The following is a 288,358-nucleotide window of genomic DNA, read 5'->3' as shown; positions in this document are numbered from 1 at the left end:
TTATTTTATTTATTTATTTTTGGCTGCTTTGGATCTTTGTTTCTGCTGTGGGCTTTCTCTAGTTGCGGCGAGCAGAGCCTACTCTTAGTTGTGGTGTGCTGGCTTCTCATTGTGGTGGCTTCTCTTGCTGTGGAGCACGAGTTCTTAGGCATATGGGCTTCAGTTGTTGTGTCATGCATGCTAAGTAGCTGTGGTTCGTGAGCTCTAATGCACAGGCTCAGTAGTTGTAGTGCAGGGACACAGTTGCTCCATGGCATGTGAGATCTTCCTGGACCAGAGCTCGAACCCGTGTTCCCTGTATTGGCAGGTGGATTCTTAACCAGTGTGCCACCAGGGAAACCCTATCTGTTGTTGAAAGCAGGGTATTAAAGTCTCATACCATTGTTGGATCATTGTTTATTACTCCCTTCAGATTTGTTAGTATTTGCTTAATATATTTAGCTCTAATATTGGATTCGTATATATTTAAGATTGTTGTATCTTCTTGACGAATTGACCCTTTATAATTACATTATAACAATGTAATTATATACCTTACATTATTTGACCTTCTTTGATTCTTCTTCCTGTTTTTAGCTTAAAGTCCATATTGTCTGTTGTAAGTATTTTGCTCTCTACTTGCATGGAGTATCTTTTCATCCCCTCACTTTGAGCCTATATGTGTCCTTGAATCATAAGTGAGTCCCTTGTAGGCAGCATATGAGTTTGTTTGTTTATTTATCCATCTAGTCACTCCATGTCTTTTGATTGGTGCATTTAGCCCATTTACATTTAAAGGAATTATTGATATGTAAGGAGTTACTGCTGACATGTTAATTCTTCTTTTTATCTTTTTTATATTATAATTATTTTTTTACAGTATGTGGGCCTCTCACTCTTGTGGCCTATCCTGTTGTGGAGCACAGGCTCTGGACGCGCAGGCTCAGTGGCCATGGATCACGGGCCCAGCCGCTCCACAGCATGTGGGATCTTCCCGGACAAGGGCACGAACCCTTGTCCCCTGCATCGGCAGGTGGACTCTCAACCACTGTGCCACCAGGGAAGCCCAATTCTTCTTTTTTTTAAAAGAAAAGAGTTATTTATTTGGCTGTGCCGTGTCTTAGTCGTGGCACTCGGGATCTTCCTTGCCACATGCAAGATCTTCACTGTGGCATGTGGAATCTTCTTTTTTTTTTAGTTGCATCATGCAGGCTGCAGCTAAGGATTCCACATGATGTTACTAAAGATCCCACATGCCACAATGATGTGTTCATTCTTTACTGACTGTTTTAAAAGTTTCTTTGTTCCTTTTTTTTCTTGCTTTCTTCCTTTGTGAATTAATGATTTTTGTAGTTGGTACTCTGATTTTCTTCTTCTTACTTGTTGGTATCTGTTACAGAGTTTTGTTTTGTGAGAGGCTCACATGAAATGTCTTAAAGATATGACAATCTATTTTAAGCTGATAACAACTTAATTTTGATTGTATACAAAAACTCAACCCTCGATACCCCCCGTACCCATTTGATATTTTTGATATCACACTTCACTTGTTTTTAAAATTATATTCATTAACAAGTTATTGTTATGCCAGCTGTATTCAGTTCTTTTGCCCTTCAACCAATATACTAGAATTAAGTGGTCAACATGCCTCCATGTTAAAGTGTTAGAATATTCTGAAACTGAATATATAGACATGGCTTTACCTGTGTCTTATGTATTTTCATGTTACCAATTAGCATCTTTTTGTGTTAACTTGAAGAACTCCTTCCGGGATTTCTTGTGAGATAGGTCTAGTGGTGATAAATTCCCTTAGCTTTTGTTTATAAGGAATGGCTTTATTTTGTCTTTAATTCTGAAGGACAACTTTGCTGGATAAAGCATTCTTGGTTGGCAGTGTTTTTTGCTTCAGCCCTTTGAATATATCGTTCTGTTCTCTCCTGGTCTGTAAGGTTTTTGTTGAGAAATCCTCTCATAGCCTTATGCGGGTTCCTTTGTATGAGAGAATGATTTTTCTCTTGATGGCTTAACATTGTTTTTGATGTTAGAGGGTTTTATTATAATGACTCTTGGAGAAAAAAACTTTGGATTGGAATTTTGGAGTGACCTAATTGCTTTATGAACTTTGGTGTCCAAATCTGTTCCAAGGCTTGGGAACTTCTCAGCCATTATTCCTTCAAATAAGCTTTCCACAATCCTTTCTCCTGCTCTTCTCCTTCTGGGACTCCAGTGATGTGTAAATTGTTTCTCTTATTGTCATCCCATTGGTCCTGTAGGCTTTCTTAATTCCTTTTCATTCATCCTTCTTTTTGCTCCTCAGGATGGATAATTTCCAATGATCTGTCTTGGAGGTCGCTGATTCTTTCTTCTGCTTGTCTTCCTTGTCAAGTCTGTTATTGAAGCTCTCTATTGAATTCTTCAGTTCATTCTTTATTTCTTTTTAATGCTTTTTATCTGCTTGTTGAATTTATTTTGTGCTTGTGTTGTTTTCCTGAAAGCACTATTAATTTTCTATGTTCTCTTGCAGCTCTGTGGTCATCTTTAGAATAATTATTTTGAATTATTTCTCTGGTAATTCCTGAATCTCCGTTTCTTTGGGTGAATTATTGTATTCTTACTGTGTTCTCTATTACTTTACTGTTTTCCTTAGAAAATGTTATGACTCTTCATGATCCCTGTGCCTCGTGTAGGTGTCTGTGCATCTGAAGAAGCCATCACCTATTCCAGACTTGATGGTTTCAAGTTCAATTTATGACTGTGTCTTCAGTTGGAAAGACCTTAACATAGTGGATGTCCTTATGCTTTACAGCATGTTGGAGAGTGCTCTGACCCATAGTTTAGTGGTATGGGGCACCAGTTGTCATGGCATATACCTGGACTAGACATGTGGAGGGTTTGGTGACTCATTAGCAGAGGCTTTCAGGTCCCCCGCATTGACAACTGCAGGTGTCCTGTAGTGGCTGCAATGGCTGTTGAGGTCTTCAGCAGTTACTCTGGGTATAGTGGCTAGAGAAAAGGGAAAAGAGCAGTGGTGGCTAGAACCAGTGGTTTTGCATATACTTGGCTGTGGGGCCAGCCCCAGGTGCCTATGTAGTAGCAGTGGCTGTTTCCAGACACATTTATTGGTGGGGGCCAGGGTAAGGACTGGGGCCAAGTGTGGGCTCACTGGCAGCTGCAAAGACCCTGGCTGTTGATGTACACTACTGTGTCTACTGGTTCTTGACAGAAGGGCATGGCAGTGGAGACAGTGGCTGGGGGTGGACTGGGATTTTGCAAGTGCACAGCTGGAGGAGCTAGTTGCAGGTGTACAGTGTTGCAGGCCAGTGACTGGAGAGAGGGCAGAATCCGGACCCGCAAGCTGCTGCGGTGTATTAGTTGTTGGTGTGCACTCCTGTGGCTGCACAGATGTGTGTGTGTACTGCCCAGGTGTGTGTACTGCTGTTTGTTGAGGCCGGTGATGAGGGTTCAGGCACAAAGCATTCAGATGAATAGCAGGAGAAGCCAGTCCTAAGCATGTGCATACTGGTGGGCCTCAGCATGGTATTGGTAATTCACGCAGCTACAGAGACCTGGGCTGGCTACGAGTGCAGATCCTGGGCTCTGGAGGGAGGGTAGGGCTGGCATCAACAAACAGTAATACCAATGGCAAGGGGCTGATGAAATCTGCAGGGTAGCTGTGGCAATTGAGCAGGCTATATGTTTCTTCAGTGGTAAGGTCCACTGCAGGCCAGATTACTGGGAACCACAGTTGCTTCTCCTGCTGTTGGAAACCTCTGCTCTTCCTTCTTCTTAGCCATCTCTCTACATCTCAGTCTGTCAATGTCTCAGTGGGGTGAACCAAAGTGAGTCCTTGCTCTCATGCCCTAGTAAGCAGGGTAAGGTGGTTGCTTACCCCACTGTCCCTTTATTGGCAAGGGGAACTCTTTATAGCTGAGTGGTTCTCACCTGATGCTAAATAGTGCTGCCTGGGGAAGGGGACCAGCAGATAAAATGAGGCTGTTCTTCATTCCCTTTTTGTGCAGTTATTCTCAGGGTTTTTGTTTCACTGTGTTGCTGAAGTGTCTCAATGGAACCCAGAGCTCTCCCAGAGCTGTTTTATTCCTAGATAACTCATTGTTGATCTCTGTGGGGGGATGGAGGATTGTGTCTTCTATGTCATCTTGATCTGATCCGAAGTCTTTTAAACTAATCGTCTTCTTTTGCTTCCCTGACCATTACCCAGCATTGTGTTCATTCTCCTCTGATTTGGATCTACAAAAGGAGTTCTTTAATTATCTATAGTCAGTTAGCACAGCATGTAAAATTGTTTTTCTCTTAAGCAAATCAAGCTTCATTTTCAACATCAGCTACTGGTTTTGTTACTCATTTTGTCCATCTTTGTGATGCTTCCCGGTGCACCAGTACCCGTTCTGTAATTTTACTCTGTAAAACCCTGCCCACATCCAGATGCTCAGATGCCTGCTAGGGTGCTTCTGTATGTGCTGTGGCTGTGTCCTCCTGGGTCACTTCTGCTAAGGGGCTGGTTGTCTCTTTTCTTTGTGTAAAGCTACTCACTGGGGTTTTGTATTGTCAATCTGATGCATGCATTTATAACATTTCCCGTCAGCTTTTTACTTAAGGTTTTACACATATATCTTTTCAGGATGATTTCCTGAAAGAGGAATTTCTGGGCCAAATGGCAAATGCGTTTGCTGTATAGTTAGATATTGCACCATTTTGGATTTCCATCACTGACACAAGTGATTCTGTTTTTCAGAACTTTACTAACAGCATGTGTTGTCAAACCTTAGTGTTTTTGTCAGTATTATAGGAGAAATTTCTCAGTGTAGTATTATTTCACATTTCTTTTGAGGTCTTTTATAAAACACTTCAGAACATGTATAAAATGTGTGAAATACTTGGTGCAAACAAATATTGAAAACTCTTACAACAAGTAGTTAAAGTCTCCAGATAAATTGGGCTATCCTTATCCAGTGAAAGAACTAGTAGGCTCTGCTGCCCTAAAGTTCCTGAAGCTTGCTTTGAAAGATTTTCTTCATGTAACTCATTACTAGCATCCAGAGACATAGCAGGGAGGACTCAGAATGAGTTTCCCAAATGGGTGATGCCCAAGAACATACATCTGATTGGATAAAGCCCACCCACGTTATGCAGACTAATGTTTTACTCAGAGTCCACTGATTTTTTTTTTAATTTTTAAAAATAATTTTTATTGGAATATAGTTGATTTACAGTGTTCTGTTAGTTTCAGGTATACAGCAAAGTGAGTCAGCTATACATACATATATCCACTCTTTTATATATTATTTACCTGTATAGGTCGTTACAGAGTATTGAGTAGAGTTCACTGTGCTATACACTAGGTCCTTATTAGTTATGTATTTTATATACAGTAGTGTCTGTATGTCAATCCCAATCTCCCAATTTATCCTTCCTCCCCTTCCCCCTGGTAACCATATGTTTGTTTTCTGCATCTGTGACTCTTTTTCTGTTTGTGAATAACATCATTTGTACCATGTTTTTAAATTCCACATATAAGCAATATCATATGATATTTGTCTTTCTCTGTCTGACTTATTTCACTCAGTATGACAATCTCTAGGTCCCTCCAAGTTGCTGCAAATGGCATTATTTTTTTCCTTTATATGGCTGAGTAATATTCCATTACATATATGTACCTCATCTTCTTTATCCATTCCTCTGTTCATGGACATTTATGTTGCTTCCATGTCCTGACTATTGTAAATAGTGTTGCAATGAGCATGGGGTGCATATATCTTTTTGAATTATGGTTTTCTCTGGATATATGCCCAGGATTTGGATTTCTGTATCATATGGTAGCTATATTTTTAGTATTTCATGGAAAATTCATACTGTTCTCCAAAATGGCTATATCAATTTACATTCCCACCAACAGTGCAAGAGAGTTCCCTTTTCTCCACACCCTCTCCAGCATTTATTGTTTATAGATTTTCTGATTTTTTGACTGGTGTGAGGTGATACCTCATTGCAGTTCTGATTTGCATTTTTCTGCTAATTAGTGATGTTCACATTCTTTTCATGGGCATCTTGGCCATCTGTATGTCTTTGGTGAAATGTCTGTTTAGATCTTCTGCCCATGTTTTGACTGGCTTGTTTGTTTTCTTGATACTGAGCTGCATGAGCAGTTTGTATATTTTGGAGATTAATCCCTTGTTGGTGTCTTCATTTGCAAATATTTTCCCATTCTGAGGGTTGTCTTTAGTTTTGTTTATGGTTTCCTTTGCTGTGCAGAAGCTTTTAAGTTTAATGAGGTCCCATTTGTTTATTTTTGTTTTTATTTTCATTACAAGGTGGATCAGAAAATATTTTGCTGTAGTTAATGTCAGAGTGTGTTCTGCCTATGTTTTGCTCCAAGAGTTTTATAGTATCCAGTCTTACATTTAGGTCTTTAATCCATTTTGAGTTTATTTTTGTATATGGTGTTAAGGAGTGTTCTAATTTCATTCTTTTACATGTAGCTGTCCAGTTTCCCAACACCACTTATTGAAGAGGCTGTCTTTTCTCCATTGTATGTTCTTGCCTCCTTTCTCATAAATTAGGTGACTATATGTGGGAGGGTGAATATCTGAGTTTTCTATCCTGTACCATTGATCTATATGTCACTTTCTATGCCAGTATCATACCGTTTTCATTACTGTAGCTTTGTAGTGTAGTCCAAAGCCAGGGAGCCTGATTCCTCCCACTCCGCTTTTCTTTCTCAAGATTGCTTTGGCTGTTTATGATCTTTTGTGTTTCCATACAAACTGCAATTTTTTTTCTAGTTATGTGAAAAATGCCGTTGGTAGTTTTCTAGGGATTACACTGAATATGTAGATCGCTATGGGTAGTATAGTCATTTTCACAGTGTTGATATTCCAACCCAAGAACATGGTATATCTCTCCATCTGTTTGTATCATTAATTTCTTTCATCAGTGTCTTATAGTTTTCTGCATACAGGGCTTTTGTCTCCTTAGGCAGGTTTATTCCTAGGTATTTTATTCTTTTTCTTGTAGTGGTAAATGGGAGTGTTTCCTTAATTTTTGTTTCGGATTTTTCATCATTAGTGGATAGGAATGGAAGAGATTTATGTGCATTTAATTTGTATCCTGCTGCTTTACCAAATTAACTGATTAGCTCTAGTAGTTTTCTGGTAGCATCTTTAGGATCTCTATGTATATTATCATGTCATCTGCAAACAGTGACAGTTTTACTTCTTTTCCAATTTGGATTCATTTTATTTCTTTTTCTTCTCTGATGGCTGTGGCTAAAACTTCCAAAACTATGTTGAATAATAGTGGTGATAGTGAGCAACCTTGTCTTGTTCCTGATCTTAGAGGAAATGGTTTCAGTTTTTCACCATTGAGAATGAAGTTGGCTGTGGGTTTGTCATATATGGCCTTTGTTATATTGAGGTGGATTCCCCCTGTGCCCACTTTCTGGAGAGCTTTTATCTTAAGTGGGTGTTGAATTTTGTTGAAAGCTGTTTCTCAATCTACTGAGATTTTCATATGTTTTTCATCCTTCAGTTTGTTAATATGGTTTATCACATTGATTGATTTCCATATATTGAAGAATCCTTCCATTCCTGGGATAAACCCCACTTGATCATGGTGTATGATCCTTTTAACGTGCTGTTGGATTCTGTTTGCTAGTATTTTGTTGAGGATTTTTGCATCTATGTTCATCAGTGATATTGGTCTGTAATTTTACTTTTTTGGGACAACTTTTTCTGGTTTGGTATCAGGGTAATGGTGGATTCTTAGAATAAGTTTGGGAGTGTTCCTCCCTCCGCTATATTTTGTAAGCATTTGAGAAGGATAGGTATTAGCTCTTCTCTAAATGTTTGATAGAATTCACCTGTGAAGCCATCTGGTCCTGGGCTTTTTTTTTTTTGGAAGATTTTAATCACAGTCTCAAGTGCTTGTGACCGATCTGTTTATATTTTCTGTTTCTTCCTGGTTCAGTCTTGGAAGGTTGTGCTTTTCTAAGAATTTGTGCATTTCTTCCAGGTTGTCCATTTTATTGGCATATAGTTTTTTGTAGTAATCTCTCATGATCATTTGTATTTCTGCAGTGTTAGTTGTTACTTCTCCTTTCTCATTTCTAACTCTGTTGATTTGAGTCTTTCCCCTTTTTTTTTTTTTGATGAGGCTGGCTACTCGTTTATCAATTTTGTTTACCTTCTCAAAAAACCAGCTTTTACTTTTATTGATCGTTGCTATTGTTTCCATCATTTCATTTTCATTTCTGATCTGATTTTTATGATTTCTTTCATTCTGCTAACTTTGGGGTTTCTTTGTTCTTCTTTCTGCTGTTGCTTTAGGTGTAAGTGTAGGTTGTTTATTTGAGATTTTTCTTGTTTCCTGATGTAGGAATGTATTGCTATAAACTTCCATCTTAGAATGCTTTTGCTGTATTCCATAGGGTTTGGGTCATTGTGTTTTCATTGTTATTTGTTTCTAGGTATTTTTTGATTTCCTCTTTGATTTCTTCAGTGATCTCTTGATTATTTAGTAGCATATTGTTTAGCCTCCATGTGCTTGTATTTTTTACAGTTTCTTCCTATAATTGATATCTAGTGTCATAGCATTGTTGTCGGAAAAGATACTTGATATGATTTCAATTTTCTTAAATTCACCAAGGCTTTATTTGTGACCCAAGAGATGATCTATCCTGGAGAATGTTCCATGAGCACTTGAGAAAAATGTGTATTCTGTTGTTTTTTGATGGAGTGTCCTATAAATATCAATTAAGTCCATTTTGTTTAATGTATCATTTAAAGCTTGTGTTTCCTTATTTATTTTCATTTTGGATGATCTGTCCATGGGTGAAACTGGGTTGTTAAAGTCCCCTACTATGAATGTGTTACTGTCTATTTCCTCTTTTATAGCTGTTAGTATTTGCCTTATGTATTGAGGTGTATGTTGGGTGCATAAATATTTACAATTGTTATATCTTCTTCTTGGATTGACCCCTTGATCATTATGTACTGTCCTTCTTTGTCTCTTGTAATAGTCTTTGTTTTAAAGTCTAGTTTGCCTGATATGAGAATTCCTATTCCAGCTTTCTTTTGATTTCCATTTCCATGGAATGTCTTTTTACATCCTCTCACGTTCAGTCTGTATATGTTTCTACGTCTGAAGTTGGTCTCTTGTAGACAGCATATATACGGGTCTTGTTTTTGTATCCATTCAGGCAGTCTATGTCTTTTAGTTGGAGCATTTAATCCATTTACATTTAAAGTAATTTTCGATATGTATGTTCCTAATACTGCTTTCTTAATTGTTTTGAGCTTGTTATTGTAGGTCTTTTCCTTCTCTTGTGTTTTCTGCCTAGAGAAGATTCTATAGCATTTGTTGTAAAGCACGTTTTGTGGTACTGAAATATCTTACCTTTTGCTTGTCTGTAAAAGTTTTAGTTTCTCTGTCAAATCTGAATGAGAATTTTGCTGAATAATCTTAGTTGTAGGTTTTTCCCTTTCATCACTTTAATTATGTCTTACCACTCCCTTCTGGCTTGCAAAATTTCTGCTGAAAGATCAGCTATTAAACTTATGGGGATTCCCTTTTATGTTATTTGCTGCTTTTCTCTTGCTGCTTTTAATATTGTTTTTTGTATTTAATTTTTGATAATTTGATTAATATGTGTCTTGTTGTGTTTATCCTTGGATTTATCCTGTATGGGTTTCTCTGTGCTTCCTGGACTTGATTGACTATTTCCTTTCCCATATTAGTGGAAGTTTTCAACTATAAGTTCTTCAAGTATTTTCTCAGACCCTTTCTTTTTCTCTTCTTCTTCTGGGACCCCTATAATTCGAATGTTGGTGTATTTCATGTTTTCCCAGAGGTGTCTGAGACTGTGCTCAATTCTTTTCATTCTTTTTTCTTTATTCCGCTCTGAGGTAGTTATTACCACTATTTTATCTTTCTGGTCACTTATGCGTTCTTCTGCCTCAATTATTGTGCTACTGATTCCTTTTAGAGAATTTCAAATTTCATTTATGGTGTTGTTCATCATTGTTTGTTTGCTCTTTAGTTCTTCTAGGTCCTTGTCAAATGTTTCTTGTATTTTCTCCATTCTATTTCCAAAATTTTGGATCATGTTTACTATCATTACTCTTAATTATTTTTTCAGGTAGCCTAACTCTTTACCCTTCATATATTTGGTCTGGTAGCTTTTTACCTTGTTTCTTCATCTGCTTTGTATTTATCTGTCTACTCATTTTGCTTAACTTACTGTTTGGAGTCTTCTTTTCACAGGCTGCAGGTTCATAATTCCCATTGCTTTTGGTGTCTGCCCCCAGTGGGTAAGGTTGGTTCTGTGGATTGTGTAGGCTTCGTGGTGGAGGGGACTGGTACCTGTGTTCTGGTGGATGAGGCTGGATCTTGTCTTCTTAGTGGTCAGGACCTCGTACGGTGTTGTGCTTTGGGGTTTCTGTGAACGTAGTATGATTTTAGGCAGCCTCTCTGCTAATGGGTGGGGTTGTGTTCCTGTCTTGCTAGTTGTTTGGCATAGGGTGTCCAGCACTGTATCTTGCTGATCATTGAGTGGAGCTGGGTCTTAGCATTGAGATGGAGGTCTCTTGGAGAACTCTTGCTGATTGATATTACATGGGGTCGGGAGTTCTCTTGTGGACAAATGTCTTGAATTTGGCTCTCCCCCCTCAGAGACTGAGCTCTGACACCTGGCCAGAGCACCAAAACCCTGTAAGCCACATGGCTGGAGAAGATGGGCTATGAATTAGGTGTCAGCCACTGCCCTACTGTAGCTCTGTCTCAACTGTCTCCAAAGGTCACATAGATACATTGGGTTATTCCACCATTCCTCAGAACTTGCACATTCCAGTCTAGGATTTGTAGATGTACTCCTGATACTCTTTATTGAAATACCTTGCATTCATGGTGGTGAGTGACATGCTAATAGTGTTTGTTCTCTTCAATTCAGAGACTGAGTGTCTGAGCTTTCATGTGGCCAAGTCAGGAGCAGCTGGCCAATTATCCCAAAGGATTAACATGTCACATTCCAAGAAAGCTTTCTGCAGTTTCTGAGCAGTAGTCCCAAGCAGCCACTCCACTCAGCTGCAGCACTCTGACTGGGGAACTCGGTGGAATCCTCAAATGAGGATTTCTTCTGGCCCTAGAATCTGACTTGTCCACCCAGGCAAGGAGCTGAGGAGAGTGTCTCCTGGCCCCATCTCATCAGAGGAGTGGACACCTGGAGGCTGTGCATCCAACAGCATGGGAGCTGAGAGGTGGGTGGTGGGGCTGACAGCCTCCCAAGAAAAGCCGGAACCATATGGAGGGTTCCTGTGCTACTGCCCAGGTGGGGGGAATTCATGAATCTGGATTTTAGCTGAGGTGATTTCCAAGTAAAATGTAGAAGGTATGGCCTGGTTTCTCCAAGAATGATTTGTGGAGAAACGTCTTTTCTGAATGCATGGATCCTCTTGACATCAACAGGAGACCAACGTATATTCTGAGATTTCTATACCAGCACAAACACTGAAAGCCTGGTTTTGAGGGATCAAACAGAGATGAGACAAAGTGTAAGAAAAATGACTCCAAGGTCCGAGTCACAAATGCTGACACCAGAGAAAGAGGAGCCATGACCCAGAGACCAGAGCTAGTGAGGTCTCTATTGGCCCAGAGGGCAGAGCGATGAGCCACAGATGATTACTGTCAGGCTTTGAAACCCAATAGAATTTGCCTGGCTGTATTTCAAACATGCTTGGGACAAATGATCCCTTTATTACTTCCATTTTCTCCCCTTCAAAATGGAAAATGTCTTTCCTATGCCACTATTTATCTACTTTGAAGATACCATTAGCTATCTGAAAGCAGATTTCTTGTTTTCTAGCTTCACTGATCTAGAAATGGAGAGGAATTTTTTCTCTCAGATGGGTCATATGCAGAGCTTCAACCCTACCTTGCCTAGATTACTTCAAAACATCTGGTATTTTTTTTAGCTGACATTTATATTTTGGACCTAGAGTTGATGCTGGAATGGGTTAAGACCTTTGGAGATGCTGAGATGCAGTCAATGTATTTTTCATGTAAGAAAGACATGAACTGGTTGGGGACCAGGAGTGGAGGGCAGGATTGCTAACTTCTAGGCTTAAGACTTGTAAATTTCTCTTTTTAAACTTTGTGATACTTTGTTACTGCAAACCTAGGAAACTAATACAATGGCCTGTACTTCCTCAGTTATCCACCACCACCCAAATCAACTGTGACTATTTTCTTCTTACTTCTCCAAAATCTGGCTAATACCCTTTCAGGCCACTAGAGACTAATCAGTGCATTACTAAGCTACCTTCTATGACTTATACCTCTCCGGATTCCTCAAACCAGGTCATCAGTGGCCAAGGCCCATCCCCAAGACTCATCAATTGTGTCTGTGTGGCTAAACTGAAGGGTGTTCATGTTGCTTGCTGGACAAGTAACAGCTCTAATGGGTAAACCTCAACCTTCTGGGTGCTGGGAAGTTCCCCATCTGTAAGGGGGGAGAGAGATGTGCCCATGGATGTAACCATAAAGCAAATATACACAGATATAACCACAAAAATCTTGAAGGTAGGGGATGATCAACACAGCATTTACAGAGACATACCCACACAGACTCTCCCTGTCCTAGGAGTACCTCCACCTGCACCTTCAACAGGATCCCAAAACCCTCTGCACTCACTGTACCTTGTTTTCAGTGGATGTCTGGCCATACTCCAAACCATACCAGTTCAGTAGCTGATGTAAAGTAGCTGTTGGGAGAAACACACACTCCTCACCTTCTACTAGCCACTCCTTGAGGTGTCAGGTCACCTGATGTGCGAGGACCACAGAAAAGAAAAATCAGGTAGGAGACACATAAGTAATTCCAGGAACTACACATACCCACCAACAGTCTAAAGGACTGCTTGTGATCATTTGTATGGATGGAGAAAGCAACAAGTCCATAATTTGTCCAGGTTGACACAAGGAAGCACAGATACCTTCAAAGAGTTCAGCATTGTTGATATGGCTAAAGAAGGTACTGAAGTCTTGACTCCTTCTTTATTTACACCTCAATATATTTATACCAGTGCTGCTCCACAGGCAACCTGGACACCAGACGTATAACAAAGGTTTCTAGTGATCTGAGGGTTAATTATATGATGACTTATAGTTATTAACTGCAGTTGGGCAAATAATACCCAAGCAAGAAAAATACAAGAACCCATAAAGTCAGTTTCCACCAATCACCATGTCATTAATTCCACTCTCCCCGCGTATGAAACTGTTTCTGTGGGCTGATTTTGTAATGATATTCATCAACTTAAGACCAAGCAAATCTACTGCAAACTTAATTTATCAGTAACAAATATATCAGGAAACATATTTAACCAAAAAATTCAGAAACAGTCTCACTGATGTCAGAAATTAATCAAGAATGCCTATCACTCCTAATCTACTTTACATTGGAGAACCAGTAGAATGAGAAAACTACTCATAAATTAATATAAACACAAAAATCATGATGACTCAATAGACACTAATTACTTATGATTTTGGTGTACTATTTAAAACTTTCTAGATGCTAATGTGCTTTTAAGAACCCTATGAGGCAGATACAATCATAATCACCTTTATACTAATGCAAGAGGCACAGAGAGGTATAGGAATTTGCCAATATCTCAGAGCTCATACATAAAATAACCAAAATGACAGTGAGACCAGAGTACTTGCAAGTATTATTGAGGCAAAAGATATCACTACACATAAAGACCACATGCTCTTTTATAAATCGGGACTGGCAAACAAAGATTTCAGCAAGTTGCTTCATAAAAGATTAACTTTCAATAAGAGTGTTCCTGGCAATATAAAAGCTTTCTGGAAGACTACTATTATTAATATACTATTAGTGCCATTATTAATTAACTATATTATTAACACATTTTTAATAATACTATGTATTAAACATAAAATACCCTATGACCTTGAAATTCTACCCCTAGATAGACAGCCAACAGAAAGGCAAGTGTGTGGAAAAACAAACAAACAAACAAACACGTACGAGACTATTCAAGGGAGCATTATTTGAATTGCTTTGTAAACATACTTTGGATGTAACATTTGGATTCTACAGATTCTAGGAGAAACAACATGTCACACTTATTTTTTTGGAATACAGAATGTTTGTTAATTGACCTTTATAACTCCTTCCCAGTTTTTTCCCTATGTTTCAAAATAATTAAGAAATTTAAAATTTTCACAATTAAACGTTTTAGCAAATCAAACAATAAAAAGTTCATGGTTGGAGGGGTCCAAGAGGGAGGGGATATATGTATACATATAACTGATTCACTTCATTGTACAGCAGAAACTAACACACCATTGTAAAGCAACTATATCCCAATTTTTTAAAAAAGTTCATTATAGGAATAAGACAGGTATAAAGACACAGACCTCCTAGAGGATGGACCTGAGGATATGGGGAGGAGGAAGGGTAAGCTGTGACAAAGCGAGAGAGTGGCATGGACATATATAATATATGTATATACTACCAAACGTAAAATAGTTAGTGGGAAGAAGCCGCATAGCACAGGGAGATCAGCTAGGTGCTTTGTGACCAGCTAGAGGGGTGGGATAGGGAGGGTGGGAGGGAGGGAGACGCAGGAGGGAAGAGATATGGGAACATATGTATATGTATAACTGATTTACTTTGTTATAAAGCAGAAACTAACATACCATTGTAAAGCAATTATACTCCAATAAAGATGTAAAAAAGAAAAGGTCATGCTTATCTCAATAATTTGTAGAATATTTACTGGACAAAATTTAAGACAATTGGGCTTACAATTAAAAACTTAAATACCCTATTAATAAACTAAGAATATAAGTGAACTTTCTTACCTGGTAATGGGTTTATTAAAAACAGACAAGAAATAATACAGTTAAGTATAACTTAAAACAGTCCCATTAAAGTCAGGAACAGATACAAAGGACCACGTTAGTCTTATTATTCTACATTGAATATGTTAGCCTAAACTTCAGAAAGGGAGACCAGACTGAAATACAGAGGCATTTATTTGAGGTTTGTTAGCACTGCAACCCAGGTGACAGGGCTTCAAGAAGTACTTGAATTCAGTTCCACCAAACAAAATGGAGAAAGCTTATAAAGGCAAAAAACATAAAGCCACAGTTACTTACATGAGTTGTATGTCAAGAATTATAACTGGAGCTAGCAAGAAGGAAGGGTGTTTGTTAAGCAAATGGCTGCATAGTTACAGGAGGGAAAGACTCTTTTTCCTTGTGCCAATTGCACAAAGGCTGCAATTGGTAAATGTTTTAAAAATGGATGGTGCCTTTGAGTTTGGAATAGTTCACAAAAATTAAAGTTCTTAGTAGTACAGGGATGCATCTGACACTAGATCTTCAATGGCTGCCTGACTCCGTTCTGTACGCCTGAACAATGATTACACCATTATGGCTTCAATCTGTCATCAAAAACTCTAGCTAGCACAAAGAAAGGAAAAAAAGAATACAAGAAGAAAAAATTTCATCTGCAGGTGTTTTGAGTCTACAATAGATAATTCAAGGGAATCTACAAAAAATTAGAAATAATGAAAGTTATGCTATCTTGTTATAAATGCTTTAGAGGCAAGTAAGTGCAGCCAAACTTTTAAGAAAAATATGATTAAAATTTTACATGTGACTAAAATCACAAGAACATTCAGTCACTCATTCCATGTAGTGATCATATACTTGCTACCAAAAGTTTATAAGACAATTAATGACAAATCTCCCTCATGAATACACATGTAAATGTCTTAAGCAAACTATTACAAAATAAATTCTATAATATATTAAAATTGGATTAAACCCCAAATCAAAAAGAGGCCTGCTATTAGAAAATCAACGTACTTCATATTACCATTAGGAAAATGATGAGCATTTCAGCATGCACAGGAAATAGAAAATTGACAAACTTCTAAAAGATGCTGCTGACCCCTGTGCAAAACCACCTCCTGAATTCAAGGGTTACAACAAATACTGGTCCCAGAATTACAGGTCTCCCGCCCCAAAAGTCTACACCATTACAGGTGTCCAAATTCTCACTAAAGCCCCATGTCCAGAATCTCCTTTTATGCTCTAGACCCAGACTCTGGACCTTGTGCCATCTGAAAGGGATGCTAAATATATATATATATATATTTATTTATTTATTTATTTATATCAAAGATTCACTCATCAAAAGAGATCTTCTCTTACCCAATACCACTCACCATTACCTAATAAACCGCCAATAATCATTAGGAATTAAATTCTACAAAGGAAAACAAGTTCCTCTGTGTTATGACATAAATTTCAATTGCTTTGAAGGTGAGTCCAAGGGTCTGTAGGTTCCCAGGAAACGTAACCCCTTAGAAGGCACCCTTTCACTCCCCACGGCCACTCCTCTCCTGCTGTAATCTAAGGCCACACGACCTGCCCCACCACTATGGTAGCTCCCTAATAAATCCTTCCTCCTACGCCCAGTTCTTCAACTCCATGGCGTTAAAAACCCAGTTCCCTTCACTCCCTCATGACTTGAATATGCCCACGGACAAACGAGGTGTCTTGGCTTAATAGCTCCCTCCAGGACTAGTACTGCTTTCTACTGCCTTCACTGTCCTCGACCTGCCACCGTGGACTTTGCAAAGCTGATACCCGTTCTGCTACCAGTCAGTCCTCTGCCTCCACCTCCTCAGTAGTGGCCTCAACTATCGCCATTTCATTCCCTTTAAATCTCTCATAGCTACTGAGCCAAAGACAGGAAGTGACCTTACATTTATATTTCCTACCACGTGGACCGGAAACAAGTAGTTCCTCAAAGCAGCAGTGGCATCAGCAAGTTTCAGTCATCTTGGAAAAGGGAAGTGTGAAAGGAAAGCCATGTTGCTTAAGGGTTCATGGGAATCCCTTTTGTGGAAAATGAACTCCTATTAGCCCATTCTCCCAGTGACAGAATATGGAAAATACCAATATAAATATAAGAGAATTTAAGTGTGTCACTATAGAAAATTAATAAATTACTAAAAATTAATTATTATTAATTCACGAAGGAAGAGAGCAAGAGAGGAAGCAAGAGCAAGAGTCAATTATAAAGCAACTACAAAACGGGTAGAAAACAATTATTGAGATAACAAGCTCATTTCTTTCAATAGCTAATTTAAAATCAAATGTATTTAACTCTCTAATCCAAAGGCACAGAATGACAGAATGAATAAAAACTTAAAACCAGTAATATGCTATCTACAAGAGACTCACTTCAGCTGTAGAGGCACATATAGGCTTAAAGTGAAGAGAGGAAGAAAAAGATATTTCATGCAAATGGAAATCAAAAGAGAGCAGGGATTATACCAGACCAAAAAAATAAATAAAATAAAATAGACTAACCCAGAAACTATAACAAGAGAAAAAGAAGGTTATACAATGATAAAGTGGTCAATTCATTGAGGATATAGAAACTGTAAATATATATGAATGTGTATATATACATATATATCTATATATATGTATTTTGCTCTCTTCCTTTGTGGATTATTAATTTTCTATAATGATACATTTTAATTCTTTTATATTTATATTGCGTGTATTTACTATGGTTTGTTTTGTGTTTACCCTCTGGCTATCACAGTCTATTTTAAGATGATAACAATCAAATTCTATTATATATAATGGAATTTAATCTGAAAAAATACTGAGTAACTATACTGTACACATGAAACTAACACAATATTGTCTATACTTCAATAAACAAAAGTACAGGTAAGTTACTGAAATGAGTTTTCATTGTTTTTTCCTTTTGTTTTGCAACAAACTAGAGATATAAACCTTTATTTCACAACATACATATGTATATGCACCCAACATCCAAGCACTGAAATATACAAGTAAATATTAACAGATCTGAGGGGATAAATAGACAAGGATACACTTACAATAGAGAACTTAAATACCCCACTTCAATAATGGATAAATCATCTGACAGAAAATCAATAAGGAATCAATCATTGGACTTAAACTATACATTAGGTCAAGTGGAACTAACAGACATAGAGAACATTCCATCCAGTAGTGACAGAATACACATTCTTCCCCAGTGCATATGGAACTTTCTCCAGGATAGATCATATATTAGGTCACAAAAGAAGTCTCAGAAAATATTTTAAAGCCTGAAGTTATAGCAAGAATCTTTTTAGACCAAAGGCATAGGAAACTAGAAGTCAAACACAGGATCAACTGGGAAATGCACAAATTTGTGGAAATTAAAGAACACACTCCTGAACAACTAATGAATCAAAAAACTTAAAAGAGAAATTAAAAATATCTTGAAACAAATGAAAGTGAATACACAACATACCAACACTTAGGGGATGCAGCAAGAGTGGTGCTAAGAAAAAAGTTTGTAGTGATAAAAGACTAGATGAAGAAAAGAAAGACCTCAAATACATAACTTGACCTTACACCTTAAAGAAATAGAAAGGGAAGAACTAATCCACAGATTACAGGAGGAAGACGATAACAAGATCAAAGCAGAAATCAATGAAATGGAGAATAGACAAAAAAAAAAATCAATAAAACTTAACTTTTCTTTAGACTTAGATATTTTATTTCATGCAAAGAAAGTTTAGATCTTTATATTTTTACATTAAAAAAACAAGAATTTTAAAAGGTCATACCTAATTTATGAAAAAGCTCTTGCTAAAAGCTGAATTCAAATCTTAAAGACGAGATAAAGAAATGGCCTCATGAAAAACATGCAAGGGTTTTGAAGATTCTGCAAAGCAAGTGGTGACTATTAATATTCACAAGTATGGCTATATCACATTTGGCTTCAAAGAGGTAAGTAAAGGTGACATTATTTACAACATTAGGTTCAGTCTTCTCTTCCGTCTGGCCTCATTAAATTTTGACGCTTTCGTTTTGAAAATCCTTTCATGTTCTCTTGCATCATGACCTGGGTACAGTTGTTCCTTATTGTCAATAATTCACAAATCATTTCTAGACCTTTTTGGCCTCCCTTCAGATGGAAGAATTGGTTTGTATAAATAGATAAACAAAATTGACAACATTTTAGCTAGTCTTACCAAGGGAAAAGATAAAGGACTAAACAATACAATTATAAAAGAAAGAGGACACACACAAAAGGTGTAACTGAAATACCATGAATCATAAGAGTCTACAATGGACAATTACAAGACTACAAGTAGATAATCTAAAGGAAATACATTTATTCCTAGACTTACAACCTACATAGTCTGACTCATGAAAAATAGAAAATTGACAATCAATAATAAGGAGATGGAATCAATAACAAAAAAAACCCTCTCTAAGACCAAGACCAGATGACTTCATGAGTAAATTATACCAAACATTAAAAAAAATTGACACCAAATCTTTCTCAAATTCTTCCAAAAAATGGAAGAGGAGGGAAAACTCCCTAAATCAATTTTACAGCCAGCAACACATTACGCCAAGGGAAGATAAGAATAGCATAAAAATAGAAAACTAGATATCCATACCAATATCCCTGAATATGGAAGCAAAAATTCTCAACAAAACCCTAGCAAACTTAATTCCACAGCATACTATAAAGCTCATACAACATAATCAAATGGGATTTATCCCTGGATGCAAAGATGGTTCCATTTATGCAAATCAATAAATATGATACATCCAAATAATAAAATGAAAACAAATGATTATCTCAATAGGTGCAGAAAATTCATTTGAAAAAATTCAGCATCATTTTATGATAAAAACTCTGAACATATTGGCTACACAAGAAACATCTCAAGATAATAAAGGCCATATATGACAAGTCCACAGCCAACATCATAGTCAGTGGTGAAAGACTGAAAGCTTTTCCTCTAAATTCAGGAATAAGACAAGTGTGCTCATTCTCAACACTCCAATTGAATGAAGTAATGGAAATCTTAGAAAGGGTAATTAACCTAGATTTTTTTTAAAAAAAGGTATACACATCATCCAAATTGGAAAGAAAGAAGTAAAATTATGTTTCTGTTCTGATGACATGATCTCGTATATAAGAAAAATCTTAGCACTACACACACACATACACACAGAACTAATAGAACTAATAGAAATCAGTAAAGTTTCAGGATAGATAACAAATATACAAAAATAAGTTATATTTCTTTAAAATATCAATGAGTAATCTGAAAGTGAAATAAATAAAATAATTTCATCTACAATATCACCAAAACATCAAAATACTTAGGAATAAATTGAACGAGGAAAATGAAAGACTATACACCATGAACTATAAGACATTTATGACAGAAATTGAAGAATGCAACTCAATCTAAAGTATCCTGTGTTCATGGGTCAAAGGAGTTAATATTGTTAAAATTTCCTTGCTACCTGTTGGGATGTTTAGAAATTGAATAATAATAATAAATAAAAATATAATAATAAAATAATAATTAATAATAATAATAAAAAATAATAAAAATAATAATATCCTTGGAACTGAAAAGGAACTTTGAAACTAAAAAAGCAACTACATAAACTGCAATTATAAATTTTATTGTAAGTAACTTACATACGGGCAGGAAGGATCAGGCAGACAGATCATCCAGAGGAATTTAGCTACATTTAATTCATTCAGCTGTTGTATGAGTTTTGATTAGTGAAACATTGCCATTTACATTTAAAGTAATTATTGAAAGGTGAGTAAGTACTAATGCCATCTTACTCTTATTTGACTCTTTTTTAGTTCCATGGTTCCTTTCTTCATCTCCTGCTGTCTTCCTTTTTGAATTGATGACGTTCTGTGGTGGTACTCTTTTATTCTCTTTTATCTTTTGTTTATCTGCTGTAGGGTTCACTTTGTGGTTTCCCTCAGATTTTCTTGCCACATCAGAGAAATATGACAGTCTATGATAACAACTTAACTTCAATTACATACAAAAACTTTACACTTTTACTTTCTCCCTTTTTGTTTTTGATGTCACAATTTATGTCTTTTTATATTATGTATTTATCAACATATTATTGTACCTATAGTTAATTTCAGTACTTTTGCCCTTTTACTTTTATACAAGAGTTAGAAGGTTAACACACCACCATATTAAAGTATTACAGTATTCTCAATCTTACTGTATACTTACCTCAATCTGTGTGTTCTATTTTTCCATGTTACTAATTAGCTCCTTCTATTTCAGCTTGAAGAACTCCTTTTGGCACTTTTTGTAAGGCAGAGCTAATGAGATGAACTCCCCTAGCTTTTGTTTCTCTGGAATGTGTTTATCTCACCTCATTCTGAAGTACAACTTTGTCCTAGGTAGTGTTCTCTCTCTCTCTCTTTTTTTTTTTTTTTAGCATCTTTATTGGAGTATAATTGTTTTACAAAGGTGTGTTAGTTTCTGCTTTATAAAAAAGTGAATCAGCTATACATATACATCTATCCCTATATCTCCTCCCTGTTTCGTCTCCCTCACACCCTCCCTATCCTACCCTCCCTATCCCACCCCTTTAGGTCATCACAAAGCACAGAGCTGATCTTCCTGTGCTATGCGGCTGCTTCCCACTAGCTATCTATTTTACATTTGTTAGTATATATAAGTCCATGCCACTCTCTCACTTCGTCCCAGCTTACCATTCGCCCTCCCCGTGTCCTCACATCCATTCTCTACATCTGCATCTTTATTTCTGTCCTGCCTCTAGGTTCTTCAGAACCTTTTTTTTTTAAGATTCCATATATATGTGTTAGTAAACTGTATTTGTTTTTCTCTTTCTGACATACTTAATTTTGTATGACAGACTCTAGGTCCATCCACCTCACTACAAATAACTCAATTTTGTTTCTTTTTATGGCGCAGTAATATTCCATTGTATATATGTGCCACATCTTCTTTATCCAATCATCTGTCGATGGACACATATTGCTTCCATGTCCTGCTATTGTAAATAGAGCTGCGATGAACATTGAGGTACATGACTCTTTTTGAATTATGGTTTTCTCAGGGAATATGCCCAGTAGTGGGACTGCTGGGTCCTGTGCTAGTTTAATTTTTAGTTTTTTAAATAACCTCCATAATATTCTCCATAGTGGCTGTATCAATTTACATTCCCACCAACAGTGCCAGAGGGTTCTCTTTTCTCCACACCCTCTCCAAAATTTATTATTTGTAGATTTTTTGATGATGGCCATTCTGACTGGTCTGAAGTAATACCTCATTGTAGTTTTGCTTTACATTTCTCGAATGATTGTAGCATTCTTTCATGTGTTTGTTGGTAAGCTGTATTTCTTCTTGGCAGAAATGTCTATTTAGGGCTTCTGCCCATTTTTGGATTGGGTTGTTTGTTTTTTTGATATTGAGCTGCTTGTAAATTTGGGAGATTAGTCCTTTGTCAGTTGCTTCATTTGCAAATACTTTCTCCCATTCTGAAGGTTGTCTTTTGGTCTTGTTTATGGTTTCCTTTGTTGTGCAAAAACTTTTAAGTTTCATTAGGTCCCATTTGTTCCTTTTTGTTTTTATTTCCCTTTCTCTAGGAGATGTGTCAAAAGGAGCTTGCTGTGATTTATGTCATAGAGTGTTCTGCCTAGGTTTTCCTCTAAGAGTTTGATAGTGTCTGGCCTTACATTTAGGTCTTTAATCCATTTTGAGTTTATTTTTGTGTATGATGTTAGGGAGTGTTCTAATTTCATTCTTTTACCTGTAGCTGTCCAGTTTTCCCCACATCACTTATTGAAGATGCCTTCTTTTCTCCATTGTATATTCCTGCCTCCTTTACCAAAAATAAGGTGACCATATGTGCATGGGTTTATCTCTGGGCTTTCTATCCTGTTCCATTGATCTATATTTCTGTGTTTGTACCAGTACCATTCTGTCTTGATTACTGTAACTTTGTAGTATAGTCTGAAGTCCAGGAGCCTGGTTCCTCCAGCTCCGTTATTTTTTCTCAAGGCTACTTTGGCTAGTTGGTGTGTTTTGAGTTTCCATACAAATTGTGAAATTTTTGTTCTAGTTCTGTGAAAAATGCCATCGGTAATTTGAAAGGGATTACATTGGCAAAGTGTTCTTGTTTGGCTGTTGTTTTCTTTCAGCAGTTTGAATATATCATCCCATTGTCCCTGGCCTACAAAGTTTCTGCTGCAAAATCCACTGAAAGCCTTTCTGGCATTTTCTTTATTAAAAAAGTTTTTCTTTTATTGCTTTTAAAATTTGCTCTGTATTCCATTTTATACAGTTTTATTATAGTGTATCTTGGAGATGCTAATTTTGGATGGAAATTTTGAGCTAACCTATTACTTTTATTAACTTCTATGTCCAACTCTCTCCCCAAATTTGGGAAATTTTCAGCCATTATTTCTCTAAGTAAGCTTTCTGTCCCCTTTATTCTCTCAGGCCTTCTCCCGAGAGAAGAAACATTTGTAGACTGTTTCTCTTAATGCTATTCCATAGTTCACATAGGCTTTCTTCACTCTTCTTTAATTCTTTTTTCTTTGTTTTCCTATGACTGCATTATTTCAAAGTCTTGATTGAGTCTGTTTTTTGATGCTCTCTATTGCATTTTTTCCGTTTGACTCATAGTTTCAGCTCCAAAATTTATGTTTTGTTCTTTTTTATGTTTTAACCTCTTTGTTAAGCTTCTCATTGTGTGTGTGTGTGTGTATTGTTTTCCTGATTTTATTGAATTTTCTTTCTGTGTAGTTGACTGAGCTTCCTTAAAACAGCTATATATATTTTTTTATTACCATGTAATAAATTTTTTTATTACCATGTAAGTCACAGATCTCCATGTCTTTGGTGTTGGCTACTGTTCCTTTTATGGAGCCATATTTCTTTGATTTCTTGTGTTCCTTAAAGTCTTTAATTGTTGTGTTCACATTTGAAGAAGTTTTCACCTCCTCCCATCTTTACTGACTGATTTTGGGAAATAAATACCTTCTGTCAGCTCTGCTACAGATTTTGAGGGTTTCTCAGTCCTTTTATATGGGTACACCTACTGCACACTTGTTATTCTGTGTTGTGGCAGAATTTAAGCTTGTATGCCTTCTGGGAAACCTTCAAATCTAATTCAATATTGATAGCCTCCCTTTAGCGTTTCCTAGCACACAGCTGAATGCTCAAGTTTATGGTTTATTCCAGGCCTAAAGATTAGGATCCCTGCAAATGTTCACAAGCTGTCTGCAAAACCTCATTCATGCTGCCATTGGGAGCACACAGGGAGCCAGACACAGGATACAATGAGGGGCAGGGGAGAGGCACGCGGAATTTCAGGAGTGTCCATGTGCCAGCTGGGTAATCCAAAATGGTTTATGTACAGGTCTCTTGATTGAATTCATGATGCAACTAGTATAATGTTCCTATGATAATTGTTTCATGCCTGCTGCTATCCACCTAGTCTCTCACCACTATCTGGGAAAATTCACATTATCTCACTTTCTTGGGCCAAGTAGGGCTCCCTTGGCATTGAGCTACGCCACATTTGGGGAGCGATAACTTGGATAAAGTCACACTGTCCCCATTACTTTCTTCAATGTGTCTAACCTTAGATTATTTTTTTCTCCAGCAGCGTGCTGTGGAACTTCTCTGTTGTACCCCGAACTTCCACAAAAGCACTCTCATCTGTGAGTGATTGACAAAACTGGCCTGAAGTTTATTGTTTCCTTCCTTGAAACAGACCTATTTATTAATTTGACAGTTGTGTGCAGACGAAAATTCTGCCTCAAGTCCCTCATAGTACACAATGGTCTAAGTCAGGGGTCCCCAACCCCTGGCCAGGGACCAGTACCAGTCCACGGCCTGTTAGGAACCATGGCACTGCAGGAGGTGAGTGGCAGGCGAGCTAGTTAAGCTTCATCTGCCGCTCCCCATCGCTATCATTACAGCCTGAAATAGACCCCCGAATCTGTGGGAAAATTGTCTTGCACGAAACTGGTCTCTGGTGCCAAATATATGGGGACCCCTGCTCTAAGTAATCTCAATAATAACATTATAAATAATAATATATTTGAATCATGTTTTTTTATGTTGTAAGGTTTTATTTTAGGTGGTTTATTTGTTGTCTTTTTTGCCCCATTTACAGATAGTGGATCAAAGGATCAGAAATATTATTTTTCAAGCTAATATATTATAGGACTAATGTGTTCTAATTCCAGAGCTTGTAACCTTTATACTAGACTGTGCCTCCTTGTTCTTTTTGCCTTCTTGGCCCTCTAGGATTTTTGGTTAACTTTATCTGCTCACAAACCTCTCACTACCTGATGACAACTTGAATGTTTTCCTCTAGATTCCTATGTTCCTCTGTCATAACTCATTCCTACCTGGGCATGCCACAAATTTCCCAAGAGAAGCTTATGATTCTCATTCTATTTCAGTTACTTCCTTCACCATCACCACTGAGTTCCTGGAGGCAGAAACAAGCCTCTTGGGCCTTCCCTAGTGGCACAGTGGTTAAGAATCTGCCTGCCAATGTAAGGGACACAGGATCGAGCCCTCGTCCGGGAAGATCCCACATGCCGTGGAGCAACTAAGCCCGTGCACCACAACTATTGAGTCCACAAGCCACAACTATGGAGCCAGTGTGCCACAACCACATGCCTAGATCGTGTGCTCCACAACAAGAGAAGCCACCGTAATGGGAAGCCTGTGCACTGCAGTGAAGAGTAGCCTCTGCTCACCGCAACTAGAGAAAGCCCGTGCACAGCAACAAAGACCCAATGCAGCCAAAAATAAATAAATAAAATAAATTAATTAAAAAAACATGTGCATCCAATGCCATTTCTTCTCAAGGTCTCCTGAGTATCTCTAGCAATTAAATGGCATTGCGTTTGTTCACATTTATCAAGCACCCAGATTAGAAAGGTAAATTTCAGTGACAATCCACAGTCCCAGTGGCAAGGGCTATAGTCTCACCAGCCTTCATTTTTATCAGAAGTAGTCAAGCCAACGCAATATTAGAGGAAGTCAATTGACAGAATTCTGGGAGTTTTGCTTTGTTGAAACAGTCAGGGAGTGTATTCTGATTCCTCTGAAGACTCAGAAGCCATTTAGGTGTTCTGCATCAACACACTAGAAAAACATCACCAAAACACTAAGGGGGCACGATAGAACTATGGACATACCTCCTTGGACGATTGAATGGAGCACAAGTGTCCTTGCTTTTGCAGTTATGCATTAAACGTCTTGATGGCTCAAAGCAACACTATTCAGTATTCCTCATAGTATGTTGCCTAACTGAGGAGAAATTTCCTGAGGAGAAATTTCCTAGATTTCATCCAGAATTAGTTTGTCTGGTCATACCACATGGAGCAAAAGAATAGGGTGGAATGGTTAGAACGTGCAAGAAAAAGAGTTTAAAAACTGCTCCCTCATTTAGCCAAGAACACAGTTGTGATGCATTAGGCTATGTGCCTTCCCTAATCAGTTATACTCTTTCCTATGTAATCTCATTTATTCTGTGGCTTGATTACCTAATGGGTATCAACTTTCAGCTCCATCTTTGGCTCCATTATTGAATTCCAGAAACAAATATTAAAGGATACCTCTCAACTCAGTGTTCCCAATCTTTACATCATCTCCTATTGGCACTCCAGACATTGGTCATATATTTGGTATCTTCACTGAACCTCCATGCATCACAGTTCAACCAAACACCTGAATATCTGGTTCTATTTGGCCTTCCAAGTGTCTTTCAAATGAGCAGTCTTTCCAAACTTCTTCCTTGATCTGGCTTCCTCATATTCCTCAGTAAATCTGACTCCTTGAGTTTTACCTTATCAGAATTTTTACCAGCTTCTCTTCAGCCTATCTAACTCAGCTGGATGTGTGCCTTTTGAGCTAGTTATGAAGTATCCATGGCTAACTTCCAATGTGCTCCTCAATAACAGGGACCAGGTTGAATTCTCCAAGTTCCTAATAGTTATCCTAGCTAGAGACATTTTCTCCCCAGAAGGGATTTGCAACAATAGGCTTTTCTCTTATGATTTTATTTCATATTGTGATTTAAAATTGTCCCACCTATCTGCACTATATGGTACCAACGACAACCTTACCTTTTCACTCAGCTCAGGTATTGCTGAGTCATCTCCAGAACAAGGTATAGTGGAAGGACCAATTCCTACTCATATACATAGGTACTATGTCTTCTTAACTCAGTCTGTCTCCCGCCCTCTTACTTAGCAGTACAAAGCAAGGAATGGGTAAGAGGGCTTTGTTGAGGTTTGCTTTAGAAAGAAGACTTGGCCACTGGACTGTCAACCTCACCACACCTAATGGCAAACTTCTATCTGTCCCATCCTTCTCCCAGGGAGAACCGGAGGTGATGCTGAGGTTTTCTATCAAGGATATTCACACGGCTATGAGCAGGAGTCAAAAAGGGAGAAGATGGGTAATTAAGGTGTGGTTTCTCCCAGCTGACACCCTAAGTCTGAGGATGGTCAGGACTTTTTATCTAAGAATTGATGTTCTTGCCACTGACAGTTTTATAGCTGCGATGGTACTTAACTGCATGTAAAACTTTGATGGAGCTTCACAGGTGAAGGATGGAGTCCAGTCAGTCTTGACAAAAAGACACAGTATTTAAAAATAGGATCTTAAAATAATAAACTTGGTAATAGTAAATGAAACTTGAAAAGGGCCCCCTGACAAGAATGATGCAGGAATGCATATGGACAGGTGGTCAGTAGTCTCCACTGAGTCAAAGTTCCACAACATTGCAAGGGGTGTAGCATCTCCTTTTGAGTTCTGGACGTGTCTTAGAAAACCAGGGTCCACAGTGCAGAAAGCTGGTCTAGCTACAGGGGAAAGCAGGGAGAATCTTGTTAGTGGGCAAGAAGGCAGATGGACAGGGCAGGAATATAGGTGAAAAACACATACTTATGGATGACTTCCTTTTACAGCGGATTCCACCACTACAACTATAAAAGTAGCTGTGGGTGAGAGGGAGATGAGTAATGACCCATGGAGCTATCTAGCAATACGCAATGTGTCCATTTTTTTTTTTTTTTACATCTTTATTGGAGTATAATTGCTTTACAATGGTGTGTTAGAGTCTGCTTTATAACAAAGTGAATCAGTTATACATATACATATGTTCCCATATCTCCTCCCTGTTGCATCTCCGTCCCTCCCACCTTCCCTATCCCACCCATCCAGGTGGTCACAAAGCACCGAGCTGATCTCCCTGTGCTATGTGGCTGCTTCCCACTAGCTATCTGTTTTACGTTTGGAGTGTATATATGTCCATGCCACTCTCTCACTTTGTTACAGCTTACCCTTCCCCCTCCCCATATCCTCAACTCCATGCTCTAGTAGGTCTGTGTCTTTATTCCCATCTTACCCCTAGGTTCTTCATGACATTTTTCCCCCCTAATACTCCATATATATGTGTTAGCATATGGTATTTGTCTTTCTCTTTCTGACTTACTTCACTCTGTATGACAAACTCTAGGTCCATTCACCTCACTACAAATAACTCAATTTCGTTTCTTATTTTAGCTGAGTAATATTCCATTGTATAAATGTCCCACATCTTCTTTATCCATTAATCTGGTGATGGACACTTAAGTTGCTTCCATCTCCTGGCTATTGTAAATAGAGCTGCAATTAACATTTTGGTACATGACTCTTTTTGAATTATGGTTTTCTCAGGGTATATGCCCAGTAGTGGGATTGCTGGTATATATGGTAGTTCTATTTGTAGTTTTTTAAGGAACCTCCATACTGTCCTCCATAGTGGCTATACCAATTCACATTCCCACCAGCAGTGCAAGAGTGTTCCCTTTTCTCCACACCCTCTCCAGCATTTATTGTTTCTAGAATTTTTGATGATGGTCATTCTGACCGGTGTGAGATGATATCTCATTGTAGTTTTGATTCGAATTTCTCTAATGATTAATGATGTTGAGAATTCTTTCATGTGCTTGTTAGTAATCTGTATATCTTCTTTGGAGAAATGTCTATTTAGGTCTTCTGTCCATTTTTGGATTGGGTTGTTTGTTTTTTTGTTATTGAGCTGCTTATAAATTTTAGAGATAAATCCTTTGTCAGTTGCTTCATTTGCAAAGATTTTCTCCCATTCTGAGGGTTGTCTTTTGGTCTTGTTTATGGTTTCCTTTGCTGTGCAAAAGCTTTGAAGTTTCATTAGGTCCCATTTGTTTATTTTTGTTTTTATTTCCATTTCTCTAGGAGGTGTGTCAAAAAGGATCTTGCTGCGATTTATGTCATAGAGGGTTCGGCCTAGGTTTTCCTGTAAGAGTTTGATAGTGTCTGGCCTTATATTTAGGTCTTTAATCCAATTTCAGCTTATTTTTGTGTATGGTGTTAGGGAGTGTTCTAATTTAATACTTTTACATGTACCTGTCCAGTTTTCCTAGCACCACTTATTGAAGAGGCTATCCATTTTCCACTGTACATTCCTGCCTCCTTTATCAAAGATAAGGTGACCATATATATGTGTGTGGGTTTATATCTGAACCTTCTATCCTCTTCCATTGATCTATATTTCTGATTTTGTGCCAGTACCATACTGTCTTGATTACTGTAGCTTTGTATTATAGTCTGAAGTCAGGGAGCCTGATTCTTCCAGCTCCGTATTTTGTTGTCAAGATTACTTTAGCTATTCGGGGTCTTTTGTGTTTCCATACAAATTGTGAAATTTTTTTGTTCTGGTTCTTTGAAAACTGCCATTGGTAGTTTGATAGGGATTGCATTGAATCTATAGATTGCTTTGGGTAGTAGAGTCATTTTCACAATGTTGATTCTTCCAATCCAAGAACATGGTATATCTCTCCATCTATTTGTATCATCTTTAATTTCTTTCATCAATATCTTATAATTTTCCACATTCAGGTCTTTTATCTCCTTAGGTAGGTTCATACCTAGATATTTTATTCTTTTTGTTGCAATGGTAAATGGGAGTGTTTTCTGAATTTCACGTTCAGATATTTCATCATTAGTGTATAGGAATGCCAGAGATTTCTGTGCATTAATTTTATATCCTGCTACTTTACCAATTCATTGATTAGCTCTATTAGTTTTCTGGTAGAATCTTTAGGATTCTCTATGTAGAGTATCATGTCATCGGCAAACAGTGACAACATTATTTCTTCTTTTTTGATCTGGTTTCCATTTATTTCTTTTTCCTCTCTGATTGTTGTGGCTAAAACTTCCAAAACTATGTTGAATAAGTGTGGTGACAGTGGGCAACCTTGCCTTCTTCCTGATCTTATAGGAAATCGTTTCAGTTTTTCACCATTGAGGACGATGTTGGCTGTGGGTTTGTCATATATGGCCTTCTTTATGTTGAGGAAACTTACCTCTGTGCCTACTTCCTGCAGTGTTCTTATCATAAATAGGTATTGAATTTTCTCGAAAGCTTTCTCTGCATCTATTGAGATTATCATATGGTTTTTCTCCTTCAATTGTTAATATGGTATATGACGTTGGTTGATTCGCATATATTGAAGAATTCTTGCATTCCTAGAATAAACCCCACTTGATCATAGTGTATCATCCTTTTAATGTGCTGTGGGATTCTGTTTGCTAGTATTTTGTTGAGGATTTTTGCATTTATGTTCGTCAGTGATATTGGCCTGTACTAATCTTTCTTTGTGACATCTTTGTCCGGTTTTGGTATCAGGGTCATGGTGGCCTCGTAGAACGTGTTTGGAAATGTTCCTACCTCTGCTATATTCTGGAAGAGTTTGAGAAGGATAGGTGTTAGCTCTTCTCTAAATGTTTGATAGAATTCGCCTGAGAAGCCATCTGGTCCTGGGCTTTTGTTTGTTGGAAGATTTTTAATCACAGTTTCAAGTTCAGTGCTTGTGATTGGTCTGTTCATATTTTCTATTTCTTCCTGATTCAGTCTTTGCACGTTGTGCATTTCTAAGAATTTGTCCATTTCTTCCAGGTTGTCCATATTATTGGCATAGAGTTGCTTGTAGTAATCTCTCATGATCTTTTGTATATCTGCAGTGTCAGTTGTTACTTCTCCTTTCTCATTTCTATTTCTATTGATTTGAATCTTCTCCTTTTTTTTCTTGACGAGTCTCACTAATGGTTTATCAATTTTGTTTATCTTCTCAAAGAACCATCTTTTAGTTTTATGGATCTTTGCTATCGTTTCCTTCATTTCTTTTTCGTTTATTTCTGATCTGATCTTTATGATTTCTTCCCTTCTGCAACCTCTGGGGTTTTTTTGTTCTTCTTTCTCTTATTGATTTAGATGCAAGTTTGGGTTGTTTATTTGAGATGTTTCCTGTTTCTTAAGGTAGGATTGTATTGCTATAAACTTCCCTCTTAGAACGGCTTTTGCTGCATCCCATAGGTTTTGGGTCGTCATGTCTTCATTGTCATTTGTTTCTAGGTATTTTTTGATTTCCCCTTTGATTTCTCCACTGATCACTTCGTTATTAAGTAGTGTATTCTTTAGCCTCCATGTTTTTGTATTTTATGCAGATCTTTTCCTGTAATTGCTATCTAGTCTCATAGCATTGTGGTCAGAAAAGATACTTGATACAATTTCAATTTTCTTAAATTTACCAGGACTTGATTTATGACCCAAGATATGATCTATCCTGGAGAATGTTCCATGTGCATTTGAGGAAAATGTGTATTCTGTTGTTTTAGGATGGAATGTCCTATAAATATCAATTAAGTCCATCTTGTTTAATGTATCATTTAATGCCTGTGTTTCCTTATTTATTTTCATTTTGGATGATCAGTCCATTGGTGAAAGTGGGGTGTTAAAGTCCCCTACTATGAATGTGTTACTGTCAATTTCCCTTCTTATGGCTGTTAGTGTGTGCCTTATGTATTGAGGTGCTCCTATGTTTGGTGCATAAATATTTACAATTGTTATATCTTCTTCTTGGATCGATCACTGGATCATTATGTACTGTCCTTCTTTGTCTCTTTTAATAGTCTTTATTTTAAAGTCTATTTTTATCTGCTATGAGAATTGCTACTCCAGCTTTCTTTTGATTGACATTTGCATGGAATACCTTTTCCCATCCCCTCACTTTCAGTCTGTATGTGTCTCTACGTCTGAAGTGTGTCTCCTGTAGACAGCATATATATGGGTCTTGTTTTTGTATCCATTCAGCCACTCTGTGTCTTTTGGTGTGAACATTTAATCCATTTACATTTAAAGTAGTTATCGATATGTATGTTCCCATTTCCATTTCTTAATTGTTCTGGGTTTGTTATTGTAGGTCTTTTCCTTGTCTTGTATTTCTTGCCTAGAGAAGTTCCTTTAGCATTTGTTGTAAAGCTGGTTTTGTTGTGCTGAACTCTCTCAGTTTTTGCTTGTCTGTAAAGCTTTTAATTTCTCCATCAAATCTGAATGAGATCTTTGCTGGGTAGAGTAATCTTGGTTGTAGGTTTTTCTCCTTCATCACTTTAAGTATGTCCTGCCACTCCCTTCCGGCTTGCAGAGTTTCTGCTGAAAAATCCGCTGTTAACCTGATGGGGATTCCCTTGTGTGTTATTTGTTTTTTTTTTTTTTCCCTTGCTGCTTTTAATATGTTTTCTTTGTATTTAATTTTTGACAGTTTGATTAATATGTGTCCTGTCGTGTTTCCCCTTGGATTTATCCTCGATGGGACTCTCTGTGTTTCCTGGATTTGATTAACTATTTCATTCCCCATATTATGGAAGTTTTTAGCTATAATCTCTTCAAATATTTTCTCAGTTCCTTTCTTTTTCTCTTCTTCTTCTGGGACCCCTATAATTCGAATGTTGGTGTGTGTAATGTTGTCCCAGAGGTCCCTGAGACTGTCTGCAATTCTATTCATTCTTTTTCTTTATTCTGCTCTGCAGTAGTTATTTCCACTACTTTATCTTCCAGGTCACTTATCCATTCTCCTGCCTCAGTTATTCTGCTATTGATCCCTTCTAGAGTATTTTTAACTTAATTTATTGTGTTTTTCATCATTGCTTGTTTCTTCTTTAGTTCTTCTAGATCTTTGTTAAATGTTTCTTGCATTTTCTCTACTCTATTTCACAGATTTTGGATCATCTTTACTATCATTATTCTGAATTCTTTTTCAGGTAGACTGCCTATTTTCTCTTCATTTGTTAGGTCCGGTGGGTTTTTACCTTGCTCCTTCATCTACTCTTTTTCTGTCTTCTCATTTTGCTTATCTTCCTGTGTTTGGGGTTTCCTCTTTTCAGGTTGACGGTTCATATTTCCCATTGTATTTGGTGTCTCCCCCCAGTGGCTAAAGTTGGTTCAGTAGGTTGTGTTGGCCTCCTGGTGGAGGGGACTAGTGCCTGTTTTCCCGTGGATGAGTCTGTATCTTGTGTTTCTGGTGGGTAGGTCCACGTCTGGTGGTGTGTTTTGGGGTGTCTGTGGACTTATTATGATTTTAGGCAGCCTGTCTGCTAATGGGTGGGGTTGTCTTCCTGTCTTGCTAGTTGTTTGGCATAGGGTGTCCAGCACTGTAGCTTGCTGGTCGTTGAGTGAAGCTGGGTGTTGGTGTTGAGATGGAGATCTCTGGGAGATTTTTGCCGTTTTATATTATGTGGAGCTGGGAGGTCTGTTGTGGACCTGTCCTGAAATTGGCTCTCCCACCTCAGAGGCACAGCCCTGATGCCTGGCTGGAGCACCAAGAGCCTGTCCTCTACACGGCTCAGAAAAAAAGGGAGAAAAAATAGAAAGAAAGAAAGAAAGAAGGAAAGAAAGAAAGAAAGAGAGAGAGAGAAAGAAAGAAAGAAAGAAAGGAAGAAAGGGGATAAAATAAAATAAGATAAAATAAAATAAATGTATTAAAATACAAAAATATTAAGAAAAAAATTTTTAAGTGAAAAAAACAAAACAAAAACGGAAGGACAAATGGTGAAAGCAAAGCTATACAGACAAAATCTCACACAGAAGCATATACATACACACAAAAAGAGGAAAAGGGGAAAAAATCATAAATCTTGCTCCCAAAGTCCACCTCCTCAATTTGGGATGATTCGTTGTCTATTCATGTATTCCACAGATGCAGGTACATCAAGCTGATTGTGGAGCTTTAATCCACTGATTCTGAGGCTGCTGGGAGAGATTTCCCTTTCTCTTCTTTGTTCTCACAGCTCACAGGGGCTCAGCTTCGGATTTGGCCCCGCCTCTGCGTGTAGGTCGCAGGAGGGCGTCTGTTCTTAGCTCAGACAGGACGGGGTTAAAGGAGCCGCGGATTCTGGGTCTCTGGCTCACTCAGGCCAGGGGAGGGAGGGGCACGGAGTGCTGGGCGGGCCTGCGGCGGCAGAGGCCAGCAGGACGTTGCACCAGCCTGCGGCGCGCCGTGCGTTCTCCCGGGGAAGTTGTCCCTGGATCCCGGGACGCTGGCAGTGGCAGGCTGCACAGGCTCCCGGAAAGTGGGTGTGGATAGTAACCTGTGCTTGCACACAGGCTTTTTGGTGGCGGCAGCAGCAGCCTTAGCGTCTCATGCCCGTCTCTGGGGTCCGCGCTGTTAGCCGCGGCTCGCGCGCGTCTCTGGAGCTCCTTTAAGCAGCGATCTTAAACCCCTCTCCTCGTGCACCAGGAAACAAAGAGGCAAGAAAAAGTCTCTTGCCTCTTCGGCAGGTCCAGACTTTTCCCCGGACTCCCTCCTGGCTAGCCGTGGTGCACTAACCCCTGCAGGCTGTGTTCACGCCGCCAACCCCAGTCCCCTCCCTGTGCTCCGACAGAAGCCCGAGCCTCAGCTCCCAGCCGCACCCACCCGGGCCGGTGAGCAGACCAGCCTCTCGCGCTGGTGAGTGCCAGTCAGCACCGACACTCTGTGCGGGAACCTCCCCGCTTTGCCTTCCGCACCCGTTGCTGTGCTCTCCTCCGCGGCCCCGAAGCCCCCCGCTCCACCTCCCGCAGTCTCCGCCCGCAAAGGGGCTCCTCGTGTGTGGAAGCCTTTCCTCCCTCACAGCTCCCTCCCACTGGTGCAGGTCCCGTCCCTATCCTTTTGTCTCTGTTTTTTCTTTTTTTCTTCTGCCCTATCCAGGTATGTGGGGACTTTCTTGCCTTTTGGGATGTCTGAGGTCTTCTGCCAGCGTTCAGTAGGTGTTCTGTAGGAGTTGTGTCACGTGTAGATGTATTTCTGGTGTATCTGTGGGGAGGATGGTGATCTCTGCGTCTTACTCTTCCACCATCTTCCTCAACTCCCCCTCTATTTCTTTTTAAACAGAGAGGACAAAGGAAAAAATTGCAAACCAATGATTTACCAGAACAGTTGGATTTAATCTTTTCTCATAAGCTTGGATGTGAGGTGAATTCCATGCTGGTGCGGAGAGGCTGAGCCTTTTGTATTATCACCTGAACCTACAGAGCCGAAGAAAGACTGGTCTTTCTCACAGACAACAGGATACAGGCCTTTGACCAAAGAAGGATATGACACACTCGGATTAATAACTCTTTATTAAGAATTCCAACTCCAAACATTAGAAAGCAGCAACAACAACAAAAAGTTCTCAGAAGAACTTAAGGCTCAGCGTTGGCCACAACTATGAGAGAAACGGAAATAGATTGACTTGACTGAGAATGAGGTAGGTGGGTGTAGAGGGGATCAGCGAATGGTGTATCGTACATAGGGGACCTCCACACCCTCGCCGCTCTCGTCGTTGCAGCACAGCTCAAGCACCAGTGCTTGAATGTGGTGTCCCAGCTTTTGCTTTGATACTCGTCTCACTATTGCTGTCATCCTGGGGTGAGGAAAAAGAGGGTCAGGGAAGTAGAAAGAGAGGAAAGGACTTACGGAGACAACTAAAGTAAGGAGAACAGTGAACATGAGTCGCATAGCTAGCTGATGCTTCCCACCCCAGGCAGGACCTGTTTCTGCTTTCCCACTGGCCCGACTCACGGCTGATCCAACTGTTCCTTGAGCTTGCTTGCTGTCATGAAAAAGGAGTAGAGCATGGATCTACCTTGGCACAGCATGGTGATCTCTAACTTGTGCTCTGTCTGAAGAGGGTGGAAAGGAGGAGGGGCAACAGTGTCACTGGGATGGACAGTACCAGTAACCTGGGCAACCAACACCACAGGTGCAGTGAATGAAAGGGCCCTACCTTAAAGTAGTCAAGGAACTGCTTGAGGGTCATCTCTTCACCATTAGGCTGCAGCCCCTGGACCTCAAAGCGATCCCACAATGTCCACTGCTGGTTATAGTACTGTGGGACAAAGCACAGAGTAAAGCACAAAGAGTAAAACGGGAGCAAGCCCAGATCATATGCTCCTCTTTATTTCACAAACATGCCAGTTCCATTCCTACTTTGCACAGGTTCAACCAATGAACAAAGGATACACAAAATTAAAGAAAGCCTCTCACCAGAGCCAGTTCTACGGAGATAAGATACACACAACCTCTACACACACACACACACACACACACACACACACACACACAGTCACTCACTGATGGGCAACACCAAAGGTTTCTGTAAAAGCCAGCCCTTACCTGGTGATGGTGTGGGGCAAGGGGCTCAGAGAAGCTGAAAAAGGGCAGGGCCAAGTTGATGAAGCTGTTCTTATAGGACTCAAGCTCTTGGTGTCCCTGCACCACCTTGTACAGCTCCAGACATGCAAGGCCAACTATAGCTGCTGTGGTTGTGGCAATGGCTGGAATGATCTTCCCTGCAATCAACTTGCTCTGTAACGCAGAAGGTGATGAGCAGATGTAGTTGTTAGAGATGTTCAAGGTCTACAGAAGAGGTCAAATGTGGCAGACTCGAACTTGGAAAATGGTGCAAGCTTAGGTCTAGACTATTGTTACCTTATGCCGGTCAGCAGGGGGAATGTTATAGTTCTCTGCCCGGAGACTGGATGCAGCCACAACGAAATCCATGTGAAAGTTGCTGTCATCATCCTATTGTGAGTGGAGACAGAGGAAGAACAGGAGAGACAGAGTTAAAGGAAAAAAAGGTTTCCTGGATACTGGGGACTGAGGTATATTCACCTCAATTACCTGCCGGACCAGCCAAATACTGGCCCAGACCACAAAAGATAATTGGGCCATGTGGCAGGCCTGTAATCCCCACAAAAGCTTAGGATGGCTCAGCCCGTCCTCCTACGCTGTTGAAGGTCCCCATCACAGCACCTTCTCAAAGTTGATGGGGTACATCTTGAACCCAGGGAGGCTCTCTGGGCTGGGCAGCATGGCCTTGAGCTCCTGCAGGCGGTTATCATCTGCGGAAAGGGAGGTCATAATACATGTTAGTCCTTAGATACATGTTAGATCCCAGGTCAGGGTCTGAGGTGAAAGCAGGAGTCCAGGGTGGGGCAGAGATGTTCAGGCAGATAAAGGATTTGAAAAGGAGAGACATCGTGGGAAAGAGTAAAAAGAAGGGGGAAAGACAGGGCAGAAAACACCTCAGAAAAGAAAAAGGCAGACAGATGTGTGGGACATGGAGATATATTTAGAGACACTGAGGGAAACAGATAAAGCCACTAAGAAAGGATGTAGACAGCAGCACTAATCGTAAGAGGTATGAGGTGAAAGCAACAGAAGTTGTTCACTGATGAATGAGTGGATAGAAAAACGTGATCTATCCATCCAATGAAATATTAAGCCTTAAAAATCCATTCAATGAAATATTAAGCCTTCCAAAATGGAAGTCTACTATATCTAAAGACGGTTAAGATGGAAAATCTTTTGTGTTTCTTACCACATTTTAAAAAAAAGGATGTCAACGAGAACATAACTGAAAGAGAAAGACATAGAGAGAGAAAGGGAGACATGAAGGAAGATATAAGGGAAAACAGGAGACAGAGGGATAAAAGATACAGAAAGGGGCACTGGGGGAAAATGCACAGACAGCAAAGAAGAGAGTAATATGAAATGGGATAAACCTGAGAAAATTTGAAGAGGGGGACCAAGGGGAATAAAGGTGAAGATTAAGAGAATGTACAGAGAATGAGAAAGTACAAAATACCTGAAAGGGAGACACGTAGGGAGATATATAAAGAAAATATAAGAAGAGGAACATGAGAGAGTAGTTATTTGGGACGGGAAATGTGGGAGATATATGAGGAGGGGAGACATACACAGACGAAGAAATTGAAGCATATATACAAAGAAGATAAAATGTAGAGGAAGACTTACAGAGCATGAGACAGGATAGGGGAGAAGGAGGGAAATTTGAGTTGGGGGGTAGTTATAGATGGAGAGATGAGGAGGGCTATCTAGAGAGGGAGATGAGGAAAGATACATGGAGGTTAAAAATAGGGTAGGCCTTCCCTGGTGGCGCACTGGTTGAGAATCTGCCTGCCAGTGCAGGGGACACGGGTTCGAGCCCTGGTCTGGGAGCATCCCACATGCCGCGGAGCAACTGGGCCCGTGAGCCACAACTACTGAGCCTGCGCGTCTGGAGCCTGTGCTCCACAACAAGAGAGGCCGCGACAGTGAGAGGCCCGCGCACCACGATGAAGGGTGGCCCCCGCTCACCGCAACTAGAGAAAGCCCTTGCACAGAAGCGAAGACCCAACACAGCCAAAATAAATACATAAATTAATAAAAAAAAAATAGGGTAAAGAGGCATACCAAAGGAAGGTGGGGAGGAGGATGAGGAGATCTATAATGAAATGAACCAAGGAAGAAATCAAGGCAGAGAGGCTACTGGTAAAGATCCTATCCATTTGTCCCTGCATATGAACACAAAAAGAAACAGAGGAAAGAACAAAACAAAGCAAACACACACACAGAAAAGAGATGGACAGCTGGTGCACCTGAGAGAGAAAGAGTGGGAAGAACAAAGTAGTAGCGCATCAGAGAATTTGCCTCAACCAACCAGCCTTACTTTAAATTGGAAGAAGCAAGCACCAGAGGACAGTGTGGATAAATCTCAGGCCTGAGATCTCAGAGCAGAGCCAGTGGCAGAACACAAGTACAGAGGAGGCTTGCATAGATAGGTGATAAGTAGGATGCTAGCTCTAGGCCAACCAGTTAAACACCCTCACCAACACAGGAAGTGGTCTGCAGCTCCTGGTCAGAAACATGGATCTTGACACCAGACTTCGGGGTGAACTCAGGGACTTGCACAGACTGAATGAGTATGGTCACAGCAGCTCGGTCCTGAGAGCCCCTCAGCCCATAGGTCTGGGCAAACAGGTTGGCAGCAGCTATCACGTAGTCCAGATGCAGGGGCTAAGAGAAGGCAAGGTATGGAGGGGTAAGCATATCAGTACTCACCTAAGGAGCCGCAGCCTCCTTCCCATCCACGTACCCACATTGTACCCGACTGTAGGAGACCCGAGGGAGGAGACTTACATTGCTGACATCAAAGATGAGCGGGTGTGGACAGCGCTTAGGCCCAGACCAGAAAGGGGCTCCTGAGCTTGTAAGCTAGGAAAACAGAACGATTGGGGGGAGTGGGACCTGAGAGGAGAGGTCTTTCTGATAATTGTCACTCTTCATTTTCAAGCCCGGAAGTCCCAACTTAATATATCGCTGGGCACTCACTTTGTGCCAGACACAGAGCTATTTATGAAAATTTTATGGATTGCCAGGCATGTACTAACATGATTAATTTATTAACTTAATAAATATCAATTAGCCCTCATAAAACTCTCATGAAATTAGGTCACCATTATTCCTACGTCCTACGTGAGGATACTGAGGTACAGAGAGGAAATACATGATTAGTCCCAATATCAAATGCAGTTGAGACTTGAACTCACCTAGGTCCTGTGCTCTTAACACCAAAACTTCTCTTCTACAATCTCTGTAGCCCTGACTGGGAATCTGGAATGACTCATCTCATGTCTAAGGGAAACAGGTACCAAGTATCTCGCTTGAGAGAACAGGGATGGGCAGGTAGAGGAGAGAGGTTGGGAGGAACAGGTCTTTGACTTCAAAAATCACTCGCTTAATCATTTTATGAGATCTCTGGGACTTGGTGGACTTGCCACAACTGGATTAACTGCAATGAATCATGTCAAAAGCGTGTAGCAAACTGCTTCCAGTAAGCCTATTCTGACAAACGGACCCCACGAGAGTGTAATACCAGGTTCGGAGGAAAGTTGTGCAGCAGCTGCCTGATGTTGTTGGAGTACTGGGTGTGCCAGTGGTAGTAAGCCCAGGTCACAGAGTCAGCCCACGTATATGGCCGCTGAAGCACCAGGCTGCGCTGCACAGCCTCCAGCACCTCCAGGCGTTGGGTGCCTTCCAGGTACAGTGTTTGCTCCACAAACGTTGAATCTCTATCTAGAATTAGAGGGGACACAAACTCAGAATTACACAGTGATCCCAGAGTGAGCTTAACTCCGTGAAAAGTCAGTGCTGACTCCCAAAGTTATAAGGCCCAAGGAATCATTAGTTTATTCGAAAAGTAGGCCAGGTCCTAAGTGTTACACTGGTTACAGAATGCTCTGACTGACAGGCAGGAGACAGGGTGAGCGAGGATTTGGACAGACCTACTCACATTAGGTACTGGTTGACGTTTTCTGCTGGCTGCTTGAAGAGACCTTCAAACTCATCCCGAGCCCACTGCAGACAGAGCAAATAAACACTACGTGGGTTATCGGAAACAAATAAGTTTCTGTAGGCATTAGGAACACCATCAGGAAATAGAGCAAATAGGAAGAGCATGGCTGCTATGGGAGAAGAGAGGAAGGAAGCCCTCCCAATGTGGCTCCTCAAGCTTGTCAAAACCCCACCACTTCAATTTAAAAACCAATGATCTTAATCTGGGCAGAGGTTAACACACAAGTGTACATTCATGCAGAATTTATGAAGATGTACACCTTACCCTAGATAATGTCAGGCCTCAATAAAAGAAAAAGTTCACACCAAGAATAAAACATGAACGATCTCTATGCAGGTTCTGGGGACTGGTCAGCAAGTACGATAGAGGTTTGCCCCCTGAGAATTAGGAGGTCGATAAATAGTCACTGGTGAAGTGATCTGGAGCGTCTTGATGCTGGAAATCCAGGTTCAAATGCCAGCTCTGCCACAGTTTTGTGACCATCAGGTATATCTTCACTTGTGTATCCTCATTTCAAAAACATACACTGTAACAGTAAAACTACACCTCATGGAGTTAACAGGAAATAAGCAAACATGTACACATTTAAAGCTTACTTTGAAAGTCACAAGGACATACTGAGTGTAAATGCTTTACAGAAGTCCTGTGAGAGTTACTACTATCATTCCAATTTTACAGATAAGGAATCTGAAGCATGAAGAGGTTAAGTCCAAGGGCACGTAGTATATCTGTTTTTAAAGCCTTTTTATTGGCCTTTCTGCATGCTGGGTAGAGAGAACCATAACCTAGTAGAGGTTTTATACATATAGAAATGAACACACACACACAAACAAATCTCTTTCTCTCTCCGTCTCTCTCTGTATCTACACACACACACACACACACACACACACACACACACACACACACACACACCCCGCCCCCCCCCCCCAACGTGGGATGTATGGACAGGGCGAAAGACACATACTGAACTGAGTCCACAAGTATAAACTCCTCCATTCTGGAAGGAAAAGTGACACACTGAACTGTTACTGCTCATTTTCTTCCTGTTCCCATACTTCCTAAACATAGCCTCAAAGACTGCATTAAGAATCATTTTGATAAAATGATGGTTATTTGTGGTTTGAAAGGGGACTGTAATTAGGGCCAAGTTCTGAGGGCCAGTTAATGGGGTGCTTTTACTTTGTCAATCTACATGATAGGTATGCTGTTCTGCGTGTATGTGTACTATATAAACACAACTATGCTGACAAGCTATTAAACATATTTTGGGAAACAATTAGAAAATTAGTCCTAAATACGGACTTAATACTAGAGATATTTAAATAACTAGCAGAGATGATATTAAGTTAATTTTGTTCAACAAGAAAATAGTATCCTGTATACAAAGAAAAATACCCTCACTTTTTAGATACACACTTCTTACATAAAGTACTTTACATGGTATAAATAATACTTCCCTGTATGTTTCCAAAATAAAAATTTCAAGTTAAAAAAAAATCATTTTGAAAAGCTTAGGCTGCTAGGTTTAAAGTGAGTGAAGGAGAGTTAAAGAGAGGGCAGATGTTACAAACACTGAGGCTTCATCATCTGAATAACAAGAGTTTGGCATCTGAGACACTGTCCAGGTACCTATCTGTTCCACCTCTTTCTCCCTGCAAGGCTGATCACCTGCAAAGTGTGCTCGATGGCATTCGGGAAGTTCTTCAGCGTGCAGATGGGGATGGACTTCTCAGGAGGGTCCTGGCTGGAGCTGTATGACTCTGTCAGGAAGGGGATAACCACTTGCACATTACCCTTGGTACCCAGTGTGCCTGACTCCAGAAGTGGCTTACGGTAGTACACACAGCAGCGGTCCATATACGTGCCTGTGAGAAAGTTGCAGCAGGTGAGGGTGGGGAAAATAACAACAGGATAGGACACGGTGACACACACTCCCTAAAACACACACATTACTCTCCCGTCATCCTCACCCACCCCCAAAACTCACGGGCATCCACATTGTCCAAGGCATTGGCCACACCATCCAGGTTTTGGAAGAAGTTATCATCATACACATGCTCTGTGTGAGGGCCCACACAGTTCTGATGGCTCATCACCCGGATGTGTGGATTTATCTGCCTCACAGGTGCAGCAGCTGTATCAGACTTCAATTTCTGGGTAGGGATGGAGAAACAGAACTGTCATTCATATAATCACCCAACAAAACGTTACAGAGCTGTTCTGAAAACTGATTTACGTAATGATGCACAAGACCTAGGCTCTGAGGTCAGGACGCTCTGTGGTCTATGACAAATGCCACACAGCTTGGGCTGGGACAAATGGGGAATGGGGTGAATAAAAAAGGAAAACAGTGATACAATAGGAGACAATGGCTTGAGTATCTGTTCTTTTGTCTACCGAACATCCATTGTTGTTTTTAGTTACTAGCACCCGGAGTTGGAGTGCATTCACCCAAAGAAAACCAAGGTCCTCTGAAATTACAAAAACAAAAAGGATCCTCTGAAAGTCCAAGTCAGATCACATTCCTCTCCTTCTCAAAACCCTCTATTGATTCCTACTTTCACTAAGGGTGAAATGAGCTGGTCCCTATTACTTTTACAACCTTCTCTCTTACCACGGTCTGTCTCTGTCTCTATTCCTTAAACACAGCAGGCATATTCCAACCTCAAGGTTTTGCTCACACTGTTACCTTCACCTGGCATACTCTTCCCTGAGATTTCTTCCTCTTCTCGTATATCACCTTTAATTCTCTGTGGAAATACCACCTTTCCAATGAGGATTTCCTTTACCATACTGCAAACCACCCTCTCATGGCACTTCCAGTTCTTTATCTTGTTTTTCATTCTTGCCCCTACACAGTATTTTTCACCTTCTTATGTTCTAACCACATACTGTGCAATTGTATTTATTATTTGCTGTAGCAGTTGCCCAAAATAACGATCTTAAAAAGACGTTGTTTTTTTTTTTTTATGTGATGCACAGCTATCAAGATTTCCTACATTAGACATTTAAACTCAGAAAATGTTAAAATATTATTACTCCATTTAAAAATGGAGGGGCTTCCCTGGTGACACAGTGGTTGAGAATCTGCCTGCTAATGCAGGGGACTCGGGTTCAAGCCCCGGTCTGGGAGCATCCCACATGCCGCGGAGCAACTAGGCCCGTGAGCCACAACTACTGAGCCTGCGCGTCTGGAGCCTGTGCTCCGCAACAAGAGAGGCCGCGGTAGTGAGAGGCCCACGCACCACGATGAAGAGTGGCCCCTGCTTGCCACAACTAGAGAAAGCCCTCGCACAGAAACGAAGACCCAACACAGCCAAAAATAAATAAATTAATTAATATAAATGGAATGATTCCATTATATAGTACAAACTTTATGAAAAAATCTCCAATACAAAACTTTAATGACAGGAGTCAAACTGTATTTACAGTTTTGCAAATATAAGTTCCATAATATCTTAGAAGATAGCTGAACTTTCATTATCTACTGCCTTTAATCTATTACATGTTTTGCTTGAAAGATGTGAGGGATATCCAGCCTTACAAAAAAATGTTTCAGTAACATTTTCAGATGACTGTTGATATTTTTCAAAAAGTACATCAAAACTTGACAAGTGATAGTACTTTAAAGTTTAGTTGCAAGATGAAATACTGAATCCACATCAATAGCCACTGTCTTTCTACGTTTTTGAATGGTTCTTTAGTTAATGCACAATTCTGTATCATCATGAATTGGTCTGGTCATTTGGTAAATACTGTGTCTTTGGGTTAGGGACAGCCTCCTAGAGCAGAGTGGAAAATTACCCTTTCACCTGATAAAATGAGGATAAAAGGGACACGATGTCTTAGTATTCTTAAAACAGTTGTAATCTTTTGGACTTGAGGAAAGAGTGCTGCCAACCTCCACTGCATTTGAGAATCTCTCATTTACTATGTCTTCTCACTAGACAAAAGCAGAAACCGTTCTTTTGCTATCTTATATATTCTAACTGCTTAAGTAGTACCTAGTATTTTCATGATGAAATGAAAGGAAAGATAAACACTGGGCAGGCAAAAATAACACTCAGCTTTACAGAAGACTTCCCAGATAGATCCCTCTATAACCTAGCTTCTATAGTTCCACATTAGCCGTAACCAAAGGCAAAAACATGGGTGGGGACAGGTGTAAACTCACAAATGAAAGTTCTCAATAAACAGCTGCTGGAAGAAAGACTGAATGGTAGAGAAAAAGAAATAAGGGAAGAACTGAAGGAAAGAGAGAAACAAAAACGTCCTAAGGCGGGCTTCCCAGGTGGTGCAGTGGTTGAGAGTCCGCCTGCCGATGCAGGAGACATGGGTTCGTGCCCCGGTCCGGGAAGATCCCACATGCCGCGGAGCAGCTGGGCCCGTGAGCCATGGCCGCTGAGCCTGCGCGTCCGGAGCCTGTGCTCCGCAACGGGAGAGGCCACAACGGTGAGAGGCCAGCATACAGCAAACACACACACACACACACACACACACACACACACACACACACACACACGTCCTAAGGCAATAAGACAGATAACAAGAAAAAGACAGGAGAAAAGTGAGAAACAAAGCTCAATTACTTACCATGTCCATTCCACTCACCCTGATATCCCAAGGCCGGAACAGAAACTGTCGATTCAGATTGGATTTTTCTATGGTGTCCATGTCTGTAATGGTGACTGCCCCGCCCTCCCCGCAGCCTAGCCCAATCATGGCAAAGTTCTTGAGCAGCTCACAGCCAACGGCCCCCACACCCACCTGGGAGGTGGCCAAGAAGAGAGGCAGAAGATGGTTAGGGTCACTGGCCTAACAAAGCCACTCACCAGTCCTCACTCCCCCTGGAGACGGCAAGAGGGGGTAAGAGGATCTACTACTGCATATTTAAGTCCCAGGGCCATAAAAATCCATGGTCATCTAAGGAAAGAGGCACAAGACTGGGGAATAAAGGACCTGGTATGAAGAAAATGGAGAAGGGATGAGATGAGGGTACAACCAAACACCCTCCCTTGTAAGCCAAGAGGAGACTCCAGAAGAGGTGGCCAGAGGCTAGGGGACATAAAGGTAGCTTTTGACCAAAAGGATCTCTCAGCAAGAAGTATCTCTGCTTGCCCAGCTTCTCTTGCAGGCCGGAGCCAAATACAGCCACCTGCCCATCATAACGGTTCTGGCACTGAGTCATGTGAAGAGAAGAGAGGGTTAGAGAAAAGGCACCTTAAAAAGAACCACAATAATGCCTTCTCCATGGGCCCCAATCACATACTGGAAGGCACGTGTCCTCTGTAAAGGCCTCTTGGTCCTCAGGGAGACACTCAATGGCATCAAAGTACAGCCACTGCATAACAGGCATAAACTTTCCAGAGCAGGCCTGAGGAGGGGGTAAGAAAGAGGAAGTGATCACTGGTTAATCAGAGCTGGACAGCAAGCAGCAGGGCCAGGAAGGAACCTGGCCCACTCCCAGCACTGTCCTTCTCCACTCGCACTGACCTTCATAACCTCCTGGGCAGCCACGCCCCCAATGAAGGAATTTATGAGTGCCAGATCCCCAGTAGCCACGTAAGCCAGCTTCCGGATGAGGTCTTCATCCAGACTCTTTTGCTGCACTGCTGGCAGAGTTCGAGCATCCACAGCCTGTGCTAGGGTCACCAGTTCCGTTGCATCCTCCTGGAAGGAGAAAAAGAACAATCACACCGCTGTGGGGAGAGGGAGAGGTAGAAAAACTAAATAGATGAAGAGGCATAGTGGAGCTTTGGTTCAAGGACCTGGCTGGCTTGCTCACCCATCTACCTCATTGTGGGGCCGAGGGGGCTGGCCATGCTGGGCACAGAACTGGTGCAGGGCCTGGAAGCCAATGTGCAGCTGAGGAGGGCGAGAATACTTGGCAAAATCTGTTATCACGAAGTCTGGCTCTGCCAGTGAGGTGGGCAAGGATTTCTGTGGAGAGCAAGATATCAGAATGAAAAAAGTAAAAAACGTAGAGATGCCTGGAACCCTACAGCACACCCTCCTGCTCATACTCACAAAGCTTATCTCCTTAGTTACTTTGATCTGACTGACAACGCCTCCACAGACATAGTCAGAGAAATTGGACGTATCACAGATACTAAAGGTGTAGGGACCTGGGGGATGAACAGAATGAAGGGTTATCTGTCAATTCATTCCTTCCCAAGACCAACAGCACTATCAAAACAGGAATGGGAAAACCTCCCACTCCCTTCCTCCCCTAACCCCCTCCCCCATACAGTGGGAGTTTGGAGTTAACAGATGTAAGCTATTATATACAGAATGGATAAACAACAAGGTCCTACTGTAGAGCACGGAACTCTGTTCAGTATCCTGAGATAAACCATCATGGAAAAGAATATGAAAAAGAATGTATATATAGATAACTGAGTCCCTTTGCTGTAAAGCAAAAAGTAACACAACATTAAACATTAAATCAACTATCCTTCAACTAAGAAATATAAATAAGGTATAGTACATCATAAAAAAAACAACAAAAACACAACGCTGATTTCTTCAGACAGCACAGGTACCCTATGTCTAAATGCCACTCTAGAGAAAAAGAAGTAAGCCCTGAAAGGATCCAATGGCAGCTACATAATTTCTCTAGAACAAACTCAAAAATAGTAAAGGAACACAAAACACAACTCCAAAAAACTAACATTCACAATTACCTTCCATCCATCAAAGCTTACCAGAACACGGATCTGTGGCTTTAGTTTTCATCAAATTTGTAAATTTTTGGCCATTATTTCTTCAAAACCTCTTTCGGCCCACCCCTTTGTTGGGAATTTCTTTGACATGTGAAATATATTTATAATAGTTGTTTTAATGTTCTTGACCAGTGCTCTGACATAACAGATGTGATTAACAAAATTAACACACAAGAAAAAATCAGGAGATTTAACAAAGTAGAAGAAACTATCCGAAATACAACGAAGAGTGGGAGAAAAAGACAAAAGAGTCAAGTGGCTTAATATACATGTAATTCGAGTTCTGGAAAGAGATAATGCGGTGGCAGTGAGCTGCGAAAGTAATATTTTCAAAAAAAATTATGGCCAGAAATTTTCCCAATTTGATAAAACTATAAACCCATAGTTAATATAAATTTAATAACTGCAAAAGAGACATGGAGAAAACTATACTAATGTATATCATAATCCCATTGATTAAGATCAGTGATAGAGAAAATAAGCACATTAGATACAGAAAAACAAGGATAAGAATAGCAGACTTCCTGTGGAAAATAAGGCAGGAAAGACAATAGAGCAGTATCTTTAAAGCAATGAAATCTAAAATGCTACACTCTGTAAAAACAACTTTCAAAAACACAGGCAAAATGAGATTTCAAGCATTAAAAAGCTAAAAGAATCACCACCAGCAGATCCCATTCCACAACATACATTAAAGGCTTTCTTTGGCAGAAGAAAAATGGCATCAGATGCAAATGTAGAGCCACAGAAAAGTATACTGGAAATGGTGATTATGTGGGTAAAAACAAACTTTCTTAAATCTTTTCAACAATATAACTGTGAAGTCAAAAATAATGTATTGAGAAGTTTATGGCATACACAAAATATACGACGACAGCAAATGGTGAACCAGAAAGTGGAAATATTTTGTTGTAAGTTTTTCTTTAATATGTGCGGTGATGAAGTATTACTTAGAGATTGTTATACTATACATTCTAAAACGGTTTAAAGAAAGAAACAGATATAGTCAATGGGTCAAAAAATAATAATGGAATCAAATACTAGTGGTATAAACCTTTTCTGCCTGTAGCTCAGTTCACATGTCTTTATTAAGGCTACCTGGACACATCTCTTCTAAGTCCCAAGTCAGATTTCAGAGAGGCATCTCCTCTTGGACTTTGGTACAAGTCAAGACTACAGATATGTGTCACCTCTTGGGCTGTGGGTCAGCCCACACCACAGGGACAATTCTCTCTTTGATCTGGGCAACCATTTCTTGCCCCACCAGTCTTGGCATACCCAGGACTTCGATCTCTAGGGGAGAGATGCCATTGAGTTCATTCATGCCCTGAACTTCCATGAAGGAGACGAAGTCACCGCTCTCAAACCCGTGTCAGGCCTCATCCAGGCAGGTTACAACACCAGGGTTGTCCTGGTTGGAAGAGAAGTAAAGAAAGCCTCAGAGGTAGGATCAGGGTACCAGGAGCATAAAGGAGGACTATGGCTACCCACATGCCTGCCAGAACCCCTGGGGCCAACCTCCTTACCTTGGTAACCATAGAAATCATAGCACTGAGAGGCTGCTCCCCATTGGAATCCGTCAGGATCATCTCCTCTCCAAAGTCACAGAACAACTGCCTGTAAAAGGACACAACAGGACGGGTGCCTGAGACCCTTAGACATAGTGAATACTTCCTAAGAAAGCTTAGCCATCACTGCCCACAATCAGTGCTCGTGCCAACTGGGGAGAGGTGAACATGGAGAATGGAAAACCTGGTGGGCTGAGAGTAGCATTACGGCACTGGGAACCAGGGGGTCTTAGCCTGGGGCCTGGGAGGAGCTGGGGATAAAGGCAGAAGCAGGCACTCACCCAAACAGACCCCGAGTGTCTGCCACGACCAGCTTGATTCCACGGCTGTGACAAAACTCACCCACCCGCAGCTGGTCCTCCAAAGGAGAGTCGGTAAGGACCACCACCTGTAACAAGAAGGAAGCTCATGCAAAGGGACTGGCATTGGGGTGAAGGGAAATAAGAAAATAAAGGAGAAAGGCAGGCCAGGGGTTGGCAGAATGTCAGGACTAAAGCTTACTGGTTCAGACCTTTTCTACAAATATTTACAAAGTATGCATGTCATACTCAGTGAGGGTAAAACTCAATGAAGAGAAATATGAAACCCCACACTATGACAAGAAAAGTAAAGCAGTATTAGGAGGACGGAATTTGAAGACCAACTAATTCACTTATTTGAAAAACACCCATTCCTGCCTGCCTACAACCCTGCATGTTCTGGGAGTCGAACAACGGGTCACAGTCTGTTCCCAGTTAAAGTTTGGGTTTATCCCCAAATCCTACACTCATCTGCTTCAATTCTCAAATAAAACAAAACAGAACAAAGCAAAGCCTGCTCAGCGATGATTTGTAGGGAATCTTTGAATTCCCTTCCTTATTCACCAGGATAAGTTCCTACTGCTGCATCAGGAGTTCCAGTGCCCAAGTTCTCTGGGAAACCCCAGGGCAAGCACCCACAGGGCTGGTCCATTAAATAAATCCTGAGCAAACCAACCAGGAAAAGGATCTGAGAGTGTAAGTCAGGAGGCAGCGTGATGCTGCAACGTACCTGGAAACCACTAAGGAAGTCATCAACAAGGGCCCCAGTGTAGGTGGTGACGGGCACATAGCTGTTGAGTTCAGCAAGGTGGGGCTGTGATGCCTCAGCCCGGTTCTTACCGATGTCCTCCTCCCTTAGGTAGAACTACAAGGAGGTACAAGAAGGAAAGAAGTGAAGTGAATGCAGACACCAGGGGGTTTGGTGCTTGGGCAAGGGGAAGGGATCCAGGAACAGGTACCTGGGATGAGAGGTCAGCCCACTGGGCAGTGCCCTGGTCATGGAGGGTGACAGCTTTGACCCCACCAAGGATGATGTTCTTCGCAATCTCCACCCCTAGGCCCCGAAGGCCCGACACCAGCACAGTGGAAGTCTGGAGATGCTTCATAGCCTCATGGCCCAGGACATACCTGCCAGATTTGAAGGAGACTCTAGGTCAGGGCTTGGCCCACCCAACTCTATCCTCTCTGTGCCCCCCTCCTGCTTCGCATTCCCAGGCTCAGCCATACTCACAGCTGCCGGGAGTAAAGACCCTCATTTATGTCTGTTGCACTGCCTGTTTTTGGCATTCCCTAGGAATGGAGGGGAAAAGAGTTTCAGCAAGACAGCAAAAAAAAAAAAAAAAAAAAACGCTTAAATAAGAGGTACTTTCCCACCAACCACAATACCATCCCACCTCCAAGATTTAGGGAAAAGACACTCACGTTGGTCGGTTCTGATGGCACTTTGAACATTACAGAACACGCAGAAGGGCAATCAGAACTTGCTTTTGGATCAGGCCCAGACATACAACGTTTCTTCAATAGTGGCAAAGTGGACATCTTTAGACAAAGGAGCCAGATACGGGGAGGCTTTTCTCTTTTGTTAGTGGTAACTCTGGTGGAGAGAAAGACTTAAGTACTAGCATCCTCATTTCAAGAACGGAAACATGAAGACATGCTAGGTACTAGAGCTACTCTGAGAGGGAGGAAAGAGGAGGCTGAGCTCAGACAGTTGCTTTTCCCTAGGAATGGAGGATAAAAAGTTTCAGGAAGATAACAGACTAAAAGACTGAGTGAGCAGACACTGGCTAGATTGGGAAGTCTGGCTGGGCTTCTGTGACTAATGATGCAGAGCACCATGCAGGCTGAACAGATGCTGAGAAGGGGATCTAGTATGATGGAAGTGTGCTGGGGGAAGGGTTGTATGATAACGATATAGGGGCCTATGAGGCTGAAAGCAGAAGTTGAGGGCTTGTGAATGAAGATATTGGCAACTGGAAAGGCCCTAGGGGAGACTATAAGGCAAGATGTGGAGTAACAGGATCTTAAAAGAAGGTGGGAAAACCTGTTTGCTTTTGAATGCACAGGTAGAGCCCTGGGCAAGACTGTGAAGGTGAGTCTCTGATAGGGCTGGTGAGAACCAAAATTTGAAAGGGTCTATCAAATACTGGTGCAGGGAAGGATGTCTGCCAGATTATGTATCTGAAGAATTCCTACCTGGTATCTGGTCCCCCGGGAGCTTCTGAGAGAAGATACTTGGGATTATCTGCAAAGAATTCTGAGACGATGAAGAGGGGGGTATTTTCTAACAGCAGATATTGGGTTAGTAGTAAAGCATTTTAGTGAAGGACAAAGTTGGATTCGGAGGTGTTTTTGATGGAAAATGATAAAATGGAGTTTGGGAAGGTCGACGACTAAGTAGAAATGCTGGGTGTAGGAGCACTTCTTGAAGATGCCATAGGAAGGAAGGGCTTCAACGGCACGTAATAAAGGTCTATAAAGGGAAATGCTAAAACTATATATATATATATATATATATATATATATATATATTTTTTTTTTTTAAGTAGAAATGCTGCGTACAGAGTGATCTCTGACAGATGAGACTACCAGGGTGAGATGTGAGGAAGGGGTCTCTGAGAACGAGTCAGGGTCTGTGGTATTCCATAGTGTTGTACTTTTTTAGCTCTGAAAGGTGATTAGGAGGAGGAAAAAAGGGAGTGAAGTGTGAGTAAAGATGTTAAGAGAAAGGTCTCTTTTAGGGAAATGAGAGGGAAACAGACATTGTCAGGGCTCCGGTTCCTCTTGGAAGCTGTGAGGATAGTAATTTTGGTTTAAGGTCTTCAATGTAATACACTGACTGGGAATATTGAATCTGGTGCTATAACAAGCTAGACCTGTGAAGGAATAAGGTTCTTGGCTAGAATTGTTGGACCCGAGACTCTAAAGGTAGGAACTGGGCCTCTGGATCCCTGAGGTCAGATTTCAGAACACAGGCAAGACAGAGTAACATCGGCTCCGCCCCAGCATCCGCCCCAATGCCGCCTCTCCAGCCCAGTTAGCCACCTCCAAGACCCTCCCGAAAAGCCTGCCCGGGGAGAGGTGCCGAGAAAGGCCGTTTGTTACAAATGCCCGTTCCCAGGGGTCGCTCCGCCGCCAACTCCATGTGGAGCCGAAGCCAAGCCCGGCCGCCGCCCTCTTTTTACTCCTCCTCCCCCGCCGGCTGGCTGGAGGAGAGCTGCGGCCGCCGCAGGCTTACCCTCTTCCCCTGACCACGCCTCCTTTACCTCAACCGCCGACATAAAATGGCGGCCGCTGAGCCGGAAGCCCAAACAAAAAGTTTGGTCCTGCTCGCCGTCGCACAGTGATTCGCAGTGAATCACTGGTGACGTCAGCAGCCCCTGGGAGACTCATTACTGAGTTCTGCCGTGTGCTGACGGCAGAAGGAAGACAGCTCCACCTAGTGGCTGCATTCAGTAAAATGGGTATAAACTGAAACACGCGTAGTTACATCGCTGAATCACTCTGAGGGAAGACAGCAAGCAAGAGAAGTCAAGACTTTTGTTCTCGAATTACACAAGACACTAGGTGTTAAGGGACTTCCTGAGTAGAAGTCCGTGCCGAAAGAGACTTGCAACAGAGGCATATGAAAGCAAACGGGTGCTAAAGTTTCCCGGAACTGCTTATGATTCTTTTTAACAGCACATATTTTAAGCATTTAAAATTTCTACTCTGCCACCTGAGCGCTCTGATTTCCGTTACTCACTCTTGAACTTAATAAGTGACTAGGGACCAATGCCTCACTGTCCTCTTCTATACAACTGTGATAACAGCAGCCACCTGATATGGTCAATATGTTATGAAATTTGAAATATTATGTACATGGAAATAAGATAAAATGAATACTCACTATTGTGTAAAAAGTTTACAGCAATGCTGTCTATGCACTAGACACTAAATGTTAAGTTTAAATATTCACGTAATATTTATATATGAATACACATTTTTCCTGTTAATATGAAATTGATTACGGGTGAAGATATACCCAGGCACCAGAGGAACTTCCATTTGGGGACATTATTTCATAATGAGGCCTTGAAACACCCTTCCACAGTGACCCTGAAAGCATAATGCTAATGTTACCAGTGCCCATGAACTAAGAAAAACACAATACCAAGTCATCACAGGCACCACCATTTAACAAACCTCCTGATACACAGTAAGCACCCAATGCATTTCTATTGAATAATGATAAGATATGACATTAACTGATTGCTAATATACAGTACACCTGTGTCTTTGACATTTTGCCGCTGGCATGCTCAGAAAAACATCTGGTAGAGTACACTGTAAAAGGATCTGGTCCCATGCTTTTATTTGTGGAAATTCTGATTACGAATCCAACCTCTTTATTACAGGTCTATTCAGATTTTCTAGTTTTTTACTTCGTTTTAGTCACTCTGTTTTTCCACTAACTTGACTATTTCATATAGTCAAAAGTAATGTCCAAGCGAATTCCTAACAATTCTCTTTATTTCTGTATGGTTTCATAGCCATTTTATCTTATTCATTCAGGTTTCGCTAATGGAGTCGTCTCTCTCTCTCTCTCTCTTCATCAACCTAAGGTTTTTCAATTTTAATAATCTTGTCACAGAACCAACTTTGGGTTTTTGTTGACTTTCTTTATGCTTTTTCTATTTATATTATTTTATTTATTTTCATACTAACCTTTCACAAAGTGAAAGGTTATTTTCCTCTTTCACTTTGCTTTGGGTTAGACATTTTTTCCAGTTTCTGACCTCTTTCTTCCTTTTTATGTAGGCTTGCATATGTGTGTGTGTGTGTGTGTGTGTGTATATTCCTCTGGGTTCTGCTTTTTCCGAATCCCATGTTTTGGTATGTTGTGTTTTCATTTTCATTCACTTCAGAGTATTTTCTAATATCCCTTGGACACTCTTTGACTCATTGATTACTTAGGAATATGTTGTTTAATTTCCACATATTTACAAGTTTTCACAATTTCCTCCCATTATTGATTTCCCATTATTCACTCCTTTATGGTCAGAGAACATATTTGGTGTGATTTAAATTATTGACACTTGTTTTATGGCCTAACGTGAAGTCTATCCTGGAGAACATTCCTAGTTAACTTGAAAAAAGAGTTTATTCTCCTGTTCTTGGTTGGAATGTTCTGTACATGTCTGTTAAGTCCACTCGGTTTATATTATAGTGTTGTTTAGGTCTTCTCTTCCCTTGGTGATCTTATGTTCTGTCATTTATTTGGATATACTGTTGAACCTATTTATTTCTCTCTCAAGTTTTGTCAGTTTTTGATTCAGGTATCTGGAACTTTTTTGTTAGGTGAGCATATGTTTATAATTCTTATGTATTTCAACAGATTTACCCCTTTATCAATAATATATTATTAATCTAATATAATAATATAGTAATATATACTGTCATTTTTCTCAAAATTTTTTATTTAAAATCTGTTTTGTCTGCCATTAGTAGTCACTATAGCTCTTTTTTGGTTATTGTTTGCATGAAACTTTTCTTTGCAACTTTTTATTAAAATCTATTTGTTTCACTTTAAGGTTTGTCTCTTTGACAACATGTAGTTGGTCATGTGTTTAGAAAATCCATACTGCAATCTGCTTTCTAATTGGACATCTTCTAGTGTACCATTTTCATGGTTATTTGTTATTTCTTTTACTATATACATTTTAGAGTCATCTCATTAGTGGTTGCTCTGGAGTTAAGTTGTTATAAGTTAAACTGACAGTTTCTAACAACCTAGTTCAGATTAATACCAACTTAATTTCAAAATATGAATTTTTGCTTTTATGTAGTTTATCCCCCTTTTCCATGTGTTGTTTTTATCATAAATTACATCTTTATACACTTTATACATCAGAACCAATTAATAATTTTTTCCTATGGAGTTGTGTTTTAAATCTGGTAAGAGAAAAAAAGTAACTGCATGAGTTTACTATTTTTGCTGTAATATATCTCTGGAAATTCAGTGGTTTAAAGCATTACAAATTGTTCTCTTACAATCCTAATTGTTAGATGTCCCAAATCCATTTTACTTGTCTAAAGTCAACATGCTGGCAGGACTGTGTCCATCTGGAGGTTCTGCAGGGATAATATATTTCCTTGCCCTTTTTCTGCTTAGTGGTTGCCAGTATTCCTAGGCTAGTAACCCCTTCTACTATCTTCAAATACATCACTTCATTATCTACTTCTGTCATCACACTGGCTTCTCCTCTGACTCCAACATCTCTTGCATTCCTCTTATAGGAAATATTTTGACTAGATCCACCCAAGATAACCCAAGACAATTTCCCATCTGAAGACTCTAATTGGATCATGTATGCAAAGTTTTCTGCATAAAATAACATACATGTCCTGGGGATTAAAATGTGGGCATATTTTGGGACTATTATTCAGACTACAATCATACAAACAAAAAATTCGTTTAAATTACCCTCTGTATTTACCTATATAATTATTTTACTGATGTTCTTTCTTTCTCTCGATTTGAGTTAATATCAAAGGGTCTTTCAGGGCTTCCCTGGTGGCGTAGTCGTTGAGAGTCCGCCTGCCAATGCAGGGGACACGGGTTCGTGCCCCGATCCGGGAAGATCCCACATGCCACGGAGCGGCTGGACCGGTGAGCCGTGGCCGCTGAGCCTGCGCGTCCAGAGCCTATGCTCCGCAACGGGAGAAGTCACAACAGTGAGAGGCCCACGTACCGCAAAAAAAAAAAAAAAAAGGTCTTTCATTTCAGTTTGGACTCCCTCCAGGAACTATCTCATCTTGTACGGCAGATAGTTAGCAATAAATCCTCTCCGTTTTTTGTTTATCTGGAATTGTCCTAATTTTGTCCTCATTTTCAAAAGATGGTTTTGCTGGATATAAAATTCTTGGTTGACATTTTTTTGTTGTTTTGTTTTTGTTTTTTCTTTTAGCACTATGAATGTCATCCTAGTGTCTTCTGCCCTGCATGGTTTCTGATGAGAAATCTTTGTTTTTGGTCTAATTGAGAATCTCTTACATGTGATGGGTTGCTTCACAGTGCTTTCACAATTCTCTCTTGGTTTTTGGCTTTCAGCAGTTTGATTATGACATGCCTTGGTATGGATCTCTTTGAGTAATGCTGCTTTGAGTTTGTTTAGCTGGTTGAATCTGTATATTGATGTTTTGCAACAAATTTGGGATGTTTCTTGGCATTACTTCTTCAAAATTTCTTTCTGCTCCTATAATTGTTTTGGCAACTCCCCAGGGTAAAGTTCATTTGCACTGGGTGAGCTCCAAATTATGTCAAATATAGACAGTCTTGCAAATTGAGTCTCCCAAGGAACAAATCAGACACATCAGATAATGACTAATCTTTGGAGGTAAGGTTCTGAAAGAATTCTCACTTTGTTCTCCTCCTTCTGGTGGCTACTGGGATGCAAAAGGAATGCACACTATTTCAAAGTGTACCATTATTAAGCTGGAAAACAAGAGGATGGGATTGGGACAATTTAAAGTCTCTAGAGCTTGCTGATCTTACCAAGATTCAGTCATTTTTAAACACATAAATACTCCCCTAGTTCCTGTGAAATTTTGTCAATTTCCAGAGTTCTGAAAAAGTTGAGTCTGACAACTTTGTAGTTTTGTAATGTAGAGAATTTTTGGAGGGCCTTACTCTATCGTTTTCTGACATAACTTCATTAGCTGTCCTTCCTGAGGAAGACAAAAAGGTTCTTTCGTGTTTCAGCTCAAAGGTGACCCAAGAGAAGTGTTGGACCCTCACAGTAATTCTTTCCATGATTACCAGCTGTGTGGTCTGAAGACAGGCACCTCACCTCTCTGGGCCATCTATAAAATGAGGATAATAATTGTAACTTACCCCAGTGGTAGAGTTTAAATGACTAAATATGAATAAAGTGCTTAAAAAAGAGCGTGACACACAGTAAGTACTACCTAATTAACAGTTGGAGTACTATTAAATTTCCTGGTGTATTATGACACCTGATAAAGACTTACATTCCCCACACTGTAAAGTTCATGTAAGTATTTGCTGTTCTTCTTATCATCACCTTCATACCACCAATGGATGCTGCAAAAAAATTGCCTGTGATCACAGAGCTGGGAAAGAACAATGCTGGAGTTTTCATTTAGAACCTTTGCAGGTACCTGACATACTGGTCCAGAAGGCTTTTCCCTCCTCATATACAGAAGTATCTACTCCTTCACTAGATGCAAGGCTCAAAACTCCATAACCTGTTAGGGGAATCTATACACGGTTTATGTACATGAATGAGCAAAGACCATACTCTTCATGAAAGATGTACAACTGGCCTAAATAAGGGCTCTCTAAATTGGGACTATACTCTCCCTCATGAATAAAGAATTCATGTAGTTTCGTACAATGTTATCTGTGTCCCTTCAGCACAACTGTCCTTGCTCCTTTCCTGACAAGAAGGGCCCCATATCTTCACGAATGGTGAATAAAGCTATAGCAAGTGAAGTCCTAATGGTACCCTGTTTCTCAGCAAGATCCTAGTTGACTAGGCTCCAGTATCCCTTCTTAGCCTGAGTTGAAGACTATCCATACAAAAAAAGTGAGCCCCGATGCATCCAATCTTATTGACCCAGGTCTCCAAACGCTTGAAGGACCCTATAATGGAACCTGGGTCACAAAGGCCATTTTGGCAAGCTCCCAACATTTGTACTAGGACCCTAACTTAAACAGTCTTCCTCAAATCCTGCCTTGATTAGAAATCTCAAATTTTACCCAAATCCACCTCCCTTTGGAGAATATTGCAAATACCGTGTGCTATCGAAACATGAACACCAAAGACCTCCCCCCAAATATTCCTAAGCCCTATTGCAAAAGGGTATGCCCCCAAAGAGACTTCCAAATTCCTACCCTCAGTCCCTAAACACCACCTCCTATAGGTCCCCTCCAAAATAGACATCCCCTAAATGGCGCCATGGTCCATAGAACCAAAGGCATACCTCAGGTGATACCTGAAGTTTAGATCCCTTCTACAAATGATGTGTAGGCTTTTAGAGACCATGAACTCCTGTTGACTCCCCGAACTGAGCAGAAGGTGAACTTTCTGTTGGTGATAAGACAGAGCAGCTGAGCAGCAGCTAATGCTGTCACCCTCTAAAACACGCATTTGGTTTCAGCCAAGTTCTAAACATGAAGCCAAAGAGGACCTCAGTGGCTGAATTGTCTCATAATGCCTGCCACCGAAAAGGGACCTCAACCTGAATTCCCCTTCAGACCTACCCATTTTCACAGGCCGTGGTCCCTTCTGGGTATTACACTCCTCCTGAAGTATCTGACGGGGGTTTCAAAGTGTTTTGGAAGAGGGGAGAGCCCAGGAGATGTGAAGAGGGAAACAGGCGTAAAGGTTTGCCAATGCCAGTATATCAGAGCAGTGCCTTTAATTAAAAATGTCCCTGTTTCAAGTAGCCATATTCTAAATGAAGTGACAAGCAAAACAGATCTCCCTGTGCTATGCGGCTGCTTCCCACTAGCTATCTATTTTACATTTGGTAGTGTATATGTATGTAGCAGCTTTATTCTTAATAAGCAAGTCTTCAAACAAGTGAGACATCTTTCAAATGGTGAATATATAAACTGTGGTATATCCATATACCAGAATAGTACTTGGTAATAAAAGGGATCAAACATTCATGCTCATGAATGAGTTTTTTAAATTAATTTTTATTGGAGTACAGTTGCTTTACAATGTTGTGTTAGTTTCTACTCCACAGCAAAGTGAATCAGCTATACGTATACATATATCCCCTCTTTCTTTGGATTTCCCTCCCATTTACGTCACCACAGAGCACTGAGTTCCCTGAGCTATACGTAGGTTCTCATTAGTTATCTATTTTATACATAGTATCAGTAGTATATATCATGCTCATGAATGAGTTATAAATGCATTCTTCTCAGTAAAAGAACCAGAGCCCAAATGCTGTATATTACACAATTCTATTTATATGGCATGCTGGAAAGGGCAAAATTCTAGGGGCAGAAAAATTCCTGATTAGCAGAGAAGGAAGAGGGTGATGGTTACCTACAAAAGAGCAGTATAAGGAATACAGTATTATTAAGAAATCTGTATAAATGTATTTATCCTCTTTATTTAAAAAGTATTGATAATCACAGTTCAAGAAGTAAATACAAAATACATATGAAAAGATTATGGAGTAGGTGGGACATACCTAATGCTACTTAAAGTAACAAACAAACCCCCAAATGTTAGAAGAATAAGAAAATAACATTCATTTCTTGCTCAAGTTAAATATCCATTTTTACTACTCCAAGAGCTGATTCAGGATTTCCTACTTCTTTTACTTGTAGCTCTGCTCTAAGTCATGAGGCTCCCAAGTCCACCCTATGGTTAATCTTCATTTGTGCCAACTGTAAGGGAAACTAATACGGATGATCACATATGGGAGGTTTTGATGAGAGGTCTGGATTTGGTGCATAAAACTAGAATTTGGCTACTAGAATTTAGTCACATCCCTATTATAAAACAGACTATAAAATGTAGGCAGAAGATAATACAGTTTTGGTGAATACCTAACACCATTCTGCCATAACTAGTAAATGTAACTACGCTGCAATAAAACTTAACTGTGACTTAAGACACTATAATTAAATTTTAAAGATAAGAAAGGGAGAAATCTCTTATAAGGATTACTACTCAGATATATACATGCATATATATACACACATATATATATGACTTTTACAAAAAAATAATATAAAGACAGCAACTCAACAGGAAAATGGGTAAAGCATATGAACAGGTAATTGATAAAAGAAGAAACTTAAATTGTTGAGAAAAAATCTCATGAGAAAAGCAAGTAGTCAGGGAAATGCAAATAAGATAATTTTTCACTTGTCACGTTTGCAAGAGTGACTAAATCTAGGTTATTGCCAAGGTCATACCATATGTTTTAAACAGTTACTTCACAGATGCTTACTGTATTATTAAAACTATTTAAAAATAAACATAAATTGTATGATCAAAAAAATATATATAAACTATTTTTTCATTAAATGTTAAGCAGGAAAACCTATGTATACATTATTACAATATATAGCATATACCTTATGTATACAGTATAAATTTATTTATATGTATGTTTACTTACATGTACTTTTATATTTAAAAATTATGTATGTTCATATTTTTATTTATGTATTAATGTTAATATATATTTAAGTTTTTTTGTGTGTGTATGCACACACTAACCACGGAGAAAACAGAAAAGGTGTGAGTGACGTGAGGGAACAATTTGGAACTCTTAAAAAATGTAATTCTGTGGAAAGCCATTTCTGCTGGAGGGAAGAGATGGTGCAAGACATAGTGATAGAGAAGCAAAATTAGTGTCAGTAAAGGTGAATATTTTTAGAAATAATTTGAAGTGATTATTATTTTTTGAATCTTTACTCTCACTTAAAATCTAAGGTAGGTCATTTTGCTCTATATTGCCAACTTGTCCTCTATAGGAGTGCCATCGGTGTACTTTCCTGTTTGTGACAGCCTTGACAATAGTTAAGCTTTTAGTTTTTGCCTATTTGATACATGAAAATTACCGTCTTAAAGTACTGTTATTTTTCATTTTTCTTATGAAGAGTGAAGTTGGACATCTCCCTACATTTTTAAAGACCATGAATGTTCTCCTTTTTTTGTAAATACAAATCATGTTCTTTGTCCATTTTCTATTGAATTGCTTATATTATTGGTGCCTTTTGGGAGTTTTTTACCAATACATTTTATAAATTCCCTTTTTCAGGAATTTTTAAAAGAGAATACTCATAACATAGTTATACTGTGTTCTTTTATCCTTTTCAGATTTGATTATAAGCATCTACTAGAGTGTCAGACTCTGTTTTAGGGAATGGTGTAATCACAGTAAACAAGAGAGATAAAAATCTGTTTCCCATGGAACGTTCATTCTGAGGATCGAGACAGACAATAAAGATGAACTTTAAAATATCAAGTTAAAAGGAAGTAATAAATTAAGGAAAATCAAGGACAAGAGATAAGGAATATGATAGAAAATTGGTATTAATCTAAATAAGAGAAGACAGGATAACTTCTCATTCATTGAAGAGAGCACATTTGGGCAAAGATATGGAGGAGATGGGGTTTTTTTAAAATAAATAAATTTTTTATTTATTTATTTTTTGCTGCGTTGGGTCTTCATTGCTGCACGCAGACTTTCTCTAGTTTGCAGCAAGCAGGGGACACTCTGCGTTGCGGTGCATGGGCTTCTCATTGTGCTGGCTTCTCGTATTGCAGAGCACAGGCTCTAGATGCACGGGCTTCAGTAGTTGGGGCACTTGGGCTCAGTAGTTGTGGCTTTCGAGCTCTAGCGCGCAGGCTCAGTAGTTGTGGCACACAGGCTTAGTTGCTCTGCAGCATGTGGGATCTTCCCAGACCAGGGCTCGAACCCGTGTCCCCTGCGTTGGCCGGGGGATTCTTAACCACTGCACCACCAGGGAAGTCTGGAAGAGAAGATTTATATAGATACTTGGGGAAGAACATTACATATCTATATTTATATAGATATCTATTTATATAGATACTTGGGGAAGAACATTACAGATAGGGAAAATAATTTACAACAAATTCTCCAGCAATCTGCCTAAGAAGCCTAAAGTAAATCTGCAGCATTTACTCCCAAAAAACTAACCACAGCCTATGCAGCAATAAATCCAGAAGTTACACTATAATGTTATGTCAACTATCCAAGGGAGCCTAACCAAAGCCTCTGCAGAAATCTACCCAAAGAGCCTAAAAAACCACCAGATCAACCATCTGAACCAACCACATACTGTTCAGCATCAATCCAGGAAACCTAAACGAAACCTATGTATCAAGCAGCCTAGGAGGCCAAACTGCAATCTGAGTGAACCACAGAAGGTTGCTAACTACAGAGGCACCTGTAGAAAGTGGCACAGTGTACTAAAATTACTAAAGCTAGCCAATCCTAAGCCTTCTTTCCCTGCCTTACCCATTTCTTAAGAGGAATTTCCGTTCATGTCTGCCCCTGACTCCTTCTGTCTCCTGATGAGCCCTGCTACCTCTCTATGTGGCCCACGATGGCGTGGTGTGCCCGTCCTCCTGGTAACTATGAGAAGATGCTCTTTTCAACTGATTTCATCTCCTGACCTGTGGCCTCAACAATAATAAAACCCACAATAAAACGGTGCAGCAAGCAGGGTGGTTTGGTTTCAGATTGAAATGATATGCCACTAGACTGTTTAGCTTACCAACTGGTTCTACTACACAGCAGTGGCAGCCTGGGAAGAATTGTGCTTCATGCAAATGTTGCTAATATTGAGATCAGGGAGCTGGCTGTGCCATTCCAGAGAGAGACTGTTATCTAGAGACAGGCAAACAGAATTTCTCCTATCCTCTTTTTCCTTTAATCAGCCATAGACAGAAAAAGGTCAAAATCTTGGCTTCAGGTGGCTAAAAGCCTAAAATAAACATTTTAAAAAGGGAAAAACAAACTCTAGATACAAAACAACCCTAGATGCAACCCTAGAGAAAAAAAAAAGGTAAATAGATAAATTATATACTGACATGTATATAATATATCTTATATAATAATATAAATGTACAATAAGTTACAATAACTAAAGTAAAAGGAAGATCCATCCTTTGACAAAAGTGGAAATCCAAATTTACATAACGAAATTTATATAGTAAAATATGTATATAATAAATTATATATAAGTATATTAAAATTTTCTTATACACTAAAGTAATTTATATAAGAAAACTGTAGCATAGGTTCTAAATTAATAACGCTGTAACATTTGCTTAAATGAAAATTTGCTTCAAGTTTTATGTCCATAAAACTCCATGGACTTAATCAGTACTGGGGCTCTAACGCTTAGACCCACAGGCTGTTGAACTTGGGTAAAATGAGCTGTATGACCCAGCTACCTCACTGGCTTGCTCATCACCAAGCTAATAAGTAAGGAAATGGCCCATAGTAACTGAGCCAATCTAGAGGGTCTGCCTACACACTTATGCAGGGCTCCAACAAACTCAGCCTTATTATAATACTAAAGAGAAAGAAATATGAGAGACATATCAACTCAAGTGGGCATGCACTTAACAATGATAGCGCACTCCCTCATCCCAGACAACATCTCCTTTGCGCAGGAACTCATCATTGCAGATGACATCACCTCAGACAATATTCAATATCACCTCCAGCCCAGGACTTTACCATTGAGCATGATATCAACACCCCAAAATTTCTTAATATGACAGCAGACTATCACAGGGCCAATTATAGTAAGCACTTCTTTTTATGCTTTGACATCTTGGGGTCTTTCTGACACTGGAAGGGATTGCCCTTGCCAAATTTAGCTACTGCCAAGAGATAGCAGAAAGCATGCCCAGGGCACATCTTCCAAATGTAAACCAACCAATTTGAAGCCCATAGGTCAACCACCAACTTTATCTGGTTCTAATACTCACGCCACTATCCAACTGTCCTAATTACCCCAGGGCTAAGTACCAGACAACTCTAGTAAACCACTATACTCCAGTCAATGCTAAGGTTGCTTACTCTGCCTTGTCTTACTCTTCATACGGAAAGCACAACAAAGGCTCTTTTGCGCATTTTTACTTGCTCCTTCTGTCTCTTGACTGACCCTGCTGTTACCAGCGTGGCTCCTCCCCATAATATGATATGGTTTCAGTACTTTGGAATTGTAATACGTTATCTCCTCAGTGGCAGTTATTTCCTGAACTGTTTGCCAAACCACACCTGAATACTAAAACCTAGATGGAAAAAGCACTTAGGAAGTCTAACTGCAACTTCTGTAGCTTGTATCCATTGAGCATGAACATAGTCAAGCCGAGAAGTTTAACCAACTCTCTATAGCAATCTACCTAAGAAAGCAAACCAAATGTATGGCAATCCACGCAGGAAAAATAAGCACAGCTCTGCAGCAACTGACACAGGAAGCCAGCCACCACCTCTGAAGCAACTATCCCAGAAAGCCTAACCACAATCACTTTGACCACCAACTTTGAAGGTTTAACCACAGCCTCTGCAGAAACTGACCCACAAAACTCTGCAGTGATCTTTCGGAAAGCTATCCACAAATTCTTCATCAGGTAGACAGGAGCCAAACCATAACCTCTGCAGCAACAGCGAGAGAGATAAATAAAACCTTTGCAATTGGCCCAGGAAGGCTAAGACACAGTTCTGAAACAATCAGCCCAAGAAACAAACACAGCCTCTGTAGTGAATAGAGAGGCAAACTAAACAACTTCTGCAGTAACTACCTAAGAAGCAAAATTTCAATCTTTGCAGAAATTGGACAAGGAAGTTAAATCACAACCTTTGCAGAAACTGGTCAACACAGTAATGAAAGATTGAAATCATAATGGAGTAATTACAGTTCTGACATAACAAGCAGAGTTGAGCAGCCATTGAGCAACTGTCCTCAGTTATGTCCCTGTACCACTAAGAAGTTGAACATTCTATGAACTGTATAAACCCAAGAACACCACCAGCCATATTTGGAATAACATATACCAGTTGCAAGTTTATGGTAACAAGGTTTTCCCTTGTAATTTTGCAAACATTTCACACCCGCAGCAAATATTTACTTAACAAACACCCTTACTTCTTGTTTTCTCTAGTTAGAATACTTGACAAACAACTTATGTAACTTCTTGCCTCTATAACTTTCCTCCATTTCTTTGTGTGGCAGAAGAGAATCAAAGTGCTTCTTGAATCTGTATATTTTGGCCTGAAGTCATACAAATCTTAAATAAAAGGTGGAATGTTTTTATTTTTGTTTGTTTGTTTGTTTTGTCTCAACCACATCTCTGTTCTTGGAATTCTGGGTTAATAGCAGGCTTACTGCAATCCCTGCAGTAAATTGCCAGGAATAGCCACAAGTTCTGCAATATCTTAGTGCAGAAATCTTTCAGTAACCTAACTACAACAACCATATGGACAGAAAGTACAATAGAAGTTACCATGCGCTGGAAGTAGGTGGTAACTTGTTTGCTCATTTAATGGGACAAGGTTTCTGTTTAGGATGATGAAAGATTTTTGGAGATGGACAGTGGTGATGGTTGCACAACATTGTCAATGTTCTTACTGCCCCTTAAAAATGGCTAAATAATAATATCGTTGTTAAGTATCACATGAAAAACAAAAAAAGAGAGAAAAGGAGGAAAAAAAGGATTGAAACAGACAATTTTATCTTATGTATATTCTAACACAACTACGGAAAAAATAAACCTCACTGAAGAGCATTCTGAGCAGACCCGAAAGTAAAGATGTAAGAGTAACAACAAAATAAATGGAAAAGGAAAACTTCCCCCCAAGATGTGGGGAGATGAAAGAAATTAGTCCTACTACGTCTCAAGCCCAGTCCAAAGCTTGTATAATTGAACACTTGGCTGTTACACATGAATAGACAAAAAGAAAATGAAATAATATAAACCCTTTGCAGTGGCACAGAATTAAAAGCACAAATTCCACCAAAATACATGTGAAATTTTTGAATATCTCAGTATAAAAAGTGGAAATTTTAATAATGATACTGAGATAACTCAATTGCTATTTGAAAGCATAATAACAGAGCACATCACATGTACATTATACATACATGGACCTTAACATTATTCATGGTATAGGGAAAGGTCATGGAACTTCACTCATAATAAGAGAACTTCACTTAAAAAAACACACTGATGCATGATTTCTCATTTATCTGAGTGATAAATTGATAAGTGATAAAATGAAATTCAATCAGTGTAGAAACTCCCAACAAACAAAAGGACAAGATGGCTTCAAAGGGAATTCTACCAAACATTTAGGGAAGACTTAATGCATATCATTCTGGAAGTATTCCAAAAAATTGCAGAAAAAGGGACACTTCCAAACTCATTCTATGAGGCCAAGGTCACCCTAATACTGAAGTCAGACAAAAATATCCCCCAAAAGACAATTACTGATTAACACTGAAGCAAAAATTCTCAACAAAACATAAGGAAGGGTTTCCCTGGTGGCGCAGTGGTTGAGAGTCCACCTGCTGATGCAGGGGACGCGGGTTCGTGGGAAGAACCCACGGAATGGGAAGATCCCACATGCCGTGGAGCGGCTGGGCCCGTGAGCCATGGTCACTGAGCCTGAGCATCCAGAGCCTGAGCTCTGCAACGGGAGAGGCCACAACAGTGAGAGACCTGCATACCATAAATAATAAATAAGGGAGCTGAATTCAACAATATATTAAAAGTATTATACACCATGAACAAATGGGATTAATCCAAGGGATGCAAGGATGGTTCAATGTCTGCTAATCAACCAATGTAATACACCATATTAACAAATTAAATATAAAAACGGTATGATCATCTCAATAGATGCAGAAAAGCTTTTCACAAAATTCAACATCCATTCAGGATTAAAAAAAAAAACTCAACAAAGTTCGTACAGAAGGAACATATCACAACATAACATAGGCCATATATGACAAGCACACAGTTAACAAGATACTCAATGGTGAAATGTTAAAACCATTTCCTCTAAGATCAGGAGAAAGGCACCAATACTGAATCTCACCACTTCTACTCACAGTTTTGGAAGTCCTAGCCACAGCAATCAGACAAGAAATTTAAATAAAAGGAATCCAAATAGAAAAGAGAGAACAAAACTCTCTCTGTTTGTAGATGACTATATCATATGTAGAGAATCCTAAAGACACTACAAAACCCCACTAGAATGCATCAATAAATTGGGTCAATTTGCAGAATACAAAATTAATATAAATCTGTTGTATTTCTATACACTGACAATGAATTGACAGAAGGAGAAATTAAGAAAACAGTCCAATTTACAACTGCATCAAAAAGAATAAAATGTCTTGCTGTCCATGAAAATTCAACTAACAATCAAGTTAAGAAGAAAAAAAGAATTTTATTTTTGCCAAGCTGAGGATTATAACCTGGGAGACTGGCTCTCAGAAAGCCCTGAAATCTGTTCTTACTATTAGAACTTGAAGATGCAGTCCTTGAGACAAAGGATCATACATCCAAATGACACACTGATATTTTACATAAAGCTCACCGTGGATATATAGTCCAAGTGAGCATGTACAAAGCAATCAGCAAGTCACAATGATGCCCTACAGAGTTGGGAAAGAACACTATTCTTTTAAGAAGTTACTTACTGGCTTCAGAAAAAAAAGAAAAGAAAAAAGAAGAAGATCTTTATGGTTTAGCAGGTGCTCCCATCTTTGAGGAGGTCTGGTTATTTTATAATGTTTATCAATATTGCACACTTAAAGGGGAGGGAAGAGACCCAAATGGCCAGAGAAAGAGAATTTTAGGTTTAAATTTTCTTGTCATGCCTTAAGGTATAAATTTTACTTCATCAGTTTTCCCCCTTTGATCATTGATTTTTCAATAGAAAGCTTTAGATAATCAAATGTTGGGTCCCTGATGACTGGGTGGTTGTTTACCTGCCCTGGATCCACTATATTCCTTGATGCCAAGTCTTAATAGCTGGGCTCTTTCTTTCTTTTTAGGCGGTTAGGTTAGTAGAATGTTTGGCAAAGACTGATAGTAAATTCCATGTTGTCCAATTGGACTTATGCCAGTTTTACCCTGTATGTGCATTGTGCATACCCATCATTTTATGTAGAACTATAATTAATATTTTCATGTCATTTAGACATCATTATTTTAGTTGGAGTTTTGAATATACATCAAGAGGCACAAGAGATATTACTGTATACAACATAGTATAGCCAACAACAATAACAATATAATAAGCAGAGATTTCAGTTATGAACCTCAGAACTGAACCATTTACCCAAGGTTTCCCCTGGACTAGTACATGTTAGATTTTTCATGTGAGTTGTTAGATGAGCTATATTAGCGATCTCATCTGGTATGAAAGCACAACATTGTCTGAATTACAGCATGAGTTTCTCTGTGCAAAGCAGTTTTAAAAGTTGAGCCATTTGGTTTTGCAACATCACTTTCCCATCACAGGAATTTCAGAATTGAGTAAATTATTCAAATGTAGTAAACAAACATGGATGTATATGCTGATGGGGAAATATTTTATGACTACACATTTTATAAGGCGACTGACTATGTCATCTAATGCTATTTGGACTAAGGAATTTAGGGATGTCTTCTGTGCTACAATGCTTTTGCAGCCACCAAAGGTGGCTGATATATATCTTTTTTTTTTTTGTCTATATTAAAACATTTTTTAACATCTTTATTGGAATATAATTGCTTTACAATGTTGTGTTAGTTTCTTCTGTATAACAAAGTGAAACAGCTATACGTATACATATGGTGGTAGGATGAATTGGGGGATTGGGATTGATATATATACACTAATATGTATAAAATGGATAACTGACAAAAAAAACTGCTGTATTAAAAAAAAAGAATTCAGGGGGTTAGTGTAAAATAAGACGGATGGGAATCAGGAGGAGGCTGGTTAGGAGGATATTCCAGTTGCCTTCTTAGAGATTTAACATGGTTTAGCATGAGGCAGCTGTATGATAAGGAAACAGGAGAAAAAGTAGAAAAATGGAAGGGGTAGATAATGTGAAGGAAAGTAAGGTAGGAAGGATATACACAATCAGTGAAGAAAATTGATGCTTCTGACAAAAATGGGTACAAAAAAATGGGAACTAAAATTCCCTGGTAACTTCTTTTTTGTAGGTGAGACTGTAGAATGCAAATGTTCTGGGGCTACTAATTCTGAAAAAACTAGCTTTGGGGAAGTGCCTTGGGAGTTTGGGTGGGGGAGTTTGATGGCAGTACTGGTGCAGGGGGTGGGAGTAGAAGAGGTGGAGGGGGAATTCCTAAGAAAAGGTCACCTGACACAGTTTAATCTTCTTTGAGAAGACTGCTTGGAGTTTCCATACTGGACCACACCTTCTATGTTCTTTCCTTCCTTCTCCCTCATCAGCCCAGTTGGTATATGCACAATTATTCCACAAAACTCAGAAGGCTACACATCTTCTACTGTTTCCCAATAAAAGCCACTGAATGGGTCTTGCCCCCAAAATATGGGCATATGAAAAGTTTAAAATCTCTACCAGAGCCAGCCAGTAGGGACTGGTAAAATAATGAGGGTCTCAGACACTGTCCCTTACTGATCCTCAACACTGGTCAAACCTCTGCCACCATAAGTCTCCCTCAAAACACTATAAAATTCCTGGATTTTTGGTTGCCCAGCCCGCCCACACCAGGACTAAGCAGGTCAGGCCTGAACCTACACCCTTCCCTCCCTGAAAAGTTCAGCAACATAGATGGACTTAGACAATATTATACTTAGTTAAATAAGTCAGAGAAAGACAAACACTCTATGATATCATTTATATGTGGTATCTTAAAAACAATACAAATTAATCTATATACAAAACAGAAACAGACTCACAGACATAGAAAACAGATTGTTACCAAAGGGTAAAGGGGGCGAGGGACAAATGAGGGGTATGGGATTAACATATACACACCACTATATATAAAACAGATAATCAACAAAGACCTACTGTATAGCACAGGAAACTACATTCAGTATCTTGTAAGAACCTATAGTGGAAAGTAACCTCAAAATATATATTTAACTAAATCACTTTGATGTATAACTGAAACCAACATAATATTGTACATCAACTGTTCTTCAATAAAAAAGAAAGCAATCCTATTTTCAATAGCATAAGAAAACAAAATACATAGACATAAACTTAACCAAGATGGCAAAAGACCCTTTGCTAAAAACTACAAAGCATTGCTGAAATAAATTAAGGAGAGCAAACAGGCATACAGACATCTGTGTTTGTGAACTGGAATACTCAATATGGTTAAAATGTATATATTATCCAAAGAAATCTGTAGATCTAATACAATCACTATGAAAATCTAAAGGGCATGTTTCACAGAAATAGAAAAATAATCCTAAAATTCATGTGGAACAACAAAGGACCCTGAAGAGCTAAAATAATCTTGAGAAAGGAGAACCTTACAATGTCTCATACTTCCTGAGTTAAAACATGTTACAAATCTACAGTAATAAAAACAGTCATAAGACTGGCAAAAAGACATATAGACCAAAGAACAGAATAAAGAGTGCTGAAATTAACCCACATGTATAATCAAACAATCTTCAGGAAGAGTTCCAACACTAGTCAATAAGGAGAGTCTCTTCAAGATGAAACTGAGACCTAATCTTACACCAGACACAAAAATAAAGGAAAAATTGATTAGAGACTTAAATGTAAGATTTGAAACTGTTGAACTTCTACAAGAAATTATAGGGTAAAAGCCTCTGGATATTGGCTTTGGCAACCATGTCTTGGATATGGGACCGAGAGCACAGGCAATTAAAACTAAAGTAAACAAGTGGAACCTACATCAAACTAAAAAAATTGAGGATTCGAGTTTCAAAATTTAGATTTGCAGGGGAAGAAGGTGAAAGAGACAAAGTTCATGCCAATGCACAATGGAATATTATAAAAAAGGAAATCCTACCTCATAGTAGGTTATGACAACATAGAAGACATTATGTTAAATATAACCCAGATTCAGACAAATACTTCATAAGTGCACCTACATAAATAATCCAGCGTAGTCAAACGCATAGGAGCAGATAGAAGAATGGTGCTTGCCACGGGCTGGGTAGAGTCAAGAGGATGAAATGGGAAGTTGCTGTTTGGAGAGTAAACAGTTTCAGTAAAGCAAAATGAAAAAGTTCTAGAGATCTGCTGTACGACAGTGTGTACAGAGTTAACAATAATGAACTATACACTTGAAAATTTGTTAAGAGGGTACATTACATGTTATTTTTTACCACAATACAATCAAATAAATTCCACTTTTATATTATGTATTACAGTTGTCAACTGAAAAAACTGCACAATGTGAGAGCTGTGAGTTAAGTTTATTGGGGGCAAAATGAGGACTATACCCTGGCATGCAGCATCTCAGAAAGCTCTGAGAAACCACTCTGGAGAGGTAAGGGAGGAGCCAGCATATAGGTGGTTTTGGTGAAGTGAGGTATGTTTAACCAAGCACACATATCAGTGGAAGATTGCTGCTAGTCACAAGGAGCAGATGTCCCTGTTAATAATTTTAGTGCTTATCCGAACATGAGGAGATGTAAGATCTGGCCTTATAAAGTTTTCTCCTGAAAACATCTAACTATCTGAAGACCTGCTCTCCTAGTTTTTTCCCAGAGCACAGAGGGCCTCATTCCTGATCTCCACCCTGAACTCCTTTTAGGGGTGTTGAAGGTCAAAGACTGCAGTGAACAGTGATCTAATCCTTGTAGAAGTAGATGATCAGTGACAAATTTTTGTCTGCACATTTTACATTAAATACCTTATTTTTGGGACTTCCCTGGTGGTCCAGTGGTAAAGAATCTGCCTTCCAATGCAGGGGATGTAAGTTCTATCCCTGGTCAGGGAACTAAGATCCCACAGGCCTCGGGGCAACTAAGCCCGCATGCCGCAAACTACAGAGCCCATGCGCTCAGGAGCCCACACACCACAACTAGAGAGAGAAAACCCACAGGCCACAGGTAGAGAAAAGGCCACATGCCTCAACGAAGATGCTGCAAGCCTCACTTACGACCTGATGCAGCCAAAAATAAAAATAAATAAATCAAGTAAAAATTAAAAATAAATAGATAGATACACTATTTCTCATTTTATAGTTGACGAAACTGCAACAGAGAGAAGTTGTGTCTTCCTCAAGCTCAAATAACTGGTGGTGGAACTGGAGGTATTTGAACCTCTTATGTGTTGCATTAACAGCAGAGACTCTGAAGTCAAATAGCACTGACAGTTACTCATGTGTGTGACCTTGGGAAAAAGCTTAATCTCATGGTGACTCTTTGTAAAATGAATTTTTTCTCCCTCCTAGGAAATAAAATATTACGCCTGATTTCTAAAATTAAATAAATCAAGATGCTCAAAACATTAGCTGACAGTATTAAAGGCATTATTTTAATTGGTCCTCTATAGCACAATAAGATATTGTAAGGTTTCTAAATGTGAAAAGATCTAGTACCTAATAGAGACCTCATCAACAAAAATTGTAGTTGAGGAGTCTGAATGTACGGAATGCTTACTCACTTATTTGATCATTCTACAACTATGTATAGAGGGACTTCTGCATGCTCAGAGTTCAGGGGCCTAGGGATACAGTAATGTGGAAATCGGACAAAGCACTTGATGTCAGACCTCAACTGTTAAAGGAAGTAATATTGGGGCTGAAACCTTGAATGAAAAGAAGATGCCAGCCGCAACTAAATTTGAGGAGAAGACTTTCTGGGAAGAAGGAACAACAGCCTTGGCTTCTCTCTTACATTGATGTCTCTCTGTTTCTCTCCCTGCCTTCTCTGTCTCTGTTACATTCATGATTTCTGCCTCTGTCCTGATGAGAGTCTAGAGCACCCCCCTACCTCATTTCCCCCCAGATCTGAGTGGTCTCTAACTCAGAGTATATTATATTTTCCCCCTCTTTTCTCTGTTCTGTTTCTCTCAATTCAATATTAATTGAGTAACTCTATGTATAAGGCCTAGTGAACAATAAATACCTATTCCTTGTAAAAGACATATGGCTCCCTGCCCATATCACTGAGCTCATACTGCTCCAGTGGGGCACTGACTAACTTCCAACTGTCAGAGTCTTCATCTCTGCCACAGACTCCTCGCACACCATGGGAGGCCTAAGTCTAGGTTTTAGTCCCACCCTGTTCATATCTAGCTCCTGGATGTTAAGATCCCCTCTGTACCCACTCTCACTTCAGACCAGCATTGGATATTGGTGGCCCACCCACCTGTTAGGCTAGAAGTGGCAGGAATTAACACTGCTGAAAGCAACCCTCAATCAATGACTAACGAGAGCCGATGGATAAAAATTCCTGGCCCCTGGCCCTCAGATGAGATAATTCAAGGTGTGTGCTCCCCACTGGCCCCAGAGCTCCCCGGTGGGATTACAATCCATTTGCCCACCGGTTTAAATGAACTGATAACATTCAAAGGCTGTCTTTTCTTTGTGTCAATTCTTCACTGTCTTACTGCTGCTTCCTAAAATTAGTTCCTAAATCAATAACTCAGTTTGACTTTTTATCTCAAGGTCTGCTTCTGGGGACCCAAACTAAGGTAGTGACTGTCCTCAAGTAGTTTATACGGTGGTGGGTAACACCTAGGGTAAGAAAGCATATACACCAACAAATGAGTTAAGCTCTGCTATTTTACATTCTGTAGTGTATATATGTTGATGCTACTCTCACTTCACCCTGGCTTCCCCGTCCCCATGTCCTCAAGTCCATTCTCTACATCTGCGTCTTTATTCCTCTCCTGCCACTAGGTTCATCAATACACTTTTTTTTTTTTTGGACTCCACATATATGCATTAGCATATGATATTTATTTTTCTCTTTCTGACTTACTTCACTCTGTATGACAGACTCTAGGTCCATCCACCTCAATACAAATAGCTAAATATTGTTTCTTTTTATGGCTGAGTAATATTCCATTGTATATATGTGCCACAACTTCTTTATCCATTCATCTGTTGATGGACACTTAGGTTGATTTCATGTCCTGGCTATTGTAAATAGAGGTGCAATGAACACCGTGATACATGTCACTTTTTGAATTATGGTTTTCTCAGGGTATATAATCAGCTAATTTAAATGCACTAGAGGGGCATATTGATGGAGGAGGAAAAGGAAGAGAAAGGATGTAGAAAGAGAGAAAGGAAGCAGGGGTAATCGAATACATTCAGTTAATACATTCATCAAGATGAAGGATGGAACCAGATCACGTGTGGCTCTAAATGGCATACTAATATTGTCAGACTTTATCCAGAGGAGGATATAAAGTCACAGAAGGGTTTATAGTAGGAAAGTAACCACAGCTTGAGTCCGGCTAAACCATACATCAACTGAGTGACCTCTGGCAAGTCACTTGCTCTCAGAACCTTGGTCTCTTATAGAAAAAGGGGAATCGTGGTAGTGCCTACCCGAAACAATAACCAAGAGCCTTAAGTTCTGCTATAGTAATAAGAAATGCTGACATATATTGAGAGTGAACTGTATATCCTAGTCACCATAGAGGTATTCTCTTATAGCTGTCTATTGTTTCTATACTGCAGATATTTACTTACTCCACATTACAAAAGGGAACTAAAATTTAAATGTAACACTTAAGATTCATTGAGCTCACATCCCGGCTGGATCACTTAAACTTATTTCATCACTGCTGAAATGCGGAGGATAACAGTGTCTTCATCATTGTTTTGTAAAAACTTAAGAAGGTAAAATATGAAAAACTTTTATAACATAAAGGTAATAAATACATTTTAGATTGTGTTATTACTGTTATTGTTAAAGAGTTTACCAGTTTTCTGGGCTCAGTAATGGACATCTCTGAGATAATGGCTCATAGGTGTAGAAGGGGATTTTTCTGGTAGTATGTGGCATCAGTGATGGTGGTTTGGGATGTGACTAATGGATAAGAGTGTTGGGGAGTGCTAAAAGTTCAGGAAAGTGAGTGATGAGTCTGTGAGGTAAGTAATGGAGGGACTGTGAAGGAAAGGGTTTGTAATCTGTCACAAAAAAATGCACAGATTGTTAGTATACTGTTCAAATATATATATATTAAAAATATAGTAGGTATACTATTTAAATATGCATGTGCATATTTATATAAACTATGTGTATATGTTTAGATATTAACACGTATTTGAGATCTATATGTGTATGTACAGTTATACATATATCTACCTCTGTCAAGATATAGGACATTTCATTACACTTGTTTGGTATTTTAATTAATTCTCGTAAATTACCTTATTCCTTGCTTTAGACAACCACTAATCAGCTTTCCATCACAATACACTTTATTAGAGGTTTATTTCAAAAGTATCATACACTGTATCCTCTTTTGCCAATGCTGTCACTCAGCATCTTTTTGAGTTTAGTTTATTTGGCATCCATATTGTTTTCCTTTTTGTTGCTGAAGAGCATTCTTTTGCGTGGATATATCTTCTGTATATCACCTACCTGTTGCTGGACATTTCATTATTTTCTATTTTGGCCTGTTATGAATAAACTACAATGAATATATCTGAATACGTCTTTCTTTTCACTTCTTTGATGTATGTATTTAGCAATGAATTGGTGAGTAATAAAGTGTATGTTTCATTTTATGAAAAAATTTGAAAATGTTTTCCAAATTTTAATACTAAGGTATGGTTCAAACTAATATAAACGTTAACCATTTAAAGAGTACAATTTAGTGATGTTTCATATGCATTGTTGCAATGTTGTGCAGAAATCACTTCTATCTAGTTTCAAACATTTTCATCACCCCAGATGAAAATCTAACACTCAGTCTCCTTTTTCACTTTCTGCCATCCATGGCAGTTGGTAATTTGCTGTCTCCATGGATTTATCTATCCTAGATATTTCACATAAGTGAAATCATACAATATGTGACTTTTTGTGTCTATCTCTTTCTCATAGTATGTTTTTCAGGTTGATCAATGGTGTATCAGTCAACCAGTCTTCCCTTTTCTCTACATCCTCCAAATATTTGTTTCATGTCTTTCCAGTAATAGTCATTATAAGAGGTGAGAAGTCATATGTCACTGTGGTATTGATTTGCATTTCCCTGATGATTAGTAATGTTGAAAACCTTTTCATATACCTGTTGGCCATCTGTATGTCTTCTGTGGGAAAATGTCTACTCAATTCCTTCACCTGTTTCTTTATTAATTTTTTTTTCCCAAAAGAACTGGGATATATGGAAACTAGCTCTAACTTATTCCAATACACCTGTTATAACTTGTGTTGCTCCTCCATATACAATATTTTTATCATATGGTAGTTTTATTTTTAATATTTTTTTACATCTTTATTGGAGTAAAACTGCTTTACAATGGTGTGTTAGTTTCTGCTTTATAACAAAGTGAATCAGTTATACATATACATATGTTCCCATATCTCTTCCCTCTTGTGTCTCCCTCCCTCCCACCCTCCCTATCCCACCCCTCCAGGTGGTCACAAATCACCGAGCTGATCTCCCTGTGATATATGGCTGCTTCCCACTAGCTAACTACCTTACGTTTGATAGTGTATATATGTCCATGCCTCTCTCTCGCTTTGTCACAGCTTATCCTTCCTGCTCCCCATATCCTCAAGTCCATTCTTTAGTAGGTCTGTGTCTTTATTCCTGTCTTACCCCTAGGTTCTTCATGACATTTTTTTTCTTAAATTCTATCTATATATGTGTGTGTGTGTGTGTGTGTGTGTGTGTGTGTGTGTGTTAGCATACGGTATTTCTCTTTCTCTTTCTGACTTATTTCACTCTGTATGACAGACTCTAGGTCTATCCACCTCATTACAAATAGCTCAATTTCATTTCTTTTTATGGTTGGGTAATATTCCATTGTATAAATATGCCACATATTCTTTATCCATTCATCTGATGATGGACACTTAGGTTGTTTCCATCTCCGGGCTATTAGGTCCCATTTGTTTATTTTTGTTTTTATTTCCATGTCACTAGGAGGTGGGTAAAAAGGATCTTGCTGTGATTTACGACATAGGGTGTTCTGCCTATCTTTTCCTCTAAGAGTTTGATAGTTTCTGGTCTTACATTTAGGTCTTTAAACAAGTTTGAGCTTATTTTTCTGTATGGTGTTAGGGAGTGATCAAATCTCATATTTTTACATGTACCTGTCCAGTTTTCCCAGCACCACTTATTGAAGAGGCTGTCCTTTCTCCACTGTACATTCCTGCCTCCTTTATCAAAGATAAGGTGACCATAAGTGCATGGGTTTATCTCTGGGCTTCCTATCTGTTCCATTGGTCTATCTTTCTGTTTTTGTGCCAGTACCATACTGTCTTGATTACTGTAGCTTTGTAGTATAGTCTGAAGTCAGGGAGCCTGATTCCTCCAGCTCCATTTTTCGTTCTCAAGATTTCTGTGGCTATTCGGGGTCTTTTGTGTTTCCATACAAATTGCGAAATTTTTTGTTCTGGTTCTGTGAAAAAATGCCAGGGGTAGTTTGATAGGGATTACATTGAATCTGTAGATTGCTTTGGGTAGTAGAGTCATTTTCACAATGTTGATTCTTCCAATCCAAGAACATGGTATATCTCTCCATCTATTTATATCATCTTTAATTTCTTTCATCAGTGTCTTATAATTTTCTGCATACAGGTCTTTTGTCTCCTTAGGTAGGTTTATTCCTAGATATTTTATTCTTTTTGTTGCAATGGTAAATGGGAGTGTTTTCTTGATTTCACTTTCAGATTTTTTATCATTAGTGTATAGGAATGCCAGAGATTTCTGTGCATTAAGTTTATATCCTGCTACTTTTCCAAATTCATTGATTAGCTCTAATAGTTTTCTGGTATCATCCTTAGGATTCTCTATGTATAGTATCATGTCATCTGCAAACAGTGACAGCTTTACTTCTTCTTTTCCAATTTGGATTCCTTTTATTTCCTTTTATTCTCTGATTGCTCTGGCTAAAACTTCCAAAACTATGTTGAATAAGATTGGTGAGATTGGGCAACCTTGTCTTTGTTCCTGATCTTAGTGGAAATTCTTTCAGTTTTTCACCATTGAGGATGATGTTGGCTGTGGGTTTGTCATATACGGAATTTATTATGTTGAGGAAACTTCCCTCTATGCCTACTTTCTGCAGAGTTTTTATCATAAATTAGTGTTGAATTTTGTCAAAAGCTTTCTCTGCATCTATTGAGACGATCATATGGTTTTTCTCCTTCAATTTGTTAATATGGTGTATCACGTTGATTGATTTGCGTATATTGAAGAATCCTTGCATTCCTAGAATAAACCCCACTTGATCATGGTGTATGACCCTTATAATGTGCTGCTGGATTCTGTTTGCTAGTATTTTTTTGAGGATGTTTGCATCTATGTTCATCAGTGATATTGGCCTATAGTTTTCTTTCTTTGTGACATCCTTGTCTAGTTTTGGTATCAAGGTGAGAGTGGCCTTGTAAGATGAGTTTGGGCGTGTTCCTTCCTCTGCTATATTTTGGAAGAGCTTGAGAAGGATAGGTGTTATCTCTTCTCTAAATGTTTGATAGAATTCGCCTGTGAAGCCATCTGGTCCTGGGCTTTTGTTTGCTGGAAGATTTTTAATCACAGTTTCAATTTCAGTGCTTGTGATTGGTCTGTTCATAATTCCTTTTCTTCCTGGTTGAGTCTCGGAAGGTTGTGCATTTCTAAGAATTTGTCCATTTCTTCCAGGTTGTCCATTTTATTGGCATACAGTTGCTTGTAGTAATCTCTCATGATCTTTTGTATTTCTGCAGTATCAGTGGTTACTTCTCCTTTTTCATTTCTAATTCTATTGATTTGAGTCTTCTCCCTTTTTTTCTTGATGAGTCTGGCTAATGGTTTATCATTTTGTTTATCTTCTCAAAGAACCAGCTTTTAGTTTTATTGATCTTTGCTATCGTTTCCTTCATTTCTTTTTCATATATTTCTGATCTTATTTTTATGATTTCTTTCCTACTGATAACTTTGGGGGTTTTTTTGTTCTTCTTTCTCTAATTGCTTTAGGTGCAAGGTTAAGTTGTTTATTTGAGATGTTTCCTGTTCCTTAAGGTAGGATTGTATTGCTATAAACTTCCCTCTTAGAACTGCTTTTGCTGCATCCCATAAGTTATGGGTCGTCATGTCTCCATTGTCATTTGTTCCTAGGCATTTTTTTATTTCCTCTTTGATTTCTTCAGTGATCACTTCATTATTAAGTAGTGTATTGTTTAGCCTCCATGTGTTTGTATTTTTTACAGATCTTTCCTGTAATTGATATCTAGTCTCATAGCGTTGTGGTCAGATAAGATACTTGATACAATTTTAATTTTCTTAAGTTTACCAAGGTTTGATTTGTGACCCAAGATATGATCTATCCTGAAAAATGTTCCATGAGCACTTGACGGAAATTTTTATTCTGTTGTTTTTGGATGGAATGTCCTATAAATATCAATTAAGTCCATCTTGTTTAATGTGTCATTTAAAGCTTGTGTTTCCTTATTTATTTCCATTTTGGATGATCTGTCCATTGGTGAAAGTGGGGTGTTAAAGTCCCCTACTGTGACTGTGTTACTGTCAATTTCCCCTTTTATGGCTGTTAGTATTTGCCTTATGTATTGAGGTGCTCCTATGTTGGGTGCATAAATATTTACAATTGTTATTTCTTCTTCTTGGATCGATCCCTTGATCATTATGTAGTGTCCTTCTTTGTCTCAGAATAATAGCCTTTATTTAAAGTCTATTTTGTGTGATATGAGAATTGCTACTCCAGCTTTCTTTTGGTTTCCACTTGCGTGGAATATCTTTTTCCATCCCCTTACTTTCAGTCTGTATGTGTCTCTAGGTCTGAGGTGGGTCTCTTGTAGACAGCATATATATGGGTCTTGTTTTTGTATCCATTCAGCCAATCTGAGTCCTTTTTGGGGAGCATTTAGTCCATTTACATTTAAGGTAATTATCGATATGTATGTTCCTATTCCCATTTTCTTAATTGTTTTGGGTTCGTTATTGTAGGTCTTTTCCTTCTCTTGTGTTTCTTGCCTAGATAAGATCCTTTAGCATTTGTTGTAAAGCTGGTTTGGTGGTGCTGAACTCTCTCAGATTTTGCTTGTCTGTAAAGATTTTAATTTCTCCATCAAATCTGAATGAGATCCTTGCTGGGTAGAGGAATCTTGATTGTAGGTTTTTCTCCTTCATCACTTTAAATATGTCCTGCCACTCCCTTCTGGCTTGCAGAGTTTCTGCTGAAAGATCAGTTTTTACCCTTATGGGGATTCCCTTGTTTATTATTTGTTGTTTTTCCCTTGCTGCCATTAATATGTTTTCTTTGTATTTAATTTTTGTCAGCTTGATTAATAAGTGTCTTGGCGTGTTTCTCCTTGGATTTATCCTGTATGGAACACTCTGTGCTTCCTGGACTTGATTAATGGTTTCCTTTCCCATATTAGGGAAGTTTTCAACTATAATCTCTTCAAATATTTTCTCAGTCCCTTTCTTTTTCTCTTCTTCTTCTGGAACCCCTATAATTCGAATGTTGGTGCATTTAATGTTGTTCCAGAGGTCTCTGAGACTGTCCTCAGTTCTTTTCATTCTTTTTTCTTTATTCTGTTCTGCAGCAGTTATTTGCATTATTTTATCTTCCAGGTCACTTATCCGTTTTTCTGCCTCAGTTATTCTGCTATTGATCCCATCTAGAGTCTTTTTCATTTCATTTATTGTGTTGTTCATCGTTGCTTGTTTCATGTTTATTTCTTCTAGGTCCTTGTTAAATGTTTCTTGCATTTTGTCCATTCTATTTCCAAGATTTCGGATCATCCTTACTATCATTATTCTGAATTCTTTTTCAGGTAGACTGCCTATTTCCTCTTCATTTGTTAGGTCTGGTGCATTTTTATCTTGCTCCTTCATCTGCTGTGTGTTTTTCTGTCTTCTCATTTTGCTTATCTTACTGTGTTTGGGGTTTCCTTTTTGCTGGCTGCAGCTTTGTAGTTCCCATTGTTTTTGGTGTCTGTACCCAGTGGCTAAGGTTGGTTCAGTGGGTTGTGTAGGCTTCCTGGTGGAGGGGACTAGTGCCTGTGTTCTGGTGGATGAGGCTAGATCTTGTCTTTCTGGTGGGCAAGTCCACATCTGTTGGTGTGTTTTGGGGTGTCTGTGAACTTAGTATGATTTTAGGCAGCCTCTCTGCTAATGGGTGGGGTTGTGTTCCTGTCTTGCTAGTTGTTTGGCATGGGGCATCCAGCCCTGGAGCTTGCTGGTCGTTGAGTGAAGCTGGCTGCTAGTGTTGAGATGGAGATCCCTTGGAGATTTTTGCGATTTGATATTATGTGGAGCTGGGAGGTCTCTTGTGGATTAGTGTCCTGAAGTTGGTTCTCCCACCTCAGAGGCACAGCACTGACTCCTGTAGCACCTAGAGCCTTTCATCAACATGGCTCAGAATAAAAGGGAGAAAAAATAGAAAGAAATAATTAGTAGAAGTAGAAAGAAAGAAAGAAAGAAAGAAAGAAAGAAAGAAAGAAAGAAAGAAAGAAAGAAAGAAAGAAAGAAAGGGAAAGAAAGAAAGGAGGGAGGGAGGGAGGGAGGAGTGAAGGAAGGAAGGAAGGAAAAATGAAAGAAAGAAAGAAGATAAAGTAAAATAAGATAAAATATAAGAAATTTATATTATATATAATTATTAAGAAAAAAATTTTAAATAAAAGGACGGATAGAACCCTAGGACAAATGGTGGAAGCAAAGCTATACAAACAAAATCTCACACAGAAGCATACACATACACACTCACAAAAAGAGGAAAAGAGGAAAAATCATAAATCTTGCTCTCGAAGTCCACCTCCTCAACTTGGAATGATTCACTGTCTGTTCAGGTATTCCACAGATGCAGGGTACATCAAGTTGATTTTGAAGCTTTAATCCGATGCTTTTGAGGATGCTGGGAGAGGTTTCCTTTTCTCTTCTTTGTGCTCACAGCTCACAGGGGCTCAGCTTTGGATTTGGCCCCGCCTCTGTGTGTAGGTCACAGGAGGGCATCTGTTCTTCGCTCAGACAGGATGGGGTTAAAGGAGCAGCTGCTTCGGGGACTCTGGGTCACTCAGGCCAGGGGGAGGGAGGGGTACGGAGTGCAGGGTGAGCCTGCAGCGGCAGAGGCCAGCGTGATTTTCACCAGCCTGAGGCGCGCTGTGCATTCTCCCGGGGAAGTTGTCCCTGGATCCCGGGACCCTGGCAGTGGCGGGCTGCACAGGCTCCCTGGAAGGGGGGTGTGGATAGTGACCTGTGCTCGCACACAGGCTGCTTGGTGGCGGCAGCAGCAGCCTTAGCGTCTCATGCCTGTCTCTGGGGTCCGTGCTGTTAGCCGCGGCTCGCGCCGGTCTTTGGAGCTCCTTTAAGCAGTGCTCTGAATCCCCTCTCCTCGCGCACCAAGAAAAAAAGAGCAAAGAAAATGTCTCTCGCCTCTTCGGCAGGTCCAGACTTTTTCCCGGACTCCCTCCTGGCTAGCCGTGGTGCACTAACCCCCTGCAGGGTGTGTTCACGCTGCCAACCCCAGTCCTCTCCTGGTGCTCCGACCAAAGCCTGAGCCTCAGCTCCCAGCCCCGTCCGCCTGGGCGGGTGAGCAGACAAGCCTCTCACGCTGGTGAGTGCCGGTCAGCACCGATCCTCTGTGCGGAAATCTCTCTGCTTTGCCCTCCGGACCCTGTGGCTGTGTTCTCCTCCACGGCTCTGAAGCTTCCCCCTTCCTCCACCTGCAGTCTCCGCTCAAGAAGTGGCTTCCTAGTGTGTGGAAACCTTTCCTCCTCCACGGCTCCCTCCCGCTGGTGCAGGTCCCGGCCCTATACTTTTGTCTCTTTTTATTCTTTCTTCTTTTGCCCTACCCGGGTACGTGGGGACTTTCTTGCCTTTTGGGATGTCTGAGGTCTTCTGCCAGCGTTCAGTACGTGTTCCGTAGGAGTTGTTCCACCTGTAGATGTATTTCTGGTGTATCTGTGGGGAGGAAGGTGATCTCTGCCTCTTATACTTCCGCCATCTTCCCGAAAGCCTCCATATACACTCCTTCACCTGTTTCTTAATCATGTTACTGGTAGTTTTGCTACTGAGATTTTGGAGCTCCTTAATTTTGGATACTAGCACTTAATCACTTTATCATATACATACATAGTCTTTCATTCTGTAGATTGTTTTTTCAATTGTTGTTTCCTTTGCTATGCAGAAACTTCTCAGTTTGACAAAATTGCATTTGTTTGGTTTTTTTGCCTGTTCTTTTTCTTTCATATTTAAAAAATCATTGCCAGGGCCAATATCAAAACATTTTCCCCATGTTTTCTTCTAGGACTTTGACACTTTTAGGTCTTATATTTAAGTCTGTAGTGTATTTTTCCTCCGCTTTATTGAGATGTAATTGACAAATAACCTTGTGTAAGTTTCAGGTACTATATCATGACTTGATATATGTATATATTATGAAGTGATTATCAGAATAAGGTGAGTTAACACATCCATCATCTCAGATAATTCCTTTATTTGTATGCTGAGAACATTTAAGGTGTAATCACTTAGAAATTTTCAAGTATACAACAAAGAGTTGTTAACTGCAGTTGCTATGTTATACATTAGAACACCAGGAATTACATATCTTATAACATACATAAAAAAATTTGGACCCCTTTGACCAACATTTCCTTATCCCCTCATCCCACCATAACCTGTCAACCACACATCCACTCGCTCTATGACTGGCATTTTGGATTCCGTATACTAGTTAAATCATGTAATATTTGCTTTTGTCTGTCTGACATTTCATTTAACATAATGACCACAAGGTTTATCCGTGTCACAAACCCAGGATTTCCTTGTTTTTTATGGCTGACTATATGTATGTATACAGTAATTCCACTTCCAGGTACTTATGCAAAATAAGGGAAATCACTATCTTGAAGACATGTCAGCAGCCCCATATTCTCATTCACAATAGTCAAGATGTGAAAACTACCTGTCTTTTGTTAGATGAATTCATAAAGGAAAAAAAAAAATATATATATATATATATACACACACACATACAATATATAGTCATTTGTATGTCTTCTTTGGAAAAATACCTATTCACCTCCTCTGACTATTTAACAATTGAATTATTTCTGTTTTGCTATCAGGATGTATGAATTCCTTAGATATTTTGGTTATTAACACCTTATCTGATACATAGTTAAAAAATATTTTCTCCCATTCTGAAAGATGTCTCTTCTTTTTGTTGTATGTCCCTTTTGATATGCAGTAGGTTTTTAGTTTGATGTAGTAGTTCCACTTGTTCATTTTCTGCTTTTATTGTTTATACTTTAGGAGTCATATCCAAAAAAAAAAAAGAAAGAAAGAAGGAAAGAAAAACTGTTGTCAGGACCAAAGTCAACAAAATGTCTTACTTAAGTCTTTAATCTATTTCACAGAATGGTCTAAGATAGGGATCCAATTTCATTCTTTTACATGTGAATATCCAGTTTTCCTAACACCATTTAGTGAAAAGGCTACCTTTTCCCCATTGGGTAATTTTGGTTCCCTTGTCAAATATTAGTTGACTATATATGCATGAATTTATTTCTGGGCCCTCAATTCTGTCCTATTGGTCTACTGTCTGTTTTTATGCCAGTACCTCACCATTTTGATTACTATAACTTTGTAGTATAGTTTGAAAAGAAAGTGTGATGCCTCCAGCTTTGTTCTTCTTACTCAGTATTTCTTCAGCTATTCAGGGTCTTTTGTGGTTTCATATGAATTTTAAGATTATTTTTCTACTTCTTTGAAAAATGCCATTGAAATTTTGATAGGGATTGCATTTAATCCATAGATGGCTTTGGTAGTATGGACATTTTAACAATATGAATCCTTCCAACACATAAAACAGGGTCTTTTCATTATTTGTGTTTGCTTTCATTTCTTTCATCAGTTTTTGCATCAGCTTTTTATAAATACTTTTAAGTATTCAAACGGTTCACCTCCTTGTTTATTTCTAGGTATTTATTCTTTTATATGCTATTATAAATAGGATTGTTTTCTTAAATTCATTTTTAAATAATTTGTTGTAAGAAATTACGTAACATAATGTAACAATTTCCTAAGTTTGTTTAAATCATAGAAGCTTGCTGAATTTTTTTTTTAGTTCTAAGAGGTGCTTTTTTTTCCCTGAAGTCCTTAGAGGTTCTACATATTTTATATAAAATATATAAACAACAGGGATACAGCACAGGGAATTAGACTCACTATCTTATAATAACTTTTAATGGAAGTATAATCTGTACAAATACTGAATTATTATTCTGTATAACTGAAACTAATGTAATACTTGTAAATCAGCTCTAGAGGTGGGCCTGGAGCCTGTGTATGAGGTGTGGGGCCCAATTCCTGGGTAGATAAAATCAAGACTGGAGCCTTGGTCCAAGAGTATGAGCTTGTCACCAAGGTCCCCTTGGTCAGGCCTAGTGTGGGGTCTTTGGCAAAGTTGGATGCTTACGTTGCTCTCTCATTCCCCCACAAGAGAACTCCTGGGCCAAGAGGATCTCTCTTGACACTGTACTGTATGGACTTGGAGGAGGGGTGATGTAGGTAAAGCAACATAGTTCTTACTCTCCACTTTGATGCTTCTTTTTTCAGTTCTGTGTTCCACCTGGGTGCTGTAATCTATCACCTGGATCAGAGAGCTCGCATGAAGGTATTTTTGTGCATATATGATTGCCAACTCAATGTTTCTGTGGGGGGATGAAAACTGAAACACTGTCATGTTGCTCATCCCTCCCATTATTTTTCTACTTTAATTATGATTTTCGTCTCTAATTATAAATGTAGTTGAACATTATTGAAAACATTTGGGGTCTCTTTTTATGTTCCTTTTATTTTGGTGAAGTGTCTATTCATGGATTCTTCCATTTTTTGTTAAATTTTCATCATTTTCATTCAAATTTTAAGAGTTTTTATATATATTATACATAGGAATAATATATATAGATATTACAAATATTTTGTCCCAACCTCTCAGTTGTCTTTTAAATTAAACAACTGAAATTCCATACATTTAAAATTCAGGTTTTTTTGATGTGTAAGTTTATACATCTCATACATGTATTAATTCCTATAATCTCTGCTACCAGCAAAGACAGCTTACAAAAATATTACAATACCCCAGAAAATTCTTCTGTGCTTCCTCTTTGTATTCAGATTCCCTCTCCTCATGCCTACATCCTAAATTATTCACTCTTTATACATTTTTACCTTTTCTAAAATGTTGTATAAATAAAATCATACAGTATATAACCTCTGAGACTGATTTCTTCATGATTAATCTGAGGTATATTCACATTGTTGTACATATCAATAGTTCATTCCTTTTTATTACTGAATAGTGCCCTCTTAAGAAAATATACCACAGTTTTTCTTTTATACTTTGAAGGACATTTGAATTGTTTCCAGTTTTTGGTGATTATGAATACAGTTTACATAAACATTTATGTGCAGCTTTTATGTAAACATAAATTTAATATCTGTGGGATGAATAATTAAAACTGGGAATTCTGAATCAAATCATTAACCTTGTAATTACAAGGAGTAATTGTCAATGTAAATTGTAAAGGTATGATTATGAAAGGAGATAAATATGTTACCCTGACTACAGTAATCATTTCACTATGTATGTATATCAAATTATCATATACACCTAAAATATATACAAATCATTCTTTTTTTTTTAATTCAGAGAAAGATTATCTCTGGGGTACAGGACTGGAAGGCAGTTCAAGAGGGGGAGAGGAGAGTTTTTAATATCAGGTGACATTTTTCTTAACAAATGTTACCTATTTTTTTTAAAGCTGAACCTACATGTTTCCTGTATGTTTTGAATGTGTGATGTATTTTAAAGTAAAGAAATAAAATTAAAAGGCGAATTTCGGGAGGACGTTCAAGATGGCAGAGGACTAAGACATGGAGATCACCTTTCTCCCGAAAAATTCATCAAAAATACAACTAAGGGGCTTCCCTGGTGGCGCATTGGTTGGGAGTCCGCCTGCCGATGCAGGGGACACGGGTTCGTGCCCCAGTCCAGGAAGATCCCACATGCCGCGGAGCGGCTGGGCCCGTGAGCCATGGCCGCTGAGCCTGCGCGTCCGGAGCCTGTGCTCTGCAGCGGGAGAGGCCACGACAGTGAGAGGCCCGCGTACCGCAAAAAAAAAAAAAAAAAAAAAAAATACAACTAAATGTGGAACAACTCCTACAGAACACCTACTGAACGCTGGCAGAAGACCTCAGACCCCCCCAAAAGGCAATAAACTCCCCACGTACTTGGATAGGGCAAAAGAAAACAGAATAAACAGAGACAAAAGAATAGGGACGGCACCTGCACCTCTGGGAGGGAGCTGTGAAGGAGGAAAAGTTTCCACATAGTCCCTTCACTGGTGGAGACAGTGGGGTGGCGGTGGGGAAGCTTCAGAGCCATGGACGAGAGCGCAGCAACAGGGGTGCGGAGGGCAAAGTTGAGAGATTCCCGCACAGAGGATCAGTGCCGACCGGCACTCACCAGCCCGAGAGGCTTGTCTGCTTCCCCGGCGGGGCGGGCGGGGACTGGGGGCTGAGGCTCCGGCTTCAGAGATCAGATCCCAGGGAGAGGACTGGGGTGAACACAGCCTGAAGGGGGCTAGTGCACAACAGCTAGCCGGGAGGGAGTCCGGGAGAAAGTCTGGACCTGCCTAAGAGGCAGGAGACCATTTTTGGGGGGTGCACGAGGAGAGGGGATTCAGAGCATCACCTAAACGAGCTTCAGAGACAGGCGTGAGACGTGGTTATCAGTGAGGACATCAGAGAAAGGCATGAAACACTAAGGCTGCTGCTGCAGCCACCAAGAATACAGTGTGCAAGCACAGGTCACTATCCAAAACTCCTCTCCTGGGAGCCTGTGCAGCCCGCCACTGTCAGGGTCCCGTGATCCAGGGACAACTTCCCTGGGAGAACACAGGGCACATCTCAGGCTGTTGCAATGTCATGCCGGCCTCTGCCACCCAGCCTCGCCCCACATTCCATACCCCTGCCTCTGCACAGCCTGAGTCAGCCAGAGCCCCTGAATCAGCTGCTCCTTTAACCCCTCCAGTCTGGGTGAAGAAAAGACGACAGAGGGCGACCTATATGCAGAAATGGGACCAAATCCAAGGCTGAGCTCTAGGAGATGTGAGAACAAAAATGAGAAAGGGAAATCTCTCCATGCAGCCAAAGGAGTAGTGGATTAAGTCCCCACAATTAACTTGATGTACCCTACATCTGTGGAATACCTGAACATAAAATAAATCATTCCAAATTTGAGGCAGTGGACTTTGGGAGCAACTATAGACTTGGGGTTTTCTGTATGCAACTGACTAGGTTATGATTTTTATGTTCATCTTAGTTTAGTTTCTAGCACTTGTTATCATAGGTGGATTTGTTTATTGGTTTTGTTACTCTCTTCTCTTTTTTTATTACTGTTTATATTATAATAATATATTTTTAAATTTTTTTATGTTTAAAACTATTTTTATTTTAATAACTTTTTTTTCTTTCTTTCTTTTCTTTCTCCCTTTTCTACTGAGCCATGTGGCTAACAGGGTCTTGCTGCTCCAGCCAGGTGTCTAGCCTAAGACTCTGAGGTGGGAGAGCCAGGTACAGGATACTGGACCACCAGAGACCTCCCAGCCCCAAGTAATATCAATCTGTGAGCGCACTCCCATAGATCTCTATCTTAACAGTAAGACCCAGCTCCACTCAACGACCAGCATGCTCCAGAACTGGACACCCCATGCCAAACTAGTACCAAGAGAGGAACACAACCACCCATTAACAGACAGGCTGCCTCAAATCATAAGTTCACTGACACCCCAAACCACACCACTGGACGCAGTCCTGACCACCACCAACACAAGATCCAGCCTCATCCACCAGAACATAGGCACCACTCCCCTCCACCAGGAAGCCTACACAACCCATTGAACCACCTTACCCACTGGCGGCAGACACCAAAAACAATGGGAATTAAAAACCTGCAGCCTGCGAAAAGAAGTTCCCAAACACTGTAATTTAAACAAAATGAGAAGACAGAAATATGCAGCAGTTGAAGGAGCAAGATAAAAATGTACCACACCAAACAAATGAAGAGGAAATATGCAGTCTACATGAAAAAGAATTCAGAGTAATGAGAGGAAAGATGATCCAAAATCTTGGAAATAGAATGGAGTAAATACAAGAAAGTTTTAACAAAGACATAGAAGAAATAAAGAGCAAGCAAACAATGATGAACAATGCAATAAATGAAATTTTAAAATCTTTAGAAGGAATCAGTAGCAGAATCACTGAGGCAGAAGAACAGATAAGTGACCTGGAAGATAAAATAGTGGGAATAACTACCACAGAGAAAAATAAAAAAAAAAAAAAATGAAAAGAATTGAGGACAGTCTCAGAGACCTCTGAGACAACATTAAATGCAACAACATTCGAATTATAGGGGTCCCAGAAAAGAAGAGAAAAAGAAGGGGAGACTGAGAAGATATTTGAAGAGATTATAGTTCAAAACTTCCCTAATATGGGAAAAGAAATAGTCAATTAACTCCAGAAAGCACAGAGATAAATCCAAGGAGAAACACACCAAGACACATATTAATCAAACTATCAAAAATTAAATACAAAGAAAAAGTATTAAAAGCAGCAAGGGAATCACAACAAATAACATACAAGGGAATCCACATAAGGATAATAGCTGATATTTCAGCAGAAACACTGCAAGCCAGAAAGAAGTGGCAGGACATATTTAAAGTGATGAAAGTTAAAAACCTACAACCAAGATTACTCTGCCCAGAAAGGATCTCATTCAGATTCAATTAAGAAATTAAAAGCTTTACAGAGAAGCAAAACTGAGCAAATTCAGCACCACCAAGCCAGCTTTACAACAAATGCTAAAGGAACTTGTCTAGGCAGAAAACACAAGAGAAGGAAAAGACCTACAATAACAAACCCCCCAAAATTAAGAAAATACTAATAGGAGCATACATATTGATAATTACCTTAAATGTAAATGGATTAAATGCTACAACGAAAAGACACAGACTGGCTGAATGGATACAAAAAAGAAACCCATATATATGTTTTCTACAAGAGACCCACTTCAGACCTAGGGACACATACAGACTGAAAGTGAGGGAATGGAAAAATATAGCTCATGCAAATGGAAATCAAAAGAAAGCTTGAGTAGCAATTCTGTAAGCACACAAAATAGACTTTAAAATAAAGACTACTATAATAGACAAAGAAGGACACTACATATTCATCAAGGGATGAACCCAAGAAGAAGATATAACAATTGTAAATATTTAGGCACCCAACATAGGAGCACGTCAATGTATAAGGCAAATGCTAACAACCATAAAAGGGGAAATTGACAGTAACACAATCATAGTAGGAGACTGTTAACACCCCACTTTCACCAAAGGACAGATCATCCAAACTGAAAATAAATAAGGAAACACAAGCTTTAAATGATATGTTAAACAAGACAGACTTAGTTGATATTTATAGGATATTCCATCCAAAAACAACAGAATGCCCTTTCTCCCCAAGTGCTCGTGGAATATTCTCCAGGATACATCATATCTTGGGTCACAAATCAAGCATTTAAGAAAATTGTAATCATATCAAGGATCTTTTCCCATCACAACGTTATGAGACTAGACATCAATTACAGGGAAAAAATGTAAAAAATACAAATCATGGAGGCTAAACAATACGCTACTAAATAAGCAAGAGATCACTGAAGAAGTCAACAGGAAATCAAAAAATACCTAGAAGCAAATGACAATGAAACACCATGACCCAAAACCTATGGGATGCAGCAAAAGCAGTTCCAAAAGGGAAATTTATCACAATACAACCCTCTCTCAAGAAACAAGAAACGTCTCAAATAAACAACCTAAACTTACACCTAAAGCAATTAGAGAAAGAAGAACAAAAACAAGCAAAGTTAGCAGAATTAAGGAAATCATAAATATCAGATCAGAAATAAATGAAAAAGAAATTAATGAAATGATAGCAAAGATCGATAAAACTAAAAGCTAGTTCTTTGAAAAAGTAAACAAAATTGATAAACCATTAGCCAGACTTATCAAGAAAAAAGGGGAGAAGACTCATATCAAAACATTAGAAATGAAAAAGGTGAAGTAAGCGACTGACACTGTAGAAATACAACAGATCATGAGAGATTACTACAAGCAAATATAAGCCAATAAAATGGACAACCTAGAAGAAATGGACAAATTCTTAGAAATTCACAACCTTCCGAGACTCAACCAGGAAGAAATAGAAAATATAAACCGAACAATCACAACCACAAAATTGAAACCGTGGTTAAATATCTTCCAACAAACCAAAACTCAAGACCAGATGGCTTCACAGGCAAATTCTACCAAACATTGAGAATAGCTAACACCTGTCTTTCTCAAACTCTTCCAAAATATAGCAGAGGGAGGAACACTCTCAAACTCATTCTATGAGGCCACCATCACCCTGGTACAAAAACCAGACAAAGATGTCACAAAGAAAGGCCAATATCACTGATGAACATAGGTGTAAAATCCTCAACAAAATACTAGTAAACAGAATCCATTAAAAGGATCATACATTATGATAAAGTGGGGTTTATCCCAGGAATGCAAGGATTCCTCAATATATTTAAATCATTCGATGTGATACACCATATTAACAAATTGAAGGTTAAAAACCACATAATTTCAATACATGCATAAAAAGCTTTCAATAAAGTTCCACACCCATTTACGGTAGAAACTCTCCAGAAAGTAGGCATAGAGGGAACTTACCTCAACATAATAAAGGCTATATATGGCAAACCCACAGACAACACCCTTCTCAAAGGTGTAAAACTGAAACCGTTTAACTAAGATCAGGAAGAATACAAGGTTGCCCACTCTCACCACTGTTACTCAACATAATGTTGGAAGATTTAGCCACAGTAATCAAAGAAAGAAAAATAATAAAAGAATCCATATTGGAAAAGGAGTAAAACTGTCACTGTTTGCAGATGACATGATACTATACATAGAGAATCCTAAAGATGCTACCAGAAAACTACTAGAACTAATCAATGAATTTGGTAAAGTAGCAGGATACAAAATGAAAGCACAGAAATCTCTTGCATTCCTATATGCCAATGATGAAAAATCTGAAAGAGAAATTAAGGAAAGACTCCCATTTACCATTGCAACAAAAAGAATAGGAATAAACCTACCCAGGGAGACAAAAGACCTGTATGAAGAAAACTATAAGACACTGATGAAAGAAATGAAAGAGGATACAAACAGATGGAGAGATATACCATATACTTGGGTTGGAAGAATCAACATTGTGAAAATGACTCTGCTACCCAAAGCAATCTACAGAGTCAATGCAATCCCTAACAAATTACCAATGTCATTTTCCACAGAACTAGAAGAAAAAATTGCACAATGTGTATGGAAATAAAAAGGACACCGAATAACCAAAGCAATCTTGAGAACAAAAAACAGAACTAGATGAATCAGCCTCCTGGACTTCAGACTATACTACAAAGCTACAGTAATCAAGACAGTATGGTACTGGCACAAAAACAGAAATATAGATCAATGGAACAGGATAGAAAGCCCAGATGTAAACCCATGCACATATGGTGACCTTATTTTTGATAAAGGAGGAAGAATATGCAATGGAGAAAAGACAGCCTCTTCAACAAGTGGTGCTGGGAAAAATGGACGGCTACATGTACAAGAATGAAATTAGAACACTCCCTAACACCATACACAAAAATAAACTCAAATGGATTAAAGACCTAAATGTAATGTCAGACACTGTCAAACACTTAGAGAAAAATATAGGCAGAACACTCTATGACATAAATCACAGCAAGATTCTTTTTGACCCACCTCCTGGAGAAATGGAAATAAAAACAAAAATAAACAAATGGGGCCTAATGAAACTTAAAAGGTTTTGCACAGCATAGGAAACCATAAACAGGATGAAAAGACAACACTCCAAATGGGAGAAAATATTTGCAAATGAAGCAACTGACAAAGGATTAATCTCCAAAATTTACAAACAACTCATGCAGCTCAAAACTAAAAACACAAACAACAATCCAAAAATGGGCAGAAGACCTAAATACACATTTCTCCAAAGATGATATACAGACTGCCAGAAAACACATGAAAGGTTGCTCAACATCATGAATCATTAAAGAAATGCAAATCAAAACTACAATGAGGTATCACCTCACACCAGTCAGAATGGCTATCATCAAAAAATCTACAAACAATAAATGCTGGAGAGGTTGTGGAGAAAAGGGAACCCTCTGGCACTGTTGGTGGGAATGTAAATTGTTACAGCCACTATGGAGAACAGTATGGAGGTCATTAAGAAACTAAAAATAGAACTACCATATGACACAGCAACCCCACTACTGTGCATATACCCCGAGAAAGCCATAATTCAAAAATAGTCATGGACCACAATGTTCATTACAGGTCTATTTACAATAGCCAGGACATGGAAGCAACCTAAGTGTCCATCAACAGGTGAATGGATAAAGAAGGTGTGGCATATATATACAATGGAATATTACTCAGCCATAAATAAAAATGAAATTGAGTTATTTGTAGTGAGGTGGATAGACTTAGAGTCTGTCATACTGTGTGAAGTATGTCAGAAAGAGAAAAACAAATACTATACGCTAACACATATATATGGAATCTAAAAAAAAAAGATTCTGATGTACCTAGGGGCAGGACAGGAATAAAGATGCAGATGTAGAGAATGGACTTGAGAAGATGGGGAGGGGAAAGTGTAATCTGGCATGAAGTGAGAGAGTCGCATGGACATATATACACTACCAAATGTAAAATAGATATCTAGTGGAAAGCAGCTGTATAGCTAGGGAGATAGTTCAGTGCTTTGTGACCACCTAGTTGGGTGGGATAGGGAGGGTGGGAGGGAGATGCAAGAGGGAGTGGATATGGGGATATATGTATACGTACAGCTGATTCACTTTGTTATACAACAGAAACTAACACAACATTGTAAAGCAATTATACTCCAATATAGATGTTAAAAAAAAAAAGAATATGCTGTCTACAACAGCCATTTTAACTTTAAGGACACACATAAGCTGAAGGTGAGGGAATAGAAACTGATAGTCCAAACAGTTTCCAAACAAGAGCAGGACTGGCTCTCCCAATCGCAGGTAATACAGACTTTCAGTCAAAATAGTTCACAAGAGATAAAGAAGATCATTATACAGTGATAATGGGTCAATTTATCAAGAGGATATAATAATTGTAAATATATATGTACTGAATGTTGAAGGATTAAATAAATATTTAAATCAACCATTAACAGATCTGATAGGAGAAATCAACAGTAAAAATAATAATAGTAAGGAACTATGTTATCCCACTTTCTACCTTAGAAAATAAATAAAGACACAGAATGGACCTAATAAACTTATATAGAACTTCCATCTAACAGTACCAGAATACACATTCTTCTTAAGTGCTGATGGAACATTCCTCAGGATAGACCCTGTCTTGGGACATAAAGCAAGCCTTAACAAATTTAAGATCAAAACTACATTGAGCATCCTTTTTGATCATAACGTTATGAAGCTAGAAATCAATAACAAGAGAAAAAGTGAAAAATTCCTAATATGTAAAATTATACAGCACACACTGAAAAAATCAATGGGTCAAGGAAGAATTCAAAAGGGAAATCTGAAACTATCTTCAGACAGCCAAAAATGACAACATACCAGAACTTTGGGGATGTAGCAAAATCAGTCTAAGGAATGATTTTTTTTTAGCAATCATAAATTCTTATATTAAGAGAAAAGAATGATCTAAAATAAACAACTTATCCTTATACCTGAAGGACTAGGAAAAAAGAGTTAAGCTTTTAAAAAAAAATTAAGCTCCAAGAATAAAAGGAAAAAATAAGAAAGTTTCAAATGGAAATGAATAAAATAAAAATCAGATAATTACGAAAAAACTGAATCCAAGAATTGGTATTTGGAAAGGATAATAAAATTGACAAAGCTTTAGCTAGACTAACAAAGAGAAAAATAGAACTTAATAAATAAAACTTTAAATGAAAGAGGAGAAATTGCAACTGACACCATAGCATACAAATCATTATAAAGAATGCTAACAAACAGGGTGACAAAAATGGATAAATCTCCACCAACACCAATATACAATGTACCAAGACGGAATCATGAAGAAGTCAAAAAACAAAAAAAAATCTTGATCATACAAATAATGACTTATGAAATTGATGCAGTATTCAAAACTCTCCCAACAAAGAGAAACCCAGGATCAGATAGTTTCATGGGTGAATTCTACTGAACATTTAATGACGATTTATTGCCAGTCCTTCCCAAACTCTCTCAAATAACTAAAAAAGAGGCAACATTTCAAAACTCATTTTATAAAACCAGCATTTTCCTGATTAACAAAGCTAGATAAGGACATAATAAGGGAAAAACAACAACAATAAACCCAGAACTTACAGGCTAATATCCTTGTACATCTAGATACAAAAATTCTCAACAAAATTCTAGCAAACCAAATTCAATAGCACACTAAAAGGATCAACATGATAAGGTGGGATAATTCCTGGGGATGCAAGGGGAGTTAACATTTTCAAATCAATAAATTTAATTAACCACATGAATAACATGCAGAAGAAGTGTTTGAAAGAATTTTTTAAACTTTCTTGATTAAAGCTCTCAACTAACTGGGTAGAGAAGAAACATTTTAAATGTAATAAAGGTCATATATTAACAAGCCCACAGCTAACATCATATTCATGGTGAAAAGATGAAAACTTTTCCTCTAAGACAAGAACAAATAAAAAATGCCCACCTGCACCATTCCTCTTCAACATAGTGTTAGAATCCCTAGCCAGAACCATTAGGCAAGAAAAAGAAATAAAAGGGATCAAAAGTGGAAAGGAAGAAGTAAAACTGTCTCTGTTTGAAGATGACATATTCTGTATGCAGGAAATCCTAAAGACTCCACCAAAAACCCCATGAAACTGTTAGAACTAATAAATGAATTCAGTAATGTTGTTGGATATGAAATACAAAATTAGTTGCACTTCTATACACTAACAAGAAAATAGCTGACAGAAAATAAAGAAAATGCTTCCATTTACAACAGCACCAAAAACAATAAAATCTTAGGAATACAGTTAAGCAAGGAGATAAAAAACCTGTACACCAAAAAATAGGACATTTACAAAAACTGAAGAAGACACAAATAAATAGAAAGCTATCACATGTTTATGAATTGAAAGAATGAATACTGTTAAAATGTTCACGCTACCTAAAGCTATCTATAGATTCAATAGAATCCCAATCAAACATTCAATGGCAATTTTCCTAGAAATAGAATAACAATCCTAAAAAATTGTACAAAACAACAAAGGACCCTGAAAATAGCCAAAGCAATTTTGAGCAAGACAAACAAAGCTGGATGCATCTCACTTCCTGGTTTCAAAATATAATACAAAGTTACAGTAATCAAAATAGTGTGAGACTAGCATAAAAACAGACAATAGACCAATAGAACAGGACTGAGAGCTCAGAAATAAACTCATGCATGTATAGTCAACTAATATTTGACAAGAACGTCAAGAATAAACAATGGAGAAAGAACAGTCTTTACACTAAGTTGTGTTGGAAAAACTGGATATCCACATGGAAAAGAATAAAACTGAACACCCATCTTAGACCACTCAAAAATTAACACAAAATGAACAGAAATCAGAAAATCCCTAGAATAAAACAGAAAAAAATCTCCCTGACATTTGTCTCAGCAATGACTTTTATGGATATGATACCAAAAGTACAGGGAACAAAAAGAAAAATCAACATGTGTGACAACATCAAATTAAAAAGCCTCTGCACAAAAAGAAACTTGAACAGAGTGAAGAGGCAATGGAATAGGAGGTATAAGAATTCTCCTATGGAATGGGAGAAAAGATTTGCCAACTACATGCCAGCTAAGGGACTAATGTCCAAACACAAAGGACTCAATCTTTTTTAAAAAGTTGAATAATCTAATTTAAAAGTGGGCTGAAGACCTTAGCAGACATATTCCCCCCATAGGAGACCTACAAATGACCAACAGACACATGAAAATATGCTCAACATCTCTAATAGTAAGAGAAATGCAAAATAAAACCACAATGAGATATCAACTCACACATTTCAGAATGGTTATTATGAAAAAGACAAGACATAAAAGTGTTGTCAAGCATGTAGAAAAAAGGGAACACTTACAGACTGTTGATGGGCATGTAACTTAGTACAACCACTATGGAAAATAATTCGGATGTTCCTCAAAATACTAAAAATAGTACCACCATATAACCTAGCAATTCCATTTCTGAATTTACATATTTCAAGGAAATGAAATCAGTTACTTTACAGAGATATTTTCACTCCCATGTCCACTGTATTAATATCTAGCTAAAATATGCAAGGCATAGTCACTAAGTGTTTATCAATGGTTAAATGGATTAAGAAATGTATATATTACCATAATGGATATTATAGAGCCATATAAAGGAAATCCTGCAATTTGTGACCACATGGAATAAACTTGCAGGCATTATGCTTAGTGAAAAAATCAGAGAGATAAAGACAAACTCTGTGGTCCCACTTATTTATGAAATCTAAAGTGCTGAGGTCATAAAAACAGAGAGTGTATATGTATTTAATAGGTGTGGGGTTGGGAGGAATAGGAGATGATGGTCAAAGAGTACAAATTTCCTGTTATAAAATGTGTAAGTTCTTGGGATCTAAAGTGCAGCATAGTGACTTAGTTAACAATACTTTATTGCATATTTCAAAGTTACTAGGAAAGTAGATCTTAAATGTTCTTACAGCACACACACAAAATTGGTAACTATGTGAGGTGATAGAAGTATTAACTAACATTATTGTGGTATTATTTCATAGCATAGATGTAAATCTAATCATCATGCTGTGTACCTTAAAATTACCAAGGTTATATGTCAATTATATCTCAATAATGTTGGGGAAAATGATTTAAAGATAAGATCCAAAAGTTTCAAAGCCCTTGAGAAAAGGTAAGGAAAAAACTTCTCAAGATTGGCCTTGGCAATAATTTCTTGGCTATGACAGCAAAAGAGCAGGCAACAAAATCACAAGTAAAGTGAAGTGAAATTGAAATGAAACATTCCTACATAATAAAGGAAACAACAGAATTAACAGGCAATCTACAGAATAGTATAAAATATTTACAAACATATACCTGATGAGGGGTTAATATCCAACATACATTAAGAAAGTGCAAAAACTCAGTAGTGGAATATCACCTCATACCTATTAGATTGGCTATTTTCAAAAAAGAGAAGATAGCAGGCGTGACAAAAAGGAACACTCCTACACTGTTGGGAATGCAGATTGGTGCAGCCACTGTAGAAAACAGTTTGGAGGTTGCTCAAAAAGGTAAAAAATAGAACTACCAAGTCATCCAGAAAAACCTCTTTGGGTATTTATATAAAGGAAGCAAAAACACCAAATCAAAATATATCTGCATCCCATGTACACTGCACCATCATTCTCAAATGCCAACACAGGAAAACAACACACTTAGGTTGAATAGATGGATAAAGGAAATATGGCACAGAAAAGTATTTTGTGTGGCAGAAAAAAATTGTGGCAATAAAATGTTATTCAGTCATAGTAGAGGGAAAATGCTGTCTTTTGTAACAAAATGGGTTGACCTTGAGGGCATTATGTTAAGTGAAGTAAGTCAGACGTATAAAAACAAACACGGTGTGATCTCACTTATATCACAAAAACAAAAAACAAGCCAAACATATAGAAACAGAATATTGTGTTTGCCAGCAGCTGAGGTTTGAGGGCAATGGAAAGATATTCATCCAGTTATATAAGTGCTGTGGATCTAATAATCAGCATAATGACAGTAGTTAACAATACTGTATTGCATACAGGCATAACTTGGTGATGTTTCGGGTTTGGTTCCCGACCACCGCAGTAAAGCAAATATCGAAAAAAGTAAGTCACACAATTTATTTGGTTTTCCAGTGCATATAAAAGTTGTTTAAACACTACTGTAGTGTATTAATTTTTATGCAATAGTATTATGTCTAAAAAACACTGTACATACCTTAATTTTGAAATACTTTATTGCTAAAAAATGCTAACCATCATCTGAACTTTCAGTGAGTCATTACATTTTGGATGGTGGAGGCTCTTGCCTTGATCTTGATGGCTGCTGACTAGTTTCATGTTGGTTGCTGAAGGTTGGGGTGGGAATTTCTTAATATCAGACAATGAAATTTGCTGCATCAAATGAGTTTAGGTAATATTCTAAATCCTTTATTGTCATTTCAACAGCCTTCACAGCATCTTCACCAGGAGTAGATTCCATCTCGAGAAACCATTGTTTTGGCTAACCCATAAGAAGCAACTCTGCATCTTTTAAAGTTTTATCATGAGACTGCAGCAATTCAGTCACAACTTCAGGCTCCACTTGTAATTCTGGTTCTCTCACTGTTTCCACTAAATCGGCAGAGACTTTCTCCACCGAAGTCATGAACCCCTCAATGTTATCCATGAGGGTTGGAATCAACTTTTTCCAAACTCCTGTTAGTGTTGATATTTTGAGTTCTTCCCATGAATCATGAATGCTCTTATGGCAGCTAGAATGGTGAATCCTTTCCTGAAGGTTTACAATTGATTTTATCCAGAACTCTCAGAGCAAACATCACCTCATAAGCTATAGTCTTATAATGTGTATTTTTTAACAAAGCCTTGAAAGTCAAAGTGACTCCTTGACCCTTTGGCTGCAGAATGGATGTTGTGTAAGCAGGCATGAAAACATTTATCTCATTGTACATCTTCATCAGAGCTCTCAGGTAACCAAGTGCATTGTCAATGAACAGTAATATTTTGGAAGGAATCTTTTTACCTGAGGAGCAGGTCCAACAGTAGGCTAAAAAAATTAAATATATGTTATAAAAGGATGTGCCATCCTTAGGCTTTGCTGTCACATTTACAGAGCACAGGCAGAATAGATATAGCATAATTCTTCAGGGCCCTAGGATTTTCAGAATGGTAAGTGAGCTTCATCTTCATCTTAAATTCGCCAGCTGCATTAGCCCCTAACAAGAGTCAGCCTGTCCTTTAAGGCTTTGAAGCCAGTAATTGACTCCTCCTCTGTAGCTAGGAAAGTTCTAGATGGCATCTTCTTCCAGTAGAAGGCTGTTTCCTCTACACTGAAAATCTATTGTTTAGTGTATCCACAATCATTAATGATATTAGCTAGATCTTCTGGATAACTTCCTGCAGCTTCTATATCAGTACTTGCCGCTTCAGCTGGTACTTTTGATGTTATGGAGACAATTTCTTTCCTTAAACTTCATGAACCAACCTCTGCTAGATTCAAACTTTTCTTCTGCAGCTTCCTCATTTCTTTCAGGGTTCATAGAGGAGAGTTAAGGCCTTGCTCTGGATTGGATTTTGGCTTAAGGGAATGTTGTGGCTGGTTTGATTTTCTATCCAGACCACTCAAACTTTCTCCACATCACCAAGAAGGCTGCTTTGGTTTCTTATAATTTGTGTTTGCTGGAGCAGCACTTTTAATTTCCTTCAAGAACTTTTCCTTTACATTTACAACTTGGCTAATTACTTGGCACAAGAGGCCTAGCTTTCATCCTTTCATGGCTTTCAACATATCTTCCTCACTAAGCTTAATCATTTCTAACTTTTGATTTAAATTGAAAGACATGCAACTCTTCCTTTTTATTTGAATTGGCCTACATTCAATTCCTTCCCTCAAGGGTGTAGTTACAATAGTAACATCAAAGGTCACTGATCACAGATCACTATAACAAATAAAATAATAATGAAAAAGTATGACATAATGTGATAATTACCAAAATGTGACAGAGACGTGAAGTGAGTAAATGCTGTTGCAAAAGTAGTACCAATAAACTTGCTTCATGTTTATGGATTGCCATAAACTTCAATTTGTAAAAACACACAATATCTTTTAAGTACGATAAAGTAAAATATGCCTGTATTTGAAAACTGCAGAGAGTAAATCATGAGTATTCTCACCACACACACAAAATTGTAATGATGTGAGGTGAGGAATGTGTTAATTAACCTTTCATGGTAGTTATTTTGCAGTATACAGATGTATCAAATCATCACATTATACACCTTAACGTATGTAGTATATTGCAATAAAACTGAAAAAAACTTTAAAAAACAAAAAAGTTATTCTCTCAAATTTTGGGTAAAGTTATTAGAAGGAAAAAACCATAAAATTATTAGATTTTCAAATTATATTACTCCTTAGAGTTCTTGATCCCAAATGGCTATTGCTTTCCCAATAATTTAAAAAAAAAAAAAAAAGTAGGGGCTTCCCTGGTGGCACAGTGGTTGAGAGTCCGCCTGCTGATGCAGGGGACACGGGTTCGTGGCGCAGTCCGGGAAGATCCCAAATGCCGCGGAGCGGCTCGGCCCGTGCGCCACGGCCGCTGAGCCTGTGCGTCCGGAGCCTGTGCACCACAACGGGAGAGGCCACAACACTGAGATGCCCGCGTACCACAAAAAAAAAAAAAAAAAAAAAAGAATCCTTAAAACTCAAAATTAAAAAGACAACCAATCCAATTAGCCAATTAAAAGAGATGTTTGACCAAAGAGGATAGTCACATGGGAAATAAACACATGAAAAACCATTCAACAGTATTAGTCATATCACTGCAAACATATTAAAACACCTAATATAAAAAGTAGTGACAATAGCAAATGCTGGTGAGGAGGCAGCAAAATTGGATCACTTATACATTGCTGGTCAGCATGTAAAATAATACATTCACTCTGCAAAAGAGTTTGGCAGTTTCTTATAAACATAAACATGCAGTTACAACAAATCCCTGCAATTGTACTCTTGGACATTTGTGAAAACTTGTTTTTGGAAAAACCTGTACATGAAGGTTTACAGTAGCTTTATTCCTAATAACTAAAAACAGAAACTATCTTATATGAACTTCAGTTGTGAACTGGCAAACAGACTGTCGTATAGTCATAGCATCGGTACTACACAGCAAGTAAAAGGAACTATTAAGACAGGCTATAATTGGATGAATCTCCAGGAAATGATACTGAGTTTAAAACGTTAATCTCAAAAGGTCACATACAGTTTGATTTCATCTAAAAACACTCTCAAAAAACAGTATAAGAATGGAGGACAGATTAGTGATCATCAAAGGCAAGGAAGGTACTGGAGAGCAGAGGGAAGTGAATGTGACTTTAAAAGGTCAACAAAGCCAGGTGAGAGGTTTGGGGGGCAGGGGGATGGCATTTTAGATATAGAGGTTCAAAAAACGCCTTTCTAAGTACATACTCTTTTTGTAGACATCTAAATCTTAAGTCATTCTTGAGGAAAACTAGAGGAAAGGCACATACAGGTGCTGAAGAAGGAGATGTCTAGCATGTTAAAAAAATATTAATGCGGTCAGTTTGGCAGGATCAGAACTCATGAAATAGTAGTACCCCTATTCCCTTAGTAGTAGAAAATGAAACAGTATGAATAGTAGAACATGAAATCAGGAAGTATGGTGACTGAATTTCCCAAGAGTACCACAACGAATTATCATAAATTGGGGCTTCAAACAACCGAAATTGAATCTTTCACAGTTCTGGATGCTAGAAGTCTGAAATAGGATAGTGGCAGGGCAATGCTCCCTCTGAACACTCTAGGAAGGAATCCTTTCTTGACTCTTCTAGCATCTGGAGGTAGCTGGCAATCCTTGGCTTTTTTTGGTTTGCAGCTGCATTACTGCAGTGTGTGCCTCTCTCATCTCATAGTGTTCTGTTAACGTCACAACGCTTCCTTCCATGCATGTTTGTGTGTGTGTCCAAATTTCCCTTTTATAAGAACACTAGTCATATTGGATGAGAGCTCACCCTCTCATGATCTCATTTTAACATAATATCATCTGTAAATAAGGTTACTTTCTAAAGTACTGGTGGTTAGAGGTTCAATATGTCTATTTTGAGGGACTGTAATTCTACCCGTAACAGTGAAGGATTTTTAGGTTATTTTTAGAGACAACTTTTAAAGACTGACTGCATTACGCAGAGACAAACTGAATGATTCTGACAAAATTGCAGGATTTGACTTAGATTTTAACAGAATTCCTGTGGCTATTGTTTGGGGAATAAACCATAGGGAAATAAATGCAGATATGGCAGAGTGTAAAGACAGCTCCAATAATCCAGGCAAGAAATAATGGTGATGATGCAGAATGTTTTTAGTAGAATCTTCCCAATTTCATTTTCTTTGACTAACATCTCTCACCAAGACTATTTTCCTAACTTTACTAGTCTTTCTGATTTCATATTTATTATTTTCTCTATAATTTTTCTGGCTGTTTTTAACCTTATTTTTTCATTTTGTGTGAAATATTTATCAATGCTGGTGTAATATCTAAGCCATTGCCATTTTGCTGTTCTTAGTTTTAATGTCCATTTACTAATCTATTTTTATCAAATCAATAACATCATGGAAGTTCTATCAAGTGTGTTGATTGCCACAGGATAGAACACTTACATTTTATTTTATTTTCTCCTTTGCCTTGACACAAGTTAAAAGCTATGTTAATTTGGACTGAATAACTTAATATGAGGGATTTGAAGGTCTCTCGGGATTTAACAAAAATTATTTCCACTGCAGCAAAAATTCTTCACTTTGTTACAATGTAGTAGCAGTATAATTTTATTAATTGGTACATATATCCCTTCTGGAACATTTAAAACTCATAAGATAGATTTATTTCAACAACTAGTAATAACTGCCACTGAAAACTCACTGACTCAACATTTGCAAATACGACTATTTCTTTTTTTTTTTCAAATATGTGAAACAACTTTATAAATTGTACTTACCTGACCAGTTGCACAAAAGTATTTGCCTTTCCCACTACTGCTAACAAATTACATTTTTCCCCTAATGCCTTTACAATTATTTCAGATTCTTTTCCATTATAGGATTTTTTTCCATTATAGGTTATTACAAGATATTGAACATAGCTCTCTCTGCTATACCATAGGTCTTCGTTGTTTATCTGTTTTATATATGGTAGTGTGTATCTGTTAATCCCAAAATCCTAATTTATCACTCCCATCCTTTCCCCTTTGGTAACCATAAATTTATTTTCTATGTCTGTGAATCTGTTTGTGCTTTGTAAATAACTTCATTTGTATTATTTTTTAGATTCCACATATATGATATCATATAATATTTGGCTTTGACTTAACTTCAGTTAGTATGATAATCTCTAGATCCATGCATTTCCATCCATACATGCAAATGGCAGTATTTCATTCTTTCTTATGGCTGAGTAATATTCATTATATATACATACCACATGTTCTTCATCCATTCATCTGTTGCTGGACACTTAGGTTGCTTTCATTTCTTGGCTACTGTAAATAATGCTGCTATGAACATAAGGGTACATGTATCTTTTCAAATTAGTGTTTTCATCTCTTCTGGATATATGCCCAGGAGTGGGATTGCTGGATCATACAGTAACTCTATTTTTAGTTTTTAAAGGAACCTCCATACTGTTTTCCATAGTGGTTGAACCATCTTATGCATTCCCATCAATAGTATAGGAGGGTTCCCTTTTCTCCATGACCTCTCCAGCATTTATCTACAGACTTTTTGATGCTAGCCATTCCGACCAGTGTGAGGTGATACTTCATTGTAGTTTTGATTTGTATTTCTTTTTTTTCAGCTTTATTGAGATATAATTGACAAATAACATTGTATAAGTTTAAGTGATTTGATATAAATATATATTGTGAAATGATTACCACACTTAGGTTAGTTAACAGATTCATCTCACATATTTATCTTTTTGTGTGTGTGTATATGTGGTTCTAACATGTAAGATCTACTCTCAGCAATTTTTAAGTATACAGTACAGTGTTAACTATAGTCACTGTGCTGTACATTTTTAAAATTTATTTATTTATTTATTTGTTTATTTATTTTTATTTTTGGCTGTGTTGGGTCTTCGTTACTGTGCGTGGGCTTTCTCTAGTTGTGGCGAGTGGGGGCTGCTCTTTGTTGCAGTGTGTGGGCTTCTCATTGCAGTGGCTTCTCTTGTTGAGGGGCTCTAGGTGCGTGGGCTTCAGTAGTTGTGGCATGCGAGCTCAGCAGTTGTGGCTCATGGGTTCTAGAGTGCAGACTCAGTAGTTGTGGCTCACAGGCTTAGTTGCTCCATGGCATGTGGGATCTTCCCAGACCAGGGCTCAAACCCATGTCCCCTGCATTGGCAGGTGGATTCTCAACCACTGCTCTACCAGGGAAGTCCCCCATGCTGTACATTTGATCCCCAGAACTTATTCATCTTATAACTGTAACTTTGTATCCTTCAACAAATATCTTCCCATTACCCCAGTGCCTGGTAACCACCCTGTTTCTATGAGTTTGACTTTTTTAGATTCCACATATAAGTGAAATTGTGCAGTATTTGTCTTCCCCTTACATATATATATATATACATAAATATATAACATTTTTTTCAGTTACACATATATATTTTTTTCACATTCTTTTCTATTATGTTTTATCACAGAGTACTGACTATAGTTCTCTGTGCTATACAGTAGGACCCTGTTGTTTATCTATCCTGTATATATTAGTTTGCATCTGCTAATCCCAAACTCCCAATCCTTCCCTTCCTCACCTCCCCTCTCCCTTGCCACCACAAGTCTGTTCTCTATGTCTGTGAATCTGTTTCTGTTCTGTAGAGATGTTCATTTGTGTTGTATTTTAGTTTCACATGTAAGTGATATTAAATGGTATTTGTCTTTCTCTTTCTGAATTTGCTCAGTATGATAATCCATCCATGTTGCTGCAGATGGCATTATTTCATTCTTTTTAAGGCTTAGTAGTATTCCACTGTATGTATATGCATGACATCTTCCTTATCCATTCACCTGTCAATGGACATTTAGGTCACTTCCATGCTTTGGCTATTGTATATAATGCTTCTATGAACATAGGGGTGCATGTATCTTTTCGAATTATAGTTTTGTTTGACGCATGCCCAGGAGTGGGATTGCTGGATCATGTGGCAACTGTATTTTTAGTTTTTTGAGGAACCTCCATAGTGTTTTCCATAGTGGCCTAAACAAGTTACATTTGTACCAACGGTGTAAGAGGGTTCCCTTTTCTCCACACCATCTCCAGCCTTTGTTATCTGTTGAATTTTAATGATGGCCATTCTGACTACAGTGATGGTGATACCTTATTGTAGTGTTGATTCACATTTCTCTAATAATTAGCGATGTTGAGCATCTTTTCATGTGCCTGTTGCCCACCTGTGTGTCTTCTTTGAAGAAATGTTTGTTTAGGTCTTCTGCCCATGTATTTGATTGGGTTGTTTGGTTTGGGGTTTTTTTTTTTTTTTTTTTTGATATTCTGCTGTATGAGCTGTTTGTATATTTTGAAAACTAATCCATTGTTGGTCACATTGTTTGCAAATTTTTCCTCCCAAACCATAGGTTGTTTTTTTGTTTTGTTTATGGTTTCCTTTACTGTGCAAAAGCTTTTAAGTTTGACTAGGTCCCATTTGTTTTTTTATAAATTTATTTATTTACCTATTTTTGTCTGTGTTGGGTCTTTGTTGCTGCATGCAGGCTTTCTGTAGTTGCAGCGAGCAGGTGTTGCTCTTCATTGCGGTGCTCAGGCTTCTCATTGTGGTGGTTTCTCTTGTTGCACAGCGCTGGCTCTAGGTGTGTGGGCTTCATTAGTTGTGGCTCGCAGGCTCTAGAGTGCAGGCTTAGTAGTTGTGGTGCATAGGCTTACTTGCTCTGCGACATGTGGAATCTTCCCAGACCAGGGCCTGAACCCGTGTCCCCTGCATTGGCAGGTAGATCCCTAACCACTGCACCACCAGGGCAGTGCCCCCATTTGTCTTTTTTTTTTTTTTTTTTTTGTCTTGGGAGACTGATCTAAGAAAATTTTGCTATGATTTATGTCAGAAAATGTCTTGCCTATGTTCTCTTCTAGTTTTATGGAGTCATGTCTTATATTTAAGTCTTTAAGCCATTTTGATTTTATTTTTGGGTATGGTGTGAGGGAGTGTTCTCTCATTGATTTACATGTGGCTGTCCAACTTTCCAAACACCACTTGCTGAAGAGACTGTCTTTTTTCCCTTGTATATCCTTGCCTCCTTTGTCAAAGATTAGTTAACCATAGGTGTGTGGGTTTATTTCTGGGCTCTCTATTCTGTTCCATTGATCTATATGTTTGTTGTGCCAATACCATGCTCTTTTGATTACTTTATCTTTATAGTATTGTCTGAAGTCTGGGAGGGTTATGCTCCCAGCTCTTTTGCCTTTTCCTCAGGATTATTTTGGCAATTCTGGGTCTTTTGTGGTTCCATATAAATTTTAGGATTATTTGTTCTAGTTGTGAAAAATGTCAAGGGTAATTTGATAGGGATTGCATTGAATCTGTATCTTGCTTTGGGTAGTATGATCATTTTAACAATATTAATTCTTCCAATCCAACAGCATGGAATAGCTTTCCATTTCTTTGAATCATCTTCAGTTTCCTTTATCAGTGTTTTATAGTTCTCAACATATAAGTCTTACAACTCCTTGGTTACATTTATTCCTAAGTATTTTATTTTATTTTTTATGTGATTTTTAAATGGGATTTTTAAAACTTTCTCTTTCTGATATTTCATTGTTAGTGTAAAGAAATGCAACAGATTTTTGTATATTAATCTTGTAGCCTGCTACCTTGCTGAATTCATTTATCAGTTCTAATAATTTTTGTACGGCCTCATTAAGGATTTCTAAATAGAGTATCATGTCATCTGCATATAAGGACAATTTTACCTCTTCTTTTCCCACTCAGATACATTTTATTTTTTTTTTCTTATTTGATAGCTGTGACTAGGACTTCCAATACTATGTTCAATAGAAGTGATGAGAGTGGGCATCCTTGTCTTGTTCAAGAATTTCGTAGGAAGGCTTTCGGCTTTTCACCAGAATATTATGTTGGTTGTGGGTTTGTCATAAATAATTTTTATATTATGTTTAGATATGTTCCTGCTGTACCAACTTTAGTGAGAGTTTATATTACGAATGGATTTTGAATTTTTTCAAAAGCTTTTTCTACATCTATTGAGATGGGTTTTGCCTTTTCTTTTGTGGATGTGGTATATCACATTGATTGATTTGCATATGTTGAACCATCCTTGTGACCCTGGAATGAATCCAACTTGATCATGGTGTATGATTCTATTGGCCTATACTTTTCTTTTTTGGTAGTGTCTTTGTCTGGTTTTAGTATTAATGTGATGATAGCTTCATAGAATGACTTTGGGTGTGCTCCCTCCTCTGCAATCTTTTGGAAGAGTTTGAGAAGGATAGGTATAAGTTTTTCTCTGTATGTTTGGTAGAATTTGTCTGTGAAGCCATCTGGTCCTGGACTTTTGTTTGTAGGGAGTTTTTTGTTTTCTTTTTTTCTTGGTACAATATATATGGAATCTAAAAAAATGGTTTTGTAAGGACTTTTAAAATTACAGATTCTATATTATTTCTAGTGATTGGTGTGTTCAAATTATCTATTTGTTCTTGATTCAGTTTTGGTGGGCTGTATGTTTCTAGAAACCTGTCCATTTCTTCTTGGTTGTCCAGTTTGTTGGCATTTAACTGTTCATAGTATTTTCTTATGATTTTTTATATTTCTGTGGTATTGTTTTTTATTTCTCACCTTTTATTTCTTATTTTGTTTATTTGGGTCCTGTCTCTTTTCTTCTTGGTGAGCCTGTCCAGTAATCAAAAAAAATTTTTTTACTGAAGTCTAGTTTATTAAAAAGGTGCCACTTGAAGAGTGATCAGGGGATTTGATTCCTGCTGTTTCTTCCCTATATATGCTTTGACACACATTTTTTTGCAGTTTTATTAGTGTGTCACTGGCTATACCATAAACTGTACATATTTAAAGTACAGTTTGATGTTTTGACACCTGTAAGATCATCATCACAATTAAGATAATGAACATATTCGCCCCCTCAAGAGTTTTCTTGTGCCCTTCTTAATTCGTTCTTTCTCACTGCTCTTTTCCCATCCCCAGCCTCCCCTAGGGAACCACTGATCTAGCTGCTTTCTGGTATGATAGATTGATTTGTATTTTTGAAAATTTTATATAAATGCAGTAATAAAATATGCAATTTCTTTAGCCTCGCTTCTTTTGCTCAGTATAATTAGTTTAAGATTCATCCATGTTGTTGTGTATATGGTCCTTTTTATTGCTGAGTGGTATCCTATTGTATGAATATACCACTTTGTTTATCCATGAACTCATTGATAAACATGTGGGTTGTTTCCAGTTCTGAGTGTTTACAAATGAAGCTGCTCTGAGCATTGTATGGGCATATGTTTTAACTTATCTTGGATGGATACTTCAAGGAGATGAATGGCTTGGTTCTATAGTAGGTATATGTTTAACTGACCCATTTTCAAATCCCTATTTTAGTTTTGAAGGAATCAGAGGGCTAGATGAACGATTTGTAACTTGCCCAAAATGACACAGCTTTTCAAGGAGTGGAACTGAGATGTGGTTTTAGATTCGTGTGATTCTAAGTCCAACCTTTTCCAGAAACCTATGCTGTTAAGCTATCTGCTTGGTCTGGTTTGGCCTGGCTGCCTGTGTGACCTATTGAGAAAGCTGATATCAGAGAATATGGCTGGTATGGGACAAGTAGGAGTTTGGAATGGGATAGATTTCCTCATTTCATTACTGGCAACCCTGGGCCACAGCAGGCTTTCTGGGCAGCAGGCTGATTTCCAATAAGTGTACTGTGTGCGAAGTTAAGAACACATGGTTTCTCTAGGATGTTAGCTTCCATGGGGAAGAAAGAATTAAGAAGTTGGGCCACATGTGACTACTTTCTCCCTCCAAACTTATCAGTTAGCTCCATTTCCCTTGAGGTGGAATAAGGGGGCAGAAAGAAGCCAGGAGTGTAATACTTTTGGAAACCTATTCACGTGGAAGGAGACACCCAGAATAGAAAAGTGTTCCTTCTCAACACCTTTATGTGTGATAACATACAAGACAGATAAGATCTTGAGATAGAATAGGAAAAAAGATGGTCTGAGTCAAGGTGAAGTTTAGGAGGTAAGATTGAAGAACATTTCTTTTCCATCCTTCGTTTGACTCACTCTAGACCCCATGACTTTTGTTCTGTATATTTGGAAAGTTCCCAGGTGGTCTCCTGTGTGAAGAACATATTGAGGCCATTCTTAAATCCTTTGTGACTTTTAGGAGAGCCACTTCCAGGAGATCTGGCAAGACCTACATGATTTCAGATCACATGTGACCCTGGTAGATAGTAAATCCTGAGAGAGCTTCCCATTCCATCAGGAAGTGGTGGGAACTAACATTCACTGGGTATATTCTATGTGCCAGGGACTGCAAGATGCTAGTGCTTCTGATCAGTTTTCATGTCATGGCACATGTAGAAAATTCTAATATTTTATACTGGAATAAAAGATGAATGAGGATGCTCAAGGCCAGAGGTGACTGGCCCAGGGGCTCTAGGCAACCCAAAGGCTGAGGGATCAAATTCTTGCCATGCCCATCATTTAGTCACAGTGCAGCATTGAACCTAATTGTTGGGAGACCCTGCACTACATATCCAGTATCCCTTATTCCATTAATCCTCTCATTTATAGACAAGGAGATTGAGGCCCAGGGGTTAAGCAGCTTGCCCTAGGTTGCACAACCATAACTTGGTATCATACCAAACTTTTTCATAACCTAAAACCCACATTTTTTGCACCACATGATGGTTTCTTCTAAAGGATCTCTGAATATTTCGGTCCATCCCTGCATATCACTCACTGGATAATTTCTGATTGACAGTTCATTCAATTGTTGTTCATTTCAACAAGTATTTATGTGGTTCTGACAATCTGTCAGCAGTGCTTGGTGCTAGGACTTAAAGATGAACAAGACCCAGTCTTGTTCATTTTTAAAATGATAAAGCTTTAGCTTGTTTCCAGTTTTCATTATTATAGATAATGTTTCAGTGAACATACTTAAACATGTCTCTTTATACACGTTGTGTGGGAATTTCAATCCAGACTGTATGCCTAGAAATGGAATTTCTGCATCATAGGATACATATTTTAGTTCTACAAAATAATGCCAAATTGCTCTCCAAATGGCTGTACCAATATATGCTTCTTCTAGTGGTTTATGAGTATATTGGACATTTGCCTTTCTGTTTGTTCATTTTTGGGCTGCCCAGAATCTAACCTCATTTCTGTGGTTTTGTGAGCTGAAAAGCCAGATTCTTGCTCTGCCTGATCCCAAGAACCTGGGCATAAGTATGTGGCCAAAATATGCCAACTGGATGCTTCCTCCTGGGACATTGAATCTGGAGTGTGAGAGACACAGAAGACAACCTGGTTTGGCATTGATTTCAGTGACAGTGTCATGACATCCTGTGTCCAGGGGCAGAGGTGGAAGTAACATCAACAATGGTTTCAGGTTTCATCTTGACAGGCCCTTCCCATGACAAGATTTTAGTTGTGATTCTGGGTTTCCGGAAGTCCCTACCTGTTTTCTGAATCTTATTTTCTAGCCTTCTTATTCATACCATGATCTCTCCAATAGCCTTCCAACAAATTCCAATTCGCCTACTAGAACTGAGTGAAGTGCACTGTTTTCATACTGATAATCACACATCGGAGGTTTGTGAAATCAATTTAGCGGGTATGACCAACAGTAAAAAATTAGATAGTATAGAATAGAATAGAATAGAATAGAAATATTGACGTTCATTGATTGTGGTAAGGGTAGGGATTGTTTCATGAAACATACACACATATAAACATGCACAGATACACACATATAAACATGCACAGATACACACATATATGTACTAAGTTGCTAAGTAAAATGCTTTTCTTGTTTTAGGTTATCATTCAGAGATTTGAAAGTAGTGTTATAGGGTTTAAGATCATGGTCTCTAGAATTAGCTGCTTGTGTTCCTGTCCCACTTGCCAGCCATTTGACTTTGGGCAAATTACTACAGCTCTGTACCTTGCTTTCTTCATTTGTAACATGATAATATGCAGAGACTGCTAGTTTCCTACCAAAATTATTTCCCCTTCTGTCAAAGCTATGTTATTTTTTAAGTCAGTTCAAGCTGTTATAACAATACCAAAGACTGGGTGGCTCAAACAACAAACATTTATTTCTCACAGTTCTGGAGGCTGGAAGTCCAAGATCAGTGTGCCAGCATTGTCAGATTCTTAGTGAATACCCATTTCCTGGTTTACAGATGGTCACCTTTTGCTCTGTCTTCACATCACAGAGATAGAGATCATTTCTCCTGTGTCTCATAAGGGCACTAATCCCATTCATGAGGGCTCCACCATAATGACCTAAATACCTCCCACAGGCCCTACCACCAAATAATATCACAGTGCAGATTAGGGCTTCAATATGAATTTTGGGGGACACAAACATTCAGTCCACAGTTGTAGCTGAACACACGATTGTGCAGTTAGGCACTATTTGCTGGTTGATTTATAATTAAATGTGGGGATGCAGCTAAGTTCTTGCCAATGGAATGTGTGACATAATGGGTACCACTTTCAAATCTCAACCTTGAAAGGCATTGTGTATACTTCCTCCATTACCTTTTCCCTTTCTTGGTGGGTGGAACCCTGATGTGGTGGTCATCCAGCTTTGGCCATGTAGAGAATGATAATGTAGACCAAATAGACAATAAATGGAAGGGGCTTGGGTCCTTAAATGACTGTAGAATTCCACCAACCTGCACTACTCATATAAAGACCATTGAATATGAGAAAAATGTCTTTGTTCTCTAAGCTGTTGCATTTTGGGATCTCTTTGTTATACAAATCTTGTCTTTACCCTAATTAGTACACTGTCTCGTGGAGCTGCTGAGGATTATTTGAGCAATTCGTCACATATAATAAGTACTAAATAACGTATACCTGTTATTAATTTTTTGAAATCAAGAACACTCATTAGTAAAATGAGGGGTGAATTTAGCTCAGTGGTTCTCTATGAGGGGTGATTTTTATCCTCATCCCTCTCCTCCTTGGGGAACATTTGGCAATGCCTAGAAGTATGTTTGGTTATCTTAACTGTAGAGTATCATAAAGGCATGTAGTGGGTATAGTCCCAGTGGTGCTGCTGAATATTCTACAATATACAGGACAGACCCCCACATGTAGAGCCCCAAATGTCAGTAGTTCCAAAGCTGAAACCCTGATTTAGCTGATTGGTTTAAGCTACTTAGGATACATTGCTGAAACAGAATTTGGGGTCAAACTGCATGGCTGAGAAACACGAGGTGGGGTATTTCCCCAAAAGAAATGCCATTCTATTTTACCATGACAGGGGGAGAATGAATGCTGGGCAGCAGTGAATATATGTCTCCAGTACCTTTTGAATACTGACATTCATTCACACCCTTCTTTCCATACATACATAAACCCACTCATTTATTCTTCAGAATCATATGCAGCTAATGCATCAGCTCCAAGTCCAGAATTTCAGGGTGATACACAGTCCTTGTCTTTAGTCTAGATCTTGCAACCAATAGCTAAATAATATGCCATTAACTCTAACACAATTGTTATACCATGATGGAGAGAGAACAGGATAACCACACAAAGACCATCTTTAGTCTTGCAGATAGATGGTGCTAGGTCACGAAGCTGTCATTCCTTACTTGGTATTTGGGGGCAGACAGCAGAGGAGTTGCTGAATCTATTCAGACTTCACTGAGCCACCAATCCACCATTATGGAGCCCAAGGTGAAATCCAATTACAGTTTTCTTTTGCTTCATTTGGGAGTTAAAGGGATAGGAAACAAGACAATAGAGGCATTGACAGGGAGGCTTAGAGATGTTTCATTGTCCCTCAGAACAGATATAACCTATGAAAAGAACCTAGTGACTTTCGCTTAGTTTATTTATAATTATGGGCATAATCTATTAGTCTTAATTGATCCCTAGAGAAGGAAAAAGCAGCCAATGTACCAGGTGTCTCAGTCTATTTTGGAATTTTCTACTAATAGGCTCCTACCCTCCATTCATGTGCTCCTTTTAGCTTCAATCCGTCTCCTTCTCTTCAAATCATGTACCTCTAGTCAAAAGACTTGTTTTTCACTATGAGACTTTCACAGTATTGGAATGTAGGTGTCACCTCCTTCATGCACTGCAGTTGTAGGTGCCATTTTTCCTACATCAAATCAACTTTGTCAAAGTAACTTCTTCCAAGTGCCAATAACAAACTCCCTCTCTCATTGTTTTAGAGATTGCTCACCATATGGATATTTCCCGTTGGAACTTAGTTTTTCTTGCTCTCATCATGTATGTAGAGCAGTTAAGAAAAGAGTAATCTGAATCGAACAAATGACCAACATTTCCTGGGCTTCATTACCTGCACCACCTCCTTCCCCAGGAGCTCTGCTGCATCAGACCTTGGGTGTTTCCACGAGTGTAACTGTCAGAACTCGATCACGACAGTTTAACAATGTCAAAATTACTTTACATACATAGTGGAAGTAGCTGACTTCATTTCCTTCGAGAGAAGGGGAGGGTTGTTTTGTAATGGTGGTCTCCTTTCATCATGGAATTGCATGACTCTTTAGCATTTGAAAGAAATTACTAAATTTTACTAACAAAAGTCTTTGAAAAGCAAACCAGAAAATTGGAAGCAGGAGCAAAGAAGAATTTATTTATTTATTTATTTATTTATTTATTTGATACTGACATAGTTATTTTTCTGGGTTAGATGTAACAGATGTTATTAATGATAATATTTAATAACAACACAATAGCTGATATTTATTGAGTATTTAAATATCCCAGGCATAGTAGCTAGAAAAGCTCTGTTGAAAGTTTAATAAGGAAGGGGTAAATGGCCACTTTCATCATGACTGTAAAACGTCTGACTTGCCTGGTTCCACCCATTTTTGGTAGTTGATTGTTCAGGTCAAGTATCTATTTCATTTATCTATTTTTTTAGGGAGGACACTGTAGAGTAGCTTACAATCCACAGTAAGTGCTGGGAAATATTCTTTGTGTTTAAGATCATGAATGTTTGAATCAGGTACTTCCTTCAAAATAAAAGAGTTATTCAGACATGTAAATTAGGATATTACCTTTTTTAGCATGGATATTATTCTTTCATAATGTCAGTTAACACGTGTTTACTCTGCACCTGTATTCAATACCTGATACAGCATGTGAGTTAAGGGTTTAGGAAGGTGAATAATAGCAACCAGGATGTGATATTTAGTTTGAGTAGAACAAATAATATTTTATACAAGGGAAACGCATGAAATTTCATTATTTTATTTATTTTTCATATATAGTATGGACCCTGAAGTAGATTCTCATCATCTTGCCTTGTCATTTACTAGCTTAGCCCATGGCAGGTTGTTTAACCTCTATAAGGCTCTCAGCATTCATGGGTAAATGAGGGTAATAATGGTACCTGCATGATAGGGTTGTTGGAAGGATTAAATATGTGTAGTGGAGAAGCAATCTTTTTCTCTTGCCATCTTGGGTTCTCCAGCTGGGACCTTGTAAATTAGACGAGACAGATTAATAAGAGAAAAACAAGTTTATTGACCTATGTGTCGCACATACATATGGGAGCACTCAGAAATAAGTTACTCAAAGAGGTGGTTAGAACTTCACCTTATATACCATTTTAAAAGAACAATACATTTTTTAAACATCTTTTTTGCAGTATAATTGCTTTACAATAGTGTGTTAGTTTCTGCTTTATAACAAAGTGAATCAGCTATACATACACATATATCCCCATATCTCCTCCCTCTTGCGTCTCCCTCCCACCCTCCCTATCCCACCCCTCTAGGTGGTCACAAAGCACCGAGCTGATCTCCCTGTGCTCTGTGGCTGCTTCCCACTAGCTATCTACCTTACGTTTGGTAGTGTATATATGTCCATGTCACTCTCTCACTTTGTCCTAGCTTACCCTTACACCTCCCCATGTACTCAAGTCCATTCTCTACGTCTGTGTCTTTATGCCCCTAAAAAGATATCTACAAACAATCAGTGCTGGAGAGGGTGTGGAGAAAAGGGGATCCTCTTGCACTGTTGGTGGGAATGTAAATTGATATATCCACTATGGAAAACAGTATGAAGATTCCTTAAAAAACTAAAAATAGGACTACCATACGACCCAGCAATCCCACTACTGGGGATATACCCTGAGAAAACCATAATTCAAAAAGTGTCATGTACCAAAATGTTCATTGCAGCTCTATTTACAATAGCCAGAACATGGAAGCAACCTAAGTATACATCGACAGATGAATGGATAAAGAAGATGTGGCACATATATACAATGGAATATTAGCCATAAAAAGAAATGAAATTGAGTTATTTGTAGTGAGGTGGATGGACTTAGAGTCTGTCATACAGAGTGAAGTAAGTCAGAAAGAGAAAAACAAATACCGTATGCTAACGCATGTACATGGAATCTAAAAAAACAAATACATTTTTAAAGATGTGACAAGACAAAAGAAAAGGGCTTTGAGTTTCTAGGGGTGAGAAGGCAAATATGTGGGGAAAACAGCTGTAGTTAAGTTTTGTCAGGTAGGTTCCTTTGGGCTGCCAAGGGTCTCTGTGTTGTTTACAGTGATTAATTGCTGTCCTTCCTGGTAGACAGGGGAGAGGAAACACTTTTACAAATTTATGGCCTGCTTTTAGTCAAATAGGGGGAGGATAAGGAACTCTTCTTATATCTGCTTCTTCTTAATTGCCTCTGGTCAAAATAATCCTTATGCCAAAGTGGCATATTTTGAGGTGGCAGATTCTATAACCCTTCCTATGTAACAGATGTATCACAAGGCCTGGCACTATTTTTTTTATTTTTTATTTTTTCTGCGGTACGCGGGCCTCTCACTGTCGTGGCCTCTCCCGCTGTGGAGCACAGGCTCTGGACACGCAGGCTCAGCGGCCATGGCTCACGGGCCCAGCCGCTCCGCGGCATGTGGGATCCTCCCAGACCGGGGCACGAACCCGCGTCCCCTGCATCGGCAGGCGGACTCTCAACCACTGCACCACCAGAGAAGCCCTACATACTCAATTTTTTAAAAAAAATTTTTTGAATGTTGGGCATTGTTCTCGTGTAAGCATTTTACAGTTTCTAAAAGCAGTATTGTCCAAAGCTGGAAGAACTTAAGTCTTCGCCATGTGAATGAATGGAGGGAGTTAAACAAAAAATAAAATTTAAAAAGAGAAGGTCTGATAGGAGAGCAGCTGGATAAGAAAATCAAAAAAGGAATAGTAATTTAAAGTTTATTCCAGCTATAATGTGGCTTATTCTGACCTCAAGGCAGCATCACATGGCGTACTTCTGAGTCCATTCCTGAGATATTCTGTTGTACTTAGCTCTGTCTGTCTTATAGATCCATGCAATCTCTGGTACTAGGGAGTCATCTGGGTTTGAATCACACAGCAGTGAACAAATGGATTAAAGAACTTTAGAAATAGTTAAAGCAGGTGACCACTGTGATCTTAGAATATCAAGACAAATGCAGCCATTCCTGTTGATATTTGGATGATGAATTCTTATGGTAAATGCAACCTGGTTTGAAGGGGTAGTCCATAAGAAGATGAACTGTCAAAAAGAATACATATATATGTGTTAGCATACGGTATTTGTTTTTCTCTTTCTGACTGACTTCACTCTGTATGACAGTTTCTAGGCCCATCCACCTCACTACAAATAACTCAATTTCATTTCTTTTTATGGCCGAGTAATATTGCATTGTATATATGTGCCACATCTTCTTTATCCATTCATCTGTCAATGGACACTGAGGTTGCTTCCATGTCCTGGCTATTGTAAATAGTGCTGTGGTGAACATGTGGTATAGGTCTTTTTTTAAATTAAGGTTTTCTCAGGGGATATGCCCAGTAGTGGGATTGCTGGGTCATAAGAACCAATAATAAAATAATACTGAATTTTATATTTACCTATTAAAAAAAAAAGAATACACCACTTTGACATGGACTGTCATTAGGTCCCATAATTGTGACTTGCCAATGAAACATATCATTCCCAATTGGACCTGCAGAACATTGTGCCAGAGGATCATGGACCAAATCACTAAGTTCCTTATGAATTCATTTCAGCACCATAGTCTGTGCTTTTTGTCTGGCTCCTCACTACCTCAGTATGTGCTCAAAGGTCCAGCACAAACTCTTCATTTTCCAGGCTACTGGGAAGAGTAGTTTCTTCATCTCACACCGACTCTACACAGGTGGAGAGGGGCCAAGGCATCCCTCAAGCTGTGGCCTCGGCCTCCTCCCTGCCCACCCAACAGCTGCTGCATAGCTGACCCTACGGTGCTAATGCACATGATGTGAGGTGATAGTATTTTTGAATACTATCAAAAGGTGTGATTTTTTTTTTTTTTTTTTTTTTGGCTGCACCCACTGGCTTGTGGGATCTTAGTTCCCCAGCCAGAGACTGAACCTAGGCCCTGGACAGTGATAGCGCAAAGTCCTAAGCACTGGACTACCAGGGACTTCCCAAGGTTTGATTTTTTTTAAATATAGAATTAGGCTTTCTATCTTGTGTCATTTAACAGTCTGTTTCCTTACCACCAATTTATTTTAATTTTGGATTAAATAAATAGTTTTGTTTTTGAGATATCTCTCATGAGTTTACCTAAGCTCTTTTGGAACCTATAGGATTCTTTTTTTTTTTCTTTTTTTTTTTTTGGCCACACTGCACCATGGCTTGCAGGATCACAGTTCCCTGACCAGGGATTGAACCTGGGCCTGGAATCCTAACCACTAGGCCACCAGGGAACTCCCTATAGGATTTTTTTAAAATTTATTTTATTTTTGGTTGTGCTGCATGCAGCATGCGGGATCTTAGTTCCTCAGCCAGGGATGGAACCCATGCCGCCTGCAGTGGAAGTGCAGAGTCTTAACTGGATAGCCAAGGAAATCCCCAAAATTGATTTTATTAAAATATAGTTGATTTACAATGTTGTATTGGTTTCTGATGTACAGCAAAGTGATTCAGTTATATATATATTACATATATAAAATATATATATATATTCTTTTTCATATTCTTTTTCATTCGGGATACTGAATACAGTTCCCTGTACTATATAGTAGGACCTAATAGTTTGCAACTGCTAATCCCAACTTCAAATCCATCCCTCCCCCACTCTCCCTTCCCCTGGGCAAGCACAACTCTGTTCTCCAGGTCTGTGAGTCTGTTTCATAGATAAATTCATTTGTGTCATATTTTAGATTTCACATATAAGTAATAGCATATGGTATTTGTCCTTGTCTTTCTGGCTGACTTTCCTTAGTAGGATAATCTCTAGGTCCAACCAAGTCTCTACAAATGACCCAATTTCATTCCTTTTTATGGCTGAGTAATATTCCATTGTATATATGTACCACATCTTTATCCGTTCATTTGTCAATGGACATTTAGGTTGTTTTGATGTCTTGGCTATTGTAAATAGCACTGCTATGGACATAGGGGTGCATGTGTCTTTTCAAATTAGAGTTTTGTCCAGATATACACCCAGGAGTGGGATTGCTGGATCATATGGTAACTCTATTTTTAGTTTTTTTTTTTTAATTAAGCTTTATTGGAGTATGGTTGTATTAGTTTCTTGCTGTACAGCAAAGTGAATTAGTCATACGTATACAAATATCCACTGTTTTTTTAGATTTCCTTCCCATTTAGGTCACCACAGAGCACTGAGTAGAGTTCCCTGTGCTATACAGCAGGCTTTCATTAGTTATCTATTTTATACATAGTAGTGTATATATGTCAGTCCCAGTCTCCCAATTCATCCCACCGCCCTATCCTCCTTGGTAACCATTCATTTGTTCTCTACATCTATGTCTCTACTTCTGCTTTGCATCCTTTCAAATTATGGTTTTCTCAGGGTATATGCTGAGTAGTGAGATTGCTGGGTCGTATGGTAGTTCTATTTGTAGTTTTTTAAGGAACCTCCATACTGTCCTCCATAGTGGCTGTATCAATTTATATTCCCACCAACAGTGCAAGAGTGTTCCCTTTTCTCCACACCCTCTCCAGCATTTATTGTTTGTATATTTTTTGATGATGGCCATTCTGACCAGTGTGAAGTGATACCTCATTGTAGTTTTGATTTGCATTTCTCTAATAATTAGTGTGTTGCACATCTTTTCTTGTGTCACTTGGCCATCTCTATGTCTTCTTTGGAGAAATGTCTGTTTAGGTCTTCTACCCATTTTTTGATTGGGTTGTTTGTTTTTTTTGATATTGAGCTGCATGAGCTGTTTGTATATTTGGGAGATTAATCAGTTGCTTCATTTGAAATATTTTCTCCCATTCTGAGGGTTATCTTTTTGTATAGTGTATGGTTTCCTTTGCTGTGCAAAAGCTTTTAAGTTTCATTAGATCCCATTTGTTTATTTTTGTTTTTATTTTCATTACTCTAGGCAGTGGATCAAAAAAATATCTTGCTGTGATTTATGTCAGAGAGTGTTCTGCCTATATTTTCCTCTGAGAGTTTTACAGTATCCAGCCTTACAGTTAGGTCTTTAATTCATTTTGTTTTTGTTTTTGTGTATGCTGTTAGGGAGTGTTCTTTTTTTGAGGGGGGGCAAAAAATCCTTTTATTTCCCCCCCACATTCCAGCTCTCCACTTTTTGTAACATCTCTTCCAACTCAGAATCAAGGCCCAAGAAGTTGACTCACACCTGAGAATGAGACGGGAACTAGGCCAGTGCCCTCAGAACCAGGTTCTAGACCAGTAGGACTCTGGCGCAGCTGGAAGCACACAGCAGTGAGACAGCAGAGAAAGCCACAGAAGAGAAGAAGGAAGGAGCCCAAAACCAGCAGCCTAGAGCTACACAGAGCCAACTCCTCGGAGGTGAGCAACTTGCTGAGCACAAGACCTCTGTGGCTTCAGACGCTGACATACTCCTCAGTCATCCTAGGGCTCAGGGTAGAATTTCCTGCTCCCTCCTCCAAGCAGGACATGGGAGGCTGGCTGGAGGGCAGGATTACTGGAGCACCACTAAAATATAGGCAGGTTCCTGGGGTCCTTTCTTTGGTCACCCTGGCTGTAATGAGGACCAGCTCTCCTGCAGAAGATCCTTTCAATCCCATCTGACTACCCTGGACCTCGGCTTGGAATGTCTGGGTCTTGTTCCTGTCTAGACCATCTCTGAAGTTCAAGGTAGTCAATAAGCCCACAATGTGAGCCACGCCACTTCTCTGTGACTGTCCCATTCACAGGGCAAAGGGTCAGCTGGCCAAAAGATCTCAAGAAGGAGACCTAGTCCTGAGGGATGTCAGAGCTGCACAGGCCAGTCTTGTGGGTGAGGAGGAAGCAACCAAGGCCCAGGCCAGAAAGGTCCAGAAGCAGCAGGATCAAAGTGATACAGACCAGAGGTGGGTGGTGGGCCAGGCAGAGATACAGGTTGTGCCCTGCCTGGCAGATGCCCATGGGGAGCAGAGGGGTCTGGGCATCCAGGAAGAGCCACTTGGAGGCAGGCAGAGGCTGGCGTCCCCTGTGACGTCACGTGTGGAGTAGCAAAGAATGGGAGTGTTCTAATTTCATTCTTTTACATGTAGCCATCCAGTTTTCCCAGCACCACTTTTGAAAATACTGTCATTTCTCCATTGTATATTCTGGCCTCCTTTGTCATAGATTAGGTGGCCATAGGTGCGTGGGTTTATCTCCAGACTTTCTATCCTGTTCCATTGATCTATATTTCTATTTCATAGGTAGGTTCGCTTGTGTCATATTTTAGATTCCACATATAAGTGATACCATATGGTATTTGTCTTTCTCTTTCTGACTTACTTCATTTAGTATGATAATCTCTAGGGCCATCCATGTTGCAAGTGGCATTATTTCATTCTTTTTATGGCTGAGTAATATTCCATTTTACATCTTTATCCATTCATCTGTCAGTGGAGATTTAGGTTGTTTCTATGTCTTGGCTATTGTGAATAGTGCTGTTGTGAGCAAAGGGGTGCCTGTGTCTTTTCAAATTATAGTTTTGTCCAGATATATGTTCAGGACTGGAATTACTGGATCCTATGGTAACTCTATTTTTAGTTTTTTGAGGAACCTCCATACTATTTTCCACAGTGGCTGCACCAATTTACATTCCCACCAACAGTATAGGAGGTGGAACCTATAGGATTTTTTTTTTTTAAGAATTCTATCCTTTTTAAATTAATTTATTTACTTTTGCTGTGTTGGGTCTTCGTTTCTGTGCGAGGGCTTTCTCTAGTTGTGGCAAGCGGGGGCCACTCTTCATCACGGTGCGTGGGCCTCTCACTGTCGCGGCCTCTCTTGTTGCAGAGCACAGGCTCCAGACGCGCAGGCTCAGTAGTTGTGGCTCATGGGCCTAGTTGCTCCGCGGCATGTGGGATCCTCCCAGACTAGGGCTCGAACCCATGTCCCCTGCATTAGCAGGCAGATTCTCAGCCACTGCACCACCAGGGAAGCCCTATAGGATTTTTTATGTTCTTCAAGCTTCTAGAAGTTTCGTGTTGTGCTAATTTTCAGAGTTTTGTAAACAATTCCTTAGCCATATTTAATCACCTTTCTTTTTGGCACTTTCACTCTGCCTTTACATTCTCAACCTGAAGAAGGTGGGCTGTTTAGTTGGTTTTCCTGAAGAAAATCTTTAACCTCTAATTCTATCTGCAGAGAATAGAAATACATGAAACATTTCCTGTGGTTTGTAGAATTAGATCTCAAAATTAGGGTACATGTATGTTGAACATATTCAAGTGCATTTTAAGCTTGTGAGCATATGAGATAAATTTAGAGATTAGGGATTATTTGGTTTCTTCATCTTTATGCCAAGTAACAGTGTTTTATCCCTGAGCTATTTCTAAGGGTTGCCAGGATTTTCTGCATGATCATGCTACCAACTACTTTCGTTGTTTCCACTTCAGTGTGGTTCAGGGAAATGTAAGCTGAGAATTAGACTGGGATTTAATACCCCAGGGTTACAACTAACTTGCCTAATAACCTTGGACAAATCACAAAAGCCTTACTAGGCCTTTGTTTCCTTATATGTGAAGTGGGGAATGATAATACTTACCTCTTAGTTTGGATATGAAGATTAAATGGTATCTCACAATCCACCTTGCTAGCATGGGTTGTAAGTTTGGATTTTAAAATTTTCTAATTAATCACTAGAATCTCTACATGTAAATAGGTTTGGGGTCCCCTATTTAAAATCTCCTTTACAAATTTACTAAGAACTCTAGGTGCTTACTCTTCCAAAGGAGCCTCTTGTCAACCCCAAATGGAGAGAAACTCAGAAAAGCACGACCAGTCCACTGGTAGGTCCTGGTCTCAAATGCTGTTGTTTTGTTGAGACCTTTTGAATAAATTGATTCTACTGAGGCCATTGAGTGCTCACCCACTGCTGGCATGCCCCTCCTGGTCCAGGTCCTTGCACACAACTTGGTGGTGCCCAAGCTTGGCCTCTCAAGGTTACTTGTCTACTGGTTACATTCATCTACTCAGTTATTGTGTCCTGTATCACCCTGTGACATCTGTGTCAAGACAACTGGATCCAGAGGAACTTGTCACCAGTCCAGACATCACTTCCTTTCTTGATGTGTAACTAGATTTTAATATATTTTCCTACCAGTGGACCTCAGTTGGAATCATCCTAATTCATTTGAGAAATTCTGATAACGCTGAATTTCAAAAGGCAAGGCCAAGAACAACTTCACCTTTGGAGACTCCTTAAGTCCATTTTGCATATTTAGCCCACTCCTCCCAGCTATCAGAGCTGAGTACCAAGCAAATCACCAAAGTTCATATCACTTCATCATCTATCAGGAATGGCTTACTAAACTTAAATTTGTATTATTAAGAAGGGTCTATCAGGTGATTTGGGAACAAGGAAGGACTACCAAGGGACTTATTTTTTTCAACCAAGGGACTTTTTGACAATATCCAGACAGAAATAATCTGATACCTTCTTACTAAATAAGGTTAAAAAAAAGTTCTGCTTCACCCCACAGAGCCACATATGTGTAAAGTACCTAGCATGCCTCTGTTATTTATTAGGTGCTCAAAAAATGTTAGTTCTCTCCTTTCTCCATTCCCCCTCATCTTGACCACCCGTCTGCATCATTTAGGTGGGAACACATAGCTTTCTGTGAGAAAGAGTGTGGCATCTAGTGCTTTGAAGCTTCAGTTTAGTGGAACCATATATTCCTTGTCTGGTTTTGCCAACAAAACATGTGTCTGTGTGGTTAAGGCACACAGAGGAGGCCCAGGTCATTGCAGTCAGAGGCTAACCTCACGCTCTGTCTTCAGCTTTCAAGACAAGCTCTTTACTACATTTATAGCTGAATTCCCAGACCTCACTACAAGACCCAGGGTTGTGGCATCTCAAAGCTGACTCTATTCTTCAAAAGAAAGTGACAGCTCCCTTGAATTATTTTGGGTTCAGTAGTGAGTCACCACATGTTTCATGAGACAAATCAGGTGCTTAATACCATATTAGTCTTACAGGTGTTTAATTATTGGCTTTAGAAACAAATTCTAATAGAAATAGAAAGAAGAAAAAGTGAGACTAATTCCAAAGCTCTCTTGAAATTATCCTTAGTCCCTGCTGACATTTCCTTAACTGGCCCTTTGTTTTAATGTCTTCAGCAGAAGAGTTTTGCTAATGCTCTGAGGTGTGGTTTTGGCTTAGCTGCCTTTGTTTTTTCCAGAGTTAGCCTTGCTCTCTGAAAAACATTGCATCCTGGCTTTTGCAAATCTCCACTGAGTTTGGAGAAATTATGCCTTGCCATCCAACCTCTTTCCTGGAACACAATGTGATTGCTGATGACATACCAGTTGTTCCACTTGACAATGTTTGCTTGTCGTCTCATTTCACTTGAATATTCACTGGTGAGTAAGAACAGAAGTGGAAAGCCTTACTTATCACAGTTTATTATATGTTTCATGCCCATGGTAATTACTTTTATAATGCCACTCATGAATAAATTGATCAGATTAGGGTGAATCACCTGACTGGCCAACAGTTATTGGAATGATCCTCCATGTGTGACCTGGTGGAAGTATTACAAAATGTGGCAGGATAGACCTGCCCAGCATCGCAGCAGTTGTTCATTTGTAATGCTGCCTTAAGGAGATAAGAAGATGAGAGCAAATTTTTCCAGCAGCTCAGCCTGCCTTGCCAATAGTTCGGAGGAGGAGTTGCCAGTGGGGCTGGAGACCTATGGGAACCTGGAACTTGTTTTCACAGTGGTGTCAGCCGTGATGATCGGCCTGCTCATGTTCTCCTTGGGATGCTCTGTGGACATCCAGAGGCTCTGGTCACACATCAGGGGACCCTGGGGAATTGCTGTACGACTGCTCTGCCAATTTGGGCTCATGCCTCTTGCTGCCTATCTCCTGGTCATCAGCTTCTCTCTTAAGCCAGTCCAAGCTATGGTTATCCTCATCGTGGGGTGCTGCCCAGGGGGAACCACCTCGAACATTTTCACCTACTGGGTTGATGGAGATATGGATCTCAGGTAAGTTACACTAGGGAAGCTCAGCTGTCTTCCCCTGATAGCACTCTGTCTGGGGTGGGGGTGGGGATGGGGGGGACTGACACCTTCACGTTAAAAACTTTGCCAATCTAGGTAGAGATTCCAGTGAGAAACATGTTACAGAGACTTGTTCAGTCCTAGAAGGACTTTCCTTTTCTGAGCTTAGAATTTACTTTGCTGTGATTGTCCTCTGTTTTACTGGCAACTGCTTTTCTGAATAGAGGGGTTTGGTTAATATGCAATAATGAAGACAGGTCTCCTTCCTCACCCAGTGGCCCTTCCTAGGCATGAACTCATTCTCATTCACACTGATGACTTTAGCAACAGTCCTGGTTGCACAGTCTCCCAGGGCAGAATCCCAGGAAGCTAAGGATACTTGTTGGTAGCTATTGTAGTAGTGATGGTGGCAGTGGCATAACCAGAATGAGGGCCTCATGGCTCAAATCAGCAAGTGATGCCTGAACACCTACTTTATGAGATCAGTATTTTGGGGAACTGGATAAGGGAGCTTTAGTGGTATGTGATAGATGCATCCTGTTTTGAGTGGCCTATTGAGTTGACTTGGAGAGCAACATAAAGACTTATGACTAAAACTGTTCTTTCTTGTTGCTTTGCAGATGTTTAACATTCATTACTAGAATCTCACTCCTTTCATTTAAGCCAGTGACCTTATTTCCAATTATGGTGTAGATAAATACGCCTGGGAAAGATTAAGCTTTATCATTCATTTACATTTTAATGAGATTGGGTTAATCACATGTATTTTGCAGTGCTTGTTTTGATGGGGAAAAAAGGGCATTTGAATGAAGAATAGAGGAGTCACAATTGGAGAAAATGACAGTGGTCTTTCTAGAATCTTTGCTTACTTCCAAAAAACCTCTTTCACATTTTGCCCAGGGAAAGAACTACTTACAAATTTTAATCTTTGTTTGATGTGTATGTCATTTGGTTGAGATTTATTATACAGTGAATGAATGAATCAGAGGTGCTGACTGTGCTGGGAGTTGATGTTACTGAGTCAGCTGCAGATATGGGTTTCTAGTTTCCTGCATGTGCTGCATGTTCAGCATATGGAACTTATTTCACCTATTAATTTTAATGAGTTCATGCCAAGCAGGCCAATAATTAATTTTCATATGGCATATGTTTTTAGTTACCCACTTATCAAAGATTTGAAATGAATCACTTGCATTGCTAATTTAAAAAACCTCCTTAATGTGCACTAATTCAAATTCAGTAAAGTTGACCATTAACATAATAATTAGGAAATGACAAATATTCTTTACACAAAGTCCACATAACAGTGATAAATTCCAGGGCCTGAAAGTTTTGGGAAAGAAGAAGGAAAGACATTTATTAAGTATCCTGATAGTCAGGAGGTTTATGCTTTCATGTATTTTCTTTCTCTCCTTTCTTGGCTCTCAAAATAACCTTGTAAATGACCTTTTATTATTCTGAATTTTACAGCTGAGAAAATTGTGTGTCAGATCAGTTAAGTATGGTGCCAAATCCTACAAATGAGTATGGCAGAACTCAGATTTAAAGGCACATCTGTTTCTCATCAGTCAGCAATTTAGGGACTTTCTTCAATGCCATTTATTAACACAACTAGATCTTCTGAGTAGGAACATAAATCTTTAAACAGTGTTCTCAAACACTTCTGTTCTAGAAAAGAGAACATTTATTACCTTCATCTCTTATTAGCCAAAATTATAATAAAAACACCAATTAATAGGAAGTCTATAAAAGATAAATCTCATTTTACTTCCCTTAATTAGCTTTTAACTTTGGTCAAATTATTTAACCTATATGCCTTATTAGTAAAACAGGGTTAAAATTACCTGTTCCTCACAAGGATGTATTTTAAGGGGGAAAGATATATGCAGGATGCCAGGCACAGAGTAGGTATGTAGTAAATATTAGCTACTTTCCCATTTTTCTTAAAATTTTGATTTTGAGTCTCACAAACAAAAACAAGCATAAAATTTAAATTCTAAGAAATAAAATTTTAAAATGGGGACTAAATATTAGATTTTCAAAAGCTTATAGATACAAGAGTAATATATCTTAATTCTCAGTAAAAATTGCAAATAGGAAATTCAGTACTATCGAGTGAAACAATATCCAAGTTCATTATGTTTTTCTGACTTAATTACCAGCAAAGAAAACTTTTAAGCAAAACTCAATAGACAGTCATTGACAAAAATTCTATTTTTCATACCAGAAAAAATCTAAGAGCATTTAGTAAAACGTCTTCATTTTACAAATGGGGAAATTTAGATTTAGCACTCTTGAGATGAGCACTAAATCTAAGTGTGTTTCTCATGCCTTAACTCCGTGCTTCATTCAATCTACTTGCAGTTCTCCATGCATTCACACCAACCAAGGTGTTTCAGAATGAACATGTGTGAACCAGTTTCTGCATTCTGAGTATCTGATGCTGATACCAGTCATCCTCCCAGTCACCTGGGCTCATCATCTTAGCAGTCCTGCACCCCCACCCCCTGATTCCCTTCATGCTTCACTTTCTTTAGTTAGTTCTCTGGCTAGTATGTAGCCCACCCTCTTGATGTCACCCATAGCTATTGCTTCCTATCTGTCCACTGCCATCACCTCAGGTCAGACACCACAATTTCTTTCTTGGTCAATTGAAGTATCTTCACAATGTTCTCTTCTACCTTCAATCTCTGCTTCATGGTTTTGTAGTAAGTGGGTAAGGCAGGCTCTGGGGTCAGGCTGCCTGTCTTTATATCCTGACTTGGGACCTCTTTTCTGTAACTGCAAATCATAGTACTTCCTGTATGGTGTTGTGAGGTGAAAAGGAACATTAGTATATGTGTAAAGGCTTCTCAACACCTGCTAAATTGGGTAGAACCTAAGCTGGGTCTAACAAACTCCTGCAAGTTTATTTACCATTAAGCCCTTAAGTACAACTGGTCTTTAGTCAAAATGAGCTATTAACTGCTCTTTTTTTTTTTAATAGATTTTAGTTTTATTTATTTTGGCTGCGCTGGGTCTTAGTTGTGACGTGGGATCTTTGTTACGGCATGTGTGTGGGATCTAGTTCCCTGACCAAGGATTGAACCCAGGCTCCCTGCATTGGGAGTGCAGAGTCTTATCCACTGGACCACCAGGTAAGTCCCTATTAACTGTTTTTAAACATACCCAGCACTTTTCCAACTTTCTTTTGCTCATTGTCCTCACAGCCTGCAATGACAACTGGCCTGATCTGTCTCCTCCAATCATCCTTCAATATAACTGTTCTGGAAAGCAGTTGGCCCACATGTATGAAGAGCCTTAAAATTATCCTGCCCATGGACTGAGCTCTGCTCATCTTTGCAGGGCTCTGTTACATGTCCAGGACTGGCTAAATGTAGACTGATCTCAGATGGCCTCAGCTGGGACAACTGGGCTCTCCTCCATGTGTTCTCTCATTCTCTGGCAGGCTAGCCTAGACCTAACCAAATGACAGTGTCTGGAAAGCTTATAAGGTCTCTTGAGGCCTGAGCTTGAAGGCATTTCATCATAACTTCCACTACATTCCAGTGGCTAACGCAGATTGCAAGGCCAGCCGAGTTACAAGGACTGGAGAAGTAGATTCTGCCTCTCAATGGAATGAACTGCAAAGTCATAATGCAGAGGGCATGGAAAAGTGGGGGTAAAGGAACTGGGGACATTTTTTGCAATGTACTGTACTAAGGATGGACAGAATTCTTGTCTTGGACAGTAGGACATGAAAACTGAGATCTGGCAGTACAGTGTCATAGTTAAGTGCACCAGAAAGTAGATCCATCACTTACTAACTGGGTCATCTCAGTAGGTTATGTAAATTCTCTATGCTTTAGTTTCCTCACTACTAAAATAGGGAGAAACATAAATGGGTTGTTGTAAGGATTGAATTAGTTAATATATATAAAGTGCTTAGAGTCTTACTGGTACAAAATTCTCTATGAGTTAATATTATAAGGGTCAGGCAAAAGAGCACTGTATCAGGGGTCTGTGTTTTAGTCTCTGCTCAAGGAGCCATGTGCCTTTGAGCAATTTACCTTTCTGGACCTTTGTCCTCATTTGTAAAATCATTGGGTTAGACTTTCTGAGGTCCCTTTTTCTTTTTCTTTTCTTTTCCATTATGGTTTATTACAGGATATTGAATATAGTTCCCTATGCCATACAGTAGGACCTTATTGTTTATACATTCTACATATAATAGTTTGCATCTGCTAATCCCAAACTCCCAATCCATCCTCCCCTGCCCACTTGCCCCTTGGCAATCACAAGTCTGTTCTCTATGTCTGTGAGTCCATTTCTGTTTCGTAGATAAGTTCATTTGTGTCATATGAGGTCCTTTTTTATATTGTGATAAAATATACATAACATAGCATTTACCATTTTAACATTTTTAAATGTACAGTTCAGTGGCATTAAATACGTTCACATTGCTGTACAATCATTACGACCATCCATCTCTAGAACTTTTTCATCTTTCCAAATTGAAACTCTGTATCCATTAAACAATAATTTCTCCTTCTCTTCAGGCCCTGGCAACTGCTATTCTACTTTCTATTTCTATGAATTTGACTGCTTTAGATATCTCATATTAGTGAAATCATAAAACACTTGTCCTTTTGTGTCTGGCTTATTTCACTTAGCATAATGTCTTCAAAGTGCACCTATATTGTAGATTGTCAGAATTTCCTTTCTTTTTAAGGCTGAATAATAATCCATTGTATGTATATAAGACATTTTGTTTATCCATTCATCCATTGATGGACACTTGGGTTGTTTCTACATTTTGGCTACTGTAAGTAATGCTGTCATGAATACGGGTGTGCAAATGTTAGTTGGAGTCATTGCTATCAATTCTTTTGGGTATAAACCAGAAATGGATCTGAGGCTCTTTTAAGTATTTTGTGACAATAGGAAAAGAAAAGCAAATTATAAAATCTAAGCATCCCCCCTCCCACCCCAGTTTTTAGTGTTTCTTCTGAAACTATTCAACAGAGATGCCTCTCCTCTGTCCTATAGCACTAAATATGCAATGCTTTCTTGTCATCTATCGGAGGACACTGCAGTAGTTGGGCTCTTTCAGCCTCACTAGGTCTCTGAGTTCCTCCAGGGCTTGTTCCTCTGCATGCTTAGTGCTAGCCTGGTGGTGGCAGGTGCTTGATAGACGAGAGTGAATGACTGAAGGAAATTTTCTGATTGCCTGTGTGTTACGAAAGCTTCTTTTGAAATGCAATCAGTTTATTGGCACAACTCAGGATAGCTTGCACTGTCCTTAGTTTGATAACTTTTTTTTTTTTTTCTGGCCATACTGTGTGGCTTGCAGGATCTCAGTTCCCCAACCAGGGATTAAACTCTGGCCCCAACATTGAAAGCCTGGAATCCTAACACTAGGCCACCAGGGAACTCTAGTTTGATAACTTTTGATATGTGAGGTCTATTCATCCCTGAGGACATATTTGTGTCCTCTACAGCAGAGAAAGACCACTGGTAGTGGTAGAGCCTGAGGGATTCAGTGGCCAATTTTGACTTTTGAACTTTAAAGGAGCTCCTGATCCTCAGCAGAAACCCTGAAAATAGGACTTCAGATTCTTCAGGTCTGTCTGACAGGGCCTGGTGGAGAACTGAAGATCATCTTGTGAGACAGAACTTAGATTGAATCCATGTGACTTAGTGTGTTTCTATAATGTTATGCACCTTGTCTATAAAATGAAAATAATACTCACCCATAGGGTTGTCTTTTAGATGAAAAGAGAAAGTGTATGTAATGAGGTGTGATACTTAGCAGGTGGTACTCAATAAATGCTGGTTACTGTTCTTGAGATGGAGCAGACAGCAGTAACATGTATATTTGGGGGTTGAAAACCTGGCCTTTAATTCTTCTGTAGGACCAAGTCTGTTGATCTGATCTTATAGCATATTCCATGTCCATCTGACTAGCTAGGTAATTTTAAAGATTTTTTTCAGTGGGGAAGCAAGTGTGTACTTTCGTAATTTTGAGTGTTAGAGTTCCTGAGTTTATTGGTTTCAAACTAAAACAACATGTGTATAATTTAAATCCCAACTGCAAAATGGTATACTCATCAATACTACATTTTGATATAATGCATATATGTATAATTTTCATGTTTTAAAGGAGGTTCAGGATTTCTACGTTTTTGCACACTTGCTGAATCTGTCTCATTATTCTCTGTAGTAGTTTGCAGATAGTTATGCCATTCTTCTAAGTGCAGGTGGAATCTTGTTATATTGAAGTTAGATTTTGCCAACAATTTTCCTATATGTGAACAGCCAAGAGACTCAGTTGACCACATCCTCTGTTTATGTTACATTGGAATTTCATGGCATTAAAACAAAAGGTGTGACTATCCAATGTACTCTGGCACATTCACTGTTTGCTTTTCCAGCTTTGTTGGTATTTATAACTGTCAGCAGAGCACCAGGGTTATCTGTTGCCTTCCTTGACCATTACTGTGAACGTTACGGGTAGTTGTATAAAGGATGGAAGTAGTAACCTGTGTAATCAAGGATATAGAATCAGTCTGATATAATCTTACACTTTGCTTCTCACAGTCATGAATCTTACCTTTCTGGTGTTTGAGCCAAAGCCATACAGGAGGAAAATGCTCTGCTAGTTCAACAGAAGTTCAAGATCAAAGTGACATAATATGGAATTCCTTTCAGGATGTGGTGATATGAAGAGCCAGGAATGTAGCACTATCATAGACTAGGAAGTTGGAGAAGCATTCCAAACACACTCTTCATAGATACAGAGGTTTGAGAGCTGTGGCAAGCTGCTTTTCTTCCTTCACCTGCTCTCTAGTTAGGAGGAGATAAGATGAGATAACATAATTTTAAATCTCATATGGAGTAAAATATTTGCAAGAACTGCTCAGAAAAGCTTGAAAAGAAAGACTTACGTGGAAGTGTCTGCTCTATCGTATACCAAAATACACTATGAAAACACCATAATTAAAAGTCTGGTATTTGCTTAGGAAAAAATGACATTTTGAACATACTTGAACATATATTTAATGTATAATGAAGCTGGAACTTCAGTTTAGTGGAAAAGTGTTTATCTGGAAAATTTAACACACTTGCCTCACAATATAGAAGACAATAGATCAGTTTCATACCTTACACAATATAAAATATAGATTTTAGATAGGTTAAAGATATAAATGTAAAATATAAACCTATGAAAATGTAAAAAGTGGTGGCAATATTTGAATAACCTCAGGAGAGGGGGGAATGTTTAACAAGACAAGGAACTCAGAAGCCAGGAAAAAAAAAATTGACGGACAGATTTGACTAGCTCAGAGTTATTTACCATGACAAAAGTCATAAGCATAATAAAAATATAAAATAAGCTTGGCAAAAATATTTGTATTACATTTGATTATATGTACCCTAATTTTAAAGCAGCTCCTACAAGTTGAGAAAATAATCAGACAAGCAAGGCTGTTGAGAGGGGGTATACAAGAGGTAATAAACTTGATGGAAAGCACAACCTTGTAGAGAGTCAGGTGTATAACAAAAGAAGAGTGAGATGCAGTTTTCAGTGTTCTCATGAGAGTTAAAAGGGATTGATGGCCTCCAGTGTAGGCAAGATTGTGAAATGCAACAAGCTTTTTTTGAAAGTAATCAGTAGTATCTATTAAAATAAAAACATAGACTTTTGACACAGTGATTCCACTTTGGAGAATCTATTCTACAGAAAGAAAAGAATTATTTAAAGTGAAATATATGTAAGAATGTTTATTATAACATTGTTTATAATGGAAGAAAACTCAAGTTTTTCATCATTAATGGAGTGATTAAAGAAATTACGGCATATTTATATTGTACTTGCAGTTCTTTAAAAAATATAAATTTGTTATATCTTTTGTCCTGAAAAATGCCTATGATATTAAGTGGAGAATAAAACAAAAGCAGCAAAGCTGCAGAGTAAGTTGTATCCTTTGATTTTTTTAAAAAGAAAGCAACAAAGAGTAAACCTCTATTCCCTGAACAAGCAGCTATGAAACAAGATTGTTCAAATGAAAACAAAGAGGAAAAGAGATATATACAAATACTTGTGAATTACCTAAGTCTGGTTTTCTGAAGGGGGTCACCAATTAGTTAAATATTTGACAGTGCATCTTTGGGCTAGATTCCCAGATGGGCAATTGTTGGGCCAAAGAATTAACACATATGTAATTTTGCTAGATATTACAAAACTCCCTCCAGGGCTTGTGCCATTTTGCATTTTCACCAGCAATGACTGAGAGTACAGAAGGAGTATTTTCAATATCATTGAAGTATAATGGTTACTGCTTTGCTGGGAGTATAAACATTGTTCTGATAGAAAATGTCAAAGATATCACAGACAGATTATTTTATAGCCAGGGTAATTAGATGGAAACATTGGTGATTCATATTATGAGGAAGAATGATGGATGACTTGCAGGCCTGATCAAGTGCTGGAGGACATTTGCTGTCTCTGGAAGAGACCTTAGTCCTACGAAGGATCTCCTTCCCCTCCTTGGTGGGCTGGGAGGTAGTGAGCCTCAGTCTCTCGGCCATTTGCACCATAAACACAGGTTGGGCACATACTATATGCAAGGCAGTCTGTTGTGAGAACTTAAACAATGAATATTAAAACAATCCCAGACTCTTGAAGCCTAGTGTTGAAGGGAACAAACTCTTGCTTTACCACTGGGTTGTGTTGCATGATGTTCCCCGTGCCTCGTCTCATCTGTAGAGCAGCATTAATCGTATCTATAAACAGTTTGTATGTGCTTAAACAGATTGTGTAATTTTCTCAGTGATTTAAAGATAAAGTATTTTGTTGGCCTGAAGAATATCTCATTTCCATTTACCTTATTTCCCTTAATTTTACTGATTGATTTTGTTGCTGGTTTTATCAGATAGGGACAAAATCCTGTAAGGAAGAAAATCAATTCCTGGTTGTCAGGGACTGGGGGAAGAAGGTTATGGGGAGGTACTGCTAATGGGGCGGAGCTTCTTTTTGGGGTGATAAAAAGATTCTGGAAATAGAATAGTAGTCACATATACTAAAAGATACTTTAAAATGAATGAATTTTATTGTCTATGAATTATATATCAATAAAGGAGAACCGTATAAGGAAAAATATGAATCTTATAGTGACTAGCAGAATGTTTAGGACGAGTAAATGCTCATAAAATATGAGTTAATTGATAGATGGCAAGAACTGCAAGAAACTTTTTTCTAGGCCACAAATACAGTCATCATTTGTTGAATAATAAAACAGGAAGGAGTTTCAAGTAACTTGCCCTACATAATCTCTAAGAAGTTGTACCCCAGAAGTTGTTTTTGTAAGGACTAAATTCTTCATTTCAAACTCTCCATCTTAAGCAACTACTTTAATTTTACTTTCAGCATCAGTATGACAACCTGTTCCACAGTGGCTGCCCTGAGAATGATGCCACTCCACCTTTATCTCTACACCTTGTCCTGGAATCTTGAGCAGAATCTCACCATTTCATATCAAAACATAGGTCTGGGGCTTCCCTGGTGGCGCAGTGGTTGAGAGCCTGCCGATGCAGGGGACGCAGGTTCATGCCCCGGTCCGGGAAGATCCCACATGCCGCGGAGTGGCTGGGCCCATGAGCCATGGCTGCTGAGCCTGCGCGTCCGGAGCCTGTGCTCCGCAATGGGAGAGGCCACAACAGTGAGAGGCCCGTGTACAGCAAAAAAAAAAAAAACATAGGTCTGTATTGGGCTTGTGACATGAAATAATAATAGTAATGGAGATGGTAATAATAATAGCTGTTGTTTACTATGTGTCTCATTTATACAGGGGTTTTAATATATTATCTAATTTAATTTTCCATATAACCCTACAATCTAGATTCTATTACCAGTTCCATATCCTGCATTTTCAGAATTAGGGAGGTGAAGTAACTTGACCAAGGTTGTGCAGCTGGTAAGTGCAGACTAGAATTCTGACTCGTGAATCTGACTGCGAAGTCCAAGCTCTGAACCCCTGCAAGTATTCACTTTTGAAAACAAAGCCAGAAAACTTACTTATTAAAAAAACAAATAACCCTTATATAATTCCCTAGAAAGCAATTAGACTCATCATGACCCACAGGTTAACTGAATCACAGTGCCTCTAATGAGACCTTAGTTCCCTCAGCTCCACCTTTTACATCACCTGTGAGCCTTGACTTCTTTACTGATCAACATAATGATTCCTATTGAGTATTAAAAGCATATCCACATGTCACAACCACACCCATATCTCTTTCATTATCTCCTTAACTCTGAGAGCTCTGTGAACTTACTAGGCTTGGAAGAAAAACTGGGTGAGATGATGTCTATTCTGGTTTGATCAGAGTCTTTGGAGAATTGGTAGAAACTATGATTCGTAAACTCCAAAGTGTCAATCTGGAGTCTCAAGTAATTACTTACAGAGCTTACAACCCATGGCCCATAGTTCAGAACCATGAATAGAGCCATGTCCTGATAACAGCTGAAGCCCATTAAATTTGTAAAGTTTGAGTTAAATCTTAATTTAGAAATCATGATTTTATGTGCAACTTTTTCTTATCACTAAGTTATTACCATATTCTGTTTTAATAATATACTCTAAAAGTCACTTGTAAACAATTAAAGCCCCAAATATGAACAACTCATATGACTTTGGAGCTAGTATTGCAAGTGAGCAGGTTTGGAAAGTGGCACTGGAAAATGTCAGTGTATGGATCCTATTGGCAAGTAGACTTCTGCTCTGTTGAGCCTGTCCTTATTCTCTTATGTTAATTAAAAGATGTATTTCTCTACCTGCCTTTGGGTTACCTGGCTACACTTGGAAATATGAGAACTTGCTTTGGTTTCTGTAGCAAATGCCATCTTTGTCTTGTAATAGATATTCTTTACTTTGCGAAGCAAATCACCCATTGGCTTCAAATAGAGAAATAATAGCTATAGTTGTAGAGTGGTAACCCCATACATAGCAACCAGAGAATTTTGCAGATATAAAAGGGTCCTCCTTTTTTCTAATCCTTACATTTTCAGTTGTGTCTAAAATTCCATGTGATTGTTGAGGGATTCTGAGAGAAATGATAGACTGTGTGTGATGGCATTCAGTGGTATCATATACCCTTCAAAGATTGTCTTATAAAGATTTAAAAAATTTATTTTGGAGGTGGATGCAGAAATAAAATGCATCTTTAATTAAAGCTTTTATCTAATTGAAATAGACATAAGTTGTTGAGGACTGGGCAGTCAGGGTGAGAGGGGATACCATCTGACAGATTTTTCTTCTCTTCAGGAGTTACCCTTGTGTGCCTGACCATTCCTGTGGCCCTCGGTGTCTATGGGAATTACAGGTGGCCAAAACAATCCAAAATTATTCTTAAGGTAAGCAACTCCATGGGACAGTTAGCACATTTCAGAATCAGAGACTTGACAAATAGATGTAAGCAATGACCAGAACAAATGGGCCAATCAAATACAACCCCTCACCTAGCACTGTTTTCTTTACATGTCCTGCATTTTTGGATCCAACCACCATATTTCCTCCATACTAAGCCTTGCTCCACTCCCATGGGACCCTACACTGAGGCTTATGACACCCTGCAAACCGTGGAACTCATGCTTTAGTGACAGAAAACCTTAGGCCTGCGTGTGGCCAGAGAGCACCAATTTGTTCACAAGGCTTCACACCGGTGCTCTCAAGTGAAGGCTGTCCAAGTCTGTATGAAATGGGACTCAGCGTTTAGGAGTGTGGCTGATTTCCTGGAATAGCAGAATGAAGGGATGTCTTTTGGAAGCATTCCTGGGGGAGCCTCTAAAGATGGAGTTTGTACACACGAGCAAGGGCTGCTGACCACACGAATAACTGTCAAAATGAAATCATCCAGAACACACTAAGGAGTCTGGCCCTGGAATGATGGGAGGTGGAACACCCTACCTCCTCTTAACTTTACAGGGTTGTCTTTTATGTGCTAGAGAAACAAGCCAATGTCCATGTTAAATAGCTTTTAAAATTATGTGGCTTGGGCTTCCCTGGTGGCGCAGTGGTTGGGGGTCCGCCTGCCGATGCAGGGCACGCAGGTTCGTACCCCGGTCCGCGAGGGTCCCACGTGCCGCGGAGCAGCTGCGCCCGTGGGCCATGGCCGCTGGGCCTGCGCGTATTATGTGGCTTGAGTGGAGGCATTCTCAACAATGGTGTCCATCTCCTATAGGGTTTGTCCATTTTTCCAGTTATGCATTGTTTTAGACGATACAGGCTTTTATTACATACTTTCATGAAGATTACATGCTTTCATGAAGATTTAAAAAATGTTTTTATTTCTACATTTATAAAGAAAGACATTTGGAGCTAACTGGAGGTTCAGCAAATAAATCTCAGTTTATTTTAGTTTGGGATTTATGGTTTGGTTCAGTTTAAGCTCTTGATGTTTGGCTCTACCTGACAAAACATGCCAATCCATTTGCCTGCGCGAATAGATGATGCTTCCCCAGCTTGGCACGAGACTAAAAAACTCTCGCTATTCCTCCAGTGAGATGGAGAATGGGAAGAAGCGTTGACAAGCAGACAAATCAGTTGAGCACAGGCAGCTGGAGGAAGGCTTAGATGCTGTGGATTCGGATTGCTCATGGTGACTTTACTGTTATTTCAGTAGGAGAAAATTTCCACTGTGTCAGCATGTGGTTATAATTTTGTTTACAAAACAAGAGGAGAGAGTATGATCATGGGAACGTCTTACTTTTCAAGTACTCTACCTTGCATTACTTTATAAAAAGGGCATCTAACAAAAAAATTATGATTTTGGTGTTTCCATATCCTCTACTAGGCCATCATTGTCAATGGAGAAATCAGATAAATTTTCTGTATGTCTGTAAAGAGTAAATGAAAACCATAGGCAAATTAAAAACCATTTGGCTATTCCATAGGCGCTGTGGCAGAAAATATTTAGTAATATGTATAAACAGTCTAGAGCACTTTAGTTAAAACTAGGACACTTTTATCATTATTTTGGGATGTCTTCATTTTCTATTCCTAGTCCTCTTTTAATTTTAGATCTGATTTATTTTCTGAATCAGTTGCTTTTGGTAAATTTTAAACTTTGATATCCCTTTCTTGGGAGAAAGTTAAAGGAGGATTTTTACAATCAGAGGCCTTTGTGTGTTCCAGCATCTTCCTGTTAGGCAGAGGCCCAGTCTTTCCCTATATTTGAGCAGTAAAAATGATCCCAGAACACATCTATGGTACATTGCGTTGTTTTTATTTTGTTTTGGTTCCTCATGACCATCTTCTTCCATACCCTGAATCACTTCAAATCAAGGTTGATGCTGAACTGGGTGCATAGTTTGCTGTTTACATGATGTGAATGGGAGCTTGCCAACATCCTGATTTTCTCCCAAATATTCTGGGTCTTGCTTCCTCTCTCTCTGGTTTAAAACTCAGACCACTAGGAAAATTTTTGGTTGATTTTTGTTTGTTTGTTTCTGTTAACAAAAGTAAGAGACAGTCTTCATTTGGGAGAAGATATCAGTATATTCAGTACTATCTCATTTTCCATTAATATTAGCTCAGGTTTTCTAATGAAGAATGGGTAAATTTCATTTGAAGGAGAGAAGAACAGGGAACAAAGCAGTAAGAAATTGTTGGTGTTTGAAGGGGTGGTGGGAAGAGAGTGGAGGATGGTCAGGCAGGGCAGATCTCAGACAAGAGCTTACCAGCACAGGGCCTGTGAGGTTGTGTAAGAGGTGTTGGATGCTTATTATCAGATTTTTCACTTATTTCACAAATCTGTCCTATCCACGAAAAATGCCACTACCCAATCCTTCTGGCAAAATCCTCCCCTTGAAAGGAATACATTCTGATCATAAAATAAGAAGACTTAGATTTGTGCAAGTCACTTGACCATTTTGGACCTCAGTGTGGTATTGACATGAAGATATATATAGAGATTGATGGAAAAGAATTGAGATTCTGGGGGCTTCCCTGGTGGCGCAGTTGTTGAGAGTCCGCCTGCCGATGCAGGGGACACGGGTTCGTGCCCCAGTCTGCGAAGATCCCACATGCAGCAGAGAGGCTGGGCCTGTGAGCCATGGTCGCTGGGACTGCGCCAGAGCCTGTGCTCTGCAATGGGAGAGGCCACAGCAGTGAGAGGCCCGCGTACTGCAAAGGAAAAAAAAAAAAAGAATTGAGACTCTGGAAATAGAGCAAAATATATTTATGGACTATTGATTGTCATCAAATGTGCCAAGAAGTCAATGGAGAAATAATAATATATTATAATAATAGTAATTTTAATATAGTAATTAATACTTTGGATAAGGTTCAGGCACCTGTACTCTTCTAGGAAAAGAAGTTTCACTATATTTTGTTTCATGCCTCTCAATTTATTTCAACCATTTTTTCTTACTATAAATACAACATATGTTCACTGTAGAAATTTTTTAAAATTAGAAAATTCTGAAGAAAAAAAATTATCTGATATTTGACACAACTCTGTGAGAGTTGCACAACTCTAAATATACTAAAACCACTAGGTTGTGTACTTTAAAAATGGAGAATTTTATGTTTATCTCAATAAAGCTGTTGTATAAAAAACTATTTTAAAGTATCAAAACTGCTCTTCACTGATTTAGGGAGATTTTCATTGTTATATAAATGTGTGAAACTAGATTCAGCAGAGTTCTTTCATAATTACTCTGCATATACAAAAAAATAAAAAACTGCAGCCTGTGATCATTTCAAAATCTTTTTATATTCAGATACTGAGCCTTCATAAGGGTTGACTACCTCAGATTTGCTGCACTCATTGTGGATCACAACTTCTAGATAAGAAGTTTACAGCTATTGTGTCGAAGTGAAATTTGAAAGTAGCTCTACTGGATTCCTATCAGAAATCCTGCAGAAAGTCAGACATCTTGGCTCTGATCTGCTATAAAAGATGTAAATTTAAGTGACCTTAATTACCCTGTCCTGTGCTCCATCCCTAAGGAATACTCTGTAGTGGGCGGTGGCTTTATTAGACTTCCTGGACCATGCTACTCTCAAAAGAACTGATGTGTTCAGATAATCTGTGTAGGGCTGTGATTCATAATTTAAACTTTGAGTTGTCTCCTGAGGTAACCACAAACTAAATTCAACCAAACTTGAGTCCACCAAGTGGGAAAAGGGGTGGGGGAGGAAATAATCTTATTTCTTTTAGCAATTTTTTAATTTGGTAGTGCTTTTCTGTGTTCCATGTTAAGGCTTTTTTTTTTCTTTGACTTGGAATAGTTTTTGGCAGAGCATATTGCTTGGTTAAGTAACATGAAATATGCATTGGAATTATGAAATGCCTCATGAGTTTGCCAATCTCTAGAGTGGAACCAAACAGCCTTTGATGTAAAGGCTACCCAGGATTACCGAAAAGTCTTTCCATCTAATGAGATAGTCTAGTAGTTTCCTAGTTCTGTATCTTTGGTTCAGTAGAAATATTTCAAAGTGTCATGTGACCACTTGATTCAGAGTCTGGGTTTGTCCATAATAAATCCGTTTGTCAAATGTTGGAGTTGCAGACTTGCTACTGGTGAGAGTGAAGCAAATGGGTAAGCAAAACTATCCTGATGTGGGAATGTTTTCCTCTAGGAGTTCAGTCTTGATAAAAGTGTCAATACTACTCCTAGGAGGGTTACAGAATCACCTGACAGGACCTGCAAACAACATCTGGGCAATAATGTTGGCATTATTTGAGGTGACAGGGAGGACGCCTACGTTCTGATATACTTGGGTGAGTATTTGAGCCAGGCAAGGAGAGGTTGGATGATTGAGAAACAAAGCATTCTTGGTTAATATGAAGACTTCATTTGGCAACCAAAACTCTTAATAATGTCTTGGACCTTAGCCACATATTTCCCCTGAAAAGTATGCCTTTTTTTCCAGCAAAATTTTGTTGGGGTTTATGTTATTGAAGAATGAACTAATATGAATATGTGGAACTGGTATTTAATGGCATACTGTCCTAGAAATCTGAAGACCTGCAGGAGATTTAAAAATTCCAACCCTTGTTGTAACTTTTTAAAGAAGATTGTGATATTGTCAAAATACACATGAATGAAGTTTTAACATGCTGTATGATGGGTGGATAAGGCTGTCCATTGTACCATTTCTTTGTTTGAATTCTCAGGCATGGTTTGGCAGTGCAAACACTCTTGAAATTAACAAATTCAATACACAATAAATATACGCATTAAAAAATTGTGGAGTAGAAGTAGATCTAACCATTTGAAAGACCTAATCATTTGAAAGATTAATAATACTGCGTAAACTATGGCAAATCTGATTTTATGAAACAAAAAAAAGTAAAAGTCCCACACGATAGAAACAAAATAAACATAAAAACATTTAAATATAAATAATGTTTAATCTAGCATAATAAAATAATGTTGATAACACAGATCAAGTGGATAAAGTTCTGGAAAAACATAAATGGTAAGAATAGAATTAAATAAAACAATATTCAAGTCAGACTAACAAACTTTGAATCAAAGATTTATTTCCAGTTCCCTTTAAAACGGGGCCTAACAGTTAATTTTTTAAAGCATTTTTTAAAAGAAATGGATACTTCCTAAATTTTGCAAAATGTTAAAAAATATAGCGCTAAGAAGATACCATGAAATAAATTTTACAAATGTAAAATTGACTTCAAGCTAAGTGGAGAACACCAATTATGGGAAATTTCACTCATTAACAAAGACGTAAAAAACTGTAAATAATGTTATGGACAGCAAAGTGTTAACAGCTTGTTTTAACATAAAACCTCACGAACAAATAGAATTTGTTTTGAGAAAACAGTGAAGTGTTCGACACCGCAAAATTGAGCATAGTTATTCCATCCACTGAAAGAATAACGTAGAAATAAGCGGGACAAGTTGTAGTCAGAGTGTTTTCACGGTACTTTTGTTTTTTGCTTTTTTTTTTTTTTTTTTTTTGCTATTAAGAATCCAATCTGCAGTTTGCATAAATGGAATAATAAACGTGCGCATGGAAAGTGGGTCGTGAGTGAAGTACTGTACATGAACGTAAATAATTTATATTCTATCATGGTTCCAGGTTTGTAAAACTCCTGCAACGGGTTCTTTTCCCATAAAGCCTGGCCTGTCACAGATAACTCGGTAAGGGTCTAAAGAAACTGCGTTTTGGCAAACGCATGCACGTTGCTGTGGTTTACACTGGTGGAGTAACGGAGGAACATTTGGGCTGCAGTTTCAGTGTTCAGCCACACTGGTGATTTTTCAGATTTTTTTTTTTCCTCGCTAATGCGCAGGCGTAACATGCGCAATGGCACACTAAAAAAAAGATCCGGTGCTTCTGGTCGTAACTCTACCCCTCTGTTCCGTTAAAGAACTACTTAATATCACGCTAGCGGCTAATTTGTGGTGATTTTACGGTGGTGAACTTGCTTCTGCAATCTCAGCTTTTACCTGGCGTTCAGAACGTCGTTCAGGTTTGTAGATAACTGCTGAAGAATCGGTGCGCGGAGTGACACGGCACGCAAAGAGACCGGAACGGCTGGCGGTTCAAGATGGTGGTTGTTAAAACGCGTCGTTGACGATTGGTAAGCAGGTAAATGCGTTAAAATAACTCGGGAGTTTACTAGAAAATAAAGGCTGTGTGGCACTTACTTTTTATGTAGTAAGGATCCATGCGCTATTGAAAAAAACAGCAAAATCGTATTTTACAGATTAGCGTTCGGGCCCGACATGCAACCGGAGACGGACGACTTCCTACCGCCGCCAGAGTGTCCGGTGTTCGAGCCTAGTTGGGCAGAATTTCGAGACCCCCTAGGCTACATCGCGAAAATCAGGCCCATTGCCGAGAAATCGGGTATTTGCAAGATTCGCCCACCCGCGGTAAGCCTCTAAAGCAGAATTTGGCCTGAAGGTGACTTTTGCAGTGACCGCAGGACCACTGTGCTACTTTAACAACGCCTTAGATTCGGAACCAGTTAATTGAATCCTCCAGGTAGCTCCTAGTTTCTCCCCTTGTAAATGTTTGACTAAAACGCGCTGGTGTCGGAAAACTAATATCCTATCACTAGACTTCGTGGAGTAACAAAAAATTTATGTGAATAACTAAAAAACCTGAATCGGTACCAATTCTCAACTGTGCCAGTGTTACACCCATCTCTATTATAGGGATATGTGTCTTTTATACTTTATTTAAATGACATTTAGTTCATTCCAAGTTATTTGATATGTAATTGAACCGATGAACAGTTGCATGAATTTGTGCCACTGAGCCTCCGTTGTTTACATTTTCTCATATGACCTGCGATGTGTATAATAAACATACCTAAAAATGGGAAGGGATATGGAACCCCTACCACCAACCGAAGTACTGTTATTTCACTTAGAGTCTTCTCTTCTGTTTTGGGATACTTAAAACTGCTAATTGAAACCGTTATTTGACTGAATTTTGAATGCAAATTGAAATGAACCTAGGCCATCAGTTTAAACAACTAATATGACATCCAGAGTAGATGTCCACTTACTGCACAGCATGCTGCTCATTAGTTACATGCTGAGCCAGAGTCCCAGATTCTCTTTTTTTCTATTTCAATGGCAGTACTTTTCTCGGTATAGTAGTTATGCGTTGGTTGATCTTTTCCAGACCACCAAGAGTAGGAAAAGATAATGGTCTAAGTTTGAAAATTAAACAGTTTCTTGTTCATAATAGGGTTATCCTCATTTCAGTAAGGACCTTTCTCACAGCCTTTTTGTCATTTGTTCTTAAAGTGAGCTTTAGGCCTCATTTTGTCAGAATTTGGGACTTTTTTCTTTTGTTTCTGTTTGTTGTCTTTTTTTGGAGGAGACATACCAAGCAGACCTTTGGATTAGTAGATTTTTTTTCCCCAGTGACCTAGTGTTAAAGATGCAACAGCTTGAGGCTTTTAGAGGCAAAAATAGTAATGTCTTAAAAGTGAGGGATATTAAGATAGAAACAGGTGGTTCTAGTTCTATCTTTATCCTTTGTTATGCCATAATAACCAAGTTGTTTCTCTTTATTTTAGGACTGGCAGCCTCCGTTCGCAGTAGAAGTTGACAACTTCAAATTTACTCCACGCATCCAGAGGCTAAATGAACTAGAGGTATTTTAATATTTAAGTCACCCTCTTAGAGTGGAATCTCAGCTGTAATCTTGTTTTGCTTGTAGTTTGATAACAACGCATTTAAGAGGTTAGGTTTTGAAGTAAATATATTTTGATTGTAACACCAGCTTCATTATTTCCAACAATATTGATCCTGCAAAAAGTCTTGTGCAGAATGGCAGGACATATAGAGGGTTTAAATTTAGGGAGATGAATCACATATTTTTTTCTGCCATAAATGGGCTAAAACTAGACCTATCAAGAAAAGAGATACTGTCTTTCCCATTTTTTCCCCCATACCTTCGTATTTTATTATTTTGGATTTTCCCTGATTTCTTTAACAAAAGCAAAGTACAGAGCAAAAATCTGGCCTCCTGAATTTCTACCTTAAGGCTGGTGGTGGTGTATGTATGACTGTATTTAAGAATGGGTTAGAGTAAGTAGGAGAGGAAAATCTTGTTTTTTAAAGTACTCAAGAGTGTCCATATTCGGTTTAGTATTATTTTTGGAAAGTATATGAATGGTTTGGCATTGTCTGTTAGAAGTTTTGACTGTGGTTGGTGACTAAAAGCACCAAAATGACTTAGGGTAAGAGAATGATAGTTCATAAACTGGTCTCATGTCTTAAGTTTTTGACATGGAAAGGAAAACTACTTTATTCCCTTCAGTTGTGTTTCTGTAGACTCTAGATGGCTATCTGGAGGAAGATATTAGATTGAGCCTAAATACTCTTATTCAGCATTCAGTAAGCCCAAAGATAACGCTTTAAACTTAGGCACGAAGTGTTTTGACTTTGAGGCATCACTTTCTGAGTTCCTCCTCTCACGTGAAAGAATTAGTTTATTTGAGCTTTTTATGGACAACAGTGGTGTTAAAGGCAGTGAAGCCTAGATTCTAGCCTAGTAGAAAACCATAGAAAATACAGAACGATACTTGCTCATCCATTTCATACTGCACCAAAGTTCGGATAAGGAGTAAGACAAACTCATAGGGCTCTCTATTCTCTAGGCTCAGACCAGAGTGAAACTGAATTATTTGGACCAGATTGCAAAATTCTGGGAAATTCAAGGTTCTTCTTTAAAAATTCCCAATGTGGAGCGGAGGATCTTGGACCTCTACAGTCTTAGTAAGGTAAGAGTACTTCTGCTTTTAAAAGGAAAAACAAATAAAAAACCTTACTTTGGACACATCTGTTGTTGAACATTGTCTTTGGACAGGAAAGGAAAGAACACAAGAGTCCGCCAACATTTTTTCCCTCAGTGCTCCAGCAGTGATTTATTAGATTTTCATAGAAACCAGGACTTAGAGAGAGTCACTTGTATGCAGATTTTCAGTCTGATGGGACTTCCTATACCAACTAGTACTAGAGCAGGTAAACTAGGGCTCAGTCTTCAAGATGAAAACCCTAATTTAACTTTCACTTGGTTCATAGTCCTGCCAACATTGCTTGACACAATATTTGAGACCTGGAATCATTGGTACTGGGGGGCAGAGAGCACTCATTTTAAGCCTCATTGCAATTTTTTAGGTTTTTCCAGTGTGTTCACAGTTAATCTATACCCTTTCTTATCCTTTCAGATTGTGATGGAGGAAGGTGGCTATGAAGCCATCTGTAAGGACCGACGATGGGCCCGAGTTGCCCAGCGCCTCAACTACCCAGCAGGCAAAAACATTGGCTCCCTGTTACGATCTCACTATGAACGTATCATTTATCCTTATGAAATGTTTCAGTCTGGAGCTAACCTTCTGGTGAGGTCCCTTAGCTGGTTTGGAGCCTAATGTGATTTTGCTGTTTTTCCTCTTACCTTCCCTTTTCTGGTTGGGATTTCTTCTGAATAGTCAAGGTTTAGAGAGTTTTAAGCTCATTGACAAAATTAGAAATTCCAAGAATTGGCCCTGTAAAATATTTTGTAGCATGTGTGAAGAGGTTTTACACCTTCTAGGTTAGATCATGGGAAGTGGAGTGTCCTTTCCCTCTGTCTTAGGGTTTTCATGGACAAGGTCTTAAAGTAGGAGTTAGAGAAAAGCAGTTCTTATTTTAGTCATCCTCCGTGAAAAAGATAATTCTTAAGAGTTATTAAATTTTCGGAGGATAGTTCATGTATAAAGAGTTTAGGAATAAAACCATGGTGTGACTTGGGCTTAACAAGGAGTGGCAACTGATTTAGCTGGTTATCTTAAATAATAACTTTTAAAGTTTTATTACCTCCAGAACACTTTTTAAAACTACGTGTGTATCATGTATGTGTGCAAACATATTAAATTTAGCTTACCTGGTTCTATTAGATTTGAAGTGCATAAGGCACACAGAAAGTAAGGGGGGAAGTCCAGGTTCAAACCTTGGTCCAAGACTGTGGGCCTTCACTAGGCTCTACTGCTTATATGTATGCAAAGATGTAGAGGAATTTTCATGATGTGATCTGTCATTCCAAAGAACAGAAGGGTAGATTTCTATAATTTACCAAGAAGTACAGCTTTTCTTGCCAGAGATTTAGGATGAGAGAATCAGTTATTTGCTGATTGTGAATATTACACATTTCCTGATACTTCACTTTTCCCTATATCCCCAGCAGTGTAACACTCAACCATTTGACACTGAGGAGAAAGACAAGGAATACAAACCCCACAGCATTCCCCTTAGACAGTCTGTGCAGCCTTCCAAGTTCAGCAGCTATAGTCGGCGGGCAAAAAGACTACAGCCTGATGTGAGTGCCTGGTTGTTTTTCCCTACAAACTGCCAAAGGTCATCTAGGACTCCCTTTTAGGGACAGTCCATTTGTATAAGACATTTTTCTTTTTTAACCTATAACTGGTTCACGGTTGAATTAATTGAAAGTGAATGAGTTGTTTCATAGGTATGGTGTGCAGTATTTTTCTTTTGTAGTTTTCCTTTTGTACATTTTAAAAGCAAACGTGTATTCTTCTATTGTTGTCTTAAGGGTGAACTTTTGTGAATCTTGTGATGTTTTTATTAAGCATACTATATAGTTTATTTTTTAAACCATTGGTTTTCATTATGTGTTCTTTTATGAGATGGGCAGTCAGATGAGGTGACATAAGAAAGGCTCAGGAAAACAAAATATAGTAGAAACATGAGTGTGGGGCAGGAGAGAAGGGTGAGCCTAAACCACAGCCTTTATTTAGGTTTCCAAGGGAAGGGCAGGTTGGGATTGGCTACTTTGAACAATTTCAGCGAGCTTTGACTTGCAGGGTGGTCCCTACTTTCCTGACACCTGACCCTGCATGATTATGGCAGAGAAATGTTGCCTCCTGGGGTGCAGGAGCCAGACACAGGACATATGGCTCTGGGCTGGTTAGTTTGCTTATCAAGGTGTGCTCTCTGGTGAGTCCAATCTTGAAGAATTTGCTAGCCTGGAAGGGGCAGTCTCTCCACTGCCAGAAAACCTTTCAAGATGTCACACATCATAATGTACAGAAAATTTTAAATATGAACAGGTACAGTCTTATTATTTGGCTTAGCCTGTTTTGCTTAGCCTGTTTTGTATGTCTGCGTATATTTTCATAAAATTTTGAATGTGTCTACTTCTGAAATATCTTAGCATAAGGTTGTGTGTATCTTTAGTTATGTTGTGAATAATCCTAGTACTATTAAGTTTTAAAATACTTAACACTGTAATGTAGAATGAAGAAATGAGTAATAGTGATGTTCAGATTATTGAAATTGAAATGGATTCTGCATTAATACTTTAGTTCTTTATAGAGACAGGTGTCTGAAAATGAGTTGAATAAGAAAAACTGAGCAGGTAATAACTTGGAAACAGATACGTTTGAAAGTTGTCAGTGCCAGTCAAAAGCAAAAAAATTTTCACAATCAAATGATCTTTAGTCGAATGGGATTGTCCACTGTGCTGGAAAGGTTTTAAAAATTCTTGAAAACCATATGGTTACTAAAATAAAGAAAGGGGTTGTATTTCCAAAACATTATTACCAGGGAAAAAATACAAATAAATTCTAAGTAAAGCAGAAAAGAAAACAAGTAAATCTAGTGACAAAGAAATTGTGAGGACTAACATGTACATCGTTTTTCCACTTCATACATAAGTGTATGTAATATAGGAATTAATAGTAAGATGTCTGAAAGATTAAGAGTAGTACTGTGTTAGTTCATATTTTAAGACAAGCAGGTATTAGGTCTTTTAAAAGGTATTTGGTTTGCCAGCCATCACCTATAGAGTATATTAAGGGAATATGTCATGGTATAGTTAATATGATATAAGGGGAAATTATAAACGTACAAGGCACCTAGGAGTCCCATGCCTACAAACTGATGCAGTTGTCTTTCACAGTGTGTTTTCAAGATTCCTCTTACATTAACCTTACTAAATAATTAAATGTTTTTACCTTACAAATTGAAAATATAAAATAGTTACATATTTCTTTTTACAATAACTAATTGGCCAAAAAGCGAAAATGTGTCAAGGATAAGGAACTAGGGATCTTAGTATATTGTTGGTAGGGTGAAAGATTGTACTAAAATTAAAATTTTTAATTCAAATTTTAGATGTGCATGCACTCCTGTTTTAACTCAATTAATCTTTCATAATAGCATGCAGCCATTATATGAGTATTATAATTTGTTCCCAGGACTTAATTTATAAAAATGCCTGAATGCCAACAGGGAGATCTCAGTGCCTTTGAAAGAAAAGTTTTAATGTTACTCACAGTGCCCCTAGAAGCAAGAGGAATACCATGCCACATGGGGCGACAGGAGGAAGGAAACATTAGTGTCTGTGGGGGGCAGAAAAGAGTAGGGAGAAGGCATAGGCCACAGCCTTTATCAGCGTATCCTCAGGGAAAGCAAGGCAAAGTAGGGTAAACATCCTAGAACTAACTGGCTAGTTTGAATAATCCCAGCAAGCTTTGGGGCCTAGGGAATTTTCCTAGTTGTTTGGTTCCTGGCCAGAGGTTGATTTGGCCAGGAACCAAACCATGGTCGTCATTTGTAAGTGTTAGATAAGGAGGTGGTTGGGGGTATGGACTTGGGATTAGTTAGTTTGTATATGACAGTTGTTTGTTGCCTCTAGAAATTAGCTAGACCTGGGAGGAACAGTCTCCCCAGTCAGCAAGGCCCTTCAAAAGATGTCAAAACATAAAATATAAAAAATTTAGAACATGATTAGTATAAGTAATTACATCATTTGTTTATAATACCAAAAAAAATAAAAGAGTAGGTTGAATCTTTCCTGATGCTATAATAATAGAATAATAAGCTAGGGGACAGATATATATGTTGATGGTCCTTTTAAACTCAAGCCTCCTGTGTTTCGTTTCTTTTAATCATTTCTGCCTAATCACTGAGTGATATCTTTGCTACCACTGTGTCCCTAGTTAATGCTGTGTTTGTCATGGATATGGTCATACAATATATATACTGTTTGCATAAATTATTTTGGAAATAAAACCAGGAAATCGGCTATCATATGTGTTTTTATATATATGTAGAATAAAAGTTAGATAACGTCAGATTTTAGATGGAAAGAAGAAATGTAATAGAGCTTAAATTTGTTTTTGTTCAAAACTGATACAGTCGATAAAATACATTTCGTGGTGTTCACTAAAAAGAGGTGTACTGAAAATGGCATATAATGTGTGTATTTTTTGACACATAACATTTCTGCTTTCCTAGGTCTTTAAATACATTGTCAGGAGAAGGGAATTATTTCTTATTATCTGAGTTCAAACAGAACAGTAGAATAGTAGGAGTCCTCTTATCTTCCCATTTGCGTCTTCAACTGAGTTGCAGAAAGGGGCTTTTTTATAATTTATTTATTGTACTCTTTGGTATAAGTTATATATTTTGTGATACTTAAGCTTAACATACTGGAGTACTGTACCATATCCTTTATAGTGTGAAAAAAATCGAGACTATTACCTCTCAAATTTCTGTCTTCGTTTGTCCATCCCTGGTCACCCCTTACCCACAGACAAAAATACATCCATCAGTAAACAAGGTGGAGGCTGTTGACTGACTTGAATTTTTATGACCTCTTTTCCATTTATACTGCTGGAATATTTTGCGAATTGAAAGTCTAGATCTTAAGTATAATGCCCGTTTATATAAAACCACTTCCTTCTCTGAACCTTCTTTCAACAGCCAGAACCCACAGAAGAAGACATTGAGAAAAACCCAGAGCTGAAGAAGCTACAAATCTATGGGGCAGGTCCCAAGATGATGGGCTTGGGCCTTGTAGCCAAGGATAAGACTTTACGGAAGAAAGGTGAAGCCTAATAGGCTATGAGGCAAAGTGAAGGGTAAAGTACTAAAGTACCATGGGGGAGACAGTTTGTTAATCCTGATGGCAGATGGATTTGTTTGTTTTCAGGTTTGTTTCTGACTCCCCTAGATAAAGAAGGGGTCATATGCCCCTCAACTGTTACAATGAAGGAGGAACCGAGTGGGAACTGGAAAGTGATGTCGGCACTGCCCAAGGAGGATTCGAGTAACAGCCTAGAGCCCTGCACCAAGATGACCATGCAGCTGCGGAAGAATCAAAGCAATACCCAGTTTGTAAGGACTCTTAACACTGTTTATGAACTATCAGGATGAGGTGGAAGCTAAAATTATTTTATCGCACCTTACTTTCTCCTTCCTTCAGTTTACTTCTAAGCCCTTTAAATATGAAGACAGTGACGGCCAGGAGGGAGAAAGAACATACTCAAGTATTGTAGTCAGGAGCAAAGTTCATATCCTATGTTCTATATCAGAAATTTCCTCCAAATTTTTGTGTCTTTTCAACTCCAGTGATAAGCACATTCTTAACTTTTACATCTTAATGTAGTAGGAGACAATGTGATTAAATATAAATTATGTGAAAGAGCTGTTTTCTGGCAAATGCTTCAGGGCTCTAAAAATCACATTTTACATAGTAGTGCCTCTCCTATGATCTTGCTTTACTTAAGTCTTTTATGTATCTTTCTTTTCACCTTTTCTTCCACCTCATCTGAAAGATTTTATAATCTCTTTAGTATGCTAGAGTTGCTACATTTTTATAAAGTGATAAATTTGCTTTTTCCTTCCTCTTAATCATGTCCACTGAGAGATTATCGTTACTACCACCATTGGGATTGTGTCCCCACTTAACCCTGTGTTTTTAGTACTTTCCAGATTGGGGCTACTATAGATAATACTATTAAATTACATGACTTTAGGTAAGCTATGTAGACACTTACGTGGTGTATATATATAGTATTGGAATTGCTGTGACTGAGGGTAACTGCCTACATACATATATGTAAGTATATGCCAATGTATATATCTGTGTATAAACGTGTATATTTTATAAATTTACATATATTTATGTATGTGTGTAAATACATATATTTACATATACATGTTCTTGACAAATTATTATATCTACAGATTAATAAGAGAATTTATGTGTGTGTGTCTACCTCCATATACTCAGCAGATTTTTTTTTCCCACTCTCACTTGTGTCTTTCTGCCCTTTACTGATCTTGTTACTTCTGCATTCTCCCAATGTAGCCTATCCTCACTGCAAGTAATTTTTTAGTAATGAATCCTTCCTGGTAAAAGTCTACTAGTGTCTCTTCTTTTTAAAGTGTACTTAATAATAAATTATTTCTGTAGTAGCTAAGAATCCAAGTTGTTAGACCTTGCCTTAATCTTTCTCTCCTTATGACCTATCTAATTCATTATCTAAACTGAAGACAGTTAAATGAAATGGAAACCTATTAAACTTCACATTAGAATAGCAGGTATAACTGGATAGTGGGTCATTGGACCTATTTATATTCAACTTGCAGTCTATACCAGCTATTACTAACATAGGTAATTCTCTGAATGATCTATGCTAGTATGTACCTTCATGCTTTGGGTTTGTACCGTGAAACTTAAATAAAGTCTACTTTTTGTTTCTTCCAACACACCTTAATTATGGTTCATTTCTTAACATGCATAGTAATTATTTATGTTGTCATATTTTTCACCAGACAGTGAAAAGTCATGAGTGAAGTCATGAGTAGAACAATGCATAGTCATTGACTGGTGGTGGCTGTTCAGAATGAATGGTCTGGAAGCCTAGGATAAAGTTTCCTTGAACAAGCAGCTTATATTATTTTATTTTTCCTGGTAGATTGACTCATATGTTTGCCGAATGTGCTCTAGAGGGGATGAAGATGATAAACTTCTTCTTTGTGATGTCTGTGATGACAATTATCACATCTTTTGCCTATTGCCACCCCTTCCTGAAATCCCCAGAGGGGTCTGGAGGTGCCCAAAGTGTATCATGGCGGTAAGGGCTGTCCACCATAGATGTTTTAAATTTAGTTCTTGGTAATTGTTTTTAATACAGACTCCTGGTTTTAGGGAAGAGTAAAGTAGGTTCCTCCATTTTTCTAAGTTAATAACTTTTGTTAGGTTATAATTAGCTATCAGTGACACAGTAAATGAGAGAATGGCTGGGTAGAGTAGCTGTAGGATGGTAGAAATTTAAGACAGACAGGAAGGACTGTAATCCAGATGATGTGAACCAAAGGAACAAAAGGAAATAAGTTTAGTAGATATTAAAGAAACTATTCCACCTGGAAAATTAAAGTGGAGGAATAGCATAAGATATATCTCTAGCTGGTTTTTTGAAGGGGTTTGTTGTCTATTGCCTCTGTCTTACTGAAATATTTTCTATTTCAGGAGTGTAAGAGACCCCCGGAAGCCTTTGGCTTTGAGCAGGCTACCCAGGAGTACACTTTGCAGAGCTTTGGTGAAATGGCTGATTCCTTCAAGGTGGACTACTTCAACATGCCTGTTCACGTATGTGATTGTGGAATGCGGATGTAGGGATTGGTGTCTGATAGTCTTAGTGCTCATGGACACGTGGGGCCAAAATATAGTGGGCTACGATCATCTTTTACACCTGTTATCACAGATGGTACCTACGGAACTTGTGGAGAAGGAATTCTGGAGGCTGGTGAGCAGCATTGAGGAGGATGTGACAGTTGAGTATGGAGCAGACATTCATTCCAAAGAATTTGGCAGTGGTTTTCCTGTTAGCAGTAGCAAAGGAAACCTGTCTCCTGAGGAGGAGGTAATGTGGTTGGTAATTCATATTTACACTGTGACTGGGGAGCAGGCCAATAAAATTTAATGCCATTGGAAAATCTTGTCAGTGACCCAGAATTTGGATAGCCACTATTACTACCACATTTTCCTCTTTGGTATTTTCCTGGGGATAGGCACAAGGAATAGCATGATACCTTGCAGTTATCTGTTAGAATCCACAGTAGTCCTTCCTCTTTCCCCACATGTAATTGTTGGAAGTTACCACCTTTTAGTTACCTGCATAATAGAAAAACACAAATGCTACAACTAACTTGTTCACACATTTATGATTTGAAAGAACTAGGAGGGCATCAAGAAATGGCTTCATTTTATTCTTTAATACAAGGAGATCTCTTATCTACTCAGAGGTCAATTTAGATGTCCTAAATTCTGACTAAATCTTGTTAGCAATCTCTCCCTCAGTGCAGAACCAAAAAATACGATGGATGAAGCAACCTTATTTGGGGTGAAGAAGCTAAAAAAATAATCCATCTCATGTGTTATTGATGAATTATCCCTATAATAATTGTTGTTTTGCCATGCTAGTTACAACCAAGAAAATTAGTGTTTGGTTTTTTTATATAGATTGTCCTACATGTTAAGCCTTATGTGACAATTGATCCAGACCGCAAAAAAGTCTGGATTCTAAGAAGTACTGATTCTAAGAAGATAGAGATTCAGCAAGGCACATTCAGTTTTTGTGTATGTATACTGTGTTACTGTATATATGTTTGTGTGTATGTAGAAACACTTGAAGAGTCTGTTTCCCCCCAGTTTTTTTTTAATAGTATTTACATCAATTGTGGCAAATTGAAAAATATAAATGAAAAGGAAGAAAATCACCCAGAGCTTCTCTTTAAAAAAAAAAAAAAATTATTTGTTTATTTATTTATTTGGCTGTGCCAGATATTCATTTTGGCATACAGGATCTTCATTGCTGCATGTGGGATCTTTAGTTGCAGCATGCGGGATCTTTCTCTCTTTTTTTTTTCCTCCATTTTGCAGATGTTTCAGCAGCATTTACTATCACAGAAGAAGTGGCAACATGTTCTACTTTTTTTTTCTATTTTTATTTATTTTTTGAAAATTATTTTTTTATACAGCAGATTCATATTAGTTATCCATTTTATACATATTACTGTATCCATGTCAATCCCAATCTCTCAATTCATCCCACCACCCCCACCCCACCCCCCAGCCACTTTCCCCCGTTGGTGTCCATACGTTTGTTCTCTACATCTGTGTCTCAATTTCTGCCCTGCAAACCGGTTCATCGCTACCATTTTTCTAGGTTCCACATATATGCATTAATATTCGGTATTTGTTTTTCTCTTTCTGACTTACTTCACTCTGTATGAGTCTCTAGATCCATCCACGTCTCTACAAATGACCCAATTTCGTTCCCTTTTATGGCTGAGTAATATTCCATTGTATATATGTACCACATCTTCTTGATCTGTTCATCTGTCGATGGGCATTTAGGTTGCTTCCATGACCTGGCTGTTGTAAATAGTGCTGCAATGAACATTGGGGTGCGTGTGTCTTTTTGAATTATGGTTTTCTCTGGATATATGCCCAGTAGTGGGATTGCTGGGTCATATAGTAATTCTGTTTTTAGATTTTTAAGGAACCTGCATACTGTTCTCCACAGTGGCTATGTCAATTTACATTCCCACCAGTAGTGCAAGAGGGTTTCCTTTTCTCCACACCCTCTCCAGCATTTGCTGTTTGTAGATTTTCTGATTATGCCCATTCTAACTGGTGTGAGGTGATAACCTAATTTTAAGTTTGATTTTCATTTCTTTAATAATTTGTGATGTTGAGCATCTTTTCATGTAGTCCTTGAGCATTTGTATGTCTTCTTTAGAGAAATGTCTCTTTAGGTCTTCCACCCATTTTTTCATTGGGTTTTTTGTTTTTTTAATACTGAACTGCATGTGCTGTTTATATACTTAGGAGATTAATCCTTTGTCCATTGATTTCGTTTGCAAATATTATCTCCCATTCTGAGGGTTGCCTTTTCATCTTGTTTGTAATTTCCATTGCTGTGCAAAAGCTTTTAAGTTACATTAAGTCCCATTTGTTTATTTTTGTTTTTATTTCCAGTATTCTAGGAGGTTGGTCAAAAAAGATCTTGCTGTGGTTTATGTCAAAGAGTGTTCTTTCTGTATTTTCCTCTAAGAGTTTTATAGTGTCCAATCTTACATTTAGGTCTTTAGTCTATTTTGAGTTTATTTTTGTGTATGGTGTTGGGAAGTGTCCTAATTTCATTCTTTTACATGTAGCTGTCCAGTTTTCCCAGCACCACTTATTGAAGAGACTGTCTTTACTCCCTTGTATATTCTGGCCTCCTTTGTCATAGATTAGTTGACCACAGGTGCATGGGTTTATCTCTGGGCTTTCTATCCTGTTCCATTGATCTATATTTCTGTTTTTTGTGCCAGTACCCTATTGTCTTGATTACTGTAACTTTGTAGTGTAGTCTGAAGTCAGGGAGTCTGATTCCTCCAACTCTGTTTACATTTTCCCTCAAAATTGCTTTGGCTATTCAGGGTCTTCTGTGTCTCCATACAAATTTTAACATTTTTTGTTCTAGTTCTGTAAAAAATGCCATTGGTAATTTGTTAAGGATTGCATTGAATCTGTAGATTGCTTTTAGGTAGTATAGTCATTTTTACTATAGTCATTTTAGTGTTGATTGTTCCAGTCCAAGAACATGATATATCTACCTCTCCATCCATTTGTATCATCTTTAATTTCTTTCATCAGTCTCTTACAGTTTTCTGCATACAGTCTTTTGCCTCCTTAGGTAGGTTTATTCCTAGGTATTTTATTCTTTTTGTTGCTGTGGTGAATGGGAGTGTTTCCTCCAGCTCTTGACAACTATGATTCTAACTTTACTTTCTCTAAATTTGACTGCTTAGGTACCTTATATGTATTTGTCCTTTGTGGCTGGCTTCTTTCACTTGGTGTACTGTTTTCAGAGTTTATAAACTTCAAGGTTTATATCTTGTAGCATGTGTCATAATTTCCTACATTTGATCTTCTTTTCATTGGTTGATGGATATTTGGGTTGCTTCTGCCTTTTGGCTATATTGAATAATACTTTCATGAATACAGATGTACAGATATCTGTGCAAGACCCTTTTTCAGTTCTTTTGCGTATGGTATTCCCAGAGGTGGAATTCCTGAAACATGAAGTTTAATCTTTTGAAGAGCAACCATGTCATTTTTCACAGTGGTTCTGTCATTTTACACTCCCACCAGAAAGGCAATCCAGTACCTTTTTCTGAATAGTACTGTGAAGAATGATCAGACTTATTCCTTATTCTTCTTGTTTCTTATTCTTTAGAGGAAGAGCTTTCAATCTTTCATTATTGATTGTGAAATTAGCTGTGGGCTTTTTATGTATATCCTTTATTATGTTGAGGTATTTTCCTTCTTTTCCTTGTTTGTTAATGTTTTATCATGAAAGAGTATTGAATTTGTTAAGTGAACATTCCTGTACACTTTTGGTTTGAACACCAGTTTCCATTTTTCTTGAGTATGTATTTAGGAATGGAATTACTGGATTACGTGATAATCTATGTTTAATTTGTTAAACTGTTTACCACACCACTAGTAGCAAATGAGGGTTCCGCTTTCCACATGGCTACTAATGCTTGTTATTGACTGTTACATGGTTGTAGTCATCTCATTATAATAACTAATGTCAAGCATCTTTTCATGTGTATGTTGACCATTTATGTAACTCCTTTGGAGAAATACCTATTTAGGTCCTTTTCATATTTTAATTGAAGTTTTTGACTTTTGTAGTTGATATTTTTCAAATTATGGTAAAATATGCATAATATAAAATTTACTGTATTATTTTTAATTATATACTTGAGTGGCATTAAGTACAGTCACAAGGTCATGCAACCATCACCATCATCCTTTCTTATCACCCCAAACACAAACTTTGTACCCATTAAATAATTTCCCATTCTCCTTTCCCTCCAGCTTCTAGTAACCACTGTTATTTTCTGCCTATGAATTTGACTGCCCTAGATATGTCATGTAAATGGAGTCATACTTTTGTGTCTTGCTTATTGCATTTAGCATAGTGTCTTAAAGATTCATCAGTATTGTAGCATATAACAGAATTTCATTCCTTTCTAAAACTGAATAATATATATATATATAGCACATTTTGTTCATTAATTCTTCTGTTGTTGGACATTTGGATTGTTTGTATCTTTTTGCCATTGTGAATAATGCTTTTGTGAACATTGGTGTAGCAAATTTCTTTTTGACTTCCTGCTTTTATTTGGGTATAGGCTTAGATTAGAATTACTAGATTATATAATTTGAAACCCTAACAGCAGCGATTCCATTTTACATTCTGTCCAGCAGTGCACCAGGTTTCTAATTTCTCCATGTATAGGTCAACACATGTTTTCTGCTATTTGTCTTTTGGTCAGTTTGTGGGCTAGTTTTTTGTTTTGGTAATAGCAGTTTCCTAATGTGTGAAAGTAAACTATTATCTTCCATCTGGATTTGCATTTCCCTAAATGATGAGGCGCTGAGAATCTTTTCATGTACTTGTTGCCGACTTTGGAGTCTTACAGCTTTAGCTCTTTTGTATATCTCTTTGACTTACTTGGAGTTGAAATTTTGTATGTGGGCCAGCCTCATTCTTTTGTAGTGGATATCTAAGTTTCCTATTTATTGGAAAGGCTGTCCTTCCCCATTAAGTGGTGTTGACACCCTTGTCAAAATCAGTTGACTGTATTTGCAGTAATTTATTTCTGGGCTTTCTGTTCTATTCCATCGGTCTCTAATGTATCCTATGCCAGTACCACACTGATTTCTGTAGCTTCTTGAAACGTAATACCTTCAACTGTACTTTGTGGCTATTTGGTGTCCTTGAGATTCCATGTGAATTTTAGGGTGGATTTTTCTATTTCAGGAAAATTTTAGATGGATTTTTTCACTTCTCCATTGTTGTTTGAATTTTGATAAAGATTGAGTCTGTAGAATACTTCGGTAGTATTGACATCTTAAGTCTTAGAATTCATGAACACAGATGTGTTTCCATTAATTATGTCTTTAATATCTTTCAGCGATGTTTTGTAGTTTTTAATGTTTGTATACTTCTACTGCCTGGTATTCATTTTGATACTGTTGTTAGTAGAATTATTTACTTAATTTTCTTTTTGGATTGTTAATTGTCAGCTTTTAAAAATGCAACTGTTTTTTGTAGGTTGATTTCTGTAGCGTGCAACTTCACTAAGTTTATTTGTTGTAACAGGTTTTTGGTAGATTTTTTAGGGTTCTTTACGTATAGGATAATGTCATCTGCAAACAGATGATTTTACTTCTTCCTTTTCAATTTTGATTGCATTTTTTTTTTCTTGACTAATTGTTGTGACTGTAACTTGCAATTCCGTGTTGAATGGAAATGGTGAAAGTAGGCATTTGACTTGTTTCTGATCTTAGGGGCAAAGCTTCAGTCTTTTAATATTGAATTGAGTATAATGTCATCTAGAGGTTTTTCATATGTAGTCTTTATCGTCCTGAAGAAATTTCTGTTTCCTTCCATTTCTTGTTTGTATTAGGAAAAGTTGTAGAATTTTGTCAGATGTGCTTTTTCTGAATAACTTAAGAGGATTGTGTGTCTTTTTCCCTTACATTTTATTAATGAAAAGTTTACATTCATTAATTTTTGTATGTTGAACCATTTTTGCATTTCGGGAATAAATTCCAGTTACAAGTGGAATTTCCACTTCCACTTATAAGCGGTGTAGTATTCTAATGTGTAGCTGAATTAGATTTGCTCATATTATACTTTGTTGAGGTTATTGTTGACTTTGAGTTCTTATGTATGTTTGGAATAAAAGACCCTTATCAGATACATGACTTAACATGACTTAAAAGAGTTTTTTGTCGTATTACAGGATTAAAAATAATTTTGATAGTGTTCTGAAAAGTGCTCATTTTAAAGAAGTGCAATTTTTTTTTTTTTTTTGTCGCCTGTGCTTTTTGTGTTATTTTCAGAATCCACCAAATCCAAAGCAGTGAAGATTTACCACTGTGTTTTCTTTTTCTAGTTAGGTCTTGGACCCATTTTGTTTTACTTTTCCCTTACAATGTGAAATAAAGTTTCAGCTTCATTCTTTTGAAGTTAAATATCCAGTAGTCATAGCACCATTTCTCGAAGAGACTGCTCTTTCTCCACTGAGTAGTTTTGGCATCCTTGTCAAAATTGACATAGAAATGTGGCTTTGTTTATGATCTCTCATTTTTACTCCATTAGTCTAAATGCTACCCTGTTTTGATTACTCTAGCTTTGTGGTAAATTTAGAAATTTGAAACTGTGAATCCTTCAACTTTGTTCTTTTTCAAGACTGGCTGTTCTGGATCACTTGTAATTGTATTTGAATATTAAGATTGGCTTACCAGTACTGCTAAGAAGGTCATTGCAATTTTGATAAGGGTTGCATTGAATGTGTAGATTGCTTTGAGTACTTTTGCCACGTTAATGATATTAAGACTTCTAACCAGGGCTTCTCTGGTAGCGCAGTGTTTGAGAGTCTGCCTGCCAATGCGGGGGACACAGGTTCGAGCCCTGGTCTGGGAGGATCCCACATGCCGCGGAGCAACTTGGCCAGTGAGCCACAACTACTGAGCCTGCGCGTCTGGAGCTTGTGCTCCACAGCAGGAGAGGCCGCAACAGTGAGAGGCCCGCGCACCACGATGAAGAGTGGCCCCCGCTCGCCGCAACTAGAGAAAGCCCTCGCACAGAAACGAGGACCCAACACAGCCAAAAATAAATAAATAAATAAATAAATAAAGACTTTTAACCTATGAACACATATCTCTTTCCATTTCTTTGTCTTGTTTAATTTTGTCAGCAGAGCTTTGTGGTTTTCATTGTATTAGTTTTTCATCTCTGATTAAATTTATTCCTAAATATTTTATTCTTTATAATGCTGTTTTTAACAGACTTGTTTTTTAAATTTTCTTTTCAGGTAAAGAAGCACAATTGAATTTTGTGTGATTGTGTGTTGTGTAACTTAGCTGAATTCCTTTACTAGCTCGGTTTTTTATGGGTACATTCTTCAGGATTTTCTGTGTATTAGATCATGTGGTATGCAAATATAGCTATACATCTACTTTACTTAATATTTTAAAATTTTTCTGCTAAATTGCTTTGCATAGAACTTACACTACAGTACTGAATGGAGGTGGCAAAATGTTGGAATCCTTGTCTTGTTCCTGATCTTAGAGGAAAGCTTTCAGTCTTTAATCATTGAGTATGATATTAGCTGTGGGTTTTTCACAAGTGCTTTTAGTAGGTTGAGAAAGTTCTCTTTTAATCTGAGACTGTTGAGGATAGTTACCATGAAAGGGTGCTGATTATTGTTAAATGCATCAGTTAGGATGATCATGAGTTTTTTAACCCTTTTTATTTTACTGATATAGGGTAGTACATTGGCTGGTTTTTATATTTGAACCATCCTCTATATTCCTGGGACAATTTCACTGGATCATGATGTATAATCCTTTTAATAAGCAGCTAGACTTGGTTTGTTAGTATTTGCTGAAGTGCCTTGTATCAGTGTATAATGTATAGTGGTTTGTAGTTCTTGTGTGCTGTCTTTGTCTGACTTGATGTCATAAAGTGAGTTAAGGATTCATTCCTTTTCTGTTTTTCAGAGAGTTTGAGTCAGATTGCAGTTTTTCTTGTAATTTTTCTTTCACTGGTAGAATTCACCAGTGAAGCCATCTCATTCTAGCATTTCTTTGTTCAAAGGTTTTAGATTACTGATTAAATCTCTTTATGTGTTATCAGTCTTCACATTTTTTATTTCTTGAGTCAGTTTGGGGAGATTGTTTTTAGTAGATTGTTCATTTCATCTAGATTATATGATTTGTTGGTATACAGTTTTTACATTGTCCTCTTATATAATACCTTTTTCTGTGAAGTTTTCAGTTATACCCATTTTCTTTTGTGATTTTAGTCATTTGAACTTCTTTCTCTTAGATTAAGCTTTTTCAGTTGTTATTCATCTGTCTCAGAGTATCTTTTAATTTCTCCTTTGTGAGTTCATCTTTGACCCATGGTTTTTAAAAGTGTGTAGTTTAATTTTCACATATCTGTAAATTTTCTGGTTTTTCATTGGATATTGATCTCTAGTTCCATTTGTTTGTGGTGCAGAAAGATTTTATTATTTTAGTTTTTTTATACTTCATTGGGATTTGTTTTATGGCCTAACATGTTTTATCCTGCGGAATGGTCTGTTTTACACTTGTGAAAAATATGAATTCTGCTGTTACTGGATGGGATTGTCTGTGTCTACCTTAAGCTGATTTATAGTGTTGTTCACATTTCCTATTTTCATATTCATATCTGCTCTGGTGGTGTTCTGGCCATTATTGTCTTAGCAATATTAAAACCTTCAATTATTTTTATAGAATTTTCTATTTCTCCCTTCAACTTTGTCAATTTTTGCTTCATTTATATTGGGGCTAGTTTTTAGGTGTGTGTTGTTTTGTCTTCTTGATGGATTGACCATTCTTATCAATGTATAATGTCTTTTTATCTTGAATAATTCTCAAAATCTATCTTGTCTGATAGTGATACAATGACCCCATCTCTCCTTTGGTTACTATTTGCACAAAATAAGTTCTTCATATTTTTTCCCTTTTAATTTGTGTTTAAGGCTTTGAGTCTTTTCAAGACATAATAGATCAGGTCTTTTTCTTATTCTGCCAGTTTCTGCCTTTTAATTGAAGAGGCATTCCTCTTCGATCCATTTACATTTAAGGTATTTACTGATAATGAAGAACTTAATTCTGCTCTTTTTTTCTTACGTCGTTAATCATTTTTCTTCTCAGTTCCCACATTACTCCTTCATTTTGGGTTTAATTTTTAATTGATTATTTTTCTCCTTTATTACTCATTTATCATTGCTCTTTTGTGTTTAATTGATTGTTTAATTGACTTTTTTCCTCAGTATGTCATTTCCCTTTTTGTATATTTTTTAGTTATTTTCTTGGTGGTTACCTTATACAACTAATATATATTACACTTGGTTAATACCACCTTAGTTTTAAACATTGTTCCTGCACAGAGTCTTCTCTATCCCTTTGTTATTATGGTAAATTATATCTTCATAAATTGTGTGCCCATTAACATAGACTTATAATTATTATTTTATATCAATACATTTGTGTTTATATCATAAGGGTAAAAAGAGTCACAAATCAGAACTGCAATAGTATTGAGCTTTTACATTTATACGTGTAGTTACCTGTATCATATTTTCTCATAAATCTTTGAGTTACCATCTAGTGATTTTTGAACTTTTGCCTAGATAACTCTCTTTACTATTTCTTGTGGTGCAGATCCCTCATTTTTGTTTGGGAATGTCAGTTTGTCCTTCAGTTTTGATGGATAGTTTTTATCAGTTATAGAATTCTTGACTTATTTATTTTTTCTTTTATAACTTACAATATGTTAGCTTACTGTCTGTGGTTTCCATAGTTTCTAGTGAGAAATAGGCTAATCATATTGAGAATACTTTGTAGGAGAGATAACACTTCTCTCTTGCTGCTTGTAAGAATCACTATCAGCTTCCAATAGTTTGGCTATGCTTGGATTGCATTAGGCTTGTTGGATGTGTAGATTAATATCTTTAGGGAAGTTTTCAGCTGTTATTTCTTCAAATATTCTATTTCTTGTTTTATCTTCTCTCCTTTTAGGACTCTTATTAAGAGTATGTTGGTTTGCTTCAATGTTTCCCACAGCTGACTTAAAGGCTCTGTTCATTTTCCTTTATTCTTTATGCTCCTCAGTGTAAATAATCTCAATTGACCTGTCTTCGGAGTTCCTGATACTAAGTTCTGACTTTTCATTCTATTGAACTGCTCCAGTGAATTTTTTGCTTCAAATATGATACTTTTCAGCTCCAGAATTTCTATTTGAGACCTTTTTTTTCTTCTGTCTCTCGAGTTTTCTGAGGAGACATTGGTCTCCTGGTTTCCTTTGGTTCTTTGTCAATGGTTTCCTTTAGCTTTTTGAGCATATTTAAGATGCTGAAAGCCTTTTTCTAGCAAGTCCAGTGTCTCTGCTCTCTCAGTGACAGTTTCTCTTCTTTTTTTTTTCCCCTGTCATTGAATGGGTCATATTTTCTGGGTTTTTTTTTTTTTTTGCATGCATCATAATTTTTTATTGACAGCTGAACATTTTGAGTATTTTAATGTGACAGCTCTGGAAATCATATTCTCCTTCCCTTGGGGTATTTGTTGCTATTTTTTGGGATTGTGTAGTGTGTATGTTTTATATGACTTTTTTTAAAGGATTTTGCAAAGAAAAATTTTTTGTTAGATCTCTGAATACTCTTATTAAATTCTTTGCAGATTGGCTCTGTGTATGACCTTTCAATGCATAGATATTTACAACTCATCACTTAAGCACAGCTTGGAGGTATAGCAAGAGGTGGTATTCCTTGAAATATAAGGAAGCTTTCAAAAGCAGGAGTTTTGGAGTTTTTCCTCCCAAGTGTACTGCAGTATCTGTTGTTTCACCCAACCGCTTTTTCCTACTCTGAGATTTCACCAGTGACTTTGATACTCCAAAAAATGAATTAATAACAATGTGTCAAACACAACCAAGAAATAAATGAGATGGTATAAATAATTTACTTAATAATTTAGTAGTTTGGAAGTAAGAGACAGCCTAAAATATCCTATGGAAACTACCCAGAGTAGTACTAAGGTTTGGGCAAGACTTCCAGAATAATATATCTGTGTGTGTTTGTTTTGGACAAGTAATAGAAAGGCATAAAGAAAAAAATATGATAATGATATTTAGAAGATGTAAGTAATTTAAGGAGTAACATCGTTGTCTGTAAATTTTCATTAGGGGCACAGCATACCTGGAGTGTAACTGAGATAAAGTGATTTTAAAGAACATTTATGAAGAGTGTTAATTTCAGGGGCAGATAAATCTTAACTGGATTATAGATAATTAATATTTTGAGTCATAGTCTTCCCTCTCTATGCAGAAAAATGATTTGCATTCAGAAAACACAGTGGACCTTCTGTGGGCCCATGAAAACTAGGTTTTTATTCCCAAACTAGAGCAAGCAGTTATCTTTCTTCACCCACCTGCTCCCTACTCACTCTGGTAAATCTCTGACCTGACAGGAGTATGCAAACAGTGGATGGAACCTGAATGTGATGCCAGTGCTGGATCAGTCTGTTCTCTGCCACATTAATGCAGATATCTCAGGCATGAAGGTTCCCTGGCTCTATGTAGGCATGGTATTCTCAGCATTTTGTTGGCATATTGAGGATCACTGGAGTTACTCCATTAACTACCTACACTGGTGAGCAGGCTCCAAATGGCTGGGATGGATATCAAGATTCCCTCAGTATGCAAGGATATTTCCAGTCTTTATGTGTCTCTCTTTACCTGAGCAGGGGTGAGCCGAAGACCTGGTATGGTGTACCCTCACTGGCAGCAGAGCATTTGGAGGAGGTGATGAAGAGGCTAACACCTGAGCTCTTTGATAGCCAGCCTGACCTCCTACATCAGCTCGTCACCCTCATGAATCCCAACACCCTCATGTCTCATGGTGTGCCAGTAAGTACCTGGAAATAGGGGACAAATGGATTTAATGTTTGCCATGAAGTGAATGGCAGTGAATGAAAAACTTAGTTTTGGAGGAAATAAAAGTTTTGGAGACTGGGTTTAGCAATGCATCTCTCTTTCCCTTTATATGCTATTTCAAGCTGCAATCCTGTGTAGACCACCAGGGTGTGGGGTATCCTTAAGATGAAGAGAAAAGAGAAATCAGAAAATTATTGAACGGCATAAAACCTAAAACCTTGTTTCTGGCCTTTTAATCTGCCTCATAGTCTGTAATAGGTTTTCTGATAACATTACTGGATATAGATTCTAATTTTATAATGCTTAAACAGAGGTGGGAGGGGTGGTTTCAGACTTCAAATTTTTCAGGATTCATTTATATCACCCTGTTTTGCAAAGGTTACTAAGCCAGGAATTTCTAGGAGATAAAATAGCACACTCTCTCTGTCTGCAACACACTACACATTTTCTCATTTGAACAACTTTTAGATTTAGATTAACCTCCACAAAACATTTTTATAACTTTTATGTCCATCTCCCTCAGTTTTTCCATCCACATAAAATGGACTTGACACCTCCAGTACTCTCTTCCAGTTCTGACATTTTACAAGTTCTTGAATTTTTTTCCTTTCTTCCTAATAACATCACTATTGTTTCATTAAAAAACATAGCCCTGAATATTGATTATAATGAGATCATACAGCTAATCTAGTTTTACCATTTTTCTTGCCTCATGATTCTTACTTTTTTTCCCCCACATATATTGGGGACTACCATTCATATTCGGGACTAGAATTTGTGCATCATCTTTTTTTTTGTAATCTAATTTGCTGATGTAGTTATTCATAGTATTTTCTTATTATCCTTTTTATTTATGTAAAGTTAGCAGTAATCCACTTTCATTTCTGATTTTAATAATTTGTCTTGTCTCTCTTTGTCATACTCTTCTTAAAGGTTTCTCAATTTTGTTAATCATTTCAAGCAACTAGGTTATGGTTTTGGTGATTCTCTGTTGGTTTTCTATTCTCTATTTTACTTATTTTGTTAAGAAATTGACCCTTTTATAAATATATCATGTCCGTCTTCATTGCTTGACAATTTTTTACTTGAAGTCTAATTTCATCTCATATTCCTACAACCACTCCTACTCTCTTTTCATCACTATTTACCTGTAGTCTATTTTTTCATTGTTTTACTTTGAGTCCACTTGTGTCTTATGTGTAGGTGAGTTTTTTATAAAGAAGATAATAGTTGAATGAAGTTTTTTATTAATTCTGCCAGTCTTTGCTTTTTGAAACTTTAATTTTAAACTTAATATAATTGTCAGTAAGGAAGAACTTTACTTCTTTCTGCCATTTGTTGTTTTGTGCATGTCCTGAATCTTTTTTTTTTTTTTTTCTGAATCTTTTTTATTCCTCAGTTATTCCATTACTTCCTTCCTTGTGATTAATTGGTTTATTCCAGTTTAATTCTACTTAATGCCCTTATCTGGTGTTTATTTTCTAGTTATTTTCTTAATGGTTACCTTGGTGATTACAATTACTGTTTTAAAACAATCTGGTCTGAATTAATACCAATTTATTTTCAATAGTAAGTTTCAAACAAAATTCTTCGTTCCTATGTAGGTCTGTCCGTCTTCTTTTATATTATTATTGTCACAAATTACTTGTTTGCCCTTGGACATGGTATTAAAATTTTCATTCCATGCACTTGTCATTTATAAAGAAAATAGGAGTCATAAAAAATGCACCACTGGTTTTTGTGTTTGCCAATTTAGATACCTTTTTCAGTATTCTTATTTTCTTTGTATGGATTCTGGTTACACTCTAGTGTCCTTTAATTTCAGTCTGAAGGACTCCCTTTAACATTTCTTACAGAGCACACATATCTGCTAGACACAAACTTCCTCAGCTTTTGATTCTCTAGGAATAGCTCTCTTTTTTTTAATTTCCTTTTTTTTTAAATTAATTTTTATTGGAGTACAGTTGCTTTACAGTGTTGTGTTAGTTTCTGCTCTACAGCAAATTGAATCAGTTATACATAGAAATATATCCCTTCTTTTTTGGATTTCCTTCCCATTTAGGTCACAACAGAGTATAAAATTCCCTGTACTGTGCAGTAGGTTCTTGGTAGTTATCTATTTTATACATAGTAGTGTATATACGTCAATCCAGTAGTGTATATATGTCAATCCCAATCTCCCAATTCATCCCACCCCTCCTTTCCCGCCTTGGTGTCCTTATGTTTTGTTCTCTACATCTGTGTCTCTGTTTCTGCTTTGCAAATAAATTCATCTGTATCGTTTTTCTAGATTCCACATATAAGCAATGTTATCTTTATTTCTTCTTCATTCTTTTTTCTTTCATCACTCTGTGTTATCGCAAACTTCTGACATCCCTGATTTCTGATGAGAAATCTGCTGATAGTCTTATTGAGGATTCATTATATATGATAAATTGCTTCTCCGTTGCTACTCTCAAGATTCTGTCTTTGGTTTTGGCTTTTGAGAGTTTGGTTAAAGTTTTTAAATTTATTCTACTTAGAGTGGATTGAGTGGATTGAGCTTCTTGGATGTGCACACTTTTTCCTAAAATTTGGGAATTGTTCAGCCATTATTTCTTCAAATGTCTTTCTGCCATTTTATTTCTGTCCTCTTTCTCTGGACTTCCATAATGCATGTATTGATGTTGTTATTGGTGTCCCACAGGTGTTTTAGGTTATTTTTCTTTATTCTTTTTTCTCCAGTGCTTCTCAGACTGAATAATCTCAGTCAACCTATTTTAAAGCTTGCTGATTTTTTCTTTAGCCTACCCAAATCTGTTGAAACCATCCAGTGACTTTCTCCCCTTAATTATTTTCATTTATAGCTTAGGAATACTTCTCTGTCTCCTTTTTGTAATTTTTTTCTTTATTGAAATTCTCTATTTGCAGGGGACACCATTCCCCTGTTTTTCTTCAGTTCTTTGAACAGTATTTTAACTATGCTTATTTAAGACAGTTGATTTTCAGATTTTGTCAGGTCCAGTTTTCAGGGATAGTTTTGTTGAATAGGCCATACTTTCCTATTTTTTCATTTGCCTTCTAATATTTTCTCTTTTTTTTTTACATCTTTATTGGGGTATAATTGCTTTACAGTGGTGTGTTAGTTTCTGCTTTATAACAAAGTGAATCAGTTATACATATTTTCTTGAAAATAGGACTTCTGAGTATTGTATTGTGGCAGCTCCAGAAATCAGATTGTGTCATTACCACTTCCTCTCAGTATTTGTTATTACTGCTTTTGTGGTAGCGTTGTTGTTTAGTGACTTTTCTGAACTAATTTGGGGGTTGTCATTTGAGATAATGCGTAATACAAATACATAATACAAAATACACTGTAGAAAATAAACGATTTAAAAGTGAATAATTCAGTGGGTTAAGTACATCCACAGTGTTGTGCAACTACCACCTCTGTGTAGTTCCAAAAACAAATCTTTGGCCATCTAGTCAGTCTCCATTCACCCCTTTCTCCTAGTCCTTGAGCCAAAGACTTATTTTTGGTCTGTACAGATGACCTATTCTGGATATTTCCTGTAAATGTAATTGTACAGTATGTGGCCTTCGTGTCTCACTTTCTTTCACTTACTATAATTCCAGGGTTTATCCATGTTGTAGCATGTCAGTTTGTCATTGATTTTTTGGCCTAAAAGTATTCCATTATATATGTATGCCACATTTTGTTTATCCATTCTTCTCTCCATAGACATTTAGGTTTTTTCCACTTTTTGACTATTGTGAATAATAATGCTTTTCAACATTTGTCTATAAAAATGTTTGAGCAGTTTTTTCTTTAAGGATTTTTTTGATGTGGACCATTTTCTTTTAAGTTTTTTTATTAAATTTGTTACAATATTACCTCTTTTTATGTTTTATGCTTTTATGTTTTATGTTTCAGTTTTCTGGACTAGAGGCATTTGGGATCTTAGCTCCCGGACCAGAGATCAAACCCGCACCCCTGCATTGGAAAGCAAAGATGTTTTTTTAACATCTTTATTGGAGTATAATTTCTTTACAATGTTGTGTTAGTTTCTGCTGTATAACAAAGCAAATCAGCTATATGTGTGCATACATCCGCATATCCCCTCTCTCTTAAACCTCCCTCCCACCCTTCCTATCCCCCCCACTAGGTGGTCACAAAGCACTGAGCTGATCTCCCTGTGCTATGCAGCAGCTTCCCACTAGCCATCCATTTTACATTTGGTAGTGTAGATACGTTAGTGCTACTCTCTTACTTCATCCCGGCTTACTCTTCCCACGCCCCTCCGTGTCCTCAGGTCCATTCTCTACGTCTCCATCTTTATTCCCGTTGAGCCCCTAGGTTCATCACATCCATTTATTTTAGATTCCATATATATGTATTAGCATATGGTGTTTGTTTTTCTCTTTCTGGCTTACTTCACTCTGTATGACACACTGTAGGTCCATCCACCTCACTACAAATAACTCAGTTTGGTTTCTTGTATATTTTGGAGATTTATCCTTTGTCAGTTGCTTCATTTGCAAATATTTTCTCCCATTCTGAGGGTTGTCTTTTTGTCTTGTTTATGGTTTCCTTTGCTGTCAAAACATTTTAAGTTTCATTAGGTCCCATTTGTTTACTTTTGTTTTTATTTTAATTAATCTAGGAGTTGGATCTGTAGTGGAATAACTGAGGACATGGAAAGGAGACGTGACCCATAAGCCAGAACCCCTCTGCAAAGCAAGGGGCTGGCAGCCCTCGGCAAACCGAGGGCGGGCGAATAAGCCAGGACTGCAGGCAGTCCTGGATACTCTGGGCACTGATCCATGAAATGACCTCAGTATAATCAGAACACAAGGAAACGTCCTTGTGTTACTTTAGTATAATCAGAATGATGGGAACACGAGGAGATGTCCTTGTGCTGCTTATGAGCTCAAGGACGAAGCACGGCATGTCTTCAAGAAAGCCCATTGTTGCCTGTATAATCAATAAAAGCATATGTTGCTGCTTTGGCATTTCTGGAATGTTAAGAAAACAAGTCTTAAGCTGTAAACATAGATAATGCTTAAATAAAACCTACCACAGCAGGACAGACGGCACTGTTTTGCCTGAGCCAGCGGCAGCCCTCTACTGCTGTGCTTCGGCACAGTTCATCCCATGTGATGAGCTTGCTTTCGGAAACCCTGTCATAAGATAAACTGCAACAGGATCAAAAAGGATCTTGCTGTGATTTATGTCATAGAGTGTTCTGGCTATTGTAAATAGAGCTGCAATGAATATTGTGGTACATGTCTCTTTTTGAACTATGGTTTTTTCACACTATATACCCAGTAGTGGGATTGCTGGGTCATATGGTAGTTCTATTTGTAGTTTTCTGAGGAACCTCCATACTGTTCTCCATAGTGGCTGTATCAGTTTACATTCCCACCACCCTTTCCGGCATTTATTGTTTGTAGATTTTTTGATGATGGCCATTCTGACCGGTGTGAGATGATATCTCATTGTAGTTTTGATTTACATTTCTCTAATGATGAATGATGAACATTCTTTCATGTGTTTGTTGGCCATCTGTATATCTTCTTGGGAGAAATGTCTGTTTACGTCTTCTGCCCATTTTTGGATTGGGTTGATTGTTTTTTTGATATTAAGCTGCATGAGCTGATTGTGTATTTCAGAAATTAATCCTTTGTGAATTGCTTCATTTGCAAATACTTTCTCCCATTCTCAGGGTTGTCTTTGTGTCTTGTTTATGGTTTCCTTTGCTGTGGAAAAGCTTTTAAGTTTCATCAGGCCCAATTGTTTATTTTTGTTTTTATTGCCATTTCTCTAGGAGGTGGGTCAAAAAGGATCTTGCTGTGATTTGTGTCATAGAGAGCTGCCTGTGTTTCCCTCTAAGAGTTTTGCAGTGTCTGGCCTTACATTTAGGTCTTTAATCCATTTTGAGTTTTTGTGTATGGTGTTAGGAAGAGTTCTAACTTCGTTCTTTTACATGTAGCTGTGCAGTTTTCCCAGCACCACTTATTGAAGAGACTGTCTTTTCTCCACTCTGTATTCTTGCCTCCTTTGTCGTACATAAGGTGACCAAAGATGCATGGTTTATCTCTGGGCTTTCTATCCTGTTGCATTGATCTATATTTCTTTTATTGTGCCAGTACCATACGGTCTTGATTACTGTAGCTTTGTAATATAGTCTGAAGTCCAGGAGCCTGATTCCTCCAGCTCTGTTTTTCTTTCTCAAGATTGCTTTGGCTATTTGGGGTCTTTCGTGTTTCCATACAAATTGTGGCATTTTTTTGTTATAGTTCTGTGAAAAATGCCAGGGGTAGTTTGATAGGGATTGCATTGAATCTGTAGATTGTTTTGGGTAGTAGAGTCATTTTCACAATGTTGATTCTTCCAATCCAAGAACATGGTATATCTCTCCATCTATTTGTATCATCTTTAATTTCTTTCATCAGTGTCTTATAGTTTTCTGCATACAGGTCTTTTGTCTCCTTAGATAGGTTTATTCCTAGATATTTTATTCTTTTTGTTGCAATCGTTATTTTTTCAAAAGCTTTTTCTGCATCTGTTGAGGTGATCACATGGTTTTTCTCCATCAGTTTGTTAATATGGTGTATCACATTGATTGATTTGCACATATTGAAGAATCTTTGCATTCCTGGAAGAAACCCCACTTGGTCATGGTGTATGATCCTTTTAATGTGCTGTCAGATTCTGTTTGCTAGTATTTTTTTGAGGATTTTTGTGTCTATGTTCATCAGTGATATTGGCCTGTAGTTTTCTTTCTTTGTGACATCTTGTCTGGTTTTGGTATCAAGGCATTGGTGGCCTTGTAGAATGACCCTGGGAGTGTTCCTCCCTCTGCTGTGAAGAGTTTGAGAAGGATGGTTATTAGCTTTTCTCTAAATGTTTGATAGAATTCACCTGTGAAGCCATCTGGTCCTCGAATTTTGTTGGCTGGAAGATTGTTAAGCACAGTTTCAATTTCATTACTTGCGATTGGTCTGTTCATGTTTTCTGTTTCTTCCTGGTTCAGTCTTAGAAGGTTATATCTTTCTAAGAATTTGTCCATTTCTTCCAGGTTGTCCATTTTATTGGCATAAAGTTGCTTGAAGTAGACTCTCATGATCCTTTGTATTTCTGCAGTGTCAGTGTTACTTCTTTTTCATTTCTAATTCTGATGATTTGAGTCTTCTCCCTTTTTTTCTGGATGAGCCTGGCTAATCGTTTATTAATTTTGTTTATCTTCTCAAAGAGCCAGCTTTTAGTTTTATCAGTCTTTGCTAATGTTTCTTTTATTTTTTTTTCATTTATTTCTGATCTGATCTTTATGATTATTTTCTTCCTGCTAACTTCAGGCTTTTTTGGTTCTTTTTTCTCTAATTGCTTAAGGTGTAAGGTTATGTTGTTTATTTGAGATGTTTCTTGTGATAGGGTTGTATTGCTCTAAACTTCTCTCTTAGAACTGCTTTTGCTGTTTCCCATAGGTTTTGGATCATTATGCTTTCATTTTCCTTTCTCTCTAGGTACTTTTTGTTTTCCTCTTTGATTTCGTCAGTGATCCATTGGTTGTTTAGTAGTGTGTTGTTTAGCCTCCATGTTTTTGTATTTTTTTGCAGTTTTTTTCCTGTAGTTGATACCTAGTCTCATAGCATTGTGGTCAGAAAAGATACTTGATATGATTTCAATTTTCTTAAATACTGAGGCTTGATTTGTGACCCAAGATATGGTCTCTTCTGGAGAATGTTCCACGTGCACTTGAGAAGAAAATGTATTCTGTTGTTTTGGGATAGAATATCCTATAAATATCAATTAAGTCCATCTGTGTCATTTAAAACTTGTGTTTCCTTATTTATATTCACTTGGATGATCTGTCCACTGGTGAAAGTGGGGTATAAAGTCCCCTACTATTACTCTGTTACTGTCGATTTCCCCTTTTAGGCTGTTAGCATTTGCCTTATCTATTAAGGATCGCCTGTGTCGGGTGCATAAATATTTAATTGTTGTATCTTCTTCTTAGATTCATCCTTTGATCATTATGTGGTGTCCTTCTTTGTCTCTTCTAATAATCTTTTAGAGTCTGTTTTGTCTGACATGAGTATTGCTACTCCACCTTTCTTTTGATTTCCATTTGCATGGAATATCTTTTTCCATTCCCCCAATTTTAGTCTGTTTGTGTCCCTAGGTTTGAAGTGTGTCTCTTGTAGACAGCATATATATGGGTCTTGTTTTTGTATCCATTCAGCCAGTCTCTACCATTTGATTGGAGCATTTTATCCATTTACATTTAAGGTAATTATTGATACGTATGTTCCTATTACCATTTTCTTAATTGTTTGGGGTTTTTTATTGTAGGTCTTTTCCTTCTCTTGTGTTTCCTGCCTAGAGAAGTTCCTTTATCATTCGTTGTAAAGCTGGTTTGGCGGTGCTGAATTCTCTTAGCTTTTGCTTGTCTATAAAGGTTTTAATTTCTCTGTCGAATCGAATGAGATCCTTGCTGGGTAGCGTAATCTCGATTGTAGTTTTTCCCTTTCATCACTTTAAATATGTCCTGCCACTCCCTTCTGCCTTGCAGAGTTTCTGCTGAAAGGTCAGCTGTTAACCTGACAGGGATTCCCTTGTATGTTATTTGCTGCTTTTCCCTTGCTGTTTTAATATTTTTTTCTTTGTATTTCTTTTTTGATAGTTTGATTAATATGTGTCTTGGCGTTTTTTCTCCTTGGATTTATCCTATCTGGGACTCTCTGCGCTCCCTGGACTTGACTATTTCCTTTCCCATATTAGGGACGTTTTCAACTATAATCTCTTCAAATATTTTCTCAGTCCCTTTCTTTTTCTCTTCTTGTTCTGGGACCCGTATAATGCGAATGTTGGTGCGTTTAATGTTGTCCCAGAGGTCTCTGAGACTGTCCTCAATTCTTTTCATTCTTTTTTCTTTATTCTGCTCTGTGGCAGTTATTTCCACTATTTTATCTTCCAGGTCACTTCTCTGTTCTTCTGCCTCAGTTATTCTGCTATTGATTCCTTCTAGAGAATTTTCAGTTTCATTTATTGTGTTGTTCATCATTGTTTGCTTGCACTTTAGTTCTCCTAGGTCCTTGTTAAAGGTTTCTTGTATTTTCTCCATTCTGTTTCCAAGATCTCGGATCGTCTTTACTGTCATTCCTCTGAGTTCTTTGTCAGGTTGACTGCCTATTCCCTCTTCATTTGTTTGGTCTGGTGGGGTTTTACTTTGCTCCTTCATCTGCTGTGTATGTCTCTGTCTTCTCATTTTGCTTATCTTACTGTGTTTGGGGTCTCCTTTTCTCAGGCTGCAGGTTCATAGTTCCCATTGCTTCTGGTGTCTGCCCCCAGTGGGTAAGGTTGGTTCAGTGGGTTGTGTAGGCTTTGCGGTGGAGGGGACTGGTGCCTGTGTTCTGGTGGATGAGGCTGGATCTTGTCTTTCTGGTGGGCAGGTCCACGTCTGGTGGTGTGTTTTGAGGTGTCTGTGAACTTATTATGATTTTAGGCAGCCTCTCTGCTAATGGGTGGGGTTGTTGCTCTCTTGCTTGTTGTTTGTCATGAGTCATCCAGCACTGCAGCTTGCTTGCTGTTGGGTGGAGCTCAGTCTTAGTGTTGAGACAGAGATCTCTGGGAGAGCTCTCACTGATTGTTATTATGTGGGGCTGGAAGGTCTCTGCTGGTCCAGTGTCCTGGACTTGGCTCTACCACCTTGGAGGCTCAGGCCCAACACCTGTTCGTAAGCACCAATATCTGCCAGCTGCACAGCTTGGAAGAAAAGGAAGAAAAAAAAAAAAAGAATCCCAAAACAAATGGTAAAGCAAAACTAAACAGACAAAATCACACAAAGAAACACACACACACTCATAAAAAGAAACAAAACAAAAAGTGTAAAAAAAACCAAAAACACTCTAGGACAAGTGGTAAAAGCAAACCTAAACAGACAAAATCACATAAAGAAACACACACATTCACGAAAAGAGAAAAAAGGAAAAACAAAATAAAGAGGAAGAGAGCAACGAAACCAATAAACTAATCCACAATGATAAAAACTAAACTAAAATAAACATAAAACCAGAAAGAAATTAGGTGCAGGAAGCAAACCCCAAGTCTACAGTTCCTCCCAAAGTCCACCACCTCAATTTTGGGATGACTCGTTGTCTATTCATGTATTCCACAGATGCAGGTACATCAAGTTGATTGTGGAGCTTTAATCCGATGCTTCTGAGGCTGCTGGGAGAGATTTCCCTTTCTCTTCTTTGTGCTCACAGCTCCCGGGGCTCAGCTTTGGATTTGGCCCGGCCTCTGCCTGTAGGTCGCCGGAGGGCGTCTGTTCTTTGCTCAGACAGGACGGGGTTAAAGGAGCCGCTGATTCGGGGGCTCTGCCTCACTCAGGCCAGGGGGAGGGAGGGGATCAGAGTGCGGGGCGAACCTGCGGCGGCAGAGGCCGGCGTGACATTGCACCAGCCTGAGGCGCGCCGTGCGTTCTCCCTGGGAAGTTGTCCCTGGATCCCGGGAACCTGGCAGTGGTGGGCTGCACGGGCTCCTTGGAAGGGAGGTGTGGATAGTGACCTGTGCGCGCACACAGGCCCCTTGGTGGTGGCAGCAGCCGCAGCCTTAGCGTCTCATGCCCATCTCTGGGGTCTGTGCTGATAGCCGCGGCTCATGCCCATTTCTGGAGCTCGTTTAGGTGGTGTTCTGAATCCCCTCTCCTCACGCACCCTGAAACAGTGGTCTCTTAACTCTTAGGCAGTTCCACACTGTTTCCCTGACTTTCTCCCAGGTAGCTGTGACACACTAGCCCCCTTCCGGCTGTGGTCACGCAATCAACCCCAGTCCTCTCCCTGGGATCTGACCTCCAAAGCCCGAGCCTCAGCTCCCAGCCACCACCTGCTGCAGCAGGTGAGCAGACAAGCGCCTCAGGCTGGTGAGTGCCGGTTGGCACCGATCCTCTGTGTGGGAATCTCTCCACTTTGCCCTCCGCACCCCTGTTGCTGTGCTCTCCTCCGTGGCTCCAAAGCTTCCTCACCGCCACCCCCATCTCCGCCAGTGAAGGGTCTCCCTAGTGTGTGGAAACTTGTCCTCCTTCACAGCTTCCTCCCAGAGGTGTGGGTCTTGTCCCTATTCTTTTGTCTCTGTTTTTTTCTTCTTTTTCCCTACCCAGGTACATGGGGGGTTTCTTGCTTTTTGGGAATTCTGAGGTCTTCTGCCCGCGTTCAGTAGGTGTTCTGTAGGAGTTGTTCCACGTGTAGATGTATTTTTGATGTATTTGTGGAGAGGAAGGTGATCTCCATGTCTTACTCCTCCGCTATCTTGAAGGTCTTCCTTGAAGGTGAAGTCTTAACCACTGGACCGCCAGGGAAGTCCCTGAGCGCTTGCTTTCAATTCTTTGTTATATAGCCAGAAATGCTGCATCATATGATTCAACGTTTATCTTTCTAAGGAACCTCCGTACTGTGTTCCATAGTGGATCCACCAGTATACTTTCCTACTGACAGGTTCCATTTTTTTCTACATCTTCCCCATCTTGTTATTTTCTTTAAAAAAAATCTTTGGCCATCACAGTGGTAAAAAGTATCTCATGTGATTTTGATGTGTATTTCCCTAATGACTAATGACTTTGAGTGTCTTTTTTATGGGCTTGAAGTAATCTTGTAAAGTCTGTTGTTTTTCTCTGTTCCATTAGAGTGGTAGTCATCTATCAGTGAGACTTTTCCTTAAACCAAGAAGAGAGAAAGAAAAATATATCCTCCCAGTCTTCCCAGGTTGGCTCTGGTTGGGGGCTCTTTTTCAGTGATTAGTGAAAGCTGTTTAAAACTGTCACCACCTGATTGTAGCCAAAAAATCAGCCAGAGGTTGGAGTTTAGGGTCTTCACAGGTTTTTTTCCTTAGTATTCATATAGCCTTCTCAATTTTCAGAAATAAGTAGGAGGTTTTCAGAGCCCTTATTTCCCCAAATATCTCTTTCCCTTGCCTTTTACTTCCCAGGCATTTTAGAATTTATTTTTTGGTCAGCCTTTTTTATCATAGTAAAGGTGACAGCGGGTAATACATTTTTCTTTGCATGCTTTCAACAAACAGAACATGTGAAGCCGCTTCTATTCGTGAGGGGAAACCCTCAGGCAGATGAAATAAGGGGAGATACTTGAGCTGATTTTTCAGGGAGCCATGTGACAGGTCAAAATACACATCAGTTTTTTGAAAACAAGATTTACATTGTGCTGCAGGCACCAGCAGGCTGCACCAGGATCTTAAAACTGCTGTCCTCAAGGTAGCTGTTGAGATTGGGTGAAGGGGTCATAGACTGAGAAGTTATGACACCATGGTGTACTTGTGACAGTTTAAAAATTTCTTCTTGTTTCTTCCTTTTTTTAATTTATGGTTTTTGTAGTTTGTGATTTTACTGCAGAATTTTGAAAATGCTTAGGAAACTTTTTGCCAGCCTAGTCATTGGTAGAGGGAGAAAAGTTTGGAGTTCCCATTCCATCATTCGTGCTGATATTATTTCCCAACCTTTGAAATTGACATTTCTTTATTTGTTGATGTTACGAATTTTCTTCTCGTTTATGGATGACTGATGTATTTAATTCTTGAATTGTGCATTATTTTCATCTGTACTTTTGTCTGAATATCACTTTTAACCATCACACTCTTCATTTTCTCTTTTAGGGCACATAAATGCTGAAGTAGAATTTATGTGAAAGGCATTCTTGACTCTACATCCCATCCTTAGTCCTGACCCACACCCTCCTGTCTCTTCTTTTCAGGTTGTGCGTACAAATCAGTGTGCAGGAGAATTTGTCATCACTTTCCCTCGAGCTTATCACAGCGGCTTTAACCAAGGCTACAACTTTGCAGAGGCTGTCAACTTTTGTACTGCTGATTGGGTGAGTCTAGAATGGATGGGTTTGCAGATAGAAAAGTGTAAAGAATATGAGTAGAGGTTATTGTGGAGAAGGTAAGCACTCTGGTCTCCAGATTCTCTAACAAAGACTTGAACTGCTTACAGCTGCCTTCTGGACGCCAGTGCATCGAACACTACCGCCGACTTCGGCGCTACTGTGTCTTCTCCCATGAGGAGCTCATATGCAAAATGGCTGCTTTTCCAGAGAAGTTAGACTTGAACCTGGCTGTGGCTGTGTACAAGGAGATGTTCATTATGGTGCAGGAGGAGCGACATTTACGGAAGTCCCTATTGGACAAGGTGCGTGGTGGAGAACAGAACTCAGGGATTCAGTGAAGTAGACTATGGATGGGAGACATAGACAGAAATTGAGTAAGAATTCTGTTCCTCATCTCTAAGTCACACATTTTGAAGATGAAGGAAAACTATATTTGTTTATATTTTTTTCTTCCGATTTCTCTACAGCTGTCCTTACACGGTTGAGCCCACAGCAGGGCTCGGTGTTGGCTGAGGTGGGGTGTCCACAACCCTGCTCCTAGTCTTTACAGTATATGTGGGTTGAACACCCCCAGGGCATCACGGAGGCTGAGCGAGAGGCTTTTGAGCTGCTCCCAGATGATGAACGCCAGTGCATCAAGTGCAAGACCACATGCTTCCTATCAGCCCTGGCCTGCTATGACTGCCCAGATGGCCTCGTCTGCCTTTCCCACATCAATGACCTCTGCAAGTGTTCCAGTAGCCGGCAGTACCTGCGGTGAGCATGGGGCCTACTTGGAGGACACAGAGCAGTTTATAGAACTGGGCCAGATGTGCTTTTCTTTGCACCATTCCCCCAGATACCGTTACACCTTGGATGAGCTCCCCGCCATGCTACATAAGCTGAAGGTTCGCGCCGAGTCCTTTGACACCTGGGCTAACAAAGTGCGAGAGGCCCTAGAGGTAGAGGATGGCCGGAAGCGGAGTAAGTGATAAGAGGTGGAACAACCCAAGGGCAAGCACTGTTTCTTTTTCTTCAGCACTCCCAATCCCTCTTCTCCAGCTGTTCATAATACTGCCTACCTCTTGAAACTTTAACTGTCTCTCCAGGCTTTGAAGAGCTAAGGGCACTGGAGTCTGAGGCCCGTGAAAGAAGGTTCCCTAACAGTGAGCTGCTTCAGCGATTGACGAATTGCCTGAATGAAGCAGAGGCTTGTGTCACCCAAGTGTTGGGTCTGGTCAGTGACCAAGAGGTCAGGTATGTTAGAGAAGAGACCCAAAAAGGATGGGCAGTATGTGAAAATCGGTAAGAAAAAATGGGTAGACTGTAAGTGAAGAATCCATGTAACAAAAGTTAATATGTTCTATATCTGTGTATATATAATCAGTTATATTTATTGGTGACCAATAGTTAATAATCTAGTTGACAAGGCATGGATTCAACATAGGATAACTTACAGTGAGAACTTATTAAGACATGAAAACAGTGGGATATGAACAACAAACCATTGAAAATAGGCAACTTCAAACATAATATGTCATGAATGGAAAAATTGTAGTCCTGACCTATCAGCAAATTTCATGAAGATATTCAACCACTGGAATTTCTCTGACTGAAAAATTAACTTATTATTTATATACATATGCTTTATAAATTTTAAGTAAAGGAAAAATAGGAGCTATTAATCAGAATGTCAGAGTCATTTTTTTTTAACTTGAAGTTTTTAAACAGTTAAAATAGTAGAGGTGATTCCCTCTTGTAGATAACTTGTTTTCTTTTTCTACTTCAAAAGAAATAAAAACTTTCGCAGCTTGACAAGGGATACTCATGGTCAGTGGCCTTGACTACTGCTCATATCCTGCTGGCTGTTTACTTTTATGTCTTACTTATTCTACATTTAGGTCTCCTTATATGTCTTAACTGAATACTACAGCAAATAAGTTATCTAGGGACCATCTCATATTTTTGTTATGTCCAGAAAAACTCTGTATTTATTTTCACTCTTCTAACTAATGACACTTACCCTAGACCCCAAACTATTAAATTTCCTCAAAAAGTTAGATTCTCTCACTTAGGTTATCTCCAGTCTTCGTTAACAGTTTCTGTCAGCTGTCAATTGTCCTCAGGTCTTTTTTATCTTAACTTATTGGTTCACAGTACCAATTTAGAAAATGACTTTGGAAGCATTACTATTACATGGAAGAGAAATAAGGATGATGGGTTTCTCATGAATGCATGAAGTATGGACTTCGCAGGTTTATTGAGTGAATTTTTTCTGCCTGACTCCTGCAGGTTTGAAACACCACAACTGACCCTGACTGAGCTCCGGGTCCTTCTTGAGCAGATGGGCAGCCTCCCTTGTGCCATGCGTCAGATGGGGCTTGTCAAGGTGAAGAGGGATGTGGCGTGGCATCTTTGTTAACATCAGATACTAGCAAAGTCTAAGATGCTATAGGAAGGTGTGAGAACTGATTGTTCTAAGTAGCTCCTTATAATACATCTTTCTTAGAAGCTACGGAGATGGCTGGTCCAACAATGTCTATCCTGATAGCTTACAGTACAAGGTGATATCCTCCAAACAAAAGTTACTGTACATACTAAGCAGAGGGCTACATGAAAGTCTTACTCCTGGCATTGGAGAACCTGAAGGGGGGTGGGAAGATTTTTTTTTTTTTTTTACTTTAAAGTGTCAGGAAGCTTTCTAGAAGAGTAAGATGGTATTAAAGTAGGCCAAACAAAAGTAGGTATTAAAGTAGGCCAAACAAACAAAGGCCAAACAAAATTTCAAATAATTAAAGGAGAAGCAGGAGTATTTATGGTAAATAAATGAGTTGATATCAAGCAGGCCATGTCTTAGGACATCACTGAAGATAAGTGGGAGCACAATAAGGCCAGCTGGTTGACTATCAGGATGAATAAAGAATATGTTTGTTATTCAATTTCTCTGCAGGATTTCCTGCAGCAGGTGGAGGACTACCAAGCTGAGGCCCGGAAAACCCTGGCCTCACTGCCAGCCAGTCTGGGGCAACTGCGGTCCCTGTTGGAAAGGGGGCAGCAGCTGGGTGTGGAAGTACCTGAAGCCCGTCAGCTCCAGCAGCAAGTGGAGCAAGCACGATGGCTAGATGAAGTAAAGCAAGCACTGGACCCTTCGGCCCAAAGGGGCTCCCTGGTCATCATGCAGGGGCTGTTGGTTACAGGTGCCAAAGTAGCTTCCAGCCCTTCTGTGGACAAGGCCCGGGCTGAGCTTCAGGAACTGCTGACCATTGCAGAGCGCTGGGAAGAAAAGGCTCATTTCTGCCTGGAGGCCAGGTGGAGCCCGCACTTTTTTCATATTACTGTGACTCAAAGTCTTTGTAGTTTGGGGATGATCCTAAGTATGGCTTCTAATGCATGACTCTGGTACCAGAGTCCCAGTTACCCATCCAGTAAACTATAAACGATTAATATGACATGTCATACAGTCCTATAGATACTTTACTGTTTAAAGGCAATAATTGAGGAAATACTCCTGGCCTGAGTTTGTTCTCGGATGAGAGACACTGGACATGACTTCTAAAAGAGTCACATGTTTACTTCAGTGTTTAGAGAGTTCCTAAGAATTGGAGAATTGTTGCTCACTTTCTCTGTCAAAGTTTTCATTACCTCTGATTTTGCCAAAGAAATCTAGGACCAGAAAAGAACCCAGTATATGTATACATTTAAGGATTGGTTCTTTTTTCCCCAAACATTTTTAGGCAGAAGCATCCACCAGCTACGCTGGAAGCCATAATTCGTGAGGCAGAAAACATCCCTGTTCACCTGCCTAACATCCAGGCACTCAAAGAGGCTCTGACCAAGGCACAGGCTTGGATTGCTGATGTGGATGAGATACAAGTGAGAACTTTGTTTCTTTTCCTACCTCAAACATTCAGCTGAAAGAAGGACACTTTGGTCTTAGACAACTCAGTTGGGTTGTGCTAGAAAGTGGAAGCTGCAGGTTGAAGGGCACCCTTAAGGAACTAAGGATATCAGCATGAGAACAGGTGAAAGGGGGAAGCACGTGCATGGGCCTAGAGCAGAGAGTATCAATGTGGAAAGTGCCAGACAAAGCAAAGCAGAACAGAACAAGTGGCCTGTTAAGTAGGTGTTTTTTCCTGAACTGGTGAAACTAGGAGTTCTGTTAGAAAAGTTGTTGCTATCCCTCTTTTTCCTCCAGAATAGTCTATAGAGTCTTATCATGACTATGCAGCTTGAAACTCAACATTGGTCAGCATGTCTGCACTTACTAGTTTTGTTTTGTTTTGGTTTGGTTTTTTTTGCGGTATGCAGGCCTCTCACTGCCCTGGCCTCTCCCGCTGTGGAGCACAGGCTCCGGACGCGCAGGCTCAGCGGCCATGGCTCACGGGCCCAGCCGGTCCACGGCATGTGGGATCTTCCTGGACCGGGGCACAAACCTGTGTCCCCTGCATTGGCAGGCGGACTCTCAACCACTGTGCCACCAGGGAAGCCCGCATGCACTTAGTAGTTTTTGACATGACTCACCTGAGCTTTTCTCTTGCCCCTGTCCCAGAATGGTGACCACTACCCATGCTTGGATGATTTGGAGGGCTTGGTAGCTGTGGGCCGGGACCTACCGGTAGGGCTGGAAGAACTGAGACAGCTAGAGTTGCAGGTACTGACAGCACACTCCTGGAGAGAGAAGGCTTCCAAGATATTCCTGAAGAAGAATTCATGCTACACATTGCTGGAGGTGCGTCCTGTGACCGTGAACCACACCAGTCATATCCCTGGCCTTGCTATTGTGACATGACTCACATGAGAACATGGGACCTTGGAGGGTCCTGGGAGGAGAGGAAAGTGAGTGTGAGGTGGGGAAATCCTGACTTCTCTGCTGTGTGCCTCAGGTGCTTTGCCCATGTGCAGACACTGGTTCAGACAGGACCAAGCGCCGGTGGATGGAGAAGGAGATGGGGTTATATAAATCTGATACAGAGCTGCTGGGACTTTCTGCGAAGGACCTCAGGGACCCAGGATCCGTGGTAAGGAACTTGGGCACAGATGGGGTGAAGAAACTGCCTGCAAGTGTCACAGCTGTGTGACTGTAGGTAGACCACTTGCTCCCTGAGCATTAGTACTCGTGGTTTGTGGTGTTAATGGCACCAGAAGAGGGAGGGGGTAGAGTGCTGATCTACCATTCTTCTGTCCTGGGCCTGGCAGATTATGGCCTTCAAGGAGGGGGAACAGAAGGAGAAGGAGGGAATCCTGCAGCTTCGTCACACCAACTCCGCCAAGCTCAGTCCATCAGCTACAGCCTCCTCTGCAACCTCCATCTGTGTGTGTGGGCAGGTGCCAGCCGGGGTGGGAGCTCTGCAGTGTGACCTATGTCAGGACTGGTTCCATGGGCGATGTGTGTCAGTACCCCACCTCTTCAGCTCCCTGAGACCCAGTGTCACCTCATCACCACTGCTGGCCTGGTGGGAGTGGGACACCAAATTCTTGTGTCCACTGTGCATGCGCTCACGGCGCCCACGCCTGGAGACCATACTGGCACTGCTGGTAGCACTGCAGAGACTGCCTGTGCGGCTGCCGGAGGGTGAGGCCCTGCAGTGCCTCACAGAGAGGGCCATTCGGTGGCAAGGCCGTGCCAGAGAAGCTCTGGCGTCTAAGGATGTGACTGCTCTGTTGGAACGGCTGGCTGAGCTTCACCAGCAGCTGCAGCTTGAACCCACACCCAAGGATCCCCATACTTGCTCTTCAGCTGCTGTCTCTGACTGTCTCAGAAAAGACAATGGCAAGGAGATGACCAAGGTTAGCAGCCGAGTGCCAGCTCTTGTTCTTAAATTTCAGTCTCCTCTCACTACCCATATTTACTATGCATCCCTGTTTTTGTTCTTGAATTTTCAGTCTCCCTTGGTCTAGCCTCCCTGCCCCATTCATGTTCTGCAGATCCCTAGACTTCCCACTTTTATAAACTTGTGTCTGCTTTCCTGTTCCAGGAGGTGGAGGATCCCATGCTTGGTGTTGGGGGAGGAACAATAGGGCCTGGTTCTTCTGTTATTGTGACTCATCTTTGCTCTCATTTGCAGGTCCAGGGGTTGCTGGAGAACAGAGACAGTGTAAGCAGTCCTGAGAAGGTAGCTGCCAGTTATGACTCACATAAGACAGGTATGTCTAAGTGTGGGTAAGCTGTTGAATAGATACTACCAGAGTAATCCATGTGGTCCTTGGCTTTGTCAAGGTGTTGTGGATCAGACAGAGGCACACTCTAACGCAGCCTGTCTCCACATGCCCCAGACTTGGAACAGCTCTCCTCAGTACTGCCTCAGTTGATTGGCCCCGTATTGGAACTGCCTGAGGCAACTAGGGCCCCGCTGGAGGAGCTCATGTTGGAGGGGGATCTCCTTGAGGTGACTCTGGATGAGAACCACAGCATCTGGCAGCTGTTGCAAGCTGGGCAGCCTCCAGACCTAGCACGGATCCGCACGCTTCTGGAGGTGATGTGGTGGGGTGATGGCCAGGGCCAGGAGAGCAGACCAAGTAGGCAGAAATTCCAGGCCTGGCCACTGACCCACAACTCCTTTCTGCTTGTCTGTGTATTATTCTAGCTGGAGAAGCCTGAGCACCAAGGAAGTCAGATAAGGAGCCAGGTACTTGAGAAGCGACAGCGGCGGCAGCGGAAAGTAGATCTGGGTAGAAAGAGTGAGCGTATTGTTCAAGAAGAGCTAGAGTCAAAAAAGGCCCGGAGTTCACAGATAAAGCCTGAGGAGGGCCAAGAGGAAAAAGAATTTGAAGAGGGAACAGTTTGTGAAAATATATTCATGACACCTCCTGCAGAGCATAACCCTATCTTGAAAGGGATCCAAAATAACTTACAAGAGAAGGATTCAACTTCTACAACACCATTTCCTTCTTCAACACCTTTGGTACACCTGTCATACCCTGAGCAGCAAAAGTGTGACAGTAACACAAAAGATTTTTATTTAATACCACTGCCTCCTGGACCTTTGTAGGTCCTATACCTTCTTTTCTATCTGGGATTTGTCACTTCAGATAGTTTTCAAATCTTAACTCCTAAAGGTGATGTTTTTTAAGCTCTGTCCCTATGGATAGCACCTTTTCCCAGCAACGTTACTGTGACTAGCATACAAGGAGATATTTCCCAAGCCACTTTTTTTCCTAGACTGGTGCAGATAAAACTTGAGAAAGGCAAATGTCTCTTTTTTTTTTTTTTTCTCTTCCTGTATTCCTCTTTTTTTCCTCTTATATCTTTAAAATATTTTGGTGCTTGAAGTCTTTTTCCAACTTCATTCTACCTCCTTTTATTTTCTCACCTTAGTTCACATTGTAATAAGAGACATTTATGATGTAATTATTCGGTAAGGCAAAAAAGAATAGAGCAAAACAAATTGTTGGTTAGAGCTGTTGTCTATGTTTAATTTATTTACTTAGAAATAAAACATCACCAGGTGTGTTTTGAAACTGCAGATTTTTTTTTTAGCACTTTTGGGAATACAAGAAAAGTGAAGGGCTGAGGTTTGGAAATGTAAAAATTTAGTTTTAAAATGCATAAGGTCTTTCTTGGTAGGGGTGGAGGACTGTTAATTGTATAAGGTGTTAGCCTTTGGTCAAGGTTCACTTTTTTTCTCATGGATGCCAGTTTCAGCACCACTTACTGAAAAGTTATTTTCTTTCTTGCTTTATTATCATTATGTCAAAAATGTTGCTTCTACTGTGTGTCTGTGTTTTGACCTATTCCATTATGTCTGTCCCTTTGGCAATATTCCATTGTCTTGATTAATGTAGCTTTTAGAAAGTTTTACATTAAGGTAGAGTGGTTCCTCCCACTTCTTTCTTTTTCAAATCGTTGTAGTAGCCTAGAACCAATCTGTTTTTCCATATACAGTTGGCTATGAGTTCTGTTTCATATAGATTTGAAGTTGAAAATGTTACTTGTTAAGCTTTTCCTGTGCTTTCAAATGATAAATATAACATCTCATCTAATAGTATTTTTTGTAAGATTTCAATGTGTAAATATCTCGGGCAACACCAGTACAAGACCTTTAATCAGTTTTTCGTGTTTCTCTCTAAGGGGTCTAGTCATATAGATGCTGTTGTACTATTACTCCTTTCCAGTAATCTAATTCTGTCAACCTGGTTTGAATGTCTTAAGTCAATGCTGCTCCCTCTCTTCCTGCTGACCCCAGCCAGTGTAGACTTCTTTGTTTTTCTATGAAATTCCATGCCTGTAATCACTGCCACCCTCTTTATTCTCTTCCCTTTTCTTTATTCCAGCAGGTGATCCTAAAGTATAGCTTTGTTACTGGGAAACCTAATCATAGTCTCTTTCCCCCAGTTTTACCTTTTTCACTTGTCCAAAAAAAAAAAAAGTGATATCCTCTTGCAGCATAAGGATCAGGTAAAATAGAATGTCTTGTGATATTTTATCGAAGTAAAAGAATTATTTCTTAAGCTTTTGTGTCTTTCTTCTTCCTCTGCAATGTGGCAAAGGACCTATGACTCCCCATGGGCCTCAGAAATTTTGTATTTTCTAAAGAGTGTCTTCTAAATACAGCATCTGCTCCCTGTATTTGTTCTCTCACAGTTTACATATGCAGCTCACTGTTTTGAGAATTACCATTTAATGGAAAATACTGATAATGTAGTGAAAGAGTTGAGCTTCTGCCTGCAGAGTAGAACTATACAACCCAGCAGTCCCACTGCTGGGAATGCCCTGAGAAAACCATAATTCAAAAAGTCACATGTACCCCAGGGTTCATTGCAGCTCTATTTACAATCGCCAGGACATGGAAGCAACCTAATGTCTGTGTCCATTGACAGACGAATGGATAAAGAAGATGCGGTGTATACACACAATGAAATGTTACTCAGCCATAAACAGGAATGAAATTGGCTCAGTTGTAGAGATGTGGACGGACCTAGAGACTGTCGTACAGAGGGAAGTGAGAGAAAACCAATATATTAACACATATATGTGGAATCTGGAAAAGTGGTACAGATGAACCAGTTTGCAAGGCATAGAGACAGGTGTAGAGAACAAATGTATGGACACCAAGGTGGGAGAGTGAGGGGTGGGATGAACTGGTAGATTGGGATTGACATATATACACTAATATAGATAACAACCTACTGTGTAGCATGGGGAACTCCACTGTACAGTAGAAACTAACACAACATTGTAAAACAACTATACCCCAATAAAATTTTTTTGAAAAAGAAACATTATCTCGTATGTGGAACCTAGAAAAATGGTACAGATGAGCTTATTTGCGTGACAGGAATAGAGACGCAGACGTAGGGAACGGACGTGAACACAGTGCGGGAAGGGGAGAGTGGGACGAATACGGAGATTAGGTTTGACGTATATACACTACCACGCGTGAAACAGATAGCTAGTGGGCACCTGCTGTATAGCACAGGGAGCTCAGCTCGGTGCTCTGTGGTGACCTAGATGGGTGGGATGGGGGGTGGGAGGGAGGTCCAAAAGGGAGGGGATATGTGTACATATATAGCTGATTCACTTTGTTGTACAACAGGAAGTACCACAACATTGTAAAGCAACTATACCCCAATGAAAAACAAATTTACTGACCGGACACAGATTAAGAAGTGCAAAACCATGGTGTGTTGATAGAAAAGACACAGAAGGACTCAAGTAGATACTCAGTTAATATATGGTCAAAACAAGGTACTGGCTAGAAAAAAACAGGATTATGAGTGCTCCGGATATTCCCTTTTAAAGCCGGTGATTTGGAACCTCCCTTCAGTACTTTTAACATCTCTTTGTAAATCGAGTTAAGGCAATGATTGGAAGAGGGATTCCTCTGTCATCTGGCAGATGACCAGTCAGGCCTCTTCGTTAAGACTTATGGATCTTCCAGGCACTGATTCATTGTTCTGTTACATTCTGCTGTATCTTTGGAAATTAACCCTACAGAGAATGAAAAGAGAAATTCACGTCTTCAGCACATGCACTGAAAAGTTCTCTTCAGTTGTTGCGTTGCCTCTGCAGGATGAAGGGGTGGGGATGATGAATAGGCATATCTTGCCTTCATATGGCTTAAATCTTCAGTCACAGAAGTGGTTCACTAGCAATGTACTGGAAGGTTTGTTTGGTCCTCAGTGTTCTGGGCTGTGCACTCAGAACCACAGAAGCACGTGTGCCCATGCAGAGCTGGCTAATCGAGTATGTACTGGAAGGTTTGTTTGGTCCTCAGTGTTCTGGGCTGTGCACTCAGAACCACAGAAGCACGTGTGCCCATGCAGAGCTGGCTAATCGAGTATGTACTGGAAGGTTTGTTTGGTCCTCAGTGTTCTGGGCTGTGCACTCAGAACCACAGAAGCACGTGTGCCCATACAGAGCTGGCTAATCGAGATGCTGGGCGGATGTCCATCAAGCTGGAGACCTAGGAGTATACGGCATGACCCAAGTTACATCACTCCGGGGCAAGATGCTGTTTTTATAAGGTCCCAGCGAGTCACTGTAGCTCAGGACATCTATTTCCACCCAATATCCACTGAGTTAGTCTCAAATCCTAAAAGAACAATTGCCCTGTTAGCTTTCCAACAGCCTTCCCAGCTCGGGTCAATCTGTACTGCATCCCACCTCCTTTTGGATCCATAACCTATGAGGGATCCGGACAGAACTTTGAGGCAACCACTATAGTCTCATGTGCCTAATTAGAATGGCTATCAGGGAATCGAATAAACTTCTACCACTATGATCCATGGATTATGCTGAGGGGAAGCATTCTCGGATCATTTTCAAACACCCTAAGGAAGAAAAGAGATTAGCTGGAGTGCCCATAAACTCAAAATGGAAGCACATTTCAGAGTTGTGCTTTGTTTCTAACAGAGAGACCCGAGTAAGTACTTTTCTTTTTTAGTCAAGGTATTGTGTTAGTTCTATTTCATCAGCATATTTCCCACCCACTAATATAGGGCCGTTTAATACCATCTTGCTTATGTCAGACACCTGTGCACATTTTCCTCTCACCTTTTAGAAGAATAAAGATTCAAAAATGCCGAGGTCTATTACAGCAATTTTAAGGGCGCAAACGGTAACTCTGATATTTTTCTGAAATGCTTTGTTTGGAGTCTGAGATTCATTGTTCAGCTTTCTCTGTCAGAGACAATGAAATAACACCTGTTTTGTTTTCAGGGAAAAAAAAAAGTGTTCTGTTTCTGTGGAGTAATTTCCAATTTAGTTTGTGGCTCTCCTTTAAATGTCAAGAAGAATAAAGACTGGGAGACAAAACACCGTAACGTTGATGCTCTGAAAAAAGAGGTTTCTGGGTTTTTTTTCTTCTTGTTTTCACTTTTCTACATTTTCTGCATTTCTCCTAATGGATAATTATTTTTATCATTGTGATTATTTAACATATACCGAAGTTGGTGATTCCATAGTTCCTAAAGTCTTCGTGGGATTCCAAAAATCACTAATGATTTGGGAGCATCAGTAACTTTGTCTGCAGGGTCTGTTCTAATCTGTATGATGAATAACCTACCTGAGCATTGCTCTGGATGATCTCTTTTCTCCAGATGTGTCCACATCTGGTTTCCAATGAGACACCTCAATCCTTGCCGTGCTTCTTCTAACCCGTTGGGCCTGGGTCCCTTAGGATGAAATATTTTTTTAAAAATCTGCCCCATTTTCAAAGAGAGGCAACTCTCTATATCACAAATATTGTGATTCATTGCTTTTCTGCACAGCTCATCAGAATGCTACACTAATTTTGTTCCAAATAAACTGTTGCTCCTGAATTTTCAGGTTCATAGGAGCAGCAAGCCATCTTAATAATAATAACTACAATTTACTGAACAGTTAACTATCTGCTAGGTGCTCTGCTAAGCATTCTGAATATGCCGTTTGATTCAATTCTCCAAGCAACACTCTTATGGAAGCAATATTAATAGCCTGATTTTTTTTTATGAGAAGGCTGACGTGTAGAGAATTTAAGAATCTTATCCACCTTCTCCAAACCAATTAATGATCATGCCAGGATTTGAACACAGGGCTCCTTTGCTGCAGAGAAAGGCAGGCCACACTGCCATGGGATTCGACAGCCAATGTCCATTTTATTGCTTTATCTTTCGGGCAAGAATGTAAGTTCCATAAATGCAGGTTCTCTATCGGCTTTGATTAAGCAGCCAATTTCCTGGTGTTCTTAAGGATATCTGAATATATCTTGAAGGTTTTCCCCCTTTATTAGTTGATTTCCTCCATAGGACACCAGCATGCAGTAGTACCAGCATGCCTCAAAAGTGATAACCTCTAAACCCACTTTTCATCTCAGTGACACAGCTGTTAACCTCATAATGGTGTGAAACGATGGAACTCTGCCCCTCTTGTAGTAACATAATTGTTATAATTATTAACACACTACGTTAATATATGAGGGCTGGAGGATGTTATATTAACTCATAATAACTTAAATTTATTAATTTAACCAAAAGATGGACTGACCGCATGCCTGCATACATGGCAAAAAATAAGATGCACATACTCTATTCTAGGGGGGGTGATTTCAGTGTATTGCCAATCAAACAAGAGCACGCTGAAGAAAAGATCACTTATCTAGTAGCACCATAAAGCCGCATAACAAACATCCCTTAGGTCAGTGGCTTAAAGTACAGTTATTTAGCTAATGAGGCAGAAGGGTGGATTTTTAGATTGCATTCATTTGGGTTCTTTGCTGTCTACTGACTTCACTCACAGGGTCTGCCTAGGTCTGGTTGTCAGCTGAGAAATGTCACCATAGATGTCTTATTTCCAACAAGCTTGCTCAGGCACGCTCTCAGGACTGGGGTGAGCAGTGGCAGCAAACCGAAAAGCACAAGCCCTTTCAAAACCTCTGCTTATATCACAAGTGTGGACACCCACTGGCTATAGCATGTAAACCGGGGCAAACTTATTACCAAGCGGTGCAGAACTCTCTCCCACCTTGTGCTAGAAGGAGCCACAAACTCCCATTGTGAAGGGTGTGTCGGCAGGAAAGGATGACGGATCAGGGCGCTCATGCAATCTCTATACCTCAAGGAACAGTTGAATATGGTGCAACATAACTGTTAGAAAGAACAGCTATGTAGACCCTACAAAACGTTGTTTAGAGCAGATGCTTCCCACAGTTTAATTCAACAGGAGAGCGGGTAAACCAGGGCGGACCCCATACCTAATTCATCCTGGCAGTTGCCTTGGGACACTGTGATGCACAAAACCGGAACCACCAAAGCACGACGCAGTTGCGCTTCTACATTTGTAACGATCCACGGGTAGCCCACGCACAATACTATCTAAGCCAAAATAGTACCTTCTCGCTCTAAGTCACAGAAGGGAGAAGTCTCGAGTGAGTAAGTGCACGCACTGTTGAACCGCTACCGTTTCATGAGATACATATTGATAAAAATCCGGTGTGCGGACAAAACTGGGATTGATTCTCTTTCTTGACAACCATGTAAGTAAAGATCTTTCTTTCAATAACAATAAAAAAACATCAACTCCATCACCCACAGAATAATTCTATTAGAGGCATTAATTCAGGGACAAACTGGACAATGTGGAATTCAGTATACAACTTCTTACAAAAACACAACTGAAATTATGCATCTGTTGGAGAAAGTATTTTAAGTGGCATATTATCGCACACAACCTTTATACTTTCTAAGTGGTTCCTTTATCGAAATGTGTCCTCAGAAATAGTCACCCCTCTCACAATAGACTATCTCCCTTTGATTAGTAAGCATCTGTTTTTAGAATGAGACATATAGAAACATTTTTTTGTATTTTCTTTAACATAGCAACTATATAAACTGCCCATGAGACAAATCCCTCTTAAAATCTGGCATCAGAAAGAGAAAATTTATCTGACAAATTTGTTTGCTTCCTTGATCAACCTTATAAAAAAAGACAATTTTGTGCCTCACCTTACTGCAAAAAGAACAGAGCAAATATTAGCACATAATTGCGGTTTCTACATCAACTGAGGTCTGAATTAACGCTGTTATCTTTGATCAGCCTTTGCCTACTTTCATTTTGTAATGAACTCTTTGGGCATGTTTGGTGAGGGATACTGTCTCCTTTCTATAGAGATGCAGAATCATACATTCAAAATGTAATGGCTCAAAACAGCCATTGTTTATTTTTCTCGTGATACTGTGGGATGATCATTTGGGTGGGGCTCAGAGGACATGGCTCAAGTCTGTGGCTTGTGGGATCTCTGTATCTTATTTCTGGGGCCTCGGCTGGGACAGGTAAAATAGCTCTGCCCCTTGTCCTTAGGGTCTCGCTTCCTCCAGGAGGGTAGCCCGGGCTTGTTCACGTTATAACAGGGTCAAAGAAAGCAGAAGGGGAGGCTATGTAGCTTCTAGAAGTTCAGGCTTGGATTTCTAACAGCATCACTTCATGGCATTCTATTGGTGGAAGCCAACCATGAGGCCAGTCCCAATGGAAGGGGTAGGGAAAGAGCTTCCATCTCCTGGGAACTGCCAAAAACGTGCGACCATATCTTCAACCTACCACAGCTAGAGATAAAGTCTAAGTGATTCACCCCTACAGGCAATCACTGGTACAAACCCACACACTTTTCTTGATACTTCTGTCACTCATGTACTATTTAGTCTATGGAGAGGAATTCCATGTAAAAAGGCACCAGGAAAAAACATCCTTCAAAACCTAGAATGTGGATATTCTACAGTAAATGGCTTGGCTTCCCCAACAAATGGGTGGCACGGAAAAAGGCAGAGGGGGAGGCAATAAAAGTTTAAATAACAAAAAGATACATTTCAGCAATGTGTTCGTCTCTGTGCTCCCAGTTTGGAATACAGATAAAATGAAGAAAGGTTCTTACTGTACACAGTTCTTTTATTCCTCATGGAAATCTTTCATCTTATAGAAAATCAGAATTTCATCTTGAAAGGTTTCCAACATTTTTTGGCCACCCGTCTTCCATTAAGATTGGGACCTTGCACTATGGAGATAAGTATATCCCCTGTAAACTTAAAATTTTTATTTAAAAAAAATAAGCCTAACCTGAACCTAAAGAGAGATCAAAAAAGCCTAAAGACATTCTGCAAAAGAGTTAACCTGCTCTCTTCAAAAGTGTCAAAGTCCTACATTACCAGGAAAGATTCAGGAGTTATTCCAGCTTAAAAGACAGGACAGCTGAAGGATAACTTGGACATTATTCTTACAATTGGCAGTATCTGAGTAAGTCTCCACAGAGACAATAGTATTAGATCCATGTTAGGTTACCGATTTTGATCATTGCACTGTGGTTACGTTAACACAAGGCCTCGTTTTAGTGTACTATTCCTACTGCTCTTATCTGCGCAAGTTTTGAACGTGTTGTACCTGCGCAAGTTTTGAACATGTTGCAGGAAAGTGCTGTTGAATACCTCTGTAGGATTCAACTGTCTATATTATGTCTGAAAAATGTAACCCTTCCAACCTTGCAGTCTCCCATGCTTTCCCAGAGTTCTCCATTCTGAATTCACATTTATATGCAACAGTTCTCATTCAACTAAATATTTTTTGGTAATGAAGCACAGTTCCATCTCCCATCGTAGCAGCCTGTTTTATTTTCAAGACAACCTAGCAGCAACTTCAGAACACAGTGACGTATGAATGGCATAAACCAGGAACGAACCTTTTTCAGAAGTGGGGAAAACCTTCCTCTTCGACTAGGCAGCAGAAGGAAGTTCGCCAGAGCGAGCTCGGAAAGCAGTGATACTCAAAGCGTGGTTTTCAGACCAGGCACACTAGCGTCCTCTGGCACTGATACACAGGCAGATTCCTGGGACCCACTCCAGACCCACTGAATCAGAGTCTCTACGGATTTGGCTGGGAAAATGCACATTTTAAATACACGGCCCAGGTGCTTCTTATCACTCAGTACTGAACAAATATTTATTAGTATCCTCTGTGCACCAGATGCCATTCAAGGTCCTAAAGATAAAAGTGTGTAAAACAGCAAAGAGGATGCAAAATGGTACGGACAGTTTGGAAGACAGTTTGGTGGTTTCTTACAAAACTACACATACTCTTACCAGACGATCCAGCAATCTCATTCCTTAATATTTACCCAAAGGAGATGAAAACTTACATCCATGTGGATGCTTGCAGCAGCTGTATTCCTAATTGCCAAGACCTGAAAGCAACTAAGATGTCCCTCAGGAGCTGAATGGATAAATAAACTGTAAAGCATCCGGACAATGGAATATTACGCAGCACTGAAAAGAAATGAGCTATCAAGCCAGGAGAAGACATGGAGGAACGTTAATGCATATTCCTAAGCGAAGAAACCCATCTGTACATCTGTAAAGGATACACACTGTACGATTCCAACTAGATGACATTCTGGAAAAGGCAAAACTATGGAGACAGTGAAGAGCTCAGTGGTTGCCAGGGGTTCGGGGGGAAAGAGGGATGAATGGGTGGAGCACAGAGAATTTTTAGGGCAGTGAAATTACTCTATATGATACTATAATGGTGGATACATGTCATACATTTGTCCTAGGTATAATACGAGGTATAATAGCAAGATGAACCCAATGTAAACTATGGACTTTGGGTGATAATTTTTTTAAAAAAGAGCGTATCATTGGATGCACACAAAATTAAAAAACAAAATCCCACTTATCCTTGCATTCATGGAGCTCAGAGTGGCAGTGAAGCTTGAGAACAAATATTCTAAGGGATGGGTGGGAATTCAACTGAGGATTTGATGACCCAGCCAGAGAAACACCTCCCAAACAGAAGTAATGCTACAGCTGCAAAACTGATGCAAAAGCCTCAGAGTCAAGGTTTCCTGTTGTTTTTTTTTAAATGAACTTTTAATTTTGGAATACATTTAGATTTATGGGAAAGTTACAAAGATAGTGCAGTGTGTACCTCTCACCCATTTCTCTAGTGTCAGCACCTTACATAGCTATGGTGCATTTGTCACAACTAAAAAGCCAACACTGTATATTCGTGCTAACTAAATTCTGTACCTTATTGAGATTTCACTAATTCCGTATTTTTTTTGTTTGTTTTTTTGCATTACGCGGGCCTCTCACTGTTGTGGCCTCTCCCGTTGCGGAGCACAGGCTCCGGACGCGCAAGATCAGCGGCCATGGCTCACAGGACCAGCTGCTCCACAGCATGTGGGATCTTCCCGGACCGGGGCATGAACCCGTGTCCCCTGCATCAGCAGGCGGACTCTCAACCACTGCACCACCAGGGAAGCCCTAATTCCGTGTTTCTGTCCTTAGTCTCCTCTGCTCTGTGACCATTTCTCTAACTTTCCTTGTTTTTCAAACCTTTGACAGCCTTGAGAAGTAATGGGCAGGTATCCTGTATAACACTTTTTATTTCGAGTTTTCCTGAAGTTTTTCTCATGATTAGATAGGGGTTAAGGGCTTCAGGTTGAAGACCACAAGGTGAAGGGTCCTTCTGTTCACTTCATACCATGGGGGACAGAAGAGCAACCTGACTTATCACTGGCAATGATCTTGATCTTGTACTTGACCTTGACTATCTAGCCAAGGTAATGCTTGGGCTATTCTTGTTGATGTCAGGGTAGCCATAGGATGGTAGGAATGCCCAGGGGACGATGTAGGTTGAAGGGCCAACGGGACATCCAGATGGAATCAGTGGCAATGGAGGTTCGTCTTTCAGGGGAACGATCTGTGACAGATACTCACTCTAGTCACCTCCCAAGTGCCATGCATATGACAGAAAGGGCATCAACACCTGGTCATCCTTCTCCAAGCAACTCGTAATCTTCATTTTGCTCCACCCTCCTCGTGGCAGTGTTTTATTTCATCCAAGGATAAAACGCCTCATTGATCAAACACCTTTCAGAATTTAGAATGACACTGCTCCCTCACAAAATCAACACCTTTATTTGAACTGAAAAGTGGAATCCCATATTTTGGTAGACAATAGGTCTAATCTGGATTTTGGATCAGACCATGGGGATTGGGAATTGGTTTTTACAAGTTTCATTATATACTGCACATTTTTCCATCAATATATCTGAATCTGCTGGTCCAGTACTTCTCCAGAAATATACCTGATATATGTATAATCCATACATAATATGCTGATAATGAAATGATTTGCCAGGGCTCAGCATATGAACATTTTGGGTGGTGACTTTAAAATAGGTGCGGAAGTATGCTTTTCAAAACTATTTAAAAATAGTGGGTACTACACTAACAAATGTAAGGTAGATAGCTGGTGGGAAGCAGCCGCACAGCACAGGGAGATCAGCTCAGTGCTTTGTGACCACCTGGAGGGGTGGGATAGGGAGGGTGGGAGGGAGGGAGACGCAAGAGGGAAGAGATATGGGAACATATGTATATATATAACTGATTCACTTTGTTATAAAGCAGAACTAACACACCATTGTAAAGCAATTAAACCCCAATAAAGATGTTAAAAAAAATAGTGCGTACTAGAGGAAAACTTTTGAAGAAGTGTGTTTGGTTCACCATTCACGTTTAACATTTGAGTTTGTATGGAGCTGATTACAGACTAAAGATAGTGTATAAAGAGATGAAGATGGGATACCAAGAGTGAGCATAAATTGCAATAAAATTGGAGGCAATTGAGAGAAAAGCATGGGAAAGCATCCAGTAGAATTAACAGCTTACTTTCCTGCATGTAGTGAAACCTATTTTTATCATCGCATATATGTGGAATCTAGAAAAATGGTACAGGTGAGCCAGTTTGCAAGGCAGAAATAGAGACACAGATGTAGAGAACAAACATATGGACACCAAGGTGGGAAAGCAGGGCTGGGGGGAGGGGGGTGGGATGAATGGGAGATTGGGATTGACATATATACACTAATATGTATAAAATGGATAACTAATAAGAACCTGCTGTATAAAAACAACAACAAAAAGCTGGGACAAAGTAAGAGAGTGGCATGGACATACATACACTACCAAACGTAAAACAGATAGCTAGTGGGAAGCAGCCACCTAGAGGGGTGGGATAGGGAGGGTGGGAGGGAGGGAGATGCAAGAGGGAGGAGATATGGGAACATATGTATATGTATAACTGATTCACTTTGTTATAAAGCAGAAACTAACACACCATTGTAAAGCAATTATACTCCAATAAAGATGTAAAAAAATAATAATAATAAAATGGTAAAACACTTCAACTTCATAAAAACTAAAAAGAAAGACAATCTTGTACGTTTTCCAAATTGTGTTTTAGATAAAGCAGATATATATTTTCATATGTAATAATGTCCCTTCTTTACAGACAAAGCTGTATTTAAACAATAATGCACAGGATTAACACCACAACACATTTTGTATACAGTGAAACTAAACTGCTCAGTGGTCTTCCAGGGCCACATCACTGGGATTTAACCACTCCACAGAGGGGCCGAGCAGAGTCTGAAGTTCATTTGATAATTCAACCAAATCTAGTAGCTCTTTGCTTTCAGGATTGAAGGCTTCCAGGTCTTTGGGGCAAGAGAACAAGAGACTTGCAGAAACCTGCCTGTAAAACTCTGACTCTGCGACTGTGACAATTTCAATATTGGGAAAATTGCAGCGGAATACACAGGAGGACGTTTTCAATTTTTTAAGCACATCTGAAAGCAATAACCAGTTTCGTGGCCTACAAAATAAAAAAGAAAGTGGTTCAAGTTTCTGGCAAAAATTACTGACTACTATCCTGAATAAACCCATCTACAGCCATAACAAGAGCCAATAGCTTTTTCTAACTATACGCATCATTGACCAATGCTCTCTTATCAAAGTAAGGGAAAGTATTTACTTCTAGTATGAGTAACTCAGAACTCATCTGGTTTTAAGAGAACATCTAGAGAAGGCCATCTGATTTTTAGAAAGCAGAAGGAACATCTTAATGAGATTCATCAAATGTGCTTTTCACTGCTCTCACTGCTAACAAATGGGTTAATTCCTATTCACTCAGCTCTTACCACAATTCAAGTTATAACTCTCTGTGTGTTCCACTATATTCACTGAGGGAAGTCTGTATCCCAACCCAAGAGGATTGATTACAAACACCTTTTCTGATCCCTCCTCCTACCCCCACAATAGAATACATTTTAAACACACATTACACCACATTTCTTTTCACACATGCCACACACTAAATTTCATCTCTTTCGGGATTGATGGTTTTTAGAAGCAAACTGTAACATTCCTTACATGCACAGTGCAACACAACTTTATGTTTTCTGTTACTATAAAATTTCACTGTTTTAATGGCATATATACTTTTATTTATTAAGTACCTTTGTTTACACAGCAAAGGATTAATCTCTTATGTGTATACGATATATAAAAGCCCATGAATAAATGATTTTTCTAATCCTACACGAGAAGGCAGATTATCAATACACTGTTACACACTTCGTGTGCCTAAGGAGTCCCCTATGTTGGGAGCTCCTAGGACTCTTTCCCAAAGATTTCGTGACCAAAGTCTCCAAGGGAGCAACTATTCTGTGAAATTCCACTGAATGACAGCTTCAACACTTTGGGCCCAGCGTCTTATTTGCCTTGGTGGTGTTCTATTGAGGATAGTTTATACTGTGCTATGAATCTGATCCCCACTGTGTATAATTAATCTTTTCCAGAAATTTTCATTAAGTGAGGTTCATGGAGAATTAGAAATCATTCACCCACCCTCATCTGCTTAAAAGGGGTTTTAGGTCCTGCTTCCCCAAGAAAACTACTGCAAGCTATTTTTCAACTACATGATATATACATCCTTACCTCTGAGCAACAGACACTTGGATGTTATAACAAGGTAAGAGAGGACTATCTGAAAATTCAAATTCAAACACATCGCTGAAAGCCTTATCCTCATCATCCTCATCCTCTGGTCCTGGAGGATCTGTCAAAACATTAAGTCCAGCCTTTTTATCTGGTTCTAATGCAGGTAAAAAGAAAGAAAGGAGTCAGTAGGCTCTACCACATTTCAGCTCTCAATAATTAAACAATTCTGAATAAAAACAGATAATTTCCTAATGATCCCTGCTTACAGTACCCATCACCCATCATCCCCTCACCCATACCAGAGAGAAATATTCTGTAACTCATTCACTTCCCACTGAAAGAAAAATGTGGAGGAAAAATGTTTCTCACCACATACAGAGCTTCCATAGAACTCCCAAGGGCCACCAAGTTTATCATCATTGTGACCCTGTAGGTCCTTTAAATAATCTAGAGAGATGACAAAATAAAAGGGTTTTTAAAAAAATGTTAGAAGTAATAAATGATTTCAGGAGAGTTGCATGATAGTCAACATACAAAAATGAGTTGCAATTTTATATACTAACAATAAACAATTCAAAAGGGAAATAAAACAATCTCACAGTAGCATTGAAAAAATACTTAAGAATAAACTTAATAACGAAGGGACATCTAAAAAAAAATGGTTCTGAAGAACCTAGGGGTAAGACAGGAATAAAGACACAGACCTACTAGAGAATGGACTTGAGGTTATGGGGAGGGGGAAGGGTGAGCTGTGACAAAGTGAGAGAGTGGCATGGACATATATACACTACGAAACGTAAAATAGCTAGCTAGTGGGAAGCAGCCACATAGCACAGGGAGATCAGCTCAGTGCTTTGTGACCACCTAGAGGGGTGGGATAGGGAGGGTGGGAGGGAGAGAGATGCAAGAGGGAAGAGATATGGGAACATGTGTATATGTATAACTGATTCACTTTGTTATAAAGCAGAAACTAACACAACACTGTGAAGTTATTATACTCCAATAAAGATGTAAAAACAAAACACAAAGAGACAAAGACTTGTACACTAAAATCTACAAAACTTAGCTAAAAGGAATCTAAGAAGATTCAGATAAATGGAAAGATATCCCATGTTCACAGATTAAGCAGACTTTATTGTTAAAATGTCCATACTACCCAATGCAGTCTACAGATTCAAGGCAATCTTTCTCAAAATCCCAGCCTTTTTTTTATATTTTTGCAAAATTAGAGAAGTCTATTCTAAATTCACGTGGAATCTCGAGGGATTCTGAATAGCCTAAGTAATCTTGAAAAAGAACAAAGTTGGTGGCCTCACACTCCCTGATTTCAAAACACACCACAAAACAAAGTAATCAAAACAATACAGCACTGGCATAAAGACAATACACTGTCAAATAATCTTTGACAAGAGTGCCAAGGCTACACGTGGAGAAAGCCTCTTCAACAAAGGGTGCTGCGGGAACTACCTGACGGTCTAGTGGTTAGGACTTCGTGATTTCACTGCGGTGGCCCTGATTCAATCCATGGTCAGGGAACTAAGATCCCACGAGCCATGTGGTGTGGCCAAGAAAACAAAACGACAGCAACAAAAAAATGATGCTGGGAAAAGAATGAAGCTGGACCCTTACCTTACACCAAATGCAAAAATTAACTCAAAATGGATATAATAAATAAGACCTAACACCATAAAAACATAGGAGGAAAGGTTCAGGAAATTGAATTTGACCAACATTTCTTGGATATGACACCAAAACACAGGCAACAAGAGCAAAATCAGGTAAATCTGACTACGTCAAACTAAAAAATTTCTCCGTATCAAAGGAAATACAGTGAAAAGACAATCTACAGAACGGGAGAAAATACTGCAAGTCTGATAGGGGTTTATAGCCAGAATATAAAAGGAACTCCTGCAAGTCAACAAAAAACAAATAAACTAATATTAAAATGGGCAAAGAACCTGAATAAACATCTCTCCAAAGAAGATCTATAAATGGCCAATAAGCACGTTTTCATTAATTAGCAAATAAAATCTATAGTAAGATACCACCTCACATCAATTAGAACAAAAAACAGTGAGAGTGAGGATCTAGAGAAATTAGAAGTGTTGCAAATTACCATCTAATTTTTAATTTAAAACATTTGTTAAACTTTGTCATTCCTATTCTTTGAAGTTACCTACCTGCCAGAAACATTTCCATAAGTTTGCTGTGAGTCATACTCATGACAGTTCTACCGGAATATGTAGCCAAAGTGGGGTCAGCACCATAGGAGAGAAGCAGGCGAACAATATCCAAGAAATCACTCTCAACTGCATCATGAAGAGGCCTAGGAAGAGATGTGCAGTGGGATTAACCTTGTGTACACATACTTGCTTCTGGAGTAGTTTCATTTAACAATAAGCAAAATACGGTGTGTGTACTATGTGTGATAAACCTCCTACATGGAATATTTCACCAAGAAAGTATGTACTTTCAAACCATTCTACACAAAGGGAAACTGAGGCATGATAACTGACCCAAGATGAAATGATAAATTACTGTTAGTTCTGTATCAGTCATTTATAAGACAGGTGAACAAACAATTTCAGAAATAATTCTCAAATGAAAATCTATTTTAGTCCAAGACCTAATTCAAGACAAAGATGAAAATATTTTGAAGGAATTTAACTAATGACAGACTGTATAACGATAAATCAGAGAGAAAAAAATCCCATCGTTATGGAAGCCAATAGAAGTATCAATTGTTACACAATTTTTTAAAATACTTACTCCATTTTAAAAAGAACCAGGGTACAAATATCAGTATCAGTGAAAATTTCTCTTGGAAGCTGGGCTCTAGGAACTTATAGACATTAATGATGAACTCTCTGCCTCAGAACCTCAGTGACTGAAGGGGAGAGAAGAAACAGGGTCCAGAGTCAGCCCAGAACCAGAGTCATTACGATGAGTTCTCATGAGGATACAGAGTCCTCCATCCATTTGCACTAGGGAATGAAACATTGCCTGCATTCCCAACCTGAATGGGTAGTAATTTGAAACTATAGAATACCACAAACATTTCAATTTTGCTTATTTTATAACTGTGAGGAGAGCCCTAGTACATTGCCTCTTGGTAGCTTTTCGTGGACACAAGCACAAACTTGGTCCTCAGGCCAATAAATTGTGACCATGTTGGGGATGGGGCCAGGTCTGAGGATGTGGGTTATGACATCAGGTTGTACACAAAGCCAACACAGGTCTGTACTCTGTACTATTGGGACTTGAAGATCATATATTTTTTGAACACAGTGATTTAAAGAAATGATTAAAGAGTTCAGTGTCTTAAAACTTAGCACTACTATTTATTCATATAACCCTTGATTATTTCAGGGACTAACCTACGGGGGTGTTGTACGACTGACCAATGTTTTACGCCTTGACTCTAATAAGCCATCTGAGGAGAAGAAATAAACACACAGAAAATTAAGAAGAAACAATAGTGCAAATTGCCAATAATGTGCAAGAGGAGGCCCCAAAACAAAGGCTGGTACTGAACGTTGGAGTAGGAGCTTGCAATTACTGAGAAGAGGCATAAAGTGTGGAGAAGGATTATGGAGGCCAAGCATACCTCATGGAGCAGAAAGTTTCTTCTGCTGGACACAGTGGAAAGCTACATAAATTCGGGGGGGAAAAAAAGTGGTCAAAATAATGTCTCGTTGCCCTGAACTGAACTGTATCTTACTTTTTATTGGTTTTGAACAGTGAAATAATTTAGTTACTGACTTTTGGAAAGAAAAAAACTGAAAGGCCAAGAACTAAAGTGGAAATGATCAAGGTTTTTAAAAACAACAGTAAACAATAATATTATAAAATCAGAACAACAAAATTAGAGTCCATCACTGACGCATCCCTAACTGGCCTGAACAAGCACACACGTGCACACATGAACACACAAATACACACACTTATCAACTTAGAAACCACAATCAATCCTACGAGGGTAACTACTTACAGAATGCCTTTTTTCTTTCAATTTTTGAATTTTATTATATTTTTTTATACAGCAAGTCCTTTATTACTTATCCATTTTATACATATATACATGTCAATCCCAGTCTCCCAATTCATCCCACCACCACCCCCATCCCCCGTGCTGCTTTCCCACCTTGGTGTCCGTATGTTTGTTCTCTACATCTGTGTCTCAATTCCTGCCCTACAAACCAGTTCATCTGTACCATTTTTCTAGGTTCCACATATATGCATTAATATACGATATTTGTCTTTCTCTTTCTTTCTTCACTCTGTATGAGTCTCTAGATCCATCCACCTCATTACAAATAGCTCAATTTCGTCTCTTTTTATGGCTGAGTAATATTCCATTGTATATATGTGCCACATCTTCTTTATCCATTCATCTGTTGATGCGCATTTAGGATGCTTCCATCTCCAGGCTATTGTAAATAGAGCTGCAATGAACATTTTGGTGCATGACTCTTTTTGAACTATGGTTTTCTCAGGGTATATGCCCAGTAGTGGGATGGCTGGGTCATATGGTAGTTCTATTTGTAGTTTTTTAAGGAACCTCCATACTGTTCTCCACAGTGGCTGAACCAATTCACATTCCCACCAGCAGTGCAAGAGTGTTCCCTTTTCTCCACACCCTCTCCAGCATTTATTGTTTGTAGATTTTTTGATAATGGCCATTCTGACTGGTGTGAGATGATACCTCATTGTAGTTTTGATTTGCATTTCTCTAATGATTAGTGATGTTGAGCATTCTTTCATGTGTTTGTTGGCAATCTGCATATCTTCTTTGGAGAAATGTCTATTTAGGTCTTCTGCCCATTTTTGGATTGACTTGTTTATTTTTGTCATATTGAGATGCAGGAGCCGCTTGTAAATTTTGGAGATTGATCCTTTGTCAGTGGCTTCATTTGCAAATATTTTCTCCCATTCCAAGGGCTATCCTTTTGTCTTGTTTATGGTTTCCTTTGCTGTGCAAAAACTTTTAAGTTTCATTAGGTCCCGTTTGTTTATTTTTATTTGCATTACTCTACGAGGTTGATCAAAAAAGATCTTGCTGTGATTCATGTCAAAGATTGCTCTTCCTATGTTTTCCTCTAAGACATTTATAGTGTCCGGTCTTACATTTAGGTCTCTAATCCATTTGGAGTTTATTTTTGTGTATAGTGTTAGGGAGTGTTCTAATCTCATTCTTTTACATGTAGCTGTCCAGTTTTCCCAGCACCACTTATTGAAGAGGTTATCTTTTCTTCATTGTATGTTCTTGCCTCCTTTATCAAAAATAAGGTGACCATACGTGCATGGGTTTATCTCTGGGCTTTCTTTCCTGTTCCATTCATCTATCTTTCTGTTTTTGTTTGGCAGTACCATACTCTCTTGATTACTGTAGCTTTGTAGTATAGTCTGAAGTCAGAGACCCTGATTCCTCCAGCTCCATTTTTCGTTCTCAAGATTGCTTTGGCTATTCGGGGGTCTTTGTGTTTTCATACAAAGTGTGAAATTTTTTGTTCTAGTTCTGTGAAAAATGCCAGTGGTAGTTTGATAGGGATTGCATTGAATCTGTAGTTTGCTTTGGGTAGTAGAGTCATTTTCACAATGTTGATTCTTCCAATCCAGGAACATGGTATATCTCTCCATCTATTTGTATCATCTTTAATTTCTTTCATCAGTGTCTTATAATTTTCTGCATACAGGTCTTTTGTCTCCTTAGGTAGGTTTATTCCTAGATATTTTATTCTTTTTGTTGCAATGGTAAACGGGAGTGTTTTCTTGATTTCTTTCACTTTCAGATTTTTCATCCTTAGTGTATAGGAATGCCAGAGATTTCTGTGCATTCATTTTGTATCCTGCTACTTTACCAAATTCATTCATTAGCTCTAGTAGTTTTCTGGAAGCATCTTTAGGATTCTCTACATATAGTATCATGTCATCTGCAAACAGTGACAGCTTTACTTCTTCTTTTCCAACTTGGACTCCTTTTATTTACTTTTATTCTCTGATGGCTGTGGCTAAAACTTCCAAAACTATGTTGAATAAGAGTGGTGAGAGTGGACAACCTTGTCTTGTTCCTGATCTTAGTGGAAATGCTTTCAGTTTTTCACCACTGAGAATGTTGTTTGCTGTCGGTCTGTCATACATGGGCTTTATTATGCTGAGGTAGTTCCTTCTATGCCCACTTTCTGGAGAGTTTTTATCATAAATTGGTGTTGAATTTTGTCAAAAGCTTTTTCTGCATCTATCCAGATGATCATATGGTTTTTATTCCTTAATTTGTTAATACGGTGTATCACACTGATTGATTTATTTGCGTATACTGAAGAATCCTTTGCATCCCTGGGATAACTCCCACTTGATCATGGTGTATGATCCTTTTAATGTTTTGTTAGATTCTGTTTGCTAGTATTTTGTTGAGGATTTCTGCATCTATGTTCATCAGAGATATTGGTCTGTAATTTTCTCTTTTTGTAGTATTTCTGTCTGGCTTTGATATCAGGGTGATGGTGGCCTCGTAGAATGAAATTGGGAGTGTTCCTTCCTCTGCAATTTTTTGGAAGAGTTTGAGAAGGATGGGTGTTAGCTCTTCTCTAAATGTTTGACGGAATTCACCTGTGAAGCCATCTGGTCCTGGACTTTTGTTTGTTGGAAGATTTTTAATCACAGTTTCAATGTCATCACTTGTGATTGGTATGCTCATATTTTCCATTTCTTCCTGGTTCAGTCTTGGAAGGTTATACCTTTGTAAGAATTTGTCCATTGCTTTCAGGTTTTCCATTTTATTGGCATATAGTTGCTTTTAGTAACTCTTAGGATGCTTTGTATTTCTGCCGTGTCTGTTATAACTTCTCCTTTTTCATTTCTAAATTTATTGATTTGAGTTCTCTCCCTCTTTTTCTTGATGAGTCTGGCTAATGGTTTATCAATTTTGTTTGTCTTCTCAAAGAACCAGCTTTTAGTTTTATTGACCTTTGCTATTGTTTTCTTTGCTTCTATTTCATTTATTTCTGCTCCGATCTTTATGATTTCTTTCCTTCTGCTAACTTTGGGTTTTGTTTGTTCTTCTTTCTCTATTTCCTTTAGGTGTAAGGTTAGATTGTTTACTTGAGGGGTTTCTTGTTTCTTGAGGTAGGCTTGTATAGCTATAAACTTCCCTCTTAGAACTGCTTTTGCTGCATCCCATAGGTTTTGGATCGTGTTTTCATTGTCATTTGTCTCTAGGTATTTTTGGATTTGCCCTTTGATTTCTTCAGTGATCTCTTGGTTATTTAGTAACGTCTTGTTTAGCATCCATGTGTTTGTGTTTTTGACTTTTTCCCCCTGTAATTCATTTCTAATCTCATAGCCTTGTGGTCAGAAAAGATGCTTGATATGAATTCAATTTTCTTAAATTTACTGAGGCTTGATTTGTGACCCAAGGTGTGATCTATCCTGGAGAATCTTCCGGGCACACTTGAAAAGAAAGTGTAATCTGCTGTTTTTGGATGGAATATCCTATAAATATCAATTAATTCTATCTGGTCTATTGTGTCTTGTGTTTCCTTATTAATTTTCTGTCTGGATGATCTGTCCATTGGTGTGAGGTGTTAAAGTCCCCCACTATGATTGTGTTACTGGCGATTTCCTCTTTTACAGCTGTTAGCAGTTGCCTTATGTATTGAGGTGCTCCTATGTTGGATGCATATATATTTGTAATTGTTATATTTTCTTCTTGGATTGATCCCTTGATCATTATGTAGTGTCCCTCCTTGTTTCTTTTAACATTTGTTATTTTAAAGTCTATTTTTCCTGATATGAGTATTGCTACTCCAGCTTTCTTTTGATTTCCATTTGCATGGAATATCATTTCCATCCCCTCACTTTCAGTCTGTATGTGTCCCTAGGTCTGAAGTGGGTCTCTTGTAGACAGCATATATATTGCCCTTGTTTTTGTATCCATTCAGCAAGCCTGTGTCTTTTGGTTGGAGCATTTCATCCATTCACATTTAAGATAATTATCAATATTACCATTTTCTTAATTGTTTTGGGTTTGTTTTTGTAGGTCCTTGTCTTCTCTTGTGTTTCCCACTTAGAGAAGTTCCTTTAGCATTTGTTGTAGAGCTGGTTTGGTGGTGGTGAATTCTCTTAGCTTTTGCTTGTCTGTAAAGCTTTTGATTTCTCCATCGAGTCTGAATGAGATCCTTGCTGGGTAGAGTAATCTTGGTTGTAGGTTCTTCCCTTTCTTCACTTTAAGTATATCATGCCACTCCCTTCTGGCTTGTAGAGTTTCTGCTGAGAAATCAGCTGTTAACCTTATGGGAGTTCCCTTGTATGTTATTTGTTGTTTTTCCCTTGCTGCTTTCAATAATTTTTCTTTGTCTTTAATTTTTGCCCATTTGATTACTATGTGCCTCGGCATGTTTTTCCTTGGGTTTATCTGGTATGGGACTCTCTCTGTTTCCTGGACTTGGGTGGCTATTTCCTTTCCCATGTTAGGGAAGTTTTCGACTGTAATCTCTTCAAATATCTTCCTGGGTCCTTTCTCTCTCTCTTTTCCTTCTGGGACCCCTATAATGCGAATGTCGGTGCGTTTAATGTTGTCCCAGAGGTCTCTTATGCTGTCTTCATTTCTTTTCATTCTTTTTTCTTTATTTTGTTCCGCAGCAGTGAATTCTACCATTTTGTCTTCCAAGTTATTCATCTGTTCTTCTTCTGCCTGTTATTCTGCTATTGATTCCTTCTAGTGTACTTTTCATTTCAGTTATTATATTGTTCATCTCTGTTTGTTTGTTCTTTAATTCTTCTAGGTCTTTGTTAAACATTTCTTGCATCTTCTCGATCTTTGCCTCCATTCTTTTTCCGAGGTCCTGGATCATCTTCACTATCATTATTCTGAATTCTTTTTCTGGAAGGTTGCCTATCTCTGCTTCATTTAGTTGTTTTCCCGGGGTTTTATCTTGTTCCTTCATCTGGTACACAGTCCTCTGCCTTTTCATCTTGTCTGTCTTTCTGTGAATGTGATTTTTGTTCCACAGGCTGCAGGATTGTAGTTCTTCTTGCTTCTTCTGTCTGCCCTCTGGTGGATGAGGCTATCTAAGAGGCTTGTCGAACCCTTTTTATTAACACCTTCTTAGGTACAAATTTTCAAATAATTTCTCCCGTTGTTTTCCCTCTTATTGAATGTATCCTTTGACAAGTAGAAATTTATATAATCCCATTTGTCTGTTTTTGCTTTTACTGCTTCTGCTTTTGATGTCATATCCAACAAATCAATACCAAGTCAAATGTCATAAAGCTTTATCCCTAGTTTTCCTCTAGCAGTTTTATAGTTTTACGTCTTACATTTACATACTTAATCCATCATAAGTTAACTTGTGTATATGGAGTAAGGTAGGGATTCAACTTCACTGCTTTGCATGCGGACGTGTAGGTTTACTTGCAACTGTGGATGAAGAAATTTGTCCATCCCATGAGCAATGTGGCCACACCTGCAGAGCCTCATTTGACTATATACACAATGGTTTATTTCTCTATTTTATTCCATTGGACAATATGGCTGTCTTTATGCTACTCACATGCCGCTTTCATTAGTGTGGCTTTGTACTAAATGTTGAAGTCAGGACAAATCAAGACAAAAAAAAACAAACCTTGCCTTTTAAAACAGATTTTAAAAATTATTCAGGGCTCCTTGAAATTCAACATGAATTGTAAGATGGATTTTTCTCTCTCTTCAATAAATACTGTTGGTACTTTCATAAGACTGCACTAAAATCATAGAACTGAGTAACATTGACAAGACAAAGGAATCAGAAGCCTTAGGCCATCATTCCTCAACCAAGAGACACTGATTTAACAACAATATACAGACTAAATTGTCTTTATGATAATACCAGAAACTGGTTAAGAAGCTGTAGCAACCCAAGCAAGTGCAAAATCAAGAAGAGCTGCAATGAAGCAGGTAAGAATATTTGTTCCATTTACATGTGAGGGGACTCCCACCCCCTACACTTAGCACAATGCAGGAACAATCAGGAAAAAGTTCTCAGCTTCTTCCTAGAGAGGGAAAGGCAAGAGTGGAATGTGTAGCAAATGTTCTAGCATTGCAGTGGGTCTACCTGAGGGACTGACTGAGGGACTGAGTCTATATGCCTGACTCAGAACACTGAAGTGGACAGAGGTATTCTTTGGATGCTATATTAGTCTGTTCAGGCTACCGTAAATTAATAAAGCAAAATGGGTGGCTTAAAAAAGATAAATTTATTTCTTACAGCTCTGGAAGTTGGCAAGTACAAGATAAAGATTCCTAGTGATTGACTCACCTCCTGATTTGCAGGTGGCTACCTTCTCACTGTGTTCTCATATGATAGAAAGAAAAAGAGATTCCTCTTTTAATAAGGCCACAGGCCTATTGTATTAGGGTCCTACTCTTATGACCTCAGTTCCTTTATTCATGTCGTATTGTTTTTTCTTCGTGGTTACCATGTGAATTATTTACCTCTTCAATTTATACTATATGAAAAATGGATGAAATGAGCTAGTTGTTTGAAAAGATCAACAAAACTGTCAAACCTTTAACAAGACTCAAATAACATCAGAAATGAAAGAGGAAATGTTACAACTGATGCTATAGAAATGGAGAGAAATAATTTGCTCTGTAATTATTTAATATAAACAGTTGAATTTCCACAAATTGGATAACCTGGAAAAAAAGATAAGTTCCTAGAAACATGAAACACTTCAAAGCTGAATCGTGAAGAAACAGGAAATCTGAACGAGTAATGAGTAAGCAATCAAAAGTTTCCCAACAAAGAAAACCCCAGGGTCAAATGACTTCACTGGTAAATACCAAACATTTAAAGTCAAATTAACAACATACCCCTCAACTCCTTCTAAAAACATGGAAAGCGGGATCACTTCCAAACTTCATGGCCCAGCTTTGCAGGATCAGGAGAATGCATACAAGCTCAAGAATTCTGCCTCAAGAGAGTGCTAGAAGCATGGATCAGGTATGGCCTATCTATACAAGGTCTAAGAAAGCCTCAGAATCTGTAGCAGGACTGACTTAAACGTATTTCCACCCTGAAGGAAATTAGCTAAAAAGTGGAGGAGGTGACTGTGCCAACATGAAAACCGCAACACAAAATTCCAAGGAACTTGAAAACTCAAGGAAACATAAAATCACCAAAGGATTTCAATAATCTTCCAGTAACCAACCCAAAGACACAGACATCTATATTTACTAATTAAAGAATTCAAATGAGCTATTTAAGGAAACTCAATAAGCTACAAGAAAATACAGAAAAACAATTCAATGAAATAAAGAAAACAAAACACAATCCAAATGTGAAATTTAACAGAGACAGAAATCATAAAAAGAGTCATAGGGAAATTCTGGATCTGAAGAATTCAATAAATGAAATGAAAAATGCAACAGACAGCACCAATATCAGAAGAGACCAAATAGAATACAGAATCAGTGAGATAGAGTCAATGAAAGGAAAAGAGATACCATAAAGCTAACAACAACAACAACATCCAAATCACCGAAAATCCAAAAGGAAAAGAGAGGGAGAAGGGAACAGAAAAGTTTAATATTGAATCACTATGCTGTACACCTGAAACTAATATAATATTGTAAACCAACTATAATTCAATGAATGAATGAATGAATGAATGGAAGGCCAAGAACTTCCCAAACCTGGGGAGAGACTTGGAATCCAAAAATCGTGAAGATATATATCCCCCCCATTATTTCAGTTCAAAATGTTCTTATCTGAGAAACATTCTAGCAAACTGTCAAAAATCAAAGGTTCTAAAGGAAGCAAGAGAAAAAAATATTGTAACCTACAAGAAAATCCCATTAGGCTACCAACAGATTTCTGAGCACAATTATAGGCCGGGCAAAAAAGCAGAATAATATACTCATAGTGTTAAAACAGAAAAGCTGCCAACTTATCCTTTAGAAACAGACAGGAGAGAATTCATCACCACCAGACCTGTCTTAAAAGAAATGCTGAAAGGAGTTCTTCAGGCTGATACGAAAGGATGCTAATTAGTAATTAAAACATATGAAAATATACAACACACTGGTAAATGCAAATATATAGTCAAATGGTGAAACTCTAATACTGTAACATGAGGGTGTGTTAAACCAATTAACTATATTAAAAAGGTCAAAGGTATCAAAAATTACTCAGGCTACTATAATCTGTTGAAGAATATATAATATAAAAATCAAATTGCAACTCTAAACACTTGAAGGAGTGCATGAAAGGATAATGTGTTTGTAAGGCATAGACATGATGTTGCCAACCACATAAAATAGACTGTTATACCTAAAAGATGTTTAATGTAAGTCTCATGGCAACTACAGAGCAAAGACTAACTGTAGATTCACAAAAATAAAGACAGGAAATCATAGCAAACTATCACAGAAAATCAATAGTTCAAAGAAACATACTGAAAGAATAAGAAAGTAACAAGACGAACTACAAAACAGCCAGAAAACAGTTATATGGCAATAGTAAGTCCCTACATATCAATAACTACTCTAAATTTACATGGACTGAGTTGTCCAATCAAAAGGTACAAAGTGGCTGGATGCATTAAAAAAAAAAACAAGACTCTACTGTATGCTATCTACAAGAGAGTAACTTCAGTTTTAAGGACATACACAGGCTCATAGTTAAGGGATTAAAAGAGAATTCCATACAAATGAAAAAGAGAGTAGTGGTAGCTATACTCATATAAGAAAAAAACAGATTTTAAGCCAAAAGGGGTTAGCAGAGACAAAGCAAGTCATGATATAATGATAAAGGGTCAACCTATCAAGGAAACATAACAATGGTAAATACATGTGCACCTAACATAAGAGTACCAAAATACATTAACCAAATACTAACATCTGAAAGAAGAAACAGACAATACAGTAAGATCAGAGGACTTCAAAACAACACATTTGACAATGGACAGAAATCCAGATGGAAAATCCTCAAGAAAACATTGGGCTTGAATCATACATGAGATCAAATGAACCTAACAGAGATATATACATTCCATCCAAAAGCAGCAGAATACATTGAATTAAAGTGGCAAGAGTGGGCACACCCTTCTCTTGTTCCTGATCTTAGAGGGAAGGCTTTCAGCTTTTCACTGTTGAGTATGATATCAGCTATCAATCTGTCACATATGACTTTTATTATGTTGAGATATATCTGGTAAAGTTTCAGGATACAAAATTAATACACAGAAATTTGCTGCATTTCTATACACTGACAACAAACTATCTGAAAGAGAAATTAAGAAAACAATACCATTTACCACAGCATCAAAAAGAATAAAGCACCTTTTGCCTCCTCGGTAGGAATAAACCTACCGAGGAGGCAAAAGACTTGTACTCAGAAAACTGTAAGACTCTGATGAAAGAAACTGAAGACCACACAAACACATGGAAAAATATACAATGTTCTTGGATTGGAAGAATCAATACCGTCAAAATGACTATACTACCCAAGACAATCTACAGATTCAATGCAATGCCTACCAAATTACTAATAGAATTTTTCACAGAACTGGAATAAAAAATGTTTAGATTTGTATGGAACCACAAAGACATGGAACAGGCAACACAATCTTGAAAAAGAATGGAACTGAAGGAATCAGGCTCCCTGACTTCAGAATATACTACGAAGCTACTCATCAAAACAGTATGGTAGGGCAGAGTCAAGATGGCAGTCGGGGAGGACGCAGAGTTTGCGTCTCCCCACAAATAGGGCACCTGCTGGACATTGGTGGGTGCCCTCGACGCCCAAGGGGACAGGAGGCACCCCCGAGTGCCTGGGTAGGATGCAGGGGTAGGAGAAGAGTGGAGACCAGACAGCACCAGTGCCCCTGAGGGGTGGCTGGGAGGGGGAGGGGTTCCCAGGCCTGGAGGGACCCTCAGGGGCTTGGAGAATCAGGCATTTCCCCTGCCCAATCGGGCCCAGGAAGTCTGCGGGGCTCCTGAGCCAGGTACTCCCCCCTCCAAGGCCTCCTCCAGGCCGCGTTGATCCTAGGGCATAGGAGGGAAGGGGGGCGAGAAGAGAAGAGGTGGTGGGAGGGGTCTTCCAGGACTGGAGGATCAGGGGAGGTGCAGCAGGCATTTCTCCCACCCACTGGGGCCCCAGGAGGCCTGCCGGGCTCTTGGGCCTGGTCCTCCATTCTCTGGGGCCCCCTCCAGCCTCATGGGTTCTAGAGGCGTGGGAGGGAGGAAGGAGGGGGGAAGAGGAGCAGAGGGGGACGGTTGGGGCGGAACCATCCAGGACCGGAGAGGATCAGGGGAGACATGGAGGGAGTTTCTCCTGCTCACTTGGGCCCAGGGAAGGATGCTGGGTGCCCAGGCCTGGTCCTCTGTTCTCCATGGCCCCCTCTGGCCTCTTGGGTCATAGGGGCGTGGGAGGGAGGAAGGAGGGGGGAAGAGGAGCAGAGGGGGACGGTTGGGGCGGAACCATCCAGGACCGGAGAGGATCAGGGGAGACATGGAGGGAGTTTCTCCTGCTCACTTGGGCCCAGGGAAGGATGCTGGGTGCCCAGGCCTGGTCCTCTGTTCTCCATGGCCCCCTCTGGCCTCTTGGGTCATAGGGGCGTGGGAGGGAGGAAGGAGGGGGGAAGAGGAGCAGAGGGGGACGGTTGGGGCGGAACCGTCCAGGACCGGAGAGGATCAGGGGAGACATGGAGGGAGTTTCTCCTGCTCACTTGGGTGCAGGGAAGGATGCTGGGTGCCCAGGCCTGGCCCTCTGTTCTCCATGGCCCCCTCTGGCCTCTTGGGTCATAGGGGCATGGGAGGGAGGGAGGCAGGAGGAGGACGGGGAGCAGAGGCAGACAGTGTAGGGGGAACCCTCCAAGACCAGAGAACCAGAGGAGGTGAAGCGGGTGCTCCCCCACCCACTCAGCTCCAGGAACCCTCTTGGGCTTCCAGGTCTGGTCCTCTGCCTTCTGGGGCCCCCTCTAGCTGCCCCAGGGGGCATAGGAGGAAGGAGCAAGAAGAGAACCCAAGGGGAAGGGGCCCTCTGGGATCGGAGGATCGGGGGGAACACACCTAGTGTCTCCCATGCCCACTTGGGCCCAGTGATGAGCCTGTTGGGTCCTGGACCTGGTCCTCTGCCCTCCAAGGCCAGAGGCACTCCTGGGACCCTCTTCCTGCACTGAGCCTAAGCCGCACCCCCAACAGCCCCCCAGGGCCTTTTCCGGCCCTGTGGGTCCTAAGCGTAGACTCCCCACAACAGCCTAAACCCCGCCCCTGCCTAAGCCCCACCCCCCACAGCCAAGGTCTTTTCCGGCTTTTTGTTTGGTTTTACTCCTCTTTTTTTCACTATTGTGGTTCTGTTTTATCTTACGGTTATTTTGTCATCTATATTTTTATTTAATTCTTTGTAACATATCTGTTAGTTATCTAATCTTATTTTATTTTTTTACTATTTGTTATTCTTCTGCTCCTTTATTTCTTTTTTTTTTCCCCGCCCCATGTGGCTTCTGGGATCTTGGTTCATGAGCCAGGGATCAAGCCAGAGCTCCTGTAGTAGAAGCATTGAGTATGAACCACTGGACTAACAGAAAACCTCAGACTCCAAGGAATATTCCTCAGGGTGAGGTCTCCCAGAAATCCTCATCTCGGTACAAAGACCCAGCTCCACCCAACAGCCTACAAACTCCAGTTCTAGAAGCCTCAGGCCAAACAGTAAGACAGGAACACAGTCTCACCCATCCAAAAAAAAAAAAAAAATTAGACGACAAAAACCTACAAGACCAAATAAATGAAGAGGAAATAGGCAACCAACCTGAAAAAAGAATATAGAGTAATGACAATAAAGGCCCAGAATCTCAGAAATAGAATGGAGGCACGGATTGAGAAAATACAAGAAATGTTTAATAATGATCTAGAAGGACTAAAGAACAAACCAACAGAGATGAACAACAAAATAACAAATGAAAAATACACTAGAAGGAATCAATAACAGAATAACTGAGGCAGAAAAATGAGTAAGTGAGCTGGAAGACAGAATGGTGGAAATAACTTCCGAGAAGCAGAATAAAGAAAAAAGAATGAAAAGAATTGAGAACAATCTCACAGACCTCTGGGACAACACTAAACATGCCAACATTCGAATCATAAGGGTCCCAGAGAAGAACAGAAAAGCAAAGGGTCTGAGAAAATATTTGAAGAGATTACAGTGGAAAACTTCCCTAACATGGGAAAGAAAATAGTCAATCAAGTCAGGGAAGCGCAGAGGGTCCCATACAGGATAAATCCAAGAAAAAACACTCCTAGACACATATTAATCAAACTATCAAAATTAAATAAAAAGAAAAAATATTAAAAGCAGCAAAGGAAAAGTGAAAAATAACATACAAAGGAATCCCCATAAGGTTATCAGCTGATTTTTCAGCAGACACTCTGCAGGCCAGAATGGAGAGGCAGGATAGACTTAAAGTGATGAAAGAGAAAAACTTACCGCACTCTACGCAGCAAGGATCTCATTCACATTTCACAGGGGAACTAAAACCTTTACAAAAAAGCAAAAGCTAAGCAAATTCAGCACCACCAAACCAGCTTTACAACAAATGCTAAAGGAACTTCTCTAGGCAGGAAACACAAGAGAAGGAAAACACCTACAAAAACAAACCCAAAACAATTAAGAAAATGGTAATAGGAACATACATATCGATAACTACCTTAAATGTAAATGGATTAAACCTCCCACCAAAAGACGCGGACTGGTTGAATGGATACAAAAATAAGACCCATATATATGCTGTCTGCAAGAGACCCACTTCACACCTAGGGACACACAAAGACTGAAAGTGAAGGGATGGAAAAAGATTCCACGCAAATGGAAATCAGAAGAAAGCTGGAGCTGCAATACTTGTATCAGAATAGACTCTAAAATAAAGACTGTTACAAGAGATAAGGAAGGACACTATATAATGCTCAAGGGATCGATCCAGGAAGAAGATATACCAATTATAAATATTTATGCACCAACAAAGGAGCACCTCAATACATAAAGCAAATACTATCAACCATAAAAGAGGAAATTAACAGTAACACAATAATATTAGGAGACTTTAACACCATTTACAACAATGCACAGATTATCCAAACAGAAACTAAGTAAGGAAACACAAGCTTTAAATGACATGACAGACCAGATAAATTTAATTGATATCTATAGGATATTCCACCCAAAGGTGTGAAAACACACTTGCTTCTCAAGTGCACACGGAACATTCTCCAGGAAGATCACATCTTGAGTCACAAATCAAGCCTTGGAAAATTTAAGAAAACTGAAACTGTATCAAGCATCTTTTCTGACCACAATGCTATGAGACTGAAAATCAATTACAGGAAAAAAACTAAAAAACATAAATACATGGAGCCTAAACAGTGCGCTACTAAATAACCAAGAGATCACTGAAGAAATCAAAGAAGAAATAAAAAAAATACACAGAAACAAATGACAAAGAAAACACAACAACGCAAAACCTATGGGATGCAGCAAAAGCAGTTCTAAGAGGGAAGTTTATAGCAATTCAATCTCACCTCAAGAAACAAGAAAAATATCAAATAAACAATCTAACCCTAAATGTAAAGCAACCAGAGAACCCAAAGTCAGGAGAAGGAAAGAAATCATAAAGATGAGAACAGGAATAAATGAAATAGAAATGAAGAATACAATAGCAAAGGTCAATAAAACTAAAAGTTGGTTTTCTGAGAAGATAAAATCGATAAACCTTCAGCCAGACTCATTGAGAAAAACAGGGAGAGGACACAAATCAATAAAATTAGGAATGAAAAAAGAAAAATCACACCAGACAATGCAAAGGATTATACAAAGGATTATAAGAGACTACTACAAACATGTATATGCCAATAAAAAGGACAACCACGAAGAAATGGACAAATTCTTGCAAAGGCACAATTTTCCAATACTGAACCAGGAAGAGTTAGAAAATATAAACAGACCTATCACAAGTAATAAAATTGAAAACGTCATTTAAAATCTTCCACCAAACAAAAGTCCAGGACCAGATATGGCTTCACAGGTGAATTCTATCAAATATTTACAGAAGAGCTAACAGAGATCCTTCTCAAACCCTTCCAAAAAACTGCAAAGGGAGAAACACTCCCAAATTCATTCTACGAAACCACCAACCACCTGATATACCAAAACCAGACAAAATATCACAAAAAAAGAAAATTACGGACCAACATCACTGATGAATGTAGATGCAAAAATCCTCAACAAAATACTAGCAAACAGACTCCAACAACACATTAAAAGCATAATACACCACGATCAAGTGGAATTTATCCCAGAGATGCAAGGGTTCTTCAATACACAAATCAATCAGTGTGATACACCATATTAAAACTTTGAAGGGGCTTCCCTGGTGGCGCAGTGGTTGAGAGTCCACCTGCCGATGCAGGGGACACGGGTTCATGCCCTGGTCCGGGAAGATAGCACATGCCGCGGAGCGGCTGGGTCTGTGAGCCATGGCCGCTGAGCCTGCGCGTCCGGAGCCTGTGCTCCGCAATGGGAGAGGCCACAACAGTGAGAGGCCCGTGTACCGCCCCCGCGCCCCCCCCCCCCAAAAAATAACTGAATAAAAACCATATGATCATCTCAATAGATGCAGAAAAAGCTTCTGACAAAATTTGACATCCATTTATGATAAAAACTCTCCAGAAAGTGGGCATACAGGGAACCTACTTCAACATAATAAAGGCCATATATGACAAACCCACAGCAAACACTATTCTCAGTGGTGAGAAACTGAAAGCATTTCCACTAAGATCAGGTACAAGACAAGGATGTCCAATCTCGCCACTCTTATTCAACACAGTTTTGGAAGTCCTAGCCACGGCAATCAGAGAAGAAAAAGAAATAAAAGGAATACAAATTGGAAAAGAAGAAGTAAAATTGTCACTGTTTGCAGATGACATAATACTACACTTAGAAAATCCTAAAGATGCCATCAGAAAACTACTAGAGCTAATCAATGAATTTGGTAAAGTTGCAGGATTCAAAATTAATGCACAGAAATCTCTGGCATTCCTATACACTAACAACGGAAAATCAGAAAGAGAAATCAAGGAAACAATCCCATTTACTATCACAACAAAAAGAATAAAATACCTAGGAATAAACCTACTTAAGGAAGCAAAAGACCTGTACTCAGAAAACTATAAAACACTGATGAAAGAAATCAAAGATGACATAAACAGATGGAGAAATATACCATGTTCTTTGATTGGAAGATTCAATATTGTGAAAATGACTATTGTGCCCAAAGCCATCTACAGATTGAATGCAATCCATATTAAATTACCAATGGAATTCTTCACGAATTATAACAAAAATTTTACAATTTGCATGGAAATACAAAACACCCCGAATAGCCAAGGCAATCTTGAGAAAGAAAAATGGAGGTGGAGGAATCAGGCACCCCAACTTTAAACTATACTACAAAGCTACAATAATCAAGACGGTATGGTACTGGCACAAAAACAGAAATACAGATCCATGGTACAGGACAGAAAGCCCAGAGATAGATTAGGTGACCATATGTGCATGGATTTATGACAAAGGAGGCAGGAACATACAATGGAGAAAAGATAGCCTCTTCAATAAGTGGTGCTGGGAGATTACCTCCTAGAGTAATGAAAATAAAAAAAATAAACAAATGGTACCTAATGAAATTTAAAAGCTTTTGCACAGCAAAGGAAACCATAAACAAAAAGACAACTCTCAGAATGGGAGAAAATATTTGCCAAGAAAGCAACTGACAAAGGATTAATCTCCAAAATACATAAGCAGCTCATGAAGCTCAATATCTAAAAAAAGCAAACAACCCAATCCAAAAATGGGCAGAAGACCTAAACAGACACTTCTCCAAAGCAGACATACAGAGGGCCAAGAGGCACAAGAAAAGATGTGCAACATCACTAATTATTAGAGAAATGTAAGTCAAAACTACAATGAGGTATCACCTTACACCAGTCAAAATGGCCATCGTCAAAAATTCTACAAACAATAAATGCTGCAGAGGGTGTGGAGAAAAGGGAACCCTCTTGCACTGTTGGTGGGAATGTAAATTGATACAGCCACTCTGGAGAACAGTATGGAGGTTCCTTAAAATACTACAAATAGAACTACCATAGGACCGAGCAATCCCACTACTGGGCATACACCCTGAGAAACCATAATTCAAAAGGACACATATAGCCCAATGTTCATTGCAGCATTATTTACTATAGCCAGGACATGGAAACAACCTAAATGTCCAACAACGGATGAATGGATAAAGATGTGGTACATATATACAATGGAATATTACTCAGCCATAAAAAGGAATGAACTGGGTCATTTGCAGAGACATGGATGGAACTAGAGTCTGTCACACAGAGTGAGGTTAACCAGAAAAAGAAAAAGAAATATCATATATTAATGCATGTATGTGGAATCTAAAAAAATGATACAGATGAACCCATTTGTAGGGCAGGAATAGAGACACAGACATAGAGAATGGACATATGGACACAGCGGGGAAGGGGAGGGTGGGACAAACTGGGAGATTTGGTTTGACATAAATACACTACCATGTGTAAAACAGATAGCTAGTGGGTCGTGCTGTATATAGCACATGGCTAAGCTGGGTGCTCTGTGACAACCAAGATGGTGAGATGAGGGGGGTGGGAGGGAGGTCCAAGAGGGAGGGGATACACGTATACACATAGATGGTTCACTTCCTTGTACAGCAGAAACTAACAGAACATTGTAAAGCAATTTTACTCCAATAAAAATAAATAAATAAAAATTTAAAAAATTTAACCCCCCCCCCCAAAAAAAAAAACCCGAACAGTATGGTATTGGCATAAAACAGATAAAGAGATCAACAGAACAGGGTAGAAAGCCCAGAAATTAACTCATGCACTTATGGTCACCTACTCTATGACAAAGGAGACAAGAATATGTACTAGAGAAAAGATAGCCTCTTCAATAAGGCATGGTGGAAGAACTGGAGAGCTCCATGTAAAAGAATATAATTAGAATAGTGTCTATCACCATATACAAATATAAACTCAAAATGGATTAAACACCTAAATGTAAGGTGGGACAGTATAAAACTCCTTGAGAAAAACATAGGGAGAACACTCTTTGACATAATTGCAGCAATATCGTTTTGGTTCTATCTCCTAAAGTAAAGGAAACAACAGCAAAAATTAACAAACAGAACGTAATTAGACTTTAGTACAGTACAGGAAACCAACCACAAAATTAAAGGACAACTTTTGTGCACATTGGTGGGAATGTAAATTGGTATAGCCACTGTGGAAAACAGTATGGAGGTTTCTAAAAATAACTAAAAACAGAACTACCACATGATCCTGCAATCCCACTCCCGGGCATGTATAAGGAGAAAACTCTAATTAGTAACGATACATGCACCCCAATGTTCACAGCAGCACTTTTACAATAGTCAAGACACTAAAGCAAGCTAAATGTCCACTGACAGATGAATGGATAGAGAAAATGAGACACATATATATAATGGAATATTACTCAGCCATAAAAAAGAATGAAGTAATGTTATTTGCAGCAACATGGATGGACCTCCGAGATTGTCACAGTAAGTAAAGTCAAAGACAAATACCATATGATACCACTTACATGTAGAATCTAAAAAATGATACAAATGAACTTATTTATAAAACAGAAATAGACTCAAAGACATAGAAAACAAACTTATTGTTACCAAAAGGGAAAGGGGGGAAGGGATTAATTAGGAGTTTGGGATGAATATACACACTATTATATATAAAATAGACAATCAACAAGGATTTATAATGTATAGCACAAAGAACTATATATATCTTGCAATAAACTGTAATGGAAAAGAATCAGAAAAATATACATATGTTTATAGGTATAACTGAATCACCTTGCTGTATACTTGAAGCTAACACAACACTGTAAATCACCTATATACTTCAATTGAAAAACATAAGAAAAATTGAAGTAATACTCAACTTGGCCAGAAATATACATTTGATTCAATTCTGGAGTACTTTGTCATCAATGTGATTACTCATATTTCCTTAAGTGTTTCCCACATACCTGAGGACCACTGCTAGTGCCCTAGCAAGACACAACACTAACCTGGTTCCATCCTGGGCACTGCAGTTGACGTCAGCACCGTATTTAAGAAGATGTTCAGCAATATGGAGCCACCCTCCTGCACAAGCTTCATGTAGAGCACAGTAACCTGCATTGTCCTGATGATTAATGACACAAATCTTGTTTTTCAGGCAGTACAAGACCAATTCCTACGTGGAGGAGAAAAGGGGATGCCATCAGATTGCACACAATAAACCTCATAATAATGATCTCTCCATAGCTTGGTAGTATCCATTTTCAAAGACGTCCACCCTCAAGCCTGAGAACCCACTGTAGCATGGGCAGGCAATATCCATCTTGGTGGAAGGTGTGTGTGTGAAAGTCTTGATGATGGAGACAGTGTTGTCAAGGGCTGCTAATACCTTAGACGATGCATTGGTAAGTACAAAAGCACTCCCATTTGATGGGTATACTTGGCAGGTGGTAGTGGATGACAATACAAGTTTAGATAAAAATATAGAAAACCAACACACAAGAAGAGAGTAAATGAGGTAAAGAACATCCCTAACCTTAAAGAGGGAGGGAAACCCAGGAGGTTAGCCAGGTCCTCACGCTCCTGTAAAGATCAGAACCTGGGAAGCAAATGCTTCTGTTTTTATATTAAAGAAGAGTCTCTCTCGAAAATGATCATAGAGAAAACCCAGACTGTCACAGAAGCAAGGAGCCACCATTGAGTGACACGCAGGAGTGGAGCCTGTTATCACAGCCTCTTTCTCCATGTGCTGGCCCCATGCCCCGCCAGGCACTACGAAAGCCCCCACCAGGGCTGACCTTCTCAGGCCTGCTACCAGGAACTAGGAAAAGCCCCCTCCAGGGCTGATCTTCTCATGCCTGCGGCCAAGGCTAAGAAAAGCCTCCTCCAGGGCTGACTTTGTCACACCTGCCGCAGGCACAAGGAAAAGCCACCACCAGGGCTGAGCTTCTTGTGCCTGCAGCTAGGGCTAAGAAAAGCCCCCTCCAGGGCTAACCTTCTTGCACAGACAGCCAGGTATTAGGGCTACATCTATTGTGCCCATGGCCTCCAGCTTTCTCATGCACCTGTCACTGCCAGGGTTCCCGCAACCCAGGGAGTTGTGCCACCTCCACAACCTGCCCTCACAGGGGCAGACCCGAGTGCTCCAGGGCAGCCTCAGAAGCACAACCCTGTGGGTGGCCCACACACAGAGGTGGGGCTAAAACCACAGCTGAGCCCCAGGAGCAGGGCAACTAAGGAACAAGAAAAAAAATCTTTCTGAGCAAATGCACAAGTCGCAGATTAAGTCCCTACAATCAGCTTGGTAAACCCTGCATCTATGGAATAACTGAATGGATTAGTGTTCACACAAATGACACTGGTCTAGCTCTAAGCAGTTGTGGACTCTGGGTACTAGTACATGCAGGAGTTGGGCCAGGACAGAGTCCGAGCTGCCTCCACAGTGCCCACAGGGGAAACAGAGACCTACTGAGAGGCTCTGGAGGGCCTCCTGGCGAGGTGGAGGTTCGCCGTGCCTCATGGTGGAGGCAAGGACACTGACATCTGAGACCCAGGAAAATATTATTATTACTATTTTTTATGTTTTGTTCTGTTCTCTTGTTTTTTGTTTGTTTTTATTTTTATTTCTATTGTTTATACTTTCCATATATTTTTAATTTTTTATATTTCTATTTCTCTGTTACTTTTTCCTTGTTCTGTTTCTTCCTTGTGTTTTTTCTTTTCCTTTGTTCTACTTTCTATCTTTTTCCTTTTTTCAATTTGTTCTTATCTTTTCTTACTTTTTTTATTTGTGTGTTTGTGTTTTTGCTTTTTACTTCAGTTTGCATTCTGCTTTTGTATTTTTTATTTCTTTGTATTTCTTATTTCCGTTTTTAATTGTTTGATTTCATATTGGGATACTTTTGTCTAGTTGTCCTCTTGTTTTTTGTTTTCTCTGTTTTTGTTTCTTATTTTGTATGTGTGTATGTTTTGTTCTGTTCTGTTGGTTTTTAAAAATTTATTTGTTTTTCTTTTCATTTAGTTTTTTAAATTTTTTCAGGTTCTTAAAATTGTTTTTATATTTCTATTTCTCTGTTACTTTTTTCTTGCTCTGTTTTTCTTCCTTGTTTTTTTCCTTTCCTTTGTTCTATTTTGTTGTTTTTTTCTATGTTCTATTTGTTCTCATCTTTATTTTTTGTTTAATCATTTTTCTGTTTGCTTTGTTTTCTTTCCTTTTTCCTTCAGTTTGCATTCTGCCTTTTTTTCTTTTTTGTTTTTGTCAGTTTTGTTTTTAATTGTTTGATTTCATTTTGGGGTTCTTTTGTTTCTGTTTTTCTCTCTTGTTTTTTGGTTTCCCTGTTTTTTTGTTTCTCTTTTTTTGTATGTTTGCGTGTTTCTTTTTTTGTTGTTGTTCTTGTTTGGCTCTGCTTTTACCATCTGTCTGGGGTCTTGTCTGTCTGTTCATTTGTTTGTTCTTAATTGTTGTTGCTGTTTGCTTGTTTTGTCATTGCTATTTGTCTTGGGGTTGAATGTTTGTTTTCATTCAACCCCTTCTCTTTTTTTCCCCTTTTATGCCAAGCTGTGTGGCTTGCTGGGTCTTAGTTCCCAGCCTGGAGGTCGAGCCTGAGCCTCTGGGGTGGGAGAACCAAGTCCAGGATGCTGGAACACTAGACAATTCCCAGCCCCAGGGAATATTAAACCGCTCTCCTAGAGCTCTCCTGCAGGTCTCCATCTCAACTCCAAGACCCAGCTCCACCCAACTGCCTGCAGGCTCCAGTGCTGAACGGCCCACGCCAAACAACAAGCAAGACAGGAACACAAACCCACTCACCAGCAGACAGGCTGCCTAAAGTACTAAGCCCACAGACACCCCACAACACACCAACTAAAGAACAAACAGAGATGAACAAAACAATGACTGAAATTAAAACTATTCTAGAAGGAATCAATAGCAGAATAACTGAAGCAGAAGAATGAGTGAGCTGAAAGACAGAATGGTGGAAATAACTGCTGCAGAGCAGAATAAAGAAAAAAGAAAGAAAATAAATGAGGACAATCTCAGAGACCTCCGGGACAACCTTAAATGCACCATATTCGAATCATAGGTGTCCCAGAAGAAGAAAGAGAGAAAGGGTCTGAAAATATTTGGAGGCTATAGTCAAAAACTTCCCTAACTTGGGAAAGGAAATAGTCAATCAAGTCCAGGAAGTGCAGAGAGTCCCATACAGGACAAACCCAAGGAGAAACATGCCGAGACACGTATTAATCAAATTAACAAAAATTAAATTAAAAGAAAACATATTAAAAGCAGCAAATGAAAAGCAAAAAATAATATACAAAGGAATCCCCATAAGGTTATCAGCTGATTTTTCAGCAGAAACTCTGCAGGCCAGATGGGAGTGGCAGAATATACTTAAAGTGATGAAAGAGAAAAGCTTACAGCCAAGATTACTCTACCCAGCAAGCATCTCATTCAGATTCGATGGAGAAATCAAAAGCTTTACAGAGAAGCAAAAGCTAAGAGAAATCAGCACCACCAAGCCAGCTTTACAACAAATAATAAAGGAACTTCTCTAGGCAGGAAACACAAGAGAAGGAAAAGACCTACAATAACAAACCCAAAACAATTAAGAAAATGGTAATAGAAACAAACTTATCAATAATTACCTTAAATGTAAATGGATTAAACGCTCCAACCAAAAGACATAGGCTGGCTGAATGGATACAAAAACAAGACCTTATATATGTTGTCTACAAAAGACCCACTTCACTCAGGAACACATACAGACTGAAAGTGAAGGGACGGAAAAAGATATTCCATCCAAATGGAAATCAAAAGAAAACTGGAGTAGCAATACTCGTTTCGCGAAAAATAGACTTTAAAATAAAGACTGTAACAAGAGATAAGGAAGGACACTATATAATGATCAACGGACCAATGCAAGAAGAAGATATAACAATTATAAATATATACGCATCCAACTTAGGAGCACCTCAATACATAAGGCAACTGCTAACAGCCATAAAAGGGGAAATTGACAGTAAAACAATAAGACTGGGGGACTTTAACAACCCACTAACACCAATGGACAGATCATCCAAAATGAAAATAAATAAGGAAACACAAGCTTTAAACGACACATTAAAAAGATGGACTTAATTGATATTTATAGGACATTCCTTCCAAAAGTGGCACAATACACTTTCTTCTCAAGTGCTCATGGAACATTCTTCAGGACAGACCACATCCTGGGTCACAAATCAAAGCCTTGGTAAATTTAAGAAAACTGAAATCATATCAAGCCTCTTTTCTAACCACAATGCTATGATATTAGAAATAAATTACAGGAAAAAAAACTGTAAAAAATACAAACACATGGAGGATAAATAATATGCTACTAAATGACCAATGAGATCACTGAAGAAACCAAAGAGGAAATCAAAAAAATACCTACAAACAAATGACAATGAAAACATTGTCTATAATCTATGGCACACAACAAAAGCAGTTCTAACTGGGAAGTTTATAGCAACACACTCTTAACTCAAGAAACAAGAAAAGGGCTTCCCTCGTGGCACAGTGGTTGACAAGTCTGCCTGCCGATGCAGGGGAAGCAGGTTTGTGCCCCATTCTGGGAAGATCCCACGTGCTGTGGAGCGGCTAGGCCCGTGAGCCATGGCCGCTGAGCCTGCGCGTCCGGAGCCTGTGCTCCGCAATGGGAGAGGCCACAACAGTGAGAGGCCCGCGTACCACAAAAAAAAAAAAAAAAGAAAAAAGAAACAAGAAAAGTCTCAAACAAACTGAACTTACACCTAACACAACTAGGGAAAAAAGAACAAATGAAACCCAAATTTAGTAGAGGAAAGATCATAAAGATCAGAAGATCTGATCATCAGATCAGAAGATCAGATCAGAGCAGAAATAAATAAAATAGAAATGAAAAAAAAACAATAGCAATGATCAATAAAACGAAAAGCTGGTTCTTTGAAAAGATAAACAAAATTGATAAACCTTTAGCCATACTCATCAAGAAAAAGGGGGAGAGAGGACTCAAATCAACAAAATTAGAAATGAAAAAAACCTTACAACTGATACCGCAGAAATACAAAGGATCAAAGGCTACTACAAGCAGGCATATGTCAATAAAATGGACAACCTGGAAGAAATGGACAAATTCTTAGAAAAGTACAACCTTCCAAGACTGAACCAGGAAGAAATAGAACATATGAACAGACCAATCACAAGTAATGAAACTGAAGCTGTGATTAAAAATATTCCAACAAACAAAAGTCCAGGACCAGATGGCTTCACAGGCTAATTCTATCAAACATTTACAGAAGAGCTAACACCTATCCTTCTAAAACTCTGGAAAAAATTACAGAGGAGCACTCCCAAACTCATTCTACAAGGCCACCATCACCTTGGTACCAAAACCAGACAAAGAAAGCACAAAAAAAAGAAAATTACAGACCAATATCAAATTTTTGAACACTGATGCAAAAATCCTCAACAAAATAAATCCAACAACACATTAAAAAGATCATACACCATGATCAAGTAGGATTTATCCCAGGGATGCAAGGATTCTTCAATATATGCAAATCAATCACTGTGATACACCATGGTAACAAACTGAAGGATAAAAACCATATGATCCAAAAAAAAAAAAAAAACCAAAAACCATATGATCATCTCAATAGATGCAGGAAAATTTTTTGACAAAATTCAACAGCCATTTATGATAAAATCTCTCCAGAAAGTGGGCATAGGGGGAACATTTCTCAACATAATAAAGGCCAGATATGACAAACCCACAGCAAACACTATTCTCAGTGGTGAGAAACTGAAAGCATTTCCTATAAAATCAGAAACAAAAAGGTGTCCACTCTCGCTACTGTTATTCAACATAGTTTTGGAAGTCCTAGCCGTGGCAATCAGAGAAGAAAAAGAAATAAAAGGGATCCAAATTGGAAAAGTAAAACTGTCACTGTTTGCAGATGACATGATACTATACCTAGAAAATCCTAAAGATGCCACCAGAAAACTATTAGAGCTCATCCATGAATTTGGTAAAGTTGCAGGATACAAAAGTAATGCGCAGAAATCTCTCGCATTCCTGTACACTAACAATGGAAGATCAGAAAGAGAAATCAAGGGAACATTCCCATTTACCAATGCAACAAAAAGAATAAAATACCTAGGAATAAATCTACCTAAGGAGGCAAAAGACCAGTACACAGAAAACTACAAGATACTGATGAAAGAAGTCAAAGACAACAGAAACAGATGGAGAGATATACCATGTTCTTGGATTGGAGGAATCAACATTGTGACAATGACTGTACTACCCAAAGCAATCTACAGAATCAATGTAATCCTTATCAAGTTACCAATGGGATTTCTCACAGAATTAGAACAAAAAATTTTACAACTTGTATAGAACCACAAAATACCTCAAATAGCAAAAGCAAACCTGAGAAAGAAAAATGGAGCTGCAGTAATCAGGCTCCCTGACTTCAGACTATACTATAAAGCTACAGTAATCAAGACAGTATGGTACTGGCAGAAAAAGAGAAAGATACATCCATAGTACAGGACAGAAAGCCCAGAGGTAAACCCACACACCTATGGTCACCTAATCTATGACAAAGGAGGCCAGAATATACAATGGGGAAAAGACAGCCACTTCAATAAGTGATGCTGAGAAAACTGAACATCTACATGTAAAAGAATGTAATTAGAACACTCCCTAACATCATACACAAAAATAAACTCAAAATGGATTAAAGACCTAAATGTAAATTAGAACACTATAAACTCTTAGAGGAAAACATAGGAAAAACACTCTTTGACATAAACCACAGCAAGATCTTTTTTGCCCAGCTCCTAAAGTAATGAAAATAAAAGCAAAAGTAAAGAAATTGGACCTAATTAAACTTAAAAGCTTTTGCATAGCAAAGGAAACCATAAACAAGATAAAGAGACAATGCTCCAGAATGGGAGAAAATATTTGCAAACAAAGCAACGGACAAAGGATTAACCTTCAAAATATACAAACAGTTCATGGAGCAAACAAACAACCCAATCAAAAAATGGGTGGAAGACCTAAATGGAGAAGACCTAAATTTCTCTGAAGAAGACATACAGATGGCCAAGAGGCACATGAAAAGATGCTCATCATCACTAATTATTAGAGAAATGCAAATCAAAACTACAAGGAGGTATATCACCTCCCATCAGTCAGAATGGCCATCATCAAAAAATCTACAAACAATAAATGTTGGAGAGAATGTGGAGAAAAGGGAACCCTCTTGCACTCCTGGTGGGAATGTAAACTGATACAGCCACTACGGAGAACAGTATTGAGGTTCCTATAAAAACTGAAAATAGAACTACCATACGACCCAGCAATCCCACTACTGGGCATACACCCTGAGAAAACCATAATTCAAAAATAGTCATGTACCACAATGTTCATTGCAGCACTATTTACAATAGCCAGGTCAAGGAAGCAACCTAAATGCCCATCTACAGGCGAATGACAAAGAACATGTGGTACATATACACAATGGAATATTACTTAGCTATAAAAAGGAACAAAATTGGGCCATTTGTAGAGACGTGGATGGACCTAGAGACTGTCATACAGAGTGAAGTCAGTCAGAAAGAGAAAAATAAATATCGTATATTGACTCACATATGTGGCATCTGAGAAAACTGGTATAGATGATCTTATTTACAAAGCAGAAATAGAGACACTGACATAGAGAACAAACATATGGGATGCCAAGGGGGATGGGGGGTGAGTGGGATGAACTGGGAGTTTGGGACTGACATATATACACTACTATGTATAAAACAGGTAATTAGCGAGAACATACTGTATAGCACAGGGAACTCTACTCAATGCTCTGTGGTGACCTTAATGGGAAGGAAATGTAAAACAATGGATATATGTGTATGTATAACTGATTCATTTGCTGTACAGCAGAAACTAACACAATATTGTAAAGCAAGTATACTGCAATAAAAAAATACAGAAAAAAATAAGAGGCTCTCCCCATGGACTATATAAAGTGCTGTATTTTGCTTCATTCTCCATCCCAGTTGGGGTTGAATCAATGTAATATTTCATATTTACTTACGTTGGTGACAGGAATCAACCTACGCATTTCACGTATTAAGTAAAAGTGTATAATCCCTCCTACTTTTCAGAATGTGAACAGAATATAAAGAGTTTGTATTAGAATCACTGTTACTAATTTCATTTCTTTGGTATGTTATAATATCAGTAGCTAATCAAAACCAGAGCCTGTAGAAAACAGAGTGAACTTTAATGTAAACTATGAACTTTAGTTACTAATAACGTGTCACTATCAACATATCAACTGTAACAAAACATTAATAATAGGAATTTGGGGGGGGGAGAAGTTTGTACAAATACAGGGAACTCTGTATTTTTGCTCAATTCTAAAAACCTAAAGCTGCTAAAAAATAGTTTATTAAAAAAATAGTTTATTAAAAATGTGTAAATATATACACAGATATACTCCCACTACACAAGAGAAGCAACTTATTCAATGTTTTATCACCTTGGTTAAGAAATGTGCCACCAATAAACAAGTTACACTGTTTTCCTACAAGGCATGCTCAGCAGAGAGCTATCATGTTCTGACAACAAAGGAAACAAAGTAGATGGAGACTACAGGGGACCCAATACTTGTTAAGGGGGAGCTCACTGGAGTCACAGCAGGCCTCATTGTGACAACTCTTAAATAACTCACCTGCTAAATTTAAAACAAGGGCCATTCCAGCCACTCACAGAAGTGAGGTGGGTTGTGAGAAGCCTTTTATGACTTTTCAAGGACACATCAACCAAAGGTGACCACCCACTTGGGAGCTAACTAGGATATTCCATTTGCTCATCCCATGAACCTAATGTGACATGCTGGCAAACCTGGCCATCAGCACCCTGTTACTTTGGGTCACTGCAGCAGCTCCCTCCCAAAACAAGAGAAGAAAGAGAGAAGGCACGCCCACAAATGGATTCCTTCATTCAGATCCTAACCTGCCAGAGAGCCCACAATCCTCTGGACTCCCAGGCCACCTGCACCGAAGCCCTGGTTACTGAACTGGGATACCGCATGAAGCTGCTCTTTTAGCAGGCCCTCACTAGGCAGACTCGAGTGAACACCTGCAAAGCTAATGAGTTTTGTGCTCCAGCCAGGGTGAGGCCCTGTCACAAGGCTCTGAAAGGCACTGACTGCTCTGTACAGATGAATTTACCCAGATCTTGGCAGCCCACCTGGTATCCTATCAACCCAGGGTTTATTTGCTCTGACAATTATGGCCTTCATCTGGAGACCTTCATCACTACTACAGCTAATTCAAGGGTACACAGAAATAAAAAGACATGATAGCTAATGGGTATTTCAACTCTCTTCACGTGGAGGGTGGCTACAAAGCAGCAGTAACCAGGTCAGACTTTCTGCCATCAACTGTCAACTCAACTGTGTTACTATCACATAGTACTTTTCATTTCTGCAAATGAATGTATCTTATGTTATCCCACAGAAATACCTATGAGATACCAGGAACAGGATTATTCTTACTCAACACCTGGGGAAATTGCCGACAAGAGAGGTCAAACCCCAACTTCAAGTTTACATGACCTATGAAACTTAGAACTCATGTCTAATGTTGAGAGTCAAAAGGTCAAATCAATAGCCCCGGCTAGAGAAATGTAACCTAAATGTGATAACCACCTGAAAACCCTTCTCTGTTGCAGGCAAGTTGGTTAAATACATGCCTCCTAATTTTTAAGGATGGTGGCTTCTAAACAAATGATAACTGCTGTCACCAACAGTCAGAATGGTTATGAGGCCAGGCAAGTCTCCCATACAATACATTTCTGGTTTATTTTTTAACACTAGAAATTGGGAATGTCTGAAGGGTACCCCACCCATTCCCAAACAAAATCAAACTGTTTTTGTTGGCACAAATTAAAAATATCCCAGACTAAGAAAATGCTACTGTTTCAAAGGACTGTCCCACAGGGTGCTAGCTTACTTACAACTTCCCACCCACTCATGAAGTGTGCTCAGGGTCAATGGGAGACCTACAACTGGGCACTCAGAAAGGGCTCACGGGACACTGAACAGCAGCACAAATCTGGCCAAGGTGAAGGAGACACAGTTTCAGTTAAATCCTGTGTGGTGGTAAAGATGCACAGTGGCAGTAATCTATTTCACAGATATTTCAAATTGTAAGTAGGGCAATTCCAATGTGACACAGTCCTTGGAGAGCAGTGGGGTAGGGGAGAGAAGGGAAGATGGGGGGCCTTGGCTTTGGAGCCATACTGGTGAACTGCTACCTGCATAAGTAGCACTTTAACCCCTCTGGGGTTCAAATTCCTCATCTGAAGTCAAGATAATACTTGTTACTACCACACGAAAAGGCTGAAAGGATGAAATGCGTTACCATGATCTTGTGGGCTTAGAACGAGTGCTGAGACAATACAATCTACCACTGACATCAGCCATGCTAGGTGGGGAAATGCAGGTGAAATGGGCAGGGAGTTCGGAGCAAAGTCTAAGTCCCTCCTCTCATCTGCCCTTGGGCTCTCCTACCCTCTCAGGAATAGAGGTCTGTCCCCCTCCATTTCCACAACCCTGCTGCCTCAGCACCTACCCTGCAGACACTGACCAACAGCTGACCCCCATGTGTATCTGTTCATAAACAAGCCAAAATGGGGCTAGTAAGTTCTCTTCCCCTTGCTAATCAGAATCCAAAAGGCTTATTTCCACAAGCCCTGAATTATGTCAAATTTGATAGCAGATGTAAGTGAGCAAGCCTAGAGGATGCCAAACCAAGCTACCTGCTTAAACAAAGTAAATATCAGAGCGGCCTTTCTTTTCACACCCTGACTGAACAAGTCACCAAAAGAAGGGCAGCACCAGCAGGGCTAATATAAACATCCTGGGAGAATACCTAAGCCCAGCTCCTAATGTGAAGGGCGCTGGGCTCTGAATGCCATCTCCTCCCCTGCCCTGGTCCCAGGCAGTGCACCCTCCTACCGCATGTCACGGAGGAGTGGCCAGTGATTTCTGAATCTAGGAACCCACAAAAACACACACGAGGACACCCACCTCGTAGCCAAGTCGGGCAGCCCGCTGCAGGAGGGTCTCTCCAGTATTCTTATTGACAGAAAGTCTCCGTGCTTTCGGGTGCAAAGGGCGACACTGGGTTGTCTGTGGAGATGACCCTGAGTATAGCAGCTGTGAGGTCTGTGAAGCTGGCAGCAATTGCTGCACACTGTTGAAGTACTTCTGGTCCTGCTTGGCTGGTGACTGTTCGCAGTTAGATGTGAGCTCAGGCTGATTTCGGAATCTCTGGATGTTCACCTATCACAAAACCAGGCAGTACATACATTTAAGGCCATCTTCCAACAGCTGATTCTTGCCCTGACTTACAAACCTGAGAAGGAGGCACTTTTTCCTTTTCAGGTGTTTGGAGGAGGGAGGGGTGTCAGAGGGTACTGGGGAAAGGATTTCATTCGTACTAGTTTGAAACTTCATCACCACCTAGGAGATATGGTCGCTAGGACAAGTGAGTCAACTTGGGGAATGAGATCAGGAAAAGGAAAGCTTTGTTCTTTGAGAAGCAGGAAACAGGTAGGCAAGCAATAACTTATGGAGTGCCTGCACAAGCCTGATTCAGGAGGAGATGTCAAAAGGTACCTGGCTATCTGCACTGTCGCTTTTCAGTGAGGTGCACCGCCTGGGCCCCTGAGGAATCAAATGCTTGGTTTTGCACAGTCTCTTCCCAGATGTTTTCTCAGTGCCATTAGTGTATTTCTGCAGCAGCATGGCACCCTGGCAATCCTCTTGATCATCTCTGTGCAGTACACCTGGCTTATGGCTTTGTTTAATTCTCTGCTGTTTGGTATGCAACATCAAGCCTGATGTGCAGCTTGGCTGGGGCTGCATTTGGTTGCCCACAATGGTAGATAAAAGCCTCTTCGTGGGCACGGAGCTGGAGGATACAGGAAAGTCTAAAAGGGGGGGTGGAGGGGTGAGGTGTAGGGAAGGCAGAAACGTGCGTTACAAGTTTTAGCTGGTACAGGAAGAAAAAACTACTGTTAACACTGATCACTTCAGTTTTCAAAGGTATACTAATTACATTTCAAAGCCTTAATTTTTTTTTTTTTTTTTTTTGCGGTACGTGGGCCTCTCACTGTTGTGGCGTCTCCTGTTGCGGAGCACAGGCTCCAGACGCGCAGGCCCAGCGGCCATGGCTCACGGGCCCAGCCGTTCCGCGGCACGCGGGATCTTCCCTGACCGGGGCACGAACCCGTGTACCCCGCAACAGCAGGCGGACTCTCAACCACTGCGCCATCAGGGAAGCCCAAGCCTTAATATTTTAATGACTCAAATTCAAACAGCAAATAAGTTAACCCACAAAATGAGTGTCATGTTTGTCCAAAGAACCATGACAAGAGAGCAAGAGTCAGCTCTTCATGATTTTACACCCCCACCTAGTGGGCTCAGATGCAGGACCTTCCCAACCAAGGACAACCAGCCTACATTCTAAGGAACTACCAAATTGACATACTAAGGTGCTGGAATGAGGGCACTGTCACGCCACAGGGTCAACAAGACTTACCTTCCTGAGCAGCCATGGTCTGGGTAAGAAAAGCCCAAGAAATAAATCTCCCTCCTTTCAACTGAGCTCCTCACTGTACATTGCAGAAGGAAGAAGTATGGAGGCTAGTAGGATCTCAGGAGAGAACTCCCCACCTACCACGTACTACTCAGCCAACTTCGATGGTGCTCAGGTCCCGTCCAGGGCCCTTTGCCACAGACGACAGGTGACCCACCCTCCAGGAGAGGCCCCCGTGTACCTTGATCATTGTTACTGGATTTGAGGAACTCCTCCGACCAGCTTCTGTTGCCTTTGGCCTCTGCACTCGTTCTGCTGGGTTTCTCTTCAGAGATTTCACTGCTCTGGGCAATGACCTCAGGCTTAACAGCCTGGGTCACTTCCTTCCTGCCTTGCCAGGCAGGTTTGCTCTCTGCCGCCAACACCTGATGCTCCCGTTCTGTAAGATGCAGCAAGTAGCGCTGCTTTTTGGGATGGAGCCCTGTTAATTCAATGCACACCTGTCATTTCCCTCTCAGGCCAGTCATCTAATGGAGAAATAACTACAAATTAATCAAAAAGTACCCTGGTGGGGTGGGTTAGTTAGCCTGTCTTACACATCAGTAATGGGAGTATAGGAAGGGAGGAGGAGTGTGGTCACTCTCTTTGCTGGAACTTAAGTCTTGGGAGACTTTGTCTCTCTGTCTTTAGCTATCTTGGGGCTTAAGTATCTAGCAACCGGGAAGAGGAGGTACGAGCACCTTTCCAAGGGCCTGTAGGTTGTATGTAATCATTACTATACTGCCCTGGAGGTGGTATGAGAACAGAGCTCTTCCACTACAACTGTTCAAAATACAAATGCCTTATCTTCTATACTGAATGGACTAGTAACTTCATGCTTTTACAGTTGGGGGCATGAAGGAAACAACCAAAATGAGGCACGAAGCATATGCAGTCCTTTTAAGCATACATGGTCCTTTCTTTTGGCAGCAAAATCTAAGCAAGCCAAGACTGACCTGAAAACCTCTATGAAAACATATGTCCATATTTTCAATTAAGTGAAGGCTGATATAATAAACAGACCAAGTATCTACCAAATATCACCTACAGAAAGAAAAACACTAATACTCACTTGGGTCAACAGGAAAAATGATGAAGGAAAAGGGACAGTAAACAAAGTGGTGAAAGACAGCCCACATCCTTTATGGGACAAAGCATATGGTCTCTACTATATGTTCTGGGCCTACAGCCCAGGCTACTACTGCAACCTTCAAGATAAGCAGAGGAATGCAGGGAACCTGAGAAGACCAATGGCACTAGGACGAGGAACCCTTTAGCAAAGTTTATTAGTGTATGTACAGGTTCAGAGGCAACTTCAAAGAAATCAATCTAGTTACTGCTAATCCTTCTCTGTCCTCTCATCACACTTAAAGTGAAAACCGTATCACTGAAACCATGTAACTGTTACCATTTCCTGTCCAGGAGAAAGGTCCTTGATATCTCAGCACCCCCGTGACACTATGTACTTCTATCCCTTTCATTGGCACGTATGCCTTTCACGGATGTCTCAAGACAGGTGGTTTGAAGACTGATTAGCTAGGTGATATTTTGTGTCTTCCAGATGAACAACAAAACAGTTGTTGAATAGACAGGACCCTATCTTCCTTGTCATATAACTTATCATCAGATTAAGAATCAGTTTATCAGCACAAGTGTTTCAGATTCCAAGTCCAAATTTTACATTTTAACTTCAGGTGTCATGTAATCACCTGTATCTCTAATAACAGTTTCAACCATTCCTAAACAGGCATCATTCTCAAGGAGAATATTTTCTACTTAAGTTTTCACCCTCATGCAAACTTCGTAAAAGTGATATTAGTTTATATCTCACCCACCTGATTTTTTGGCTGGCATCTTCTGCCCACAGAAAATACCCAGAACACTTGTGATGACTTATTTCACATGTGCTGGCAAAGAGTGATTCACTGGTAACCTCATCTCCCTGCTCCTCACTGAATGACAGCACCCCCACAGAAAGAGCCCTTTCCTGACAGGCTCTAGGCTTCCCACCTGGTAAAACCTGCCTGGGTGCAGAGGGTGCCCCTTCACCCACCAGGTCTGGGAGCATGCAGCCCATGTGTTGCCCTTCCCGCTCAGCCAGGCATGGGACTCCTGTGCCTGAACTTACAGTCTCCTCATGCCTTGTCCCCAGGGACCCCAAAGTGTGATGTCTGTGGCGCCTCATTCTGAACTATTATCAGAAAGCTCCATTGCTAAAGTCATGGTTCACTGAAATCACTCATCCACACACACAGTTTATGTTTTCTTCTGCTTTTCACAAGAGGATCTTTTCCCAAACTAGGTCCATCCACCCTTTCCCCAAATACCCACTTAAGACACTACAAGAAAAAAAAATAGAACAACTGAGACCTTTTCAGTGCTGCCTCTCACAGCAAAGATCTGGATTCTCTTAAATGAAGCCCTCTCAAGAGGGCTCCTGAAGAACACCTATGACTGTGCAAGATACACAGGCTATACAACCTACATGGGAGAGAAGCTATACAGCACATTCCTGCAGATATCAATTTAGTCTTTTGCAATTGAGGTCATTTTAAGGCCTATCCAAATGACTACCCTTGAAGACAAAGAAGACAGACAAAGAGATATGTAGGTGCACTGACCATGAGGATCTGCCATTGTAGCTACTTTTCTAAAAACAGAAAGTCACATGTCCTTGGTCTTGCAGTCTAGGCAGATGTTACCATGACTATGTTCTTTTCTTTTCTTTTCTTTTTTTTCAGCATGCGGGCCTCTCACTGTTGTGGCCTCCTCCGTTGCGGAGCACAGGCTCCGGACGCACAGGCTCAGCGGCCATGGCTCACGGACCCAGCCGCTCCGCAGCACGTGGGATCCTCCCGGACCGGGGCACGAAGCCGTGTCCCCTGCATCGGCAGGCGGACTCTCAACCACTGCGCCACCAGGGAAGCCCCATGTCTATGTTTAACACTTGCTTCCTGCAGCACGGTCATATGATTCACAGCACATATGTCCCATAATATATCATGTTGTACCACAGTATTTCCTCACAAAAGCATCACCACGGCAACATTTACAAGTCATCACAGCAACAAAGCAACCTCTCTACTATTGAGCCATGCCCAGTTAGCACTAAACAAAATGGGGAAGTATTGATTGTTTAAGACTTACCAATGATCTAAATTCCATCCTCTGCAGGTAATTATGGAAACTCCAGCAAAAGCTAACCTTGTTAAAACTTATTTCCTCTACAGAAGAGGCATTGGGAATCTCTGTTCAAAACTCAAAGTAGTTTACAAAACATACACATGCTGTAGTGTAAGAGAGGTTTCCTGACCTAAAAAGTTTCATGAAGCTCTTTGACTCAGCCTTCTTCCAATTCCTGCCCAGCCATTTCCACTGAGCAGGTCCTAAGTCTGACCCAGCCAAACAGCTGGCGAAGAAGACCGTCACTGCGTGTTTGAGAAGGAAGGGATGAATGCCTCCTTGTCCTTCCCACTGATGGTTCCTATTTATGCACGTCCTAGTTTTAAGAACCTAACTCATATGTTGTCTTCTAAAGTGAAAATTTACCTCAACTGCCTATACTATCATAGAGTAAATGAAAATCTTGACCACCACATTTTCAAGTTAATTCACCTTTTTGTAGGCCACTGCCACAGAGATGTACCCAGAGACGTACCATATTAGAGTATTTCTAAATTCAGGGCCAGTGCTTCTTTGAAAAAGGATATATGTCCCAAGAAATAACCCACCCTAGGTGCTTGTTTCTTGGATGCCACAGCTTTCAAAAGGACAATCAACCCTTCACTCTGCAGACTGAAAGAGCAGCCTATTTCCCCCTGCAGCCACCAAACTGCAGAGTGAATTCCTTCCTCTCAACTCTGAGAATAGACTCAACCCCATTCTCATAGATGTGGTACCACACTCAAGCTACTTACCTCTCTCACTATCATTCTGGTTGTCAATGGCCTCCAGGGTTACCTTCTTCCGCTTTTTGCCCTGATTTCCTTTCAGCCTTTCCCGGTCAGTAGGGCTGAACTTGCACACCTCAGAGTCTTTGGTTGCAGGGTGGCCACATTTTCTCTCTTTCCTCTCCATCTCTGAGAAGCGCAACATTGCATGCTAGAAAGAGAATGAATATGGAAAAAGTACAGCTTACCATTAAAGATGTTTTAGTTGCCTTATCTTAAAGGAAAGTATCTCCAAAAAACGGTTTGCCTGAAAACAAATACAATTTATGAAATAAAGCTGTCTTACCGTATCCTTTTCATAAAATTTGGCATGCAAATACATATGCTGCATGTATGTATATTCATGAACACACTATTGCAAAAATACATTCTCTTTTGGAGATAAAAACAAAGATAAAACAGTAGTAAGAAGAGATGCACAATGAACAAAGATGGGCGTAAGCTATAAGCTTCCCTTCAAATATTTTGTAATAAAATTTAATTCTAAAAGTTTATGTAATATTCTAGTAAAAATAATTTGAAAAACAGAAAATTGCAGAACTGATGGTGAGCCAGGTAGATGTAATACTGTCCTTTTGCAATCCTTCTATTCATGTAATTAAGGTGGGCATTCAATGAGTCATTTACATAACTTTATCCATTTTTATAAACATGTGCCAACTTTTTTCATGACTTTACAGCAATAATTTGACTTTATTCATCTTCTAAATAATGCTAAAAATCTTGATAAATTCCTGCATGAATGATAATTCACTACTGAGTTTAGTAACAGGCTATAGCTCATTATACAAGGGGTGTGTGTGAAGGCTGCACGAATGCCACAGACATGCAGCTCCCACACACTTCCACCAACTATCACCACATAGGGCATTCTGAACAGCAATTCTAGGTATAACTGTTAACATACAGTAACAGCACAGAAATTAAAGCAACTTGTAAACATCACACAATCTTTGCAATTATTAAAACTTCTGATATTAGCATTTGAGTGAAGTCCTTTTAGAGTCTACACAATAATTTGGAGTATGCAGATACACGAACCTCCTAAGTCCTACCATGTACTCCCCTTACTGGAGACCTTTCAAACATTTCAATTACCATAAGCTTCATTAATCAAATCTGCCTACTGTCCTGCCCTACCATGTCCCCCCAATCCTCTTCATACATTTAAAACACTGACAACTACTCAACCTCCTGAAATTTGGGTGGGGGGCTCACCTGCAATGCCCACTGCTCCCGGCTGAGCTGCCTGGAATCTGCATACAGTTCAGTAGTGACACATTTGAACTGGTCACCCACATAACCAGTAGAGTTTGCAATTCTCTTTGCCAGCTTAGATGGCTTTGGTTTCAGAACTTTGATATTGTTTGATTCTGCCTCATCAACTCCATCCTTGGTATAAATGGGGGTGATGTCCACGCTCGGTGGGGCACTGCCCAAGCAAAGTGGTTTGGGATCCTTTTGGGTTTCACCAGAAGTTACCGCAGGGCCATCATTCCCAAGGCTTGGCTCCAGGAATAGAGTAAAGACCGACATCGCCAGGTTCTCCTTGTTGGTTCCCACTGGAATATTCTCCGTGCTTAAACGGAAGACAGACTGGCCTGGAGCTTGTTTGAAAGTACAAGCTTCCTGAAAGTCACTGATCTGCCCCGACTCCTCTTTCAGGGCAATAAAATCCTGGCGTGGCTGCAGGGCTGGGCCAGTTGGGGGTTTAGTGGGTTCAGCACTCTGGCCAACACTCTCAACCATGAACCTGGCTTTGGATAGGTCTGCATCAGGTTTCGCACCTGGCTCTTCCTTGAGAAGATGTACACAGATAAGACTGTCACTCCTGATGAGAGTTTTCCCTTGATTCCAGATAAGGCTTGCATTTAGGTTCTTTTCAGTGGAGACTTGTGGATGTAACGTGGTGCTGTTAGCTTCCAACACCTCAGGAAACTGATTCCAAACGGCTGAGTCCTCATAGGAGGCTCTGTCGTGGGACCAGGACAACTTCTCTGTTTTCTCTTCTTTAGTGGGCATAATGGGCTGCACCATATCCAACACATCTTGGTTGGCCACAAACTCTGGCTGGCCCAAGGGTACCCTGTAGGGCAATCTAGGCTTTGTGGCAAGGTGCCCGGGAAAGACAGTACTGTTTGGCAACAAAACTGGGTGAGGGTAGATAGGTCGCTCACCATGTAAGGAGACGCGACTCAGATGCGCGCTTTCAGGTGCTGGGTAAGGGAGGTAACTCCTAGGGTAAGAAATTGGTGGGGACCTGAACGCCTCATTTGGAGATAGAAATATTGAACTTGGTGGGAGGCCATTCTCATTTGCTTTGAAACTCGATTCTGGGTTGCTGGCTTTAGTGCCCTTGCTGCTGATGCCACTGCCATGCTTGGCAGTTGTGGCCAGGGGCTGGCCCATGTGTTGATTAAAACATGCCATGGAATCCATGGAGCTCCTGCTAGTCTTGTTGCCATCTGCACTGGCATTTGGGACTGGCAACACAAAGGCTGGGTGACCCGTGCTCAGCACTGACCCCGAAACGTTAGTGACTGCAGTACCTGTGTTTCCCACTTGGAAACGTGAAGAACTGTGCAGCTGCGAGATGGCCCAGTCCAAGGCCTTGTTTTTCAGTGTCAGGCCTTTGCCATTGTTCTCTTTGTTACACCTTGGTCCAGGCACCACCCAGGATGAGGTAGCCATGTTAGTGATCTCAGATCTACAGGCAGTACAGCTGTTTCCTGGAGGAGACAGTGTTTCTTTCGGAATCTCACTTCTGGAGAGCACTTGGCCACTTCCAGTTCTGCTGTAAACCAGGACCTTGGGAGCCATCTTTTTCATGTGGTCAGCTGTGGAAGCATCTACGCCCACCACTTCAGAAAACAAGTCTAGGAGCTTATTAGTGACATCTTTGGTAACCATCTGCTTCTCCAACACAGGAGGTGAGCAGACACCTTTTCTGTGTTCACCTGCTGTTTTCCAGATGTGCTCAGGAACTGGCTGAGTACTTCTGCCTCCTTCTGGAGTCTTCAGATATTTGCTGCTGCAGAGCCTGGCCACGGGGAACTCGCTGCTGACCGTCATATATGGCTTTGACAGGGAAATGGAGGGCGAGGTGGAAATCGTGGCATAGTGTTTATGAAATTCAGAGTAGGTGTCTGCACTGGGCTGGGAAGGAAAGCGGACTCTTGGTAAAGGCCAAGGTGAGGGGGGCAGTAGAGGAGCTGTGTCCTCCAGCTGGCCATGGGTGACTACCTTGGCAGAGAGCACCCTAGAGTGCTCACTGTTCTGAACGTGGAAATGTGAGTGGGAATTAAACAGGTTCCCAGGACTGACGTCCATCTCCCAGGGCAGGCTTTTGTCTGCACAGTGGACCAGAGGCGGGACAGGTGGAGAGTCTGAAGGCACTGGGAGCCTCACAGCTGAAGCAAGAGATGATGGGATGTAGGGACTGACAGAGTGAGGGACTGACAGTTTTCGCTCATTTGCGAAAACTGGAGAATACAGCGGCTGGGCTAAGCTGTGAGACTGCTGAAGTGGCAAGGTCTTGTATTCACTGAACAGTGAATACTTATTTGGTGAGCTGTGGAAAGGAGAGATGGCTGGCATGGCCTGCTCCATGTAAGGATTGACCCAGGGCATCTGCTGGTAATTAGCACCCCTGATGTTGAAAGGGCTGTATCTGGCACTGGCAGAGCTATCTAAGCCCAATGTTTCTCTTGTAGGTATAACGCTTTTTTGTATACTAGGTGGTGTTTTGTAAACAGCACTGAAGCTATCTGGGGGTTCTCCAGAGACAGCAGAAGCCTCCACTGTCTCGGGTATATTAAGTTTGAACTGCATCTCTGGACTTCTTTCTGAAGAAAACCCAGGGCCACCTAAAGAGCTCATGGCAGCCTCCTGACCTTTCTCTGAGCCCAGTTCACACAAGCCAGAAGATATAATGCCTTCAGGTACACAGAGCTCTTTTGGAATCTGGCCACTGCGGTCCATGCTCACCACTGCCACGCCATCGATCCAGTGGGCAGTAGTCACATCCACCTTTACAGAAAAAGAACATGGGTGTTACTTACCATTCCTTCAAAGCAGCAGTACCCACCCCAAAGAAAATCTGCAAGTTAATTTATTATGACAGCAGCCTAACATTAGAGCATCCATGGTTAAAGATGAACTAAAAATAAAATACTCACAGGGTTTGCTTTTTCCACTACTACAAACAAATCCTATCTCATGGCAGTGAAATGTGCTGCCTGCTTTCTTCACTGCTCCGTTCAACTAGCATTCTAAAAGCATGTGAAATGTTTACCCCTTTAGAGTTAATATATATTAATTAAGTCATCTATTAACTCTGAGAAGTTCACCTTCTTGGCAAAAATTCTATATTACAATTGAGAGGACACCATCTCCACCACTTTGCACTACCCTCATGGGATTCAGAACTCACACTAAACCTCCCCAGCCCTGTCAGGGTTGTGGGAGGGATTCTTTCCTGGATATAGGAAGGCACAAATTAATATAACCAGAAACAATATTCCATTGGACAACTGGAACATGGCATATTACCTGTCTCATTTCTAAATCAATGAAGAGTCTAAGGGTCAAACTGTGGTTGCATCTTTTGATTTCCTCTCCCTAGTATCTGAAGATAGTCCTGTGTTTCATATTTTACTGGTAAAAGGTAAACCGTAAGGGTCTACTTAAAGGCTCGAAATGTATCCAGCTGATGGCACTGACAGAGCCAAAGACAGAATCTCAAAGGCAGTAAGAGAAAAGTGACTCATCACAAACATGGGAACCTCTATAAAATTATTAACCAATTTCTTAGCTGAAATCTTGCAGGCAAAAAGGCAGTGGATGATAAAATTAAAAGTGTGCAAGAAAATAACTGTTAACCAAGAATACAACATTACAACATCTGCAAAACTGTCCTTCAAAATCGGAGGAAAAATTAAGGCTTTTCCCAGATTAAAAAACACACACACACAAAACAAAAACGATGAAGGAATTCATTACCACAAGAACTTCCCTAGAAGAAATTCTAAAGGGAGTCCTTGAAGTTGAAACAAAATGATGCTCTATAGCAACACAAAGTTACATGGATTACAAGATTCTCCCATAAAGTTAAATACCCAGGTAAATAAAGGACCTTGTACCACTGTAATGTGGGTCCATCTTTTAACTCTATTATGAAACAAAAAAATTATATCTATGTTAATGGATACAATATATATAAAGACATAATTTTTGACACCTATATGGAGACAGTGAACCTAAAAATACATAGTTTTTATACACCATGGACGCTACCAATCTAAAATATATTATTACTACTGAAAGATGTTTTATATAATCCCCACGGTAACCAGAAAGAAAATATGTATAGAATATACACAAAGGAAATAAGGAGGGAATCAAAGCATATCACTACAGAAAGTTGACAAAACAAAGACATTAAAAGAAGAAATAAGGGACCAAAACACTCAAGACATACAGAAAACAGCAAAGGTAACAGTAAATCCTTCCCTATCAGTAATTATTTCAAATGTAAATTAATTAAACTCCAGTCAAAATAAATACATTGACTGACTTGATAAAAAAAAAAAAACACAGGATCTAACTATATGCTGTCTAATAGAGACTCACTTTAGAACACTTGCCAAAAGACGCATCCTAGGACCCTATAAACATCCCCTACAACACCACCCCCACATTTGCACAGGGCAAAGACTGCTCCCAAAGTTGTGACCACCAGAAGTTCTTGGACCTCTCACCTGCTCTGCCCCTGCCATCTTGACCTGAATTATCCACTCCCCTCTGTTTGCACCTAAACAAATTTAATTTCGCTTATGGTCTTTAATTTTAGCATGACCATCACTGCATGTAAATCAATTATGACGATCACCATCTAAATCGTCCCCTAATCCTAAATCAGGGTAAACTGATCACTGTTCGCCTCCTGTCTTTTGGCTCACAAATTATATTTTGTCCTGTTAGGACCTTCTCCAACCTGACTTCCCACACCTGATCACCGGGTGTGCAACACAGAGGTGCCGAGTGCCAGTGTTAGCTTGGGAGACACAGCTCGATTCACTCTATTATAAAGAAGAAACTAACACACCATTGTAAAACAATTATACACCAATAAAGATGTTAATAAATAAATAATTAATTAAAAAAAAAATAAAGGAAGAACATTCTACTTTCTGTTACCCTCAATGAACTCTTACTCAACAAAAAATCAGATATTCCTCCCAAGGAACACCTTGGGGACAACCAGCAAGCCTGGCCTGACTTTGGAGAGGTCAATGGATCACTCACTCCCCTGGGCAAACTGAGGAGTCCATCACTCCAGCCCCAGCTGCTTCTCATTGTGGTGGCCACAACCTAGGAGTCAGCAAGGTACACAGTTGCAAACAGACAGACTCCCAGAGGCCATAAACATTGGCAAAGAAATTGGGGTGGCCCAAGTCAGCATCTGCCTCCATTCCAGGCCCTAACCATGTGAGGGAGTGGCTAGGGCCCTGAAGCAAGGAGAAGGTGTGTATTTGCTGAAAGCACCACCCTCCTTCCCATCTGAGGCTCCCAGGGCACCAATATGACCTGACGCCTAACAAACAAAGGGCCTTTCCTCCTTAGGACAGTGGTAGAAGAGTCAACCCACTGCCCTCCATGAAGCAATGTCATGAGGACCATCCCGGCAATGCTGGAGTTTGGGAAGCACTGCATCCCACTGTTCCCTGCACTGCCTGATCCCACACAAGCTTCATCCATGTGTGAGCCTCCCAATAAAAACTGGAATGCTGGGATGGGCTCAAACAGAGGCAAACAGACTCTGCAGGCAAACCAGGCTGGAATTTAAGTGTGCCTCTAGGGTTGTCAGGCACCTGCTAATCCACCCTACAAGTGCCATATTCCCTTGGTCTCCTCCAGAAAAAAAAAATAAATAAATAAAGCATCCCAAATTAAAAGGCAATAATTACCATTTATTCCTCCCAGAAGCAGTACTTCTTTCAGTTCTGTCCTTGTCCACTAGGCCCTGCTCCACCTAAGCAACAGAACCACAAGCAATATACACTCCCCATTACCACAAAGTAGAAAGATATTCCTCTTTTTCCACCACCATCCATCCACTAAAGGTCAATAACTCAAAATCTCTTAGAAGTGTTCCTTTATATTTAACACATACCCTATCCCCAGCTTGAGAGAAGAAAATATAACCAGAAGCAATTGAGGGCCATCCTACTTAGCTAGAACACTTTGCCCTTCCTGGCCAAAGATGCACTACTTCACTGTAAGTAAGTTTGTGAATGAATAGTTGGGCCCAGGCTTCGCTGCCTGTGTTGCTTTCACTGAGCAGGAAAGTTTTTGTCAAGCACTGAGGAATTTTTGTCATTCAGACTGTGTATCTAACCATGAATATTTGTATTTGAATTATTTTTGTTTCCAAGTGACCCTCTTCACATTTTTAAAATGACTTTTGTCTCTAGAAACATCTTATAAAAATTCTGCCCAGTTTTCAATTCAACAAAATCCTGTATCTCGTCTTAGAATGCAGCAATACCTTATGTCCTCTGTATTTACATACCCATGTTTACTTCTCAATTGGCCAGTTATCTCTAGTTTGGTACATCATCCGAGTCCACCTGTCTTGATTTGTTCCAGCACATGTTAATCAGGGGAACTTCTTAATCTAAATATTCCTAACATATACAGCTTTCTAGGTCCTTATGGCGTTTTTGTTCCGCCTATTGCCTATAACATTACACATTCCCAAGCCAGAACAACACAGGTTTACAAGGGAAAAAGAGACAGTAGATTCAAGAATTAGCAACTTTTATTTCCAGGGTGTAAAATGTGTTATCTGTAACCCACCCACTCAAGTTTTGGAAAGAACTAGACAAATACCTGCATCAGTATATTAAGTTTTTAGACCAATCCAATACTGGCTCCAAAGCATCCACATATTAGTCTCCAATTCCTGTTTGGAGGCTGTCTCCCTGCCCATTTCTCATCTGTCTCCCCCAAAAGGTCATGGTTGAAGGTGTGTCTATTTATACATATGACTCAAGGTCCTCTTTGTTCTCTCCAGTGGCTACCTGTACACACTGCTCTGGTATTTTAGGCTTAGGTCTTCCTTCTGCATAAACATTGGTCAGGGTCTCTATGCAACCACAGAGCTCTACGCAGACTTTCCTGTATTTGAAGACCAGCATGAATCCTTTCTCTGAATACTGGGGTTAGTACTCCAAGTTCCATTCCTTAAGGGAGCATGCCTATTGTGTATGTTCACTGTTACCCCACTAAGAATGACCAAGTAAAACTAGACACTCTAGCACCTGCTTTTGGTACGTCAAAGAATTAAACCCCATGCACCTGGATGTGAACAGAAAAGAAAAGAAAGTAGCAGGCCAAGACTGCCATCCTTTCCCTATGGAGGATACTCTGCCTCCAGGAATATCCATCAGACTTTGTTCCACCACCTTGTCCATTATATAATTTCCAGTACCTCTACAGGGTTAAGAGCAAAGAAAACCCAGAAGCCTTCCTTCCACTTTGCTCCATGAGACCTGTAAGGCTGGGTTGCACAATCCTGCTAGTGGGTGTTGGCCAGCGCTTCTGCATCCCACCCTTCCCCCAGCTACCAGTCTTCCTCCTCTCCCCCTTCTTCAGCCAGAAGGAGTGTCCGTTTCTGTCGAACCAATCTATTACAAGCACACCAACAATCCTCTCGAGGGCGCAGTACAGTCCACGGCGGACACAACCAAGCAACCCTGATGACGCCTACGTGGTGGGGGTCGGGGACATACATGCACCCGAAGGCACTAGTGCATAGGTGTTCCTTCCCGGGCCAGCCTGGCTGCCTGCGCAGTCACAGTGCTGCATTCTAGGATATACACACACGTATGTAGTCTATGTATAAAGTTTATTTACTTATTTATTTTCTTGCCTAATCCCCAAGCGGGCAAGGAGCACAGGCGTAGCGCTTCGACAAGAGTTTAGGGAGGGAGGCAAGGAGGAGCTGGTCGGCAGCGACGCGAAGCAGAGCAAGTTAGACTTGTGTCCAGGCGACAAAGAGCGGGAACAAAGGGCTGAGTGCTCGGCCTTTACGCGCAGCGTATAACGCGTCAGTCGGGATAAGTTATGCTACCCTCATGGCCGTCCTCACTGCCAGTAACCCTCCACTTGCCAGCGGAGCTTTTCTCAACCGGTGCCTCAGGGACACAGCCCAGGAGGCACAGAACTGGCCCTCACTTCAAAAGTCTAGAGAGAATGGCCAATGACCTGTCGAATTCATTCATCAGAACATTTATTAACTCTCAGGCACCCAGGGCCTCAAAGGACCTCAATGTGCCCCACACAGTCCCAGCCAAAAGCGCCAAAAAGCCTCAGGACCTACTTCCCAATGGAGGAAATCCCGGCTTAGGAAGGCATATAGTTAGTTACACAAGGGCGACCAGTCTAGGAATAAACATCAACCACCTATTAATAATCGCCATCTCCTGCGCTCCTCTAAGCAGTGAAGTAAGTGTCCGAAGTAAATACGAGAAGAAACATGAGAAAATCCAGACCACACAACGGGTGGGAGTGTAGTGCGAAGGCTGGAGAAGCTAGTTATAATTGAAATCTCCGAGTATGAGCACCTATTTAATGACCTACCATTTAAATGCCCTCCACATACGGAATTCTGTCACAGCAAAAGAAATCCAACAGACGCAGCGTCCATTTTCAGAGGGTAGGGCAAGTGTCAGAAATAAATATATCTGTGCTGGCCACTCAGCACACTTTCTGGGATGATGCTGTTTCTTCCTCATTTTTAGTCCCATGTCAAGAAGCTTCTCCAGGGACGCAATACCACTTGTCCTGCCCTAGCCTCATCCCCAAAAGGGGACAAATGCAGCTAAAACACAGAGCTGTCTCATTCACACTACTCTATACAAATACCTACTTGAAGCGAGCTAATTCCTCTCTGAGCTTTGTTTTAAAATACAGCCCTCGCGTATTTAAATACACCTCTTCAAATAATTCTCCTTCTGCTCTCCTCTTCCCCCTCCCTCATCCATTCTGCAACCGCCACCCTTAAGACGCCGAACGCCAATACAGGCACTCAGCGTCTAGTTGCAAATCGCGAACTTTCTGGAAAAACCTCTTTAATGGTAAATTTACCCTGAGCCTACAAGCCAGGGAAGGTGTTTGTCTCCAGAGCCCCGGAATGTGCCGTCTGGCAAGCGACAGGCGGTGAGCCAGCCGGAACAACGCTCGCGTCCAGCCGCACACCTTGCACACAACAGGGGAACCGAGTAGCCACCCGCAAACCCCAACCCACGACCTCACGCCGCACACGGATATTCTTCTTCCACTCCCAGGAACTTATAACCAAAAATTCAGAACAGCAACGCCTGAGAATGGAGACAACCGTTAAACTGTATTTACTTATCAACATGTCTAACCCGACGGCGGATCACCCGAATGGGAACCCCTTACTTTGTTCTGTTTCCTGGCAGTTGGTTTGAGATGCCGCGCCGAGCGCTACCGTTGCCCTAGGTCTCGCTCCGCCGCGTCCTGGACGCTCGCTACGTAATCTTAAAACACGCACCCGCCGTGGCACTAATTCTAGGGAACTATCCATCCGCCAAGAGGTAAGGCCGGGGAGGCGGCGTGTCTTCAGAGAACCAAGTCCAAAAAAGAAAACCGTGGAAATCCGCCGCCTTCTTTTTCCTGCTCTCGAGAGAATGCAGCAGAGCTTCCAGCCCAGCTCTCTCCCCTTAGGCGAACGTCTTCCGCAGCGCAGTCCCCAGGCAAATGGCGGGGCCCCTTTCACACCCTCCCGTTCTTCCCCGGTTTCCATGCGGCGCTGCTTAAGTTGGCTGCAGTTTTAATTACTTCTAGCTATGAAATAAAAACGAGAGCGAACAATGCAGCCAAAGGGACGCGCGAAGGAGAAAGCCTCACAGGATGCGTGAAAGAATCCGCGAAGAAACCGGTGCGGGAGTCCGAGGAAAGGCAGCCAACTACAGCCCGAAGCTCCTTAAAAAGAGTATGAAGCTACGGCCTCCTGAGTGAGAGGGTTCCGGCGCTGACCTGAAGTCCTCAACTAGGGACTGGCGAAAAGTGGGTCGAGAGGGAAGTTGCGTAATTGGGTCATGGAAAGGGATATGTTAAGAAGCGAAGGGGGTCCGGCTGAGGAAGCTTCGGGAGCGGCAAAGTTTGCCATCTCCGAGTGCCCGACGTTGCTTTCGCCCCTGTCACCTGTTTTTAGCCAGGTGCTGTCAGGTCCGACTAGTAGAGGGCTGGGCTCTGGGCAGAGGTGGAGGCAGCGGGCTCCGCCACTTCAGGCAAGTGACCTAACCCTACGGGACCCTACGGGACCCTGCAGGACCCAGCGACTAGGCGGGGCCCCAGAAGCCGCATCAGCTTCCCCTCTGATTTCTGCCTCGTTCCAGCGCTCGGTGGCTGTCCGAGCCCCAGCGCCTCTGCCGCGAGGCCGCGAAGTTACGCCTGCCTTCAACGAGGAGTGCATCTCTGCCTCACCTTTTTGCTAAGATCCGGAGTTCAGTCACTCGGCCGCTGCACCCCTCGATCCCACTGCGTCTTCCTCGTGGGTTAACTGCACTCCCTCCGCCAGCCCTCCTTTCCCACTAGCCACTCCCTCCCACGCCCTCTCTCCTCCCCCCACCCCCGCCGCCCCGGCAAACGTAGCTGGAGAGACAAAAGCCCTCCCGCTACCGCCTCCAGTTGCAGTTTTTCTTTTGTTTTGTTTCGTTTTGTTTTGTTTTCCGGTACGCGGGCCTCCCACTGCCCTGGCCTCTCCCGCTGCGGAGCACAGGCTCCGGACGCGCAGACCCAGCGGCCACGGCTCACGAGCCCAGCCGCTCCGCGGCACGTGGGATCCTCCCGGACCGGGGCACGACCCCGCGTCCCCCGCATTGGCAGGCGGACCCCCAACCACCGCCCCACCAGGGAAGCCCTCCAGTTGCAGTTTTGATCTTCCCCCAGCCTTCCCTCACTTCGGCCTCCTCGGTGGTTGGGTTTTCAGGACGGGTGATTCACAAGGGAAGGTGTGCCTGAGTTTCCCGGGACGTCGGCAGCCTGACCCGTTTAGTATCTCTGATCGCAATCCCCGGCCACTCCGGGGAGTTCCTCCTCTTCCCCCAGTTCTCCCCTCCCCCACCAGGCAAAGTAGGCAGCACGCGTACGCAACTGCGGCGAGAGCTGCCCCTCGGCGCCTGAGCAGGGGACTAGTGGGGCGCATTCCTAGCCGTGCTCCAAGGATCCCCTGGCTATCCAGAAGGCCTGTAGAGGACCACAGCTGCCGTAACTCACCTAGTACTCCACTCAGCCAGAGTTACCAGATACCATCGGCAGCAGTCTCTTGTCACCTGCGCTACTTTCTCCAGGCCTCGAGTCCTCTCTGGGACTACACAGAACTTGGCGAGTGCTCGTCAACGCCAAGCCTCATGCCAGATCTCCATTTCCTCCCAGTGGCGCCCATTCGCATTTCCCTATCAAGTGCTCAAGAAAACACTACCTAGAAAATAGTAGCCGGTGCCCCGAACTCAACGCCCGAATTCCTGGGATGTTTTGATCGTACAGTAATTATTTAAAGAGTGGGGAGGAGAAGGGGGAATACCCATGGGGGCACTAGGTGAGCGGATGACAGAGTAGAGGAAATCCGCCTTAATTTCTCACCGTTCGCAGGCACCTCAGATGGTTGCTGGATCTGCCCTGCTTCCTATCCCCGGCCTTGGGAAATTTTCTTCAGCGTTTTCTTTTTCTTGGCACGGAGCAATTTTTGGCTTACAGTGTTCTCTAATAACCTTTCGTCTTGTATGGTGGTGCTGATCTGTGCTTGAGCTCCATGCGTAGCCTGCACTGTGCAGATCGATTTTATTGGCACGTATTGAGACCCTCTTGCTCAGCTGCTAGGGATCCGGGGACGGAGCAAGGGCGAGAGCCGGTAGGCGGCAGCGCAAAGCAGGGAGGCAAAGCTCCCACCTCCTCCGCGCGGGGAGGGGTGCTCCAGTTTAAGCCTCAAAGGCTGCAGACAAGGACATCGCTGACAAAGATGTCCCAGTCATCTCCTCCTGAAGGTCTTTTTATGCCGGGGTCGGGAACTCTCTTCCTGCCTAAGGACAGAATTATGCAGGGTCGATGAGAATATCAATTTGAAATGGAAGTAACTTGTGAATCCACACTGAAAGTTTTAAAATACCCGGGCGTGTCCTCATTCTAAAAACAATCAATAGTAAGTTGACTCCTAAGTCAAGATCAAGATTGAAACCAGCTCTACGTACCACATATTTACCTTTAAAAACTCGAAGTATTATTCACAGCGGGATTTAGGTTAGATAGTATTCGTTCTGTTTACTTCTCAGTGCATAGCTATAACAACAGGTCTTTTAGAAGTGAAACATCTCTGTCTGTTGAAACCGTAAACTTAAGGCACAGCTACACCTTCACAGTCCAAACCTGCTTATAATCACTGAAGCAAAATGAGAACCTACTATATATATAGCACAAGGAACTCTACTCAGTGTTCTGCGGTGACCTAAATGGGGAGGAAATCCGAAAAAGGGGATATATGTATTCACATAGGTGATTCACTTCACTATACAGCAGAAACTAACACATTGTAAGGTAACTATACCCCAATTAAACAAACAAACAAACAAGACAGTTGGGCAGTTGCCCTCCGACCAGTACCCAAGTTGGGCTGGACTGCCAATGCAGGCAACTGCGCACACTTTCACCTAGGAGGCAAAAGAGAATACATACCTTTCTATTTTCTTTTGGCGGGGTGGATGTCTCTGAAAGCTAACCCACGCATTTTTCTTTTTAAATCCCTGGTAACAAGCAGAAAGACAGCTAATTTTTGTAAAGACATTTTCGTCCAAATATTAAAAGTTCTTAGACCGAATGCGAGTTACAGACGCAGAAAGGCCTCTTGTTGTATTATATAACAACACTTATTTTTAAGCATCTCCTTTTATTCAAAACAAGTCTAAAATAACCAGATGACTGAGTTGGGAATTTCTGAGGAAATCCTCTGAATGTGCCTCCAGGTAAGGAAGCGCTATCCCTCTTTGAGCTGCTGAGGAGCGCTGACCTGGGTGAGCACAGGTCATGCCAGCCTCTTCCAGCTGGATTAGGCTGCACTATGCGCATGCAAAAACCTCTTCCTCCACCCCTCGCTTCCTCAACTCCTCCTCAAGCTACAGGCTTTCCCCAGAATTACAAGTAATAGGAAAAACCAAGAACTGAGCAAGAGCTTGGAGCCTGCTGCTTCTCTGAGTCCAAGGGCCTCTAGCGGTGAGGGTGGGGTAGGGCTGACAAAAGGGCCTGTTTGTCTACCTTTCAAAGTTCTGGAGGTAATATGAGTAGGAAGGGAGTATTTTAAAGGGGGCAAGCGTGCAAGGAGGGCTGACTATGGAAAAATAAATTGTTGCTGGAGAAAAACAGGCCAGTAGATTTGCCTTTGAGGTAATTTGCTCTTTAAGCCATCCTTTTTAAAAGTGTGCCTGGGGCTTCCCTGGTGGCGCAGTGGTTGAGAATCTGTCTGCTTAATGCAGGGGACACGGGTTCGAGCCCTGATCTGCGAAGATCCCACATGCCGCGGAGCAACTAGGCCCGTGAGCCACAACTACTGAGCCTGCGCGTCTGGAGCCTGTGCTCCGCAACAGGGGAGGAGAGGCCCGCGCACCGCAATGAAGGGTGCCCCCCCCCTCGCTTGTCACAACTAGAAAGAGCCCTCGCACAGGAATGAAGACCCAACACAGCCAAAAATAAATAAATAAATAAGCCAAGAATTTAAAAAAAAAAAAAAAAAGTGAACCTGGCTCCATTGTATTCTGCACAGGCTGGTGGAATTAAAAGTGTTTCCTTTTCATCTCTAAAGGAATATATTTTCCAATTCCATTGACTTTTTAAAGCATTATTATAAGGAAACCCAACTGTATCCTACATTCTAAAGAGTTTGGAATGATTTAAGAGAAATTCTAGGGACTTTCCTTGTGGTCCAGTGGTTAAGACTCCATGGTTATGCAGGGGGCCTGGGTTCAATCCCTGGTCAGATCCCTGGTCGGATCTTAGTTCCCACATGCTGCGTTGCGTGGCAAAAAAAAAAAAAGAGAGAGAGAGAGAGAGAGAAATTCTAAAAAGGATTGAATGGGATTTAATGGAAATTAAAATGTGAGATTTTCTTTATCCATTTGAGATATTTACAGTTTGCTATTAGTCCTGCATCTGGTTAGGTGAAACTGAGAGAAGTCAGTCACAAAGCTGCAAAAGAACAATTTATACAATTTATACGCCATCTCCGACGACTGCCACTGTCAAGGAACTGAGGCTGATCTTCTCCATGATGGCCTTATAGACTGCTTATTGTGCAGCATCACCAGACCCTTCTTCTCCCTTTCTCTCTCTGCATCCTAACTCTCTGCTAGCCCCTTAAAAACTGAGAGGGTAGTCAGACTGCTCTACTTGACACTCAGCAAAGGGGAAACTCTCATGAAATTGAAGGAGACAGAGAGAACTAGAGAACTACAATCAGCAAGGTGGAGAGAGTGGAGGGCATCAGATAGCAGAGGAAAAAAGAAAGATGTGAGGTTCCACAGGCAGAAGATCCTGTGATTATAAAACATGGCTCCATCTAAGGTACTTTCCTCATGCAGATTCTTATTCAGTCTCTAACCCTCTTACACTCTGCTTGATGCTACTGTATGCAGGCCTCTCTATCCTAGTTACTGCTTTCATACCACACTGATGTTGCCAAGATCAGCCAGGACCCTTTCGCTCCTCTCAGGCTAAAGGGCGAGGCCACTACACCTGTGGTAAGGCCCTTACCCTGGTTATATTGGAGACCGGTGGCTCCCAACTCTGTCCTGGGGTTGATCTGTGATAGGCAACCTCACAGGCTTGTCCGGTGGTCCTTCCCAGAAGCTTTGCTCTGGGCTCGGAGATACCAGTACTTCATCAGGAGGATTTGGGTAACTACAGATATTGTGTTTCTACTTTACGTAGTATAAAGTAGCTTGTTCATGTGAAACAGCAATATAAGACAACAAGACAAACACAATGAAAGTCTTGCAGTCGTTTTGTAAAAGAAGTGTAAGCAGCTACTGAATGGCACTAAAAGATCCATTGACCCCAGGTCTTCTTCTCCACCTGCCAGCTACCTTCAAGCATAGTTTTGTTTGCCTTCCTTTCCCTGGTAAATGAAATAATATCTGAAGACTTAGTCTTTCTCAGGGATTTCTGTATCAGGAAGTATCTAAGGTCACTGTCTTCCTGGGAAACGAACCTAGTCTAGAGCTTGGATCTGGGGCCCAGAGAATGAAACTGTTGGAATCAGGGGGTCACTAGGGAGAAGAAGGCTAGTCTTTCTGTCTGTCCTTTTTGAAGGATTATTGAGCATTTTAGGAAAGAGGCCCTAAAGGGCAGGCCCAACATAGTATCAGTAATATTGTCTCAGAATTTCCGGCCTGGGCTTACTTTAATGTCAGACCTTTAGTGCCCCCAAATTGAGGCACCAGTGGGTGAGCTGGTGTCTATACTGCAGAGTCAGGCAAGAGTTCTAGTGTCAGCTCAGTGGACGTAAATACAGGCTGCACAGGAATTTAGTGAGTGTGGCGACTCAGGAGGTGATCTCTTTGCTCAACCCAGCCCCTGGAATCTGCTGTGCTCAGACCAGTACTCCTGTACTGTATTGGGGGCAGTAAATGGGAACCTCAGGAGACGGGGCAACTAAGGCCAACTATACCTATCTTTGCTCTTCTACTTCCGCAGGGTCTCTTCAAAGAGGCACCATCCCTAGACTTTTAGTCAGCACCATTCTGGGACTGGAGAAAAACAGACGACTCTGCCAGCCCTGTGTCCATGTTCCTAACCTCTTCTGGGTTAGGAATTAGTTAGCAGCCAGCAAATACAACCTTGGCATGTCTCCAAGTAACTCACTCACAAAAGACAACAGAAGTGAGTGGCACAGGATGGTTACCTCAGGAAGTCTGAAGCCAAGAGCAGAGCTCTTGCTCATGCAGGGAGTGGATGGCGGTCAGGGGTTGTCAAGATTATTGTATTAGAGGCTGGACAGAACACTGTGTGCATCAAAGGAGGAGCTAACACATAATGCACAGCGCCTGGAAGTCTGGCCGTTAAAGGCCTGTGGATGACACAGGAAAAAAACTGAATGGGAAGAAATGCAATTCACTCTGGTGTTTAAATATACCAGTTTAGACGGGGAAACACCATTTAAAAAGTGTTTGCATTATTAGCACAGATACTTCTATGCAATACTCTGTGATAAACTATATAGGAAAAGAATCTGAAAAAGAATAGATATATGTTTATGTACAACTAAATCAATTTGCTTTACACCTGAAACTAACAAATCACTGTAAATCAACTATACTCCAAAATAAGATTTTTAAATTTTTTAAATCATTCATCTTTAAAAAAAATTTTTTTTAAGTGTCTGCAGACCCTTCCATATATCTTTACATTTTACAGCATGTCATGTCTCCCAGCCTTGCTCAAAAAAGGATATGTTTGGGGAGAGGGAATGAAGTCAGAAGGAAATCCACTCAGCACCTCAGCAACGGGGTTTGGGTTTCAGATATTCTCCTGGGGGATAAGACTGTTGTTTACTGAGGTTGAACGGAACCAGGGATGTGCCACAGTTAAGGAAACCATAAGCTCTTGTGCCACCAGGAGCTGGCCTTCAGGTCAGCCACACGGCACCCCCCCACCCTGGCCTCAGGCAACAGCCCAATTCCCGTTTAAACCATCTAAGCTGGGAGCCTTCTCTCTGCTACTGGACCAGGCATCTTCTCCACCTTAATCCCCACCTCCCCACCCCAACATACAACCCCTCTATCAAGCTCCAGGCTAGGAGGGGCTAGGAGGCGAGGGCCGCAGAGCATCTGCATTCATGTCATGGAACACTAGCTCCTAAGCACTGCACATAGTGATGCACAGCCAGGAAAAACTGCCCAGACGTGGAAGAGAAAATGGAGCTCTGAAGCTCCAGGTGAAGCACGACCCATCTTGGCCTCTGGCTTCTCTGTCTGGTTATCCAGCTCCAAGCCGGTTTGCCTGCTAGCGGTCCAGGTGTCCTTCCCAGGGTTGAGGACGTGCCGCCTCAGTATCAGGCTACAAGAGAGGAGGGCATTGTTTAAGACAAAGTAGGCAGAAACCTGCTGTGGGAGCCTTCTATTTCTGCAAACGAGAGTATTCATTTTTACCTCAGCCTCAAACTAACCTTCAGTATGGGGCTTCGTTAGGTCCTGGTGGTGCTGACACCCTCACAGAACAATCAGCTACCAGTGGAAAAATATTATTGGGTACATTCCCCATCCTCACTCATTCCTTCACTGCACACCCTGTCTTATCTGTCACACTACTACCACCCCATCCCTGATCTCCTGGATGGGAAGAACTGGGGGAGTTCAACATAGACAACCCTCTTTACACTAATGTAAGTGCACACAGCCAGGCAGCATGGAGGAGGACTATTTCTAGGCAGGTGAGATGCTGGCAGAGACTGCAGCAACTGCCTGCCACCAGCCCAACTGGACTTTTCAATTTTAACACCCTGCTTTCCACTTTTCCACAGCTTCACACATCTTTTTCACTATTATTTTGTACTCTACACAGAACATCTGCATTTGTACTGATGTCTCCTAAACCAAAGTTTTGTCAGGGAAATTTGCACAGCAACACAGCAGAAATTGGGGGGAACCACAAACTAACAGGCCCTCCTACCTGCCACTCACCCTCACTTCCTCCCTCTTTCCCTCTCTCCTCCAGAAGTCTTAGTGGCCCAGCAAATTAATCCTGAGGAACTGTGACCAGTAAAAGGAGTCCCACAGTTTGTGTCAGTCAGCATCCAGTTTTGGGCACTGGGTGATCTCAATCTCTGCAGCTGATACCTATCTTTATTTTTGACACTCATTTTTGTTTGTTTTTTGTTTTAACTGTTTCTCTTTTCTTTAAAGCATATCAAAATTTACCATCTAAACCATTTCTAAGTATAGGGTTCTGTAGTGTTAACTATATTCACATTGTTGTGCAACCAAAGCAAATTGGAGATCGTAGAAGAATTAAACTCAGAATGTCACGAAGAATCATGTCCTAAAATCTCAACTCTTATGTGTGTGTGTACATACATATGTTGTTTACATAAATGTTTATTTACTTATCCAAAATTTTATTGTGGAAAAGCACATATAACATCTAAAATGGACAGCTTAGAGTGATTAAATACATTCATAATGTGCTATCATACCACCATCCAACTCCAGAACTCTTTCATCTTGTAAACTAGGAACTCTAAACCCATTAAACAGTAATTCCCCATCCCCCCTCTTTTTTGTGTGGTGGTGGGGGGGTACGCGGGCCTCTCACTGTTGTGGCCTCTCCCATTGCGGAGCACAGGCTCCAGACGCACAGGGTCAGTGGCTATGGCTCACGGGCCCAGCCGCTCCGCAGCATGTGGGATCTTCCCGGACCGGCCCACGAACCTGTGTCCGCTGAATCGGCAGGCTGGACCCCCAACCACTGCACCACCAGGGAAGCACCCCCTCCCCCCTCTTCTTCATCCTCTAGTGATGGACTATTCCTACTTTCTGTCTCTATGATTTTAACCACTCTAAGTACCTTGTATAAGAGGAATAATACAGTAGTGTATGAGTGTGTGTGTGCGTGCGTGTGTGTGTGTGTGATGGGCTTATGTCACTTAGCATAATGTCATGGGTGAGGTTCATCCGTGCTGTAGCATATCGCAGAATTTCCTTTCTTTTTAACGGGGAATAATATTGCATTGTATATATGTATGAAACACATTTGGTTTATCCAGTCGTCCATCAGTGGATGCTTGGGTAGCTTCCACATTGTGGCTATTATGAATAATGCTGCAATGAACATGGCTTTACAAGTATCTCCTCAAAACTTGCTTTCAATACCTTTAGATATATACTGAGAAGTGGAATTGCTGTACCATATGATAATTCTATTTTTAGTTTTTTGATAGACTGCCATACTGTTTTATTTTTTAAATTATTAAAAATATTTTACTTTATATTGGAGTATAGTTGATTAACAATGTTGTGTTGGTTTCAGGTGTACAGCAAAGGGATTCAGTTATGCATATACATGCATCTATTCTTTTTCAAATTGTTTTCCCATTTAGGTTGTTACACAATATTGAGCAGAATTCCCTGTGCTACACAGTAGGTCCTTGTTGGTTATCCATTTTAAATACAGCAGTGTGTACACGTCAGTTCCCAAATCCCTAACTATCCCTTCCCCCCACTGCCATACTGTTTTCTACTCATTTTTCTTTTTTTGGCTGTGTCGCACAACTTCTGGGATTTTAGTTCCCCAGTCAGGGATTGAATCCAGGCCCCATGCAGTGGGAGTGTGGAGTCCTAACCACTGGACCACCAGGGTATCTCCCATACTGTTTCCTATAACAGCTGCAGCAATTTACATTCTCACCAACAGCGCACAAGGGTTCCAATTTCTCCATAACCTCACCAACACTTGTTATTAAAAAAAAAATTAGCCATCCTAATTTCATTGCAGTTTTGATTTGTATTTCCCATATGATTGGTGATGTACAACATCTTTTCATATGTTGACTTATATTATTTCGGAGATATGTCTGTTTACCTATTTTTAATCGTTTGTTGTTGTGATTGTTTATTGTTGTCGAGCTGTAAGAGTTCTTTATGTATTCTGGACATTAACCCCTTATCAGATAAATGATTTGCAAATATTTTTTCCTATTCTGTGACTTGCCTTTTCACTGTGATTATTGTGGGGTTTTAATGCACTAAGTTTTTAAGTGTAAGGTAGTACCATTTGTCTATTTGCTTTGGTCGACAATGCTTTTGGTGTCATGTGCCCAAACCCCTTGCCAAATCCAATGTCATAAAGCTTTCTCCCCACTTTTCCCCTAGGATTTATATAGTTTCAGCAGTATGTTTTGAAATTAGAAAGTGTGAGACCTCCAACTTTGTTATTTCTCAAGATATGTTGGCTATTTAGGGTAACGGACACTCAGGTTTTGTATCTGCCAATGGAAAGGGGTTTCAGGTGTATGATTTTAAGGATTTGTTGGCATTCTTCATCCACAACTGCACTTGCCTCCTTTATAGTACCCAGAGAAGGAAATGTAGGTGTAAAGGAGAAAGAAGATGAAAACTAGTTTTCGGGGCTGGATCATATCATCCACATTCATTTAGGACGTTTTTGGGGCGACTCTACAAACTGCGGGGAGTGACAGCCAGTCTCCCCATCTAAGAGACGGCAAGCCCAGGGCCGGGGTGTCGGAGCCCTCCAGCGGCGTTCTACCCTGGCGCGCCACCTGCTATTCAGCAAAGTGTGCCTTTCCGCTGCTAATATGGATCCTGGCAATCGCACGTGGTCTTGGAGCTCCATTTTAGGTCGCTTCGCTGCCTCCCTAATACACTTCTGCTGGCATGCTGAGGCGCCACAGTTTTGACCACTCCGGTGGGGAGATAAGGCGGGTCGGACCTGGCCAGAGCCTGCAGCTTTGAGTACTGCTTCGCCCGAGGCCGTGACGGTCTCTGAGTGTGGGTTTGGCAACTTCGACCCTGTCATCTCTTCTTAGCTGGGGGTTCGGTTTCTCTAATCCCCCTGCCCCTTTTCCCCACCTGCGAGATCTTTTGGGGGGCATAATCTGCATAAAAATAAAGCAAGTGTTTCGTTCGTTGCACGGAGAACTCCTTATTGATGCCTCATGTTTGCAGTTTTCGGTTGTTGGAAAGAGTTCAGGGTGTTTGTACTGCCTCTGGTGAGAAATAAGGGGAGTGCGATTACCCCAGGATATCCTGCCATGTGTCCTGCCCAGATCTGTACATCTCCCGGGCCCCGCCGCGCTGCGTCCACAGTAAGCAGGGGCCACTGGGAGGCATATTAGGACTCAAGTCAGGGCTGCCTAATCACCAGCTGCCAACACGTGTGGCGCTACCCGGTGCTCCCTTTCTCTCCAGCGGGTTCGACCCACATTCGGGCAACTGGCCGCTAGTTTTAGTCTGCACCACTGCTTTTTTCCCCGGGCGACCCCCCAGCACTCGCGGCCTTTCTGTTGCTCGCCAACAGCTCCTCTTGCTTGGACTAGTAGCTGGGATGGCGCCAGCCACGTGGAGCCAGTAAATCAATCATTAACCCCAGGCGAGGTTTGGCAAGGGAGCTGCGATCAGAGCCAAGTCATCGGAGCCAGGGCAAGGCCCTCACCCTGGGTTGGGAGCCGAACAGTTGCCAGCAAGCTGGAAGCCGTAAGGGAGAGGGCGGGTCCTACCAGTGCATTGGGTCATCTCCAGGAACTAGAGTTCTCCAGGCCTTTCAACTGCGCACCTTGCCGCGGTTGGAAAGTCAGTTATTGCGATGCCTCAGGGCAGGCTTGAGCATTAACGAGCTGCCGCTGTCTTTGCAGTCTATTGTCCCCAGCAGAGACTACTTCTTTGCCTCCTATGCTTGTAAATTAAAGTCATTCTAAGATTTTTGCATAACGTTATTTAGTGCAGCTTTTTTTTTTTTCTTTTTTTTTTTCGGTATGCGGGCCTCTCACTGTTGCGGCCTCTCCCGTTGCCGAGCACAGGCTCCGGACGCGCAGGCTCAGCGGCCATGGCTCACGGGCCCAGCCACTCCGCGGCACGTGGGATCCTCCCGGACCGGGGCACGAACCCGTGTCCCCTGCATCGGCAGGCGGACTCTCAACCACTAGCGCCACCAGGGAAGCCCCCTAGTGCAGCTTCTTTATAGCATAAGATTAGAAACAATGAACATGTCCAGCAATTACTTTGATGATACATTCATACAACACAGTATTCTCTAGATGAGAATATCAAATCTATTCTTGATTAAATAGATCTGTACTTTAAAATGATCCCTTGATAATGATCCCAAGGACTGTTACTAAGAAAAAAAGGGGTGGCATACAACAATTTGTATAAAATGTGTTTTAAATATCTCATTGGAAAAAGCAAGAAATTGGATCTGGGAGGTCACGCAGCAAGAATAGGAGACACATTCCATTTCTCAGCCATTTCTCTATAGGCTTCCCTTGGTAACAGTGGACAAACAAGCATGAAGGCATGTTTCTCCTGTTTTCATAAATGAGAACCCGTTATTGCTGTTTGGTATCTCCTTTGTGAAATTTGTAGACATGTCTTACAGCATATCTTTGCCAATGATAACAGAAGGTGGTGCTATATTTTGTGGTGCTATGGATAACATCAATTTCAACTAACTCCTCCATCTTTCCACCACATTCTGCAGAAAGTATTCAGTATCAGTACATACTTCCTTCTTTTCAAAAATGATGGGCATTTGTCACACCTCCCCTTACTTGGCCTTTCAGGAACACTCAACAAGCATGAGCACTACTTCTATAAATTACTTGATTCTCTTGGCTTCAGCATACACAGCCCTGCCCTTATAGAGAAGTGTATACAGTCTTGTTGGTGAGATAACTGTCCAAGGAAGACCTCTCAGAACCTATTAAGGAGCCAACAAGTGGCCTGTGTGGTTGCCCCTTGGACAATGAGGTAAACCGTGGCAAGCACTGACGTGGCATGGAGTGTAAGCTTTGCTAAGAATTTGGTATTTTGTTTCCAATGCCACGGGAACTGCTGGGACAGTGACATCTGACATGTTTTTAAAAGATCTTCCTAGTTGCCCTGTGGAGGATGGCCTAGAGGAGGATGAAGCAGAGATCAACTGGAATAATAATCATGGATAATAAATGTGGATGTGAGAGAATGGAGAGAAGTTAGGCTTATTACAAAATTTGGAAGTAAGTTTATCTTACTTTCTGTTCCCTGGGTTTCTGAACTTTTTCCAGTCTCCTTCTTACTCTTCTCTGTACTCTACCCGTTGCCTTGGGCCTTGGGCCTCCCCTATTCCCCACCACCATAGAATCCAAACCCATGGCTTTAAATATCACCTATTTCTGATGACTCCTGGACAGAGAAGGAACTGCATTTCAGGGAACAAGTTAGTTGTAGGTGTGTGCTATAGGGAAAGGGGAGTGCCTGGATTTTCAGGTAGGGCTTTGTAGTTCTGCTGAGGATTGAAGCAGAAAAAAGTGGAAAGTGAAGTTTGAAACCAGAAGATTCTCACCCTCTGAGAAAGGCCCAGGGGACATCCATGGGAATATGTGATGCCCTATAAATCCTATCCTTGCAGAACATCACGACCAAGAGACGAGAGAAGAGCACCCTAGCCACAAGCAAAATGAAGCCAAAAATCAAAGACTTGTTTTAACACTGTGCCTGTTGCCAAGCAGTGGGTCCTTACTTGACAGCAGAAGACCACAACTGTCATTCCCTGTGACCTGCTAAAACCAGAAGAGTGAGTTGAGATCACATTTGACCTTCGGGTGTTGAAGTACTTTTAAGTTACGCCATTTGAACTGTAACAGTAACAGTATGTCTACAATGCATTTGATAGCAAAACAAGTCCTTCTTAATTATGAGTAATTTCTGCATGAGTGCCTCACTGTTATAAATCACATTATTAGGTACATTTTGCTCTGCATTTAATCCCCAAAGTAATCCTATTTGATAGGTATTAATATTCACATTTTATAATAGAAAAAACTGAGGTTGTACAGTTACCCTCAAAACAGATATAGCTTCTACAGGCGTCTACCTGTCTCCAAACCTAGGATCTCTCCAGTAGACTGTACTCTTTGCTCCCATGTACCTGCACCATTCTCCCAAACCTTAAACTCTTTCTGGGATCAGATCTTACCTAACTTCTTCAATTACGTACTTCAATACCATCCTGGCAACTTGCTAACTGTGATAAATACCACAAAAGAAGTCTGTTCCTATCTGGGATCAGCAGGTGTCAGATGATACATTTTGTTCACCATAGGACATAATAATTTATAGAATCTATTATCCAACTAAAGAATTGCCTTCCTCAGAGGATTCTGGGGAATTGCAGAGTAGAAGCACCAGAAATCTGCCTCCCCACATAGACAACAATAGCACTGGCAGAGTCTGTAAAACTATTTTGGAACTCTAAAGTCTATTGAGGCTTGCAAGTTCCAGAAGACTTATATGGTAAAATGCAGATAATTTTGGTCAACTTCTGCTCTTAGAAAAACAGCAGCTACCCAGTCAAAATGCTGGTGGCAGGAAGCTGCCCATGTTCCAGGAGGAGCTTGCATACAGCATGCAGGAACAGGGTGAGCAAAAATGACCTTGTCTCTAAATGTTGATGTCGATTGCTGCTTATGATCACGAGGTACAAAGAAGCTGGCAGCCACTGCTGTTTCTCTTACTCTCATTGGTGTAGGTCCATCCCTTTGGACCTGAAATGACTTCTAGAGGATTTAAAGAACCTGTGCCTTTTTAGTTGCTCTTCATTCTCTTTTTCCACTTCTGACAGCCAGACATTAAAGACTATGACATTAAAAAACAACTGCATAATGGGGAAAATTAGAAAGTGACTGCACATGCCCCGGAAAGACTCAGAGAAAACCTTAAGTTTATACCTTAGTTTGATCCCTGGGCACAGAGACAGCCTACAAAAATCAAAAATAAATAAATAAACAAAAGCAATAACAAAATACAGTTGACCCCTGAAAAATGCATGGGTTAGGGGCACTGACCCCTATACGTTGAAAATCTGTGTATAACTTGACAGTCAGCCCTCCATATCCACGATTGTGCATCCACAGACTCAAACAAGTGCAAATCATGTAGTACTGTGGTACATACATATTGAAAAAAATTTGCATATTATTGGATCCACAGTTCAAACAGTGTTTGAGGGTTCTTCAAGAGATGACTGAAGAACAAACCTTGACAAGGTAAGAATATACTTTCTAAAGTTACCATTTTATTAGATTCAAATGTCCAGTTTTCAAAAACAAACAAGAAAAAAAAGGCATACAAAGAAAGAGGGAAATATGACTCATTCAAAGAGAAAAAAAATAAAACCACCAAAACTTCCCTTGAAAAATAACTAATGGCAGATATAATAGGCAAAGACTCTAAAGCAACTGTCTTAAACAGCTAAAGAAACTAAGGAAAATGTGGAGAAAATCAAGAAAATGAGGTATAAACAAAATAGCAAATCAATAAAGAGATAGAAAACCTAAGAAGAAACAAAACAGTTCTGGAGCTGAAAAGTACAATAACTAAAATGAAAAATTCACTAAAGGGATTCAAAGTCAAATCTGAGCAGGCGGAAGAAAGAATCTGTGAACTTGAAGGTAGCACAATGGACATTATCAGGAACTGAAAGAAAAATTGAGTGTTATAATTTTTAGATGTTAAATATAATTGCCATAGTAACCAGAAAGAAAACAGCTACATAATATATAAAAAAAGGAAAAGGGAATTAAAACATTTCACTATAAAGTAACAATTAAATTTTTTAAACACAGTAACAGGAAAAGAAGGACAAAAGTAGTTATAAGACATATAGAAAACATATGGCAAAATGATAGAAAGAAGTCCCTTCTTATCAGTAATAACTTTAAATATGATTCAACTCTTCAATCAAAAGAGAGAGATTGGCAGAATGAATTTTTTAAAAACATAATTCAACTACATGCTTGCTATAAGAAATTTACTTTAGATCCCCAAACACAAAATGGTGGAAAATGAAAGGATGGAAAACTATATCCATGCAACTAGTAACCAAAAGAGAGCAAGACTGATGTACTAATATCAGATAAAATAGAGTTCGTTTCAAAAAAATGGTTACAAGAGACAAAGAGGACATTATATTGCCTATGAATAAAAGGTTCAAATAGCACGATGATATAACAGTTGTTAACATTACGTACACAATGACAGATCATCAAAATATATGAAACAAAAACTGATAGAATGGGAGGGAAAATAGACAATTCTACAATAATAGTTGTATATTTCAATACCCCACTCACTACACTGAATAAAACAGCCGGGCAGAAGATAAGCAAGGAAACAGAGGACTTAACACTGTAAACCAACTAGATCCTACAGACATACACAAAACACTCTGCCCAATAAAAACAGCATATACATTTTTCTCAAGTGCAAAAGGGATATTTTCCAGAATAGATCATATAGAGCACAAATTATCTCAATAGAGATTAAAAAATAGATATTATAGAAAGTATACTCTCCAACTACAAGAGAGTTAGAAATCAATAACAGAAAACAATGGAAAATTTACAAGATGGGCAAATTACACACACTTTTAAACAAGCAGTGCATAAAAGAAGAAATTACAGGAAAAATTAGAAAATACAGATGAATGAAAGCAAACAGAGAATATACCAAAGCTTACCGTACACAGTGAAAGCAGTACTAAGGGCAAATTTATATCCATAAATTCTTACCTTAAAAAGCAAGAAAAATATCAAGTAAACAACTTAAATTTACAAATTAAGAAATTTGAAAAAAGAATAAACTAATTCCAAGGTAGCAGAATGAAGGAAATAATAAAGATTACTGCAGAGATAAATGAAATAGAGAATAGAGAAATAACAGAAAATCAACAAAATGACAAGTTTGTTTTAGGATTTACTGTATAGCACAGGGAAATATATCCAATATCTTGCAACAACCTATACTGTAATATCATCTGAAAAAAACCCCAAATTACTATGTTGAACATCTGATAGTAAGCCAATAATGTAAATCAACTATATTTCAATTTTTTAAAGTTTGTTTTTTAAAAAGAACAACGAAAATTGAGAAAACTTTAGCTAGCTGTATTAAGAAAAAAAGAGAAAAGTTTCAAATTACTAAAATTAGAAGTGAAAGTGGGGACATTACCACTGATTCTACAGAAATAAAACTTATTGTAAGAGAATACTACAATTATGCCAGCAAATTGGACAACTTACATGAATGAATGATTCCTAAAAATATAGAACCTGCAAAGTTTAAATCACAAAGAAATACAGGGTGTGAATAGACCTATAATTAATAGGATGATTGAATCAGTAACAAAAAATCTCTCAACAGAGATAAGCCCTGGACATGATGGCTTCATTGATTAATTTTACCAAACATTTAAAAAAGGACTAATACCAGTCCTCTCAAACTTTTCCAGTTGAAGAGGGGCAAACATTTTCTAATTCATTCAATGAGGCCAGTATTACTCTGATACAAAGCCACATGAAGACACTACCACAAAAGAAAATATAGATCACTATCCTTTATAAATCTTGATGCAAATATTTCAACAAAATAGTAGAAAGCTAAATTCAGCAGTATATTAAAAGGCTTATAAGCCTAACCAAAAAGGATTTATTGTTGGACTGCAAGAATCATTCAACATAAGGAAATCAATCAATGTAATACACCACATTAACAGAATGAAGGGGGGAAAAAAACACATGATCATCTAAATTGATGCAGAAAAGCATTTAACTTAATTCAACACTGTTTAGTAATTTACAAAAAGACTCAAAAAACTAGGAATAAAAGAAAACTACGTCATACTAAAAGCCATACACAGTGAACGTTATACTCAACGATGAAAGACTGAAAGCTTTTCCTCTAAGGTAAGGAAAAGGCAAGGATGCCTACTTTTACCACTTCAATTCAACATAGTATTGTAAGTTCTAAGCAGAGCAATTAGGAAAAAAATAGATATAAAAACACATAGATGAAAAGAACAGGATTGATGGAAACTTCCTGGTGGTCCAGTGGTTAAGATGTCATGTTTCCACTGCAGGGGTTCGATCCGTGGTCTGGGAACGAAGATCCCACATGCTGCGCAGTGCAGCTAGGGAGAAAAAAAAAAGAAAGCAAAAAAAGAAATAAAGAAAAGAAAAGAACAGAATTGAGAGTGCAGAACTAAACCCACACTTTTTTTGCCAATTAATTTACAGCAAAAGAGCCAAGAATATAATACAGGGAAAGAAAATCTCTTCAATAAATGGTGAGGAAATTGGACAGCTACATGCAAAAGAATGAAACTGGACTACCTTCACCGTTCACAAAATCCAACTAAAAATGGATGAAAGAGTTGAATGTAAGAGCTGAAACCATATAACTCCTAGAAGAAAACATACTTCGTAATCCCCTTGACGTTGGTCTTAGCAATGATTTTTTTGGACTTAACACCAAAAGCAAAGGCAACAAAAGCAAAAACAAACAGTGGGACTATACCAAACTAAAAAGTTTCTTCACAGCAAAGGAATCCATCAACAAAATTAAAAGGCAACCTATGAACTGAGAGGAAATATTTTCAAATTATACATCTCATAAGAGGTTAATATCCAAAATACATTAAGAATTCATACAACTCCATAGCAAAATAAGAAACATTCTGATTTAAAATGGGCAGAGGATCTGAACAGACATTTTCCCAAAGAAGTCATATAGATGACCAAAAGACATGTGTAATGGTGTTCAACATCACTAATCATCAGGGAAATGCAAATCAAAACAATAATGAAATATCACCATACACCTGTTAGAATGGCTATCATCAAAAAGACAAAAATCAAGTGTTGACAAGGATGTGGAGAAAAGTGAACACTTGTGCACTGTTGGAGGGAATATCAATTGGTACAGCCACTATGGAGAACAGTATAGAGGTCTCTCAAAACAAAAACACAAACTTGAAAAGATGTCTGCATGCCCATGTTCATTGCAGCATTATTTACAGTAGCCAAGATACGGAAGCAACCTAAGTGTCCACTGATGGATGAATGGGATAAAGAAAAATGTGATATATATGCATATATATAGTGGAATATTATTCAGCCACACAAAAAGAACATGGATTTTTGACAACAATGCATGACCTTGAGGGCATTATGTTAAGTAATAAGTCAGAGAGAGACAAATACTGTGTGATCTCTCTTATATGTGGAACCAAAAAAGAAAGCAAGCAGGCAAGAAAGAGAGAGAAAGACAACACCCCCCCAAACTCATATACACTGAAAACAGATTGGTGGTTATCAGAGGTGGGGGTGGGGAGTGACTGAAATGGATGAAGGTGGTAAAAAGGTACAAACTTCCAGATGCAAAATAAATAAATCCTGAGATGAAAAGTATAGTATGCTGATTATTCTATAACAATACTGCATTGTACATTTGAAAGCTGCTGAGAGAGTAGATCTTAAAAATTCTCACCAAAAAAAATTTTGTAGCTGTATAGTGATGGCTGTTAACCAGACATTGTGGTGATCATTTCACAATATATACATGTATTGAATCATTATACCGTATACCTGAAATTAATATGTTATATATCAATTATACCTCAATAAGAAGAAAAAGGTTCATCCAAATTGGGAAGAAAGAAGTAGATTTCTCTCTTATCATATACGTCTGATCTTATATACAGAAAAGTAATGACTCCATAATAAAACCGACTAGGACTAATAAATGAATTCAGCACAGTAACAAGAAAATAAGTCAAAGAAATACAAAACTCAGTTTCATTTCTTTTCTTTTCTTTCTCTTTTATAAATTTATTTATTTATTTATTTTTGGCTGCTTTGGGTCTTCGTTGCTGCACGCAGACTTTCTTTAGTTGCGATGAGTGGGGAGATACTCTTTGTTGCAGTGAGCGGGATTCTCACTGCAGTGGCTTCTCGTGTTGCAGAGAATGGGCTCTAGGTATGCCAGCTTCAGTAGTTGTGGCACACGGGCTTCAGTAGTTGTGGCACGTGGGCTCAGTAGCTGTGGCATGCAGGCTCTAGAGCGCAGGCTCAGCAGTTGTGGCACACGGGCTAAGTTGCTCCGCAGCATGAGGGATCTTCCCCGACCAGGGCTCAAATCCGTGTCCCCTGCATTGGCAGGAGGATTCTTAACCACTGTGCCAACAGGAAAGTCCCTCAGTTGCATTTCTATACACGAACAATAAACAACATGAAAAAGAAATTACAAAAACAATTACATTTATAATAGTAACTTTTTAAAAATTCTTTTATTAATTTTTCTTTAATATCTTTATTGGAGTATAATTGCTTTACAATGGTGTGTTAGTTTCTGCTTTGTAACAAATTGAATCAGCTATACACACACATATATCCCCATATCTCCTCCCTCTTGTGTCTCCCTCCCATTCTCCCTATACCACCCTTCTAGGCGGCAACAAAGCACTGAGCTGATCTCCCTGTGCTCTGTGGCTGCTTCCCACTAGCTATCTATTTTACATTTTGTAGTGTATATATTTACTTGCCACTCTTTCACTTCATTCCAATTTATCCTTCTCCCTCCCTGTGTCCTCAAGTCTATTCTCTATGTCTGCGTCTTTATTCCTGTCCTGGCCCTAGGTTCTTCAGAACCATTTCTTTTTTTTTTTTTAGATTCCATATATATGGGTTAGCATACGGTATTTGTTTTTCTCTTTCTGACTTACTTCACTCTGTGTGACAGACTCTAGGTCTATCCACCTCACTACAAATAACTCACTTTCATTTCATTTTATGGCTGAGTAATATTCCATTGTATATATGGGCCACATCTTCTATATCCATTCATCTGTCGATGGACTCTTAGGTTGCTTCCATGTCCTGGCTATTGTAAATAGAGCTGCAGTGAACATTGTGGTACATGACTCATTTTGAATTATGGTTTTCTCAGGGTATATGCCCAGTAGTGGGATTGCTGGGTCGTATGGTAATTCTATTTTTAGTTTTTTAAGGAACCTCCATACTGTTCTCCATAGTGGCTGTGTCAATTTACATTCCCACCAACAGTGCAAAAAGGTTCTCTTTTCTCTACACCCTCTCCAGCATTTATTGTTTGTAGATTTATTGATGATGGCCATTCTGACCAGTGAGAGGTGATACCTCATTGTAGTATTGATTTGCATTTCTCTAATGATTAGTGATGTTGAGCATCCTTTCATCTGTTTGTTGGCAATCTGTATATCTTCTTTGGAGAAATGACTATTTAGGCCTTCTGTTCATTTTTTATTTATTTATTTTTTTTTACGGTACGCGCGCCTCTCACTGTTGTGGCCTCTCCCGCTGCGGAGCACAGGCTCCGGACGCGCAGGCTCAGTGGCCATTGCTCACGGGCCCAGCCGCTCCGCTGCATGTGGGATCTTCCCGGACTGGGGCACGAACCCGTGTCCCCTGCATCGGCAGGCAGACTCTCAACCACTGCGCCACCAGGGAAGCCCTTCTGTTCATTTTTGGATTGGGTTGTTTATTTTTTTAAATATTGAGCTGCATAAGCTGCTTGTAAATCTTGGAGATTAGTCCTTTGTCAGTTGCTTCATTTGCAAATATTTTCTCCCATTCAGAGGGTTGTCTTTTCTTCTTGTTTATGGTTTCCTTTGCTGTGCAAAAGCTTTTAAGTTTCATTAGGTGCCAGTTGTTTTTTTGTTTGCTTGTTTTTAATTTCCATTTCTCTAGGAGGTGGGTCAAAAAGGATCTTGCTGTAATTTATGTCAGAGAGTGTTCTGCCTATGTTTTACTCTAACAGTTTTATAATGCCTGGCCTTACATTTAGGTCTTTAATCCATTTTGAGTTGATTTTTGTGTATGGTGTTAGGGAGTGTTCTAATTTCATTCTTTTACATGTAGCTGTCCAGTTTTCCCAGCACCACTCACTGAAGAGGCTATCTTTCTCCATTGTATATTCTTGCCTCCTTTATCAAAAATAAAGTGACCACATGTGCATGGGTTTATCTCTAGGCTTTCTATCCTGTTCCACTGATCTATATTTCTGTTTTTCTACCAGTACCATACTGTCTTGCTTACTGTAGCTTTGTAGTATAGTCTGAAGTCAGGGAGCCTGATTCCTCCAGCTCTGTTTTTCTTTCTCAAGATTGCTTTGGCTATTCGTGGTCTTTTGTGTTTCCATACAAATTGTGACTTTTTTTGTTCTAGTTATGTGAAAAATGCCATTGATAGTTTGATAGGGATTACACTGAATCTGTAGATTGCTGTGGGCCGTATAGTCATTTTCACAATGTTGATTCTTCCAATCCAAGTACATGGTATATCTCTCCATCTGTTTGTATCATCTTTAATTTCTTTCTGCAGTCTTACAGTTTTCTGCATACAGGGCTTTTGTCTCCTTATGTATGTTTATTCCTAAGTATTTTATTCTTTTTGTTGCAATGGTAATTTTTTCAAAAGATTTTTCTGTATCTATTGAGTTGATCATATAGTTTTTCTCCTTCAATTTGTTAATATGGTGTACCACATTGATTGATTTGCATATATTGAAGAATCTTTGCATTCCTGGGACAAACTCCACTTGATCAAGTTCTATGAGCCTTTTAATGTGCTGTTGGATTCTGTTTACTAGTATTTTGTTGAGAATTTTTGCATCTATGTTCATCAGTGATATTGGCCTGTAGTTTTCTTTTTTTGTGGCATCTTTGTCTGCTTTTGGTATCAGGGTGATGGTGGCCTCATAGGATGAGTTTGGGAGTGTTCTTCCATCTGCTATTTTTGGAAGAGTTTGAGAAGGATAGGTGTTAGGTTTTCTATAAATGTCTGATACAATTCGCCTGTGAAGCCACATGATCCTGGGCTTTTGTTTCTTGGAAGATTTTTAATCACAGTCTCAATTTCAGTGCTTGTGATTGTCTGTACATATTTTCTATTTCTTCCTGTTCAGAGTCGGAAGGTTGCGCTTTTTAAGAATTTGTCCATTTCTTCCAGGTTGTCCATTTTATTGGCATAGAGTTGCTTGTAGTAATCTCTCATGATCCTTTGTATTTCTGCAATGTCATTTTTTACTTCTCCTTTTTCATTTCTAATTCTATTGATTTGAGTCTTCTCCCTTTTTTTCTTGATGAGTCTGGCTAATGGTTTATCAATTTTGTTTATGCTCTCAAAGAACCAGCTTTTAGTTTTATTGATTTTTGCTATTGTTTCCTTCATTTATTTCTGACCTGATCTTTATGATTTCTTTCCTTCTGCTAACTCTGGGGGTTTTTTTTTGTTCCTCTTTCTCTAATTGCTTTAGGTGTAAGGTTAGGTTGTTTATTTGAGATGTTTCTTGTTTCTTGAGGTAGGACTGTATTGTTATAAACTTCCCTCTTAGAATTGCTTTTGCTGCATCCCATAGGTTTTTGGGTTGCCGTGTTTTCATTGTCATTTGTTTCTAGGTATTTTTTAAAATTTCCTCTTTGATTTCTTCAGTGATCTCTTGGTTATTTAGTAGTGTATTTTTTAGCCTCCATGTGCTTATATTATTTGCCAATTTTGCCCTGTAATTGATATCTAGTCTCATAGCGTTGTGGTTCGAATAGATACTTGATACAATTTCAATTTTCTTAAATTTACCAAGGCTTTATCTGTGACCCAAGATATGATCTATCCTGGAGAATGTTCCATGAGCACTTGAGAAGGACATGTATTCTGTTGCTTTTGGATGGAAAGTCCTATCAATTAAGTCCAATTTGTTTAATGTATAATTTAAAGCTTGTGTTTCCTTCTTTACTTTCATTTTGGATGATCTGTCCATTGGTGAAAGTGGGGTGTTAAAGTGCCCTACTATGATTGTGTTACTGTCAATTTCCCCTTTTATGGCTGTTAGCACTTGCCTTATGTATTGAGGTGTTCCTAAGTTGGGTGCATAAATATTTACCATTATTATATCTTCTTCTTGGATTGAGCCCTTGATCATTATGTACTGTCCTTCTTTGTCTGTTGTAATAGTCTTTATTTTACAGTCTATTTTGTCTGATATGAGAATTGCTACTCCAGGTTTCTTTTGATTTCCATTTGTATGGAATATCTTTTCCCATCCCCTCACTTTCAGTCTGTATGTGTCCCTAGGTCTGAAATGGGGCCCTTGTAGACAGCATATATAGGTCTTGTTTTTGTTTTCATTCAGCCAGTCTATGTCTTTTGGTTGGAGCATTTAATCCATTTACATTTAAGGTAGTTATCGATATTATGTTCCCATTACCATTTTCTTAACTGTTTGGGGTTTGTTATTGTAAGTCTTTTCCTTCTCTTCTGTTTCCTGCCTAGAGAAGTTCCTTTAGCCTTTGTTGTAAAGCTGGTTTGGTGGTGCTGAATACTCTTAGCTTTTGCTTGTCTGTAAAGATTTTAATTTCTTCGTCGAATCTGCATGAGATCCTTGCTGGGTAGAGTAATCTTAGTTGTAGCTTTTTCCCCTTCATCAATTTAAATATGCCCTGCCACTCCTGTGGCTTGCTGAGTTTCTGCTGAAAGGTCAGCTGTTAAACTTATGGGGATTCCCTTGTATATTATTTGTTGCTTTTCCCTTGCTGCTTTTAATATTTTTTCTTTGTATTAAATTTTTGATAGCTCAATTAATATGTGTCTTGTCATGTTTCTCCTTGGATTTATCCTGTATGGGACTCTCTGTGCCTCCTGGACTTGATTGACTATTTCTTTTCCCATATTAGTGAAGTTTTCAAGTATAATCTCTTCAAATATTTCTCAGTCCCTTTCTTTTCCTATACTTCTTCTGGGGCCCCTATAATTCACATGTTGGTGCATTTAGTGTTGTCCCAGAGGTCTCTGAGACTGTCCTCAATTCTTTTCATTCTTTTTTTTCCTTATTCTGCTCTGTGGTAGTTATTTCCAATATTTTATGTTCCAGGTCACTTATCCATCCTTCTGCCTCAGTTATTCTGCTATTGATTCCTTCTAGAGAAATTTTAATTTCATTTATTGTATTGTTCATCATTGTTTGTTTGCTCTTTAGTTCTTCTAGGTCCTTGTTAAACATTTTTTGTATTTTCTCCATTCTATTTCCAAGAATTTGGATCATCTTTACCGTCATTTCTCTGAATTCTTTTTCAGGTAGACTGCCTATTTCCTCTTCATTTGTTTGGTCTGCCAGGTATTTACTTTGCTCCTTCATCTGCTATGTGTTTCTCTGTCTTCTCATTTTGCTTAACTTACTATTTTGGGGGTCTCCTTTTCACAGGCTGCAGGTTCGTAGTTCCCGTTGTTTTTCACATCTGCCCCCACTGGGTAAGGTTGGTTCAGTGGGTTGTGTAGACTTCTTGGTGGAAGGGACTGGTGCCTGTGTTCTGGTGGATGAGGCTGGATCTTGTCTTTATGGTGGGCTGTGCCATGTCTGCTTCTGTTGTTTTTTTTTTTAATGTCTTTATTGGAGTATAATTCCTTTACAATGGTGTGCTAATTTCTGCTTTATTACAAAGTGAATCAGATATACATATACATATGTTCCCATATCTCTTCCCTCTTGTGTCTCCCTCCCTCCCACCCTCCCTATCCCACCCCTCTAGGTGGTCACAAAGCACCGAGCTGATCTCCCTGTGCTACGCGGCTGCTTCCCACTGGCTATCTATTTTACGTTTGGTAGTGTATATATGTCCATGCCACTCTCTTGCTTTGTCACAGCTTACCCTTCCCCCTCCCCATATCCTCAATACCATTCTCTAGTAGGTCTGTGTCTTTATTCCTGTCTTACCCTTAGGTTCTTCATGACATTTCTTTTCTTAAATTCCATATATATGTGTTAGCATACGGTATTTGTCTTTCTCTTTCTGACTTACTTCATTCTGTATGACAGACTCTAGGTCCATCCACCTCATTACAAATAGCTCAATTTCATTTCTTTTTATGGCTGAGTAATATTCCATTGTATATATGTGCCACATCTTCTTTATCCATTCATCCGATGATGGACACTTAGGTTGTTTCCATCTCCAAGCTATTGTAAATAGAGCTGCAATGAACATTTTGGTACATGACTCTTTTTGAATTATGGTTTTCTCAGGGTATATGCCTAGTAGTGGGATTGCTGGGTCACATGGTAGTTCTATTTGTAGTTTTTTAAGGAACCTCCGTACTGTTCTCCATAGTGGCTGTACCAGTTCACATTCCCATGCTGGTGTGTTTTGCGTTATCTGTGAACTTATTATGATTTTAGGCAGCCTCTCTGCTAATGGGTGGGGTCGTGTTCCTGTCTTGCCAGTTGTTTGGCATAGGGTGTCCAGCACTGTAGCTTGCTGGTCACTGAGTAGAGCTGGGTCTTACGGTGAGATGGAGATCTCTGGGAGAGTTTTTGCTGTTTGATATTACATGGAGCCTGGAGGTCTCAGTGGGCCAATGTCCTGAACTTGGCTCTCCCACCTCACATGCACAGGCCTACACCCAGCCGGAGCACAAAGACCCTGTCAGCTACATGGCTAAAACAGGGACTTTAGTATCCGGTAAATGGTGGCACAGATGATGGAAGAGTTTTCGCTTGGTGCTTGATTTCCAGACAAATTGGGAGTGATTTTTGGACTGAAACATGGGAGAGGGGCTTCCCTGGTGGCGTAGTGGTTGAGAGTCCACCTGTCGATCCAGGGGACACAGGTTCGTGCCCTAGTCCAGGAAGATCCCACATGACGCGGAGCGGCTGGGCCTGTGAGCCATGGCTGCTGACCCTGTGTGTCCAGAGCCTGTGCTCCACAACGGGAGAGGCCACAACACTGAGGGGCCCACGTGGTGCAAACAAAACAAAACAAAAAATAGATGGGAGAGGCACCCTTGCTTGACTACGTGTAGCCCAGGATCCTGGCAAGAAACTTTGCTATATATGAGCAGTGAGGCAGGGGCTCTCCTGAGGCAACGGATCCATCCTTTCCGTATGGGAGAGCCCAAGCGCTGAGGTCTCGACTGCAGCCCGCCAGCAAGCACCTATAGTACTATCTTAAAAAATAAAGTACCTTGGAATTAATCTAACCAAAGAGGTGAAAACTGCAAAACATTGCTAAGAGAAATTTAAGAAGAAATTAATAAATGAAAACACACCCATATGTTATGAATTGGAAGACTCAGTATTATTAAAAATGTTCATATACTCAAAATGATTTAGAGATACAATTCAATCCCTTCCAAAATCTTTGATGTTTTTGCAGAAATAGACAACCCATCCTAATATTCATATGAAATATCTACTGACCCTAAATGGCCAAAAGAATCTTGAAAAAGAAGAACAAAACTGAAGGACTCACATTTCCTGAGTTTATTTTTATTTTTTAGATTTTTTAAAATGTGGACCATTTTTGTTTTTTGTTATTTTTGTGGTACATGGGCCTCTCACTGTTGTGGTCTCTCCTGTTGTGGAGCACAGGCTCCAGACGCGCAGGGTCAGTGGCCATGGCTCACGGGCCCAGCCGCTCCGCGGTATGTGGGATCTTCCCAGACCGGGGCACTAACCCGTGTCCCATGCATCGGCAGGTGGACTCTCAACCACTGCGCCACCAGGGAAGCCCCGTTTTTGGTTTTTTGGTCGCAAGGCATATGGGATCTTAGCTCCCTGACCAGGGATTGAACCAGCACCTTGTGCATTGGGAGGTGAAGTCTTAACCACTGGACCAGCAGGGATATCACCGCACTTCCTGAATTTAAAACTTTCTACAAAGCCACAGTATTCAAACTGTATGTTACTGGCATAAAGCCAGACATACAAACCAATTGAATAGGTTAAAAGCTCCAACTATATGCCAATTAAAGCAGTGCACCAGGAAAAAATAGATAATATGACTAGTAATGCAATTGAATTAGTGATTTAAAAAAAAAATGACGGGCTTCCCTGGTGGCGCAGTGGTTGGGAGTCCGTCTGCCAATGCAGGGGACACGGGTTCGTGCCCCGGTCTGGGAAGATCCCACATGCCGCGGAGCAGCTAGGCCCATGAGCCATGGCCGCTGAGCCTGCGCTCCGCAACGGGAGAGGCCACAACAGTGAGAGGACTGCATACTGCAAAAAAAAAAAAAATGACAACAAATGAAATTCCTGGACCAGATGGCTTCACAGGTGAATTCTATCAAACATTTACAGAAGGTTAATATCCATCCTTCTCAAACAATTCCAAAAATTTGTAGAAGAAGGAACACTTCCAAACTCATTCTATGAGGCCAGTATCACCTTGATGCAAAAACCAAAGTCTGGGAGCATTATATCTGCAGCTTTATTCTTTTTCCTCAGGATTGTTTTGGCAATTCTGGGTCTTTTGTTATTCCATATAAATTTTAGGATTATTTGTTCTTTTAGAACAAGTATATTTATAATAGCTATAAATGGAGTATAACCTTTAAAAATTGTGAATCACTCTATTGTACTCTTGTAACATATAATATTGTGTATCAACTATACTTCAATAAAGAAATATATATATATCTTGTTTTCTTATTTTTAGACATCAATCCTTTTTTCCTTATAAATAGGAAGGCTCCAAAATGCTTCAGTTTGTACTATACCTATTGATAGCTACTGAAGCTGAGACGTGGAGATGCAGTAAGAAAGTGGTAGCACAGACCAGAAAGAGATCCACGGGAATTTCAGTAAGTTCTTTTACCCAGGGTAATGGGAACTACTTCAGTGTTTAACACCGAAGTAGTCAGTTGGCATGACTTCTAATAACCTTCCTCATTCCCTTGGAATAAGTGAAATAAGAGTTTAGACTTCAAATCTCATATGGTAATGATTAATCAAAACATAGAGAAGAAGGCCAATTTTATAGAAATTATGTCTGCTTCACTAACGTGCTAGAACCAGGGAAGTCCTGGGAAGTTGCTTAATCATGCCAAACTACATTGTTTGTACCAATGGTGAATTTTCAATAGGAGAGGGTGCTCCAGAGAGGCCTGTGTAAGGTGGGTCTCTTTAGGGACCTGCAGAAGGGTGGCCTGAGCACATGTTCAGGCCACTTCAAAGTTATTTATTTTTATTATATTTTCACTATCTTAAGCCAGAGTTTCCATCTTTCTTGTTCATTTTATTGCCAATGAAGCTTATTTACTGAACAAACTTTTAAGGGATCTTTTACTTTGTTCTTCAGAGTTGACTTGCTAGGACTTGAGCCTTTTTTGCTTTTGTGACCAGATTTTACTCTCAAATTCTGTAGGGTTTTTTCACCTCTAAATCCTGCTAGTGTCTTTCTAGGGTAGATACGATTCACTTCATTTCATCATTGTCAGGTTCTCAGGTTGAAGGAAGGAGAAATGATCTCTTGGCCAGTGTGGTCAGCTTTCCACATGAAAAAATCAACATATTGAAAAAGCTGCGAATCTGATTTGGTCTACTTGCTAAAATATAACTTCAAGCCCCTTCTTTTCATACTTTCTAATTTTTCTTATACACAAATTAGACATTTTCTCTGGAAAATAAATCAGGCCTATTTGTAAGGCTCCCTGGAACTAATAAAGGACAGGAATGCAATGCAAGTCCTTGGAAAGCAAAGAGAGCAGAGCTGCCAGGGGTCGGTCGCCAAGCATGGAGAGCACACATGACGCACTCCACATGCTGTCAGCGGCCTCATTTCAGCCGCTTACTAAACGGGCGTATTAGAAAGCGTAGGAGTGCAGCCCCTGCCGGTGCCCTTGCCTGCCGCCTCCTCGCGAGCTTTCAGCGCAGACTGCCCTTCCCGGGGACTCGGCATATAGACACAGCCACCTAATGTCATTAGTGGCTGAAACTTGACACAAGCCTTCCCCGCCTCCCCGGGCAGACACTCTTGCACATCCTCTCCCTAGCCCCTCGTGGCAAGTTTACTTTCAAAAAATTTGTCCCTGTTTCCGCCGCGAAAGCTCACAGTGTGCTGTACAGGGGATAGGAGAGAACTCCCTGCGGGCTGGGAAGGATTTCTTCACCAGCACGGAAGCCTAGGGTGTTCTTAGGCCTCCGGCTGGCCTCCTTCCCAAGCGCAGGAGTCTGGCAAATTTCCCCCAACGCTACCGGTAATTGACCGAGAGTGCCTGTGATGCTATGCGAGCGTACACCTACACACACACCCCTACACACACACACACACACACACACACACACACACACACACACACACACACACACACACACACACACACACACCTCTGTCACTCCTACCCGGGCCAACAGGTCCCGCGAACTTTCAGGCCAGTGGCGGTACCGTGTGCTCAATTCTCCACAGTAGAGAGACGCCAAGGTGAGCCCAAGCTCAGGAAAGTCAGTCCAGTACAGAGGCCACAAATGCTGTTAACAGTAAGCTGGTATTAAAGCGAGGACATACTGGGTGTGGCAGAGCACTGTAAGTCGACACCAGACTCTGGTAATGGCAGGGCAGGGACTGATAGCAAGACAAAGTGGAAGGAGAGAGCCAGAGAGGGCCTATGACAAATGCAAGAGTGCCAGCCGCGCAGCCGAGACGCTGAGGCATGCAGCCAGGCGCTGACTAGCTTGCCCAGTTTAACCTCGCCAGGGGACCAGGACACCAACTCCCCTGAGATCTGCTGTGGAGGGGGTGGTCATCACTGATCCGTCCCGCTCTTTTCCCTCCCCCTCCCTGAGCCCGAGATAATGTGAAGTTAACTGGCACGAGCTCGCGCCTGGAGAGTTCGAGCTCGCATCTCCGCCCTGGTAGATTTGATTAACAAGTTATTTAACTTTGTAGTTCAAGACATGTACACTCCAATTAGTTTCCGTCTGTGGGTCCCTTGACAATGGAAAGAGACCCGTATGACACCTGTCTGAGTAAGTAGGAACCATATAATGTTCGAAGAACCCTTCAATCTCAGGTCCTCTGCTGCCTTCCCCAGGTGATCACAATCACCTCTTATTAACTATAACTTCTCCCAGCCGGTGCAGCCTGGGATGAAACCTGCAGCTTTCCCTCTTGTGCTCGAAGCACCCACCCTAACACATACACATGTTATTCTCACACTTAAAAAAAAAATCTGCCAGTGTACTGGGAAACCGCACAGTCTGTCCTGTGGCCTGGTGATAGCTAGATGGTAGAAGTAAGACAAACAAGAAACTCAGGTGGCTAGACACTCCTGCCATAACAGAATCCAGTAGAAAAAGGCTAGTTCTCAGGGAAGAAAAGCAAGATTATAATTCTGCTTGCAAATAACCACCTACGTAGACAAAAACACAAATTATCTTCTTCATAATGAAAACATAAAAACACATTTTTCCTTGCTCTTAAACACAAGCAAGATTCTCATATACTCATGGGGCACAACCAAAGGAGAATAAACACATCTGAGACATTATTTTTTTTCTGCTCCAGAAAAACAAGAGGAACTAAGGATTCCAGATGATAAAAAACCCACTGAAGTGCCGTCCTAGACACCATATAATATTATTAATTTTATAGACTCCCTTCTTTTATCATAGCTTGAAAGTAGTATGGATTGACTTGGAAATTTTTCCCTGGTTATAAGATTGAGAAATCACCTCAGAAATTCGTGGCAATAGTATGGGAAATAATAAATGTTAGGTAAAAGGGAAGAAGTATTGGGAAATAACAGTCAATACACCTATGACTCTTTGTCCTGTAATGATTGTCAGAAAACTATCAAACAGAAAGAACATGCCACTTTTCTCTGAACACAAACAGGTAAAGTTAATACCCTCAGACTGCTACAGATCCCCTTCTGACTTATTTTTAGGCCTAGCAGCCTGTAAGTGCATTAGGTATTTTGAGTCTGGGGTTCAACTATTTTTGTGAAGTTCATCTCTGGGACCAACAAGAACCTCTGAAAAACATCCCTCAGAGGAAAGGAAATTCTAGGGCAGATATTGCTATATAGTAACTGCTTTTTCATTTCCAGTAACTTTGAGGATGTGCCACTATTAAGCTCTGAGACTTCCTACAGATGTCCTCCTCCTCCATACCCCACTATTTGCACCAAAAGCTAAGTGTCTGAAGTCGCTGCCATGAGAAGCACACCCTCTATAATGTACCCTAAAATGTTAATTTGTTCCAGATAGTTTTAAACAATGAAGGAAAAATTTTGAAAGCAAATTTTGCTTGACTTTGAAAAGCTATGATATGTTCAGAGATTTTATCCTAGCAAAGTTTACTCAGTTTTGATGGGCTCATTTCCTTGTTTTTTGTTCAACTTCACTGTCAATATGATAGAAAGTGTTATCAAATAAGAAAGGATGCTCAGCCTATGCTCTGTTAAATTTGAATAGGGAAAATCTTATTAACATAAATGGCTCAGAACTTGTATAATTTACACAAAGCTCCTAGAGATTTGTTCATGTCATTTACTTTGACTGATATTAGACAAAAACGATACAGCATTAGCAGTCATATTCAGTTGTTTTTAGTGTTTTCAGTGTTAACTTGATCACTACCCTATTTTTTTTCTTTATTTTTTTTATCTATTTATTTATTTGGCTGCGCCGTGTCTTACCTGCAGCATGCGGGATCTTTGTTGCAGCACACTGGATCTTCATTGAGGCATAAGGCATCTTCATTGCCACGTGCAGTATCTTTAATTGCAGCATTTGAACTCTTAGTTCCAGCATGTGGGATCTAGTTCCCTGACCAGGAATCGAACCCAGGCCCCTTGTATTGGGAGCATGGAGCCTTAGCCACTGGACCATCAGGGAAGTCCCACAACTCTATTTCTTCTATTGAGTACAGCATCTTTTAGGCCAGTGGTTTTCAATTGGGTTGCATGTCAGATTTACCTATTGAATTTTATTTATTTACAGATGATTATGATCTCTTTCAGACTTACTGATATTCTTCATTTGATGTTCTTGGTATATCCTTAACATATTCTTGGTATATCCTTAATATTTTTGCTATATCCATTGGATAGTATGCACATTGTCTTAGATTTATGTTTTATGTTAAGATTTTTCCACTGTAAAACTTTTGCTTATTTTTGTGTCAAATATATTGTGTACTGCCTTATTTGAAAGTAGCCATATTATTATTTTTTATAGACATTTTGTTCAAAACTTTTATGAGTTAGCTTTGTTTTATATGCTACAGAAACAACCAAATTTCTTTATCAGTTGCAATACTCATTATAAGCTATTATCAGATTTTTCACATTTGAAAATGATCAGTAATAAGTTAACTACAACCATTTTAAGCCTTTAGATGTCTGTCTGTAGATAGCTCTTTATTTGTTTCATTGAAAGTACTTGCAATCATCTACAGGCCAGAATACTTCATCTTCCACAGAAAGGACTGTCTCAGACCCCATGGTTATTCAAACTATTGCCACTTCAAATATATTGTTGGGTAGGCTTCTGGTAATATAGTTTAGACAATATTGCAGTCGTATTTTTGGACAGAATCAAGATCTCCAGCACTCTTTTTAGTAGAGAAAAATTTTCATAATACAACTATCCTAAGATCTAACAGAACATGAATTAAATACACAGGACTGAATGAACTGATGGGGAAATATTGTTGATATTGTTTTGAGGCTCTACTTTTGATTGTGAGGGAAGCCCTATCTCTTTCTTTTTAAGTCATCTATAATTCAAAACAATTTAGTAGCTTTATTCTGCTTTGCTAAACTGAAATGAAATAGTTAAAAAGAATATCTCACTCTCCCTGCCTGACCTTTCTGAAGGGTCCAACATTGGAATCTCTTATTGAGTATTCTTATTTTCATGGCAATATAGTTATTTGCATAGGTTTGATAAGAACTGTCCTTCCTGTTAACAAGATACAATTGGAAGCACTGTAGACAACCAAGATCTTGCCTGGAATGTCATATTTTTAAATGATAGTAATTTAATATCAAATCAATCCAGGAAAAATCTGCCAGGGCTGGGAACTACTGCCCACAGGTCAAACTTATAGTTCAAAGTCTAAAAGAAAACACCAATCAATCTATGTCTTCTTCCCCAGTGCTACTCCACAGAGAGCCAGGCATGATACATCCAGCAGGGAAGGACACAAAAAGATATGACCAGGGACTTTCAAGGAACTAAGTTTGACCTTGTGGATTCAGTGCTCACAGAGCTGTCTTGGGAAAACTGGACCAGTACCTCATTTAGAGGGTCTAGGTGTACAGTTAGTAAGGAGGGTCACTTCCTGGCTGACCCAATTAACTTAGAATATTGGGAACCTCAAAAATAGAGGAATCACTGAAATACATAAGTGCTGCAAGTAAAATCTGATGTCAGTTCTTGAATTTGACTTTCTAGATTTAGGGGCTTTTAAATGAGATTTCTTATGAAAACCTTCAGAAAAACAAAATTTCATCTTCCTATGAGATTTAAAAAGAAATCAACAGAAAAGTCATCCTGAAGATGTTGGAGGAGTAAGACATGGAGATCACCTTCCTCCCCACAAATACATCAGAAACACATCTACTTCGGAGCCACAGAGGAGAGCGCAGCAATACGGGTATAGAGGGCAAAATGGAGAGATTCCCACACAGAGGATAGGTGCCAACCAGCACTCACCAGCCTAAGAGGCTTGTCTGCTCACCCGCCGGGGCGGGTGGGAGCTGGGAACTGAGGCTCCGTTTTCAGAGGTCAGATTCCAAGGAGAGAACGGGGGTTGGCTGCGTGAACACAGCCTGAAGGGGGCTTGTGTGCCACAGCTAGCCAGGAGGGAGTCTGGGAAACAGTCCGGACCTGCCTAAGAGACAAGAGACCATTGTTTCAGGGTGTGCAAGGAGAGGGAATTCAGAGCACCGCCTAAACAAGCTCCAGGGATGGGTGGGAGCTGCGGCTATCAGTGCAGACACCAGAGATGGGCATGAAACACTAAGGCTGCTGGTGCAGCCACCAAGAAGCCTGTGTGCAAGCACAGGTCACTATCCACACAACCCCTCCTAGGAGCTTGTGCAGCCCGCCACTGCCAGTGTCCTGTGATCCAGGGACAACTTCCCTGGAAGAATACAAGGCATGACTTAGGCTGGTGCGTCACCCCGGACTCTGCCCCCCAGGCTCACCCCACATTCCGTACCCCTCCCTCTCCCCGGCCTGAGTGTACCAGAGGCCCCTAATCATCTGCTATTTTAACCCCGTCCTGTCTGAGTGAAGAACAGATGCCCTCAGGTGACCTACACTCAGAGGTGGGCCAAATCCAAAGCTGATCCCCAGAAGCTGGGTGAACAAAGAAGAGAAAAGGAAATTTCTCCCAGCAGCCTCAGGAGCAGCAGATTAAATCTCCACAATCAACTTGATGTACCTGCATCTGTGGAATACCTGAAGAGACAATGAATCATCCCAAAATTCAGGTGGTGGACTTTGGGAGCAGCTGTAGACTTGGTTGCTGTCTGCATCTAATTCGTTTCTGGTTTTATGTTTATCTTAGTTTAGTATTTAGAATTTATTATAATTGGTAGATTTGTTTATTTGATTCGGTTGCTCTCTTCCTTTATTTATATATATATATATAAATATATATATATATATTTTCCTTTCTCTTTTTGTGAGTGTGTATGTGTATGCTTCTTTGTGTGATTTTGTCTGTATAGCTTTGTTTTTACCATTGGTCCTGGGGCTCTGTCTGTTGTTTTTCTGTTTTGTTTTTGTTTTTTTTATTTTTTATTGTGGTACGCGGGCCTCTCACCACTGTGGTCCCTCCCGTTGCAGAGCACAGGCTCCGGACGCGCAGGCCCAGTGGCCAAGGCCCACCGGCTCAGCTGCTCCGCGGCACGTGGGATCCTCCTGGACCGGGGTACGAACCCATGCCCCCTGCATCGGCAGGCGGACCCTCAACCACTGCGCCACCAGGGAAGCCCTTTTTTTTTTTTTTTTTTTTACTATGCTTTTGAGACCTTATTATCATTGGTGGGTTTGATTTTTGGTTTGGTTGCTCTCTTCCTTCTTTCTTTCTTGTTTTTATTACTTTTTAATTGTTTTATTTTTAATAGTTTATTTTTATTTTAATAACTTCATTTTATTTTTCATTCATTCTTTTTTTCTCCCTTTTCTCCTGAGCCATATGGCTGACAGGGTCTTAGTGCTCCATGCAGGTGTCAGGCCTGTGCGTCTGAGGTGGGAGGGCTGAGTTCAGGACATTAGTTTACAAGAGACCTCCCGGCTCCAAGTAATATCAAATGGCGAAAGTTCTCCCAGAGATCTCCAACACAACGCGAAGACCCAGCTCCACGCAATGACCAGCAAGCTCCAGTGCTGGATAACATATGACAAACAACTAGCAAGACAGGAACACAGCCACACCCATTAGCAGACAGGCTCCCTAAAATCATAATAAGGACACAGACACCCCAAAACACAACACGGAATGTGGTCCTGCCCACCAGGAACACAAGAACCAGCCTCATGCACCAGAACATGCACCAGAACACAGGCACAAGTCCCCTTGACCAGGAAGCCTACACAACACACTGGAGGCAGACAGCGAAAACAACAGGGCTCTCACCACTGGAGAGAAAACAACAGGAACTACGAACCTGCAGCCTGCAAAAAGGAGACCCAAGACACAGTAAGTTAAGCAAAATGAGAAGACAGAGAAACACATAGCAGATGAAGGGGCAAGGTAAAACCCCATGAGACCAAACAAATGAAGAGGAAATAGGTAGTCTACCTGAATAAGAATTCAGAGTAATAACAGTAAAGATGATGCAAATTCTTGGAAATAGAATGGAGAAAATACAAGAAACATTTAACAAGGACCTAGAAGAACTAAAGAGCAAACAAACAATGATGAACAATACAATAAATGAAATTAAAATTTCTCTAGAAGGAATCAATAGCAGAATAACTGAGGCAGAAGAACGGATAAGTGACCTGGAAGATAAAATAGTGGAAATAACTACCAAAGAGCAGAATAAAGGAAAAAAAATGGAAAGAATTGAGGACAGTCTCAGAGACCTCTGGAACAACATTAAACACAACAACATTCCAATTACAGGGGTCCCAGAAGAAGATGAGAAAAAGAAATGGACTGAGAAATATTTGAAGAGATTATAGTTGAAAACTTCCCTAATATGAGAAAGGAAATAGTTAATCAAGTCCAGGAAGTACAGAGAGTCCCATACAGGATAAATACAGAGAGAAATACGCCAAGACACATATTAATCAAACTGTCAAAAATTTAATACAAACAAAAAATATTAAAAGCAGAAAGGGAAAAACAACAGACAACATACAAGGGAAGCCCTATAAGGTTAACAACTGATCTTTTAGCAGAAACTCAGAAAGCCAGAAGGGAGTGGCAGGGCATATTTAAAGTGATGAAAGGGAGAAACCTATGACCAAGATTACTCTACCCAGTAAGGACCTCATTCAGAGTTGACAAAGAAATTAAAACTTTTACAGACAAGCAAAAGCTAGGAGAATTCAGCACCACCAAACCAGCTTTACAACGAAGGCTAAAGGAACTACTCTAGGCGGGCAACAGAAGAGAGGGAAAAGACCCACGATAACAAACCCAAAACAATTAAGAAAATAGTAATAGGAATATACATATTGATAACTACCTTAAATGTAAATGGATTAAATGCTCCAACCAAAAGACATAGACTGGCTGAATGGACACAAAAACAAGAAAGGCTGTCTACAAGAGACCCACTTCAAACCTAGGGATAAGTACAGACTGAAAGTGAGGGAATGGAAAACGATATTCCATGCAAATGGAAATCAAAAGAAAGCTGGAGTAGCAATTCTTATATCAGACAAAATAGACTGTAAAATATAGATTATTACAAGAGACAAAGAAGGGCAGTACATAATGATCAAGAGATCAACCAGAAGAAGATATAACAATCGTAAATATTTATGCACCCAACATAAGAGCACCTCAGTATGTAAGGCAAATGCTAACAGCCATAAAAGGGGAAATCGACAGTAACACAATCATGGTAGGGGACTTTATCATCCCAATTTTACTAGTGGACACATCATCCTAAATGAAAATAAATAAGGAAACACAAGCTTTAAAGTAAACATTAAACAAATTGGACTTAATTGATATTTATAGGACTTTCTAACCAAAAACAACAGAATACACTTTCTTCTCAAGTGCTCATGGAACATTCTCCAGGATAGATCATATCTTGGGTCACAAATCAAGCCTTGGTAAATTTAAGAAAATTGAAATCGTATCCAGTATCTATTCTGACCACAACTCTATGAGACTATATATAAATTACAGGAGAAAATCTGTAAAAAATAAAAACACATGGAGGCTAAACAATACATTACTTAATAATCAAGATATCACTGAAGAAATCAAAGAGGAAATTAAAAAATACCTAGAAACAAATGACAATGAAAATACGACTCAAAACCTATGGGATGCAGCAAAAGCAGTTCTAAGAGACAAGTTTATAGCAATACAATCCTACCTCAGGAAACATTTCAAATAAACAAGCTAACCTTACACCTAAAGCAATTAGAGAAAGAAAAACAAAAAACACCAAAGTTGGCAGAAGGAAGGAAATCATAAAGATCAGATCAGAAATAAATGAAAAAGAAATGAAGGAAACGACTGCAAAGATCAATAAAACTAAAAGCTGGTTCTTTGGGAACATATACAAAATTGACAAACCATTAGCCAGATTCATCAAGAAAAAAAGGGAGAAGACTCAAATCAATAGAATTAGAAATGAAAAAGGAGAAGTAACAACTGACACTGCAGAAATACAAAGGATCACAAAAGTTTACTACAGGTAACTCTATGCGAATAAAATGGACAACTTGGAAGAAATGGACACATTCTTAGGAAAGCACAACTTTCCGACCTGGAAACAGGAAGCAATAGAAAATATGAACAGACCAATCACAAGCACTGAAATTGAGACTGTGATTTAAAATCTTTCAACAGGGCTTCCCTGGTGGCGCAGTGGTTGAGAGTCCGCCTGCCGATGCAGGGGACATGGGTTCGTGCCCCGGTCCGGGAGGATCCCACGTGCCGTGGAGCGGCTGGGCCCGTGAGCCACATCCGCTGAGCCTGCGCGTCCGGAGCCTGTTGCTCCGCAACGGGAGAGGCCTCAACAGTAAGAGGCCCGTGTACTGCAAAAAAAAAAAAAAAAAAAAAATCTTCCAACAAACAAAAGCCCATGACTACGTGGCTTCACAGACGAATTCTACCAAACATTTATAGAAGAGCTAACACCTATCCATCTCAAACTCTTCCAAAAATACAGAGGGAGGAACACTCCCAAAATCAGTCTATGAGGCCACCATCACCCTGATACCAAAACCAGACAACAATGTCACAAAAAAAGAAAACTACAGGCCAATATCACTGATGAACATAGATGCAAAAATCCTCAACAAAATACTAGCAAACAGAATCCAACAGCACATTAAAATGCTCATACACCATGATCAAGTGGGGTTTATCCCAGGAATGCAAGGATTTTTCCATATACACAAATCACTCAATGTGATACATCATATTAACAAACTGAAGGAGAAACACCATATGATCATTTCAACAGATGCAGAAAAAGCTTTTGACAAAATTCAACACCCTTTTGTGATAAAAACTCTCCAGGAAGTACGCACAGAGGGAACTTAACTTAATAAAGGCCATCTATAACAAACCCACAGTCAACATCATCCTCAATGGTGAAAAACTGAAACCATTTTCACTAAGATCAGGAACAAGACAAGGTTGTCCACTCTCACCACTATTATTCAACATAGTTTTGGAAACAGCAATCAGAGAAGAAAAAGAAATAAAATGAATCCAAATTGGAAAAGAAGAAATAAAGCTGTCACTGTTTGCAGATGACAGGATACTATACATAAGGAATCCTACAGATGCTACCAGAAAACTACTAGAGCTAGTCAATGAATCTGGTAAAGTAGTGGGATACAAAATTAATGTACTGAAATCTCTGGCATTCCTATACACTAATGATGAAAAATCTGAAAGAGAAATTAAGGAAACACTCCCATTACCATTGCAACAAAAAAGAATAAAATACCTAGGAATAAACCTATGTAAGGAGTCAAAAGCCCTGTATGCAGAAAACTATAAGACATTGAAGAAAGAAATTAAAGATGATACAAATAGATGGGAGATATACCATGTTCTTGGATTGGAAGAATTAACATTGTGCAAATGACTA

General features: G+C 39.7%; 4 protein-coding genes and 2 pseudogenes across 14 annotated transcripts; 2 read left to right on the top strand and 4 right to left on the bottom strand.

Moving 5' to 3' along the window:
* Nucleotides 1–35,361: 35,361 nt before the first annotated feature.
* Nucleotides 35,362–52,331, bottom strand: LOC137217804 (ubiquitin-like modifier-activating enzyme 1). The gene is given in 27 exon segments (XM_067724765.1): nt 35,362–35,663; nt 35,822–35,922; nt 36,027–36,128; nt 36,416–36,607; nt 36,731–36,823; nt 37,055–37,143; nt 38,914–39,100; nt 39,224–39,298; nt 39,960–40,155; nt 40,377–40,441; nt 42,111–42,307; nt 42,430–42,595; nt 45,054–45,210; nt 45,542–45,621; nt 45,712–45,816; nt 45,936–46,112; nt 46,236–46,382; nt 46,470–46,567; nt 48,443–48,575; nt 48,691–48,781; nt 49,014–49,120; nt 49,762–49,896; nt 49,991–50,159; nt 50,263–50,321; nt 50,454–50,625; nt 51,228–51,288; nt 52,270–52,331. Coding segments are annotated over 27 exon segments (3,333 nt in total). The 5' UTR covers nt 52,313–52,331; the 3' UTR covers nt 35,362–35,527.
* Nucleotides 52,332–117,189: 64,858 nt separating this feature from the next.
* On the bottom strand, nt 117,190–117,992 carry LOC137217915 (ubiquitin-conjugating enzyme E2 D2-like; annotated as a pseudogene).
* A 2,515-nt stretch (nt 117,993–120,507) lies between these two features.
* LOC137217914 (insulin-like growth factor-binding protein 3 receptor pseudogene) lies at nt 120,508–121,328 on the bottom strand (annotated as a pseudogene).
* Nucleotides 121,329–124,983: 3,655 nt separating this feature from the next.
* Nucleotides 124,984–142,982, top strand: LOC137217910 (sodium-dependent organic anion transporter-like). Its single transcript, XM_067724903.1, has 4 exons — nt 124,984–125,391; nt 134,816–134,934; nt 136,713–136,801; nt 142,899–142,982. The coding sequence occupies exons 1-4, from the start codon at nt 125,015–125,017 to the stop codon at nt 142,980–142,982; spliced, it is 669 nt and encodes a 222-aa protein (XP_067581004.1). The 5' UTR covers nt 124,984–125,014.
* LOC137217797 (lysine-specific demethylase 5D-like) lies at nt 142,756–187,321 on the top strand. 11 transcript variants are annotated; one of them, XM_067724745.1, is made up of 28 exons: nt 142,756–143,001; nt 143,128–143,296; nt 144,457–144,534; nt 145,543–145,665; nt 146,113–146,283; nt 147,105–147,239; nt 150,650–150,773; nt 150,879–151,063; nt 152,650–152,808; nt 153,204–153,323; nt 153,439–153,597; nt 154,197–154,313; nt 164,808–164,989; nt 165,084–165,246; nt 178,021–178,140; nt 178,263–178,457; nt 178,730–178,911; nt 178,994–179,118; nt 179,244–179,391; nt 180,427–180,523; nt 181,085–181,443; nt 181,869–182,007; nt 182,684–182,863; nt 183,018–183,152; nt 183,331–183,921; nt 184,200–184,278; nt 184,408–184,607; nt 184,719–187,321. In XM_067724745.1, exons 2-28 carry the CDS (start codon nt 143,147–143,149, stop codon nt 185,121–185,123), a joined length of 4,821 nt encoding a protein of 1,606 aa, XP_067580846.1. In that variant the 5' UTR covers nt 142,756–143,001; nt 143,128–143,146; the 3' UTR covers nt 185,124–187,321. The 11 variants fall into 11 exon arrangements, with proteins under 11 accessions (XP_067580846.1, XP_067580847.1, XP_067580850.1 ...); XM_067724746.1 differs by having other exon boundaries at nt 142,756–143,009; nt 147,108–147,239; XM_067724749.1 differs by having other exon boundaries at nt 142,756–143,009; nt 150,909–151,063.
* Nucleotides 187,322–197,335: 10,014 nt separating this feature from the next.
* LOC137217909 (BCL-6 corepressor-like) lies at nt 197,336–248,509 on the bottom strand. Its single transcript, XM_067724902.1, has 12 exons — nt 248,258–248,509; nt 238,894–241,704; nt 237,643–237,826; nt 236,873–236,949; nt 233,928–234,186; nt 232,765–233,078; nt 232,174–232,428; nt 221,055–221,221; nt 201,060–201,205; nt 199,249–199,326; nt 198,877–199,033; nt 197,336–197,752 (listed from the first exon to the last, which is right to left on the bottom strand). The coding sequence occupies exons 1-12, from the start codon at nt 248,507–248,509 to the stop codon at nt 197,464–197,466; spliced, it is 4,989 nt and encodes a 1,662-aa protein (XP_067581003.1). The 3' UTR covers nt 197,336–197,463.
* Nucleotides 248,510–288,358: the final 39,849 nt, after the last annotated feature.

This window comes from Pseudorca crassidens, chromosome Y, assembly GCF_039906515.1.
Source record: "Pseudorca crassidens isolate mPseCra1 chromosome Y, mPseCra1.hap1, whole genome shotgun sequence".
In the NCBI taxonomy this organism is placed as follows: Eukaryota; Metazoa; Chordata; class Mammalia; order Artiodactyla; family Delphinidae; genus Pseudorca; species Pseudorca crassidens.
Note: the sequence above shows the minus strand (reverse complement) of the source record. Positions and strands in the feature narration are given on the sequence as shown.

Bases quoted from the DNA above. Each gene is read 5' to 3' on its own strand.
- LOC137217797 (XM_067724745.1), top strand. From the start codon at position 143,147: ATGCAACCGGAGACGGACGACTTCCTACCGCCGCCAGAGTGTCCGGTG. The intron at 152,809-153,203 runs GTAAGGGCTGTC...TTTCTATTTCAG, and splicing joins GCCCAAAGTGTATCATGGCG to GAGTGTAAGAGACCCCCGGA. The intron at 181,444-181,868 runs GTGGAGCCCGCA...AAACATTTTTAG, and splicing joins CATTTCTGCCTGGAGGCCAG to GCAGAAGCATCCACCAGCTA.
- LOC137217910 (XM_067724903.1), top strand. From the start codon at position 125,015: ATGAGAGCAAATTTTTCCAGCAGCTCAGCCTGCCTTGCCAATAGTTCG. The intron at 125,392-134,815 runs GTAAGTTACACT...TTTTACTTTCAG, and splicing joins GATGGAGATATGGATCTCAG to CATCAGTATGACAACCTGTT. The intron at 136,802-142,898 runs GTAAGCAACTCC...TCAGGTTTGTAG, and splicing joins AATCCAAAATTATTCTTAAG to ATAACTGCTGAAGAATCGGT.
- LOC137217909 (XM_067724902.1), bottom strand. From the start codon at position 248,509: ATGGAAACCGGGGAAGAACGGGAGGGTGTGAAAGGGGCCCCGCCATTT. The intron at 199,034-199,248 runs GTGAGAAACATT...TACCTGCATTAG, and splicing joins CTATGGAAGCTCTGTATGTG to AACCAGATAAAAAGGCTGGA. The intron at 197,753-198,876 runs GTAAGGATGTAT...TTTATTTTGTAG, and splicing joins CAAGTGTCTGTTGCTCAGAG to GCCACGAAACTGGTTATTGC.